The following is a 288,358-nucleotide window of genomic DNA, read 5'->3' as shown; positions in this document are numbered from 1 at the left end:
TGCAATCTTGGGTAGTTCTTGATTCTAGTCTTTCTTTTTTTTCCGACGTCGATATCAGCTGACTTATCAGAAAGCGAGAGGCCAGACTGGCCAAGAAAGTCTGCAGTGTTGTCAAGGGCTTGTTGCATCATTCTTGATTTCTGTATAATATAGCTTTCCCATAGACTGTAATACACCATAGGCTGTAGTGTTTCTTGTAGTATGCCCGTGTTGTTGGTGTGTGTGGGCCAAATGTACCTCCAACTCTCACCTGGAATTTTCTGTCTTTCAGAAAGTTACTGTTTAAGTGCTCTACCAGAAATGTTTGTGCTCATCGTTCCTCTTATTAGAGCAGCATGAGGTACTGCTGTTAAAAGCCTCTTCACTCTCTTCATTCTTTCATAGGCGGTATTACACAATGTCCTGCAATGAAGTTTCTGCTGCTTATGGCCCACTCATATCTGCCAGAAGGGACAACTCTTGAAAAAGGTTTTCTTTGTGCTATGTATGCGACGTAGTATGAGCATTCATGCCTTGACATTTATACATCTGTAGAACCAGCTTCCTGACAGAGTACTTGCTATACCTGATCATGCTTATTTGAGCAGTGCTGTTGAACAATACATATTGATGCAATGAATATTTACACACTCGAATTATCACGAAAGATGGTTGTTTTACAATTCTGCCCTTTGCTTTTTATTGGTGTTAGATTTTGCATAAGCATGCCCCCCTATGCAATAGCATTTTGAAGTGTAAGGGTTCAATAAAAGGTGGTGAAGTAAATTTAAGTGCAAGAGCTTTTTTTTTCACCTATGACTCCCATCGAAATGCGACTTCCATGGCTGGCAAATAAACCCCTCGCCTTGTGTTAGCAGCCGAATGCTATAGCCGCAGTGGCAGGTGAACAAATTGAAGAACAATATTTGTCTATAATTTTTTTTTCTTGCCTGTATGTAAGTAAAGTTTCGAATAAGTTTGTCATTGCAAAAAAGCCCAGTTTGTGGTCTTTTATTGAATAAACCACATATTGTGTATAGTTGAAATGCAGAAATTTGTTCTAAAATCCTCAGTAGATTTAGGTGCACGTTAAAGAACCCCAGGTGGTCAAAATTTCCGGAGTCCTCCACTACGGCGCGCCTCATAATCAGAAAGTGGTTTTGGCACGTAAAACCCCAAATATTATTATTATTATTATTAAAATCCTCGGGTGATATATGTTCTTGCAAGTAGCATGGTATTTCATTACTTATAAAGATAGTAATCGCAGCGGATATCGTTATATGGGCTTACATCCTAATATGTGTGATCACAAACTTATTAGAAACTTACTAGAAACATCTAAGGCATGAATGTTTCGGCACACTTGATCAGCTGTGAACGTGCAAGAACTGCTTGTACTGGCTGACTTCACTGCACAGTTTTGATTTACTTTTCTTCAGCGTGTCGTTTTATACTATCCCCACAAGAACAGGCAAGTTTGTGGTCTTTTATTGAATAATCCACATATTGTTTATAGTTGAAACGCAGAAATGCTCTGCTGGCCTTGCTGGGACTACACTGATTCTAATAAACCTCAGTGGATAGTCCAGTCGTGGTGGTGTGAACCTCTCCTCTTGTCCTTTGTGTTTTTGACTGGTTTTTTTTGTTCAAGAGCAGGCCGTTTGCCAGCTTTTCGCATTGTTGCACGAGTTCTACATAATTGTGCAGGAGGGTACATTGTCACTGTTCCACTATAGCAAGCAATTTACTTAATCCACTAGCTGTACAGTTAATTACCTTGCAGAGCAAGTGTTCATACAGATGCAGTAAGGATACCAAGTCCGCAACATAGTCAATGTTTATTGGTTTCTGTGCAAGAAAAAAAAATATTCTCCAGAGAAGAAGTGCAACTTCACGTGCATGTAATATTTTATTCAAGCCACGGATTTAATGCTATCGTAGCAAATTCATTACGATATCCTACACTTTTGCTCTGTCAAATTTAATAAGAGGCAAGGTAAGCTTTCAAGATGCATCGGGAAATTCATGCTTGAAAACCGACAAGAAAATGCAACTGAACGGTACCGCGTTCAGCGCAACTTTGAAACTTCGGGTAAATTGCTGTCTTGTCATTTGCCCTTGCCGAGTTTGAAATAATTCAAGCTCCTCCGTAAGCGCCATTTTTGCATGCTACTCAACAAAAGAAAATTGTGACGACCTCGGCGTCTGCTGGGGATCGAACACCTCCTAGCACTGACAGCTCGCAAAGGCGTACGAAGTAAACGTGAAAATGTACTTTAGTTGCGCCTAACGTGTCAACAAACGTACATAAATGGGAGAATCGAATATACGGTACAAGTTTTTTATTCACCCTTCGCGTACGTACCGAATTTGACGATCCACGTCTCCGCGCATTGCACTTGTCGTGCGAGACGCCATATTCCAAAACAAACCGGCGAAATAGCTTTGTTGACAACCCTCCGCGCAATTTCGACGGAAAATTGCAGAGATCGGTGCGACTGTGCGACCAACGGGTTGGTCGCAGCCGAAAATCGTGGGGTTGGCACTGCGACTGCGATTTTCATCGCAAACGACGGAAATCGCACTTCCGGTGCGACGAAAATCGCATCATGTGAAACAGGCATTCGGCGGCGAAACGTGGTCGCCCGATAAAGATAAGTATACGTGTCAATATTGTGAACCGAACCATGATTGATGTTCACACGCTCTGCCAGTTCAACGGTGCTTATCCTCCATTCTTGTCTAATCAGCTCATCAACCTTTGCAATTGTGTTGGGGGTTATTGCAAAGGTTGATGGGATTGCACGGTGGCTTTGGGCCCGAACTTGGATCGTCCTTGCAACTTTCACGTTATTGTTTTAACTGCTTGCTCCAGTGCTTCACAGTGGCCAATGAAATGGAATGTTCAACACAAAAGGCAGCCAAACGGCTAGTAATTTCTTTTTCGGAAACACCTCCAGCAGTCAAAAATCTCACGACACCACGCTGTTCAACTGTTTGAGCGTTCATTATGTCATGCAACCATGTTCAACACAGTGTATGAGAGTATTAAAGAACAACTACCCTCACGCCTGCGTGTCACATTTGTAAATGAGAGTTGCCTGTGTGCTAAGCGCATGCCTCGCAGATAATGAACCGAACCATTATTCCGCGGGATGAGTTGGCTCACTTTCATCTGACTCGCCTTCGTACATTATAAATGCGAAGATACAATGGTATATATAAATGCGAATCTACAGCTTGATAAAGGGCAAGAAAGTGTCACAGGAAACAAAGTTTACTGCGCGTATGCAAAAAACCTGACAATAAGATATTTAAATATACGTATAAGTCTCCGATAAATCTAGGTATGTAAGAAAAAGCCACTGTATATAATGCGTCAAACAAGGCAAGTAAACATGTTGCGAAATCACGGAATCATAGATCGCAAAATCCTAAGACCCACACCCCACTCCCTCCGCTCCCTGTCATAATGGCGCGCGATTGAAGGTGGCGCGCTTTTTCCCTGCTTTTCTCCCTTGCGCAGACATGAGCCACCATCGCCGGCTCACACATGATACCATCACCCTCCCCCCCCCCCACGCTTTGACTCGCACATGCAGCATGGGGTGCGCTATCACGATATTATCACCCTTATCACCCTTGGAGACGGCGATGGCAGTAATGCGTCTGGAGTGTCCACCTAATTACTATCGCAATAATATAATAAGAGTATCCGGCAAAACCGTCCCGCGGCTCATCACTTTGAGCAAAAGAAGTAACAAAATGGAACTTTCATCATGGGACAATTCGCTGCTCCGCAAGAATGTCCTTCTTTTTTTTTTCTTTTGTGGGGTGTGGGCAACGAAATGAAAAAAAAAAAACGTGAAGGAAATGATGTTGACCACTATCGAATGCCTACTCTTGGCACGTACCCAAGGAATATTGAAAAAAATGTGAGACGCTTGGTCCACGGAGAACCATACGCATAGTGCTCGGTTTCCTGCACCGGCGAGACAATACTTTCCGCAGAGGTTGTGCTCAAGCGAAGGCGTTGCAATCCTTCGAGTCCCCCCAGTGATGGTGGCAAGCGACCATGCATTGTTTCTTTTTCTCGTCTGCTAGCGAGAAAATGTCCAAAACTCAGGCGAAAATCCACTTGGCCAGAGAAAAACGAACACGCATCGAAGTGCGCGCGTGCAGTGGTCGGACGACACAATAAAAACGTATGCGCTCTGGCTGGTTCTGGCAGTCCGCGGGTAGGGACAACAAGAAAATTGAAGATGCTCATTGTGTACTCGCGAATACAAGTCAAATTAGCAAAATAAATAAGAACGTAGTTACCTTTGCTGCTTTAGTGTCTTCACGTGGATGTCATGGCGCAAGTGAAAAAAAATGTTGATATTCTTTTCTGTGACGCGACGGCACAAATGAACCACCACAACGCTTCCTCTTATCGGACCTCAATGCGTGCTTTGTCAACTTGTCTGATAGTGTATTGATTTAGCTTGTCTCATTGTATGTTCCGATGTATGTCTTTAGAAAAGTTATTGCACCTTTGGCGTCAAATGTTTATAACTCGGTTAAATCCACAAAGTTCCGGAAGAATTTATAACTTTGTACCCATAAAGTTTTGGAATTCACATTCATGCGCTCCATAGATTCCACGGCCTCGGCGAGTGCCGCGAGGAGCTAGCTAGCCGTCGAAATGCCTTTGAAACATTGTGGTCGGCATCTTGCTGCCAAGCAGTGCGGACGTGATTCGCATGAGCTGCCGAGTTTCGACCAACTTTGTGCAACATTACGGACTGCGACGACCCGGGAACGTCACACCGAGCTCAGTGAAGGTGCTGTGCACCCAACCACTACGTTTTTTGGGGACAAGACCTGCTCCTAGCCCGATTTCGGGCACTTCTCCCTCGAGCCGCACGTTGTCGAACCGAGGCACACTTTAGGCCCAAATCGACTAGGGCCTCTCTCGGCCGAGCCGGTCTTCGCCGGCGTCGGCCGAGACCGTGTATCGGCCGTGACCGTGGCCGTGTCGGCCATGACCGTGTATCGTAGCTGTGTGGGGCTTGGCAGTGCAGCGCGCTGGGAAATCTGTTTCTAAAATATGTTCGCATTTAAATCCACCTCAAATACCACCCCCACCGACTCTGCGGAGCGTGTCACCGCGAACAACACAACTGCGACAGTCACCTCCAGAATACAGGGAACACAGACAGTGGAATGTGAAGCAAGTCACTGCTCAAGTTCAACAGTCACCTCAAGAACAGTTGGACCACAGACAGCGCAATGTGAAAAGAACCACAAGGCACACACTACACCAAAAATGACATCAGCCACAGTGCAAACAGACAGAACTGCAACAGACAACAGAAAACGCACCACCGAAGTCTAGACACAGACCCCCACACGCGTGCCTGCACACACAAAAAAAGTCAAACAGGAACCGAGCTCGAATTAAGCCAGGCATGCGATAATAAACCGGCCGACAGGCATCGCAAATCAATAGCTCTTCACTGCCACGAAGCATCGAATTCCTACAGGCTAGAAAACTTGCCAAAAAAGCATGCGAGCTACACCTCCCATCTGAAAACCTACACAATCTGCGCAGAGAAAAATATAATCCCTAGAGGTCTAACACTGAAGGCTTTACCAGCTCCAGGAACACTCCCCCCACACCATCGTGCAAACTGGCAAACAACATTGCACAATGCCTTACTTTCACTTTTGAATATCCTCAAGGAACACTGCGAAGAACAAAACGAAAGTTTTAGCTACAGACTTCGGACCATAACTGTGACACCAGATGAGAAGAGGGATTTCGAACATTACGACGAAAAACAGTCTGGAAAATTGGTCATAAAGAAAGGAAAAAAGCAAACTTTAATCGAAAAACAACCTTCCAGCGAGACAGCCACCACACGCCGACAAGAGGGACCTCGAGTTTAGAAGTACCATACGTGAAGGAAACTTCCGCAAAACTAAACCACTCCAATGTTATAGACATTTCAAAAACATTAAGTAAAAAAGAAATAGACGTACTTAGCAAGGGCCTGAACTTTTGTCCCACGACCAACAATAAATGAATTCGAGCTTCACAAGGACCTCTTAGAATGCTCCCAATGAATGCGTATCCGACACTTCTTCGCAGACACACCAGACACCGGGACGACAACACTTAGAGCCCAATCCACTTGGACTCCCGAACCATAATAAGCCATAGAACTTGACATATACTTTAAAACTGTCACTAAAGAAATGATAAGCCAATCCAAGACATCTAAGCGACCTAAAAACAAAACTCCGTCGGAAAGTCATATCATTTCAAACTATTAAGGAAGCAGATAAGGGTGGAAGTATACTTATTTGGCCAGTAGAAAAATACAAGCACGAGGCTTACAGACAACTAAACAACCCAGAACATTACCGCAAACTAGATAACGGTCCGACATTGTCCTACACAGTGACAATTTCCAACAGGCTTAAATCACTTTTGGCTGATGAATTGATAACACCGTCAGAATACAGATTTCTTAAACCAAGCAACAAAACTGCCGGTCGTTTTTACCTCCTTCCAAAAGTTCATAAAATTTCATCCGCTGAACTATACACTGCTATTATCCCAGGCCGTCCGATAGCATGAAACAACAACACCCCGACACAGAGCATATACACATTCCTTAACCACAACCTGGGTGGCTTGCCAAAAGCACTTCCGTCATTTGTACAAGATACTCCTCACCTGCTGAGAAATATAGAGGACAATAATACTGAAGGCACACTATCCCATAACACAATTCTCGCAACACTAGACGTAACGGCGCTGTACACGAACATTCCGTTCGGTCCCTGATGGTTCATCTTCGATAAAACAAACGCTTTCTAAACACAATGCACAACACTCTACTGAAGTCTACTCGTCTCTCCTTGAATTAGTTCTAACACATAACTACTTCGAATTTAAGGAGAGTTACTTCCTACAGGTACATGGTACAAGCATGGGTACGCCTTTTGCACCAACCTACGCGAACATATTTATGGGGATTCTAGAAACAGATTTCCTAGCGCGCTGCACTGCGTAGCCCCGCACATAGCTACGATACATAGAGGACATACTCATAATTTGGGGGCATGGACAAGATAGTATAGATAAATATGTAGCATTTCTAAACTCTGTTCACCGAACAATAAAATTCACATCAGAATCCTCAACTTAGAGCATAAACTTTCTGGACACGACAATATACATTGACAATGGGGAGGTGTATAGGAAACCTTTCGACAAACAACAGTACCTAGAATATACGAGCCACCATCCCAGACATTGCAAACAAGGCATCTTTAAAGGCCAAGCCACACGATTACGTCGCATTTGCGTTCAAAACCAAGACTACGTAGATAGAATCGATCACCTTAAAGAAACCCTATCAAACAGGAACCACCCAAACAGTGACCTTGAAAAAGCCTACACCGCTGCAACCAAACTTGATGGAGCCGAGGTCCTCAAGCTCTGCCCGCGGATCACAAGAACAACAACGCCTCTTCTTACTACTAAATTCTCAAACGCAGTACGAAACGTGAGTAACGTTCTCCGTAAATACTACCCAATTCTCACCAGCAACCAGAAACTTAAGATTTTTCGCGACCCTCCCAGAGTAGCCTACAGACGCAACACTAATTTTAAAGATGTTCTTGTATACGCCAAACTAAAGACAAAGAGCAAGTTGGGAACCAATCCCGGTGGCCGCGCCAGGTGCTCTACATGCAAGCATATTCAATCTGCTACTACAGTAAAAAGTACAGCGTCGAATTACGCACACAAGGTAACTTCGGCTTTCACCTGCACATGAAGCAACGTAGTCTACTGTCTAGAATGGGCCGCTTGTAGTTAACAGTACATAGGTAAAACTGGACAACAAATTCATACAAGACTCAACGGTCACCGCGCGGACACAAAACACAGTTTACCCAAGGCAGTAGCCCCCCGCAGGGGTGTCTGCGTCAGCAGGCGTTTGGTGCATTGCGACACCACGTACCCGAGCACACGAGGGTTGGACCCTCCCGCGTCTAACAGTGCGCAGCTTAGCCGTGTCCGGGGAAAAGGGGATTCTGGAGGTTGAGCCGATGCCGGGTGTTTGGACCTTTTAAGGCCCCCCGGCGGAGGCAACACACCTCTTTGGCCTCTGCTTCGCGTAGACGGCACCCCCGGACTGACCCACCCGGGGGAAATCGGCAGTCGCCTTTTCCTGTCCCCCTCTTCAATCTTTTTCTTTCCTATCTTCTTTCTTTTACTGTCCTATCATCTCTTCTCTTCCGTCACTTCCTAATTTTTCTAGGTGGCTAGGGTTAACCTTGTGTATGTGCCCTCCCTTGGGCATGTTATATTAGGTTATAGCAGCAATGCACGGCTGGCGTCTGTGGCCTTACAAGTTTAGTGCTACAGCGTCCCCCTGTTGGGCTCGATGGTGGGTGGCCGCCATTGCCGCCGAAAATGTCCGAAATATTATGGGAACACCTGCTTTTCCACGTCTGCTTGATCATCACCCTCAAAAGAGGGGGCGCACCGATAAAATTCTAAGCCTCTTCAAACCAAAAGAAATTTTCCCCCAATTCCAAGTTGTTCACAGCGAAAAAACAGAAAAACCAGCTAGAACCGTATCTCCTTTCCTTGTTGCTAAATGCTTGACTGATGCACTTGGCCCAGGCTATAAGGTCACCAAAATGTCGAGCGGCGACCTCCTCCTTGAAATCCATGATAAAGAACAGCACAGCAAACTAAACAAACCTGTGGCATTTGGAGATATACCTGTTACCGTTTCACCGCATCGGTCTATGAACACAGCACGCGGTGTAGTATCTGATGCAGATCTCATTGACTTGTCCGAAACAGAGCTGTTAGAGGGCTGGAAAGAGCAAAATGTAACTAACGTACAAAGAATCATTATCCAAAGAGAAAATAAAGAAATTCCTACAAAGCACCTGATCCTCACCTTTGTCACTTGCGATCTGCCACAAATAGAAACGGGATACACGAAGATAGCTGTCAGACCATACATCCCTAATCCAAGAAGATGCTTCCAATGTCAAAGATTTGGCCACGGATTGCAGAGCTGCCCTGGTAAACTTCCATGTGCGAAATGTGGAGCCCAAGGCCACGCCTCAGATAAATGTGAAGCAACACCTCACTCTGTAAACTGTGAAGGAGAACATCCAGCATACTCCCGATCTTGTCCCAACTGGAAAAAAGAAAAGGAAATAATCACCTTAAATGTACACGAAAACATCTTTTCAAGGGAGCACGAAAAAGGTGCTCCCCATTCCACACCACAACGTACACCGATGCGACGCGTCAGGGGTACCGCCGCACCGGCCTGCACCACCTGCCCGGCCCGCGCACAGCGAGTCGTTGGCTGTGGCATCCCCCGCCTCCGAGGTGGAAGCAGTTAAACCTGCGCCACCCACCAAGACACAGAGGCTGGTTACCCCGGGTACGTCAGGCCTCAAGACCACGCCTCGCCAGGCGAGGTCTGACAAACAAACTAGGAGCCTGCACGTTCGGGCGTCCAGTGCTTCCCAGGAGGCAATGGACACAACACCGGCACGTTTGGTGCCAAAAAACCGGCGTGGCTCTCTTGTGCTCGCCAAAACAAACAAAACACCATGACAGGGCCAGACCACGGTCCTTTTACCTAATATACACCACAACACACCTGAACACAGAACATTTCTCATCCTAATAAAATGGCGGTACAAATTATTGATTGGAATGCCCGTGGCATTCTAAACAACTTAGATGACATAAAAGAAATAATACAAAAGTTTAATACTAGGCTGTTCTGCGTTCAGGAAACACACTTGAAAACATCAAATGCAAACTTCTTAACACAATACACATTATTCCGGAAAGATCGCGACGATGGCCATGCCGCGTCTGGTGGCGTGGCTATTATAGCTCAGAGGTCAGTTGCTTGCCAACACCTCCACCTTCAAACTAATTTTGAGGCAGTAGCGGTTAGGGCGATTCTATTCGACAGGTTGGTTAAGGTCTGTTCCCTCTACATACTACCCGAACATCGCTTGCAACTAAGGGATCTTGAAACTCTAGTCAGTCAGCTTCCGGAACCATTCATTTTAACAGGTGATGTGAACGCCCATAATAAGTTATGGGGCGACTCGCGCTGTGATGCGAGAGGGCGTACTATTGAAGTCTTTCTTTTATGAACCGGCGCAGTTCTCCTGAATAAAAAAGAACCCACATTTTATAGCACTACACACAAATCATATTCTTCAATAGACCTAACCATAGCCTGTCCATCTCTAATGCCGTACCTTGAGTGGAAGGTCCTGAAAAACCCGTATGAAAGTGACCACTTTCCTATTCTCTTAAATTTAACAAAACGCGCTGAATGCCCTCCACAGATTCTCCGATGGAAGATCGACTCGTCGGATTGGGAACTGTTTCAGGAGACTACATATCTACAGTACGATGATTTGAACTCTCTAAACATAGATGATGCTGTGGCATATTTAACAGCTTTTATTATTGACGCCACTGAAGAATGCATAAAACAAACTAACGGACTTGCTAATAAGCGTCGTTTGCCTTTGTGGAATGACGAATGCAAAGGGGCACGGAAAAAACAAAATAAAGCTTGGAGCCTGCTTCGTGACTCTCCAACTGTGGAGAACCTCAATAATTTCAAGAAGGCAAAATCACAGGGCAGGAGAACACGACGACATGCTAAGCTAGAAAGCTGGGAAAGGTACATCTCTAGTATCAATTCGTACAAGGATGAGGGTAAGGTATGGAACAGGGTGAACAGATTAAAGGGCAGGGAAACACAACCGCTTCCTTTAGTTAACGCTCAAGGCGACACCATGAAAGATCAGGCAGACTTCCTGGGTAAGCATTTTTAAAATATTTCTAGTGCATCACACTATGCGCCAACTTTCCTAAAGTTCAAGGAACGCATAGAGCGAGGGCGCCTTGAACGAAAATGCGCAGCAGATGACCCTTGCAACCGTCCGTTTAGTCTCGCTGAACTCAAGACTGCTCTCAGTTCCTGCGGCAACTCAGCACCAGTTGGTGACCGCATAATTTATGCAATGATCAAGAATATGCATCCAGAAACATTGAACACACTTCTGTCTCTTTAAAACACCATGTGGGTTTCAGGGCATATTCGATCCTCATGGAAAGAAGCGATTGGCATCCCAATTCATAAGCAAGGCAAAGACCCCGCATTAGCCAGTAGTTACAGGCCAATAGCACTAACAAGCTACATGTGTAAATTATATGAAAAAAATGGTAAATCGGCGTCTAATCTATTTCCTGGACAGCAACCGTCTACTTGATCCCCTTCAATGTGGTTTCAGGGAGGGTAGGTCAACAATAGACCACCTTGTTCGCATTGAGGCAAATATCAGAGAGGCTTATATACAGAAACAATTCTTTCTCTCTGTATTTCTGGACTTGGAGAAAACCTGTGACACAACATGGCGATTCGGAATCCTCCGAGACCTATCTGCGATGGGCGTACGCAGCAATATGCTAAATATGATAGAAAACTACTTGACTAACCGCACATTCCGTGTTAGAGTGGGCAATGCCCTGTCCAGGCTATTCACTCAAGAGACCGGTGTGCCACAAGGGGCGTGCTCAGTTGCACCCTCTTCATTGTGAAAACGAATTCCATCCGCAAAGTCATTCCATCCTCAATGTTTTATTCAGTATATGTAGACGATGTGCAACTAGGATTTAAGTCCTGTAACCTTGCTGTCTGCGAGCGCCAAGTCCAACTCGGACTGATTAAGGTCTCAATATGGGCAAACGAAAATGGTTTCAAGCTAAACCCCTCCAAAAGCTCCTGTATGCTTTTTTCTAGAAAGAGAGGCTTGATACAAGATCCTGATATTATGCTGCATGGACAACACATACCACTCAACACTGAACATAACTTTTTAGGCATAATACTCGACTCAAAACTAACCTTCATTCCTCATATCAAGTATTTGAAAGCTAAATGCCTTAAAACAATGAACATCCTGAAAATACTGTCACATACAACATGGGGAAGCGACAGGAAATGCCTCATGAACCTCTACAGGAGCCTTGTACGATCGCACTTAGACTACGGTGCCGCTGTGTATCACTCAGCTACACCCAGTGCTCTCAAGATGCTGGACCCTGTGCATCATCTTGGTATGCGCCTCGCCACCGGCGCCTTTAGGACGAGTCCGATTCAAAGCCTCTATGTCGAATCGAAGGAATGGTCGCTCGATCTGCAGCGGTCATATTCTAGATTTAATTATTTTCTGAAAGTACATGCTAACAAAAACCATCCTTGTTATCCCACCATAAACGATATGACCTCTGCAACACTCTTCCACAACAAACATACAGCCAGAGAGCCATTGTCGATCCGTGTGACAAAGCTGAGGGAGGAGATGGATGTTCATATTCATGAAAATAGACTTATGACTTCTGCCAAGCCGTTTCCACCGTGGTTGTGGCGAACCATTGACTGTGACATGTCATTTGTGGAGGTAACGAAGCACGCTCCAGAGGCGCACATTCATATGCATTTTCTGGAATTACAATTTAAATACCCTTGTCCAGAGTATTACACAGATGCGTCTAAATCACATGCTGGCTTGTCATACGCAGCCGTCGGCCCATCCTTTTCCGAGTCTGATGTTCTGCACCCTCAAACAAGCATCTTTACAGCAGAGGCGTATGCAGTATGGTCGGCTGCAAAACACATCAAACAGTTAAAACTACGTAAGGCGGTCATATACAGACTCATTAAGCGTTGTGAAAACATTGATGTCATGCTTCAACCACACAAATCCAGTAATTGCAGATCTTCTCTCTCTTCTGTACTATTTATGCCTCTGGCCAACATCTAACGATATGCTGGGTGCCTGGACACAGAGGTATTGGAGGTAACGTCCTGGCAGACCGAATTGCTACCTCCTTAGACAAAAAAGCTTGCAACATGTCCGCAGCCGTTACCGTCTCAGACCTAAAGCCATACTTACGGAAACAACTCAGAGCCTACTGGCAGCATAAATGGGACTCTGAAACCCTTAATAAACTCCACATAGTTGAGCCACATTTAGGATACTGGCCATCACTGACCAAGTCCAGACGAAGTGATGTCCTATTCTGTCGTCTCAGAATAGGGCACACTTACGGTACTCATAGCTTTTTGTTGAGTGGCGGTGAACGTCCAATGTGTAGTAGATGTGGGGAGACACTCACTGTTCAGCATGTCTTCCTACAATGCCGCGAAACACAAGTCGAAAGGAAAAAACTTCCCTTTAGCACACAGTCAGTGTATACCACTTCACCTAGCACTGTTTCTAGGCAGAGAACCGCTATTTCACATGCAATCTACCTTAGCCTTTTTAAACGACGTTGACACGCTCCACGTTTTCTGTGCAAGAAATTCGTAACACGGCCTCTTGCGAGAGACCACGGTTGCGATGTGAACCTTTGTTATAGCACATGCCTCCAGGCCCTTGTACTCAAGGGATCAGCTGAGGCTGTTGTGCTATTTGTCAACAACAATCACCTGTCATTTTTATTCATGTAACGCTATTACACCATTGTTGTACATCCTATACTTACAGCATACCCTACTTCAGCCATTCTCATATTTTTATTCCTTGCGTACTTTATGCAACTTATAGCTCTCAGTTTTAGGCCTCTCTGCAGCCACGTCACATCAGCAATTAGTCCATTCACTACTCATCACCACTGCCTTGGCGCTCTTTGGCCACACTTGGCCCTTGCGCCAATAAACTCTACATATCATGATCAAGGCAGTAGCCAGCCACTTTAATGAACATGGTCATATATTTGAGAAAGCAAGGCTCTATAGACTACAAACAAATTTCCGTTGCCTTCTCGAAAGGAAGGATACGGAATCATACCTCATACACAAGTTTAATTGCCTACACCCGACGGGAATTAATTTGGCATGCGGCAAGTTAGAATCATTAAAAATGGTAACTTAAATCTGAAATCATCATATCATCAACCAAGACACAAAACACATTATGCCACCAGCTAACCTTAATTCTTAACCTCACCTACTGTTCCATTTGGAAAATTTTTTTCCTGCCTACTACTCGATTTAATATACTCTTTCAGCTTTTTACGCCTATATCAACTGTACGAACCCATTCTCCCGTGTACACTTGCCCCGCCCGTTTCTGCGCACGTCACCCTCCTGTTTATTATCCTGGTTTCGGTCTCCCCTCTCTCTTCCCTTGTTTTTTCTTTATATATTTTTTGAAACCCCCTCACCAACACATTACGAAGTCAATATGCCTTTTTCGGCGCCTCAACCCTGGGTATCGCCATTTCTGGATGCCGCCGTAACGACACCTACGCTGAGCGACTGGGGCAATGCCCCTTAAAAGACCATGCCGCTACCTTTCAGTCACCCCACACATTGCGCCGCAGACTCCTCGTTACCATCTTAACTACTTCAAAATTACTCGACGTATTGCTGCTATGCTACTCAAGTCACTCTTTCAACTCATGTTTTTTTTTATTTGTATTTTGTGTTACTCGCGTACTGACCAGCTGACCGTCTCTCCTAATGCCGCAAGAACATGCCACCAACGATACGCCTAAATGCTTCCTAACCTCCTGCATCCCCAACGCGCTCCCAAGCCCCCCCCCCCCCCCCCCCCGTCTGTCTTAAAAAAAGAAATTGCAGATACTTGTTCTCTCTCTCTCTCTTTTTTTTTCGGTCTTGGTGGCACCTTGGCTGCCCCCCGCTGTTTTTGTCCTTGTTTTTTCTTCGCCTCCTTTCTTTTCTTTTCTCCCCACGTTGCCACTCTTCCGCTCTTGTTCCGCTGCCTTGGGAACGAAGTGCACAGACGTCGGACGACAGCGCTCATTTCCTGTGAAGCCTCTCCCTTTAAAATCAGCCGCGAGCGACAACACCCGCACGTGACGTCACTGCACTAACCCTTTAAAACTAACATGCCGATGATGACGAAGCCGCCTTTGGCGAAGATAGGTCCTCCTATCGAAACGTTGGCCAGCCTTTCCGAGGCACCTTATCCCTGTTTACAAACTTTATACCACAGTGTGCTATTACATCTGTCAGCCCCTTTCTTGATTTTGGACTAAGATAAGACAGAGTAACTTGGACATCTAAAACTAAAACAACAATAAGCTAAAAACAGAACAAATTCAATACAAATAATTAAGCAATCTTAAGCATGCTATTCAAGAAATCCTTAAAGGGCGTTGTGTCTGTGATAGCTGTAGCTGGTTCTGGCAGCTGATTCCATTCGGAGGTGGTTCTTGGTAAAAATGCATGTGAATAGGTTACAGCTCTACAACGAGGAACATCAACTCTTGGGGGGTGGTCAATTCTAGATGAAATGAAACGACGTGATTTAATGAACTGATTGCGGAGATGATTCTTGTGATAGTAAATTTTATGAAAAAGAGCGAGCCGGGCAATTTTACGTCGAATTGTAAGTTCTGGAAGGTTAAGTAGTGACTTCATCATGGTAACACTGGCTGTACAGTCATTATTGGATAAGATGGCGCGAACGGAACATTTCTGCACTCTTTCAAGTTCGTTTATCAGTGTAGTACCACGGGGATGCCAGATAGATGACGCATATTCAAGTGCCATATAGAAGTTTCTTCAAAAGTACCCAAGTAATCGGTTAGCTATTGTGACGATGCACCTCACATGATGGTTCCATGATAGGCTACTACAAATGTTAACACTGAGATATTTCTAAGATGAAATAGAATCAAGAGGCGTATTATCATGATGATAGTGCGGTGATGCTAATAAAGTGCGAGATACGCGCATTGATTTACATTTCGAAATGTTCAATTGCATGTTCCACGTTTGCCACCAGGAATGTATGGTATTTAAGTCGATATGAAGGAAGGCAACATCGTCTTGTTTAGTCATCCGCAAATAGGCAAACCTTTGATGAAATGTTATCGGGTGAAATCTTATCTGCTTCTACATCTACATGCTTCTAAATCTACATGTTTCTGATTCTACTGTTTCTAAATCTACATGATTTGATGAAATGTTATCGGAACTCATAGAAGCCGTCTGGTGCGATGAAGGCGGTTTTTTCGCGATCCCTCTCGTCGACTTCAATTTCTCAGTAGGCAGTCTGGCGATCCATCGACAAGAAGTATGTAGCTTTACAGCGCCGATCCAATGCATTGTCTATCAGCTGTAGGGGTACACGTCCTTCTTCGTTATCTTGTTCAGCCGACGATAATCGATGAAGAAACGCTGCGTTCCGTCTTTTATTGCGATAGAAATTATATGGACACTGCAGGCTCATTTCGTCTGTCAACGTGGGCGTCATCGTCGCCGTCGCCGTGAGGTTCCGTATGAGTGAAAGTGTGTAAGGGTTGGCCGGCGAACACGGTTCAATCTCGCGTGCGCGAGCGAGAGAGAGAGACAGAAGAATCTTTATTATAAAGTGAAAGGATTTATGTGGTTGGGGCCCTCAGTCCAGGGCCCCAATGGCTGTCGCTACCGCTCGGGCTTGTCGTATCAGGGCCTGCCAGACCTGAGGCTCGGAGCGACGGAGGAACGCCTCCCACTACGCATATGTTGGTTGGGGGGATTGTAGAAGAGGGATATCCTTAGGTGGTTTTTGGCACTCAATCGTGACGTGGAACGTCGTCGGTGGTGCACCGCACCCTGGGCAGGTGGTGGGATATAAGGTTGAGGAGAGCTTGTTGAGAAGGAGGAGGTTCGGATATGAGTTGGTTTGAAGCCGTCTCAGGGATACTGCTTCATTCCGGGAGAAGGATTTGGGAGGAGGGTGATATTGCAAGAGCCCTAGTCTGTAAAAGTCTAGAGTGTCCCGGTATGTATTCAGCAAATTCTGGGAGGCTGGATATGGGTTGCTCGCCTCACTGCCAGGTGCCCGGCAGGTTAGCTCTCGGGCAGCCGCATGAGCGCGGTCATTGCCCGACAGTGAGGCATGAGCAGGCGTCCAAATCAGCCTGATGCGTGGTATTGAGGGACATGGAATGGCGGGGGGCTTACGTGTGCTGGTGAGAGCGCGATTGGCTTCCTGAGGTATATGACCCCTGAGGTAGGCTCGACATGCGTCTTGTGAGTCTGTAATGATGATGTGGTCGTGCTTTGGTGATCTTTTCATGTGGCCGACTACGTGGTTGAAGGCGAGTGCTATGGCCAACGTCTCCCCTGTGAGCGTAGCCTCGGTTTGGACGCTACACGACGTGATGATATTACCGTGATCGTCCGCCTGTACCGACAACTGTCTTTCTTTGTTTCTGGTCGCAAGAGCATAGTGGGCAGCGTCGGTATAATAGATGGTGCCCTCCGGCTGGGCGTTGAGGAGTTTCCGAAGGTATCTAACACGTGCATCCCGGCGACCATTATGATGCTCTGGATGCATATTGCGCGGCATGGGCGCTATGGTGAGTAAGGTTCGGATGTTTGATGAGACTGGGTCATGCTCTCGCGTAGAGGGTGAATGCTGTGGGTAGCCCAGCCGTGAGAGCAAATGCCTGCCTGTAGGGGTCAGTCTCAGTCGCTCGAGTTGTGCCATTCTGCGTGCTTCGATGTGTTCCTCGATGGTATTGTGTACACCGAGAGCAAGTAGCCGTTCCGTGGAAGCATATACTGGAATTCCGAGTGCATGTTTAACGGCTCTTCTAATAATTCTATTTATACGGTTGGTCTGAGAGAGCGTCAGGTTGTGGTATGGGAGATGAATGGTTAGCCGGCTAATAATGCATGCCTGAACCAACCGCAGCATAAGGCTTCCTTGAGTCCTGAGCGGCGGTTACTAACACGCCTCATCATACCGATGATTTGCTCGCACTGTCGACCAAGGGGATCTACCGTGAAGTGAGCTTTGGCATTGGATTGTAGGTGATAACCAAGGATTCGGACCCTTTGTGCAGTGGGAATTGGTATGCCTTGTATTTTCACTTCAATCACTGGAATTGGCGTTTCATAGCTGCTTCGGGGTCGGATTAGTAATAGTTCTGATTTATTTGGCGCCCATTCGAGGTCTCCAGTCGCGAAGTAAGCCTGCACTATATCCACCGCCGTCTGTAGGCGGTACTGAATGTCTCCATCCGAGCCCGTGCGCGTCCAGACAGTCAAATCATCAGCATATATCGCGTGGTATAGCCCCTCAACCTTCTCCAGTAACTGGGGTAGTCTCGCCATAGCTATGTTGAATAGCGTCGGCGACAGCACCGACCCCTGAGGTGTCCCCGCTCCGGTAACTTTAATGTCTGTTGACCGATATGGGCCCATTCCCACTGTGGCTATACGGTCCTTGAGAAAGGCTCGCACGTAATTGTACATACGGGAGCCACAGTGCGAGTGGGCCAGGTTCTCAAAGATGAGATCATGGGAAACGTAATCGAAAACTCCTTTGACATCAAGCGCCATAAGAGCTCTCGTCTGAGCCCTGATGGGGGGGGGGGGGGGGGGGGGGGGGGTCAACGGGATCCTCTTTTTTCTGAAGAAGAACATCGTGAGCGGAAAAATGGGGGCGAAATCCAAACTGTGTGTGGGAGAAGAAATTTTGGATCTCCAAGAAAGGTTGAAGCCATTTTAGGATTACATACTCAAGCAGCTTTGCGATGCACGATGTGAGGGAAATCGGCCGTAAATTTTGGATCGACAGGGGTTTTCCGCGCTTGAGCATGAAAGTGATCTCGGCACGTCGCCATTCTAGAGGACTAGTGCCGGCGTGCCAGTGTCGATTGTACATAGCACAGAGCGTTTCCAGGCCCTCATCCGGGAGATTTCGCAGTACAGTATAACGTATCCCGTCCTCTCCGGGTGCGCTGTTCCTAGGAATGTCTGCGAGTGCGGCTTTGATTTCTTGGACAGTTATGTCAGTGCCTAGCGGGTCACTTCTCTATACGGATAGTCCGGATAGCTTGGCTTAGAGTCACGGGAGAGATACCTTTGTTCAAGGTCCTTCAGGAGCTGGTCTCCGTCTCCTCCGTACTGGTGGAGGAAAATTTGAAGCTGTTGGTTTTTATGGGATTTCGTGTTTCTCGGATTTATTAGCGACTGAAGGATTGCCCACGTTCTCGCGGTGCCCAGCGTACCACTTAGCTTATCACAAAACGTTTGCCAGTTAGGACTGGTTAGCTGGTCTGCGTATTCCTGGGCTGCTCTTGTAATTTGTGATATTCTGTAGCGCAATTTTCGATTAAACTTTTGCCGCCTCCATCGCTTCGTAAGACCTCGGCGCGCGTCCCACAGATGTAGGAGATGCGGGTCAACCTCGGGGGTCTCTGTCGCCGTGGTTATGCGGCTAGTCGTTTTGTTTAGATCATTGCGTAAATCACTGAGCCCACTGGCATAATTTTTGGGTCTTCCATCTCCTGTGGCTCGATCCTTGCGGATTTCGCGAAGTTTGGTTCAATTTGTAATGCAAATTTTCTTTTCAGGGCTTTTGTAAGTTGTGTGGTTGATGCGGATGATGAGAATGTGGTGATCGCTACCCAGCGTCTCGCCAGTGTTCAGCCACTCGCCCTGGACCCCCCTCGTGAAAGTGAGATCCGGGCAAGTGTCTCTCTCGACGCTGTTTCCCTGGCGACTAGGCTGAGTATGATCTTTTATAAGGGTGAATCGGTGATTATGTGTGGGGTCCCAAAGCCGGGTACCCTTAGGTGTGTTACTGCGATAGCCCCAGGCCACGTGTGCGGCATTGAACTCACCGCACACTACGGACACCGGGCCCAACTTTATGAGTTCCAAGAGTAGATACTGAAACTTGTCCCACCGAGCCCGAGGTGCACTGTATACATTTAAGATGTACAGGCTATTTTGTCTCGTGGCCGCGGGGACAACCTCAATGATTTGATGAGGGATATCTGACGCGAGAGTAGTATGGGTATAGGTGAGTTTCTTGGACACAAGCGCGCACACTTTCGCCTCGTCCGAGCCCCTAATGGCCTCGTAGCCACTGATAGTTACAAGGGTGGCGCCCGGCTCTTAGAGAAGTATGATGTCCGGCGGTTCTGACGACGCGGCAACGTACTGTTGCAGCGAGCCCCGCTTAGATCGGTACCCCCTGCAATTCCATTGCCACATCGTCAGTCCCGCCGTTCTATTTTGCATTTGCATTGCAGGAGACATCATTCTGTAGCTAGGCTGGGCGAACGTACGGGTGAGCGCACTCGCTTGTCGCTAGTGACGGCGCTGAGGTTGGTGTAGCGCGCGCGACTAGTGAGGATAAGGAGGATGATGATTTAGGGGGAAGGAGTTGTGCCGAGAGCTCTCCCACGCTCTGCTTGAGTTTGTTAGTAATTTCTGTAGCATTGGTTTCAGCACGGTGGTTTGGAAGTCTACAATGCGGCTCGGATCATTTCCTTAACCTCCGGGAGAGTGCTTTCTCGCATCTTCTGTATAGCTCGGTGCAATTCTCGTCGAAGCTCCTGCTGGAGGTCGCGGCACAATGCAGTTGTGGACTGGGGAGGGATCTTCGCGCGAGGCGCCTGGGATTGGGTTTGTGGTAGGGACTGAGGTTCGGATGAGTGTGCCGGAGATTTGCGCAGTTAAAGTGGCGGGCCCCCCGCCCAACTTACCCCTATAGGTCCGGCTGGCCCTTCGGGCGCTGCTAATGGTAGCTGTTGCGGTAGAGGTAACGGCTTCTTCTTGGCCGGTGATGGTGCCACTGGTGGTGGTGACGACAGTGGTGATGAGGATGATGATGAAGATGATGGCGGTACCCGTTCGCGGTTCTTAGAACACTCGCAGGGGCCTCGGCTCCGAGATCGTGACCGAGATCGGGAACGGGACCGCGATCGGCTTCGTCGCTCTCTAGATTGGGCCAGAGGACGATGCTGTTGCCGTTTTTGTTTCTCGAGTTCCTGGCGCACTCGTTGCTTGTTGGGTGGCTTTCGTGCCCGGCCCGGACAGCTTGGATCGGTTGTCGGATGATCCCCTTTGCACGTCAGGCAGCAGGGCTGGCACTGGTGAGGTTCGGTAGTGGATGGGTTTTCAGTCCCACATGTGGCGCAGCGCTTGATGCTTGGCGTGGGGCAGACGTCCGCACGGTGGCCCACTGTGAGGCATACGCTGCACACCTGGGCCCTCGGGGTGTGTATGTAGCATCGGTACTTCGCCCCATAATACCTAAGGTAGCGCGGCACCTTGAGGCCAGCAAATGTTATGATGGCCGTGGTTGTTCGCCCCATCATGCGAGCATGGAGGATTTCCACCCCAGGTGCCAACAGGTGGTCTAAAAGTTCGGTTGATGTAGTCCCTGTGTCGGGAGCCGTGATGACTCCTTTGCAGGAATTATCGGGGGAGGCGATGTATATTGAGATGGGGTAGCGATGCGGGCCAAGTGCAAGCTATGTCATCTTGTTAAGGCTCATCGCTATTCTTTCACTTGGCATGCTCATGAGGGCGATGTTTTGGGCACGTTGAGCACGTAGGTGAAGTTCGTCGACCTCTTGTTCCTTGAGGCGCGCCTCGATGCCAACGGCGCGAGTCAGAGTGTGGCGAGGCCACTCACCGAATGTGAGACCGTTTCCCGGGCGCAGGGTGACTTTAAAATCGTCAATGGGCAGAGGTGGGGGGCCTCTGGGGTCGTCGTGGTACAGTTTGGTTCGAATGCTGCGTCTCTTGGCGGCGGGCTGCTGGGTCAGACTTATCGTAGGCACGGCGTGTCCGCCGGCCGCGAGCAGTGAGCCATGATCCATCCGCCGGGTCTTCTGGATAGCCTTCTGTTGCTGGATCGTTGCCGTTTGTAGCTTCCACATCCATGATCGTGGTCAACGGGTTTTCGCGGTGTTGGACAAGGTCGGCTGTCCCTGGACGCCGATCCTGACCACGCTGAGGCTTAGCTCGAGCACTACGGCTCAGAGACGCCGCGAGCGGCCCTGCTGCATCGGTGGTGATCTTGACGTCGCCGTGGAAGGTCTCAGGAAGCGTCTGTTGTCGTGCTCGGAATAGGGCGAGGAAGAGCGCGTGAGACGCTGTAGCGTCTGCTGATGACGCAGGAGCTCCAAACTTCACGTCCGCACACGATCGTAGCTCCGAGTGGACTCCTGCGCGAGCGAGGAACGCCACCCAAATGCGTGGCTTCTCCTGTGGCGGCGAAGCAGGCGGCATAGAGAAAGAAAAAGACTATGGCAGGCGGTTCAGGCGAGGGAAGTGGGGCGTTCTTCTACAGCGGCTGCTAGAGAACCATGACTACTTGATGTCTTCCTCGCCCGCCGCTCCGTACAGAGTGGAGACAACCGAGGCATCTATCACGGCGTTGACCTCGCGAATCGCGGACGCCAAAGAGGACGCTTTTGGGCGACGCCGTAAGGACGCGTCGCCAGCGCCCTAGCGCATTGAGAGCGATCTGCGACGCGGCAAAAGTGCGTGCCCGTGCGGTTCTCATCCTCAATGTGATCTGCGATGCTTACAGAGGGCGCCTGGTGCCGGCAGCTTTGTATGCGCTGAGCTTTCGACGCTTCCTTCGCGTTGAAGCGACAGATGCACGGAGGTCTATTGGCTCGCGGCTGCTGCCGCGATTGCAAACTCCAGTGTTTCACAGACAGTTTCCGATGTCATGTAGCGAGATGTGTTCATGTTTACATGTGCGCGCGTGACACCGTGCTGGTTAACTTAGTTTAAACACGTTGCCGGGCTAGTTGGTTCGATTCCATGATGGAATGTGTAAACGCGACTGAACAAGGTCGCAGAAAGAAGCAGACACAGAAAGCGCTGTCTCTGTGTGCCTGTTTCTTTCTTTCTACGTCCTCGTTGAGCCACGCTTATACATTATCTCATTATTAATTTAGTTAGGAAGCGAATGTCTACAAGCTTACACGGCCGGTAAAACGACTATCCTTGCTTCATACAGCAAGCTACTAATTTGCTATCGCCATCGGTGCCTCGCCTTTCCGTCGGAACTGCGAATTTTCTATTTTCTTCACCAAGACTACAGGAGATTCCAAAGAGCTTTTCGATGGCTGGATGATGTCGTCGCGTAGCATTCTGTCGACTTGTTGCCTTATAGCTTCACGTTCTCCTGGTGAAACACGGTAAGGCTGTGGCGGAGTGGTGGAGGACACTCTTCCGTTATCATACGATGCTCTGCAACTGGTGTTTGTCGAATCCTCAATGACGTCAAAAGGCAGTCTTCGTATCGTTGGAGAAGACTTCTGAGCTGTTTCTGCTAACTTAAGGGAAGACTTGCTTTATGTAGAAGTCTGGTTCGGGAATTAAGGTCGCCGGGGTGGATACGCCAGAATCCGAGAGAGCAAATTCATTGATTGCTTCCACAGTTTCTCTGATGTATGCGGTTGTCGTGCCTTTGTTGATGTGTTTGAACTCCTGCCTGAAGTTTGTCCCCATCACTTTCGCGTTTTCTCCCTGCATTCGTGCGATCCCTTTTACAATGCAATTTTCACGATCTGGCAGTAGACTATATGACGCCTCCTACGTCTGCGATTGTTTTGCTGCCGACGGAAACGACAACGCTGCAGGGTGGCGGGATGCTGACTTGGTCCTCAAGTACAGTCAGGGCACGCTTACCGGAAGGACTCTCGATCGGTATCGCTCGGTCTCTAGACAGTGTTATCGACTTCGTACTCAGGTCGATAAGTGCGGCGTCTTGGCTTAGGACGTGCACGCCAAGAATTACGTCTAACGAGCACTCTTGTAGGACAACGAACGTCGCAGGGTATGTACGGTGATGAGCTGTAATCCTTGCCGTGCAGATTACAATCCGCCTTATGAGGTGTCTACCAGCTCTCCGAATTAGAGCGCCATCCCATGCAGTCTTGACTTTCTTAAACTTGGCATCGAATAATCCACTGATGACGGAGTAGTCGGCTCCAGTGTATAACAACCGCGGTGATTTCGTAGTCGTCCAGAAGCATGTCCAGGTCTGTGGTTGTTTCCCTTCCTTCGCAGTCGGTCGTTGCTGCGTCATCGCATTAGATCATGAAGCATCATTGCCGGCGGCGGAGGACCTTCATTTCGACGCAGAGCAACCGCATCTTTATCGGTTGCTACGTTTAGCTTTCAGGAATAGGGCCTTACGGATCGGCCGCAGGCTCGGCCAGTGTATGGTCAGCGCTTCGGCTACAATCAGCGTCCTGGCGACGGCGAACGCGACGCTCGTCGGGGTCTTCACTGCGTTGCGGCGATGTTGTCGGCAATGTCACGTGGCCGCTTAGGAAGCTGTGGACGCGGTGCGTTGACGGCGAAGCCTCGCAGTCTCAAGTCGCGGTAATGGCACCGACGTGGCCCTCTTCTCCGCAGGGGTAGCAGAGCGCGCGTTGGTCTCGGGTCCGTCATACATCTCTCTCTCTCCTTACATTTCTTTTTTTTTTTTTTTTGTAGTGGCGGTCGCCGACGGGAGCGCGAGCTGGCGGTTGCGGCGGCGAGCGACGGAACTGCCGCGTTACTGGGCCCTGGCGCAGGCGCGGAGGGGGAACGTGACGGCGGGCGATGGCGGCGTAGGTTATCGCTTCCAGCTGAGCCCGCCGTGATTCGAGCATTCTAAGTGACTGCTGAATCTCCCGACTGACGATGTCAGGAATGGATACTACTTGAGGCTCCATGGAAGGAAGCTTCTGAACTCCTCCCGAACGAACGCTCTGATAGTCTAATGCAGGTCTTCGGTTTCCAATGATTGAACGCCGGCGTAGTTTGTTAAGTTCGTGCAAAGGTTGAATTGTCGGTTCCGCATTTCCCGTGTTTTCTCTATGCTGGTGGCTTATTTCGGCTCATTAATTTTTTTCGCCGCATTTCGGCTCATTGATGCCTTACGGCTCATTGGTGGCTCACGGCTCATTTCACCGTAAAGATGGCAACGTTATCGTTAGGCAGCTGCTCTTGGGCTTCCAATAGAACGTCGGTCCTTTCCTTACGAACGACACTCGTGAAGGTCCTCAGGAAGTTACTGCGAAACAGGTGCCATGCTGTAAAGGGGGACTTCCGGTTTCCTATCTATGTACACGTGGCATCTTCTAAAGAGAAGTACACGTGGCGTAGCTTATCCTCAGAGGTCCAGTTGTTGACGGCTGAGATTCTTTCGAAAGTGTCGAGCCAGGTTTCTTGATCGTCTGGCGAAGCTCCACGGAAGGTAGGTGGCTCCCTGGGCTGTCGAAGCACGATGGGGCACGCTGAAGCTGCCATTGTTGTCCTTGACTTCTGATAGTCTTCCTGGTCGCCTCAGGCAAAAGTCCGTCCTCTGGGGCTGTCTTGCAGCCTGCGACTACCTCGCTGGCTCTTGGCGACGTTGTTGTTCTTTACTGGGTTCGGGCTTGGATAATGGCTTTTCGGGCCCGTCCGATGCATGTAGGCAAAGCATCTGTACCACATGTCACCTAGTAGTGACGGTAAAGAACACAGTGACGCGTATGACGAAACTGACGTTTATTGGGCGAACCCAGAAAGACAGGCTACACTTAAAGCACAACGATAGTGTCGAAGACAGTAGGCGATCGTGAGAATCTGATCAGCGGGTCAAGCGCACCTTCTTTTATGGAATATTCATGGAAGGTTCCAGAGTAATCGCTGGTGGCCGCGTGCAATCCTGAAAGTACCGCGCAATTCACGTCGCGCATACATGCAAACACTTCACACAAAGTTACATGACAACAGACAGCGGATAGAACCAGGAATTACATTCGAGAAACTTCCGATACATGCAGGCGCGTCCACTTTTGAGCGGCAACATGTATTTGTTGGTGAAACGTGGTCGCCTGACAAAGACAAGTAAACGTGACAGTACAAGAAGTCATGACGATGACCACATGTCGACGACGCAATGACGACGTCGGCATGACAACCGCGACTGCAAATGCATTAAATTACCACTGCAAATTACGGTGGAATGGCGTCAATAGAAATGCGAAGGTGGTCTGACAATGAGGGCAGCAGAATATATGAACGTTTCTGAAATGATGATGATGGTACGACATCGTAACGATAATGAGATGACTAGAGCGGGATGATCACGTATACGACGACATGGAACTGCCATGACTCCGAGGACATTGGTTAAAGTAAGTGGACGAAATTGGGTGGTATGACATAAGTATAGTGCCTAGAATATACTGGCTAGTGTGCCCTGCACCCGCTCTTTTCAATGGAGGAGCGTGGCGCCGCCTGCAATAAGTGCCCACGGTGGCCGGCAGAGGTCACTGCCATACGGGTGGGTGCAGACTCCGCGTGTCGTCTGCTTCGCACATCAGTTTCGCAGCGGTTGTGTCGGTTTCTATGTTTGTGTCTTCAATGTTATTACATCGTTGCGTGTTTGTTCTTGGTGTTGTCAAAGAGTGAGTGCGTCGCTGCTGTGTTCGTGTGCTTGTCATTACGAGAACTATGCGGCGGCGGTGCAAAATGCCGAAGCTAGAGTGCAAGGAGAGGGCCTGCTTTGTGCCGTTGTGTAGAAGCGGTTACCGCTCTAACAAATGGCGTGTATCCTTGTTCACTCCACCACCTGACACGAAGCGGTAGCAGAATGGGTAAGAATGACCAGGAGAGTGCACAGAAGGCTGGCACCAACTGCTGTGGTTTGAGAAAAACATTTAAAAAACAGTTTAGTCCAGCGTGCGTTCTCTATCACCGTGAACCGTTGTCCACGACATTCGCCGCGATAAAACACGCCTGAAACCCTACGCCATACCAATGATATTTCCTGAGTATCCTAAGCAGGCACCTAATTGTGAGCGGCGGGAAAAAAAAACAAGAAAGAATTGAGCAGTAGTGCTTTGAACTACTATACTGCAGGTTATGTTGCACGAAAGATCACTGCCAAAAATCCTTGACCATAGTGTGCAGGCTTAATTCCTTTGCGTAAGTAAAGCTGAAGCTAGTGCCAACGCTGTTTCATATTGCACTAACCATTTTGACAAGGGAGCCTTGTCTATCTTAGTCAGACCTTGTCAACCACTGTCAAGGCCATGGAAGATAATTTTACTGTGTTCTTTAGCAAAAACAAGTTACATGTAGCGAGTCTAGCTGATTTTTACATCACCTCCAGAGACTGGCCTTTCCACACTAGGGTGCCCAGAGCCTGCAAAACCAGCTTTGACAGAAGTTGTAAAGTTCTGTGTTTTCTTGAGGTTTCTGTTTCTGTAAAAGGCATCAACAATTAGAGAGGGAAGCTCAAAGGCAACGGCAGAAGCTACTTAAACTGCGTCACTGCCACGAGATCTATCTTCTTCATGTATGTGTACATTATCTCATATCTAGTGCTGTCTTGTGCCTGCGTTTGACTGTTGTTACGCTTAAATAAAATCTTGGTTACGCTAAAATAAAAGATCTGCTTATTATTGTTGTTCACGTATATCAGAAATAAAAAGAAATCTGCGCGTATTTACCTAGTATAAGAAATGTATAGTACACAGAACACCACAGTTCATTTTACAGGCTAATTTATTTACTCATTATACTTCCCTCGGGGCCCATTGGGCATTATGAGGGATGGGTAAATGGTATACAAACAATAAAAAACATTCAAACCTATGAGGACAACAGTAAGTTATTAGGCAGAAACAGCAGCAAATAAAATAAAGCGATAGAACAGCGAAATTCGAGTAATTTCAAAAGATGATCGGATACAACAGCCTTGAATGGTTATGCATTAATATAACATTAATAGAACAGTAACGTAACCTTAAAATTCTTATACTTTATTAGAATAAAAATGCAATCTAAAGCTTACTCTTAAAAAATTATGCTGCCATCATCGCTAGAATAAGAACAAGTGTCCTTACCTATCGCCCAAGAGACACGAAGGCGAATGCCTTGTAAAGCCTGCTGTAATCCACCCTAATCATCCTTCATCTGCTCTAATCCACCTTACTCCAATCATTAATGAATAATTAAATTTGCTAATCAATTATCATCTCTTATACACGGCTGGACATGCTCTGGTTCGCTTCTGGCCTTCTTTGGGTTGTGTGATATGTTCTGTACCTCACAACGCGACCTTGAAACAGGGAGATCTAAGGCGTCTGCCTTAAAAATTACGTTTTCTCTTCGCCAGCATAGAAACACCTGAGGTTCCCCGCTCGAAGCCGAGCTGAGGTAGCACAAGCTTTTCACGCAAGCGACAAGCGTTAAAAAAGCCTGTTGTAATCAAAACAAACCCTAATCAGTAATCGGCTGCCCAAATTTGAACTGTGGTGCTGCTACGGCTTAATAAAAACAAAAAGCGCAGAAGCCCGCTTGCCGATGCCGAGGAAACAAGGCGGGTTACGAAGACCGGATGGTGCCGCGGCACCCACCTGCACTGCAGCGCTCCTAGCGGCAGCCGCCGGCATTCATTGCATCCGGTGCCACCTGGGAGGCCGCGGACGGCACACTAGCCAGTATATTCTAGGCACTGTAACATTAGATAGATAGATAGATAGATAGATAGATAGATAGATAGATAGATAGATAGATAGATAGATAGATAGATAGATAGATAGATAGATAGATAGATAGATAGATAGATAAAGATGTGCGGATCCCACACACTGTGGCAATCCATGTAAGCGAAATTTTCTGTGCTGTTTGCTTTGATTGACGATTATTAGCGGTGACGTAGACGACGAAAGTATAATTTCGTCAGTGTGTAGCCGAATATGCGAGTGGTGAGTAGATGTTAACGGTTACCTTGCGAATAGCTCTGCTTTGTGTCTGCGTTGTGGACAAATATTGTAGTTGACCATCGGCGTTGTTGTGCGTCATTGTTCATAGTCTGTGAGAGGGTTGGGCATTATGAATACCTCACATGGCACATCGCATTGTTGCAGTAGTGTTAAACTTTAATTGAATTGTGGCACTGTACGTCCCAAAACCCTGACCGGATTTTGAGGCACGCCATAGTGCATGACTCCGCATAAATTCTGACACATTGGTGTTCCTGAACGTGCACCTAATCTAATTACGCTAGCGTTTTCCTTTTTTGCTCCCGTCGAAATGCTACTGTCGCGGTGGGGATTGAACCCGGTATCTCGAGCAATGCTATAGCCGTGGAGTTACCACTGTGGTCACAGACGCGTTCATTTGACGTGCGACCCCTTCAGTAGTTTCACGTAGATACTACGATGTTTCAATGCTGCTTTATGTCTGACGGCCCTGCGTCACTTGTGGGTTTTACAAATTTGCATGGCGCTTATTTTTCATAAGTAGCGGAAGCTTTGCCCACAGCCGCTGTTTTTTTGCCTTCTGACGTCTTCTGCTCTCTCCTCTGTCCTCTCCCACTGTATGGGAACTGCAAAACTGGCAAGGCTGTGCCCTCGCTTCGCGACTGCCGTCGGTTGTACCTATTCTCTGCGTCCTCTCCCTCCTCCTCTAGACAGTTCTATACACGTCTCCTCTGTACGTGCACGTTAGTAGAAAGCTAAGCGCTGCAGTTTCTGCAATGCTTTTGAGCGGGGGTCAGGGATAATAACAGCTGTTAAGAGACAAATTTTGCTAAACCGAGGGAGCTCCAGAGCACATTGTGCGCATGCGATGCCATGGAAAGGTCCAAACGGGTTTATTGGGTCGACATTCATCTCTGTCATGCTCTTGCCATGCATATTCACGCTCTGAACAGTAGCAGCGCGAAAGTCGAAGAAAAAGGCAAACAAATATTCGCTTTCAAATGCCTGAAGTAGGCAAATAATGCGGATTACACTGAAAAGCGAGGAGTACAGTGCGCGTGGTTGATCAGTGGTACTGCTTTCTCCCTGGCCTAAAAGTGCTGCTAATGTACACTAATGTGTGAAGTGTACAGCTGCTGCGTGGTGGCTCACTGCCTTCACTTTCCCTTAATCCGTGAGACACCACTGACCTAAAATTTCCATAGCGCTGCAGTTTTTACAGTTTATAGATTTTTGGACTTAGAAATAGCATGTCTGCGCCCAACACGCGCCCGGCACGAGCACGAAGCGCCCAGGAGCGAGCCCGGCTTGTGCCTGAGTGAAAAATAGCTTACCCAGTCGGAGCCCGGCCCACGGCCTGGGCAGTGTCGAGGCTTTCGGGCCAGCTCGGGCCCATCCAGTGCTACAGCTTTACATTTCAACTCCAATAAATGAGCCTTCTTAATTATAGAGAGCCCGAGAATACTGAAATATGCACGAGTGTGCGCAAAACTATATACGATTTAACAACACATCACAACATAGAGTGTATTACCCTTACACTTGTGTAGCTCATATAGGAATCAGCCTAAATTCTCTGAAAAATATTGTTTGGCCGTTATGCAAAAATTAGTATATTTTTTATGACGCTCCTTTAAGCGCTTTTATTTTAGAAGAGAAATTACCACATTCTTCGACCTCACCCTGCTTTATGTTACATTATGACAGCTCACTAGATGGTCACTTCCACATAGGGCGCTAGGGTCACTATTTCAAGTGCAAGTTGGCATGCAATGATCCATTTCAGTATATGCAGAGAATGCTGCTGTCGCAGCAAAGGAACTGCGAACAGAAGGATTCACTAAATCCTGCTATTAGTACTGTGTACATTCATGTATGTGCTTGTGTGGGGAGGGTGGGATAAATATTGAATGCCAAGAGAACTCAAGATATATGTTGAAAGTTCTCCTGTTCAAATCAAATTTATTATATATTTTTTTTCATGGTGTTCATTCAGGCAAGCCGAAAGACGTTCTCACTTTTTTCAGCTGCTGAAATAGCTCCTTTAGTTTCCATTACATGAAGAAAAATCAGCCCACCGAAGACAGAAAATACACTTGCTTGTGCGCCTAAGTTTTTGAAAGGCCATGTTTCAATCTGCGATTCGACGGAAAAGTTTTTGACTGCGTAGAATGCTTGCCGACCCGTGCAATGCTGCATCAAAGTAAAGGACCCAAATACTAACCCTAGAAAAGGGTAATATATTAAACACATACGGAAATATTTGCAGAATTGTTTTGTCTATAATATAACTATTTAGAAAAGGTTGTACAGTCCTTCATAGCACGCTTCAAACCACGAAGATGGCGATCAACGGATGTTCATTTCTATACCTCCCTCTCTAAAAGTAAGCAGGCGCTGTGCCACTCCTGGTGGCTATTGCGAGCCTGATTCCTTCCTACTTTCCTAACTGTCCATTGTATATGTGTGTTTGCTATGAAATATTGGAGTATTAATTTGTACTGGTTCAGGTAGCACTTAAATGAAACGTTTATTTCACTCACAGTGAAAGCAGCCAGCAAAAGCGGACTCAGGGCAAAAAGCTTCTTTGATGCAGCTTGAAGACCGTCTGGGACGGGTTGGTCACATTACAGTATCTTCACCATAACCGGGAACTCGACACAGCTTCGCATAGGTTCAAGGCACGAGTCGAGCAGATCCAGGGGTGCTATGCAGGATGCACCGAGTTTGGCGAAACTCGGGATCTTCACGAGCTCTGGCGACACCCCGATATGAAAGCACAAATGGTACCGAGACACAGTTTATCTTTCGACAAGCCTCCAATTTCATTGGTTTATCTAGATTCACTCTGGGTGGCTATCATTCCTTGGGCGTTGCCTTCTTTGCGGTCAACAAACTGGGGCTCACGTGATCATACCGTCGGTGCATGGTCGTGCCTTCTTTCACTGTTTGTCGTTCCACCGAGTGCATTACATGCACAAGCAAGTTATAAAACAAATGAATTTAGTACAATACTACTAGTTACTTTAACGTGGTCTAGAAGCGTTTTAAAGCTTACAAGATGTGCACTGAACACCTATTAGACTAATTTGTAATGTAGTCTGCTTCGCATTAAAACACGAGGCAACGCTGTGGTGGCGTCATCACATCCATTCACTGGGCGAGCATGCCGTCTAAGAATCAAAGAGGCCCAGTGTAAACAAACTCGTAAAACGAGCTTGCAGTGCGCGACGTGGTGATGAGGCTCGACTATGGCCACTATTTCTTGGGCAGTTCTGTTCATCCGTGAGCAATCTTTCAGTGCACCCGTAAGACTGCCAATAGCTTCGGCGATTTTACAGATCACAACGCGCACCTACTGTTCAGGGCGTAATGCTGAAGAAACAACTTGTCCGGTGCTGCTTCTGTGAGTGCGCTGAGTTCCTCCACTCTGCGTGACTGCGAGCGTTACGAATATTGCATAGTGTGTGCAAGAGGAAGACAGCTGATATAGCTACGATGCGACAAGGAGGTGGTGCCGACGATGGATCTCGCAATCAACACAGTGAAGGAGACATCGACAAACTGCAGAGATAAATATTTCTACTGTATCATATTTAGCATAATAATAGTCCACGTATTAAGTCACTTTCGTAGTAACGAACTGAATGTACAGCAGTTTTAAAACGGCATTGAGAACCAATGAGTGTTCGTGTTTTTACATGCACGTGGGCCCGCGAAAATTTAAATGTAATCGCGTTTGCCGGAGCTTCGAAGGCATGCCACTCCTCCCAGTAGGCATATGCTATAGCCAGCAGCATGGCGGAACGCGAACTCTCACCACCTGCAGAAAGCAGAGGCAAGGTCGGGGCGTCATGCGTCTGCTCTCCAAAAAGAATTAGTAGCCTTCATGGAGAGGCATCCCGACGTAGCAGGGCCGAGCAGCGAATTGTCCGGGTGCTTCAAGGGCCATGAACGTGAAAACTCGTGGGCCCAGCTGGCGGACGTGGCCCCGCAAAGAAGAGTTCGACAAATTGACGGAAGTATTGGTCCGAGATTGTCGCACAAATCCTGCGGGATGCAGTCTTTAAGTCGGAAGCTGCCACGTAAGTTGCACTGGTATTATTGATGGTAATTGATGGCATTAGAGTTATTTAAGAAAAAAAGACGCTGCTGTTGTCAGTCTGCGTTATGCTCACAATGAAATGTCGCCTTATTCGTTAATTCATTAAATGTTGACCAAGTTAGAGTGGCGGGGCCGTAGTGTCACAGTGGCTTTTAGTAGTATTTAATCATATTAAATAGGTTTCTGCAAACGATTGACCATTTATATTCGCGAGTAACTTTCTCACTTGGAAATTTTCTGCGTACCTCTTTCTTGAACACGTTTTGCCTTCAATTTCAGTGGCACAGGTGGCGAAAGCTACCAGGGCACGGAGGGAGGGTTCTTTCGTTGATTGGCCGTGAATGTGCCGTGGGCTCGGGTTCTTCACTATTGCTAAATGACCCCACACTGGAACGTGCGCTACTGCGTGTGCAGTATAAATGCATTTGTTTAATCGCTATCGTGAAAGTGCAATCCATTGACTGCATAAAATCTTGCATTTCCACTCGAATACAGCAAACGCCATGTAAAGAGTGCAGAAAGTTCTATCAGTGCACAAGTTTAGACCTTGCACTCAACTGCATAACATACAGTACGGTTTAGCATTGTCACACTTTAAAAGGGTTTGTTTGCATTCTTTTTATAGGCAACTTATCTGTTTCTTTTACCGTCATTGTGCAGGAGTCACAGCCCTCGACCAGCCAGTTGGACGTCCCAGTAGTCCCATTGCTGCAGTCGATTTGCAGTGTGTCATTGCCATTTTTCTTTTTACAAGCTAGCACCAGCAAGGGTGTAAAATGCCCCACTGTGTTTTTTTTAATTCCTTGTTCGTTTTTGTCCTCATTATACCCCACAGTGCCCCACACAAACACAATGCCACAAGGCTTGCAGACACCGCCTAAGGCTCGTACTCTGCAGATCTCTGCGCAACACCATAAGAGTCTGGCCGAGGCAGTTGAGGGTCTGCGGGCTGGCTCAGCACAAGCATGTATAATCTTTAATTGCAAACCATTCTCCAACCATACAAAGTGCTTGGCTTTAGAATCATAAGACAAGGCCTTCATGCTGCTTAGGCGCTTCGTGGGTATGTCTGAAGGAGGCCCTGTGTTAGCCTTCGTTGCTCCTTTGCTGTTAACTTATCGGTTATTCACATGTAATGTTTACTAGGGGAACAGAAATTTCACAAGGTATAACGCAGAGAATGTTCAGAATCTAGAAATGCATCACTGATCAACCTGGCGTATGGGCCAAGAATTGCAAACCTTTTGCTTGTGCTCGCAAATAAACATCAATGGCTTTACTATCCAAAGCAAGCGGAACAGGCAATTGGTCACTGTGTAGAGGGGAGATTGGCAGAATTTGCAAGGAATAGATTGAATAACGAATACTTTCTTCTAGAAGTGCAATAACATGAAGTACACCTGGAGAAGCACCTGCAGGAAAACAAAAGAAATCAAATAACTTTCATAACGTACGCCTATGTCAGCATAGCACTAGATGTGGAAGTGTTATCTAGGGTAAATGGCAGTGATCATATGTCTCGAATTCCTATGAATATTGAAGAGACGAGCAAAATTAGTCGCGGGAGAAATTAACCAACGTATATGCACTCAGGGTGAGAACAGATTATATCATGCTCTTCAAAAATAATTACGCACCTGTAGAACAGAAAAATGGAAAGAGTGAGAGGATGGTAACCTCGATTTAATGAACGGAACATTACAATACTAGGAAGATGAAATTTAAGGAGCATGTAAGGCACCAGAGCAACAGGTAGACAACTTTCCTAAAATAACAAAGCATTTGATAAATGAACACGAAAGTGTGAAGCCTCATAAATTAAACAGAACTCACCAAAGTGGCACAGCTGATGGACAGAAAGATTATTCATCATCATCATCATCAGCCTAGTTACGCCCACTGTAGGGCAAAGGCCTCTCCCATACTTCTCCAACTACCCCGGTCATGTACTAATTGTGGCCATGTTGTCCCTGCAAACGTCTTAATGTCATCCGCCCACGTAACTTTCTGCCGCCCCCTGCTACGCTTCCCTTCCCTTGGAATCCAGTCCGTAACCCTTAATGACCATCGGTTATCTTCCCTCCTCATTACATGTCCGGCCCATGCCCATTTCTTTTTCTTGATTTCAACTAAGATGTCATTTACCCGCGTTTGTTCCCTCACCCAATCTGCTTTTTTCTTATCCCTTAACGTTACACCCATCATTCTTCTTTCCATAGCTCGTTGCGTCGTCCTCAATTTCAGCAGAACCCTTTTCGCAAGCCTCCAGGTTTCTGCCCCATACGTGAGTACTGGTAAGACAGAGCTGTTATACACTTTCCTCTTGAGGGATACTGGCAACCTGCTGTTCATGATTTGAGAATGCCTGCCAAACGCACCCCAGCCCATTCTTATTCTTCTGGTTATTTCAGTCTGATGATCCGGATCCGTGGTCACTACCTGGCCTAAGTAGATGTATTCCCTTACCACTTCCAGTGCCTCGCTACCTATCGTAAACTGCTGTTCTCTTCCGAGACTGTTAAACATTACTTTAGTTTTCTGTAGATAAATTTTTCAGACCCACCGTTCTGCTTTGCCTCTCCAGGTCAGTGAGCATGCATTGCAATTTGTCTTCTGAGTTACTAAGCAAGGCAATATCATCAGCGAATCGCAAGTTGCTAAGGTATTCTCCGTCACCTTTTATCCCCAATTCTTCCCCCTCCAGGTCTCTGAATACCTCCTGTAAACATGCTGTGAATAGCATTGGAGAGATCGTATCTCCCTGTCTGACGCCTTTCTTTACTGGGATTTTGTTGCTTTCTTTGTGAAGGACTACGGTGGCTGTGGAGCCGCTATAGATATCTTCCAGTATCTTCACATATGGCTCATCTACGCCCTGATTCCGTAATGCGTTCATGACTGCTGATGTTTCGACTGAATCAAACACTTTTTCGTAATCAATGAAGGCTATATATAAGGGTTGGTTATATTCCGCACATTTCTCTATCACCTGATTGATAGTGTGGTCTATTGTTGAGTAGCGTTTACGGAATCCTGCCTGGTCCTTCGGTTGACAGAAGTCTAAGGTATTCCTGATTCTATTTGCGATTACCTTAGTAAAGACTTTGTAGGCAAGGGACAGTAAGCTGATCGGTCTGTCATTTTTCAAGTCTTTGGCGTTTCCTTTCTTATGGATTAGGATTATGTTAGCGTTCTTCCAAGATTCCCGTACGTTTGAGGTCATGAGGCATAGTGTATATAGGGCGGCCAATCTTTCTAGGACAGTGTTCCCACCATCCTTCAAGAAATCTGCTGTTACCTGATCCTCCCCAGCTGCCTTCCCCCTTTGCAAAGCTCCCAAGGCGTTCTTTATCTCTTCCGGCGTTACTTGTGGGATTTCAAGTTCCTCTAGACTATTCTCTCTCACCTTGTCGTCGTGCGTGTTGCTGGTACTGTATAAATCTCTATAGCACTCCTCAGCCACTTGAACTATCTCATCCATATTAGTAACGATATTGCCGGCTTTGTCTCTTAACGCACACATCTGATTCTTGTCTATTCCTAGTTTCTTCTTCACTGCTTTTAGGCTTCATCCGTTCCTGAGAGCCTGTTCAATTCTATCCATAGTATAGTTCCTTATGTCCGGAAGTCGAGGACTGCGCGGAAAGCGAAGTAACAACTATTGTTAGATATAGCATTAAGGCAGGAAGCCAGTGGCGTAGTAAACAGTGGCAACTGATATGCTAGCTGAGATTAAGAAAAAAATTGAATCGGTGGGTAGGCCATGCACGTCTTCAATCACTTGTTCCCAATTCATAACAGGCGATTACATAAGCGTGACAGAATGCATGTCAAGGAGAGAGAACTGCAGCTGAGGATGGTAGGAAATTGCGTAATGGGATAAAAATATGATGTTTGTAGGCATACGATGCAATCAGCTCGCTTAAGACGGGATTGTATGGAAAGGCATTTCATTTGCCGTGAACAAAATAGGTTTGCGGTGCTGACAGTAGAGAGTCGTGAAAGTGTGGGGACACCTCAGCTGTTGGCACACTAATCAACATAACAATTGGGACTGAAAAAGACAACCATAGTTATGAAAAATAAAGCAACGTTGTCCCGACACAGTGTTTTATTATGCATACTACACTAAAGGCTTCCACAGTTAAGGGCGCTTAGTACCAATAGTGCAACCAGTATTTTTTCTATGTAAATAATCGTTTATATGTGGTTGATTCATTCTAACAATCCACTTTTTTGCAGCAAGACATTCTGCTGCTGGATGCACTCAACCGCCTGATGGAAGTAGGCGAGCGCCAGGCACGTGCTCTTGGTGTGTGGCAGAGGTCCAGAGGGCTGCTCTGCAACAGCAGTATCGGTGCCCTCACTGCTCTCCAATCGAGCTCTCAGAAGACAATTTTTAAAGGAGCTTTCAGTTTATTTTTTTGTTTATTATTCAAGAGCATGAATAAAATTTTTGCAGTAAGCATTGTGCTGTGCATATTAGGGCACTTGTGACACGCACTTGGGGTCTCTTCAAAATTGGCAAAAACTTAAGACAACCTGTGCCACACTTGGAGCATGTAAACAAAATATGCATTAATGCAGCATACACGTCATAGTGCTGTTTCTTCTTTCTATGTGCAACACTACAGTGCATGTTGATTAGCCACAAGATGAACGGTGTGTGTAATTCACAATGAAAAGAGAGGAAACACAGCAGGAGCTTAATAATGCTATCACCTCTAGACTGTGCATATGAATGCAACAATCCCCGAATCAAACGTGCCATTACATGGCTGTTCGATACCGCATATTCTTTAACAATGTTATATATTTGCATGTACTAATTTTCACGCAGCTTGCACAGCCTAATCCCTTGCATAGCTCACTTGTAATGTATCCGTTTAATAGGCCAAATATTTGTAGACTTTGTCCTTTTGTGTTGCAGGAAAAGCGGCATCCTCTACAGTCTGATAAAACTTCAGAAGGCAGGAGAGGCCCAGCCCAGATGACCAAAGCGCAGCAGCCGATTGCCTGCACGTCTAAAGAAATAGTCCCTCTCCAATGAGCGGGTATAGTGCATCCGGCCGCACGACGTCAGTCTAGAGTGCGTACCCATTGGTGCAAGTTCGTGTTCACCTGCGTTTGAAGTGCAGATTCCGCGGCCTCCTAAAGTTGTATCCGACTATAGAATCACGTAATGCCTTGCACTGGTTGCATAGACTTTAGCAACTTGATAGCACACAATGATCAGGAACAGAAAATCTATAAAGTCATCCAAGCAAATCTGGCTGGCCACACTTCCATTATGAGGGGCTGTAAATTGGTCTCGCCAAATATTCTCATGACCTCCTTGAAAAACAGGTGGTGCTTGGCGCTTTGGAATCAAAAACAGATTACAGTGAATGTGGTGCAGCACGTCAAAACAAACTGAGCTTGGTTATCTGCACATCATGTAATGGAAGCTTGTGCTTCACGTAGCAAACAGACTGCTCTGTCCAATACAATTGTCGACTCCGGTGTGGCGCCTATTAGGTAAACAGGGTCAATATACAAATTACACTTTTCAACGGCCACTCATTTCACCATTATTTTTGTATGAAGGTTCTTTCAATCAGTACTTCTGTTATGCGAGCAGATGGATTTGAAAGCAAAGCTTTGTTTGTAAACTTTCAGACTTCTATAATTGTGTGGCAAGGCACTGGCATGTTCTCGAATAGATCACACTTCCTCGGACCTGCACTAAAGCAGCCCAATGCTCTATTTGAAGTTGGATTGCGCAACAATTGGACGGCACGCAAAGAAGAGTAACACACACAGCAGAGCGTTCTGCTGTATGTATCTGTGTGCGTGTGCTTTGTGTCCCATCAAATTTTGCAGTTCAACTTCAAGTCTGCTATACCAATACACCAAGTCTTCAACCTCATCAATTCTCTAGTTATTAGGCCACAGTGGAACACAGCTTTGAAATCTTCTAACACAAATTAGCTCTCCAAAAACCACCACAAGCGTTAAATTTTGCAGCACAAGTGCATGCGCGTGCCATATTCTTTACCACTAAACTCACAGTAATCAAAGGGGCAAGCATTAACGAGCCTTACTGCTGCCGTTACCATCATCATCATGACACCAATGGAAAGACTGTGCCACGTTACAGTAAAGGGAGTGCCGGAAGGAAAGGCGTGACAGCGAGGCTTACAATAAAAATAGCAGTTAGAAGACATGTTCAGTGCCAAAATATGCTGCGTGTCGCTCAACCTACTTTATCATTACGGCGAGCTTTTACAGGTTTGAGCATATCACGTTTTTTTTAATCAATGCTCTAAAGCGGTACAATAGGTCCTCTCGCTCTGCAATGTTTATTTTTGTCGCGGCGGGTTAAAGACCCACTTTTCATTGGCATCTTCACCACACTTCTCCCGATATGTAATTTAGCCTTGCTGATTCAATTGCATCTTCATGCACAGCAAGTTCTGCAGTGCATTCTAACTGCATTGCTCTACTGCTTAAGAATTAGAGCCCCATTATGAGACGAAAATATATGATTTGTCCGTCAAGAATAACGCTGCCGCCCCCTCACCCCCTAAAATGGACTGAACCTCTGGCACATGCATCAACTGTGAACAGAGCAAACATCATGAAGTATTTTCCTCATGCAAGCCAGCACACTAAGATTCTCAATGCATTTTCATTTCGCCACAAATGCATAGGCACAACGGGCTTGGCGCAACATCCGCATCTCGCCCAGCAACGAATTGTGCAATGCATCGCTGTTTCATAGTGCGACCGAGAGATGAAGCGTGACGTAAATGCAACATTTTGCATACTAAGTAACTTCACCAATGAAGACCCCCAAGTTCTTTATGACATTATCATTCATAGGGTACTTCACAGAATTTGTGATATCCATTTATTTATTTATACTTAATTAATCCCTTTCCCAAGAAAGTGAGCCATTTGGAAGGAACCCTGACAGACAAGTAGAACAATCGGCAAAAAGCCTGCAACCAGCGAAAAGTCGGTATCATAGGCCTGTGAGATGTTGGTAACACAAAATTTAAGTCGGCTGCACAGAAGTGGCAAATTTGGCAGTATGGCGTGTCTAAGCATTGCTTCAGTGCTAATCACAGTAACGCTATTTGTTGAGGCGAGTTCTGCCGATCACAGCGCAAACACCGCACACGAGGCACTGAAACTATACGCGTACACATTACTATGGTGACAACTTAAATTTAACTTATTTGACACGCACTATGTGGCACGAAGACGACGAAAGCGACGCCTCACACTGTTAAGGTAGCTGATGCGCTGAGGCTGGCCTTGCTGGTAAAGCTGCAACTTTGAGTCACGCTGGACCTTTCCGTTCGAAAACAGCATTCGTCTAACATCCCGCGATAGAGACTGAGCAGTCGAAGGTTTTGACAGTAACACAGTTGGTGTTGACAGTTGAGGTTGCCGCTCATCATCAGTGTCGATGTCATCACTGTCATAAGCCTCTTCATCTGACAGGACGGGCTCACCAGCAGCAAGGCAGATATCATGGAGCGTGGCACATGCTGCAACTATGTGGCCTGCTTGGTCAGGCTCATAGTGCAAAGCACACTACTTCTGTAAGCACCGGAATCTTGCCTTCAGAATGACAATGCAACGCTCCAGAACTGCTCGCATGGCTGCATGAACCTTGTCGTTCTCTGCCTCGGGTGACAGCGGTGATGGGTGGCCTGCCCCAGGAGTGAAAAGCCATGGCTCCTGTGGGAGCCGCTATCGCCTGCCAGGAAAGAACAGTTGTGCTTGTTGAGAAAATAGGGCGTAGAACAGGAATTACTACCATAAGGCTAAAGGCGTAATTATACATGCACATAGTCGTGGCCTTTCTTTGCAGTTGAGACCCTAATGAGCTTGCAAGTTCATCAGACGATAACACGGTGTAGTAATTACTGGAAATTATATATTCACTATAGATATAAAATGGTGACTAAGAAGCAATAAATTGAAGGCACATCAACAAGCTAGAGGAGTAAAATTAATCAAACTAGGACACATTCGGGGCAAAATCAGACAAAATACCTCTACTTTGCCATTAACCTGACAAAAGGCACGGTCACATAAGAGTCACACAGCCTTCCATCTGTACAGCACCTATATTTCCTCTTGTCAATCTAGCAGTACATGCATGCAAAACATTGCTTTTCCTGAATATTCCTGTGAAACTGCAATTTCCAGAAGGAAAACGTACACTTGAATGTGGCCCTTTTTAAATCAGTCGTTCAAAAGACAACCAACACAAAACTATTGTGCCCCTATGCAACAGTGATACCTATGTAGTTTTATACGAGGAATTGATATTCATGCACAATAGATGTTTTTCCTTCTATTTTGCTTGTCTTATTTTTGCTTAAGTACTAGCACTGATAAAACAGAAATAAAGTTGAGTTTTGTTGTCATCATTCTGCTATGCACACCTCTGAGTGATAATTATCTGCACAGTACATCTACTCCTATATAGCAATGTCCAAAATACACGCACTGAAAGATAAGTAGGGTTATGTTATCAGCAACTTCAGTGACATAGTGAAGGTGGCCAAAGACTTCTATTCTGAACTGCACAGCTCAAATACTTGTCTCCCAACCTCAAGCTGCGTCAAAGTCAAACACGACATCAAATTACCGTGTGTTATTACAGATGAGGTTAGAAACACCACACGAGATTTGTCCTGCGGAAACGCGGCCGGAGAAGGCGGTATAACAGTCGATTTGATCGAAGATTTCGGGGGGTTATATTGAAGAAAGTCAGGGTACTCTACACACAATGTCTTAAGACCTCAAATATACCACTAAGCTGCAAAAACTCCGATATTATATTAATAAACAAGAAAGCAGGTGTAAAAGACTAGAAAATCTATAGACCCATCAGCTTACTTGCAGTTATATGCAAAATATTCACGAAGGTAAATCATAATAGGCTGAGAAAAATACTTAGCTGAATACAACAAACCCCGTTATATTGCTTTCTTATACTACGAAAAGGCATTCACCTTTGTAGAGAAATTGAGTCGAATACAATAGTTCTAGAGGCATTGTGGCGTCAAGTAAGACTGGAAACATATGTCAATACCATAGCCAACATCTACGAAGCTTCCAGAGCTACACTACTTCTCCACGAGAAAAGAAAACAAAATTGCAATCAAGAGGTCAGGCAAAAAGATACAAGCTCTCCAATGCTATCACTGCATGCTTAGATGTGGTAAAACAAATAGACTGGGAAGAAATAGGATTGAAGGTCAACGGAGAATGTGATAGCAAATTACGGTTTCCAGATGATATTGTGTGCCTCAGCAATGAAGCCGACGGATTGCAAAAAATGATTGCATACCTAAACTAAGCAAGTATCAAAACAGGGTTGAAAATAAACAAGCAGAAGACACAGATAATATTCAATAGCCTGGCGAAAGAACAATTGATGATTAGCAATCAACACCTAGAACCCATGCAAGAGTATCAATATTTAGGGCCAGCTACTATCAGCGGAGCCCTCTCATGTAAATGAAACCCACCAATGATTAAGGATGGGGTGGAGTGCGTATGGCAGGTATTCCCAAATCATGACAGGCAATTTACGACTACTGCGAAAGCGAGAAGTGTACAATTATTGCATTTTATATATGGGGTGCAGACGTTGAGACTAGTAAATAAAGCCGAGAAGTTAAGGACCGCACAGAGTGCGATGGAATGAAAAATGATCACCTCTTATGCGGCTCACCAGGGGGAGCAATGTAGCGGCGGAGGAGACAAGGAAGCAGGACAGAGCGGGTGTCAAAACGGCACAGGGTGCTGCTTCCATGTGATCACCTTCTGGGTCATGATGTCAGGATATAATATAACCATTCGTACAAACACTGAAAATAAAACTAAAAGCTGCTCTAATGAATTATTCAGGGCACATGACGCGTGGCAATATATTTAGTGCTTTTGGAGGCCCTTGACCTCCATATACACTGAAAATAATGTCTAAATGCCAAGTAAGTACGCATTTAAAGCATAAATGGACATCATGAGACATCCATGGCAAATTTCCTGACATATACAGAGCAATGACTGCTATCCCCCTAGAGCATTCCACATGCACATAAATCACAAAAGTGATTTAAACGATTTGTTAAAGGCCCATGCCTAGGGATCACAGACGGCTGAAACTGTTCAACAAGCATGCGAATGCATACTACTGTAAATGAACATGCCAGTTAGTGCCAAAATGAGCAAACGTGAGGGTGCAATTTTGACGACTGTTTTCAGGCGTGTTCTCCAATAGGTGTAACTATTCAGGGCCAGTACTTGCCCAAAGTGTGCATGCGCATAAATGTGAGGCTCTGCTCCACTGCCTGCAGTATTGCTCCAGTCACAACCACAACTGATTAACATGTGGGAACACTGCAGAATTATGGAAACTTGACTAACTTATGCATCCTAAAAAGCTGAAATGCATAAACGCACGACACACAATGAGTAAGAAGTGATAAAATGATGACTCAATGAGCTCATTGTGCAGAGTATGCTGCCTTGCTACAAAGAGTGATTTCAAGGTGTACGTCAAACACATTAGTGTGAAAGAAAAATAAGCACTTAGTAACTCACAAGGAACAAACTTCGTTTCAATTCGCAGGAGCACACAGCATGCTGTGCAGCAGGGGTGGGGGAGTTGAACCTGACCCCCCACCATAAAATATGTTTATGGTTTGTATGTTAATGTAAACATGCATATATACAAACATATACAGATATTATAAACGCGCATACAGGAGGTTCTATACCCATATATATAAGTGTTCTGTGATGAAGAACACTTCCTTTTTATACATTTATCGCAATCGTTCAACTACACTGCTTTTGCACCAACTGCTTATTGAGGAATGTCATTATGCACAGCACTGCAGTGTCCTTTGCAACCCCCCGTGTGTTGTTAACGGCAGATCCAGCCACTTAGGGAAAAAATACTTGCGAAGCAAGCAGTCGCCATCCTCAATAAGGAGTTCCCACTCGAAATGCCGTCTCAAGGCCGATTTCCCCCAAACATGGGAATCATGGCAGGACCCAGAAAAGCAGGCATCAATATCTAAGAGGCGCATGTGAGCATCGCACACCTGCGAGAAAGTTTCGAATATTTCTGCCATACCAACACAAATTTACTAGTGCAATGTAAGCCAAAGCAGCCACATCAATACTTTTTATAATTATTAGAATTACCCAAGAAAAATTCAGTGCAACCATGTTTGGCACATAATGTGAAGAAAAAAATAAGTTATTCTGAATTCTACGTTCAAGTGTTCCGTAACTCACATAGTACAACATTACACCTATTATGACAAGCATGAAGGCAAAAGGAGGTGTACTTACCACCATTGTGTTCAAGGCATAGTGTGCTTTCGTTGCAAAGTAGTTGGCATTGACCACGTCTGGGTTTGACCTTGAAGGCGCCTGAATTCATAGGTACGTTGCGTCGACACACCCGACGACGTTCGTAATGTTTCCGAGAAGTAGGAAGCGTTCATTTATATATGCCCGCTCAGTCGCAGTCTTCGGGAAGGCCAGCCACCACATACGCACTGCCGCACCGATAAGCGCGTCAGACACATCTCTGACCCAGTGGCTCACAGTAGTTTGATCACGTCCAATGTCACGCTCGGCCCCGACGTTTCCCTGAAAACTCCCAGTCCCGTATAAACGGAGGGCGCAGAGGACTTGCTCTTCGACAGTGAGCGAACGAAGTCCACCACGCTGTCTCCGCCGACGAGAGTCTTCACCTAGCTCGTCACACAGCCAGCACAGTGATGTCTTGGACAGGCGAAAATTACGCTCACGGTAATGTACGTGAACGGGACCAGACGGTCATACTTCCGCTTCCTGCCACTGGATGCAATGACACAGGCTGCTGCTGCCGCCGCCATGTTCCCGAGTTGAACTCGGAGGGGGTTTCATGATGTGCGAGTTTAGCACGAGTTTGTCCGTGAATCAAAACCAGAGGTCACGCCCCGCGCGAGGCATGTGACTCTTGTGCGCGCACCCACTACGGTTGGGCCACGCCCAACTTATTTTTCGGCAACAGCGATGCGGTGCTGAGCTAAAGGACTCAACAATCGTAGAGAAAGAAATTTAACAGGAGGGGATACTCGGCAAAAACTGTCAACAGGAAACACGTCACGCCTAGTGTCAACTCCATCCGTTAGTTGATGCGAGCATAAAAAAATAAGAAGGATGTGAAATGAACTTACAGGTAACGTTTTATTTTTTCTTTATTCTTTCCCGCTAAAACTAAAAAAGTTTTCCGTGTAAATGAACTTATAATTTGAGACTTATATTTCCTGCGTTGCCTAGCGACAAGCTAGCGGCACGCCAGACTAGCATGCATACGTCATGCACCATATATGCCACAGGAACGAGCGAGGCCGGCTGCACACGGGAAGCTCGCATGCTCGGCGATCCCTCTGTTTCAGATGTAGACCATTTTCTGGGCTCCCGGCGTTCTATTGTGTTCCGTCTGCATTTCGACACGGCAGCGCTGCACTACTGGACTACAGCAAGGTGAGAAATTTTGTTTGACAGTCTGCGACGCACTTCAAGCACATTTAGGCTTACTGCACAAAACTGTACCTATATAGTGGGGAAGGAAGAAGAAGTTTGCTTCGACGCAGTCGTACTGCTCTATCGCTCCCTAGTGTTTTGAATTTTTTCGACGTTTTGTCAAACAGATTTCTCGAAGACGTCGGACGACTCGCCAAGGTACCTTCCCTACCGGAGGCCGGGGGGGCCTTCACCTCCCGTCGCTTCGATAGGAGCCTGCAGAAGAGCCCGATCTGGTAGCGGCGAGAGCTCCGTCATGACTACGCCTGACCTGACACCGGGCCAGAGGCCACCGACTGACCCTGAGAGCAACCGTGACTGTAAGCGATACGAGGCTACAGAAACAGACGACGAGTCTACGCTTATTGACGATTGTGACATAGCTGACGTCACAGATCTGGACGATGAAGGCTTCAGGCTTGTGCGTCACCGCAAGAAGAGGACCGTCGGAATCCCAGTGATTGTTACGCCTGCCACAGAAGGAGCCGACCTGAAAAAAGTAAATCCCATTGTTCTGTCTACTGAAATTGAAAAAATTCTTGGCGCATCGCCAGTTAGGAGCCGATTTACTGCTCAAGGAGCCCTGTTTCTAGATGTACAGACAGAAGAGCATGTGAATTCCCTTCTCAGCTGCAAGTCAATCTCAGGGACTGCAATCTCAGCACGAGTGCCCAATTCGTACCTGCAAAACACGTGCATTATTAGAGGAGTACCGAAGTGGTACACTGACGAGGAACTGTTGCTATACCTAAAACCACAAGGTGTTTACCATGCAAGGAGAGTCACGCGACGCGTTCAAATTTCCGAATCCGACTGGGAGTCCAGGCGAACCAGCTCCGTGGTTCTTACGTTCGCTCCAAATAAAGACCGCCCAGAGAAGATCAACTTGGGCTTCACAAGACACGAGACCATCGACTACGTTGAGACACCACCTCGGTGCTTCAAGTGTCAGCGCTATGGACATGTGGCCAAGTACTGCCGTGGTGAGCAGCGGTGCAAGAGATGTGGAGGACCGCACGATTTCAAAACATGCGCGTGCAGCGAGAACTTTGTATGTGCTAACTGCAGTGGTGGTCATCCAGCTAGTTATAGTAAGTGTCCTACGCGGGCAGCGGCAATAAAGCGTAAGAAAACGTTTATCTTGGGGCCAACAAGAAACGATGAGAAAAATACGACAAAGAAAAATACAGAAAGTCACAGAGAGTCAGACGAAATCAAATGGAGCTCAAAGAGTGAAACTGATTTTCCAAGCCTGAAGCCTTCTCCAGGAATCCAGGACACAGTGGTGCCATCGCGCAGCGGACAGGCTAAAGCAGTCAAATCAATGAACAGAGGCCCCGTAGACGAGAAGACTGCTGAACAACCGGAACAGCGAAGCTATGTGTCTGTACTGCAGCGACCCCAATCGCGTTGCGAAGAAAACACACAACTGGAGGACTGTCAGCAGGTGCTACGTGCTCTCTTCAAGGCCTTGCGATCACACATAGAGAAGATGCCGGCGAGCTCGATGAAGGAAATGCTCGAAGTAGTCCTGGCGCTCGAGTCAGTGATTTTAAGCTCCGCCTCTTTTTAAACACCTAGCAATATGGATGCGGTCAGGACACAATGTTCACCATCTCGTCCACAGGTGCCACTTATTATGCAATGGAACTGTGCGGGTCTTGCGTGCCATTTACCTGAACTGTCGCTTTTCTTACGCAACATGCCTGTGCCAATATTGGCCCTGTCCGAGGCTGGTCTTCCAAGTTCCAGATCAATTGCTGGTTATGTAGCACATGGAAACAAAAGTATTCCGACATTTCCGAACGGAAGCGCCATGCTATATGTGAGACGTGAAATACCACATTACGTTCTACCAGTACAAGACCTTTGCAGCAGTGCTTTGGAAGTCACTGCTGTACAAGTGCGGCTGGGAAACCGAAGCCTCAGCGTGGCCTCCGTGTATGTGAGCTCTCGCCTGAAGGTATCGATGGGAGAAATTATAAGAGACCTCTGCAGCCGCTGCCCAGCTCCGAGGATTATATGTGGGGACTTCAACGCGCACCATACTCTCTGGGGCGACAAGGCGACTGATGTACGTGGAAAGCAAATTGTTAGTGCTTTATACATCGAGGGTCTCTGTGTGGCAAATGACAAACAGCCAACGTTTTTTCGACCACCGGCCTCTTACAGTGTCATTGACCTGACGTTACACTCAACGGACATCCTCGCATCTTCAACGACTAGTAAAGATAGAATGGGCAGTGATCATTTTCCTGTCTTCGTTAACATTGCTGGATATAGAACCAACGGCCGAAGATCCTGTCCTGTGACGCATTGGGATACGTACAGGGACGGCCTAAGCGAATCATCTGGAGACCTGTTCGCGGACATGCTACGTAGCAAGAGATTGGCTACCGCTGAGCTGAAGCTACCCGATCACTTCCCCGCTCCGGATCTAAAGCTCAAAAATCTATGCGCTGCCCGTAGAAGAGCGGAACGGAGGCTGATGAGGACGAAGGGCGACCCACCAATGAAGACTATATATAACAGGATTAACGCAGTTATTCGACGTTATACAAGGAAACTAAGAAGAGATCAATGGGCATCATTTTGTGCAAGCCTATCGGTCTTCACGCCAGTTCCAAGGATATGGTGGGTCGTTAATAACCTTGCTGGAAACTTTGGACCAAACAAGCCATTTGAAGCCCTAGCATTGAAGTTAGGCAAGACACTCGCTTGTCTTGCGAATGACTTCGCTGAAATATACTCCTCCGGCAGGTCAGCCGGCACAACTAACCCGCCTCCGCCGCTATCGTCGTCTCTAATGGATGCTCCTTTCACACTTAGAGAGCTGGAACTAGCTATGAGCAGCCTCCGACGTCGCTGTGCGGTGGGACCTGACCTTATCAGTAATCAGATGCTGACTACCCTACCGGGTGAGAGACGGCGTGATTTGCTGGCATTTTTTAACCAAGTCTGGTCCAGTGGGGCTATACCACATTTATGGAAGGTAGCATGGGTGGTACCGGTTCTGAAGCCTGGAAAGAATCCTGCAGCTCTGGACTCATACAGACCGGTATCACTGACCTCGTGTGCAGCGAAGCTAATGGAGAAGATGGCGTGCACAAGACTCACTTGGTATGTCGAGCAGGGTCGAAAACTACCATCGTGCATGACTGGGTTTCGGCAGCATCTAAGCGCTCAAGACAATGTGCTGGACCTGCTAAGCCACATAGAACATTACAGTGCGGACGGCCTGTCGACACTTGCTGTTTTCATGGATGTTTCTAAGGCTTACGACTACGTGTCTCAAGGAGCCATCATCAGCCAGTTACAAGTTATAGGCGTCACGGGTCATCTCTTGCGCTTCATACATACGTTCCTCAATGATCGTCGCATCAGAGTTCGTCTTGGCGACACATTGAGCGATGAAATACGTATATTTCGCGGTGTGCCACAAGGGAGTGTTTTATCTCCCTTATTATTTAACATTGCCGTGAGTAGCCTCCCAAGAGTACTAAACTATCGAACACCAGTGAAGATATCTATATATGCTGATGATATCTGCATATGGGTCTCCGGCTACCAGCATCGCCGCCACGCACGAATAGCCCAAGGAGCAGTAAAAGCCATTCAGGGCCACTTGGCAACGATTGGATTATCACTATCAGCAGAGAAATCGTCATTCGTACTATTTCCTGGAGTGAAAAAAAAATCTACACGCTTGACGCGGAATTTGGACGGATACCAGATTCGACAAGTCACCAACGTCCGATTTCTGGGCGTTACCTTAGACCACAGGCTACTCTGGCGCCGCGCTGTTGACCACGTTGTGGCGTCATCGTCACCCAGGCTACATGTGCTCAAGCGAGTCGCTGGCATACGCTGGGGCAACCACCCGACGTCGATGCTACGGCTACATACAGCGTTGGTTACGAGTCGAATCCTGTATCAGCTACCTCTGATGTCACCCTCAGACAGCCAATACGAGCGCTTAGAAGCCATCCACAGAAAAGGTATCCGGCTTTGTCTTGGAGTCCCTCAGCCAGCGTCAAACAAGAAAGTGCTCTACGAAGCTGAGTCACGCCCTCTACGACTTCAGGCTTCCCAGGCTCTGATGATCCAGCTCCTACGATTGAGTGAGTCTACGCCCGGTAGAGCCCTCTTACGACGTATAGGTAACAGGCCGCGCTAACATTTTTATGCAGCATTGAACACGCTTCGCGTATTAGGATTGCGCTGCTCGAGACAGAGAGAAAGGATAGAACCACCCTGGACGTTCGAGGACATCACATGCAACTTAAGTGTACCACGATTGCAATCAAAGAGCTGCATTCCATCTGCAGAACCCAAGTCATTAGTCCTGGAACACCTGAGCACGACTTACGCGAATCACCTACAAGTATACACAGATGGCTCTGTCAAGACAGACGAAGACCGCTGTGCAGCTGCATTCTACATTCCCTCTCTAAGATATACGTGGTCTGGCCGTCTGGACTGTATAGCCTCGTCGACAGTTGTGGAAGGCGTAGCAATAGCTTCTGCTCTGCGCAAACTAAAGACTTTGCCTCCGCAGAATGTGGTTGTCCTTACGGACTCAAAGTCCGCATTACAACAAGTATACCATGGTTTGCCATCCCTCAAGTTCCCACGCAAATCACTAGCCATCGTGAAAGAACTCAACAACAAAGGCTTCACAGTAAAGTTTCAGTGGATTCCCTCCCACATTGGTATCGCAGGAAACGAAAAAGCTGATGCGCTTGCATACGCAGCGCTCTATCATCCTCCCAAAATCAAGGCTCCAAAGAGTAATCAAGTGCAAAAATCTGACATTCGAAATCACTTTGCGTCGCTTTGGGTTCCACCGCATATGCCCTGCGTAACCAAGAGATTGCACCGAGAGGAAGCCACACTTCTATATCGAATAAGGACAGGATCTGCTAATACACCGGCCTGGTTATTTAAAACGGGGCGAATCAATTCTCCGAACTGTACGGCATGCAACGAGACAGGGGACATTGAGCACTTTTCGTGGTCCTGCCGGCAATTCCAAGATGAAAGAGACTCTCCTGAAGAATCTGCAAAACAAGGACCTTCCGCATGCGCGCCTGCAACACCTTATATTTCCCGAGGGATCAGTTATAGCGCGCAAAGAAACTTCACGTCTCCTCATCGATTTCTTAAGAGAGACTGGTTTGATGGACATATGGTGAAACCCTTCAGCGGTATTGTGCGAGACGCTCAGGCGGAGCAATTGCCGGCCTTGTTCGCCAGGCTAAACCCGCCTGTTGCTACAATTCACCACCACCACCACCACCACCACCTATATAGTGACGTAGTTATCGAAAAACAGCTCCGCCGTCCAGGCCTAGTTAATTTTAGTCTATTACTCCTACTGGGAGATGTTTGCAATGCTTTCTATGAGCCCAAGCATTATTATAACTTATTTCGATAGTTTCTGGGTACGCTCGTCGCACCTGGCTTTGTGATGAAAAGCAACTCGGCCATGTGACACAGTTTCGCGTGTACTGAATCCTACCATTATAGGTTCTGGCGCCATCTGTGACCTCAGACATTATAGTAAGTAATTTTGCTACTTTTTGGGGTACTTTTCAAGCACAGTGGCCGCGTTCGGCGTAGTGGTGCAGTTAGCGAAAAGCAGCTCGGCTGTGTGCAGAAGTTCGTTTCGCGTCTACTGAATCTTACTGGGAGGAGTTCGGGATGCAACTTTTTGGGGTACTTTTCAAGCACAGTGGCCGCGTTCGGCGTAGTGGTGCAGTTAGCGAAAAGCAGCTCGGCTGTGTGCAGAAGTTCGTTTCGCGTCTACTGAATCTTACTGGGAGGAGTTCGGGATGCATTCTCTGACCCCAAAAATTATTGTAATTCGTTTCGTGACATTTTGGGGATACTTTTGAGGTACGCTCGCTGCGCCTGGGATTGTGAAGCTGTTAGCAAAAGAGCAAGCCGGCCGTGGTTAGTTAGTTTTGTGTCTATTGAATTTTAGTGGGGCATGTTTGTGACGCTTTTTATGGCCCTGCAACAACACACGTTATTTCGGTACTCCCGATTGTCGAAAACGCGACGAGCGATTGCCGAGAGTGATAACATGGGAGTTTGTTGCTTGCGCCGGCAGGACGCGTAAAAGATAACGCCGAGGAGCTCAAGAAATTGACAATTCTGTTTTCTGAGCCAATGAAAACAGGCTTCGCACCCACAAATCTGACGTGAGTGCGACTAGAAGGCATTCTGCGAGCGTGTAACATGGTCTGTATGTGAGCCTGTGTTGTAGCCACCTCTGTGTACTTGGCGTACCATGCCGTCTACTGAGGACAAGTTATTTTGCAAACGCGCAGTCACCCATGTATTTGTGCACTTTAAGTGCAGTAAATAATGCCCGGGAAAGGATGGATGCTTGAAAATTAGATGTTTTCTTCAGATTTTATGGCATTGTTTGGCAGGAGCCTATTTGCTACGAAATGCATGCAAAAGTGAATTTATCTCAAATGCCGCTCATTCACCACTTACGCACGTTTCGCCTCTACGCGCAATATTCCTGTTAGGTCAACATACCAAAATAATACATGCTTGTAATTTACGTTTTTTCAGCTGATGGCGTCCGGTGGAGCTTCGTACGGCAACGACTGCTGCTTACCTGGTGCCAAAACTTTGGATGAATGCACAAGAAGCCCGGAACGAGCATTTATGTCGAGCAAAATAAACATTTCATCATTTCAGAAGCCGTCTTGCGTTTTCTTTATGTAATTGCACGTGAGACAGATTCGGTGGAGATTTGCAATGATCGTTCGCAATCATTTTTTGCTAAATAATAAAGTGATGCCGCGCCAAGGCTGCGCATGTTTCAACAGCAGAAGCAAAAAAAAAAAAATAACATTCTGCACCGATAAGCGGAGCCGGCGTGGCGTGTACCAACTGGAGTTCAAAACGCGTGCGCACAAAACCGAAATTGTAAGTTGGTAATACCTTCCGCATGGTGCGCTACAGTCAGTTCGGCCGCTAGGCTCTATGGGAGTGTCCGCTCTTGCTGAAATTCATTTCTCTATGTCAACATTCTTGACCGCCGACATACTACATGCGCAACACACTGTCATCGGTGATGTACAGTCGCGATCAATTTGAAGGTGATCGCGCGAGCATCGACCAGCGGGCCTTCCAAGCAGCATAGCGGCCGATTTTGAAACGGCCGTGTCTGCTGTGCCCGGGGCACAGCAGACGAAAGGTGCCCGAAGTGTCTACGTTCACCCATGACGTCACGACCGCTATAACCAATGATGTCACATCCGGTCATTTCCATGGCGGCCGCCTTACGGAGCCGGCTGCGCTGCGAAACGGTCCGTATTCCGTGCCCACTTGAAGAGTGAGTAATTCATCTTTCCACGCTATATGCGTGTAATAAAGGATTGGGGCTGTGAGCAGTTTGATGCGTTACCATTAGGTACCTTGTGCGCATATTTTGCCTCCTGGCCGCGTCAAATTGCAGCCGGCATGTGGAATGGGCCGTGGCATCTTATATGGAGCTGCTCATGTGAGTGGTATTGCCTCCGTCAGGATCGTCAGTGCGTGCACAGTACCATTCAGTGGTCTGGTTCAGGGGAGGATGCGCGAAAGAACGAGGACGTAAGAAAACACTGGCATGACGAGCTGTTCCGTCAGATCGCGTTACATCGCGTTTTTTTTTTCTAAGACCATCTCGCTCGAGCAAGAGGATCTTAGAACAGCATTACTACTGCTTTTTTACAGCTTTGCTGCGGCTCATTTAATCATGACCTGCATTCTTTTAATAATGCAAATGACATCGCTGCGCGGAAGAGCGTCTCATGAAGTTTCCAAACAAGAGCCAATGCCGCCGTGCCTGCTGCATACACGCCTGCCTTTCCTAACGCAGTTAAGACGCGGCACTAGCTCTGCTACTGCGTGATACAGGGTCGCTGTGATAAGAAAATTAAAAAGAACAAACGAAATTAAGGCAGAAAATGTCAAACGTTGCCAAGCGTGATAAACGGACCTGCCTGGCTAGATGAGTTGAAGAAATCGGCGTCCTGAAGTCAGCTTCGCCGCAGTAGACTAGTGTTACGCGGTGAAGCATGTCAGAACAGAAGAGTGACCGCTTTCACCGACACAAATATTACGTGTTCCTTAATTAATGATGTACGCGTGCACCTGCTGTCTCCTGTTATATTACGCACGCCGAGGCGCCTAAGTGTACTGGCCGGCCTTCAGCGCATTTCGGACGTGGCTGTGATGCTTTGAACCGTTGGTTTGTCGACCTCGTAAGCCAGTTAATGTTTACACGGCCATTTCTTTCTGAGCTGTTGATTTCTTCCATAATAGCTACGTAATTTCGTTGTTTCCTGTTCAACTGCTTTGGTCATATGCGAGTCAAGGTGTTCTCTTTAGCCGAGCGCAGTTTTCGAAAGCGAAACGACGCTTTTGCATCAGCATATAGTGCCGTCGCGCATTTACAACACAGTCAATCAATGTAATTTTGTATGTCACTGCGAAACCGCCGAACGCAGGGAACTCATTCGCATGCGGGGAACTGCATAACTAGCCACGGGATTACCGTGCCTCTTGGGAAGCTGCTTTGCATCAAAGGCCAGGTACCCTTGCTATGATTCACCGCAAGATATCTTGTATGTCTAACCGCTTAACATGTTTGTATTGCGGTGAAGCTAACCTTACGGAACCGAATTTCGCAACGCTTTTTAGACTCCTGCATCTCTACCAGCCACTACCAAACGCTTGTCGGTACGTCTCTTGGCAAAGGTCCAGGTGAATCTCCCCTGTTGTGATTGGGGGGACTCACGTATATGAAAACTGCCAAGGAAAATAGTTGCCATGATGAAGGCACGCTCCCCTGTCAAAACATTTGCACCAGCCTGTTCGACCACTGTTATAACCGCAACATATTTGTGTATTGCGGTGAAGCATGCCGATATTGGGAAACATTTACGTGAATCTGGAATGTATGGTTTCTGTCAGCGACTAACCTAATGTTCTACTCTCATCAAAGCAGATTTTCGTGGCAGGATTAATGATGTCTTGAGAACTTTTGTTGGCTAAAGCCACACATGCCAGGTTAGCTCTTGTCACAATAATACGCTTTACCGCAATACACAAGAGACCCCGCTGCAGGACACGCCCGCCGTAGTTAGCCAAAACCTTATGCGATGGTTCACTGCAAAACACCGCCTGTATTGCGGTGAATCGTAATAAAGCACATTTGTCAGTTTAGAATGTAAAGAACCTTGCCCTTCGCTTTTGTAATAATATGACTCAGTTTAATGAGAACATGTATTCACTGCTAAAAACATCCACATTGAAATGGAGATATGAACACTGATGGCAGCCTCTGTGATGTTTTATCCCTTTACTTTTTTGTGTACCTGTCACGCTGCCACTATTAAATTTTCCTGTACTTTGTTAGGTGCTGACGTACATAACATTACATCACAAAGAGCCACTGTGTAATTAGTGTTCAAGGACCATTGTGACGGCTTTACTCAAGAAAGGCTTGGGTTATGTTGTTGTGAAGGATTTTTTTAGAGGTAGCTTTCTGAGAAGAAGTCAGATGTCAGGAAATAGATCTCAATGGCATAGTAATCTTGGCTGCCTTTTGCTCAAACGTGCCCTAGACATAATTGAGTGATTTGCACTTGCAACTTGTAGCTTGGGAGACCAGTGATATGGCATATTTTATCAAACTAGGTGACACATAGCACTAGCAGTCCGAATAGAGACCTGTTTAAATGTTTGTCACCTTTAACACCTAGATTTTTACCATGAATTCAGAAAAATCTGTAGCACATTTAGAACCTAGATTTTAAATGCTGTATAAGTTGGCTTCTTGTTCACTGCAGCTGTGCTCGGCTTCTGTCCAAACGGGAGAGCACTTCTGCACAGCTTATTAGGGAATACTCTTATTTACATACCTTCTTTTTATTTATCTCGCCTACAATCACAATAAAATGTTTATGGCACATGAATGTGCTGTGCATGAATCTAACTTACAATGCCATGTTCAACAGCACAGTGCATGTAGCTTGGGTTGGTTCATTCAAGCTAAGCATTGCTACAGCCTTTAACTGTAGGTATCATGGTATGAGAGCAGAGAAATGGATATGCAAAGACAGTTGGGCACATTGAGACAACATCTTTGTTGTGTGTGAAAAGGGGACAGATACACAATATAGGGAGAACGCATGCACTTTCATGTTTTCTCGCGCACAAAAAAAAAGCCGTAGGAATAAGGTTTCTTCACTGTGCCATAGAAACTATATGTTTCCTCTCAAAGGTTATTCTGATTCATTGGATATGTTCGTGTGCTGTGTTTATTTTCTTGAGTGTCATTTAGTTTTTGCACGTTAATGTTTCAAACTCGTTTTTATTTTCACAGACTGAACATCCCACGTCTTGGTTTGACTTCCTGGTACAGGATACTTGCACTTAGCATGGAGTGATGAAGCAGAGCACTGTACTTTTATTAAATGTGCAGATTTTAGCAGTATAGCAGCAGTTCATCAAAAAAACATGTGTGCTGAAAATAAAGTGTTCTTACCCACATTACTCGTTGTCTATTTATTTATTTATTAATACTGTCAACCCTCATAGAGGGTCATAACAGAGAGGACAATACAATTACATAAACCAAATATGGACAATGTCAATGTACGTAAAGTTGCTTAAAACTTGTCAATTCACAGTTAATAAGATGTTCACTTGAATGCTGTTCAGCACACTTCTGACATTTATCAAAATACGTACAATGAATATCAAGTCGCACATATCACTTGGCACTTCAAAACTAAATCGAAAACTCTCATAAATATGCCTCAGCAGCATTTTCAATGTCGGTGACATCTTTTAGGCTAACAAGAGCGTTTGGCAATTGGTTCCACATTTCTATCGCATCCAGGAAAAATGAGTATCGATATGTGTCACTGTTGGTATGGTCCGGCTTTATGACGTAGTCGTGGTTAGTTCGCGGGTATCTTTTGCCTGGAGCATGTAGATATTTGAGCTTATCAATCTTAAGTTGATCCTGCATTATTTGATTAAGCACCTTCAGCCTATATTTTTTCCTACGTACCTCAAGAAGATCGAAGTTGCAACGCTGTAACATAAGCGTGACCGATTCCTTCCTTCGGTATGTCGAACAAATAAAACGCGCCGCCAGTCTCTGTATCCTTTCGAACTTCCTCTTAAGCGTCACTTGATGGGGACTCCAAACAACGCTGAATATTCTAGTATCATCCTAATGAAGGCGGTGTATGCAATAAGTTTTACATTACGCGATGCACGTTCCAGCTTTTTTTTCTAAGAAAATATAACTTTTGATAGGCAATCATGCAGACGTTATCTATATGTTAGTTCCATGTCAATTTTGCTCATATTTCTGTATTCTCTTCAGCAAAACCGCTTATATGGGGAACTGATCATGATAAGTGCTCATAAGCATATTATAGAACAGCCTTGAACCCTGCTCATGCACTGGTAAAATGTATAGATGCAGTGAAATTGAAACAGAAGGCAAAATAGCAAACATTATGCAGTACTTGTCAGACAATTATGTCAGCAATTTTTGCATAAAACGATTTACTTAGAGCCTACTAGCACTACAAAGCACCCATCTTTCTTGTTAGGCATACATTACTACATTGTCTTTAAAGGTGGCCACAAGAGAGATGCTGGCTTTAATAAGGAACTATACAGGTTAAAGGCAGCCATGAAAATGTATTAAGAAATTATGCAATGCATAGCATTTACTCAGTTCAGAGAGCTTCCAAAGTTGCCATAAGGCCTTGATAGCTGTGGATGAGGGAACAGTTGTAGCCCTATTTGGAGCATGAGAAATTAACATTAAGATCGAAACATAAGTAACAACTCGTAATGCAATTAAAAAATCTTGCTATACTTTTAAAAAGACAGTGAAATGAAATTAGTGACACAATTTCCTTGTCTTTTTACTTCATTTAGATTCAATATACTTATTTTAGTAGCACAAAAAAGCAGAGTGGTGAAGCACAAAAAAATGCTAGTCTGTTTTTATATTCTGTTTTCTCTAAATTCAAGGTTCAGTAAAGTTAACTTAGAAAGCTACGGTGAAGCCATTGCTTCAGCCTGTATGGTGCATAACAGCAGCGATCGCCAGCCTAACTGCTTGGGTTTACAGTGCCTTATTGTACCTTTTAAGTGCTGAGCTACTGGAAGATTGATTAAGGTGACCACCAAGCTGAACCAGTAGTTCACTGAGTAAAATACATGGAGAAGGGCAGAAAGATAGGACAGAAAACAGGGGATGTATTCTGTGTCCACCTAGTGGAAATGTCCATTTCATCCGCTCCTGAAGTTCTGATTGGCTGGGCTGGCGTATGCATGAGAAGGAGACAAGCTCCCCTGCTAATTTGCACTTCTGCTGGAGAGGATATGGACATATCCACTAGATGAATACTTACCAAGCTATTTAATAAAGTACTTCTGTAACCAACATGCCTGCTATGCCATCCTTGCTTTCAATGTCTGTCTTAGTAAAAGTGTGAAAGAACCAGGTTTGTGCATGAAAAGTTTCCTGAGGGTGTGTGCCTTGAAGCCCGCAGTGGTAATCACAGGCAACGGGGGTGGATCCAGAGTAGCACCAAAGGGCAAGCCTTCATCGAAACAAATATGGAGGGAAGTGACTGCATGCTCAAACTTGTCAGCTCACAAGTTTGCCAAGAGCAAGTGATATCAGAAGTTGATGAAGCCTACTGGGTAATGTATAACCGCTTAGGCCAAAATTATTTAGATACTTTTTATGAGGACTACATATTTACTGGAAATCTCAAAATAATTATGTTAGTGCAGAATACCTTCCACTAGTTGTGACGTCCTTGAAAGAATAAAAATGTTTGAGTTGTACTTGTGGGGTACATGAAGTTACTTTTAAAAAAAACAACTCCGCAATGGAAACAAAATTCAAAGAGTAGTATTCGAAATAAATTGCCACCTCTTTAGAGCTAGATGAATTCAAATAATAATAATAAGCAAATGAAGATCGGGCATACAAGATAGATGTTTTGGCTCCCACTTGAAAGCCTTGTTCACCAAGATTGTGAACAAAGCTCCAGTTGAACCAGTTCTTATTTTTCATTTTTATGGTTGGCATGTAATTTTAAACTACTTACCGCGCCTCTTTTGACCAAACCAGACAGGCTGCCATCAAACTCTTCACTACTTCAATGCAAATAATTGGAGGTTGGCAAATACATTTTTCTAATAGGAATAGTAGGTAACGAATAGTCAAACACTGATGCATACAGTTACAGCAGGCATATTTATCTTGGAATTAAGCGCCATGCTTATATTGCCTAGTAAAAAAAGGACAGCTATCAAGGAAGATTAGGATTATTTTTAAGCCAAAGTAATTATACCTCATATACTTGAAGCAGATGTAATGCTTCTGAAGAATCACGTCCAAACTGCACACACTAAAACATTAGGCTGGGATAGTCAAAAAGACAAATTCATGTTTTGCTCGCCAAGTGACTTTTAGTGTGCTCAATTATGTAAAGTGTGCTATTATATGATTAATGTAATTTGCTAATGTAAAGAAAGAACAAGCCAGGATCTCTTGCTTCATATATATGCCCTGAATCAAGAAGGTAATTAAGGAAGAAGAACACCAGAAATAAACACGAATATTTGTGTGCTTTCTGGCATAAATAATAAGAACACACATGCTTCATGATCATTCACTGTATTAGTGACTCCCACTGAAGTAGACTGAGAACATATCTGGGCATTGCATTCAATAGCTGATGTAAAGTGAAAAGACTGCTGCTTGTAGGCATGAATGAACCAAGTGAATAAGAAATATAGGTTCTCAAACTTCTAGTAGTAAGTGTGGCAGCACTTCAGAAAAACATATTGCAACTAAAAATTGCAACACATTATGAAATAACTGAAATAGCTAGGGAGAGTTTAATAGACCAATAAATAGGAAACTGCAAATTCCCAACATTTCTGAATACTTTTCTTCACATGTACTCACCTCATAAGTATGACTTCCCTTAATGCTCGAACCTCTGCCTTAATTTCATAATTCCCCAATCTCACTGCTTCGCTCATGCTGATTCACATCTAGCACAAAGGTTGGTGAAAGTAGCTGAGCATGTGCATGTGTTGTGAGGCAAGCTGCCCACATCTGGTAGCCACATGCCAATTTCTCAGAGTAGATGAAAGGGAAGATGAAAGGGAATGGAAAATTTGGACAGCCCACAGAATCAGCAGAATTGACATAGTTTGGAAAAACTGAAAAGATGCATTATGATATTTATGTTACACAGGTTCCAGTCAAGTTGAAGATTTTCACTGTCTAATAAACTTATAAGACAATACATGACCAGAAATACTGTATGGAACCTAAACAAGTTTAATAAAGTCACCTAGAAGTCAGGATGGAGAAGTGACTGAATTGAGGATGCTAAAATGGATGAGGTGGAGGCAGATTGTGAAGACAGGTCTTAAATATTAACATTCAACACACTTAAGTTGGCAAAGATTGGACTCAATGTTCAAAAATAAATGGACTGAGATAATTTATTGGTATACGTACATGAGAGAGCAGCAACAATACAGCAGAGATAACTGTTATGCAAGAGGAAAGACGTCAGTCTCAAAATTAACATTTGATCAGAAGAATGGTTATGCATGGGCTCAGGCTCATGTACAATTCTGTATGGTACGCATGATGTCAGAGCTTCATAGCATAAGGAACTGTGGCCTTACATGCCTCGATTATGAAATGATGTGGGCCTAGAGTGGAACAAGGATAGCATCAAGAGGGGGCCTCCTAGGAGAACCGTAGGGAAACGGGGTGAGAGAGGTTTCCTACACAACAGATAGAGTCATATGAGTCATAGTCATAGAAACCATGACCCAAGGAGCTGCACAACAAGGTATATAAATTCAAATCTCTATACAGTTAAACCTCAGTATAACGAAATTCTCGATATAACGAGGAATTTAACTTTTCATAACCTCTTCTCCATAGAACACCATGCATTTAGAGCCTCAATATAAAGAAGTGTGTTTGTGTGCAATTTCAATATAACGAAATTTCGCTTCGGCCGCAGAAGAGTACAATCAATGGTAACTTCCGCGGACGCAGATAGTCAAATGACTGAATTACAAGCGGCTCCTTGCAAACGCACCTCTCAAACTGCGTGCAGCGCGACAAGAACAACAGCTTGGAGCCGCATCATGTTCCGTATAAATTAAGTCCAAGTGCGACCAGATGCTATTGCGCCCCGCGCACTTGTGCTTTAGGTGCGAGTGAAAGTGTGCGAGGGTGAGACAAGAAAGATGGTGGCTTCATAAGTGCGGCCTTCCCACCCGAGCAATGGCAAAGTGGGGAAGGAAAGCGAGCTCGCAGTAACGCGATCAAGCGCGCGCGAGGGGGCGGAGTGGGGTTGGGGGGTAAGTTGGCGCGCGTCTCGGCGATGACTCGCCGAGACGCGGCTGAGCGCGGCTGTAAGCGCGGCTGAGCGCATACGCAGCCGCGCACCCTGCTCTAGCTCGAGGTAATCTGCTGCGTGTGGAAAGAGCGGGCATGCCAAGACGGGGTGGCACCATGTAAGCTGTTTTCCCGCACGTTTAGTATTGAAGGTTGCGCAATCTCGAGTTTTGAGGTCCCGTTGGAACGAGAAGCAGACGAAGCATTCGCTCCGAGCTGCCGGCGCTTTTCATGATAGCGTCGTCGCAGTGCGACCTGGCGACGCTTTGGGGGCGGAGTGCACGCAAAAGCATGGCGTCACTCAATTCGTACCGCTGATGTAAAGATATCAACGTTGCATGAAACCGTGTCATTCATCGCTGACTCCTATATTTGTCAAAATAAAATGTTTTCTCATTCAAACTTGCTTTTCTTTATTGCCCAATAATTCGGAAAATTGCATGGCCCCTTTCCGTGCAGCAAAAACGATCGGCGACTGTACTCATTTGCATAACAGATCGAATTTCAATACAAGGAAATTTCTACATAACGAAGCGAATTGCCGATTTTAGCTACTTTGTTATATCAAGGTTTAAGTATATAAAGAAAATTCCTGTTCTCTACACGGGGGTGGCGATGTGGGCTTGTTCGTTGATCATCATGGAACGGCATGTAGTGTAGCGCAGCAAAAACAAGAACACAAGAAGAAATGAAACACAGACACAAGCGCCTAATTATGTAAGTGTTTTCCTTTTTCTTGTGTCCTTGTTTTCGTTGCATTACACTACATGACATTCAATACTTTCACTGTCACTTTCATGAGTACTGAAAAGCTAGAATCAACTAATAACTTGCCTGATTTGCCATAATTAAAAAGAAAAATGTGGGTATAGTAGGTCTAATTGAGTTCTGGGGATTTTAGTATCACTGACATATAGCTTTTAAGAATGTTTAATCGTTTCTTCCGTTAAGGCAGAGTACATGCTCAACTGCTACAATAAGTGTGAACGTAGGCAAAAACGACATTTTTGGCCCTTGCAACAATTTTATGGCATGTTGCGTGATCTAATCAAGGGGTTTCAATTTGACGAAGTTCTCGATTTAACAAAATAAAACCTCACATCCGAATAAAATTTATTAACTAGACTTACTGTACTTTATAACCAAAGTACTGTATAACTATAAGCAGCTACAGCCGCCATGAGTGGCGAGCAGAATTGAAATGAAATTGCTTTAGTCGAAACACGCCGAGCGCTGCTGCTAAAGTATGCGCCACATGCATTGGGCAACAGCGGGAACCGCGGTACCACACGCAGTTATTCAAAGCAGCACATAAAAGTGCCGTGGACACAAATTGGTAAGTAAATGCATGCGGAACCAGTCTTTCGATTACTCAATTAATATATCAGCCACACACTCGCATAGCACGGCCACGTGGCAAACGCGGCCATGCGGACGCTTCACTATGCGCAGATCGGCTGGTTTGCAATATTGGGGCACTCTATGGGGGCATGTTTAAAGCGCAGCGTTTTTTCCCTATCGCGTGATCGTTGCGGGTGCTCCATGGCTGAGTGTATTGCATGGTACAGAATTGGCACCAGTACCAAAAGTACACAGGTAGGGCGGTCCGTGCAGATGAAGCGTGAACGCGAGCTCAACATAACCACGTCGTCATTATTCTGTAGCGATTTATTATGCAAAAGCGTCAAATGGCCCATTCAGCAAAAAAGCCGGCGTCTGTCGTCTCAGCGAAACAGCGCCTCAAATCCCATTGGCTGCGACCACGTCACGAGCGCTCCTCGACGAAACAGAGCGGGTGAAAGGGTACACCTGCTGTCGCCATAGTGCACCAGGTGTTGCGTGAGGGGAGAGGGCATCGCCGCGATGCCACGTCATCCTTGCTCTCGCAAGCCGCCAACCGGTCCATATCTCCCCCCTCCACTGGGCTTAGCTGCTGCGCGTGCCTGCCGGCCTTGGTGGCCGCTGCTGTTTCCTGGTCTCTGGTCATGCAGCACGTCGGTGGCATGCGGTGTTGGCACCGCAGGCTGCTGCTGCTTGCTATCTCGGGCCCAATGTAGCTCTAGGGTGCATCACTTGCAGCGTAAAACTCGAAGGACTGCTCAGTGGCGTTCAATTGGGCATTAATGCTTTCGCAATCACAACTCAGATAAGACATGCTTAGCTGTCCTCATATGTTTTTCTTTAGTTGCCAAGTGGATGCATCGTTGTTCACCATTCACAGTCTTCAATCTGTCGTCATCATTGCATTGTCATTTCAAATTAGTTGTAATATCACGCCGTCGGATGCTGCCGCCTTCACGCTGTGTAGTAGATGCCCAGTCATTGCCATGCATGCACTCATCATCCCAAAGTCGTTATGCCTCAATCGTAATGACTCTAGAGTTGTCATCCCATCGTCGATCATGCCGTCGTTGTCACCGCATCAGCATCATACTGTTGTCGGTATTCGACAGATGCATTACACAGATTAGCATTACCTTTTCAGCTTCTAGAACAGAATGCATGTGGTGATCTGCCGCAGTAATATTATGAGAGACACTTGGGCGGAACAATTGCTGGTCTCAATCGTCAAGCCTCCCTAACATCATTTATTTCAATCTCCATAGTAATCCTAAATTGTGTCACAAAACTTCTAGAACAAATGTCAACATGGTTGCCATAAGACCTTGTCTGTCATGAAAAACATAACTATATTGTCATGTTCGCTAACTTGATCTCCTCCATTGAACTTAGTTCATGCGTTGAATGGATGCTTCTAGCGTTTTAAATTCTGCTACTTTGTGCCACTGCCTCCTTCTCCTGAATAAGCTAACTTAATATTGATCCACATGCAATTACTAAAATTCACTGAATGCTTTCTTCATGACTAAACACAATTTGTATGTTAACAACTCCAATTCACAAATCTGTCTTTTGTCACTTCTGGCATGCCACAATGCTGAGTGTTTAGGCCCTTGATTTTTCTCATTTTATATCTCGCAAAGAACATAACGTAGAAAACTAAACTTTCTGTTGATGACTGTGTGTTTTGTCGTGAAACCAAACTCTGGCAGGTCCATTTCTGTTCAGACTAAACAAATGGCCCACTGAGTCAAAAAGCCAGCGTCTGTCGTCTCAGCGAAATGGAACCTCAAATCCCATTGGTGGTGACCACAGTGCGAGCGTGCCTCTACGGAACAGCGCGGGTGAAAGGGTACATCAGCCATCACTCTAGTGCGCCAGGTGTTGCATGAGGGGAGAGGGCGCCGCCGCAATGCCACGTCATCCTTGCTCTCGCAAGCCGGTGCCCAGTCCATATCCCCCCCCCCCCCCCCACTGGGCTTAGCTGCTGCACGTGCCCAGTGCAGTGCACGTGCCCAGTGCACGTGTCCACTAATGTCTCTTCGGAGTGCCATCACTAATGTAAAACCTAATATCAGTACCCTAGCAAAAAAACTGATAGAAATTTCTACAAGTCTCCTAGGAATAGGTATAGGTTGTACGGGTCCTTCTAAGAGTGATAAATATTCCTACCTGACCCATAAAACTCTTTACCAGACTGGCAGGCAGCAGATAGATCTCACTGTGCTGCCTGCAAGACCAAATAGCATGATGTATCAGTCTTTTAAACCCAGATAGAGATCATCATATAACATACAGGAATCTGATTGAGGCACTGATAAAGCATGTTAGAAATAGCACACATGCCGGTGCCCACACGCCTGAAGAGACGTTTTTAAAATGAACTCAATATACAACCCTGAATGCATTGCCTGCCACATGAACAGATTACCAAAGACATTTCGGATATTAGAGTATAAAATAAAAATGAAGTGTGTAAAATGTGCCATTATCAAAACCTTTTACAGCTTTTATGCAGATATATTATCCTAAACATGTTTCAACATAAATTAAAGCACACGTTTTCAAAGCACAGCAGCGTTACTTAGCCTGTGAAACTACATTGGGAAAGCTGCATGAGAAAAGTATCAGTCCATCTTTGTAGCAGGTGTGCTACAGTTCTTTTAATACAAAATTACATTTACAAGTTTTGCGGGACAGATGTGCAACATTTAATGTATATCCAAAACAGGATTACTGTCATCATCATCATCATCATATTTATGTCCACTGCAGGACGAAAGCCTCTCCCTTCGATCTCTAATTACCTCTGTCCTGCGCCAACCGATTCCAACTAGCACCCGCAAATTTCCTAATTTTGGCGCACCACCTAGACTTCTGCCATCCTCTACTGCACTTCCCTTCTCTTGGTATCCATTCTCTCACCCTAATGGCCCAACTGTTATCTAATCTGCGCATTACATGACCTGCCCAGCGCAATTTCTTTCTCTTAATGTCTATTAGAATATCATCTATACCCGTTTGCTCTCTTGTCCAAACTGCTGTCTTTCTGTATCTTAAAGTTATACTTAGCATTCTTCGTTAAATAATAATAATAATAATAATATTTGGGGTTTTACGTGCCAAAACCACTTTCTGATTATGAGGCACGCCGTAGTGGAGGACTCCGGAAATTTTGACCACCTGGGGTTCTTTAACGTGCACCTAAATCTAAGCACACGGGTGTTTTCGCATTTCGCCCCCATCGAAATGCGGCCGCCGTGGCCGGGATTCGATCCCGCGACCTCGTGCTCAGCAGCCCAACACCATAGCCACTGAGCAACCACGGCGGGTAGCATTCTTCGTTCCATCACTCGTTGCACGGTCCTTAACTTGTTCTCAGGCTTCTGTGTCAGTCTCCAAATCTCTGCGCCATATGTCAGCACCCATCAAATGCACTGATTGTATACCTTCCTTTTCAATGATAGTGGTAAGCTCCCAGTCAGGAGCTCACAATGTCTGCCGTATGCAATCCAGCCCATTTTTATTCTGTGAATTTCCTTCTCATGGTCAGGGTTTCCAGTGATTAGTTGACCTTGGTAGACATACACCTTCACAGACTCTAGAGGCTGACTAGCGATCTTGAACTCTTGTTCCTTTGCCCAGTTATTTATCATTATCTTTGTCGTCTGCATATTAATCTTCAGCCCCACTCTTACACTCTCCCTGTTAAGGTCCTCAATCATTTGTTGTAACTCGTCCGCAGTGTTGCTGAATAGAACAATGTCAGTGGCAAACCGAATGTTGCTGAGGTGTTCGCCGTCGATCCTTACTCCTAAACCTTTCCAGTTTAATAGCTTGAATACTTCTTCCAAGCACGCAGTAATAGCATTGCAGAGATTGTGTCTACTTGTCTGACTCCTTTCTTCATAGGCATCTTCCTAGGTATCTTCCTACTGTTGTAATAAAGTCTATTTACAAAAGCAAAACAAAGCACTTTCAAGACTGTGGATACTAACTGTAGCTCTAACATGTCAGGCTCAGTTTGTGAATGCCATAAATTAGACACTACCAACGTGATTTCATTAAAGCTACTTTCTGGGCTAGTTGGTGCATACTTGATTTGAAAATTATGACAACGCTAATGCATCCATCCACAAAGGAACAAGGACAAGACACAAGCAACATGACTACAAACATGACTAGGGTTTATTTTACACTCCATTATATAAAGAATAAGCAAGCAACTTTAGCCACATTTAAACAAGCACATAAGAGGAAGAACACAGATTGAAGTACCAACTTCACCATGCCCATTTGTGCTCACAGATGCTGGATAGAACGCCAGGTCTAATTGGCACATGCTTTTATGATATTACAACTTCATATGAAGCTATTTTCTTTAGACTATGCACTTTTGCATTCATCCCAAAAGTGTTGTGATATGTGACAGAACACAAGTGAGCTTGTGCAAAAAGAACAAAGTGGCATGGTACACTGACAAGAAGCGAGGAAACAGGACAAGCATCGCTATTGGTACAACATCTACAGCAATATATCAGAACATGACAATACAGCAATATTATTTAAGCAAAAGTGCGTACAGATCTGAGAATTTATTCAAGTAAGAACATGGATTTACCATTTGTAAAACCACATATTCACGAACAAAAACAGCTAAACATGAGTGCACATATTGCAAAATCAGAAGACACAATTCTTCACTGGGTGCTAGTTCAACCACCGCATGTCGAAATGTGTAAAAGTAGTTTAACCTGTGTAGCTTTCAGCACGCGACAGCAAAGAAGACTATCAGAACAGGCTTCGTATATAGTGTTTGGAGTCTTTGATTCAAACCGTAATACACTGTTAAAATAAAATTTCAGAGTTTGCTTGTTTCATTCAGAAAAAAGATAGTGTCTTAGTCATGCCGCAACAGTTAACGGATAAACTTGCACCAGCTACATTGAGTCAAAGGAGAAAATAAAGTGAGGAAGACAGATGCATGGTGTGAAAATGATGCTGTTGTATCAAGTAGCATAACTGCTCACTTAACATTCAGCTGCTTTCCATGCCTCTGCATACAGACTGAGAAGCTTTACCTCTTCACAGTCTGCTAGTGAAGCACTGCTTGTTCACTGTGATCACCCACTCAAGGCAGTCACGTGGTCAAGTAGGGCCCTTCGCTACATGTAAGGACACCGACCCGAAACTGTGCCTAAGTCCTGTAAAATATTGTCATGTTTTGGCTACTGCAACTGTTCATCAGCAGGTGCATCACTACTGCCAACATGCAGACCACGCAATTCCCCAAGCACTTAATCAACAAGAGTACAATAATGAAGAGTGGCAAATTGGGCTAGCTGGTTCATTAGGAAAACAAGAAGCTATCGCAAGAAAAAATAAACACTCTAGAATTGTGATGGCTCTGGCTTGTGTAATATATTCAAACATCAAAAAGCTGATTATTACAGAACGCCGTAAAGCGTGGTGCACTGTTACCAACTGTTGTTTTTTAAAGCTATAACCTGTTATTACCAGACATTCATGTACCATGGCTGAACACATACTGTTCATTGTTGCCATGTCTTGAGCACGGGAATTAGTCTCTTTCATAATCGTTTCATATTTTCCATCCAAGATATTGTTGTCTATTTCTATAAACACATAAAGGCGCATAACTTCGCTGGGTGTTCGTAAACTAGTGACTCCTCTCTTCTGACGCAGACTGAAAGGTGCTTTGCATGGAGAATTTCAACAGGAAATAGTTGCTTGCATTTCAGAATTACACAAGAATTCGCTCCAGTAAGAATTCTACAAAGGAGAGAAACCGCACCTGAGATGCTGACAAATGCACTGTTTTTAGTCTTTATAGTTCAAGTGTACTGGAGAGAGTGGAATGTTTGTTGGTTGATGACCATTCGGTAATATTCAGTGACACTTGCTGTGTCACCGCCACGGTTGTGGACTACAGCCTGTTTTTCCCTTTCATCCATGTTCAAGCACAGCTTTCTAGTGCCTAACAAAACTGTCTGCTGACCAGCTCTCCTCTCCTGTGCACCAAAAAAACTCACTACTTCTGGTGAAAGATTTAAACTAGCTTTAGCTGCCTGTAACTTTCGAGCAAGTACATAACATTCTACTATTTGTAAAGGAACATCATTAGCTCCGCGTACCAATTTCACAAGAAGTTCATTTCCGCCTTCAAATACAAATGAAGAATGCGACCAATGAGGTCCTAGTTTAGCCGCACTTTTAAGAAGATGCAGGATTTGGTGTACATTGTATGTCATTGCACCCAATCCATAAAAAGACTGTACTCTCACAACAGACTCGGAGAGAAGATCAGATGATCTCATTATGGTCATCTGAAGTGACGGTGTGCAGTGGAAGTATATAGACACCCTCCACAAGCAAACTGGGATGTCCGACATATTTATCCGGCAAAAAGCCATGAAGGCATGGTAATGAATAATGAAGAACCCACCACTTCCATTCGCTAGCTTTCCAGATTGTGAAGTCTGATAATCTTCGTGGTGTACGTGTGAACCAATTCGGTGGCTTGACTGCCAATAACCTCCTGTTTAAAGAGGCTAACCTTCGTTGTGAAGCAATGTAAACATCTTTTCTTTTTTAAATGTGATCACATTTTTATTCTTTTTAAGCTGTTGTATGGTGTATAGTTGTTCCAACAATCTTTCCTTTCTGAATCCTGGGCTTCATATTTGATTTGTATGTATTATCTTTTGTGATAATATAAATGCATTATTTCTGACTCATTTTTTGGGCAAATGAGGAAGCTTGTTTCTTCTTGAAGCACATTACACCTATACAACAAACATAGATACTGATAGACTACAGATCTGGCAAACTAATATGAATACATTATTACACTAATAAAAAGAATACACTAGTAGACTGGTACAAGCAGAATAGCACAAATACGCCCAGAATAGAACTAAAAGTAATTTTGTAAAAGTGTAAATGCATATCAACTTTTTGACTAATGCTAATAACTGAACACATGGCTTTCTGTGCTGCAAGTTTTCTTGGACTCCTGTTTTCCTTAAACTTATACTGTATAATATGCTTGCAAGATCAAAACTGGAGTATGCTTCATCAATCCGGGATACACCGACAAAAAACACAACTCTCATATGTAGTTGAAGCCATACAAAACCAACCTGTAAATTTTATTGTAGCTGCTTATTCCCATACCGGAAGCATATCAACAATTAAAACTTGCCTTGATTGGCCAGGCTTGTCAACAAAAAGACTCACCCATTTATTTCACAAATTCTCAATTGAAACATATGTTATTGCCTCCTTGTATCTCATTGAGAATGCACTACAACCTCAAGGTACAGGTGCCAACTTGCCAAACCAATCTTTACTATTCCTATAAAAGGCAGCCTCAGAACACACACACGCACACACACGCACACGCATATATATCAATGAGCTACAAGGAGGTAATAAAAACATGTTTCAATTTAGAATTTGTGAAATAAACAGGTAAGTTTTCTTGTTGCCTAGCCAATCAAGGCAACTTTTATTTGTTGATATGCTTGCGGTATGGGAATAAACAGCTACAATAAAATGTACAGGTTGGTTTCGTATGGCTTCAACTAAATATGAGAGTTGTATTTTTTGTAGGTATATCCCGGATTGATGAAGCATACTCCAGTTTTGATCTTACAAGCATATCATACAGTATAAGCTTAAGGGAAGCAGGAGTCCAAGAAAACTTGCAGCACAAAAAGCCATGTGTTCAGTTATTAGCATTACTCAAAACGTTGATATGCATTTGCATTGAAAGATTACTAGTAATATGAATACCTATGTACAAGGTGCCTAATAACAGCAGGGCGTTTAATTTTGTAGGTAAATGTGTTAAAAGGACTAGTCATGATGTGAAAATCTCTTCATTTTACTTTTACCACCCCACCTTACCACCATTTTACCTTTACACGCACACACACACACACATATATCTATATATATACCATGGCATCCATTCCGTAACTCTAATGCTCCATACGACAGAAAATACAATAGACAATTGGGCAAGTTGTTGAAGCTTCATGGCAGCTACTGCATGACAGATGCCGACAAAAGTAATAGAACGGGACAGGATACAGCACTATCAAATGAAGTTTATTGAAAGAAAACAACCAATATATAACACACATCACGTGACCAACACCCGGCCCCCTAGCGTATGCAGAAACATACCAAAACAACCTTCACATAACCGAATGCACATGTTTTGACGGCAACACACATGTCACGGCTGATTAATCAACGTAAAAAAGCAATTACTAAGGCACAATGCAACTCAGTGGCTCTACTTAAGATCTAACACGGCAACCTCGCTATCTTGCAGCGAGATGGATGTCTGGCTAACACATAGTGAGCCCTTCTTTCTAATGTGATAAGCCTCCATTATTCATGTGAGGGCTTTTCACAGTGTGTGAACAGCAGAATAGTACTTTCAAAAACTGCACAGAAAATGCACAGAAAGGTGTGGATGCGCAAAAACCCTTAAAAAACTATGGTACTTCCTTAGTTGAATGTTTAAGCACCTTCCAGTCTGACTGATATATATTTTGTAGGCTTCAAGAAAAAGGAATCGAATAAACAACATTTCGTGTGCAAGAGACAAACTGTATGCTATATTTCACTTTGCAGTCCTCCCTGCTCAGACACCCGTTGTGAATCATCTGCTTGTTTATTGCTTCACATATTCCCTTCAGCTTATCTTTAAATGAAAACCCAATCCTCTCCTGGAACTTGGAAGCCACCTTTTTCTGCCTCTGCGACAATTAATAGAGGGGATAATGGCAACTTTGATCCACTCTTGCTCCTTAAGCTGCTTCCACCCTGGTTGCACCTTAAGTTCCTTAATTAACGTGTTTCAACATGAAAAAACCACTGAAACTGAATAACCTGCCTCATTAAGCCTTGTCACCAGATTCCTTACACTTTCAAGGGTAAGGTGAGGATAGCTCTTGGTTGGGGCATCTCTAATTGTGTGAGTGGCAATACTGTACTTAATAAATTTTGAATAGCTAGACCTATAATCAAGAAGGGGCTTAGAAGTTCTCCACTGATATCCCCAGCATACGTGATCCCACATAAAAGTAAGCCTGATATAAGAAGTTGCAGCACATTTTTTTCTGGAACTTCTAAAGTGAAGTTGAAACCTTGCTATTGTTCTCTAAATAGCTTCAGTACTTCGATGACAGCTCTGCGAAAGTTATCATTTGCTCATGAAAAACAAATAATCATCCACGTATCGGAAAATTTTAAGAGCAAGCCCACACAGGTTTTGATTATTTTCTGGTCAACATAACTTAAAATATTACTGAGCACTGGTGCAACACCGGAACCTATGCAGATGCCAGCATTCTGGAGACATATTTTACCTTCCCACCAGACCAAAATTGACCTTAAATAGAAATCAAGAGGCTCCAGGAAGTTTGCAACAAGAATTTTACACCTTTCAGCAAATTCCACCCAACCTGTTTGATTGTGTATGCAGTCCTTAACAAACTGCAAGAGACGCACCTGCGGCAAAGAATTGTATAGATCTTCTGCATCTATACGAAAGCCTGTCCATTTTCCCAGATTATGCTCCTGCAGGAAGTGTACAACAGTCTGAGAGCTGGCAGCAAGAAATTGGTCGTTGATTCCCAGCCTGTCAAGGTGTGTCTGCAGAAATTCTGAAACATGAAGCCCTGATTTATATTCCGACACAATGGTTCTGAAATGGATTCCCTAAGCTTGTGTGTTTTGTACTGAAGAAGGCGCATAAAAGAAGACCTTTTTCTACCTTAATATCATTTGAGACTGTTGTCAAACCAAACTGATTCAACTTTGTGACAGCTCAACATTTTGTCAGCTATATTGGTATAAATTTCATTAAAATTTATGTCAGTGGCTGACACACCCTCCTCCGGAAAAGTGCTTTCCAACATGACAACACAATGCCCTTTTTTGTCTCCAAGAAACCTCCAAGTTTCTGCCCCATACGTTAGCACAGGTAGAAGGCAATGATGCTATGCTTGATTGTACACAATTATATATATATATATATATATATATATATATATATATATATATAGATGCTTGGTATTCACCATCCAGGGTCAGGGAACAAGAGAAGCCAGACACCAGGGCCCAATTTCTGACTAACAGAATTAGTTTTTGACCTTATACATCTTGTTTTTACTGTACATGTCCCTCACCTCCATACAGGTTCCCAACATATATATATATAAAACGCTTGTCTATCACCGCATACAGGGTCTGTCCTGAAAGTAATCTCAGTAAATTTATTGTGATGTGACTGTATGTCAGAGCAGTCCAACTGGTTGAAACTAGTAGTGACAGAATCCAGCTAAGCAGCGGTCCGTCACTCATTGTGCTCTGAACATCGGAGAGTGTTGGACGGGCCTATCCGTGAGAGCTGTTTTTTTATTTTCGTGCAAGTCAAAATGCAGCGCTCATTAGAACAAAGATTTGCGATCAAGTTTTGTGTGAAACTTGGCAATGCCGCTGCGGAAACTGTTGCTATGCTCAAGACTGCTTATAAAGAACATGCCCTGTCCGATCGGCAAGTGTTTCGGTGGTGCAAGGCCTTTTGGAAGGCCTGGAAGAGGGCGACGACAAGGACTGCGCTGGATGGCCATCCACGACCACTACGACTGACAATGTGACACGAACGAGGGAACTGTTGAACTCAGACCAACGATTAAGTGTTCGTTTGATGACCGACATGCCAAACGTTCCAAAAACTCAAGTTCATGAAATTGTTACAAACGATATCGGCATGCAGAAGGCGTGCACAAAAATGGTTCCAAAAGTGCTAACTGAAAACGCAAAGTCACGCCGTGTTGAGACATGCCAAGAAAATCTCAACATGCGCAAACGTGAGCGAAAATTTTTGGACGTCATTACAGAAGACGAGACTTTGGTATTTGAATATGACCTGGAGACCAAAAGGCAATCATCTGAGTGGCACACACACTCGTCCCCTGCCCAGAAGAAAGCCAGGATGAGCAAATCAAAGATCAAGATCATGCTCGTTTTTTTTTTTACATCCACGGACTGGTTCATCATGAGTTTGAAGAACCTGGAACCACTGTGAACTCCAAATTCTATGTGGATGTCCTCGAAAGACTGAAACGCAGGGTTCAACACATCCGGCCGGACATTGCACACAACTGGAAGTTGCACCACGATAATGTGCTGGCCCACAGTGCCTTCATCGTCACCGACTACCTGGTTAAAGCAGGGGTGCCAACGATCCCCCAGCCCCCGTACAGCCCAGGCTTGGCTCCCCCCCGACTTTTTTCTGTTTCCATGCCTCAAAGCACCCCTGAAAGGCAATCATTTTGGGACAGCGGACGTGATCAAAGCAGCTAGCACTACAGCATTAAAGGCCATTCCGGAGGAGGACTACCGCAACGCATTCGAGAGCTGCAAGTCTCACTGGAGCAGATATATTGACGCAAAAGGAGAGTATTTTGAAGATTTTTTAACTCTTTGTAACACCAAATTCAATAAATGATTTTTAATCGCCTTACTGACACTCTCTCAGGACAGACCTTGTACCTGCACCTTGAAGGTATGTATGTGGAACGCATTTCAACCTATGCTTGCTTTTCTGGCATGGAATAAAACGGCATTTTGTCTCTAAACCACTTACTTTTAAACTATTCTATTTGGTTCATTTTTCTAACTTCTGCAGAGTTGCATTCACAACTTTCATAGTTAACCGGCTTCGTTTTCATTCTTGCTTCCTAAAATATGCCCTCCTGTCATGCATAATTTGGAAGGCCTTCTGTTAGCAATGGGTATTGTATTTCAAGACTATCAGTGCAATGTTGCATGAAGAAACCTATTCTTGGAGTGAAATATTGTTCAGCTTGATATCATAATACTGCTGCATGGTTGTTATTTAACTCTGCGAGAGAATGGTCCTGCCATCCTACCAAGAGTGCATTTCATGGGTATTACTCTCTTTCTTTTGACATTAGTTTATGAGGCTCACAGATATGTATCTGTGTCAACAATAACACCTGACATCTAATTTTGTGCAACATGCACTACATTTAATCAGATAAAAGTTGCATGTTTTGTCTCTTGGACGAGTCTGCTCAGTGGTAGGAGGTCGAGACCTCAAATGGCTGGCCAAGATCTGTGGTGTATGTCCCGCGACGTGTTATGCATCTGACAAGATTTCATGGTGGCAAGAAGACATGTCAGACATGATGTGATCTTTCTAGTTATTGTGCACAGAGTTATCAGCATGATAATATCCTCAATGCTATAAAGAGTACCTCCAGCAAGCAGTCTATATGCTTATGCCTTTTTGTTGCTTATGGCAACAAAATCCAACATCCTTTGAAACATGCTCACTTGCTGTCTGATGCACAAAATGAAGAACGCTGCCTTCTCTAAATTTATTAGCAACAAGAAAGCCACTCTGGAAGCAATTATATACATACACAGCAACACACACTAAAACCTACAAATGGGAGAAAAAACACAAACTAGGTTAACAATAAAAGAAACCTGACACCCAACAAGTGTTACATGTTACTCAAGTATGCACATTCAACCTGAGTTAGAGAGATAGATGGTCGACTCCCGCACTCCTGTGCATGCATGTGGATATGTTAAGCCTCAGCTGCTCTTTCTATATCATAACTTTCCCCATGTTTGTGAAATCTAGTGTACAACCGCAAGAACAATGATGGCTTGACAGGTGGTTCACCTTTCAATGAATTCTATAAGGAGGATGCATAAACTCTTCCAGCCAATGTACACATTACCACATGAAAGCAGCAGCTTATAAACAGCACAACACCTTACAGCACAAATTGTATATTTGCCACGTGTTATTAAACTTACATCATTAAAGTACATTAGAATTGGTGCTAAGGCTGGTGCACAATATATGCATATACTTTAAACGATCATAAATAATGCAGGAGCTTGGAATATGATTGACTATTCTCGGAACTGCTTTGATAATACAAAAGTCAAGGCTTTGTTTTTGGCATCATCCACTCCAATTCGTTTTCTTTTTTTTCCAATTAAAGCATTGGCAAGGTTTGTGCCACGCGCTTCGACCGTGATTCTTCCTTGTTCGCGCACGGCCATGATCATAATACAAGAAAATCGCCCCAGTAACGCAGTGGTCCCTGCCTACTTTTTCATATACTTTACCGCAATACATTACGTATGCTTCACAGCATAACATGACTGTACTGCGGCAAAGCTGATTTTATGGAACTGACATTATGTAACGGATCTTTTGTCCTTCTGCTGCTCGCATGAGCATAAGCACGAAAAACCACAATTTATAGACTTGGTTGCTGCTGGTTGATTTCTAGCTAACATTTCGAGACGTCCACGTTGTTTACAAAAAATTCCGTGAAGTTTCTCGCACTCGGACGCGCTTCAAAAGCAGCGTGACCACCTATAATTAAGGCAGTCATAAGCGCCAACGAAATTCACACAAGGTACATCAACTTCTACAAAGCTACTGCGCAACACCATCAATAACTGGCACAGGGGCCACCCAGGAGCTGGGAAACGCTGCGATGACAGCCACACAAACCACGTCGCTTTCCACAAAGCTATTGGGCAACACGATCAGTCACAGGCACAGGTGAAGTCCGCAAAACACTACATGGGCAGAACTACTACGGCCATACTCAATGACTTCGCCACAAGCTCTCACAGTTAACGACATCAAACAGCTACAATCACTTCACAGCCACGGACACAAGCGAAGACCGCACCATACCGCACGGGCAGAAGGGCTCTTGTCGCGTTCATCGCTTTAGCGCCACCTATTTAAAGATAATATACGGAGCCAAGCCAAACCATTATTTAGCGTCTATTTGGGTGAACCTAACGCTTTCGGTCCCTAAGCGTTCGAACGACCAGGGCACTATAACGCTTACCCCCCCCCCCCTTTCCACTCCGTCGACCGGGTCGCAGGAACGGCGGCCTTTTGAAACTGCGAAGATAAAGATTGCGCTGCCTTCTTCCCCTATTACGCTCTTCCAGGCTGCAACCATCACCCCCAAGACCAACTCGCCACATTTTTGTGTTTGTTTCCCTTTCATGGCAATGATCTGTGTGCGTCGCTTCCTCAAGCATATCTTGGCTAACAATGACGCCTCTGTGCAAAAGCTCATAACGCAATCGAAATGAATGCGCAGGTTATGCCGTGTACGGTGACGGGAGTGACAGCTTTTCAGGGAATACCAAAAAAGAGAGAGAGGAGCTAACTGATGTTTCCCTCTCGACCGACGGTGATGACGTAACGTGGCGCTGCTCCTAGTTTTGGTCGCCTCTCGAGCGATCACCTTCAAATTGATCGCGACTGTACTGAGCATCACTATTAAAAACAAAGCGTTGGCTGTCGCTGGCATATGCATATATCTTCTCGGGCTGAGATGGCCCCACAACACGGTTTCATTGCCTGCATTGTGGCGACGTAGCGCATAGTAAATAATTATTGGCGCGTCACTGTAGCTGCTTGCAAGGCGTCGATGCGCCGGGGTGGACGACGATGCTGAGGAGTGCGTATCGCAGCAGTCGTTTGGAATGGCTGCTCTGTCTTCTGTGATGTATCGGAGCCACAGCGTCGCAAACACGGTCAGCGTCCGAGAATCGCTCGCTTTTCTAGACCCAGTGCAATGGCATTTCTTCATCACAAGCACTGCGCACTCAACAGTTCCAACACCTTCCCCCGTTCCAAGTCTCATTTCATAACTGCACGCAATAGCCCTCACCTGCCAAAATGCGATTGCTGCGGTGTTGTTACGATATCCATCGGCGATCGCTGCTGCCTCAAGCAGACGTAATCCGCATGCACCTTGGAGTGCACAACACACTCAAATGCTGCGTACTGTACATGCCCGCAGAGGCACCTTCACTGAGCAAGCGATGACAAGCGATGAACTGTGTCGCTGGGAAGCAGGGACGTCTTCCCAATGCATCGCAGAGGCTTCGCGCACAAAGATAAACTGGTACAATTTCACTGTACTGCGTCACTACGGACCCTAAAATAATGTACCGCCATTTTGCAGCGCCAGCCGTTGATACCGTATCTATGTCTAGTGTGGGGGTTTTAGTCGGTGAAGCGACGGCCTTAATAGCCTACTCTCTTAGGCAAAAGTGCACCTTTTGGGGTGTATATCTGCCACACAACAGTAATCATCATCTGCCTTGCTTGCGTTTCCTTTCTTGCAAACGCCGCCCCCGCTACTTTCCTGTCCGGACTGCTATGTCATGCTGATAACGCCCATGCCGTTCGTTACTGGAAAGTACCGGGCTTGCCGCCTTAAAGAAAGGAAATGCGGACAAGACAGATGGCGATTATTGTTGTGTGGCAAAAGGGTGTAATTTTGCTTAAGAGTGTAGTGAAGCGACTGCGATGAACAGCCGTACCGCGGCGCTGCGTTTCCATTCCCCTAATAGAGAAAGAATGGTCATGACTGACTTTATTGAGAACAGCACTGCAGCGCCCCTAGGCGACTTCTTACCGTGTGAACTCCTTTGTGCGTGCGACCCTCTTCAATGTATCCGCTTCTAAGCTTTCGCCTCACTGTAGCCAATCGTGGCAAGAAATGCAAAATTTAATTATTTGCTCAATCTCCGCTTGTCATCAGAAATTTCTAGAATTCAAAACGAAAACCAGATACTTAAGGAAATAAAAATGTTTGTTATTTTATTTGTTGTATTTTAACATATTCGATTGAGCGAAAGTGTAGGTGCAAGAATGCGCCGCATATACGCTGTTCGCATTCGACGGAGGATAGAAAGATAGTGCCCGAAAGAGGAGGCACGCCCTTCAAGCGTCCACGGAAGTCGTGGCAAACGGCTCACGGCAAGTGTGCAGCTAGACAGCGGGGCAGTCACGGTATTCTAAGTTGCAATAATCCGTTGATAACAATACACGGCGCTGGCGCATTCCTTGTGCAGCCTTCTGCGCTTTACACGTGCAAGCAGCGTGCCGCTTAGGGTGCGCTCATGATGTCACACGCGGGTTTCTCTCTACATTTTTTTTTTGCCTGTAGCGTTTACACGTTCCACGCCATCTCCAGTCACTGACTGCCGTTGAGCAAACTCGGGTAAAACTCGGTTGAACGAGAAACTCGGCGCATCCTGCATAGCAGCCCCCAGGCCGGGCCGCGTACGGTGCCGGTTTAAGATCACCGGGCCGGGCTAGGCCAGGCCAACGCGTTGTACTTACCGGCTCGGGCCTGGCCCAGGTCATGCAGACCGGCCCGTGCCAGTGCTCTAAGCTGTATAGCCAAAGCCTGAATAAAGGGAAACTCAGACATCCACCCGTTCGTAGCAATTGCTACAAAGGCACCTTTGTAGCAATTGCAACGAACGGGTGGGTGTCTGATTTCCCCATTATTCTGTTAGAATCTGGGTCGCAAGCCCCAAGGGTAGCGTTGGCCTGGCGGCCTGGGGCACAACTGGAAGCATCCGAAGGTCCCGGCAAAGCATGAGTCGACTGGTAACAGAACAACTTGTTTATTCTAACATCGCAAAAAAGCGGGCGGTCAGGTCGACCGAAGCGCAGAGACGGGAGAGCACGTTACTCAACAGAAGAAATCGGAGCCTCTCTCCCGGCGTCCGGGGGCAGCTGCTCTTATACTCTCGGAGTTGAGGGCAAGAGGAAGGCCTCGTGACGAGACCACGTGACGGTGGGGCACGGACGAGCTGAGAGACAAGTTGAGACGAGTGTAGTGACGCATCCGCCTTGCCGGCGCCGGACAGACCTCCTCGCTTCACACTTGGGAAGCTCCTCTCCCCGGCTGCCGCGCTTTGACAAGCGTGGGCACACACACACACACACGCACACACGAAGACACGTGGCACTGAAACACGCCTGGACGCGCTCGGCGGGGAGGCTTTGCGGCAGCTCCGAACGGGCCAAAATGTCCGCCCCTTTGAACGAAGCCCCGGCGTCCGTTGCATCCGCGCCGGCTATACCGCTCGTCGTAGGCGAAACGTAACAGACCGCCCCACCGGAGGAAGGAGATCCCGATGGTCAGGGGACTGCATCCGCTGTCCGGAGGGATGTCGCTTGATGATGCTCATAACCGAAGTCGGTCGTCCTTCGGCGTTTCTTGAGCGCAGCGCACAGAGAAGGCCTCGTTCTCTCGTTCAGGTTCACACAGGACACTGCAAAGTGACTTCGGGAGAGTTGACATTTTTGTTCTCGTTCCCGGCAAGCGCTAGAACTACGCCGAAACTCAACCGCTCAGTCAGCAAGCACGGCACAACCCTCACTAAGCCCTGCCAGGCTCTTTCCCCTTTTATACTACTGCCTAGTTCCTTACAGTAGTTTTGCAGCACTCAGAACACGTCCACAAATTGAAAAATTGCACTAGAAAGCACGTCATCAATTTGAAACGCTAGAAAAAAGCAATATGTTAAAAATCCTGCCTCAGGAAGAAAAACATCAGTAACAAATAACTTTGAGGCTGATTCTTACGTTAGGGGCTTCGACTTAAGCCATCGGCGTTACCGTTGAGACTCCCCTTTTTGTAACGCAACTCAAAGGAATATTGTTGCAAAGCGAGGCTCCAGCGCAGGAGGCGGCCATTTTTGGGAGAGATGGTCTGCAGCCATTGGAGAGGGCAGTGATCCGTCTCAATGATAAACCTCGAGCCGGCTAGGTAGCATGACAATTTCTGAACGGCCCACACGATACACGCACACTCTTTCTCGGTGGCGCTGTACGCCTGCTCACGACTGGTCAGCTTACGACTAGCATACAGGACGGGGTGTTCTACTTCTCCATTTTCTCGTTGGCACAGTACAACGCCCATGCCTCGCTCACTAGTATCGCACTGAAGAACGAACCCTTTTGTGTAGTCGGGCGATCGTAGCACAGGCTGGCTTGTTAGGGCACTCTTTAGGGCGCTAAAAGCTCTTTCCTTTGTCTCGTCCCAGACGACTGTTTGCGGCTCTGTCTTAGAGCACCCGTCAGGGGAGCCGCGATATCAGAGTACCTGGGGATGTACCTCTGATAGTAGCCGGCGACACTTAAGAACGACCGATATCGGTCTTCGTGCGCGGTTGCGGGAAGTCTCGCACAGCGGCCACCTTTATTTAAGAGGGGCGGCGACGACCCCGTCCAATCACGTGACCGAGGTAGACAACCTCGGCCTGTGCTAACTGGCACTTGGGAGCCTTGACTGTCAAGCCCGCATCGCGCAGGCGGGTTAGCACTGCCCGCAAGTGGGCCATATGCTCAGGCCAGGATGCGGAGAATATCGCTACGTCGTCTAGATACGGTAAAGCGAATTCTTGCTGTCCCCGCAACACTTTATCCATGAGGCTTGAAAAGCAGTATGGCGCGTTCTTCAAACCAAAGCTTCAAACCAAAGGACGGAATGCTCCCATTGGTGAAATTAACGCCGCATACCTACTAGCCTCTTCTGTAAGTGGAACCTGCCAATAACCCCTGACAAGATCTAGGGTGGAAATAAACTGAGCGCTACTCACTCTCTCAAGGCGCTCCTCGATGTTAGGGATCGGATAAATTTGATCCTTAGTGATGGAATTAAGCCTGCGGTAGTCGACGCAAGGACGAGGTTCCTTGCCCGGTACCTCAACTAAAATCAAAGGGGAGGTATAATCACTCTCACCCGCCTCAATAACACCGAGCTGTAGCATTTTCTTTACCTCAGCCTCCATAATATCGCTCTGGCGGGGTGACACCCGGTACGCCTTGGATCGTACTGGCTCTGGGGAGGTAAGTTCTATGTCATGAGTAAGGACAGAAGTCCTACCAGGCCTCTCAGTAAACAGACCTTGAAACTCTTGTAAGAGCTGGTGTAGTTCGGTTTTCTGCTCAGGCGACAGCGATGCTTTACTGATCAAGTCACTAATGACTTGATCGATGTCTTTCCTGTTCGTCACTGAGCCTAGTCCCGGAAGCTCGACCGGAAGCTCTTCGGGAACGTTTACCATCATGCACACCACTGATTCCCGTTGTTTATAGGGTCTGAGCAGATTACAGTGGTAAACTTGCTGTGCTTTCCGCTTTCCTGGCAGACTCACTACGTAGTTTTTGAACAATCCGTGCTGGGACCTCCCACTGCACGTCGAGTTTGTTTTTTAGCGATGTGCGCAATATCATGACCTCATCGCCCACCTCAAAACGACGGGCCCTGTCTGTCCGATCATAATGAACCTTGGCCCTCTGCTGGGCCTTTGCCATTGCTTCACCTGAAAACTCCTGTGCCCTTCTTAAGCGTTCGAGGAGCCTAAGCACGTACTCCACCACGACTTGGTCGTCGCCCCTGCCTTCCCACGATTCTCGAAGCATGCGAAGCGCAGATCGCAGCGAGCAACCGTACACAAGCTCAGCTGGCGAAAACCCCGTAGCCGCATGCGGCGCGGTCCTTAATGCAAACATCACCCCAGGCAGACACAGCTCCCAGTCAGTTTGATCTTCAAAACACAATGCTCTCAACACGCGCTTCATGACGGAGTGGAGCTTCTCAACGGAATTCGACTGGGGGTGGTGCACTGAGCTGTGTAACAGCTTTACCCCGCACCTTTCGAGAAAGGCTGTCGTCAAAGCGCTAGTAAACACTGTGCCCTGATCTGATTGGATTTCCGCAGGAAAACCAACTCGCGCAAATATGGACAGTAGTGCATTGACTATCTCAACTGAGCTGAGTTCTTTAAGCGGCACTGCTTCAGGGAACTTTGTCGCTGGGCAGATCACAGTCAAAATGTGTCTGTACCCCGTGGTTGTTACCGGCAGAGGTCCCACTGTATCAATAACGAGCCGTCTAAAAGGCTCCGTAATGATAGGTACCAACTTGAACGGCGCCCTCGATTTGTCCCCTGGTTTGCCCACCCGCTGACAGGTGTCACATGTCTTCACAAAGTGGTCTGCGTCCCGAAAACCCCCTGGCCAATAGTACTCTTGCAAGAGACGGTCCTTAGTTTTCTTAACTCCTAGGTGTCCGGACCACGAACCCCCATGCGACAAGCGCAACAGATCCTGACGATAGCATTGAGGCACGATCAGCTGATCGAACTCCACTCCCCTGCGGTCTAGATACTTCCGGTACAGGACGCCACCTCTTTCAACAAAGCGAGCATTTTTCTTGGCGATACCTTCCTTGACAATGCAGCGTATGTTTTCTAGGCTGCCATCCTTCTTTTGCTCGGCTATCAAAGCCGCCCGGCTGACTTTTAGCAATCTATTAAGTCCGTCTGACGTAGGCGCGATGAGCAAATCTGCAGATAGCTCTTCTAACTTTCCCATGTCGGGCATTTCATCTCCAGTATCTGGTGCCTTTAACGCTACAGGCTCAATTTTATTCAGTTCGGGCGTGCTCTGAATATCAGCTTGCTGCGCCTCTGACCCTTTCTCATTGTTCGACAACGTCGGCCCCGCAACTACCGCCTTTGCAGCGAGCTCCCGAACCTTTGATCTGGTTAAGGCCTGAACGCTAGCCTCACCAAACAAAAGCCCCTTCTCGCGCAGGAGGTGATCGGACCTGTTCGAAAATAGGTACCGGTACTGGGGGGGCAGCATAGATGACACTGCCGCCTCCGTCTCAAGCGCTCCGAAAGGCCCTTCAATAAGCACTTTTGCTACGGGCAGACACACGCTATGAGCTTCCACGGCTTGCTTGATCCATGCACACTCGCCCGTGAACATATCGGGTTCTACGTAAGAGGGGTGAACTACATCCATTGTAGCTGCGGAATCGCGAAGCACTCGGCACTCTTTCCCGTTCACGAGGAGGTCTCGCATGTAAGGCTCGAGAAGCTTCATGTTCTCGTCAGTGCTGCATAATGACAAAAACACGACTTTTGTTTTTATTTCTGGACACTGCGCCGAAAAGTGACCCGGCTTCTGGCACGTATAACAAACGCGCGCTTGCCTCGCCTCGAACCGCTTTCTGCGTTCGGCTTCGGCTGCCGCCGTCTCCTTACGTTCGGTCGGACTGCTTTCACTCGCATCCGCACTACGTGTGTCTCCCTTTGCTCTCATGGGCGTGAACTTCGGCCTCTCAAACTTGGAGCCAAATTCACCCTTTTGACCGTCCTTAGCTCCGCGAGCCCGACGCGTCACAAACTCCTCGGCTAGCTCAGCGGCTCTAGCCACCGTACTAACGTCTGGCCTATCCAAGACCCAGTACCGCACGTTCTCAGGTAACCGACTATAAAACTGTTCCAGCCCGAAACACTGCAGAACTTTCTCGTGGTCACCAAACGCTTTCTCTTCTTTGAGCCACTCCTGCATGTTTGACATAAGCCTGTAGGCAAACTCTTTATATGACTCACTTTTACCTTTCTCATTTTCCCGAAACTTCCGACGGAACGCCTCCGCTGACAGCCTGTACTTTTTTAGCAGACTCGATTTCACTTTGTCGAAATCCTCTGCCTCCTCTCTATTCAAGCGAGCGACTACGTCGGCCGCCTCGCCAGGTAACAAAGTGAGCAAGCGCTGTGGCCACGTTTCCCGAGAGAACCCCTGCTTCTCGCACGTTCGCTCAAAGTTAACCAGGAACAAACCAATGTCCTCTCCAAGCTTAAACGGCCGCATCAGGTCAGTCATTTTGAACGATACTCGTTCTCCTGCACCGTGTGCTTCACTTCCATTACGAGCGCGTTCCATCTCTAACTCGAGACGCTTCATTTCCAAAGCGTGTTGACGATCGCGCTCTCTTGCTTTCTCTTGTTGCTCTCGTTCTATCTGTTCTTTACGTTCACGCTCTTTTTCTTTCTGTTCTTTTCGTTCACGCTCATCTTTCTCTTTCTGTTCTTTAAGTTCACGCTCCTGTCTCTCTTTCTCTTCTTTAAGTTCGCGTTCCAGTCTCTCTTTCTGTTCTTTAAGTTCGCGCTCCTGTCTCTCTTTCTGTTCTTTAAGTTCGCGCTCCTGTCTTTTTGCCCTCTCCTCAATGGTCTCAAGGCATTCCGACAGCTCGTCATCATCCGCTTCTAACTCAAGAATAGCCCTTAGCAGTTCTGGTTTTCTGAGTTTGTCTGAGACATCCAGACCCAACTCTCTTGCAAGCTCCAGCAATTTCGGTTTGCGCAACGACTTCAAATCCATGGCTGCTATGAATGCTGCTTTCTCTACTGCCTACTATTGTCTTGCCGCAAACTAACCCGGCAGCAACGACAACCACAATTACCAGCTCTGTTTCTGACACTAACAAAAGCCTGGCAAAACTCAGAAGAAGAAAGTCCCGCACTCACCAAACCTCGCAGCCAAGAATTCAGCGCAGTCGTTCCGCTGCAGGCAACCAGTCATCACACAGGGCTCGTTGCACTGCTCCCGGATGGTCGTTGTGCTGCTCAGCATACAGTCAACCGCATATCTTCGCTGCTGGCCTCCGTTGTCGCGATCTCACCGCTGGCAACCAGCTGTTAGAATCTGGGTCGCAAGCCCCAAGGGTAGCGTTGGCCTGGCGGCCTGGGGCACAACTGGAAGCATCCGAAGGTCCCGGCAAAGCATGAGTCGACTGGTAACGGAACAACTTGTTTATTCTAACATCGCAAAAGAGCGGGCGGTCAGGTCGACCGAAGTGGAGAGACGGGAGAGCACGTTACTCAACAGAAGAAATCGGAGCCTCTCTCCCGGCGTCCGGGGGCAGCTGCTCTTATACTCTCGGAGTTGAGGGCAAGAGGAAGGCCTCGTGACGAGACCACGTGACGGCGGGGCACGGACGAGCTGAGAGACAAGTTGAGACGAGTGTAGTGACGCATCCGCCTTGCCGGCGCCAGACAGACCTCCTCGCTTCACACTTGGGAAGCTCCTCTCCCCGGCTGCCGCGCTTTGACAAGCGTGGGCACACACACACACACACACACGCACACACGAAGACACGTGGCACTGAAACACGCCTGGACGCGCTCGGCGGGGAGGCTTTGCGGCAGCTCCGAACGGGCCAAAATGTCCGCCGGTTTGAACGAAGCCCCGGCGTCCGTTGCATCCGCGCCGGCTATACCGCGCGTCGTAGGCGAAACGTAACAATTCATTACTTCTCTCCACCTTGCGGGTTTCCGCTGAACTACTACGTCATAGGCAAAGCCTCTTTATTCTAGGTGGGCCAATACTGACTATTTGTCAAGTATTTTGTTATGCGAACAATGGTGCATGATATCTACTTCTGTATCTTCCATTGTGACGCGGTCGATCTTTCTGATGCTGTATTTCGTCAAACGCCTTATTCTTGGCGTGTGATTGATTCTAGGTATGCAATGTTCGGGGATAATCGCCGGTGTCATGCTCGCCGAGTTCGTGTCGTAGCCACTGTTTGAGAACAATACCGACGAATATTTTCCCACCATTTCACTACCATCTCCTCAAGAACAACGATGCGATACACATAGTGTCATCATCGTCCGGTAGAGTATTTTCATTCGATATACACATACGGACGACATGGCCTTCATCGTCTGTGCGCACAGAAATACCTCGCAGAAATCACCAAGCCTTTAATGCTGTGCCATAGCACACTGGTTAGCATGTGCGGCTTCCAACTACATATTAGTAGTATAATGAGTTTGAAGCAAACTATTTCTTTATGCTCGTATTGGTCATGATTCCACGCGCTTTCACCACACCTCCATTTTTGCGCACCTAGTATGAAATAGTTCTATATGGTGGTGTGTTATAGCAGTAGTTTAGTGTACATCTCAGAGACGTATATCATACAGTGGTATACGTTGGTTTAACGCTTTGTTGCAATGGAATTGCCCGTACATCCATTCCTGGGAGATAAGTGGCGACGCTAGTAAGAGTAGCAATATGCTTTTTATGAGTAATTGGCGAATATATGCTTTACATGTTAATTATGATTATTGTGACGAATGTAGTGACGATTTTGGTGACGTAAGTCGCAAAACAGAGTTGCGTATGTACGGTGCTCATGGGATCAAACACGTCAACTTATGGCTAACTAATGCTCATACTTTCGCGTCCACCGGCTGCAGTTCCCGTCACATCGGTGTAATTTTGGCGCGTACACTTAGCTGGGAGTGCGCGCCACCTTGCGTGACCAGATTCTTAGCGAAGTGACATGGTGCTCTCGAGTACTTTGCACATATGTAGCGTTCTACTAAATTCTGCTGGGTGGTCAATTGCCAAGAAAATTCTCCGCACAAGAACGGTTCCCATTGTGCGTGGAATCTGCTGAATTTGTTTCTTTTTGCTATGGCATTTTTTTGTCTCATTAACTTAGCCGTAGTTCAATGATCCGACTACAAGTTTATTAATAATTTTAGTCAGCTAAGTGCGTGTCATGCCGCGCGTATACCAACGGAACGCGTGGCAATTGTGAAGTACGCTTAGGTAAAGGAAGGAACGCAGATACCTGAAAAATGGTGCATGCCTTACAAGCCAATAACAATGCACGGCTAGAATTTCTGGCATGCAAATTTTCAATTGGCGCTTATAGCAAACCTATTCCTTCGACGTGCTGCAGGAGCGAAGCGAGAGAAAACGCCAGCGAGAAAATAACTTTATTTCCAATAGTTTACGCAATCGTACACAAGAAAACTTGATTGCTGACCCCAGAAGAAAGCTTTAGAAAACAGATTATCGGCACTTCGACGAACGGATACGTGTGCCGTCTAGAAGAAATTGTCTCTAACCCACTTTATTGTAAACATCAGAGTAGCAGCATCCTCCGGGAAGATGTTGTGCTTTCTCGCACATTCCTGCGATGCAAAAAAAAAAAAAAAACACATTTTTGATGCAACACTTTCAACGTTTTTTTATTACTGTTACAGAGACCAAATTGACAAATTTGACTTTTGAAATAAGCATGACACGATGATTTCGACGGCGACAGCGGCCCTTATCGACACGTAGAAATAGACTCACAGATGAATAAAGCAAGCGTAGTTTCCAGCTTTGCAAAACTGTTACAATAAATAAACATGGACAGACTTGCTTATTCAGGGCGAAAGGTGCTGGCTATGCCCGGCATTGCGTAGTAAGGTATGTGTAGAGTTAAAGACGCTGCAAAGCGACTCTCGACAAGGCTAGGTAGACTGTTCGGTCATTTGTGGTTACAGAACAGAATCCTGGCTCATGATCGACAGCGTCCTCAGCTCAGACGGCCATCAACGCGCAACTCCACTCTTCAAGGGTACATGACTTACGCAAATTTCTACACGGTTATGGTGATGAGCAAAACAAGAACAAAATGAAAGCAGCAGCCAACGTTTGGACGAGTGGACTTGTCTTTCTCAAGGCGACATATGACCCCTACAGTACTATGACCCCTGCGCACATAGCTCCAGGGATAGTGCTACGAGCGAGCAAGGTCATCGTTAGGAATTTGCATCTCCGGTATTCCCCATGTTTTTCATGGTTATGTTGAAATCCAAGGCAGCCGTTGCGGCTTCGTAATATATTTTTTTGAATTTCGCGGCACTAATATTTAGCTTGAGGCATAAGAAAGAGAAAGAGGGGATGGCGGCACATGTGTACAAAATTCGCATTGTTAACTCAGGCAAGGACGTAGTCGTAGCATGTTTATGTAAGTTGTGAATCTGCATAACATCGTGGCCGATAACACCAGCCTAAAAACGATCTTGCACATGCAGTTATCTTATGCGTCAATACTTTGCATGTAACCGCTGTGAGTAGTTGTAAATTACAAAAGTAATGTGGATTTTTGACAGGTCGCAGGAACACGGAAGTGCAGTGCACATTCATCTCCTATATTATAAACATAGGCTAAACATATGCTCAAAACAAGTGTTCGAACAAAAACCTCTATTGATCTACTATAAGTGTAAACAAATTTTGTCAGTGCACAACTGGCAATTAATGTCACAAAATGGCAGAAGAGACGTTATTTCTATAACTCTAACGGAATTTCATATATACTCGATGCGCATGCTTGTTTTTTTCATTCATGAACGAATTGAGCTGAGCACGAAAGCTGCTTTTCAGAAATGGTTGAACGTGTACTAAGCAGTAATAAACACCAATATGCTGATCACTAAAAGAAGCAGTGATATAAATTGTGTTGCTTGTTAACCTTGCACGAATGAAAGATTGTGGATGCATTGGACACAACGGTGGTGACAAGCAGTCAGTTTCGAATGACTGCTTGTCTTGTCATCTATCTCGTTCCCATATTTATTGAACCTTATATAATAATCTTCAACACCATTCAACTACCTTAAAAGGCACCTAACCAGGCCCCATAGCAAATTTTGGTTATACGCTGGAAGTTGTTACGCGTCTTTGAGGGAGCTTTCTGCTGCAAAAATTTTTCATATCGGCTCATTAATAGCCGAGATAGAAATATTTCAGTGCCACAAACGCATTATTTCTGCAAGCGGGCTCCACTGCCAAGCATAGTTACTCCACTCGCCCCGTCTAGCCTTCAGAAGCAAAATTCCATCCCTGCGTTCTCTCATACCAGACCTCGATGGTCGCGTGGCACATACGTCACAGGCCCCGCCTTCATTTTTTTTCGCGCTTTCTTTTTTCCGACAGTACGCATTTCGGCGGAAGACGCCGCACGCGAGCTGTTGTCTCGTTCGCGCAGCGCACCATTTTGCGCGCTGTGCACAAGGGAACATGACTTGCAATATAATTCAGTGCACGCGAAGGGTGAGGCAGAACAAGTTGATCGCAGAGCATGATCACGCGCTGGAGCGCGCTAGAAAATGGCATAGTTTCGGTACATACGCACGTGACCGCACGACCGTGGGAACAAGCAGACGAAGCGGAAGTACATCTCTCTTGCTTCGGTTAGTAGTAAAACAAAGAACACGCGGACATTCCGTTTGTGTCTTTTGTTATTTCTCTAAATTTCGATTTGACAATTCAAGCACCAGATCGCACAGATAACAGATATTGTATTGAATAATTTTCGAAGTCATGTGTCACCACGAGCGACGTCACACTGCGGACACGACCGCGTAGGCGCATGCACGCGAGTACGTCATCCTCGGGTTAGGAGCGCGGCGGCCGCGAGTAGAAGAAAAAACGACGTTCGGTTTAAAATTTCAGATTCTTCCGCGGAGCGCGGCGATCTAATTATTTGCAGAAACGATCGTTATCGCTCAATGTATGCTCCGCACTTCTCAGTTCAGAAAGGACAGGCCTGGTGAGGGGCCCTTTAACACATCGTACTTCTGCGGACCACCAAACTTTGAGACCAAGCTTCGTTGCCAGGGTTTCCTGAAGCTCTTTTTCACTGTTCGGGGTCACAGCCGTTTTCTGGTGCTGACACTACACAGGCTCGTTCTGAAACCAGGAGCACTAGATGTGGTGAGCAGACAACAATTGCCCTATACAATGCTAAGGCAGGATTTGCTCTGCGATTTAACAGGGGAATTGCATTTCACTGATTTCTTGACCAACTTGGTATGTGGATGAATGCGCATCAAGAAAACCTTCGACCTTGCAAGGTTCCATGAATCAACAAGCGTTCTTCTCCAAAGCTTGCCGGAGGGGTCGAAAATCCACGTTAGGCAGCGCAGAGCTTCATGCGGGAATAATATCGGCTAACGTGTCTCTTCAAACACAAGCAGAGCGTCATCAGCATCGTATCAAAAGCAGAATTATTTACATAACCATTGCCTAAAACAGAAGCATACAAACCAAAATTTTATCAACCACTATTTAAGACTAGATATGCCTTCCCAAGTTAGTGTGTGAGGGTGCTTATTTTTTTAAAGCCCTTGAACTACATCTGTCGCGTAATTTGTTTTAAAAGATTTACAGGAAAGATTGCTGTATGAAATGTCATATCAGTGCACCAGCCAATCATTTTTTGCTTTCCGAACATTTCCCTCTCTGTATGTTTCTTTTTCTCTTTTTTCATCGTATTTTAATCCAACTGCTGCCTGATCCGCAATGGCCACAGTTTTGTGAAATAGGTAAATATATGTCAGTGATCGAAAGAAATTAACTTCACCGTTGTGCCGAACTGTTTCTATCGCTCCTACGAGCGCTGTGCAAATGATTATCCTGAGGAAAACACTTTGAAGAAGGGCAAAGTTGTGATTACGCTAAAAGGACAATTATTGCATAATTTCATGGAGCTTCACTCTACCTTAGGAAAACTTGGCCTGTGTGGAAATTTTTTTTTTTCCGCGCCTAGATAGCTGGTGCCACTGAGTAAGCAAACTACCACTGTCTTCTAAGAGAAAGCCCAGTGTAAAACTGATCACATACAGCTCTTTACACAATGTGCACAGTGTGTTGTATACGGGATACCTATATCATGTGGTAAAGTCTACATCGGATAAATCTGCAGATGCATTAGCCATCGCCTTGGAGAACACCAGAACAATGTTAGCAAAAAAATGCAAGGTCATCTAGGCGTGCACTGTCGCCACTGTGGGTGCAAACGTGTCTTCGGCAAATCCAAGACTGTATCTAGGAGCAAATCAAGGCTTACTAGGGAAATTATCGAGACTGCCTGAATTTCACGTGCGGAAAGAAACTGTGTCATTTGTCCATCGATAGCCTTGTTTGAAATGGAGCTGACCTTCCTAGGTTCAAATGCCAGGGTGGGATAGCGTTATGAGCAAGTTCTCCTCGCATGCGTGATTTTCTTCTTTTTTTTTTTTTTGCGAAGTGTTCACTATAAGAGTAGCTGCGCACCGACAAGGTAAAATTTTTTGTTGAAAGTCAGCGCTGCGTCTGTGTACTTTGTACGCGTACATTCTCTCCGTTGGTTCCCGCGCTGTAGCGTTCTAGTATGTTCAACCAACAAACCCAACTGGCGGCTCCGAGCACTAAAAGTTATCCCGGAAGAATGTTTACGGAATTTCGTTGTACACTCCCCCCGATAGGGATGCCAGGCATATTTGTGTAACTGAACTAGTGAATTTATGTCGCGAAAGAATGCAATATTTCCCTCTATTCATCGTGAAGATATAGTTAGTACAAGTAGGACTGACCTGTTACTCGCTATACTGAGTAAGTCAGGGAAAACTTTACTGAGCTCCGGTAATTGTGTTTTTCTGCGGCTGGGGCGGATTCTTCATGGGAGTCTTCCTCCTTGTGTCTTCCCCAGAGGTCTTCACCCGCTGCTTTGTCCGTACTCTATCGCAATGGTCGGCTGCCCTCAGTTCCTGACTCCGCTGGCCTGTGCTGTCCGTCGTGCACGCCGCACTAGACCGAGCTGCTCTTCGCAGCGGTCGCTGGACAGCAGTTCCTGCCATTGCTCAGCACTGGGGTGTGGTATGATTGGGACTACGTCAGTTTGTTGACATGCCCGTGTTATGTGATATTATATGGGTTTCTCATTGCATCGTGGACATTTGTTCTTTATGCAATGTGGAGTGCATTTTACTTAGCACGTTGATGTTAGGGTACGACCCTGTTTGTAGTTGTCTCCATGCGACAGCTTCGCCCCTGCTAAAGGACTTGCGCGGCGGGAGTACCGCTTCGTGCTGCCTCTTTAATTGTCTAAAATGGCCGAGTGGGTGCAACCAATCTAGTTTTAAACAACTTTTGCAAAGTAAGAAATGCCACTATACAATACAATGCGCAGCAGAAGGCGGCAGCCCGCAAAGCAGCAACGCTGAAGAAAAAGTGAACGCAATAAAAGTGGATGCAAGTTCCTTCTACTCAATAAAAATGCTTTTGCGAACACTTCACTGCTGGCGCCTCATCGTTTCTTATTACAGTGTTTGGACTAGCTTTACAGTGCTTCACTTGAGCACGCAAAGGCGACTTATATGGCGTGCCGTAATAGCATTTTGCCCCCATTAACACAAATGGTTGAAATCTGACAGCTCAACGTTACTGTGAGTGCACGCCATTATATCTGAATGTAAAAATATTAACAGCGAAGTAGAAGACTTTTTACAAACTTCCAGAAGGCGCAATATAGTATCGTCACAGAGCATGTGAAAATGTTTGCATAAGTGAAAAAGCTTGATTATGAGCTCAAAGTGGGAATATGTTTCAGTATAAAGGATGTCCTGTAAAACATAAAGAAATTATAAATAAAGCAGATAAAAAACAGGCATGCACAAACTACTCCATTTCATTTTTTGTGCTAACCACGAAAGAAAAATGAACAAATTACTGTATCAGACAGTTTGGAACTTCTTGGCAGCTAAGTGCGGCAGCACCCTAACTGCAGTGCAAATGGGTGCAACGCTTTGATATAGCGAAGCGCAGCGCCGGCGCGGTCACTTGGCGTGACGTCATGCGACGGGTGGAGAGGCCTTGAAGAATATTGAGAGGGTGTTGAGTTTGCCCGTCTGCCCAACACCCCAGCGACATCTTCCTGTGCCGACACTCCTCGTCCCAACAAAACTGCCGATGTTACCAGGATCGTACGGCGTGAGTTCGAGGCCGCCTATCCGGCTGCCTTCGACTCCAGTCCCAACAACACATCTGCAGTCACGGTCTCACTGATCCAGGCAGTTGTCCGCCAAGAGTTCGAAAACATGGGTCTTCACACCATCTGCCCGGCCCATCGTCCTGATACCCGCCCGGCTTCTTCGATTCCGCCCCGTCTCGCATCTTCTTACCCACCACGTTTCCGCAACCCATCTGAATGGCGCACTGCTGACGACAAGCCCATTTGTTTCCACTGCCATCGAATCGGGCACATTTCTCGGCACTGTCGCAGGCGCTGGAGTTCCCCGACCCGGTCTACGACGAGAAATGCCCCCCAGGTGGCCCTTCTCGTCCCTGTGCCGCACGCTCCGATAACGCCGCCGCTAATTCTGCACCGAACCGCTCGTATTCTCGTTCGCCTTCGCCCCAACGACGATAATCTCGCTCTCCCCAGCCCCGTCGCTCCTATTCGCCGACTCCTTTCGGACGCCGCTCCCAGCCGGAAAATTAGACGATGCAGCGCCTCGAGGTGACGCTGCATTGCTCCCTACGCCGCCAAATCCTCTACTGACGTTGCCCACTCATCTGAACCTTCTTAAAGTGCAAGTCGACGGTGTTTCTGTGTCTGCACTCATAGACACTGGGGCGCATTTGTCCGTAATGAGCGCTGACCTTCGTGACCCGCTCAAGAAAATTATCACGCCCGCCACGACGCTTGTTGTCCGTGTCAGCGTGGCGGCTTGGCCCCCGTAATTGGTGTGTGTATCGCCCGCGTCTCCTTCGCTGATCGCTCAACAATCGTGCTATTCACAGTCATCGCCCACTGTCTCCACGACATCATCCTCGGCTTAGACTTCCTCTCCGCACATTCTGCTCTCATCGATTGTTGCGTCAGTACACTCCGCCTTGATCTGCCTGCTCTGGATCCAGCTGAACCACACCCCAGTCGCCTCAGTTCCGTCGACTTCATTCGCTTGCCACCTTCGGCACTGAGCTACGTTGACCTAGTGTCATCCCCACCAGTCCCCGACGGTCATTACATCTCGGCTTCTATGCAAGACGTCCTCCTTACACACGGGATCACAGTACCTCATACAGTTTTATCTATTACGGCGAATTGCATCTGCCTGCCAGTGGTCAACTTTGGCTTCACGACACAAGTGCTGCCCCGCGGGATGTCTCTGGCCCAGCTTTGCTCATTTGAGGATCACTCAGTAGCATCCATTGCAGTAGACGACACTTCATCCGATACTCCTCTACCATCGCAGTCGGCAAATTGTACCATCGCTGCCTTACAGAAAATGACTGCGCCCGACTTACCGTCCGAGCACGCTCGTGAACTCTACCGCGTTCTGTTTTCCTACCACGATATTTTTGACTTTAACGATCGTCCTTTGGCCCAAACTAAAGCTGTCAAACATCGCATTAAAGCTGAGCGTCAAGTTATCCTCGCAGAAGATCGCAAAATGCTTGCCAAGAACATTATTGAACCATCATATACTCCATGGGCGTCACCTGTTGTACTGGTCAAAAAGAAGGATGGCTCATGGCGCTTTTGCGTGGACTGTCGGCACCTTAACAGGGTTACCAAAAAGGACGTGTATCCCCTACCTTGGATTGATGACGCCCTTGGCTGCCTCAACGGTGCTCGCAACGGTGCACCGCTCGCAACGGTGCTCGCGTATGCAATACGCGTCACTGGACGGCTGGTCGAACTAGCATATGAAGCGCAACTTTCGCGTCCAAGCCTAGCACCGGTTCAACTACAACTAAAAGAGTGCGCCAGTCAATGTGCGCAACATCGGAATGTAGCCTGCCGAACCAGAAGCGGGAACAGCGATGCTCGAACAACATGAAGCACGGCTTTCCTAGCAGTGATTGAACGTTTACAACTACAACCGTGCCGAACCTTATTTAGTGTGAAGAAAGGCTGCAGGCGTTCGCGCTTCTCACCAAATCGGCCGAAAAAATACGAGTGACTTCCGATTAACGGCCACTTTCGTCACATAGGCGCGGGTCCCGCGCATTTTCATCGTTTGCCCGGCCGATGCTCTGCAGCGAACTCTTTTGGCGAGCCGCCTTGTTTTTTTGCGGTTGGAATAATGAAAAGTCTTTTCTTCTAGCCTCCTCGGTTGTTGTACCCAGAAGCACAACACAGGCTAGGCAACGCCGCAATATGTAAACGGCTCAAGCGCTAGCGAAACGCTGCCCGCCAAAACTCCGCCGCCAGAGACCCACCGAAGCGCTATTTCGATAACCGGGAATGGCGCCGGCGTCTGCTACGGACCAGAAAAAGCGCGCGCTAGCACTTGACCACGGCGCTGCGACCAATGGGCGTCTTGCGCTGGAGTTTGAGGTATAGTAGTGGCGTCTGGTGGCCGCGGGGAAAACGACATCTGGGTCGTACCAGCTTGGGTCGTATTGAGCCCTGGCTGTGGCGAAGCACGTTTCTAGGCCGAGTTTTGCCTCGATTCGCACTTTTTTCTGCCCTGTGGCGAGGGCGAAAAGGCTAGTCACTTCTCACAGACCACGTCGACCACGCTGCGAGCTGGTCGCAGCCTATAGTTTAACGAAAACGGACTCTCCGTGTGCCGTGGGACGTAATGCTGGAAGCAGAAGGAATCGGCGACGCCGATCCGGAGGGACCTAGCTCAGCATCGAAAAAGCGTCACCGTCGATTCTGCTGCGTCGTGGGCTGCCATGAACAAGAAGGCCTGAATCCCAACATCCGATTCTATCGTTTCCCTTCAAGGCCTCACGAAGCGGAGCGTCGGGCGTGCTGTATAACTGCAGTTCGTCGCGCTGGGTAAGCGAAACTTCGCGCCATGCTGACTGCTTCACCTGTCTTGAAGCTTGCTTGATTATAGATCTGCGTTCTAAAATTCGGTATTTTGCACCTGCAGTCCCGACGGCAGACCGACATAGCAGCAGGCATGGCTGGTGATTCACGATTCGAAACCCGGCCACAGCGACAATTAACAGTTCGACCGGTGCGAAGTGGTGAAGTGCCCAGGTGTGTGCAAATGACCACAAATGGCCGGGCTGATTCGGTGACAATTCACTACCCCACTACGAGCAGCACAGGTTAGAGAGTTGAATGTGCTGATACTTGACCTCAAGCCAGCATGTTGAGGCAGTGCAGCAAGATAGTATTGATTACAGCAGATCGATTTTCGAGCGTTGTCATTAAAAGCTACATCAAGCGAGCAGCGCACGAGCTCGCGCTGCAGCGGGATTCGCACGTACGTGCGAGCTCATATGCATTGCATCAGTTATTACCAGTTACTAAAAGGAAAGATGGCCGCTACTACAACGCAGGCGTAACTACTTGTTTAGCGGCATATGCGGTCAACAAAGATTGCAGGAGACCCGCCGTTTCGCGGCATGCTGAAAGACCGCTGCCGTCGCCGCGCGTACCGCCGTGTGCTCGAGCAGTTCCGTACACATGATGTGTGCTTATCGCTGCTGTGGATGCATTTATAGCAAGCATTTCCTCGCGTTTGTGCGCCTGAATCTAGCAGCGTTCAAACCTTACCTGAAGTTCCACTTCGTACGCGACTCGCTTCCCTTGCGATTGACACCGCCCTAAAACTTCGCCGCTTAATTCTTGAACGGCATACACGTATTCGCCACTGCATAATTTATTGCCTTTACGCAGCGTGCCACTCCTCACAAAATCTTCGGCGCCCGATATTCGCTGCAGACCGTGATACAACACAACCGAAAGTGGCGGGTCCATATTGTAAACGTGCTTTCCGAAGCAGACGACCGAGCTTAGTAGGACCCATTTTAGGACAGAGGGCGCTTTTTAGCACCTTTTTCGCAGCGCCCCCTGGGTAATGCAAGAGCCCCATAGCAGGGTCGAGTCTGCGGAGGCGCCCCAGGCGAGAGAGAAAGCGGCAAAGTTCAGAGGAAGTCGTCACTGTTGTATGCAGGGAATCTTACATCTGGCGCCTGCTTTGAGGTTGCACCGAGTGTCGCCAATCTTCGCCCTCCCTCTCGTGCCGCCAAGTCACGCGCTTCATAAATTTCAAGTGCGGCGTTCGGCTGTTTCGCAGCTGCCGGTCAATTCGCAAGAGGGTTCGTCAGTGGGCGCTTGCCTCCCTCCCCGCGCCAGCTCGCGTTCAGCCGTTCGGATAAGCGCACGCAATGTATGCCTGGCAGTATCCAATTTGCTTTCACGTTTCATGCTTACGAGCGCCTCGCGCCTGTTTGTGCCGCGCTTCCGTGATTGGTGTTTCAACGGATGGCGCACGTGCATGCCGGCTCTCAACGCAAGACGCCATGGAAAGGCATTGGTGCATAGGAGTAGCAAGAAAAGAGTCCACCACATTGTTGGTGTCAACGCCCGTCCTGACTTATGTTACATTCTCGTTTTAGGCGAAAGCGTTACTAGGCTCACATTGCAGAAACCGCCCGAACCTGCCAGCCGTGCCCGGAAGCCGGCCGCCGTCGCCATGCGAAGAATTACGACAGCACGGCAAACGAGCCAAATGGAAGCGCCCCCCTGTGCACTGATCATCAGCTGCGAAGCAGCCGGACGCCGCACTTGAAATTTATCAAGCGCGTGACTTGGCGGCACGAGAGTGACGCCATTGACGTTGCTCGGTGCACCCTCAAAGCAGGCGCTCGATGTAGTGTTCCTGCGTATGCTCCCGCAGGGAGCTGAGTTGCGCACAACTTTTCCGGCACTGCTCGTTCCGCTATTCGCCGAGCGCTATCATGTGGTAGAAAATGGCTTCAAATGCTCAACTGCGCCGCTGCGAAGCCAACTTAAAGGGATCGATGCCCACTCGTTTCCGTCAATGTCATCGAAATTGCAATCAGCAGACCATCGAGCGTGCGTTGCACCGATCGGCTCCGGTCAGCAGGTACGGTATGCGACGAAATTAAATTAATGACTTTGGTGAAATGGTACGAAACAATTCATTTTCACACTTGTATTCCAGTACGATGGGGTGTAGCACACCAAGCTGCACAAATCGCGCGGAAACTGGCAATGCTTTTTACGCGGTGCCATGCGGACTGACGAGACCGGCCGGCTCAGAAAGGGACCAGGGTACGTATGCGAGGTGCGTTCACCTTGTTTACAATGGTGAGTTCGGCTTCTTTACACTAAAGCAGCATTTATCTCGAGTAGCACCCATGTTCACGTTGGCACCAGAAGTTTTTCACTTGTGCGACTTCTCGTGTATACGTGCAGCGCGACACAGACGCGGAACAAATCATGAACGACACGTCTGTGTCTCGCTGCACATATACGCCAAGAATCTAAACTTACAAACTCTCCCTATTCGCTGTTTTCCTTAGCCTTTGCTAAGGCTAAGAAACTTTGCAGGGAATGCAACTTGGACAAAGTGTTCAGAAACATTGCCAGCAGCAAACGAGATCACCTAGAGGTGTTCCTTAGCGCGAAAACGCACAAACCTGATATACCGTTGAGGGTTATTGTTTCAGAAAAGGACACGTGGCAGAAGTCTGTCGCACTGTTTCTGCAGGCCAAGCTAGCCTTTTACACGTGAATGACCCGTTGTTAATAGGCAACTCCGATGAAGTAATTGAATTTTTAAAGGACAACTCTGATCGAGGCTTTCAAGTCTTCTCCGTCGATGTGAAGGAGCTCTACTCTTCTATTCCTCATAATGACCTGCTGTCAGCTATTTCGCAGTCAATTGATGAATTTGGCGACACCCGTTTTCAAAATAATGCTGGGCTATCTAGTAATCACTTTTTGGAACTTTTCAGCTTTTATTTGTCATCTACGTTCATTACATGGAATGACACCATCTATGTGCAGAAAAACGGAGTATGCATGGGTTCGTGCATTGCCTCGCTCCTCAGTGATTTATTTTTAGCTCGCCTAGAGGCCGCCATGTTAGTGAACCTTTATCAGACTAACATTTTAAAAATATTTCGTTACGTGGAAGAATTTTTTGTTTTGTGTTCAGTCTTCTCCGGCTGACCTTGAGACTGAGGTTGCCTTGGTAGTGCCAATAGTCCAAGAATGTCTTGCGCCCCTTGACGTTACCTACGAGCTCCTACAGGATCATAAGATCCGGTTTTTGGATTTGCGCTTAGCTTGTTCGGATATTCATACTTGTTGGTACTATGAACCTCGTGCTAACAAACCACTTCTTCCGTTTCATTGTGCCCATTCCAAGTTGATGAAGAGGGGCATTGCTAACCTTTGCCTTAATAATGCTTTGAAAAAGTCGTGCCACCATATGTTTCGTCTAGATTTGCCTCTCAGTGCGAACGGCTTTCGCAGGCTGGTTATCCCGTGTCCCTACAAGTGCCAATAGCAAAACGAATTCTAAAAGAGCGTAGAAAAGACAACAAGCACGCAGATAATCCTGTAACTATGTAACTACTCGGGGTAGGACTAGCGTCATCCCTTATATCCACACCGTCTCAGATAATCTTAAGAGTGTAGTGTTTTCGTGTAGTGTTTTCTACCCCTAACAAGCTAATGAGGATTTGCAAACTCACTAATCCCAATAAGGTAGCTCCTCTTTCCTGTGACAAGAACCACAAAAATAAGTTTGTTAATTGCGCACTTGGTGTTATTCATTGTTTTCCACTCAAGTGCGGAAAACGTTACGTTGGTCAAACTGGCCGATGTCTGAATGACAGGCTGCGCGAACATGGTTACAATGCCAAGAATTGTATTACAGCTGGGGGGTTTCTTGCGCAGCACTGCAAAACGTGTGGTTGCGAACCTGTCTTAGAGGAATGCGTCATTCTTGGTCGCAGTCGTAATCAGCTCACAAGAGAAATCATCGAAGCAAAGGCTATCATTGGTCTGGGCCATGCATGTGTAAGCTCACCTTCATTATCATTATCAAGCAATGAATTGGCGAATCTCCGACTGCAGCCACAGGCTGTCTGAATGTGTTACCACTTGGTTACTATCGGTTTTGTCGCTTGGTTTCTTTGTCATCTCTTGATGTCATATGCTTTGCCGAGTGTATAAGTAGTCTTGTGTCACGAAATAAACCATCAGTTGGAAGTTTGCGCTCACTCTCTTTTCCGTTGCCTTTGATTACCCCTACCTCCTTCCTTTTTTGCTCTTCCTGAGCTGCGCTACAAGCCTAAAACAGCCCATGGAGATAGCAGCGCCGTGGTGTGGCCCCGCAGTAGCTTCTGCGCACGAAGCCGTGGGCTGCGTATTTTTGGTTGCGACTATACGTACTTGTTGCTGGAGTCGAAGCTGCCCCCCCCCCACCCCTCTTTCCCGCGCTGCCGCCGTCAGTTCCCCTTGCGCCCGGTCGCAGAATGAGCAGAAGCAAAAATCACGCGTCAGCTATTTTCGTGACAATGTCTAGCATAATTGCATAAGGTAGGAAACAGTGCTGATAATTTAAAGCGGTGGACACATTACTGTAACTGTATAGTATTAATTACATGAAACACACATGCTGCCTTTTTACTTCTTTTACTAAATGTTTTTTCTGCAGTTCAATTTATGCACTAGCACCTTCGGTTCTGTGCTTTTAAAATGCGCAGATAGTATACCAAACCACGCCGTCCAAAGTTCCCGCTAACTATTTTCAAAATGAAATGACGTAGTCAGTGGCCAGGAAAAATAATTTCCCGATTGTAACGCACTAAAACCCCCGAACCACAGCTAACCAAGCGCAATCATGATACTGGTCGCCATGTGCCCTTATATGCGGCGGGTTCACATGCCAGCTTCAAAAGAGATGAAATATCAGAACAGGAAAAAAGTCGCACTTTTGTTGACTTCAATAAACTACACACTTGATCGCAGCCAAGAGCTAACGTCGCTGAGTCAGCTTTGCGGAGAACTGACGCATGCTTTTTTTCTTCTTTCTGGCAGTCATAGCGAAAACAAGTAACATTCCGAAAAGGCAAGAACAGACAACACATTTGTCAAGGCCACTGGGTAGCTCTTACGTTTGCTATAACGAAAAAACTAAAGGTAAGTTTACTACCCAATCCACGTTGCCTCACAAAACGCAACGTACGCTGAAATGTCGGAACACGTAGTTGCTAAATTTTGTCACCGTCCACCTGAATTTTTTTGCGGGTTACATTGTAGTCTTCTCGTATGTTATGAACACGCGGAAACTACTGAGTAAAAGAACACGCCGTACATTGTTTGCAACGTACTTGAAGAGAAAGCTACTCACCTCTTACGATTGGCGAAAAGAGAAACGGAGCTGTGCCGACATGCGTCGACTTGAAGAGCAGCCACCTCCATTAGGGCACGGGGCATCAAAGCAGTACCGCAAACAGCGCGTCGTGCGTGGTATATGCAAAAAACGGCGTTTATGAAAGCAAAAAAATAACTCTAAAATTTTATTTTATGTTTTCTTTAGCAGTTGCAATTATTTAGAATGGTTATATTTAAGTTTTTACTTGTTTTATAGGCTGTCGATAAAAAACAACAGCAAATTTCTGTTTTTATCTGCTAACTGGTTTCTGTCATAGAGCATTCACAGAAAATGTCTGTTGCGGTGCAGAAAACTTCTCTAAATTTTCTTTAAATTAAGAGATTTTTTTTACAGTGTAGCGTAATGGTGTGGGAACAGCGCTGCTTTGACAGCGCTGGTCTTTTCGGGTATCGATGTTCCTTCCAGGCAGACTTCAAGTTGCCCATCTTCACTGGTTGGGACCGTTCGGTTTTGTTTTCCTCTCCATACTCGTAGAAGCTCTGATTTTTCGGTAGAGCACGCTAGTCCTCTTTATTTAACCTAGTTTTCTACACAGGTGGCCGCTTTCTGTAGCTTCTCTTCTTTTTCGCTGAGTGAGACAGACCATCTTGGTCCATATGGTGATGTCGTCGACATAAATTGCGTGTGGTATGCCGCAAATTTTCCCTAGTCGCGTCTGCGAGATCTGTGGACAAGATGACCGACCCGTGCGGTGTTCCCTTGTTAGGTGTTCGAAACTTCTCCAACCAATGTTCTCCCATGGTGTGGTTGCCGTTCTGTTTGGCAGAAAAGGTTTGACGTAGCCGGGAATCGTTCGTCCGCAGTTCAGGTCGTCCAAACCCGTGAGGATTGCCTCGTGGCTTACATTGTCGAATGCTCCTTTGATGTTTAGGGCCATTATTACGTTTTCTCCGCACCTGGGAACGTTCTGGAGTACTTCTTCATATATCTGGAAGAGTGCGTCCTGTGTTGATAGCTTAGGTCTGAAGCCTAACATTGTGCGGAGGAACTAGTTCGCTATCTTCCATATAGATTTTTCTAGCCTTTGGGTTACTACTCCCTCATACAGCTTCCCCATGCATGATGTAAGCGAGATTGATCGGAGGTTTTCTGTTTGGAATTTGTTGCCTGGCTTAGGTATCACTAGGACTTCGGTATGTTTGCACTTCTCCGGGACTGTTTCTGCTTCCCAATGTTTGTTGATGAATTCGATTCATTCGGTAACCATTTCATAGGTAAGGTTGCGGATTAGCGCGTTTATTTTATCCGCACCTGCAGCCGTGTTCTTCGCCTAGAAGCGTACGGTGAGGGGCTAGTTATGAGAACAAAGAAAAACTGCGCTAAAAAGGACAAGACAGAGAAAGAACCACACGACACAGGCGCAGACTAACAACTGGTTTAATGCTCCAACGCCACTTTCCTACCAACAACCGAACGCATGCGCACCAACCGCAAAGACCAATGCCGTTATCATGTAGTCAAGCCAAGAAACGCCAGCTGCTTGCGGTACAAATGTATAGACGCCTCACTAACACATTTATCCGGCCCTAATCTCGCGATTTCTAAAGCTTCGATTACTTCACGCTCTTTCTTATACCTTGCGCGTCCGACAATCTTAGTCCTGCCGAAAAGTGGAGTACAAACTTTGCCGTCATGCCTACAGGTCTTGCAATGCTTAGGAAGATGCTGTCCTCTAGAATCATCTAGTGAATTGGCATGTTCTAATAATCTAATATTAATGCAGCTGCCTGTTTGTCTAACGTACACGTTGCCACAACTCAGCGGAATCTCATAGATGACATTCGCTCTACAAGGCACAAACTTGTTCCTGTGGTTAGTGCTGCACTCGATTTTCTTCTTCCTATCAAGTCTAGCTAAATTGCAAAGACTGGACAGCTTACAAGGTGCCGAAAAAAGAACCTGTATGCGGATTTACCCGCGACCTCTTCGCGCGATGGCAGCGTAGACCTCTTCTTTCATTATGGCTCTTTCTAGCTTAGCATTCTCGTCTCCACGGTACGTCCCTGTGTAGTTTGGCAGCTTCGTATTGCCAAATCACTTGGTTCGCACCTTCTCTAAGAGTTTTATGTCCGGTACCTGGTATTGGTGGATTGCCAGTATATGGCTTTGTTGTTCTCTGACTTGGTTTTGATACGGTCCATGAGGGCTCTTAGGAGATGCCAGGTCTTTGCAGTGCTTGACGTTCCCTTGAGCGAGTTAATTAGTTGTTCCCATTTTTTTTCGCCAATTGTGTGGCGTATTCTTCGGTTTTCGTCGTGATCTCGGCGATCTTGAGCCTGAGTTTCCTCTTTTACTTTTGCATCCTCCATCTCCTTTGGCTTGTGTTAGCCATAGTTTAAGCTGTTTTACTCGCTATAACATTATTGTCGCAGTCTGTAATGTGGGAAGAGGAGGACGCTGATCGTAGCCATAGAGACGACGAAGAAGAGTTTAGTTTTCTCTGAAGGCGTCACATACTTCTCCTCTGCCAGCGTTCGACTGCCGCTTCCAGTGGAGTTGTTCTCGCCTCCCAGGGTTGTAGATGTTTTTTATTTATCGATTGCCACTGTTTTGCTAGTCTCATTATTGTTTCGCTAATCAGACCATGCAGATGCCCTTTTCTTCACCAGGGCCAGGGGCCTTCCCATGGTCCACTTCTGTTCCTCTGTGGGAGTTACCTGTGGATCTCTTTCTACGCAACGGCCTCACATCAGTTCCTGTGGCTCTTATTCCAACCAATGAGGGGGTCATACGGATGAAGAATCCAAAAGCGATTCAGGCGGGATTGCGATCGGCGACGGCCCATTTTCAGAACATCACTGAGGTCCGCCCGTTTGGCAGAGGTGGTATCCTCTGCTTTTCTGCAGACCAGTCCTGTGTACAAGACATCTAAAGTGTTCGTTGTTTGCCGCCAATCCGGTGAGCGCGTTTATTCCTCCCCACTTGGCATGTGTGAAAGGGCTTGTCCACGGGGTCGACGTGAACATGACACCGGCAGAAGTATTAGAGATGTTTTCACCAGCGGGTGTAATTTCAGTTTATCGGCATGGACGTGTCGTCGAGAGAAACAGGATCCCCACTGAGTCGGTCATGGCCACATTTGCAGGGAGAATTCGACCATCAGACATAAATACAAGGCCTCTAATCTACAGAGTGGAACCTTTGTCCCCTCGTCCGCTCCAATGTGTGAAATGCTGGCGCTACGGACACATCTTAAAAGGATGTAGATCTGCTCCAAGGTGCCGAATTCGTGGTGAAGATCACAATTCTAGCGAGTGCAAAAGCAAAGAAGAAAGGTGCTGTCTCTGTAATGACGCGCACTCTGCTGATTATTCTAATTGCTTAGCAAAGCCACGGGAAATTCAAATTCTGGAAATCATTGAACGAAGACGTTGTTCCCGTAGAGAAGCCGTAACTGAAATTCATGCTAGGGCACAGGGATACGCCGGTGTCAGTCCGCCAGGCGACAACAACGGATGCGTCTCTTTCACTTTCTGTTGCTGATGCCATCGAAAGGGCAATGGAAAAAGCTATGGAGCACCTAGCTCGAAAGCTTTGTGAGTCCTTGACACAAATTCTAACTAGCCAGATGGCGCGGATATTCGGAACAACAACACCAGTTGGTATAACTTCTCAAACAACTGACTGTCCACGTCCTTCCAATGAAGAAGTAACCGCAAATTGCACGTCCCCAGATGCCCAAATTGTAGGCCCATCCGTCGACGTCAACCAGAACCAATGCGCAGGCTTCAATAATAACACACAGGGCGCAGATCAAATGCACATGGATCCTCGATCGTTAAAACCATGTAGATCTCCTTTGTCTAAAAGAGCTACGACTCTAACTCAGTCAAAGACAAAAAATATGTGAAATACAGCATTGCGAAGGAAGATTTCTTAAACGAAAGCCATTTAAGTGAGGCAGTTACTGAGTCTATTCTTTCGCAACCATAGGTTTCCTCAAAATTCTTCATTGGCATTGCCGATCAGTTCACTCTGCAGCAACAGATTTATTGTGTTTATCATCGAAATTCTACCCGGATATTATTGCTTTGCTAGAAACATGGCTTTCAGGACATCAATCTTTTCAATCGAATAACTATTCATCTTTCCGACTGGACCGTCCATCGAAGGGCGGAGGTTTAGCTTTCTTTATTACTAAGGCGAAGATTTCATATAAGCATATCTCTCCCGAATGTGAAATTTTTGCATTCGATATAACCATACGAGGGCGTCGACCTTTCTCGTTAGTAAATTTATACTTTCCGGCGAGTGTGCAGAGCACTCGATGTTTGGATTCAGCAATGTCTTCATGGTATAAGGACAAAATACTTGGAGATTTCAACTCCCATCACACGTGATGGGGCTTTCGAACTGACCAATGTGGCAAACGCTTCAAACGCGTCAGGTAATAATCTCTCTTGCCTGAACTCTAGAATTCCTACATATATTTGTAAACAGTTCCGCTTCGCATTGGACCTAAGTTTCGTAGGTGCGTCCCTCACCTGCTCATCATGGACAGCCTGGGACTGTGCCACCAACAGTGACCACTTTCCAATAATCGTTGAAATTGCTTGCCCGATTACACCATCATGCTCCCAGGTACCCGTATATATAGACTATAATAAATTTCAATTCGACCTTAAAGTACATTTGGCTTCTTATTCTGAAGAGCATGAAGACACCAAGGATATGAAACTTTGTGCGGTAATTAATAGAACCTACAAAAAGGCGGAATTTAGTGTTACATCTGTAAAGCAAACATCTTATAACCCTTGGTGGAATACAGATTGGACGCGAAACCACCAACGCCGACAGGCAGCTTGGAAGCAGCTCCTCTAAAACCAGTGCCCCAAAAATTGGTCTGATCACAAGTTTCACGCTGCTGTATTTAAACGTACAGTTTCTCAAGCCAAAGAATATTACGATAGGAAACACTATTACTTCCTTTCCGAATCCAAAAAAAATCGTTGCTTAGATCTATGAGATATCGGAAAATTGTGCAATCGCCAAGTAATGTTGATGATGTCGGTGTCTCCTGATGAAATGAAAAAAATATCTTGATCTCATTGCTAAAAGCTTGGAGAGTAGATTCACGTAATCGATGTCCTATAAATTGCAAAAATTAGCCCCGTCATCAGTGTTTATTGAAGTTACATTGCCTTAATTAAATCAAGTGATTCGAAACTTACCATTGTCAGCCCCTGGTCCTGATGGAATTACCGTTCACATGACAAAATTTTATTCGATTTATCTCTTGGAGACCTTCTAAACGTCATAAACTATTCCTTACACAAAGCCTGGATACTTTACGATTGGAAAGTAGCTAAAGTGATCCCGATACCTATAAAACCAGGAGTAGGTGATAACATAGAAAACGTCAGACCTATTTCTCTTACTTGTAATATGGTCAAGCTCATAGAGAGGATATTACATTGCAGAATTACTATCTGGATGACGGATAATTTAATATTTAGTCCAAATAAAATAGGCTTCAGAGCTAATTGCTCAATATGGTGTGCCCATGCTGATTTAGAGAGCCGCATCCAACTTGCCCGGAAAAGGAGAGAGTATTCTGCTTTGGCGAAATTAGATATAGCTAAAGCTTATGACAGCGTTGAACATTCAATTTTACTGGATATTCTGCAGCATCGTAATTTCCCAAATTATAATACCGCGTGGTTGGTCGATTTTTTGCCATCAAGAGAATTTTATTGCTTCAAGGACGTATGCTCATCCTTTAAGTTAACACAGACTCGCGGTGTTCCCCATTGAGCGGTCCTATCCCCAATATTATTTATTATGTTAATGAGCTCCATGCCCATTTGTCAGCACGTGCACGTTTACATGTATGCAGATGACATTACACTCTCTGCGGCCGACACTGATATTAACACTTTATACCAAAAGTTACAAAGATACATGAGTATGCTAGAGGTATGGCTTCGGACAATTTGTATGTCATTAAATATAAGCAAAAGCACAATTTTAGCGTTCCAGGTCATGCATCCGGTTTCAATTGCTATAGCTCATAAGCAAGAACGCACTCCACAGATTGAGTCTCCTAAATATTTCGGGATAACATATAATAGAAAACTCAACTGGAGTCCACACATAGAAAGTGTAGCGGCTAAGGCACAACATGCTTTAGATATTCTGCGCAGAATGAGCAACCGTCAATATGGACGGCGTAGGGACTCACTGTTAATGATCTATAAAATGTATATGCGCCCCATATTGGAATTTGGGTGTGTCTTGTTCTCAGCTGGCCCTGCTTATAAAATAAAGCATCTGGTTCTTTTGGAGCGTGAGGCCCCACGCCTGTGTCTGGGACTCCCCAGGTTTGTGGCTATTATTGTTATCTATCAATAAGCGCGCCTTCCAACATTGCCAGGCAGATTTCGCATCTTCACAATTCAAGCATATCTGAAATTCGACAGCTTGCAGCTTAGACTATCTGAATGCGCCTTTATTAATGATCCAAATTCCTTCTTCCTTGCTCATTGCCCTCGCTTTCACACTCCACAGATTATATTTGTACAAAGGCAATTAGATAGCCTGAATGTGAAACATTCTAGAGGTAATTCCATCAACCGAATCAAATCAGAATATTGAGATAGATTTTGATGACATTTCTCCTAAACGCTATGTTTCAATCAGCTACTTTTTTATATAACCTGTTGCAAGATTACCTAGCACACGTACAAGCAAATACCGTAATAGCTACATACGCTTCAGTGAACAACGAAAAGGCAGGCGTACGCATTTTCTCGCTTCAGCTTGGCTGGTCATTCTCCTTGAGACTGCCAGATTTCATCCCCGTTTTTGAAGCCGAACTTTTAGTAGTGATGTTAGCACTTCGGAAACTCCCTTCAAACTCAATAAGTGCGGTTATTATTATAGATTCCCTTTCTGTCTTTACTTTGCTAACAACTTCATCCAATTCCGCAACTCTAAAGAAGTTTATAACATTAGTTCTTCCACAGTTGAATTCTCTAAAACTATTATGGGTACCTTTCCACTGTGGCTTACACTCAAATGAAATGGCAGACGCATTAGCGCGAGCATCCCTGAGTGGACCTATAAGGCCGTTTATTCCAGTAGAGGTACACATAACAGCAATTAGATATAGAAAATATTAATTTCATAGAGATGTCAATGAATTAATAACAACATGGACAGAATATCAGCCCCTAAAATTTCCGTGGAAAATCCAGTGGTGCCCATCAAGACAATCAGAAGTAGTGATCATGAGATTTCGCTGCCGTGTCCCTCCATTAAACCTATATTTACACAGGACTGGTCTGACGCTATCGCCGCTGTGTCCGTAGTGCCAAGAAATAGAATCATTAGATCACTACTTCTTGGTACGTCGGCGATACAAATTGTTAAGAAAAAGACATCTAGAACTTCCGCTTGCTAAATTAGGGTTAATGTTATCATCAGAAATCATACTATCTTACGCTGCGTCAATTATAGGGGTCAGCCTCAGGGACATGAGTGCTGCCGTCTGCGGTTACAGGCAATCAACAAAACGAATAACTTTTTGAATGTTATCTTGTAATTTATTTTTGTATGTTTCCTTATCTTTGCTATTTTTTTCTCATCTGATAAGTAACACTTCAAAAGATTAGGCAATCGCTTCAGCACGCAATTCTTGGCCAATCCCCCAGTGTGGGTATGAGCCATAATATGAGACTATCATCATCATCATCATCATCATCATCATCATCATCATCATCATCTTTTCTCGCTGCTCTGCGCTAGTTGATTCCGCCGTTAAAGACCATCTGTCAATAGACGTACGCCTCTTCGTTCCTGTAACATCGTTCGTGTAAGTGCGGGGTAATAACAAGCGCAAGAGGGAGGCCCTCAGCGGACGTAACCTGTTCACCGTGTCATGCGAAAGAGACTCTAACCACGGCCTCGTCGTCGCCACCGACCGTCATCCTGGCCCATGCTCGCGACCCTGGCATGTTTTCCGGTATCGACAACGTTTACGTCGATGAATGGTTGCAGAATTACGTACGAGTCAGCGCACACAGCAGCTGGGATAACATGCTTATGCTGGTGAATATAATATTCTACTTAAACAAAACAATACGGGTCTGGTTTGAGACACATGAAGAGATTACAAATTAGGACCAGTGCAAACAGAAGCTTAACGATCTGTTCGGCAAGCCCATGGGCCGCCAACGTGCTGCTGAAAAGGACCTGCACCAATGCACAGACGTACGCTGAATTTTACGTGGCGTACATCCAGGACGTCCCCGCTCTTTGCGGCAAAGTGGGTAAAAATATGGCAGAGGCAGGCAAGGTGAGCCACGTTTTAAAAGGCCTCGCAGACGGTGCGTTTAACCTGCTTGTTAACATGAATATAACAATGGTCAATGAGATCATTAACGAATGCCGCCGCTTTGAAGACGCGAAGAGCCGCCGCATAGTTTAACAATGTACGCTTGTACTCAATACCGCAGCTTTATAGACGTGCGAAGATATTTGTTTACCGTGTGAACCCACCTCCTCCGAGAACGTCTTACGTATCTTGCGGCGAGAAAACAAAGCAGCATCTTCTGCCACGTCAATGACGCAGTGCTTTGACGATTCTCAGCCGCTCGTGTTTCTCATTCAGTCGCTCATTCGCCAACAACTTGCCAATGTGGGTCTTCCGTCCATCTGCTCCGCCAACCATGCTGAGTTTGCTTCGCCTGCTGCCTCTGCCCCTGTTCACGGGAGTCAATACGGTCCATATCCGAGCTATCGCAACCTGGCCTAATGGCGCGCACATGATTATCGGTCTATCTGCTTTTATTGCGGACGAGTGGCCCACATATCTCGCCACAGTCAGTTTCTGGCCAGCCAACTCTCGACCAAGCTTTCCCACCTACCGCCTCTCACCACAGAACCCTCGCCCGCCTCCACTCTTCAACGAGGTTGAAGACGCACCTAACAACGCTCGAGCCACTGCGACTAGCCGTTCGTCATCACCACACAGTCGCCGCTCCCGTTCATCCAAGCTGCGTCACTTCGCGTCCCCACCTTACTGTCGCCGCTCTCCGACGGGAAACTAACTAGGGCAGCTCCTGGAGATGACGCTGTTCTAGCACCACGGCCTGAAATTTTTCTGCAGACCCTGCCTACAGACCGGAACCTTCTGAACGTGGAAGTGGATGGCTTGCCCGTTACAGCACCCATCGACACTGGAGCGCACATTTTGATCATGAGTCCGGAGCTTCGACCGCTCTTGAAGAAAGTACTTACTCCTGCTCCGACTCGACTGCTCCTGGTCGCCGACGGTGGAACTCCGGCTGTGCTTGGAATGTGTACTGCACGTGTGAGTGTCACCAGCCACCACATGTCGGTTTTGTTTAGTGCGCTCGAACGTTGCCCTCACGATGTGTTCCTCGGGCTCGACTTTTTGCCCGTCCATTCTGCTCTGATTGACTGTTCAGCTGGTGTTGTACGACGGCACCAATCCCTTCCCGCTGACCTTCCTGCTCAAGCTGCAACTAAGCCTTGTTCTGCGGATTTTATTCGCCTCCTGTCTATAGCAGCAACCTGCATCACGTTTTGAGCCTGCCCACCTGTACCTTACGGAGACAATGTCCTTACTCCCGCGACTTCAGTCTTGCATTCTCACAATGTATCGGTCCCACATACCATCGTTTCAGTAGCGGACAATGAGACATGTGTTCCCATCCTAAATTTCGGACTGTGCCCACTAGTACTTCCTCAAGACATGCCTTATTCCACCTTGTCATCGTCGCACGATTGCCCCATTTCCGCTCTATCTGTTGCGCCGTCTTCGACCAGTGCTCATTCTGCGCCTTCTGCGTTTGCTCCGCCCGACGAATTTACAAAGATCATTACACCGGACCTCTCAACCCAACAAGCCGAAGAGCTTCGTGGCCTCCTCGAGTCCCACTCCGACATTTTCGACCTGAACGACCGCCCTTTGGGTAAAACTACGGTCGCGAAGCATCGTATAAATACCGGCGACGCAGCTGCTGCTCTTTGATGCCCATACCGGGTGTCGCCCTCTGAGCGACAAGTTATCCAGAGTGAGGTTTACAAAATGCTTGCCAAAGCGATTTTTTAACACTCTTCATGCCCATGGGCTTCGCCTGTTGTTCTCGTCAGAAAGGATAACAGCTGGTGATCTGCGTGTACTATCGTCATCTAAACACAATCATTAAAAAAGATGTATATACACCTCCCTGCATTGACGATGCCCTAGATTGTCTCTACTGTTCCACTTATTTTTCTGCGATAGACCTTCGCTCTGGACCACGAAAAGACCGCATTCGTCACACCAGACGGCCGATATCAGTCCAGGGTAATGCCTTTTGGCATGTGCAGTGCCCCGGCGACCTTTGAACGGATGAAGGACATGCCCTTGCGTGGCTTGGACTGGTCCATCAGTTTGTGCTACTTGGATGAAGTCACCGTATTCTCTTCAACTTTTGCGACCCGCCTTGAAAGACTTTCATCCGTTCTTTCTGTTTTTCGCACTGCTTGGTTGCAGCTCAACTAGTCCAAGTGCCACTTCGGTCACCTCGAAATAACCATGCCCGGACATCTCGTCGATTCGTCAGGCGTTCGCCCCGACCCCGCTAAAACTCATGCTGTGCAGAATTCCCCCGTACCAACTTGTTTCAGTTTCAGTTTCAGTCTATTGATGCGTTTGAAATGTTTACAGAAAAAGTAACTTTAGGAGGTCCCATAGTCAAAGACTGGGGAGGGACCTCCAAGAATAAATACATAGAAAAGGTATACTTAATGCGGTTAACAACAGCAGTAGCAATCCTAGGAACAGAAAGTATTAAGAAAGTCGAGTCATAGTAATAACAATAAAATATAAACACGAAAAGCAGATCCAAGGAGTGTTATTCAACATACAAAAGCGTAAAAAAAGTATACAACGCAATCACTTTCCCAAGAAGTGGTGATGAATTTCCTATTAAATAAATTTAGTAACCATGAATAAATGAATAACCATGAATAACCATGAATAACCATGAATGTATTAAATAAATGAATGGAAGGAGATGATTTAATGGAGGGTGGTAGTGAATTCCATATTGATGTTGCCAAAAAGTTCGCAGTAAGTTTGCCGTAGTTAGTGCTTGGTTTCGGTAGGAGGTAGCTATTATGATGTGAAAATCGAGTGCCAGTGAAATGGGGGGTTTGGTCTTTTGATATCAACGAAATTGGTAATTCTCCTCGACAACATTTATACGTCAGGACACTAAGACAACATTTATTTAAATCCACTACGGACAAAATATTATATGTGCGGAGTAATGGCAGAGCACTACATGAATATGGCTGTAACTGATTGTTCTCAAAGCTTGATTTTGTGTGTGTTGCAGGGGTGCCAAGTGAATTGCGTAAGTATTACCCCAAGAAGAAATGCAGTAAGAGATGTGGCTGTGAATAAATGCGTAGTAGAGTGAAATTAATATACCTATAGCAAAATAGGGGCGGACTTTGATTAGTATTCTGGTACCACATGCTGCTTTACGGGTTAATAAGGATATGTGAGTTGTAAATTTCAAATGATTGTCGAGTTCAACTCCAAGAAATGTTGCATGGTCAACAGCGAAGTCGGACCAATGTTAATGCATGGCTTCTCCTGTACACTTTTTTGCGGGGATGAAAAAATTACAAATTTCGATTTAGTAGCATTAATATTGAGCATATTATCTCGGCACCAATTAACGATTTTAGCCACGTCGGCATTAAGGTAAGATATTAGCGACTCCAAGGAAGTGTTAGAAGAAAAAATTGTTGTGTCGTCAGCGTATAAAATACAACTGGAATGTGTAATGTATTCTGGAAGATCATTGATGTACACGAGGAATAAAATTGGTCCTAGTATTGAGCCTTGTGGAACCCCTATGTTAGTTTGGCACGCGAATGTGTATCAGAAATAGAGACGATATGTTTTCGATCATGTAAATAACTGCGAATAAGGAAATGTGCTGGACCACACACGCCAACAGCGTTTAGTTTAGCAAAAAGTATGTCATGATTTATTGAATCGAATGCTTTAAAAAAATCAATAAACAAGGTACCAGCCAATTAACCTGTGTCAATGGCTGTTTTAAGATGATCAGCTAAAGTAATGAGCGCTAATTCAGTTGAATAACCAGATCTAAAGCCATTACTCATTAGAGGACAAAATACTGAACTTTGTGAAACAGCTACTTAAACGTACTACGAACCACTTTTCAATAATCTTGCTGAAAAATGATAAAATAGGTTTAGTGCGGTAGTTTAATAACGAGTTCTTGCTGCCCTTTTTGAAAACAGGAATAACTCTGGCGATTTTTAAGCAGCTAGGAAAGACGCCAGTTTTGAAGATTAGATTTATTATGTGTGAGAGTGTGTCACTGATAAGATGAGCTATAAGCTTTACATGAGATGAGTTGAAGTTATCTAAACCAGCTCCAGTGTTCTTTAAGCTCAGAATGGTCATGCCCACTTCTGTGTGCCAAACGAGAAGCCTTGTCGATGTGAACTGAGAGACGTGGCTGGTCGGGGCAAAAAGAATCGACAAAGGCGTTAGCAATGGCTGAAAGATTATTAAGGGTTTGTTCCCCAACTTGAACAGCAGTTAGGGCGGGATTTGGCGATGTTCTATTTAAAAATTCATTGATAATATTCCACTGTTTTTTAGGATCGTTGCCAGCACGGTCAATTTCCTTTTCATATTACTCTTATTTAGCGTTTTTAAGAAGCCTGCTCAATATATTCCAGTCGCGCTTGTAACGAGTGAGCAGGGTCAAATTAAATGGCTTCTTTTTTGTTTTTTTATAAAGGTTATCTTTTCTGCGCACGCATTTCAGAAGATTATCAGTCATCCACGGACAACGAGGAAAAGCGAATCTTTTCTTACTGTGGTTATTGTAGTTGATTCGGAAGTAGCGTTAGAAATTATATTGCAAAACAATTCCAAGGCGATTTCTGGATTTTGCGACGTAACGGGCTACCAAATGAAGTTTTGTCGAGATTCTTCCTTTTAACATGCATATCTGGAATATTCATATCGGAATTTATACGCACGAATATTGGATAATGATCAGTTAGTGAAACTTCAATGACACCAGATCCAGTAGTAACCATGAGGTTCGACAATGCATGGTCAATTGGTCAATTAGTGTATCCGGACCATTTATATTCCGCCGAGTAGGTACAGTTACAAATGATTCGAGGCCATGTCCATTCAAAGTATCTGTATAAGCAGTGTATGATGAACTGTGAACATGTAAAAGGTTAATATTGATGTCACCTATAATAATGATGTTTTTACATTCTAGAGATAGCGTGTGCAAAACATGGTTTAGTTCTAAACAAAAATCATTAAAGGATGACGGCGGCGATCGATAAATAGAACCAACCACTAAATTTTTGCCGTCAATATCGAGAAATGATGAGTTCAGCTCAATCCACACTGATTCGCAAGTTACTTGAATAATTGTTAAGTCCCGACGCCTGGAATATTCGAACTGTGATGCAATGAAGACAGCTGCGCCGCCATGACAGCTGTCACTCCGGTGACAGTATTCTGGTGTAAAAGATGAAAAAGAGTAAAAGTTGTTATCGGCTTGGCTGAGCCAGGTTTCACTTACACATATGATCGAGAAGTGGTGCTGACTCGATGATAGGAAATGATAAATGTCATCAAAATGTTTCCGTAAGCTGCGTGCATTAAAATGTACGAGGGATCGGCAAGGACGCTTAAGGTTAGAATCTAGTTCGGACGGTGTGAAGTATGAAGCCATAAGAGGTCTGTTGGGAACGGATTGACATTATGCACCTGATCCAGGTTAAGAGATAACAGAAAGGTCCGCTTCACAGTTAATGCGGTGAACTCTGCTGTCTTCGTACTGGCGTGCGTTAATACGGCAATTCTTAGTCCAGAGGAAGCGCCATCCTTTTTCTTTCTTGAGTGCTAAGGCCTGAGCAAACAGCCTCTTGTTGTCAGGAGTAAGGTGTTCGTTAATGAAGATGGGCGCTGCGTTCTCTCCAGAGAAACCAAGACTGCCGGTATCCATCCTGGCCTTGCGAGCCTTTGCCAAGAAATCATTTTTTTAGCGCGGGAGCAAAACCTAGCAATAATATTTTGATGACCTGATTCAGTGGGCACACGATGCGCTATCTCCATCTCGACCGGAGCAAGAGAGCATGCCGCCTTATCGGCAATGGCAGTTAAATAGAAATGCAGTCTTCATCCTTTGTAAATGGTATTCCTTTGATCTCAACATTGTTGATTCTAGAATACTGTTCCATCTCGGCTAGCCTTTTTTTTAAGGGCTTCGTTTTCTGATTTCAGAGATTTGTTTGATGCCGATAGCTCAGCTTGCTGGGTACGCGTCTTCTCGACAATTTCATTCAGCATGGTCAGACTGCCACCCATGCCAGAAACTTGGGTACGCAGGGTGCTGTTATCCAGTCCAGCTTCCTGCAGCTTCCCTTTCACATCGGAAACAAGTTTCTCGACCAGCTTTTGCAATCTATCTTGAAATTGCGCCTCGAGATCGTCGAGTCGCTTGGCCAACTCTGCATCGGTAGGCATAACGGAAAAGCAACTTGAAAAACGATAGAGTACGAAACGCGAATGCAGCAGCAGCAGTTGCGGTCACAAATATTCTTATGCTATCACCAGGGGAAATAAGTACCAACCTGTGAAACGTAGAAAAATGCTTTAGGAAGCGCACACTTGGACCGCAACTGCTGCTGCTTTGATGCCAGTGTCCATCCGACGGAAGCTTTTAAAGCCTCAAATGGTCTGGCGCAGGCGCTCTGGATGCGATCCCGTCGCCACGTAGCGGAGCTTGGGCACACCTGGAGGAGCAGCGATTACACCCACGTGCGGTATGGAGCAGCAAACAGCTTCGCCAGCAGATGATAGCCCCGGGCCGTAGAATTCTGTGAAACGTAGAAGAATGCTTTAGCAAACGCACTCTTGGGCCGCAACTGCTGCCGCTTCGATGCCTGTGTCCATCCGACGGTAGCTTTTAAGGCCTCAAATGGTCTGGCGCAGGCGCTCTGGATGCGACCCCGTCGCCACGTAGCGGAGCTTGGGCGCACCTGGAGGAGCAGTGATTACACCCACGTGCGGTATGGAGCAGCAAACAGCTTCGCCAGCAGATGATAGCCCCGGGCCGTAGAATTCTGTGAAACGTAGAAGAATGCTTTAGCAAGCGCACACTTGGACCGCAACTGCTGCCGCTTTATATGTTCGAAGCTTTATTGGCCTTTGCTCTTGCTTCCACAGGTTTGTGGAAAATTTCGCTGATGTTGCCCCTTCCCTGACTGACCTCCTCAAGAGAGAGCTTCCCTTCTGCTGGGGCTCTGAAAAAGCGTCTGCTTTCTCTCAGCCCATCACGCTGCTCACCACACCCCCTGTTCTCGCCCATTTTAACGCCTACGCTCCGACAGAAATCCGCACTGACGCCAGTGGCTACGGCTTCGGCGGAATTTTAGCTCAACGCCAATGGGGAAACAACTGCATTATCGCCTACGTTAGCCGCCTCGACTCTCCAGCCGAGCGCAATTACTCGATTACCCAGCGCGAGTGTCTCGCCTTGATTTGGGCGATGGGGAAGTTCCGACCCTACATATATGGTTGACCATTTATATTTACAACCGATCACCACGCCCTTTGTTGGCTTTCTTCCCTAAAGCATCCCACCGGACGCCTCGGTCGCTGGGCCCTACGGCTACAGGAATACACATACACTGTGGCCTACAAGTCGGGTCGTCTATATTAGGACACCGACTGCCTGTTTCGTACTTCCGGTTGATGCCCCAGACGGTTTAGTGGATGTCGCATCGGTCTGCATTCTTTTGTTCTTCGCCTTGAAAGAGATTGGGGATGAACAACGAAGCGATGAATCGTTACGGCACATTATCAAGCGCCTGCTCTCTGATCCGTCTGACTCATGCCTTCGAATGTTCTTGCTACAAGATGGCATTCTGTGTCGCTATAACATGAATCCTTAGCGTCACTCGCACCTATCACCGAATCCGGCGGCGCTTTTTCTGGCCCCATCTCAACCATTCCTTCCTGCGCTATGTTGCACCGTGTGAGCCGTGTCAACGCTTACATGCTAGCCCTGTATGTTTCCTCCGATCATCGTGACTGGGACACTGCTGTACCATTTGTCACGTTCGCTTACAATTCCTCGGGCCACAACACAGCTGGATACTCACCCTTCTATGTCCTCTTCGGCTGTGAACCGACTTTGCCTTTCCAGACTCCTTTCGAGGACACTAGACTCGCCGACAGAGTACACTCAGGATGTCACAGCCACAGCGTCCGAAGCACGCGAGATTTCTGGCATTCGCCTTTGTGCTTCACATACACGCCAGAAGTGCCGTTATGACCGGCGCCATGACGATGTGGAGTACGAAACAGGCGCTCTTGTGCTAGCTTGGTCTCCATCTCGGCGTGTTGGTCTTTCGGAAAAACTCTTCTCGCGCTGCTACGGCTTTTACCGTATCCTTCGCCAGGTGACCCCCGACTCATATGGAGTGTCTCCCCTGGATGACACCATTTCTTCACCTCTTTCTGACATCTTCCACGTCAGTGGTCTGAAACCGTACCTTTCTCTGACCGATGAGCCGCACCAATAAGCTGTTTTTTTCCGACGGGGGTGATGACAAAGTCTGCGATGAGGGAAGAAGAGGACGCTGATGATAACCTTAGAGAGGATCATGAAGAGTTTAGTTTTTCGCTGCTTCACGCTTGCTGGCTCGGCCATTAAAGGCCATCTGTGAGTAGATGGACGCTTCTTCCTTCCCCTAACAACATGTTTTCTTGAGAGCGCATGGCACTCGTACATATAACTAGGATAAGCTGTTATGGGCGCTCACGTGAAACGTACTAAATATCTAGAGTAATAAAAATTGGCAGTTGCATACATGGTAGGTGCTCCCACTTGATGTCCAGAATCTTGCCGAGAACAACAATGATGGCTGAGGGAAAGCTGAGGACCGCATCAATAGCAGTTAAAGAATAATTTTATTTGGTAAATAGATAAATAAAAAGGAATAAAGTCAAGAAATTTTCATGCATAGAATGGAATCAGCTGAAACGAGATATCGGCAATTGAAGAACAGTAAGATTGGCCTTCATAGGAAGTGAAGATTTAGGATGATAATAATGTATGTTATACAATGTGGAGAAGCACAGCATGTTTGGCCCTCCTACAATATGAGAATGTTTCCGTTATTCTCCGCATATGACAATGTTTTTTTTAATATTGACCCCACTAATGCACAAGTAATATCTACTAGCCAGATTTATTCGTTTTTTCTACCCAATGCTCTCTTCAGATTGTAATTGCACTGTGAAAGTTTTATGAAATTTGCTTTAATATCTGAAGGTAGGATGATCTACTTGATAAAGCCAAATAGGTCTCTATGAGAGCCAAAGGTGATGCAGGTCCTGAAAGATATGTTATATTTTGTAACTTCTTTACAGAAAGAGGTTTCTGGAGAATAGTCTAATTAGGCTTTATACATTCCAGCTGTCAAATGCCTCAAATCAGCATTTTAGGGTAAATATTCTTTGGTTTGGGAGGTGTTTTGACTATTCATTAGTGTGACATGATTTTGGCAGGTGGCAGGGAACAGCTTGGTGTGCTTTTCTTCACTCACACGGTTCTACTATAATAACTGATGCATATAAACACCTGCTGTTTTAGGAGAGATATAGACGCGCAAGTGTGAAGAATTCAGCACTTGCTGCAATGGCAGTGGCAACATTCAACGAGCTGCCGCGCGACTGGCCACTGGAGGCACTTTGCGTGTAATGGCGGGCATATTTCCCGCTCAGAAAAACACTATTATGTAGCACGTATTGAGCAAAACTGACAGTCGTATCGGGAGTTTCTCATTTTGCTCTACCATTTTATCACTCGCACTTTACGTGTAATTCCAATATTTCAGAAGTTTACTATTTGTTAAGACTAATTATGCGGAATGCAATGTATCATCTCAGTATTTCCAAGCGATGGCAAATGTTAGCTGGGTTCTGTACAGTGACGAGGCATTTGCATATTGTAAAACCTTGCCGCATGATAGTTGGGACACTCTGTATACTCATGTGTTTTTCATTTATGCGCGTGTTTATAGTCTGCGCTCGTGTTTGTCTAGCGGTGTCCCGGTTTCTTCCTGTCTTTTTTGAGCAGGTTCCAAGAAGTAAAGCTATATGATGCAAATGGTCTCGAATGGAGGTTCGTCAGTTTCGAGACAGATTGGTGAACACGCCAGAAGTGCCGTTACGACCGGCGCCATCACGACGGGGAGTACGAAACAGGCGCTCTTGTGCCTGCTTGGTCTCCAACTCGGCGTGTTGGTCTTTCGGAGAATCTCTTCTCGCGCTACTCCGGCCTTAAACATTCATCGGCCGCAATAAGCGGCCCTTGCGCGAGAGGGCGAACGAAAGCGTTTTACACTCACCTTGCAGCGCACAAGACACACATTTGTAAGATGCTCATTGATGGAAACCATTTGTATGCCTAACTTGCGTCCTTGCTAACGCTTTCTTTACAAATGAAATGCAGGTCCCACTGTGATGTTTGCGCTTGAGTGCAGGTGGCACCAGCCTGTCATAAAGGCCTAGGGCCACTTTCACTGCTTACAGAGCTGCCAGCGTCATAACGAAACGACGAGAACAGGTAAGTTGTTCCGCATCAATCGCGCACATTGCTACATGACGCTCGCGTTACTCAGACGAATATGTCACGCACCTTACATTCGATCATCACGGTACTAACATGAATAAATTACGAAGCTGCACAAGCTTCACACACGGCCGCCGATTGGATACGCGCACGTATACGCGTACGCATTCTTGAAGAGAGCAAACGTACCCAGTTGTTTAATCAGTAGGTGCTACACACTCGCAAACGCATCGGCTTTCGCGCGTATTGGTGAAACATTGACTTGCTCGCAACTCTTTTACGCCGTGCATGTTTTTAGGCAGGTAAATGAAGAATCTGCCAAATGCAGCACAAATAAATCGCGAAGCGGCTTGATCTGTGCAAGCCGCGACAGTGTATTGGCCTGCAGCTATAACGGGCATGGACAACATAACACTCAAATAAAGCTCCTGCAGGCATAGGTACATCGTGTACGTTACTTATACAATACTGGCGAGACAAAGTGCTCCTATCTTTAGTGCCAGTAGTCGACACAAACAAGGCTTTGTCCACGAAACTAGCTTCAAAAAGCTTCTAAGTGAGCCGGGCCGCCAACGCGAAGCGGCAAGAGAAGTGCGCAGTGGCTCTGCTTAAGAAACGTAAAAAGTATTTGCTTCTGGCAGTTTTATACCGTTCCGTAATCGCTCCTAGCACAGCACAACGTATCAAGTCTAAAATGCAACAAAAAATTTTTAACGTCTTACCTCGCGTCGCTCTGGGTGGAGCCGTGCGCCCCGGAGCTAAGAGAGAGCTAGTAGAGAATGAGCGAGCGGCGAGGAACCAGGAGAAGCCGGGCAAGGAAGAGTACGACTACTTTTAGTTTAATTCAGGGGACTTACGCTCAGCCGTCGCAGCCGCAGCAGAGAAAAGATGGCCACTAGCTTGCCCCCTCCCTCCCCACCTAGGACGTGTCTATCTCACCGTACCCCCCTGCCCTAGCGCACACATTAAAACCCCTTAATAATTTGAAAGTAGCGGCACTCTCCTCCCCATGTGTCTTTCCTCCTGGATTCTTCTCACCCGCCGGCCGCGCGCGCTGCGCACGGGGCACCTTTTCTCGTGGGCGCCCGAGGACGGGCCGCGGCATTCTATGGAGGCGCGTTATGTTGGGCCAGTTGTGCGCCCAATTGTGTTGAACATTTTGAAAATGCTGATAGCATCATAGATAATGCCGAAGGCAATGTTTATGAGGAGACTTGTTCTTTTCTAAAAGCCATATGAACATAGTATACTGGGGCCGTATAACGTAAAACTATTCCAATATGTTTTTATTGCAATCTCCTGATCTCGAGTGCGTAACCGCCGAAGCAAGCATCGGGCGGTCATTAGCAGGGTTGTCGGAACAAACCAATCAAATAGTAGGTCACTTTCGTTTGCTTGAAAAACGAATAACATTGCCTGCACTGAGTGGCTGGTCTAATGTAATTGACTCACAAGAGGCGAGGAGCATGCTCAAGTGGAGAGGCATTCGATGGGGCGAAGCCACTGCACTGAATATCGATAACCGGACGAAGACGGTGGTGCCGGCGTCTGTGATTGGTCCGCTTTCTCTTAGCTTGCTCTGGCTCGTCGGTAATGGCGGCGGCATTCAACGGAAGCTTAAGAATGACGCTAAAATGGATCCTCAACAAAGAAGAGTCGGGAGAACGAGGTCGTAAACATGCCGAAAGTTCTCGAAAAAGTTGCACGACCAGGCAAAAGGTTTTATTACACGCAAATAAACCCATGCTCTCTGGCAGGGGCGAGTAGCCAGTGCCGGAGCGATCAGCGGCAGCCATCTTTTATTCCTTTCGGAACGGGGCAGTCTGCGGATATTCAGAAGAAAGCTCAGTTTTGTTCGGTATATTAATGCATCTTTAACGCGTAAGCGTGCCTTTGACGCGATAAGTTCCTGCGGTTTTGTGACGTCGCTTGAGCGGCAGGTGAAGTGGGTGCAGCCCGAAAACGTTTCACCAATAGTCGAGGGCTAATGGCAAAGAGGCGTCGAATCAGAAATAACTCTGTTTCTTTTGTTAGGTCAAATTATGCATAATCAGTGTATACACGTCATATCAGATGGGGCGATATCGGTGTTTTCGTGACGTAGCGTGACAGACATGTGAATTGGGGGTGGTCCAAAGTAGTTTTTGCAGAATTAGCACAGACAACTTTGACATAGTTTTCCGCTATAGCGCCCCTGATGTAAAAGGGGCTTTGAGGCGAGTTATATCATCACACCATTTTTCTGCCACAGGATATGCTTTACATTGTGCGTGTGATCTAGTGTTGCTTGTGGCACATCCCTCTGCAAGTGGCTTATTAAGCGAAAGCCTAAGATCTCTGTTTGAAGGTCGCACTGTGGGATACAGAAAATATCACGTGACCAAAGGAAGGCTGATAGCGAACCAAAGCGTATCCTGCCGTGTATATGAGATGGTTGCTGATTATTAACATTAATTAATGTGTAATTAGTGATCGTATTCAGATCAACTAAAATGTATTTAGGTGAATTAAGGTCGATGAAGGTGGATTGGGCGGATTAGTGTGAAATACGTTGCAGTGCTACACATTATTGCCTGCAGAATATTCTTTGCGTTACTACATGACCTTAATCACGATTGCTTGCTCAGCCTTCTTAATGAAAACCAATTGATGCAATGATTCGGCTGGTGTTAAATCGATGGAAAGTGTTTCCCCAGAGAACAAGAGCGCAGAAAGGTGGTTTTAAAACATTCGCAATTAATGCGAAGATTCCCTGCCTGTCATATGACCATGTTAACACCCACTCCACGTTGCCTGTACAGTGAGAAAATCAAATAATAATCGTCGCCCACTCATGCTCGCGTGGAAGTGCAGTTCAAAGAAATTCTAAAAATGCAAGGTGTCCTTAGGCATCGCCGAAGAAAGGGTAATGGGAAAGACTTGTAAAGCCCAGTGTAATTAACCTTAATCCACTTGCGTCAACCCTAACTCACCCTAATCTACCCTAATACATCTTAACCCTCCTTAATCGCCCATAATCGGTCCTAATACTCCTTCATCAGTCCTAATTCACTTTATTCGTCCATAATCGGTCTTAATCTTCCTTCATCCCCCTTATTTCGCCCTAATCCTCTTAAATATGCCTTAATCATTGTTCATGCACCATAATCCCCTTTATACACCTTAATCAATCTTAATCAAGCAAGGGGCGAGGAAGTTGCGCAGCAGAGGCAGAGTTTAAAGAGTGACGGTACTTTGAAATTATCACGGGACTTTAGCACACGTCAGAACACGGTGCCCTCTTTCCCCACTTTCCTCCCTTTCCCGCGTGAGAAGATGCCGCCACATCGTCACCATGCTTTCTTGCTCACCCTCTCAAGCTTTCCCTCGCACCTACAGAATGCGGCGTCAGGTCGCGATGTTTCGCACTTGGACTTTACATGGAATATCACAGCGATGTCAGCACCAAGAATGACGGGGAAAATTCTTATGGTTTGGCCACATAATTGCTATTGTAATAAAGAAATGGTTCACTCACAGCGCCTTCAAAGTACAGTTCTTTGGGGTTTACCTGGTCCTTCTTTTCTATCCATTCCTGCAATTAGGAACGTCATGGTCACGTCACTCGAAAAAGCTTTTGGACAATGAAATTTGTGCGGTGTGGGCCCTTAGCGAATCTAAGGAATTTTGTAAAGTTATAGCAATAGCGTTTTCTATTCCATACAGATTTTTTTTAGAAAAAATGTTACATTTCGTAATGTCGGGCAATCAAAAAGTCACTTTCCATACGAAACAAAGGATTCAGATTATTGTTCAGAACCCTCTAAACACGTCAACGTGTGGACTATAAGGTGATATTTACCGGATTGAGGTCAGCAGTCAGAAGCGAGGCCATCTTAGCAATGCAGTCATATGTTTTGTCGCGATTGAGATCCGTATTCTGCAATAGAAAATGCGGCAAACGCTTTCTTCAGCGCTTTGAATTCTGTGCTGAAGCAAGATAGCAAGGCAGGCGAGTTGGTGAGGATACATCGTACTTATGGTGAATTTGCGCTGTTACCATAAACACGATGAGTTCTGTGGTAATCAATGTTGAGGGAAAACGGCGGAAGACAAAATAATGAAGCATCGCGATGCCATACGTGTTGCCTTGTGCAACTGCGGAAAAGAATAGATAACCAGATAATCAGCTGTCCTAAACCAGTCTCTCTGTCTTAATCCTCACTCACCTGAAGCAAGACTATTTAAAAGTGTTGATTATTTCACGAAACCTGTACCAGAGAACTTTGCTCCTATGCATCTGAAGTACTCCATCTTTTCGGACGTGGTTGGTGTCGAATGAGCGTGGCTGCTGGGTAGCTGTTCATTGAGGCAAACTTAAAGTCGAGAGGTAATTGTGAACTGTTTATCCTCAGTAAAATTGAGATTGGCAATCTGTCTTAAAGAAGGTTGTGGACAATTCGAAAACAACAAAGCAGCAAGTGCAGCTTCGTGAAAATGCTTCAGCTGCGCACGTTTGCTGAGATAAGCCCTTCCTGCCAATTGCGAAGAAGATATTTCCAAGTTGAAGTGACGGTGAAGAAGCAGACAGTAGTGAAACCTTTGAGCAAGGAAAGCCGTTTGTTGGACGAACCTATGCCCAGGAAACAGGCAAGATACAACGCACTTCGATAGGACCTAGCACAGTCAGCGATCGTCGAAAATATAATCGGCGTGCCCAGCGCTTCGGCTTTTATACAAGACTCGTCGAAGGTTCCAGTGTGATAGTTGGTTTCCGCGGGCCTTCAAAAAAGTACTAGACAATTCGCGTAGCGCATACAATCAGATTGCGCAAAGTTCGATGACGACAGAAAACGGATAGAAGCATCGTTAACATGCGAGAAACTTCCAATAAATGTAGGCGGGTCCTGCACCGACCGGTAACGTTTAACATTAGTGAGCCGGTGAAAAGCGTTTGCTAGAAAAAGATGAAGAAGCACACGTGTCGATATGCGGAGCGCTAATTGTGGTATAAAAAGCAACGTTTCTTAAGATCTTTATATGTTCAAAATGCGACAAGTTGATGAGAAATATTGTCGAATATTTGATACTGATCATTCATGCTAGGTAACCGATCTCCGCACATACATAGGTGGTACAATGATTTTATGAGGCAAACTTGTAGACATCATGGCTAAAATCGCCATTGTCGCCTAAACGGTGTGAAATGATTATGTCGGCCCTGCGCTGCCTGAAAAAAGAAGGGACGCTGCGCAGAGTAGCGTACGTTATATTCTATGCTGCTGTTGCTATGTTCGATTCCAGCAAACACTGTTTGGTGCTGTGATTGCTCTGATATAAAATTTTTTAGTCAGCTATGTTTACGGTAGTGCATCCAAGCAGGCGACAGATGTACAGGTACAGTGCTCGGAGATTGAAACGCGAGACTCGGAGAGTGCGACTGCCGGTAATTCTTGCACTACCAGTATGCGCTGGGTGATCGCTGAGGAGGCCCAATTGCGTCAGGATGCATCAAAATGACTCTTGCCTTAGTGTGACACAAGAGTGCATCAGCTGAATCTTCCGAGCGTTGTTAAGAATGGCCATACGGGGTGGCAACGTGCCAGCTTTCAGCCCGCTGCACGTGTTCCAAGCCCACCAGTCGGGGCGCCCTTCCGAGAGCTGCGGTCGGCAGGCAGCCATGTGGCGCGCGATCAACTCCGGAAATTGGTACTTGGCCGAGCCACCCGGGACAAACCAGTTCTACGAAGCCCTCTGACGTCGGCACTGAAAGCTGGGCGGTACCGAGAACTGCGGATGACCGGCAGCCACGTGGGGCGCGATCAACTCAGGAAATTGGTACTTGGCCGCACCACCCGAGACGGAGCACAGTTCTACGAAGCCCTCGGTCGTCGACTCCGGAGCCTTTGTGTGTATGGGCTCGCACCTGTGTGTTTGCGTGTGTGTGGGCGTAAACGATAGTGCGGGTCGGCGGCAAGTTTACAATGCTTGGACGAAGCTTCCCGACCATTCGTGCTCCGTCGACGACCGAACGATGACGTCGAACTATGACGTCAAGCGGAGAGCTTAGAAGCAGCGTTTGCCGGCTGCTAGGGTGTGCTTGTGTCGTGCTCGTTGTCGGGAGCTGAGTGCTCTGTCATACTCAAAATGTAGGAGTGAGCTGTGTGCTCGTAAACTGTTTGCTGCATGTTAGTTTTGCGGGCTCCATATGGGAGTCGCGCTAGTCTGCCAATGTATCGTGCTTAAACTGTTAATATGTAAATAAATCCTGTTCACCGAGTTCCTGTCTACGACCTTCATCTCCTTCAAATGGTGGCAGCGGCGAGATAGTCAGACGACTCCTACATCTGGCCGACAGCGGTAGGACCGTCCGACGAATCTAATATCTGGTTGGCAGCGGTGAAATCAGCCTACGGCTCCTAGACCAGCCTACGGCTTCTAGATCGGTCTTTCGACTCGGGGACAGCAACGGCAGCTGACGGACGTTGGCACATGGTGACCAACCGGCATCCTGATCAAGTTGGAGGCGACTTGAGATTGACCACCTCTTGCAACTGACTGGATACGGCGGGGAAGGACTGGTGATATGGTGCTGCTTCAGTGGGTAAGCGTTTGGTTTTGGCTGTAAGATTTACCAGGCTTCAATCTCACTGTGTTTTTGGATTTGATTCGCTGGCATCTTTTGCTTGTATTTTGATTTGCGTGGGTATCGCAACAAGTATTGTGTGACAGCAGAGCCAAAGCTTAAAGTAGCGACCATGGTCCTAATGTGTTTGACGAGAGCTGACCTGTTGTGGTTGTGTGAGATCGAGGTAAACGTAGATGAGGACTTGAAGGAATCAGAGATTCGTAAAACCATTCTAGAAAGTAACAATGATTTGAAATTCATAGAACAAATGGGCAAACGAATTCTAAGTAAAAGACAGGAACCACTGGAGCGTGAGCGTCGTGAACGTAAGAGTGAGCGTAAGCGTGAAGAACGCGAGAATGAACGGAAGCGTGAGCTTCAAGAACTTACTCTTAAGTGTGAGTGTCACGAACGGGAGAATGAACGCGAACGTGAGTATCGGGAACGTAAACGTGAGCGTGAGCAAAAGTATGAGAGAGAGAAGGCAGCACTGCTCAAAGAGATACAGTATTGTGATCAGTTATTGGCACAGAGACAACAGCGGCTTGAGAAATCTGTAGACTGGACGCAGCGAAAGTGGCAGGAAGTAAATAGCAGATTTTGTTCAAAAGCCGAGGAAAGTAGTAGTACCTGTGAGAGTAGCAGCACGTTCACAAGTGAATTCGAAGTGCTAGCAGCTAACGAAGCCTTAGTGGCAGCAGAGGCCGTTAAAGGCCAGAGTGAGAGCGACGAGGTGCTGTGCCAACAGATGACTATAGAGACAGCTAGGCCAGCTGCGAACAAATTGGCACAGTTACCGCGCGTGTGCGTCGCATCTCATGGTAGCGAGGTCGTTAGCGAGGTACAGAATACTACGGACTTGACAGACGCGAGCACCCATGTCAGGTCAGATCTGCGTGCAGAAGTGAAGTGCGAGCTGGACGATGCAGTTGAGAATAGTTCTCGGGGTGGCGAGCTCCGTAGCTCACGAGAGAACAACTGCATTGTTCAGGGATCGGTGCGGCTCTCCGCCAGTCTAGATAGCCTAGATAGGAATGATTCAGTTGTTAATCATTCGGACTGTGCGCGTGAGACAGCGATCGATACCGACGGGCTGTGTGTAGATGCACAGCGTGAGCTGGGCAATGTAGTAGAGGGCAGTTCGCAAGAGTGCGAGATGTCTAACTCGAGTAAAGCCTGCTGCATTGTTCCAGAGTCGGTTGGGCTGTCCGCCAGTCGAGGCAAAGTGAGAGTAGATTTAAATCTAAATCACTCAGACTGTGCGGGTAAGAGACCGATCCGGGCCGACGAAATGTGTACCGGCCAGAACAAGGCACGAGAAGGCGACATGAAAGCGAGTGCAAAGAGAAAGCGCCGAAATAAGAAGCGCGGTAAAGACCGAAAGACGATAACTAATGTAGCGCCGCCAAAGATGGCGAAAAACCCAAAATGGCAGGGCGCGAGGGAAAAGGTGCGGTCGTCACTGACGATGTTGACGCATCGAAAACGTTCGAGCCACCGGTCAAAGGGGGACTGAGAACCTTGTTCTGCCCGGACGCGGACAAAGGGTACGGGGCAGTCAAATACCTCGTCGTTCCGTCGTTCTCTTCGAAGCTTAGCGTGCAGTACAAAGAAGCGCAAGGTGGCAAGACGAGACAAGGTGGGGAGTAGCAACGCGGTCAGTCGAGGTCATGTTGAAAGCGGGGCGCGAGGACGCAAATTGGCAGGAGACCGTAACGTCTTGGGGGAGCTGATAGTGAGTCAGCCCTTTTGTTGTTCCTCCGTAGCCAGAGTAGCTTTTAAACCGCGACCACCTCGGGTTCGGCTGAAAGTATGAGTCAGTCGTAAGCAATCGGGAACGGGAGGCCAAGAGCTTCCGTAGTAGTGTTGTTTTGTTTTATTTTTGAACATTTGCAGATTTTCGCGATTTAAGACTAGGATTTCTTTCAATAAGTAAGGTATGAGCTCTGTTTATGTTTTGTTTGAGAAGCTCAAGATTTGAAAGACGCGTTTAAAGTAAACCTGTAGTCTCGCGAGGTGTTCATTAATAAGTATATAGGCTTTCTTTTTGTGTATGCGTGAGTAACCTGAAGGTCAAGGTTATCGTTGAGAGGCCTATCATAACGCTCGTGTGTGTTATTTAACCTCCTTTCTTTTTAAGTGTTTTTGAATTTTCTAAGGTTAAGCGCGTAGATTTTCAGTAAGTGCGTGATTTGCACTGAGAAGAGCTCTTAGGTCCATTAGCGCGTGTCCTGTGTGGACGGAAGGAAGCAGAACGTTTATGACTGGGTTGCTCAGGTGTGTCGAAGGTAGCCGTATTCTGACTTCTCTAGTACCCATGCGAAGAGCTAGTTCGTAAAAGACACATTTGTTCGAAGGTTCCTTTGTGATGCGTAAGTTACGCAAGTGTGGTTGCTGGTTTAAGGAATGTGTCCTGTGTGGATTAAAGGAACAAATGTGAGTCAGCGTGATAAAAACTTTGTATGATGCAAGCACGTGTTCGGAATAGGGACCTCAAACTTAGCGCGTCTGTGATGACGTACCTGTGGAGTTGGCCAGACGGTTCAGTGGCAGCAGTACATGAGATAAGTACGCCACTGTGATAGGGTAGGAACAGGCTGTTCGCGAAGTTATGCTGTTGAAGTTATGATTGAGTATAGGTGTTTGAAAGGCTTCGGTTTAATTCTGCGTAAACCTTTACTCTTGTGCAGCGCGACGGTCGGGTTTGGTCGAACTCAGGAGGAACGTGAAGGCTCGCTTTGGCGGCACAAAATTTTGGGGCAAAATTTGGGATTCCCAGTTGAGTGACTTGCATGGAAATTGTGATAGGAGGCCTGGTGGGTTAGCAGCTAATTCCGTGCGTTTGAACGCTGAGCGGTATTGTGTTGCTGCGTCGACTCTTCTGTGCTAGTTGTTGTAAGATGGTTGAAGGCATTCCAAGTACGCAGGGGTTGCAGAGAGCAAAGCCATCGTCTTGTTCGCCAGCCATTCTCTTCCTGCCCAGCGGTTGCCTGCACTGGCCAGGCGAGATTTTCCGGGCCATGGAGGAGCTGTTAAGAATGGCCATACGGGGTGGCAACGTGCCAGCTTTCTGCCCGCTGCACGTGTTTCAAGCCCACCAGTCGGGCGCCCTTCCGAGAGCTGCGGTCGGCAGGCAGCCACGTGGCGCGCGATCAACTCCGGAAATTGGTACTTGGCCGAGCCACCCGGGACAAAGCAGTTCTACGAAGCCCTCTGACGTCGGCACTGAAAGCTGGGCAGTACCGAGAACTGCGGATGACCGGCAGCCACGTGGCGCGCGATCAACTCAGGAAATTGGTACTTGGCCGCACCACCCGACACGGAGCACAGTTCTACGAAGCCCTCGGTCGTCGACTCCTGAGCCTTTGTGTGTATGGGTTCGCACCTGTGTGTTTGCGTGTGTGTGGGCGTAAACGATAGTGCGGGTCGGCGGCAAGTTTACAATGCTTGGATGAACCTTCCGGACCATTCGTGCTCTGTCCACGACCGAACGATTACGTCGAACTATGACGTCAAGCGGAGAGCTTATAAGCAGCGTTTGCCGGCTGCTAGGGTGTGCTTGTGTCGTGCTCGTTGTCGGGAGCTGAGTGCTCTGTCATACTCGAAATGTAGGAGTGAGCTGTGTGCTCGTAAACTGTTTGCTGTATGTTAGTTTTGCGGGCTGCATATGGGAGTCGCGCTAGTCTGCCAATGTATCGTGCTTAAACTGTTAATATGTAAATAAATCCTGTTCACCGAGTTCCTGTCTACCACCTTCATCTCCTTCAAATGGTGGCAGCGGCGAGATAGTCAGACGACTCCTACATCTGGTCGACAGCGGTAGGACCGTCCGACGAATCTAATAGCGTCCAACAGTGGCGCCAAAAAAATGTGCCGACCGCCATGCTGTCGGAGTATCGCGTTTCAATAACTGAGCCCTATACATCAACACAGAAAGTTTGGCTAGTTGGTCTTGACGCATTTGCTATGACATAGTTACTAGCGCTAACAAAACTACCAGGAAAACAAAGGTGGAACAGGAGAGAGCGCTAACGAGATTTCTTTCCGTTAGTATTTTTAGCGTGTGGTAAATATGTCGCTATACATCCTTGGCTGCAGCCAGTTAGTTTTCGTCTACTATAAATGTGGCCGAACCGATAGCAGTAAATATCGATGGACGAGCAAGTGGCTGACGTCCAGCTTTACTTGGGATTACAACGCAGCCTCATGCCTTTGTCCTTATGGTTAGATATTTCAATTACATTAATTACACTGTCAAATGTTGCATCGAATAACCGGAACAAGAAGATATTGAACCAGGAGCTGTTAAATAGTTTAATAGTTTTAAGAGCAGTACAATGTTACTACAACGCTGTGCTGTGACTGCACTTGAGCTGTACAGCTATTTAGAACGGTTTTCCGTGATGATGTTCCCGCGCTGATAAGTGAACATTAGAGGAATCCAAAGAGCAAGGCATTCGGGAAAGAATGTCCAAATTTATACAAACAATACATCACAATAATTACCGAGAGATGCTTCAGATTGATAAATGCTGCCTTATGATTTCTGTCTAACATTATTGCTGCAGATTCGAAAGTTCATGGATAGGCAAATTTTGAGGTTGGGACTTAGTGTCTATATATCTCGCAGTAAAAACGCCACCAAACTTCAAAGCGTTGTGTACAATTTCCGTATTCTGCTCTGTTTAGTTGCGTTCGGATAGCACAACGATCATGCGCAAACAGAAGCGGATAATAAACGGTCAAGTTACTATTTCACTTCGAAGTTTGTTTGTTATCCTGATGTTCTTGCACATGGAACCAGTCTCCATAGACATTTTCTACACACGAGAGCAGTCTATTGCTTTCAGGCAGAGGCCTTCGTGCAGAGGCGATTCCAACACGGGAGCGAAAGTTCCCGTGAGATAAATCACAGGGAGCAAATTTTAATAAATGAAAACTTGAATGACTGCATTACTGCTTTGCGCAGATTCACGGTGACCTCAATAACGCGAAATGATACAAAGAACACTTACGTTGGTCCCTCGCATTGTCATGTACTTATGATAGCAGAACCGGAAGGCGATGCACATCTTGGATATTCCCTGCAAGATATCGATGACAAATAGGGTTATATACATGTATGTTGCCACAGAAATGTTTCCTGCAGATAATTACTAGATTTTCCATCAAGCGGTTGTAATAAGGTCAAGTTCAAAGTTTTTGACGACATAATTTCTACACAAGGTCACTGCAGAAAAGTCAGAGGCCTCTGCGGCACACCCAGCGCAATAACAGCGTATGCTGAAATAACGGCTTCGTATGATGGACGGATAGATGCTGTGAGCGTCCTCTTTGGAAAGGGCCGGTGGGTGGCGCCACCAAACTCTTGTTATTGTCTAATGTCCTAACTATGCTAAAAAGGGAGAAAAGGAAAGTAAAAAAAAAAGCAGGATGAATTTGAATGACGAAAATTTCTGAAGGCCTATTGTGAACTTTGCTTTCGCACGCCTCTGTTATTTGACGTTTTCCAACTTTCCTTCCAGCAGTATTGCAATCGCCGCTTACTAATCTCTACTGCGGACGTGTTTACTTTACCCCTGCTCTTGCTGAATTTAACGGCTTCAACGAGGCCAGTGATTTCTAAATCGACCGCTGGGAGGATATCTTCACATTACAATGCAACATGCTCCATCCTGTCCCTCGTTTTGCCGAAGCAAGCACATGCTTCTTCTTCATTCTGATATCTCGCTTTATAAGTTCGTGTTCTAAGGTATCCTGATCTCGCTTCGAAGAATCATGAGCTTCCCTTTGAGTTAACATACATAGTTTGTTTCCTGATTTCGTTTATTCCTCTTAAGCAGTTACTTATAGGAGGTTTCTTTTCTATTGTCGCCACCCATGAGACTGTCTCAGCCTCTGACTTTCCGCTTGGTGTTCTTTGTTGGCATGTTATTCACCATTCAGGTCGCATAGTTGCCGGTAAGCTTTCTAGTTCTTTTCCTCCACTGTGAAACAATGTTTTTCCAGCACAAATTCTTGCAAGCTCTACCAGCGAATTTACTTGTTCCATATTCCTCTGTCGTTCTTCGTAATCAATTTTACTGTGAACTTCCTTCACTTCAAAGCTTGTCCAGCCCTGATCACCCTACACAGCTTCATTTGTAGTCTTCCCGTAAGCACACATTGCGAGGCGTCCCACTGAGCTTTGGTTCCCAACGTGTCCTTATTGTATCCCAGATTTTAAGCAAACAACGGCATTTCCAAATATAAGTCCTCGAACCATACACCTTTCGACATACCCAGGAGCATCTCGTACCTATTGTATCCCCATAGCGCTCCGTGTTTCATTATGGCCGCATATCTCTTCCCCTTTACTGTAATTGTTTTTTCTTGTGTTTCCATATATCTATTGCCTTCGTTTATCCATATACAAAGGTATTTAAATTCTCCTACGCGAGGTATTTCCTGGCCCTGTATTGTCACTGTCTTTTCACTGTTCTCATTGAATACCATAACACCTGATTCTTTAACGCTAAATTTCAGACCTAGCTTATCGCCGTCCTGTCCGCAGATATTAGCGAGACGTTACATATTGCTTTGCTTATTAGCCGGCAAGAGAATGTCGTCCGCATAAAATAAACCTGGAAGCTGCTGCTCTACTACTGCACGCGCCTGTTTGGATGAGAGATTAAAACCGATATTACTGCCTTCTAATGCCCTCTCCACCCTCACAATGTACATCATAAACAGCAGTGGGGATAAAGGGCACCCCTTCCTCAGTCCCTTGTTGATATGAACTTTCTACTCGCTCCTGATCCCTTCCCATTCAACGCAAACGGTATTTTCTAGGTAAATCTCTTTCAAAAGCTGTAGACAATGGTCACGTAAGCCTTCTGCTTCCAGAATATCCCACATGTTGCGGTCTACGTTGTCATAGGCTCCTGTAATGTCTAAAAAGGCGACATACAACGGTCACCTGTCTACTCTGGATACTTAAATATATTGAGTGAGGTACAATAAGTTATCATCCAGACGCCTACCTATTATGAAGCCATTCTGAAGTTCCCATAAAATGGCATTATTCTCCGTCCATGCTTGCAGCTTTAAGTGAATTGCGTGCATTGCTAACTTGTACATTACTAGTGTATTGGTCAACGGTTTATGTGAGTGAATTCTGTCTTTCTCCCCCTTACCTTTATAAAATAAATTCATTCTACTTTGTTGCCAGCTGTCTGCTATTCGCCTATCTTCTTAATTTTTTCCTACTGCTTTCGACAGAGCTTCCTTACTTTTGCACCTAGTTCGTTTATCAGCCTAACAGGAACTTCGTCTAGCCCTGTGACTGTGCGCTTCGGAATTTAGTTTGTCATCACCCCAAATTGGCACCAAATTTGCCACCACCAGCCCTATTTCTATGCAGTTCTCTTTGATTCTCTTTTTTTCCCTTAAGTAAAACGTCGTCTTTGCCTTAGTAGATTCGTCTGCTATTTTTCAGATCTTTTTTTATGCCGCGTCCCCTTCCAGTTTGTCTCCATCGTCATCTAGGGTATGTTGTATTGTTCCAGACTTCCTGCATAATAAGTTCATGTAGTTTCAAAATACTCTAGGTGCGGCCTTCTTTTTCTTACGTATTTCTCACAACCAGCCTTCACGTTCACCTTTTATCTTTGTTTGAACCAGTATTTCGTTATAGATTTTTTCTCTCGGTATATTTCCCATTTCCTGACCACTTCATCCTGCGGCAACTGTGCTTTGTTTGCCTGCCTGTGCCCTTGGGAAGCGTTCTGTCGTTCTGTGATTGCTTCTCGTACCTCCCTGTTCTACCAGCTTTTTGGTTTCTTTTTTTTTTCCTTTCCAACGAGCATGTTGCTTCTCTTTCCGTATTTCTGTCGTTATTACACTTAGAAGCTCATCATATTCCCAATCTTTGCTTCGCAATGTATCAAGTTCTTCCTCGGCTCTTGTGACTACATTTGTTATTCGCTAACTGTTCAAATTTGGACCGGTACTTTTGTGCTCCTGCTCCCCTTCGTCAAATACATATCCAATTTTCAAAATGATGCGTTTGTGGTCACCCCGTATGCTGCGATTTTATTTTCGGCAGCGCGCACTAGAGAGTCTTCGCGGCGAGGTCTCTCCGCGTCGCTTTCACGAGAATGATCTGAGCTGCCGCCAGGCGACTCATTCTGCTCTTTGCGCAGTGGTCTGCTGAGCTCGACGTTGACTGGCTGCAACCATGCGTATCTCAACAATTCGCTTCGTCAGCAGCGGCTCGCACCTTGCGAGGAGATGTCATACCATGTACCGAAGAGCAAACACAGGTATCCAGACTTTGCAGCACATGTCACATCGCTGATGGTGATGTGGGATCTCGTTTAAAACGGGGCGGTGAAAAATAGTCACCTAGCGTGCTTGACTTAACGAGGACCAGCCACATGCAGCATGCAACTACTACATGCAACTGCTACATGTATGTCTGCACACCATGGTGGAATACAACCCGGCTGCAATGCAACGTTTGCCTTTATCGACGCTGCTCGACGCGCATGCCACAAAGCGGGGCATATGGCACCATATGATGCTGCTGCTGCTGATGATGATGTATTGGCATTCCATTTGAAACGGGTCGGTGGCAAACAGTCACCGAGCCTGCTGGATTTATTCAAGTATGTTATACGCGTTTTTCATTCTAGCATGTTTCTGTACATCTCGGGAATCGGGAATTATGATCTTTAGTGAAGAGAGGAGTAACTACATCGGGTCGATTCAACAGCAAGTCGTACGCATAGTCAAGCACTATACGTCATCGAAGTATACATAAACAAAGGAAAGACTTACTCTAGCACCAACCAAGAAAAGCTTAAAATAAAAGGGAAGCGGAATGCAGTAATAATGAAACATAGGGCAGTTTGGGGCCACAATAAATATGAGGCGATGCGTGGTATGTGGAAAGGGGACATGGTGCCAGCACTGACGTTACCAAATGCCATTCTGTGCCTAAATTCGGATATATTGACAGGGTTTGAAGTTGAAACCAGAGATCGGTGGGATGGATGGGTTTGGGAGCCCACGGTAAAAACCACAAAGGCGGCAGTGCAAGGGGACATGCGTTGGACCTCGTTTGAAGTCAGAAAACCGTGGAGGAAAATTAATTTCGAAGAAAGATTCAAGAACATGGACAAGACAGTTCACGAAGAGATTCCTTTTGGTACTTGTCTAGTTATGCATAAGCATTGTGCCTCTTGCTCATCTTCATGCAGCCCGGTGTCATTATCAATGTTATCGAACTTGATCCGACCAGTACAAATCCTTATCAACCCTCATTGTCGGTTCGCTTATCATGCTCGCTAGCATGTTGGATAGCGAACATAGTTAGGCAGGTTATATGCAGAAGGAGTTCATTATGGCACTCGAACTCACGAGCATTGGTGCAAATTTACGTGAAGTTAATTAGCTTCAGTTAGGATATAGTCAATTAAGGCGCTAAAACCCTGGACCTTTGGTGGTAGTGTAACCTACGACCTTTCGTGTTAACTAAGGTGAATTAACGGATATATAGTGGTACTTGCAAAACCACTCCTACATTTGCTGAGGGGGTATGGAAGGCTTTACTGATGGTTGGAATGTTCTTTATTAAAACGTACGCTGTTCCGTGTGTTGTATGGGTGATTTCAGCGAATGTGTGCACTCTTCCATTAACTTTGCCGAGCGCTTGTAGGCTTTGCCTTATGTGAATATGAACCATTCATAGTCTTACGTGACGGAAACGTTGCTCGTTGGGTAGGCATAAAAATGCTTACGAGTTTGCTTAACGGACGGCTACACGGCACAAGCTTTTGTACCTAAGAAGCGTGCACACAGAATGAAGGAAAAGATCATGAAATTTCAAAGTTTAGATAAACAACCAGGAGTAATCAGAAAGAAAGTGAGAGAAAGGCAGAGAGAGCGAATTAGATGCGAAGAATGGAAATTAAGAAGACCATGGATATTTACAAGAATGAGAAATATGAAAGATGGAAAAATCTGTACGATAACAGGAACGGGAGGGCCTTGCTATTTCAGGCTCGTTCTGGTTTCCTAATGACAAAACCATACCGAAGCGAAAATTCGCATTAGATTAGGAATTTGCGTGTTGTAGCAGAAATTCGGAAACCACTCAATACATCCCAATGAAATACGAAGTGATTCAACCAGCGATACCAGTACGTAGCGTGAAACTTCAAGGATTGCCTGGATTTCAATTATACTGAAGAATCAACCGGTCAGCACTTGAGATAATCAAAAGACCTTTAGAGAATTGTTGGAAAAAAGCTTGAAAGATACTGCTAAGATCGAATCTATTACAGGCATAGGCAGCAGCGGATGGGACATAGCGAAAATTAAAGAGATGTGTGCAAGAATGCTAGAAGCAAAGGTATTGATACTATACCTATATTGGCCTCGAGCTCCACCACTGGAAAAGCTGGCGCCACTGTCGGCGTGACGTGCTAGGAGGGATCACGTGGACATAGCGGCCGCGTCGGCTGCTTCGGGCGCGCCGAAGCGAGCTGAAAACGAGTTTAAATTCCCTCGTACGCTGCGGTCCTCATTTAGTGGCGAAATTTTCCCGCTTCGAGTGTCTCCTTTACAACGCTTGAAAGCACTACAATGGGTAGTGGCTGCCTTTGAAGGCGCGCAACATGGTAGGCTACTGCTCGGTGCCGCAGGGTCGGACGCACGTAACGGAGGCCGGTGTCAGCCTTATTCGCACGTAGCCGCAGGACAAGAACCTGCATGAAGCTTGGCTGGCGAAACATAAAACCGGCAAACAGTCATCGGCTACAACTCGGGTATGCAGCAAGCACAGACGCGAGGAAGATTTCTGCTACGGCGCCCGGTCTGCGATGTTCTGAAAACGCGCACTGAGACGCTCGCCCGAGTCCGCTGCTCGACTAATGTCGTGACGGTTTGGTCTATGAACTTGTCGATGCTATAGATACTGGCAAGTTCAGTGGAGTGGAAAGGCAGCGGTAAGAAGCACATTTAAGGAAAGCATGGCATATGGTCATGTTTGTGTTATGAATTAATGCGCTAAATTACAAAATAGGAGCAGCGGGAAATTGCACGCTGAGAACACCGATAAACATACAGTGCGACGCAACTCGAGAAATACTATTGAAAGGTCAAAGAATTTAGAAGAAAAAGAAGATTGAATCGTCGCGACGGCACATCACAGTCCCCGTAGGCGTCGAAGTCTCTACAATGAAATTATTTTTGAACAGCTGTGATAGCGCCCACGCATAATGGTTGCTTGTATACTGTCAAATGCTCATATTCTGCTGCCTAAATCTCATGGCACGGAGCGAAAACGCGCGCGCGGTGAAAACGAAACAGTGCGCGGACAAGCATGCAGACGCGCAGTCTGTCGCTGCGAATCTGCGCGATCGCTGCATTGAGGCTTCGTTCTATTACACTCCATTTAGTTATACAAACACTATAAGAACATATTTCACATAGTTTGCTCTCAGCGTTTACCTACCTTTCACGCAAGAAGCCGGTTCGGGAGACTCCATCGCGGCGACCGCGCGCAGTGGCGTTCACTGTGCGTATTTGGTAAAGAAATAGCGTCTGTAAACGATTGTGTGCTTTCAGTTTGCCCAAGATTATTATTTAGACAGTAATAAACTTCTCTCGTTTCGAAAGTACTTACAGAAATGTTCGGAAGAGCGCGCGCATGGTGTTTTCAGAGAGCGCTGACAGCAAAACCTATGAGGAGCGCGCCACGTGATCCCTCATAATACGCCAGCGAGGCGATTCCGATAGATGGCGACTCCGTAACTCCTCGCCGCCAATAGCCCAAACAAGCTAGGTGATGATTTTTCCCCTCCCCTTTCAGAGGGGCGGGAATAAATCATTATCTTCATCACGGTCAAGTGAAGTGGCACGATACGATGCTAATCATGATGACGAGGATGATTTATTGTCATCCCCTTTGAAGTGAGGTGGTGACAGTCACCTAGACTGCTTTATTTAATGACCTATGCTATACATGCTTCACCATAACAATTTTACACATCTTCATGGCCTTCCATTCCATCCTCTAGACTACTCTATCTACCTTGTACCTCTACTTATGCAAGTGCTACGTAGCATTCGCCTGGTGTGATAATATACAACTGCAATGCAAAAGGCGTACGTATTGTCACGTGGTCGTGAGGTCAAAGAACATAGTCGCAATACTGTGAAAGGCAAAAACTAGCTTTTATTGGGCGAACCTGTGCCCACAAATCAGGCTACGCTTAAAGCACAACGAGCGCGGCGAACACAGTAGGCGATCGTCGTAAATCTGATCAGCGGGTCAAGCGCGTCGGCTTTTATAGTGCAGTCGTCAAATGTTCCAGACTAATCGTTCGGACCCGCGTGCCTTCCACAAAGTTCTACACCATTCGCGTTACGCGATGAAATCAGATAACACAAGGTTCGGCGACAACAGACAGCCGGGTAGAAGCATCGATAACTTTCCAGAAACGTCGGATACATGCAGGCGCGTCCCTCGCTGTGCGATTACAGTTGTTAAGCGGCGAAACGTGGTTGCCCGATAAAGACAGGTACACGTGTCAATACCCCCCTCTTAAAAAGCATCGACCCGATGCTGCAAACAAACGAAGGTAATAAAAGCACTCGTAGCAAAGAAAAAAACAAAAATGACGAAGTCCGTCAGCGTCCGTAAAAGGGTTTAAGGCGCACCACGTGGACCACTTCAGATCGTGCGCGGCGCCGCTGTGAATGCGAAATGCCGTCTGGCACGACCCCATAGTCCAGTGCGCCAATACGTCGGATGACCTTGTAGGGTCCGAAATAGCGTCGGAGTAGTTTGTCACTGAGTCCTCGTCGGCTTATCGGGGTCCAGACCCAAACACGGTCGCCAGGCTGGTACTCGACGAAGCGTCGTCGGAGGTTGTAGTGTCGGCTGTCGGTCCTCTGCTGGCTTTTGATTCGCAGGCGGGCGAGCTGTCGGGCTTCTTCGGCGCGCTGGAGATAGCTAGCGACGTCAACATTCTGTTCTTCAGTTACGTGCGGCAGCATGGCGTCAAGCGTCGTCGTCGGGTTCTTGCCGTAAACCAGCCTAAACGGCGTGATCTGTGTTGTTTCTTGCATCGCCGTGTTGTACGCAAAGGTTGCGTACGGCAGGACCGCGTCCCACGTCTTGTGTTCGACGTCGACGTACATTGCTAGCATGTCGGCGAGGGTCTTGTTCAGGCGCTCCGTGAGACCATTCGTCTGCGGATGGTAGGCAGTTGTCCTCCTGCGGCTTGTCTGGCTGTACTCGAGAACGGCTTGGGTGAGCTCTGCTGTAAAAGCCGTTCCTCTGTCGGTGATGACGACTTCTGGGGCACCATGTCGCAGCAGGATGTTCGCGACGAAAAATTTCGCCACTTCGGCTGCGCTGCCTTTTGGTAGAGCTTTAGTTTCAGCAAAGCGGGTGAGATAGTCCGTAGCCACGACGATCCACTTATTCCCGGATGTTGAAATTGGAAACGGCCCCAACAAGTCCATCCCAATCTGCTGGAATGGTCGGCGAGGAGGTTCGATCGGCTGTAGTAATCCTGCTGGCCTTGTCGGTGGTGTCTTGCGTCGTTGACAGTCTCGGCATGTCTTGACGTAACGGGCGACGTCGGCGGTCAGACGCGGCCAGTAATACCTTTCCTGTATTCTCGACAGCGTCCGGGAGAATTCGAGGTGTCCAGCGGTTGGATCGTCGTGTAGGGCGTGCAGTATTTCTGAACGCAGCGCTGACGGTACAACAAGAAGGTAGCTGGCGCGGACTGGTGAGAAGCTCTTCACGCGCAGGTTGTTTTGTAGCGTGAACGAAGACAACCCGCGCCTAAATGCCCTAGGGACAACGTCGGTGTTCGCTTCCAAATACTCGACGAGGCCTTTTAGCTCCGCGTCTGCTCGTTGCTGTTTAGAGAAGTCTTCCGCGCTTATTATCCCAAGGAAGGCGTCGTCATCCTCGTCGTCTTGAGGCGGGGGATCGATGGGGGCGCGCGATAAGCAGTCGGCGTCGGAGTGTTTTCTTTCGGATTTGTATATTACCGTGACGTCATATTCTTGTAGTCTGAGGCTCCACCGCGCCAGCCGTCCTGAAGGGTCCTTTAAGTTAGCTAGCCAACACAATGCGTGATGGTCACTGACGACTTTGAATGGCCTGCTATAGAGGTAAGGGCGGAATTTAGCTGTAGCCCAAATGATGGCGAGGCATTCCTTTTCAGTCGTAGAATAGTTGCTTTCCGCTTTTAACAGCGACCGGCTAGCATACGATATCACCCTTTCAAATCTTTCTTTCCTCTGGACAAGGTCAGTACCGAGGCCTAGGCTACTGGCGTCAGTGTGGATATCGGTATCGGCGTCCTCGTCGAAGTGTGCAAGTACCGGCGGTGACTGCATGCGTCGTTTGAGTTCTGGTTCTGGAAATGCCTTGGCCTGCGGCGTTTCCCACTTGCACGCGACATCACATTTGGTTAGATGTGTCAGCGGCTCCGCGATGCTTGAAACGTCCTTGACAAAGCGCCTATAGTAAGCACAGATGCCAAGGAATCTGCGCGCTGCCTTCTTGTCGGTTGGCTGCGGGAACTTTGCGATGGCAGCTGTCTGCTGTGGGTCGGGGCGTACTCCTGATTTGATGATCACGTGGCCTAGGAACAAAAGCCCATCGTAAGCGGAGCGGCACTTTTCCGGCGTCAGAGTGAGCCCTGATGACTTGATGGCTTCTAACACTGTCGGAAGCCGCCTAAGGTGATCGTCGAAATTTCTGGCGAAGACAACGACGTCATCCAGGTAAACAAGGCACGTCTGCCACTTCAGTCCGGCTAACACCGTGTCCATGACGCGCTGAATCTTTGCAGGCGCCGAGCACAGTCCAAATGGCATGACCTTAAACTCGTAGAGGCCGTCTGGCGTGATGAAGGCAGTCTTTTCGCGATCTCTCTCGTCGACTTCTACTTGCCAGTAGCCAGACTTGAGGTCCATCGAAGAGAAGTATTTAGCGTTGCAGAGCCCATCCAATGCGTCGTCTATGCGTGGAAGGGGGTATACATCCTTCTTCGTGATCTTGTTCAGTCGACGAGAATCGACGCAGAAGCGTAGGGTTCCGTCCTTTTTTTTTTACCAGGACTACAGGAGAGGCCCACGGGCTTTTGAACGGCTGGATGATGTCGTCGCGCAGCATTTCGTCGACTTGTGGCCTAATAGCTTCACGTTCTCGCGTCGAAACTCGGTAAGGGCTCTGGCGGAGTGGTCGAGCGCTCTCTTCGGTTATTATGCGATGCTTTGCAACTGGTGTTTGTCGAATCCTCGATGACGTCGAAAAGCAGTCTTTGTATCGTCGGAGAAGACTTCTGATCTGTTGCTGCTTACTCATAGGAAGACTTGGATTCACGTCGAAGTCTGGTTCGGGGACAATGCTGATCGGGGTAGATGCGGCTGAATCCGAGAGGACAAAGGCATTGCTGGTTTCCACAATTTCGTCGATGTATGCGATTGTCGTGCCCTTGTTGATGTGCTTGAACTCTTGGCTGAAGTTGGTTAGCATAACTTGCACTTGCCCTCCGTGGAGTCGAGCGATCCCTCTTGCGACGCAAATTTCACGGTCGAGCAGTAGATGTTGGTCGCCCTCGATGACGCCTTCTACGTCAGCGAGTGTTTCAGTGCCGACGGAAATAATAATGCTGGAGCGCGGCGGGGAGCTCACTTGATCTTCGAGCACACACAAGGCGTGGTGACTACGACAGCTCTCCGGCGGTATCGCTTGATCTTGTGACAGCGTTATCGATTTCGACTTCAGGTCGATGACTGCGCCATGTTGATTCAGGAAGTCCATGCTGAGAATGACGTTTCGTGAACACTGTTGGAGGACAACGAAGGTGGCAGGATAAGTCCGCTTATGAACGGTAATTCTTGCCGTGCAGATCCCAGTCGGCGTAATCAAGTGTCCTCCAGCGGTCCGAATTTGAGGGCCTTCCCATGCAGTCTTAACTTTCCTCAACTGGGCGGCGATGGGTCCACTCATGACGGAGTAATCGGCTCCTGTGTCTACTAAGGCGGTGACTGCGTGGCCGTCGGGAAGCACGTCGAGGTCGGTGGTTCTTTGTCTTGCGTTACAGTTAGGTCTTGGCGTCGGATCACGGCTGCGTCCTGTTGAACTGAAGTTGGAACGTCGCGTCGTCAAGTCGTCTTTCATCGGTGTAGGCTTCCTGATTTCGTCGGGACGGCGGCGTGTCATTATGTCGTCCAGGTAGTTTCTTCGGTGTCTTCGTTGGCGGCGGAGGATCTTCGTCAAGACGACGAACAGCAACCGCACCTCCATCGGTTGCTGCTTTTAGTTTTCCGGATATGGGCTCGCTGACCGGCCCCGGCCTGGGCCAGTGTATGGTCGGCGCTGCGGCGACAGGTAGCGGCCAGGTGATGGCGAACGTGACGGTCGTCGAGAGCTCCACTGAGTAGCGGCGAGGTAGTCGGCGATATCGCGGGGGCGTTCACCTTGCTGCGGGCGCGGAGCGTTCACGGCGAAACCTCGCAGTCCCATCTCCCGGTATGGACATCGTCGGTAGACGTGACCCGCTTCTCCGCAGTGGTAGCAGAGCGGGCGGTGGTCAGGAGCGCGCCAAATGTCCGTCTTCCTCGCGTAGGTGCGCTTGGCGACGGGTGGTCGTGCTGGCGGTGGCGGCGGCGGACGACGGAACTGCGGCTTGACAGGGCCCTGGCGTGGTCGCGGAGGGGGACCTTGACGGCGGGCGACGGCGGCGTAGTTCATCGCTTGCGGCTCAGGCTGGGGCGATTCAGGAGCTACTCCTAGTTGTTGTTAGAGCTGCTCACGCAAGGCGTCGGCAATCGAAGCCACTTGAGGCTGTGATGATGGGAACAACTTTTGTAGCTCCTCCCGCACGACCGCTCGGATAGTCTCGTGCAGGTCGTCGGTGGCCAGTGATTGAACTCCGGCGTAGCATGTCGAGATCGTGCGGCGGTCGAATTGCCGGTTTCGTATCTCGAGTGTCTTCTCGATGCTGGTGGCCTCGCGAAGAAACTCGTCGAAGGTACCATTCTGCAAAAAGTTCGTACCATTCCGGCAAAAAGTTCCTCCTTCACACCACGCATCAGCAGGCGGACTTTCTTCTCCTCGGGCATTTCAGGTTCGGCGTGGCGGAAGAGACAGCTCATTTCTTCCGTGTAGATCGCGGTCGTCTCATTAGGTAGCTGCACCCGGGTTTCTAATAGCGCTTGGGCTCGTTCTCGGCGTACGACGCTTGCGAATGTCTGCAGGAAGCCGCTTCGGAAAAGTTCCCAGGTCGTTAAGGTGGCTTCTCGGCTCTCGAACCACGTCCTGGCAGCGTCTTCCAATGCGAAGAAGACATATCGCAGTTTTTTATCGCTGTTCCAGTTGTTAAACGTAGCGACTCTCTCGTACGTCTCAAGCCAGCTTTCCGGGTCCTGGAAATTTGAACCGCGGAACGTCGGAGGCTCCCTGGGCTGGTGCAGCACGACGGGTGAAGCTGGGGCTGCCATTGGGGTGGACTTGTTGGCCATCTTCCTAGTCGTCTCAGGCAAAAGTCCGTGCTCCGGGGCAGTCCTTGCAGCCTGCGGCTACCTCGCTGGTTCTTGGCGAAGTTGGTGTCTTCCGAGTGAGGGCTTGGTTCATGGATTTGTGGGGGCGTCCGGTACACGAACGCAAAGCACCTCCACCAGATGTCACGTGGTCGTGACGTCAAAGAACACAGTAGCAATACTGTGAAAGGCAAAAACTAGCTTTTATTGGGCGAACCTGTGCCCTCAAAACAGGCTACACTTAAAGCACAACGAGAGCGGCGAACATAGTCGGTGATCGTCGTAAATCTGATCAGCGGTTCAAGCGCGTCGGCTCTTATAGAGCAGTCGACGAATGTTCCAGACTAATCGTTCGGACCCGCGCGCCTTCCACCAAGTTCTACACCATTCGCGTTACGCGATGAAATCAGATAACACAAGGTTCGGCGACAACAGACAGCCGGGTAGAAGCATCGATAACTTCCCAGAAACGTCGGATACATGCAGGCGCGTCCCTCGCTGTGCGATTACAGTTGTTAAGCGGCGAAACGTGGTCGCCCGATAAAGATAAGTACACGTGTCAGTATAGACGGTACCAGGTGCGCATCTCACATCACAAGACAAGTGGCATGATATGATGATCATGATGATGTAATTGGCATCCCATTTGAAGGGCGGCGGTGACATAGTGACTCTGACTTATTCCAGCATACATGTCTTTTTTTCCTTTATTCTACCAAGTTTGTATAATCTCCTTAATATTCTTTTTATTCCTCAAACATTCTCTTCCTAACTTGTGCGGCTACCTATGCAACTGCTACATAGCGTGCCACCTGGTGAAATAACGGCAAACTGTAATACAAAGTGTGCCGTACCTACGCTACGCGGCCGCATGTTATCTCGCTTTTATAGACCGCGTTTCCGCTTCAAGCTAGCAAGCACTGGCGTGGCGCAGTGGTATATTGAACCACACGTTGTGAGTCCGGGCTCAATCCCGGCGTGAGCTTAGTATTTCTTTTTCTAAGTCCTTCCCATAGCTGCGACGGACAGCGGTGGCGGCGGTGGCAGCGGTCAACATCGCCAAACGAAATGGATTTTAGAAAAACACCTAACCGTCTTCGCTGTAAGAAAAAAGCCGCTGTTTCGCCCGAAAGGCGAATAATCGATGGCGACAGCAAATAAGTGGAGAGCTGTACGACGTAAGGATAGTAGTTTTATTTGCCCTTACAAGCATGTAAACATAAGCACACAAACAAATTAAAAGGAATGGCGTCACGCGCGCAAAATGAGACATGAACACATCTGATTCGATGACTGCGGAAACACCCTGTCAAAACACTGACGTGACGAAGCGTGCCTGCAGCAGCGAATCAAATGACCTTCGTGCAGCCGCTCGAATCAATGCGAACTACGGCGCGGAAACACAGCGTGCGGCGGACTGTGTTCCCGTCGCAGATGGCCTTGAAGACACAGCGGTCCCGGCAGGCGCACGCGGGCGCCCTGTGTGGAAGGCGCTACCCTCCTCCCAGATCTCCGTGCGCGACGGAAGACGGCGCTTCCTACCCGCTTTTCTCGCGTGCGCGAGATTGAGCCCCCGTTCGCCAGCTGACGCTCGCACGCCTTCATTCGCACATACAGCATGCGGCGCGCAGCGACGATTTTATCGCCGTTGGAGTTTATCCGGGACCTCACGGCGACGGCAGAAATGCGTCTGGAGTGTCCATATATTTGCTGTCGCAATACAGCGCTACATTCGTTCAGCCGCGGTATGAACCATAGATGCTGGCCGCGGTCTTCCCAAGCAGGCAACTAGTCTGACTGGGTGTTTGTTGCGATACAGGTTATGTGTACGGATACGCAACTTTGACCACTCGGCATATATGTCCATTCTTGGCCAGTACTTCAGCATGTCTACTTGCAACTGCGACAAAAAGAGTATGGAAGTCTCAAATTTAATAAAGGAATGATTTCTATGCCTACCCTCACAGGTTTGGTTTGGCGGCTGCTGCTGATTGCTACCGTCCTCTGCTAGGTCTGACTTTATTTCGCTAGATATATCTGTAAATACACACGGAGTTTCTGCTAACTTCGGCCAAGTATTAAAAAATAGACGCTACGCATGTCAAGTTGCCGCAGTATTGTTCTGAACTATATGGAGCACGTCATGATATTTGTTCTTTCAATTCGCCAAGGTGGGTAATTAACCAAGTTTGCTCAATTTTTTAGATGTTACCTCTAGCGAATGATCTTCAATACGAGACTTGTGGCGCTTGTTCAGAAACATTTGATTGTTTCATCTATGCTAAGGTTACTGCCCTGTTAAATCTTTTCCAGCCTTTCATTAAAGTGCGCGAAATTTAAAAAATCCCATGCGACTGCCAGCTAACGTGCCTCACTTTTAGTGCCCTCAAATGTAAATTGAACGAATTAGCAAAGTTTGCTCTGCGCACAGGGGTCGGTTCAACAGGCTGCTGTAAATGCGATGGACGTTAAGTTCAGGGGTGAATCTCCGCATGGCTTCCACGGTCTTTCGACGCTAGCGCCAAGGTCCCCTTCAGTTACGGCCCTACAGCAGCAAAATGACGGCGCACACGTCTGTTTGCGTTGTCAAGGCAACAGGAACAGCATCCGCGCAGCGTCCTGGTGTCTTTTTTTTCTTATTGTTCTTTATTATGCCGACCCGCTCTACCCCCTTTCTCCCTTGCCCCGCGCGCCGCTTACTTTTCTTTTTGCCTGAACACATCACGTTCTCGCTTTTTTTTTTTTCGTGCGTGAGCGCTACTCCGCGCATTGGCATTGCATCTGAGCTGGTGCGTGGTGCGCCGTGGGCTATGTGTTTGCACGAACCAGTCTTGCCCATACTTACCAGCATGTGCGGGGATATAAAAAAAAATTCCAACACAACAGATCTTTGGTCTCGTTTTATTAACTTCGTTTCCGAAAAGGCGGATTTTTTATAACGTGGGTGTGAACTACGTGTGTAATAAACAACACAAAAGCCCACAGACAATGAAATAACAACAACAACAAAAAAAAAACGGTAGAAAACGCGAAGGCTGGCTCATCTACACACACATAAAAAAATCATTTTTAGACAACGCCCTCAAGACCACAGTGTAGACGAGCTTCTGATATATGCACTAGGGTATTGCACAAAACTGGACGACGTATGTGCGATAGTCGTCACAACTAAAGAAACTGAAAATTCACTGGCAATGGCAAAAACAACGAAACGCAAATACATAAAAACATAGAACGATAAGAAAAGGTTGTTTTATTGACCGTCATACCAAAAAAAAAGCCAGGAAATTCATTACTTATACACCTGCACAAAAGTATATGAAATGCGTGACTTGTTCATTACTACTGAACCAAATGGAAAAGCAATCATGGAAAAACAAAAATAATATTGTACTAAAAGCGGAAATACACGTTATTTTGCACCTGGCCATCACTTGGGAAACTATGGCAAGGGGTAGCAGAAGGTAGTTACCTTTTGCAGGAGCACATAGAAAACCTTGTCAGAAAGGCCTATTCGTCCATCAAAGGCCAGGTGAAATAAGGCAACACAACTTTCCTTTCCCTACGATTGCAATGTTTAGCAGTAAAATTAGGTCACTGGCGGCACTAAGTCATACCTTGTAACTGGATACTCTTTTGTGTAATAAACACAAACTGCAAAAATATTCATACAGGACACTTGCAATGTTCATGCTTTCAAGAAAAAAAGCGTATCATGCTTATACATGAAGGTTGTTCGCGCGGTTTTCCCCATTGGAAGTTACTTAGATAATACATCAGTACGAACAGCACTTTTTTCAGCTGTTAGTATGTTTATAGATTGGAAACACACAGAAAAAGAACTGAGGGCGGAATGGTAAGGTAGGCGAGATTCTTAAGTTGCACAGAAAGACTCTAGTCAAATAGCAGATGAAAATGAGGAGGAACAACGCGTCGTGCTTGCTCAGTGGTTATGGTGTTGGGCCGCAAAGCACGAGGTCGCGGGATCGTGTCCCAGCCACGGCGGCCACATTTCGATGTGGGTGAAATGCGAAAATACCCGTGTCCCATGCACTGAGGGCCTGTTGAAGACTTCCTGGTGGTCAAAATTGATCCGGAGTCCCCCACTACGGCATTCCTCGTAATCAGATTGTGCTTTTGGGACGTAAAACCCCATTATTTAATTTTTTTAATGAAGAGGAACATCTATTTGTGAGTTTTGTCTACTGGTGAGAGCAAAGTGCAGCACAGTCAAGGCACGACGACGTATGGAGACTCATGGAACCTACACATGCATCAAGCCGTGCTCGTGTACACGTGCGGTCATATGTCCTATGGTCTTCCACTTCATTTAACTCTTCCCAAGATGAATTACCAATGAGCCTTCATCGCCATTCTCGTTGCCTACTGGCTTCTGTGTTTCTGTGCCTAACCACACCCACACAGACCAAATTGCGACATGCGCAGAACACTCGCAACATAGAAAGACTTTCAAGAAGGAACCAACTGCAGTGGCTCAAAAGTGAAAGTGTTCAGGCACACTGCAACGTAAGCAAAATGGAAAACAAGATGCTTCTACATCAACTCCTCATGGTAGACTAGTGGCGCTGGCGTTGCGGTGCTGAGTGAAACGTAGCTGGTTAAATTCCATCCTCAGCGGCCGCATTTCTTTACGGACGTCGTGCAAGAATGCTTGCGTACTTAGAAACACAATAAAGAGCCCCAGCAGGTCAGGATCACACCATGGCTTTGGTACACGAAACCCTAGCATTTAAAAAGTTTGCTTCTGCATCAGCTACAGATGAGTGTTAAAGAACTTCAGGGCCACAACATCAGTGCACCATTATCAGCTACATGATTTAGCGTGAAGGTAATATATCAAACGCAGAACAAGGGCTCACATTAGCCATTGCAGTATTGAATAACTATAGTGTTGTAGTGGAATGTCGTGGGCTAGCAAACAATTTCAGTTGCCACATACAGTTCATTTGAGGACAGAAAAAGTGTAATGAATCTGTGATAGTACAACATGGCTATTTAAATGCAGAACAAATTTCTAGCGCCATCACTGACGCGTCTTCTACTGTAATAATAACCACAGCTGATGGCAAAGAGAAACAAGAAATTCTGATAATCTTGATTTCTTCATATTCTATAGTCTACTACAGGTAAGACATGTTGGGCTAAGAACTGAATTAGTACAACTTTGCATATTATCACCCTGTGAAAATGGTGGAAGAACCAGAGACCAAGAATATAAAAGAATAAACTGCAATTTAGTTAAAGCCCATGACAGTGCATTATTATTGAGGCGGCTGACGAAATAAGAGACGTAAAATGATGACATCAATGACATAATAATGAGAAATGTTTTTGTTTATCAGGTAGGCACAAAATACGTTTCAGTAGAAAATAGATATTACGAAAATTTCATTTTGCAGCTTTTCCAGTTTACTTTTAGCTGACAATATTTTGCCCCACTGCTTTCGTAGAATTCGATTTACGGGCCTTATATGAAGCAGCAACCTTGCTCGACGAAACTGTTCGAGGAAGTCAGTATGACAGCTTGTGGAGCAACACAGTGCCTGGGAAAGGTTGTCGCACAGTTATTTCTCTAGCACACCTACAACGCGTGGTGGTGAGCTACAATACCAATGCTTTCTAGAAAATCTTTTTATATGTTCTTAACCGCCCCAAAGAGAGGTCTCGAAGGCTGTGTCAGGCCGGCAAAGAGTCCCCCCGGCTTACCATGAGCCTGAAGCATGGCCATACACTGTTGGGAGCCTACTAATGCCTGCTCCTCATGTCTTAAAAGGTGGCTGCAAGCACACTTCGCAGGACTTTTTAAAAGAACTGCTGCACGAGATGGGCCGTAAAGCAGTACAGTGCTGTCTGCTCTTCGGCATCTAGAAGCTCGCCACCTGATGTGTCGCAGGAACATGGCACCTCTGCCTCTTCAGCAATGACTATCGGTGCAGCAGCACAACCATCCATTACTTTGGCCAGCAAATAGGTGTCTCCGATTTCACATTTCTCATTTCTCTCTCTTGCTTGGCTTCGCAAAAAAATGTGTTTCAGAGCAGCAATCAACTGAAACGCATTTGGATGCTCATTACAACCAAGATTCCTTCTTACAGTGCCAAAAAGTTTCTCAAGAGGGTCCTGCTGCAAATGGTGTATGAGGACAAAAGTGAAGTAAAAATTTTGGAAGAGGTCTTTCCACAGCAAGAGGACCGGCTAGATGGTGACAAGCCAGCCACAAATTGTGTTAGGCTGTCTGAGGCTGTCAAATCTCTAGCATTAGATCCCTTTGACTGCCTGCTGCAAAAGCTCCGCATAACCAGAGTCAGCACTGGTGGCAAAGTTTATCTTGCCAGGCCTGGCAAAGATGCTTTTGATGCTGAGACAGCAAAATAGCTTGTCAATTCTATCAACAAACTCTCCTGTAGACTTGGCAGTCCCATCTATTTTCCCCAGAGCAATCATGACTGTGAATGCCACCGGCACTGAATGACTCATTTCCTCACTGGCAAACTTTACCTTCATACTGTTGAAAGGTCTTTTGTAAATATGGTCATTTGTCAGTTTTCTTGCCAATTTCATTCTAATTGGATAAGAGCCCTTCTATAACTCTACAATGTGTGTCCATTCAATAGTGTCTGTGCCAATCACACGTTTGCGAGAGGCACGCAGCTTATTTCTGGTGCACGTCATAAGGTGTGGAGTGTCAAACAGAAAATAAACTTTGTGGCCACCCACTTCGAGGAATGATACATCTTGAGTTACGCTTAACTGCTCGGAAAGTGTGACTTTACTTGTCCCCTGATCGCTCACCACTGCCTTAACAAACAGCTGAATTTGGCTTAGCTGTAATTAAGGTAAATAGCAGCCTCCTGATGTCAAGATCGTACAGTTTGGATCATCATCATCATCATCATCAGCCTGTTTTATGTCCACTGCAGGATGAAGGCGTCTCCCTGCGATCTACAGTTACCCATGTCCTGCGCCAACCGATTCCAACTAGCGCCCGCGAATATCCTAATTTCATCGCTCCCCTTAGTCTGTTGTCAATCTCGATTGCGTTTCCCTTCTTTTGTTACCCATTCTGTAACCCTAAGGGTCCAACGGTTATCTAACCTGCGCATTACATGACCTGCCCAGCTCCATGTTTTTCTCTTTCTCAACTAGAACATCGTCTATACCCGTTTGGTCTCTGATCCAAACCGCTCTCGTTCCGTCTCTTAACGTTAGGCCAAGCAGTCTTCATTCCATCACTCTTTGCGTGGTCCTTAACTTGTTCTCAAGCTCCCTTTTCAGTCCCCAAGTCTCTGCCCCATATGTCAGCACTGGCAAAATGCACTGATTGTACACCTTCCTTTTCAATGATAATGGTAATACTGCAGTCAAGAGCGGGCAATGTTTGCCGTATGTGATCCAACCGATTCTTATTCTTCTGTGAATTTCCTTCTTGTGATCAGGATTCCCTGTGATTAATTGATCTAGGTAAACGTACTCCTTCACAAACTGTAGAGGGAGACTGGCGATCCTGATCTCTTGTTCCTTTGCCCCGCAATTTATCATTATCTTTGTCATCTGCAAAATAATCTTCAATCCCACTCTTACACTCTCTCTGTTAAGGTCATCAATCATTTGTTGTAACTCATCTGCATTGCTGCTGAATAGAACACTCTCATCAGCAAACTGAAGGTTGCTGAGGTATTTGCCGCCGATCCTTACTCCTAACCCTTCCCAGTTTATTAGCTTGAATAGTTCTTCCAAGCACGCAGTGAATAGCATTTCAGAGATTGTGTCTCCCTGTCTGACCGCTTTCTTTATAGGTTTCTTCCTGCTTTTCTTGTATAGAATTAAGGTAGCTGCAGAACCTCTGTGAATATTTTCTAAGGTATTTCTGTAAGGGTGTGTACTTGTTTACATAATGCATCTATGAATTCTGACATCTCTGCTTAACAAATGCCTTTTCGTAATCTACGAAAACCATATAGAGAGGCTCACTATACTCCGCGGATTTCTCAATTACCTGATTAATGGCGTGGATGTGATCATGGATGTGTGGCATCGTTGTAGATTATCCTTTCCTGAACCCAGCCTGTTCCCTTGGTTGACAAAAGTCCAGTGTGGCCCTTATTCTATTGGATATTATTTCAGTAAATATTCTATATAATACTGGGAGTAGTGTAACAGGCCTATGATTTTTCGAATCATTAAATCTCAATTCTTGTGGATTAGTATATTGTTTGGATTCTTAGTTTCCTGGGAACCTTGCAGTCGATAGACACTTCCTATAAAGAGCCCCCAATTTTCGAAGTCTTATGTCTCCTCCATCTATGATTAAAGCGACTGTTATTCCATCCTCTCCTACCGCTCTTCCTTGTTTTATGTCTTGCAAGGCTCTTCTGACCACACCGCTACGTATAGAAGGAGTTTCTGTACCCTGTTCATTACTGTTTCTAAATGAGTTATCCTGACTCATCTGGGTACTGTACAGATCAGTACAGAATTCTTCTGCTGCTTTTCCTATATCTTCCAGATTGCTGATGATATTACCCTGCTTATCTTTTAGTGCATACATCTTCATTTGTCCTATGCCAACTTTCTTTGTCACTGATTTCAGGCTGCGTCCACTTGTTCCGGCTTCTTCAGTCTTTTTCACGTTATAGTTTCGAATATCACTTATTTTCTCCTTGTTGATCAGTTTTGACAGTTCCGAGAATTCTATCTTATCTCTTGAGTTGGATACTTTAATTTTTTCTCGTTTCTTTGTTAGGTCCTTTGTTACTTAGGAGAGCTTGACTACGGGTTTCCTTGGTGCCTTGCCTCCCACTTCAGTTGCTGCCTCTGAAGCTAACCTAGTTACGATTTCACTCATTAGCTCTACGTCATCATCATCTCCCTGTTCTAAGGCTGCATATTTGTTTCTGAGTACCAGCCTGAATTTGTCTGCTTTTACCCTTATTGCCTCAGGGTTGACCTGTTCTTCCTTGACCGATTTTACTCTTTTTGAATCTCTCTTCAAATTAAGGTCCATCTCAAACCTCACTAACCTATGATCACTGCACTTTACCCTACCTATCACTTCTACATCCTGCACTATGTTGGGATCAGCAGAAAATATAAAGTCAATTTCATTTCTTGTCTCAACATTAGGGCTTTCCCAATTGCACTTTCTGTTGCTACGCTTTTTGAAAAAGGCGTTGATTATTTGAAGCTTATTCCTTTCGGCGAATTCTATCGGCAGCTCTCAGCTACCGTTCCTAGACTCGATGCCCTAGTTGCCAATTGCTTGTTCCACTGCCTGCTTTTCCCCCACTTTTGCATTGAAGTCGCCCATTGCTATGGTATCTTGAGTTTGCACTTTTCTCATCGCTGATTCAACATCTTCATAAAACTCATCTACATTCTCATCATCCTGCCTGGATGTGGGGGTCGTGGGCTTGTACTATCTTTTAGTCTATATCTCTTATTGAGCTTGATTACGACTACAGCTACCCTCTCATTAATGCTGTAGAATTCGTCAATATTGCCCGCTATGTCCCTATGGATTAGGATTTCTACCCCGTTTTGCTTCTTAACTAGGAGTCCTCTATAGCAGAGGACATGTCCATTATTCAGCAATGTATAGGCATCACCAGTTCTTCTAATCTCACTAAGGCCGATGATATCACAAACAATGTCTGATAATTCCTCAAAGAGACCTGCTAAGCTAGCCTTACTCGAGAGGGTTCGGGTGGTAAACGTTCAAAGGGTCAGTTTCCAGTGCCACTTTGGTTCGTACCACTGCAAACGCCAAAGGCTGCACCCTTGGTTTAGAAATCTTAGAAATGAGGACTACAAAGGCTTGTTTTACCAAACTCGGTGTCCTTTCAGTGCCATTGTCTGAAAAGCCTACGACAATATTGTTTTTGGTGTCATACTGCAAGTCTTGTCGAAGCGACATTTCATCAAAGACAATGACAAAGACCTGATCCAGTAAATTCCAACCAGTGCTTGCTACTTTAAGTACATCAATTACTTTAGGAATAATTCCCGTTGTCACTGGCACTTCAGACAGTCATTTCCGAAGAGACCTCGATGTTGAGAAAGCAAGCACTTCGGAAAGGTGTATCCCACCGTGCTACGAAAGAATGTGCTCAGGGCAAACTCTTCCTTTTCCTGTGGCCACCTCCCCTTCATTCTGCGACCTTGGAGCCGGACCTGACTGTTCGCGAGTTTGTCAGGTCAGACACGACCTTAGGTTTTCCATGGCATCCCTCTTAGTAACCCTACGAGGACTCCCACGTTTTTGCAACCGTGACAAGGCTCTCCGGTACCTGCCAGAGTCTGCTTTCCACTTCCTCAGACTTCTTCCCGGGTGAGGGCTGAACAGCTATTTCTTCCGTCAAGGCAGTGAACGTGTACCTGCAACAATAGTGCATCGCTGTTATAATGTGCACTTTTATAGAAGTCAAAGCACACGTTATTTGTATTAAAAAGCTCCTATTCTGCGGGTCTAGCTCAACTTATTTCATAAGACAGCAAGTAGAAATTGACAATAAGGAAACGTTTAGGGAAAAGCATTCATAACTGATGATGTGGAAGGCTAAGGGTATTTTATAGCCGCAATATCAATTTAAGCGTTACTTCACTGCCTTCACCACAATAACGGGGAGGTTGTATTAAATTACTGGTCATCTTTGTCCGCGACACTGTACAACTTACATGTGCACTGCTATATGGAATAAAATGACGTTCATTGCCTAGGCGACGTCCTCTTGGAGTGCCGGTAGCTGGTGTAGCTCTAAAAAGCAATTAGGACACATGATGAAATGGTTTCCCCAAAACAAGTCTGAAGCCTAAGCTTACTCTGTGTGTTCATAAAATTGCCAAAATAAGGTTGCCTGCATTAGGTGCATCTGCAGTGTGCTGACGTTGTCTTGTTGCTGAGGCATGGAAACAATTGAAAAGTGAAAAGAGAGAAACGATGAGGGAGGACGTAATGCGAGGGCTAGTGCCCGTGTTGGGATCGCCAATCTTGTTTCCGTCTTTTCAAATACTTTATAGCTTTTATTTTACTATGCCATGGGTCACAATCGTTGCATGTACGATGAGCTCTGAATTCTGGACCCACACTGGGTTGTTTCGTGGATTACGGCTGTACTAAACGTATGCTTATGCTATGTAATGTGCTGCAACAATGTGCCCACCTCTGCATAGCCCAGACAGTCCTGGCTCAGGCTTCGGCTACCGCATGGGCGCAGGGCCTACAGCGTCGTCTCGATGAAGCTATACATAAGCTCAGCTATCGAGCCACATTTTCACAAATCAGTTATTGAATAAGCAACAGCAAACACGGATGATTAGCAGTGGCAAGTGCAAAATGTACTGCTTGCCAGTATAATAGCACATGTCAACAGCTTCGTTTGTGTTGAAATACTCAGAGAATTGATGAGCTCTGAATTTACGACACATGTTGAATTATTTTCTCAATTTCGATATCTAATGGTTCAAATAAATTGTTGCTTTTCTAATAGTTCAGCTAGAATATGTCATGCATATTTAGAACTGTCACACAATCAACAATTTAAATGCAGCCTGTCTTGATGATTCACAGGCACTTCTGGGAGAAGTGGATAGGTCTACCCAGAGCTATCTCCGCAGCCTGAAAGCAAATTGAAGTACTATTAAGGTAAACTAAACGCATGTCTGCAAAGCTCAGAATAGAGGGATTGTTTCTATGGAACTTCCAATGTGATGAGTACATATTAGAAATTCCAAAGAAAGAAGTGCACTTTCAAAGCAGGCCGACACTTTTATTTTCCAGTTGATGAAATGAAAATGGTGCGAGAATGCTGTGCTAATTAATGTAGAGTGTGAGATAAGGCTCACATAGCCTAGCTGAAAGAAATTTAAATCTAGACCTACCTTTTCACTCGAACAGCTCATTTGCCGCGTTCACGGATGGCACGGCTGACCAAACGAGCTTACCTCCCGCCAGGTGCGTGAAGCCTCCATTCGTGAAGTGCGCCGAACAGATTCTGTAGTTGCAGAGCTTCCGCCTGGGCAAACCCATGAGGTCCGGCCTCCCAGAGTACTTCAGAAACGTTTCGATCCTGAAGAAAAGTATGTGAAAACCATGAATTCCAACGTGATAAAGCGCGGAGTTGGATCACGCATAAGTTTACTCGTTTCGTCGTCTCGGCACAGTACAAGCTGTGATACATCCACCTTGAGGCTCAGAAACGCGTTTTTTAGAGATAGCTAGTTCTCAGCAGGAGACAAATGCCAAACACACAGCACGTGGTTATATGAGAGGCGGAAAGGTGAAACTATGCAGCATGCCTCAAGTGGTTTGTGTTCCCTGCTTGTTGGTATAACAATATCACTCCAACATATTTGCTCTTCTTAAATCAGCCATATCTGCAATTACCTGTTGCCTCACTCCAGAGCGGCTATGAATGACTTCGCACAGTAATTAGCACAAATGAAAACAGGGAGGCCAACTGCGCGCTCACCTGTTGTCTTTAGGCACCCGGAAGAACCTTGCATGGCTCGTTTTGGAGGTATTCTTGCACGACTGCACGATGCACGAGCGGTGCGAGTAGTCGTGGAACAGGAGAAACATTGCGGAGCACTAGCACAGTTACCGAGGACCACGAAACCATAGAGTAAGAAATATAACAAGGGGGTACGCTCGGCGAAAAGTGGCAACAGGAAATACGTCACGCCATAGTATTAAGACCGACCGTTTGCTGCCGCGAGCATTGAAAAAAAGAAACAATTTGAAATGAGGTTAGCAGAAATTGTTTTATTTTTTTATTCTTTCCCGGAATAAGTAAAATATCTCCGTATGAATTAAATTAAACTTTGCGGCCTACTTTCGTTGACTAACGACAGGCGAATTGGCGAGTGACGAGCCAGGTGAATGCGTCATTCGTCAGACACACCGCCGAAGCGAGCGAGTCGCGCCGCACATCTGAGCGTTGGCGTGTTCGGTCACTCGTATGCCTGTATTTCTATTTTTGGATTTAGCCTGGGTTGGTGGGCTCCCGGCGAATTATTGCGTTCCTTTTGAGCTTCGACGCGGCACCACTGTACTATTGGACAACGGCAAGGTGAGAAATATTGTTCGACATCTGCGACGCATTTCAGGCAATTAGGCTTACGGCACGGCACCTAGTCTAGGCTTGTGACGCAGTTAACTAAATAGAGCGCGTGCATCGTGGCACAGTTAATTTGAAATAACGAATCATACTGGGAAATGTTTGTGACGCTTTCTATGAGCCCCAATATTATTTTAAGTCATTTCGCAAGTTTTGGGCACGCCAGTTGCACAGGGTGCTGTGATGCAGTGTCGCGTGTACTGAATTTTACTGCGACAAGTTTTCGCGCTTTCTCTGACCGCTAACAATTTTGTAACTAATTTCTTTACTTTTTGGGGTACCTTTCGAGCGCAGTGGGTGTGGTGCGCGTGGCCCTGTAAGACTGTTATGCGAAAAGCAGCTCGGCCATAATGCGCAGTTTCGCGCTTTAGTACACTGCCAAGTTCATGGTGCTTTCTCTGACTCCCAACATTGTTGAACATTATTTTCGGCACTTGTTTTTGTTACTTATGAGGCACGCTCACCGCGCCTGTCGTGACGTAGCGAAAAGCAGCTCGGCCGTAGTGACGTAGGTGGGCACGGCGGACCCGGCACGACCATGGCACTCACGACTTTGTTCTGCCTTGTGCAGGGCATTCTCGGATTCACCACACTCCCAACTGCCGGCCATATGCGAACCAGCAAGCTTTGTCTCGGTAATGCAGACCAGCGGGCTATCGAACTTCCAGTGCGTCATCACCAGGAGTCACTATCACTCTACGATATGGCCACCACGACTGCGCAAGAAACTACGCGCAACGCAGGAGGCCGCCTATGGGCCGCTCCCAGTGTTCAGCGCGGCGCCACTTCATCAGTGGACACCGATATAAAGGGAGCATCGCACGCCTTCGGCTTTCGTGGGCACGGCGGACCCGGCACGACCATGGCACTCACGACTTTGTTCTGCCTTGTGCAGGTTAGTCCCCATGCAAGTTCATTTCGTAGCGGCCATCGTGGTATTGTGGTCCTGCCGCGCCCTCGGCGATGTCGGAGTATATATAGCATATGAATGTTTTCTTGCTTGTCGTTTGATTTTATGTGGTGATGTGGAAGTTAACTCTGGCCCCACGCAGAAAACTCTGTGAAGAAATGCTAAAGGGCCAAGCCAAGCTTCATGATGAGGTTCTTGAACTCAAGAAGCAGTTTTCTGACTGAAAAAAATATGGTGCATGACTTCATTGTGGCGCAAGAGGATTCCCAAGAACGATGTGCTCCTGTTCACAATGACAAATTAGAAAATACGCTGCATTCACTAGAACGCCTTATGAACTTTCAAACCAATAAACTTGTCCACCTCGAAGACCGCAGCCGGCGGTCAAATTCGATTATTCACGGGATTCCCGAATGCCCTGATAAAACAGATGCAACCCTGAAGGAACAAGTAGTTAAAGTATTATTTACATAAACGCTTGGCGTGAAATGGGATTCTATCGGACGCATTCACCGACTAGGGAAAAAGTCCGGTAATAGGCCTATCATACGCATTCAAAATTTTTATGAAAAGAAAGTAATATTACAAAAGGCCAGAAAGCTGAAGGGATCAAAAGTGTCTAGTCAAAATGACTATTTACAGTCGACGCTAAAGAAACGGAAGTTGCTGTGGGATAGCGCTAAGAACGACAAACAGCAAGGAAGAAAAGTAATCTTAGTTCATGACAGGCTCATAGTGGATAAAGAAACATTTTATTGGGATGAATCGCAAGACAGGCGAGTAAAGGCAGAAGACCGTCATTCGACCAAGCTGCACACATGACCTGTCCTAGCGCCTTGTAACAAGCAATTAAGGTTACTAAATATTAATTCCTGAAGCATTATGAATAAAACTGAAGCTTTCGAAACATTTCTGCTGCAACATGATCCACACGTCATCGTTGTTGCTGAAACTTGGTTGCACGATGAACTGCCCGATGATGTCTTTCCCCATCCTACACTGTCTTTCGTAAAGACAGGCGCACTAGGGGAGGAGGTGTAGCAGTCTTACGTAAAAGCTGTATCGAAGCTGTTTTAATGGAAGATGTTGACGAAATAGAATGCTTATGTATTAACGTGACTTGCTGGGGTCAGTCTTATCGTATTTGGGCTGTACATGCCACCAGATGTCACACCGGAATCCCTTAGCACACTGAAAAATGACATGGCTAAACTTGAAAATAAGGTCTTAGTAATTGGTGAGTTGAACTTACCTGGAGTAGACTGGGAGCGCCTTGATGCTGGCATTAAGACCTCAAAACATGTTAACATAGTTTTTGACATCATGCTTATGCATGAACTGTTAGAAGTAGTTCACGTATCAACGCGAGTTCAAGGTGATTGCACTTCAATACTGGACCTCGTGTTTATTAACCGCAATTTCTCTCAACACTCTGTGGTATTAGGACAAGGTCTCTCTGATCACAACTTCGTATGCGTTACCTTTGCTCTTGTTCCAGTAACCAGCCATAAAAATCCATCACTTCGTCACATTAAAGACTACTCTAGGGCTAACGATGGACGCATAGTCGAACATATGGAAACATGTCTTACCGATTTTGATGATGCAGATGCCAGCGTACTCTAGACACGGTTCAAAGAAATGTCGTTTCTGCTTAGATAAGTTTGTCCCAACCAAGTCCAAAAAGATTAACAAGCAAACACCTTGGATAACTCGCACCATTATTCGGATGAAACTCAAAGTTAAGCGATTAAAAAAAAAGAACAGGCACCGGCAGATTTGATATTTGATGCGCAGAGTAATCTCGATGGAGCTGTGCACATCTCGAGAGAGTATTACTTCAGAACTTGCCTAACTTTATCAAAAGTGACCCCAGTAAATTATGGAATTATATCAGCGAAAAGAAAAAAAACCGGTATCACATATGACAGTCGACGGAATCAACATAACGGATGAGAGCCATTGCCGAGCAATTCAATGAGTATTTCCAGAGCGTGTTTAACACTCCGTTTCAAACTGCGCATGTAACACGACAGTCTTCTCAAGTGCAGATGCGTCCTTCATTTCTTGTCCTGGTGTGGTATCTATGTGAATAATTTTGAAAACCAAAATTTCATGCAGTCCTGACAATATTCTTAATGTATTCCTACGACGATATGCTTTACCTCCTGCTAAAAATTTTTGGCTATTATTTTTCGCACTTTGCTGACTTCACAACTACCCAGTGATTGGAGGACAGCCCGAATTGTACCTGTCTTTAAAAAGTGAGACCGCCTGACACTAGAAAATTACCGTCCTATTTCACTGACTTCGCAATGCTGTAAAATTATTGAACATATTATAGCTACTAGTATAACAACTTCCTCGAGGAACGCTGCATATTGAGTAAATATCACCATGGATTTTGAAAAGAATTATCAACGGTAACTCAAGTCGTCACATTATTTCATTCCCTGGTATTGACCCTCGATAGACAAGGTAGGATAGATATGCTTTTTTTGGATTTTTGCAAAGCCTTCGATAAAGTTCCTCATAGTAAACTCATTTTCAAATTAGTTACATCAGGCATTCCACAAATACTTGTTGTCTGGATCTCAGCCTACTTGAGTAATCGCAAACAATACGTTCATGTAGCGGGTCAATACTCGGGCTGTCTGCTGGACACTTCCGGTGTACCTCAGGGCAGCGTGTTAGGCCCCTTGCTGTTTATATTGTATAATAATGATATTGTTGACGTTATTCGCCCGGGTGTAGAGATAAGATTGTTTGCTGATGATTGTGTTTTGTTTAAAGAAATTAGTTCCACTAACGATTACCACGATCTCAACACTAGTCTGGATAATATAAACCAATGGTGTGTAAAATGAGGAATGACCCTTAACACCAGCAAATGTGTCTGCCTTCCAGTAACTCGCCCAAAAAAACCCCTGTAATATACCTACATATTAGGGCCTTCACCATTACAAGCACTAAGTTGCTATATATATCTCGGTGTAACTCACTTCAAACCTGTGTTGGAATCTTCATAATGATAATGTTTGTTCATCCGCCTTCCGCAAGCTTTGTGTCCTTAAACGTAAACTTAAAACGGCTCCCACTAATGTTAAGCTGCTCTGCTATACTGCTCTTGTACGGCCAAGACTGGAATATGCGTGCATCATATGGGATCCTCATACTAAGCGCAACATTGTGTTAAACGTATTCATAGAAAGCCCGTAAGATTTGTTTTTAATAAATTTTCAGCGTTAGACTCTTCTTCCGATTTAATGAGAGCAAATGGCATTCCCCTATTACAGGCACGAAGGCAAAAATTTAGATTAGAATTTCTTTCCTAACTGTTTTAAAACAAACTAGCGCTAGAGGCATCAACATGTTTGTCAACCTTAACTAGCAGGCCCACCCGACACCACAATGAAAACGCTCCAACCCCATATTTTGCTCGCACAGACCCATTTAAGTTTTCTTATTTCCCGAGAACCATTAATGAATGGAACTGCCTTATCAAAGCAAGTACACTGTGAAGTAACCGTGCTGAGCCTATGTTATTGTTGCTTTCTTTCGTAGCTCTTGTATATCTTTTGCATTTGTATTGACCACCCTGCGCGGACCACGAGTCCGCAATATTGTATAAATAAATAAATAAATAAATAAATAAATAAATAAATAAATAAATAAATAAATAAATAAATACAGTTTGGCGCGTACTGAATCTTACTGCGACAAGTTTATCACAATTTTTATGTCCCCGGTCACAATGGGGGATGATAATGGGAGGAACGAGGTGATGGACATATTACACAACTGGTATTACATATTAGACAACTTCCCCTTCCCTTACGTAGAGTAGCAGGCCAGATGCTCCATTATCCAGCCGACGTCTCTACATTTTCCAATCGTTAAAAATACTTCTTATGTCCCCGGAACAATTTAAGCCCCTTTTCGGTACTCACGCTTGTCGAAAACGCGACAAGCAATAGTGAAGACTGATAACACGGGAGTGTGTTGCTTGCGCCGGCAGAACACGAAAGAGATAACGCCAAGGAGCTCAAACGTTAGTAACTAGTGACTCGAAATTTCTGTCTTCTGAACGGCACCCACGCATTTGTCTTGCGTGCGAGCAGAAGGAATTCTGCGAGCGTCCAGCATGGTCTGGTTGAGAGACTGTGTTGTGGCCACCGCTGTGTACTCGTCGCGTACTGTCCCGTCGCTTGTAGCCAATTTCGCGAAACGCGCAGTAGCCCGTGCACTCGCGCCAGTAATGTGCAGGAAATAACGCCCAGGAAGAGGGGAATGCTTGGAATTAGAATGTTTTCGTGGTATGCACGGCATTGTTTGAGATGAGTCGAGTATTTTCTATGCCGTGTGCGGAAACACAAACTGATTTTGTTCGTAATGCTGCCCATTCACCTCTTTCGCACGGTTCCTCTACGCGCATTATTCTTGCATGTTAATACCAAAATAACACTTGGTTGTAAATAAAATTTTCCAGGTGACGTCGTCTAGTGGAGCTTCCCGCGGAAACTACTGCTGCTTACCTGGTGCCACAACGTTGTATGAATGCAAAAAGAGCCTGCAGCGAGCATTTATAAAGAATAAAATAAACATTTCCTCATTTCACAAGGCGTCTGGCGTCTTTATAAAATTGCACGTGGCACATATTCGATGGAGGCTTGTGAGGATCGTTCGCAATCAATTTGACTTATTAATAAAACGATTTCGCACGAAGACCGCACGCGGTTGAGCTGTAGAAGCAAAAATTAAAAAAGACAACGGAGCCGCCGTGACGCGTACCAGCTAGTATTAAAAATGCGCACGCACGAAACCGAACCAGGAAGTGTGGCTCAGGTATTAATGCCGATGGTTTGGTGCGCTGCAGTCAATTGGGCCGCTGGGCTCTATGAGAGTGTCCGCTCTTGTTGTATTCATTTCTCTATGACGAAACTGACAAAACTGTCCATGCCGGCCAACACACGCAGCGAACGCTTCTCGATAACAGCAGATAACGAAAATGAAGCTTACGTAGCGGGCTAAGGTGGTGCCGGGAGGGTTCGTGGAGACAGTCGAAGGTGAGGGAGTTAGTTACGAGGGAGTGATGAGGGAGGGCGATGGGGAGTAGTTGTTGGGGGGAAGAGCACGGCTACATGGACCCGCGCGCGCCGATCTAGGAGGCCATGCAGGGGAAGCGGATTTGCTTTTCCGTCCTCCTGATGGATGACGCCAATTACCTCTGCCACCGAAGCCGCGGAGTTGCCCAGGCCGGGTTAAGTCACAAGGGGGGCATGCCATTTTAAGAAGGGAAATATTCAACGATAAAGCGGCCGCCCCGTGTGTATGCGATATGGGACCGGAGGCAGCAGTTGACGCAGCGCAGGCATTTCTTTTGTTTTTGGACCAGTGAAGAAGCCCGATATAGAGGGCGAGGCTAATAGGGTGATAAAAGACGGGGATAAAAACCACGCTGCTTCCGGTCCATCGTAGTCAATCGTAGTCGCCGCCAGCCTGTTCAATCGATTTCTGTGCGCGGAGCAGGCCTGGCTAATTCGTTCAACTTACATTCGACGTAACTAAAAGCGCGGCGCGTTAGCCGGCAGTCACGTAGAATTCTTTTAATTTCGAGTACTTTTAGGAAAGGCTGGAAAAAAAATTTAACGGGGCAGTAATCTTAGCATAATGAACTAATCCAATGTTTTAGAACAAGCGCTACAACCTTTGCATTGAAGATCTTTCGCTAGACCTAATATTGAAAGATTTAATTAAGCAAACAGTTATTTTCCCAGCTTTGCGGATTGACAAAATACAGTGACGTGCTCCATATGGCTCGGAACAATACTGCGCCAATTCGACACGCGTAGCACCTATGTTTGTTTTTTCATACTTGGCCTAAGTTAGGTGAAACGGAAACACACTGTACATATTGTAGCGAAGTGACGATGCTGTCAGAGTTTTACGCATCAGCTCACCAGGAAGACGAAGATGAAGGGGGATGAGCTCTGCCAGGGGCAAGTGCAGATCCGCAGGTACGACGACGAGAAGTAGCATTCCAACAACTAGGCTTATTAACTTGACATTTATTTTAAGTTTACACTGTACATCATATTTACATAAAAACGATGCCATACCCATCGTCGCCGGCCTGCCTCACCGGCCTGGCCTCCCTTGGTGAAGTGCGCCGTGGGCTGCTGTCTCCTCGCTCACCTTAAGATTACCCAAACTATTCCTTAAATGAGTTTATACAGTACTCATGGGACCCGCAGACCGGCGGGTCCCTTGAGTGCGACGGATAGGCCTTCCAGTCAGCGTGCCTTGAGTGTACTTGAGGACCAAGTGATCATCGCGCTTCGCTCTAGCATTGTCATTTCCGTCGGCAGCGAAACACCCGTAGACGTAGAAGGCGTCATCGAGTGTGACCAACATCTATTGCTTAACCACGAAATTTGCATCGCGAGACGGATCGCTCTACTGAACGGAGGGAAAGCTAAATAATTCTGGCAAACTTCAGCCAGGAGTTCAAGCACATCAACAAGGGCAAGACGATCGTGTGCATTGTGCAAATCGTGGAAACCAACAATGCGTTTGCCCCCTCGGATACTGCCGCACCTACCCCGACGACAATTGTTCTCGAACAAGACTTCGACCTATAAAGTCACCCCATGATTAAGCTTCAACACCTCAGAAGTCTGCTCCGACGTTACAAAGATTGATTTCGGACGTCATGGAGGATTATACAAACACCACTCGCAAAGCATCGCATAATTGAAAAGTGCACTCGACCACTCCGTCAGAGCCCTTATTGGGTGTCGAAACGAGAACGTGAAGCTATCAGGCAACATGTTAACGAAAGGCTCAACTACGACATCATCCAGCCATTGAAAAGCCCGTAGGCTGCTCCTGTAGTCTTGCTGAAGAATAAGGATAGAGCCCCACGTTTCTGCGTCGAATATCTTCGAATGAACACGATCACAAAGAAGCACATATACCGCCTCCCACAGATAGATGACGCATTGGATCGGCTCTGCAAGGCTCACCCCCGTATTCACGAACGCACCTCGACTGGACCCTCCACTCGAAATGCTCCTTGAGGGCGGTTTTTCGTTTCACAAATCGCCCTCCACTCGAAACGCGCCTTGAGTGAAGAAAAGCTCGAGCGTTTTACTCGAGAATGTCAAGGTAGGCTCGAAGCTACCTTGAATAGCTCCTTGAGGGAAGTTAGTGCGCAAATATGGCGGCCTTGTTATCTGTCGCTCGCCTTGTCAGCTTTTTCGAATAGACGCCAGTTGCCTCCGCACCTTTTCTTTAGTTGCTCGATACTCCGCATTTTCAACGGCTTCGTTTTTGGGACCGGTGCAATCCTCTGGAGCGCTTCGGCAACGGAGTTATTCCACTGCGGCGCAAGGACAGATCGGCTGTCCTGTCAAGAAGACTGCGAGCTAGTGCAGTGACTGTCGTATTACTCCTGGCATGAGCCAGTTGTTGACCTGTATACAGGTATTGTTCGCGCGAGTGCTCCAAAACTGCTATTGGCGCCAGATCATTTACGTGTTTCTCGCGGCTGATCATAGGCAGCCGCATCAGTTCCAGCACGGCGCGATACATAACTGCGGCGGACTTCAAACCTATGAAAAGAAAACGACGACGAAGATTCCTGCGATTAATGCGTGTATTGCCTGTGTGCGTGTATTGCATGTGCAAGCGCCGGCAGTCGCCCGCATTCGCGCGGTTTGCACTTGGGTAGATCATCAGTGACCCCCGTATTCACAAACGCACCTCGACTTGACCCTCCACTTGAAATGCTCCTTGAGGGCGGTTTTTCATTTCATAAATAGCCCTCCACTTGAAACGCGCCTTGAGTGAAGGGAAAGCTCGAGCGCTTTACTCCAGAATCTCAAGGTAGCCTCGCAGCTACCTTGAATCGCTCCTCGAGTGAAGTTAGTGCGTAAACATGGCTGCCTTGCGATCTGACGCTCGCCTCGTCAGCTTTTTCCGATGGACGCCAGTTGCCTCCGTAGCTTTTCTTGGGTTAACCGTGCCGCGCATTCTCAAGGGCTACGTTTTAGGAACTGGTGCAGTCGTCTAGAGCGCATCGGCAACGAAATCGTTTCACTGCGGCGCCGAGACAGATCGGTCATCCTTTCAAGAAGACTGCGAGCTAGTGCAGTGACTGTCGTCTTACTCCGTGCATGAACCAACTGATTACCTGCACACGGGTATTCTTCGTGCCAGCGTTCCCAAAATACTATGGGCGCCAGTGCATTCACGTGTTTCTCGCGGCTCATCGTAGAAAGCCGCATCAGTTCAAGCACAACGCGATACATAACTGCGGCGGACTTCGAACTTGTAAAAAGAAAACAGCTACGAAGATTCCTGTTATTAGTGCGTGTATTGCCTGTGTGCGTGTGTTGCTTGCGCGAGCGCCGTAAGTCGCCTCGTCGGCGCTGTTTGTACTCGGGCAGATCATCACTGCCTACGCTAATCCAAGGACGGCGAAGCACACCGCAGCAAAGCGAGCATCTCTGTAAACGAGCAGGTGCGTTCACTTTCATTTTTGCAATTTTCTTTAATTTGATGCGGCTAGTTGCGCTAAGGAAAATAAGAAATGTACTGTAATTTCGAGCTGACCGTGTGCAGTTGGTGCAATTTAAAGTCATAAGCAATAATTAGTAATCCTCGCTTCAAACCATTCAGTTTAATTAGCTTGCCATCCCTATGAAGATCCGAGCTCAACGAGGAAGTCACCAACCATGAAATGGCATTCAGAATTATACCTCCACGTATACACAGGTTAATGTAATGTTTTGTTCGAATAAAAGAGACAGAATAGCAATACAAGAGAGTAGAGTTTTTGTACAGGACATTATTTTTATTCCGATAAATAAAGGTGTAGCAGTGTAGTTACAGCTCCTAATACAGACAGTGCTAGCAAGTGGTAGCAGATATATCTCGTACACCTTTCTTGCGAACATCCCAGCTCTCTATAGGGTTCATTATTTAAGTGTTAGATCACTGTATGTCGGTCTTGCTGCGCAAGTGGTAGACCAGCTGAAAAATGATTTTTGCAAATAAAAATAAATAAAGACAGTATGGGCTAATTAATGTAAAAAAAATATCGCGCTCTAGAACACAAAATTCTTAAACGGATGTATTATTACGAAATGTAAACTAAAGACAACGAATACAGCACCTAAGCTAGTTTTCATGGACCTTTTTTAACGTTAGTGTATGTTTATTACCAACCCCTTCTCTTATGCAGGAACCAGGTTGCCAACAAACGCACGAAGAGCAACTGCCTTTCCAACTGTGCTGTGTGTTCTGCGTATGCATTGGTGTGCAAGTGGAGGAGAGGTCCAGTTAATGTCCTGCTGCACTATAATAGCCGTCGAAATATTCTGCTTAAGACATCTATCACTTTTCTGATATCCTACCAGCTCAAACATCACCACTAAAAGCAGTTTGACTGCATGGATTTGCCTTCATAGACACGTTGTAGCTGAAGTCATTGTATTTTTCACCCAGATGTCGTTTCTTCAGTCGTATATATTAAGACAGTATGTACCCCTTAATAATTTCTGGTCAATTCAAGTGCCAATTTTTGTCTAAAACAATAAATTAACATTATTCTCGCCTTTTTGTACTTTGATAGTATGCAATACAGCGTGAACTCTTATCCTACAAACAGAAGCAGTAATGAAGGAGAATAAAGAAAGGGGGTTAACCGAGGGGCGCGATGTTTAATAATCATATCATGAGAAGCCAACAAGCAGTCACCAAATACAACATAGGGAAGATTACTTGTACTTACTGATTGAATGAAAGAAATTATAAATTAAGAGCAATGAAAGTGGATGAAAAAACAACTTGCCGCAGGTGGGAATGATCTAGTTCTAGTAGTAGTAGTAGTAGTAGTAGTAGTAGTAGTATTTCATTCTGGTAGTAAATTGTAGATATACAAGAAAGTGGATGGGAAGACGGCGCCGTGGTAGCTCAATTGGTTAGAGCATTGCACGCCTATGGCAAGTTGTTTTCTCATCCACTTTCATTGCCATTAATTTGTCATTTCTTTTATTAAATTAGTAAGCACAAGTAATTTCTCCTATGTTGTCTTTAGTGTCTTCGCTTGTTTGTTTCCAAGGATATAAACAGAAGAAGTAGTACTGCTGACAAATATATTCTAGAATAAAACACCATCTCTGTTGAAGACAGTAGCCTGTCGGGTGTAGCCACCCGACGGCATGCAGTGGTAAATTCTTGTAGAATATATGCTTTTTCTACCTTGCTTCTAGCATCAGCTTAAGATAAATTATGACGGCCCGAACAATGAGTTTCTTCCATCGGACGCGGATGAGTGTTGGCTTCAATGGGGCTTGCAGAACTTCAGCAATTGACCGAGGTACAACACCCAGGGTAGCAGCGTGCCTTGCGGGATATCAAAATAGGCCAAATGGTGATGCAGACTGTCACAATGACAATGCTGAAAAATACAGTACAGAGCGCATTACTACCGTTATTTCAGAAAAGCTGAGATCAACCATCAAAACTATGGCATATTTTTAATCTACACTTGCTCATGCTAAAGTAGCTTCAGCATGCCACAAAATACTGAAGTGCTGGCTACAAATGCTACGAAAGTGTCGCTTCACAAATTGTGGGCAGCAAAAAGATCCTGTCGCAGCTGCAACGCACCACGGGCAACTGATGACTTCGCCCATCATATTCATGCTATTTAAAACAAAAATCATATGACAGCTGAAGGGGAATAAAAAATTAATTTGATTTTATTACGACATGGCTGTTTTATGTTTGTGGTTCTAAATAACACGGTGTCCATTTCGCCATTTTGTGAATGTGCAGACACGTAACATGAATATTTTTACAAAGTATATGAAAATAAGCACAGACTAATTACCGCGTAGGTTAGTCAAGTACTTCTTCAGCACCTAGCTTCTTTCAGGGAAGCGAGCTGGTGCAATTCCAACAGACAGGCACCATTTCTATCGATGCTTTCCGGTCTGCCAGAAGCCTTACTGTGCAACACAGGCGTTGATTTTTTCATCAGCTGGTCCTTCCAAGGACCACATCCTGCACCAGAACGCCAATACCTTTATGTAGACAGGGCGCTCGCGCGCTAAGTAAATTCAGTATACCTAAGCAACGGAAATGAAAAGACGTAGCACAACTAAAGATATGTCGGCATTGCGTGAACTTGAAAGCACAGTTTATGGAACGTGAATCAGCTGCTACCACACAACACACTGAAAAAGTTAAGACGAAAAGACAAATGGCGGTGATGAAGTATTGACAAGTGAATTTTCGGAAGATTAAAACATTGCGTAGCGTATATGTGAAGTGACGAAGCACAGGAAATGCAGACACCAGTGATGGTTCGTTGACCATATGTGCTACAAGTTGAGCAAGCCGACTGACCACGACGGCTTCTAAAACAAAGTACAGGACTCAAAATACGCTTGTCTTTTTTTTTTTTTCACCCTGCCCGAGCTACGCACTCAACCACAAGCCGAATTTTCCACAAGTTCCCATTAGCAAAAAACAAAATATATGTTTTGCACAAGCTTATGCTGCCTCGAATATGTTTCAGGTACTAATTAATGCCCGCAGCATGAGCAACTGGAGTCAATCATGCTTGTGTACATCGGAAACGGCTTATCCACAGCGCAGCGGCAACCTCAAGAAAACCGCATTGACATACTGTGCTTCCATGAAAAAATGGCTCACTCACCCATATTTTTTGTCTTGTTGTTGCTTTCAGCAAGCTCACAGCACCACTCCGTCTTGAAGGTAAACAAAGCTGCCCATCGTCCGTTCCATCTGTGGCCTCAGAAGTCATTCAGGCTCGGTCACCATACGCACAAGGACAACATCACCCATCATAACCACGATTAACAACCGCAGCGTCAGTCACCAATGAAACACTAGGAAACAAAGAGCAGCGGAAAAATGCCGGCGCAAATTATCTTGGTTCTCAGCCGTGCGCCATGCTCTCAGCTGTTCGGATGCGATTGTTGCCAGACCTCAAACACAGCTCCTGCTTGCTCTATCAGTCGAACGCTCACAGTGGCAGCGTTGCCGAGGTAAAGTTGTGCATTGCGCCGTGTAGTTGTTTGATTAGGAAGAAGAATGAACTGAAACACATATTTGTCTTAAATAATGGGCTTTTAATATGCACATTCAAGAATAGTCTCGATATCAGACACTTTTCTCGGTCGATACACTTCACTTGAGTCGAGGGCGCATTTTCAAGGCGTTCCTTGGCGGAGGAAAGGTGAAGTAGTGTTCATGAAACGCAACGGCGCCTTGAGTGAAGGAAGCCCCGTCGCCTCGACTTGGCTGAGTCGAGGAGAAGCTTCAAGTGAAGGCGTGTTTAAGAATACGGGGGTGACTGTGCTAATCCAAGGACGGCGAAGCGCACCGCAAGCAGGGCGATCATCTCTATAAGCGAGCAGGTGCGTTCACTTTTTTACAATTTTCTTTAATTCCATGCAGCTAGTTTCGCTAGGGAAAACAATATAATGTACTGTAATTTAGCGTGGACAGTGTGCAGTTGGTGGAATTTAAAATCGTAACCGTATATACGTGAGCCTTCCTTCAAATATTCATTTTAATTAGCTTATCATGCCTATGAACATACGAGCCCAACGAGGCAGTGACTATAGAAACGGAATCCACAAATATACATGCATGTATACACATGTGAATGGAGTGTTTTATTTGAGTAAAAAACACAAAAACAAAACAACAGAGTATACTTTTCGCACATCAAATTTTTTATTGTCATAAGAAAGCTGTAGCAGTGCCGTGACAGCTCCTAGTACAGACATTGCTAGCAAGTGGCAGCAGATGTATCTCGCATATCTTTGTTGCGAACATTCCAGCTCTCTAGACGGTTCATTATGTGAGTGTTAGATCGCTGTATGTCGGTCTGGCTGCGCAAGCACCAAACCAGCTGAAAAATGTTCCGTTGCTAATATAAATTTAAAAATGTATGAGCAGTACGAGTGTATTCAAGTAAATAAATATTCGCGCTCTAGAAGATAAAGGTCTTGAATGAATTTACTCAGTACGAAAAGTAAACTAAAGAAAACGAATACAGTACGTAAGTTTCTTTTCATACGCCTTAGCATCATTGTGTATTTATCACCAAACCCTTGTCTTACGCAGGAACCAGGCTGCCAACACAAGCACGCAGAACAACTGCCTCTCCAAGTGTGCTGTGTGTGATGCGCTTGCATTGATGTGCAAGTGAAGAGCTCCAGTTAATGTGTCCTTTTGCACTGCAATAGTTGTAGCAATATTCTGGCTAAGATGCCTATCCTACCGCATCTGACATCCTATCAGCTCAAACATTATCACTAGAAGCAGTTTGACTGCATTCATTTGCCTTCATTGACACGGTGTAGCTGAAGTGATAGTATTTTTTATCCAGGTTCTTTTTCTTCAGCCATATTTATTAAAACAGCATGTACCCATTAATAATTTCTGGTCAGTCGAAGTGCCATTATTTTTTTTCTAAAACAACTTAACACTATGCTCGTCTTTTTGCACTTTGTTAGTATGCAAATACAGCGTGAACTCTGATCTTGCAAACAGAAGCAGTAGTATTGCTTACTGAAATGGGGTTTATTGTAGCTCGTTCGAGGGATCGCAGGTAGCTCTAGATCACGAGTCCTAGCGCTTCGGATCAACAACCCGCGCTCGTGTCTCGCGCCGCAGCGGTGGCAGTCCGCACAGTGCCACATGCATATTACCCACTACAACTACCCCCGGGGCGAAGAGGAGCCATCCTGGCGACCTAAGGCGATGATACGATAAGGGGGTCGTGGTACGGCTTCAGGCGGCTGACGTGAACAGTCTCGCGGCCACGGCGGCGTTTGTCCGAAGATGGCGGCACCGGTTCGACCACATAATTCACAGGCGAAGTACACGCGACGATCCGGTACGGACCTTGATATTTCGGAGCAAGCTTTGGGCTAAGGCCTGAAGCTTGGAAGGGCAGCCGAAGCCAGACGTGAGAGTCCACGGCGAAGGACTGTGTGGGCTGATCGTTGTCGTGGCGATCTTTGTCGATTCCTTGGGTATCCGACGTGAACGAGCGAGCCAGTTGGCGGCACTCTTCAGCATGGCGAGTAACTTCGGAAAGAGGGGTGAATTCAGAGGCATCCGGGTGATATGGTAGTACGGTGTCGAGGGTAGTGGATGGTTCACGCCCATAAAGAAGGAAAAATGGTGAGAAGCCTGTGGTAGCCTGAACGGCAGTATTGTATGCGTACGTCACAAAAGGGAGGACATCGTCCCAATTTGAATGATCCGACGCAACATACATGGTGAGCATGTCCCCAAGGGTGCGGTTGAATCGTTCCGTTAGACCGTTAGTTTGTGGGTGATACGCCGTAGTGGTGGCGTGAATAGTGCGGCACGCGGCGAGTAGCTCATTAATAACTTCGGACAAGAAGACACGGCCTCGGTCACTGAGCAGTTCTCGCGGTGCGCCGTGCCGTAAGACGAAATGCCGTAAGATGAATGCGGCGACGTCGCGAGCAGCAGCCGAAGCAAGTGCAGCAGTTTCAGCATATCTTGTCAGGTGGTCTACTGCGAGAATTATCCAACGATTTCCGGCAGCACTGCATGGAAGAGGCCCATAAAGGTCGATGCCAACCCGATCAAAAGGACGTGCAGGACACGGTAAAGGTTGCAGAGGGCCTGTCGCATGAGAAGATGTCTTGCGTCGCTGACAGGCTGCACATGACCGAATGTATTTGCGGACATAAGAATACATGCCGCGCCAGTAGTACCGCTGGCGGAGCCGCTCGTAGGTTTTCAGGACGCCAGCATGAGCTTGTTGTGGGTCTGCATGGAAATATGTGCATACGTCGGAACGCAAATGGCGAGGGAGGACTAGCAGCCATTTGCGACCGTCGGGCTGATAGTTTCGGCGGTACAAGATGGCGTCCCGTAGCACGAAGTGGGTGGCTTGGCGACGAATGGCTCGAGGGCATGTAGACGTTGAAGAACTGCTAAGAATGTCAATGAGAGACAGAATCCACGGATCTTCTCTCTGTTCAGACGGCATGTCAGTAACAGCAAGCGTAGCAACCGGGCACTCTATGGATGAAGGTGGCCTTTCGTCGGATCGCATGGACGCACGGGAGAGCGCATCTGCATAAGAATGTTGGCGCCCGGATCGATAAATGACGCGAATGTCAAATTCTTGGATCCGAAGAGCCCAACGTCCAAGACGCCCCGACGGGTCTTTCAGTGACGCAAGCCAGCAGAGCGCGTGGTGGTCTGTCACAACGTCGAACGGACGGCCATACAAGTAAGGGCGAAATTTGTTTAAGGCCCAAACTATAGCTAAACATTCTTTTTCCGTGACAGAATAATTGGATTCTGCCTTCGTGAGAGCACGACTCGCATATGCAACCACATATTCTGGAAAGCCAGGCTTCCGTTGTGCAAGGACGGCCCCAAGACCAACGCCGCTGGCGTCGGTATGAACTTCAGTCGGTGCACTCGGGTCGTAGTGGCGTAGAACAGGCGGTGAGGTAAGCCGACGACGCAAAGTGGTGAAGGCTTGGTCACATGCCGGAGTCCAGTCACGAAGGTCACCAGAGCCAGCCAGGAGCTTCGTCAGGGGAGCGATGATGCAGGCAAAATTGCGCACAAAGCGGCGAAAATGAGAGCAAAGACCGACGAAACTGCGGAGCTCTTTCACTTAGTCGGCCGCGGAAATTCTGCGACAGCACGAAGTTTGTCAGGTTCGGGAAGGAAGCCGTCTTTGGACACGACATGGCCAAGTATGGTCAGCTGGCGGGCTCCGAAGCGGCACTTTTTCAAGTTAAGTTGAAGGCCGGCGGTGGTAAGGGAAGTAAGGACTTGGCGTAGACGAGAGAGGTGAGTGGTGAAATCAGGGGAGAGAACTACCACGTCGTCTAAATAACACAAGCACGTCTTCCATTTGAGGCCTCGTAGAAGATTGTCCATCATCCTTTCGAATGTCGCGGGTGCATTGCAGAGGCCGAATGGCATTACTGTAAACTCATACAGGCCATCAGGCGTAATAAAAGCTGTCTTCGAGCGGTCGGATTCATCCACTGGCACTTGCCAATAGCCCGATCGCAAGTCCAAAGAAGAAAAGAATTCGGCACCATGAAGACAATCCAGGGCGTCATCTATGCGCGGTAGAGGATAGACATCTTTTCGTGTAATCTTGTTGAGGCGACAATAGTCCACACAGAAACGAATCGAGCCATCTTTTTTCTTAATGACTACTACAGGAGATGACCAAGGGCTGCAGGATGGCTTGATAACACCACGTTCAAGCATGTCTTCAACTTGCTCGGCGATGACACGACGCTCGGTGGATGACACGCGGTACGGACGCTGGCGTAATGGTGCGTGGTGTCCCGTATCAATGTGGTGAGAGACGGTACTTGTGCGGCCTAATGATGCTTGGTTGCAGTGAAAAGAGGCGTGAAAATCATTTAAAAGAGTAAGCCGCTCACGTTGTGTCGGCTCGAGGTCATCGGCAATAGAGCGACAAAAAACATCCGGTGGTACTCGGTTAGATGGCACATGGGGTGCCAGTGCTGTTACGTTGGCAGTATCCACGTCGTCGGGAACAGGGAAATGCACAATAACGTCAGCGTCCACAGTCTGGATGGTACCAATATTCTCGCCACAGTGCAAAGCCAAAGTGTACGAATTTGGGTTAGAAATCAGTATTTCTGCAGCCCCATGGTGAACCGTGAGGAGGGCGAAAGGCAACAATATAGGCTGGCGGCGAATGAAGACGGCAGCGGGTGAAAACATGACCGTCGCTTCGGCAAGCGATGCGCATGAAAGAGGGACAAATACCGCGCTGTGAGGGGGAAGGTCAGTATCTGAAGCTGCACAGATCCTGGTAACGTCATGAACTTGAAAGTCGTGAGATGGCAAATCGCACAGAACGGAGAACTGAACCTCAGCACGTGCACAGTCAATGACGGCGTGATGGCGCGACAGAAAATCCCAACCGAGAATCACATCGTGGGAGCAACAACTTAGCACAAAGAAATCAATCGAATACAATATGTCTCGAATCAACACCCTGGCAGTGCACATAGCGACTGGCTGAACTTGTTGTGCACTGGCTGTTCTAAGCAATAATACCGAAGGCATCATGGTCACTTTCCGTAATTCACGGCAGTTTCTCACTAATCACAGATACAGCAGCACCTGTATCGCCGAGCGCAAGACATTTGATGCCATCAACAGACACTTCAATAACGTTAGCGGGGGAAAAACGAGGACTTTGATGTTCCGACGATGACGCAGTTCGTGCCTCAGGAACTGTGGAAATCAGTTTTCCGCCTCAGTAGCACTGGTACTGGGCCTACGACGTATGGGTGAGAGTGAGCGCCGACGAGGGGAAGGCGAGCGACGAGTATTGTAGAGCTGTGACTGCGGTGCTGGTATGTCATCAGCAGCGTAGACTTCCGGTGGTGGTCGTGAAGGCATACGGAAAGGTCGGAAGCCGGAGCTGGGTGGTCGCGCGGTGCCCACGAAGGCCGGCAAGCGCCGGCGGCAGAAGCGCGCTACATGTCCCGGTGTACCGCAGGCATAGCATATTGGGCGGTTGTCAGGAGTGCGCCAAGGATTTGTACCTTGCTGCTGTGCGCTGAAAAAGGCAGCGACCTGCTGGCGAGGCGAGGGCGGATGAGAGAACACCGGCTGGAGAGGCGCTGAAGGCGGAGGTGAGAATCCCGGCAGACGAGGCGCCCGTGCAGCGGCTTCAGCATACGTCAGAGGCGCGGCCACAGGAGCCGGCTGACACGGAGGTGGAAGAGCTTCGGTCACTTGCTCTTGAATTACCTGTCGGATCGCTGGAGCCAAATATTGAGAAGGCTTCTCCGTGGTCGGCAAAATCGAGAGCTGTCGCGCGACCTCTTCGCGCAAAAATTATTTTATTTGCGTCAGCAAAGTTGTGTGGTTGTCGCCAATAACCAATGCTGCTAACGAATCTTCCGTAGGCGGTGGGCGCCGAGCTAAGATGCGTTGTTTCCGTAGCTCGTCAAAACTTTGGCACAAGTTGATAACTTCGGCCACGGTACGCGGATCCTTCGCTAGCAACATTTGAAATGCGTCCTCATCAATGCCTTTCATAATGTGTTTTATCTTGTCCTGTTCCGCCATTGACGGATTCACGCGCTTACACAGGTCAATGACATCTTCGATGTAACTTGTGAACGTTTCACCGTGATGTTGCGCGCTCCCCCGTAAGCGTTGTTCTGCGCGAAGCTTGCGCACAGCGGGGCGCCCGAACACTTCTGTGAAACTTGTCTTGAATCTGCTCCACGTTGTGAAATCGTGTTCGTGGTTTCGGAACCAGAGGTTCGCGACGCCGGTTAAGTAAAACTGCACATTGTGCAACTTCGTGATGTCGTCCCACTTGTTATGCTGGCTCACCCTTTCGTAAGATGACAACCAATCCTCCACGTCATGATCATCGGTGCCACTAAAGATGGCAGGATCACGCTGGCGCAATGCACCGGAAACGATGATCGTCGGAGGCTGTGGTGCATCTTCCTGGGTGGTTTCGTCAGGCATGGTCGCAGCAGTCGGTAGCGTCCGGCTTCGGAGTTCCAGTTTTCGAGGTTACCCCGCAGCTCCACCAAATGAAATGGGGTTTATTGTAGCTCGTTCGAGGGATCGCAGGTAGCTCTAGATCACGAGTCCTAGCGCTTCGCATCAACAACCCGCGCTCGTGTCTCGCGCCGCAGCGGTGGCAGTTCGCACAGTGCCACATGCATATTACCCACTACATTACAAATATATTCTAGAATAAAACTCCACCTGTATTCTAGACAGCAGCCTGTCGGGTGTAGGCACCCGACAGCGTGTAATGGTAAACCCTTGCAGAGTATATGCAAGGGTTTACCATTGCATATACTCTGCAAGGGTTTACAAAACAAAACCGTCACCGTCACGTGGCAGTGACGGTAAAGAAAGCAGCAATATGGTGGAATACAAAACTAACTTTTATTGGGCGAACCTGTGCCCACAAAAACAGGCTACACTAATAGCACAACGATAGCGGCGAACACGGTCGGCGATCGTCGAAAATCTGATCAACGGGTCAAGCGCGTCGGCTTTTATAGAGCAGTCGTCAAATGTTCCAGACTAATCGTTCGGACCCGCGTGCTTTCCACAAAGTTCTACACCATTCGCGTCATGCGATGAAATCAGATAACACAAAGTTCGGCGAGAACAGACAGCGGATAGAAGAATCGATAACTTTCCAGAAACTTCGGATACATGCAGGCGCGTCCCAAGCTGTGCGATTACATTTGTTAGGCGGCGAAACTGATTGCCCGATAAAAATAAGTACACGTGTCAATATGCTGTTTCTGCTCTGCTTCTAGCTTCAGCTTAGGATGAATTATGAGGGTCGCAACAATGAATTTCTTCCATTGGATAGCGATGACAGCCGGTTTCCATGGCGCTTGCAGAACTTCTCCAATTGACCGAGGAACACAACGCAGGGTGGCAGCGTGTCTTGTAGGATCCCAAATTTGGCCAAATGATGATGCAGAGTGTCAAAATGATGATCCTGAAAAATACAGTGCATCAGTGCATCACTACCAGTGCATCACTACCATGCATACAGTGCATCATTACCGTTACTTTAGGCAAGCTGCGATTAAAAATAATATTATGGAATATTTCTTAATGTACACTAGTTAATGCTACGAAACTGCTGCAGTAAAAAAAAAATTGCAGCGCACTCGCAACGCATCATGGGCAACTGATGACTTCACACATCATAATCATGAACATATGGTCTCCAAAACAAGTTTATATGACAGTTGAACAGGAATAAAGTATGCATTTCATTTCATTATGAATGGCTGTTTCATGTTTATGGTTCGAAATAACAGTGTGCATTTCGCCATTTTGTCAATGCAGGGAGACGTAACATCAATATTATTACAAAGTTGATGAAAATAAGCAGAGACTAATTATGAGGTAGGTTAGTCAAGCACTTCTTGAGCACGTAGGATCTTTCAGGGAAGCGGGCTGGTGCAATTCCAACAGGGCAGGCACCATACCTATCGATGCTTTCAGATCTGCCACAAGCCTTGCTGTGCAGCACAAAGATTGGTTGTTTCATCAACTGGTCCTTCCAAAGCCCACGTCCTGCATCGGAAGGCCAAAAATATTATGTACACTGGGCGGTCACGCGCCAAGTAAAATCAGTGTACCTAAGCAACGGAAATGAAGACATAGCACAACTACAAAAATGTGGCCACAGCGTGAACTTAAAGTGCAGTTTATAGAAAATGCATCTGATTCTACCACACAGCACAGTTAAAAAGCTAAGGAGAAAAAACACTAATACTGGTGATGAACTACTCACAAGTGAATTTTCAGAAGATTAAAACATTGCGTAGCGCGTATGTGAAGTGAGGAAGCACTGAGAATGCAGGCACCAGTGCTGGGTCATTGACTATGTGTGCAACAATTTGAACAAACCGACTAACCACCATGGTTTCTAAAAAAAGGACAGGACTCAAAAACGATTTTCTTCAACCTACTGGTGCTACGCACACAACCATATGCATTCTGCCACACGTATACTATAATAGCTTCTCCTCAATACTGAAAGCTTTCATACGCGATACTGGAATGATCGTTGAACATACGCGCCAATAGGTACATTCTGCATTTTTATTTAAAAAGGCGGAACCAATAACTGACTGTCGTGCCGAATCTCCCGGAAGCTCCGATTATAAAAAAAGTTTTGCGCAAGCTTATGTTGCCTAAAAAATGCTTCAGGTGCTAATGTCCGTAACATGAACAACAGTCATGCTTGAGCACACTGGAAACGTCTTGTCGACAGCGCCGCAGCAACCTCGCGAAAACCGCATCAACATAATGTGCTTCTATGCAAAAATGGTTCACTCACCCGTATTTTCTGTCCTCTTGTCATTTTCAGCAAACTTTGAGCACCAATCGGTCTTGAATCTTGAAGGTAAACAAAGCTGCCCATCGGCCGTTCCATCTGTGGCCTCCTTCGAATTCAATCCGGCTCGGTCACCATACACACACGGACAAAATCACCCATAATAACCGCGATTAACAACTGCAACGTCAACCACCAATGAAGCTCTAGGAAACAAAGAGCAGCGGACAAATGCCGGCACAATTTTTTTTTGGTTTTCAGGCATGCACCATGCTCTCAGCTGTTGGGGTGCGACTGTTGCCAGACCTCAAACACAGCTCCCGCTTGATATATCAGCCGAATGTTCACAGTGGCAGCGTTACCGAGCTAAAGTTGTGCATTGCGCCATGTAGTCCTTTGATTATGCAGACGAATTAACGGAAACACATATTTGTCTTAAATATTTGTAGTTTTGATAAGCACATTTAGGAACAGTCTCGACATCAGACGCTTTTCTCGGTCGGTGCACGTCACTCAAGCCAAGGGCGCATTTTGAAGGCGTTCCTTGGCGGAGGAAACGTCGAGTAGTGTTCATGAAACGCAACGGCGCCTTGAGTGAAGGAATCCCCGTCGCCTCGACTTGGCTGAGTCGAGGAGAAGCTTCAAGTGAAGGCGTGTTTAAGAATACGGGGGTAAATACTTCTCGTCGATGGACCTCAAGTCTGGCTACTGGCAAATAGAAGTCGACGAGAGAGATCGCCATATGATCGCGTTCATCACGCCAGACGGCCTCTATGAGTTTAGTGTTTGGCCATTTTGCCAATGTTCCAACGCGTGATGTACGCGGTTTTATCAGCATCGAAATGGCAGACGTGTCTTGTTTGCTTGGCTGACGTCGTCGTCTTCGCCGCAAATTTCAACGATCACCTCAGGCTACTTGGGACAGTACTGGCGGCCATCATGTCATTAGGGCTCACTCTGAAGCCGGGAAAGTGCCGCTTCGCTGACGATGAGCTTCTGTTCCTCGGCGCGTCATCAGCAAATATGGAGTCCGCCCGACCCACCGAAGGCAGCTGCCATAATAAAGTTCCCGCAGCCCATCGACAAGAAGGCAGTGCGTTCATTCCTTGGCATGAGTGCTTACTACAGGCGCTTTGTCAAGGACTTCCCACGCATCACTGAGCCGCTGACATATCTAACAAAATGTGATGTCGAGTTCAAGTGGGAAACGCTGCAGGTCGACGCATTTCAAGAACTGAAACGACCATTTCAGTCGCCACCAGAACTGGCGCACTTCGACGAGGACGCCGATACCGAAATCGACACTGACGCCAGTAGGCTAGGCCTCGGTGCCGTCATAGTCCAGAGGATATACGTACTTGCACGGGTCATAGCGTACGCTAGCTGGTCGCTGGCAAAAGCAGGAGGGAATTATTCTAAAACGGAATGCCTCGCCATTATTTGGACTACAGCGAAATTCCGCCTGCACCTATATGGTTGGGTATTCAAAGTCGTCAGCGACCCTCACGCGTTGTGTTGGCTAGCGAACTTAAAGGACCCTTCACGACGGCTAGCGCGGTGGAGCCTCCGATGTCGATTTCCTATCAAGCGCCCCAATCACCCGCCGCTGCGAGATGACGAAGATGACGATGCCTTCCTTGGAATAATGAGCGCGGAAGACAGTTGAACAGCAACGGGCAGACCCGGAGCTAAAGAGCCTCGTCGAGTATTTGGAAAAAGACTCTGACGTTGTCGCTAGGGTATTTTGGTGAGGATTGTCTTCGTTCTCGCTTCAAAACAACCTACTCATAAAGAAATTCTCACCAGTTCGCACCAACTACATTCGTGTTGTTCCCTCAGCGCTGCGTCCAGAAGTACTGCGTGCCCTACATGACGATCTGACCACTGGGTACCTCGGATTCTGTCGAACGCTATCGAGGATGCAGGAAATGTGTTACTGGCCGCGCCTGGAAACCCATCGACCTTCCTTACCGACCATTTCAGCAGATCGAGATGGACTTGTTGGGGTCTTTCCGACGTCAAAAACCGGAAATAAGTGGACCGTCGTGGCGACGGACTACCTCACCCGCTTCACCGAAACGAAAGCTCTGCCGAAAGCTAGCGCAGCCGAAGTGTCAAAATTCATCGTTGAGAACATCCTGTTGCGACATGGCGCCCTAGCAGTCCTCATCACCGACAGAAGAACGGCCTTTACAGTGCATATCACCCAGGCCATTCTGCAATACAGCCAGGCAAGCCACAGGAGGACAACTGCCTACCACCCGCATACGAATGGTATTAAGGAGCGCCTGAATAAGACCTTCGCCGACATGCTAGCAATGTACGTTGACGTCGAACACAAGACCTGGGATTCTGTGTTGCCGTACGTAACCTTCACTCACAACACGGTGGTGCAAGAAATAACACGGATCACGCCGTTCAAGCTGGTTTATGGTAGGAACCGGAAGATGACTCTCGATGCCATGCAGCCGCACGTCACGGTCGATGAGAATCTTGACATTGCCAACTATCTGCAGCGTACCCATGATGCCCGACAGCTCACGCGCCTGCGGCTCATGAACCAGGAGATGACTGACAGCTGACACTATAACCTTGGATGACGCTACGTCGAATAATTTGGGTTTGGACCCCAATACGCCGACGCAGACTTAGCGAGAAGCTTTTACGCCGCTTTTTCGGACCCTACAAGATCATCCGACGCATTGGCATACTGGACTATGAGGTCGTACCAAACGGCATTTCGCTATCATAGCGGCGCCGCTCACAACCAGAAATAGTCCACGTTGTGCGACTTAAGCCGTTTCACTAGCACGAACGAACTTTGAGGCTTTGCATAGCTGAACTTTGGACCTTTTTATGGACTGTGTTACCTAGGGCTCTCTTTCTTTATTGTTTTCTAACTTTTGTTTAATAAGTGTCCTTTTGCGCTTCGCTCTCTTATATTTGTCAGCGATCACTTTGGAACCTTCGATGACTCATGTATAAAAGCCGACTCGCTTGATCCTCCGATCAGATTTAGACGATCGCTGACTGTGTTCGTTGCTATCGTTGTTCTATAAGTGTATCCTGTTTTTGTGGGCACAGGTTCATACAATAAAAGTTAGTTTCGTATTTCACAGTATCGCTACCGTGTTCTTTACCGTTAATACCACATGACAGTATACATACGTCGCATATATTTACTGGAAAGATATGGACGCTCGAGATGCATTGGTGGCATAGTCGGCGCCGTCGAGCTGTCCTAGTAACGATGATGCAAGCCCAGCTTGCACGTGTAGAATTAGATGGGCTCTATACAAGCGCAGTAGATTTGGCTGTAGTAGCGACGAAGCCATGTAGACGTCTTTTGACGCTCCACTCAATCGGCTCTGCCGGAGACAGACCAGCGTCCTAGCCGGACTCCGCTGCTGGCATGCGCCTTTCGCACACACAGATTAGCATTTCTGCTGAGTAGCTCTGTAATACCACACCATGGTAAATATAGTGGTATTAGCTGAACGGACAGTAAAGATCAACGCAAACAGATCTAAGCCTTTCTTTGGACGCTAATAAGCACCGACGCTTTCCTTATGTCGCATGTCGCAGACCTTTTGAGGCGGGACGCCTGTAGCATCGCAACTGTGTTGCTCATGAGGCCAACACTATAATAAGTGTTAAACGCAGCGATAAAACTTCCTGCTACTAATACGACCTTGTATTTCTTTATGTTTACGGATGCGCACCTTAGGCTCCCCCCTCCCCCACCCTCTAGGGAATGACCACTATAGAGCCCTTAGACACTGAAATTAATACGCAAATAAAGCTTAAGGTTTCGCCCTTCGAACGAAAATGCCTGTGTTTCGGATATGTGCCGCACATCATTGTACACACATATTACCTACATTCTTCACTCTACAAGCTTCATTCATTGCTTTCGTTGTCATGACACAGACACCTAAAACATACCACGGTCGAGCTCTCGTCTTACTGCTGCCACCTCGGCGACTCAAACGTGTTTCACGTCATTAAGATTTAATATTGCAGCGCACTTAGAAACAAGGGCGTAACACAGAGTGAACAAATATGAGCGCTGTAGGTAAGCGCGCATATCTGTTCACTATACCAAGTAGCCCACCAGCATGTCTTATAGCGTCCTCGATCACCCGCACCGGTGCGCACCGGGGCGCCTTGGTGCGCATTTCATCCTCGATCAACCGCACCGGTGCGCACTGACCATCCTCGATCACCGGAAGCGCACCCTGTTGGAGCGGTTTTCCATTGCCCCGTCTCGCACCGAGAAAAAATTGGAGGACGCTTAAGCTTCACCTTCAAGAGTGGAACGCGATAGCGCTATCACACCCCGTTCGCATCGCCTGCTCAAACGCGCTACGCCAGCCAAACGTCGCGATCGGCAGAGATAGCCGGGCCCCGACGCGCCATTAAGGCGGACGCGGTAATGGGGCGAGTGGCGCGCCACGTGTCGGGGCAGCGCCGTGCATTGCGAGGAGGGGGTCTTCTGTGTTTGCCGCAAGATGGCTCTGCGTATGCGCAGAGCGCAGAAGAAATTTAGCGGAAACGTACTTAGCTACTCGTGAACCTGCGACTTCTGTAAGTTACGTTGTCCTAATTATCGATATACACCGCAGTATAACTTTTTACGGCACGTTTCTAAGGCAACACCGCATTCACTAGAGGCGATTTTGTCCTCTTTCGAGTGAACGAACTCGTGGCTGAGTGGTAGCGTCTCCGTCTCACACTCCGGAGACCCTGGTTCGATTCCCACCAGCCGATCTTGCACGATGTTTTTTATCTATGAAGTGCCTTCTGGGATTTATCGCTCACGGCCAACGCCGCTGACGCTGACGACACCGGCTTTTCTGCGACACGAGCTCCTTAACGCTGTTGCGTTAAAATAGGCGGTGCGCCGGGGTGCAATCCACGCAAGCACTGCGGGACGCGCGCGCGCACTGCCGACTACAGAACCGCGGATGCTCTCGCCCCGATAGCTGCGGTTGCAACGGAGTTGATGGAGTTAGCTCGTGGAGATATTGGCAATGAGAAAGGAAGCGCTGCTAATTGCCGCAATCGATGAGCTTTTTTCAAGTTCGTCTGACAGCGAAAACAGCATGCTGATCGACCTCATCCAAAAACGATGTGGTGAAGAGCGGCGGAAAGTGGACAGGTTCGTTGAACGGGGTCGTCAGGAACGGGTCGCCAGGATTAATTATAAAATCCATTGGTGTTTGCTTGCAACCAGGTATGTCGGAGCACGCAGTTTGACAAGGTTCGAGCGCTTGCCGCAGATGCTCAGCACCTGCAAACAATAAAATGTGCGCGCGCGCGTGTTCGCGCACGTCTTGCGCACCAGGGGCAAAGTAGCGCTGCATGCAAGCACCCTGCTCGGGGTGCAGGTTTGTCCTCAATTTCGACCCTCCGCGGTGCGCCACCACGGCGGTGCAAAGCGCACCATTCTGGTTTTCGGGCAACACCGGGGCAAGGAAATCGAGGACGCTATTAAGCAACGTCATTTAGGTTTGCGTAGGATGGGTGCGTTTTTGTTACAGCTTACGCCACCGAAAACGACGCAGGTGTGGGGGTATGAGAGAAAAATATAAGGACTGCGTATGAAAAGCTCAAACAGTAAAAATCATGAAAACACTCCACTGCAGTTGTCTAAGTACACGTAATTATTGTTCTAATTGCTCATATCCATGCAGTGAGTTATCATTATCAATCTTATAAAACATGATCCTAGCAGTTCTCACTTATCGGTCATTAACAACCTTATCGTACTTGATCCGACCCCTATCAGCCCCTATTTGTTCTTTATCAAATTTACCTGATTCGATCCGACCCTTATCAGATCTTATTGGTCGTTACCAACCTTCTCAAAGTCGATGCGACCCTCATCTACCCTTTTATGTCCTTATCAACTTTATCAAATATGAACCGGTTCATACCAATTCTGTCAGCTTTTATCGAGCTCGATGGGATCCCTTAAACACGTATCGGTCCTTATAAACCTTATCAGGATTGCTGCGACCAATATAATCCCGTATTGCTCTTTAGCACCTAATCAATCTGCGTGGAACCTAATCAACCGTGATGACCCCTCATCTCTCCTTACCATACTTATCAACTCAATGACTGGTTATCTGTGCTGCGCTGCACAAACGGCGTGAGCCCTGAGATGGGTGCTATTTGGGTCGATGAAAGAATGCCCCAAAGGAAGGCGTGCTGGCAACCACCGAAATGCATTAAAGACGTGGCGTAGTTGGCATTAAATTTTGGCAAAACCGGAGCTTATCTGATGTCTACAAGGCTCTAAGTTGGGTCTACGTGTGCTCCTACAGATGGACTTCATTCGACTATCACCAAATATTTCAACAAAGCCTTCGTAGCAACCTTTCCCTTGGACACTTGGTTTCTAGCATCAGCACAAGATATTATAGTCCAGATATGTTCACCTTGTGCAAGCAAGGAAGGTGGTTTTTCCGACAATATAGAAAAAAAGCGAGTGCTTATCCCAGTTCGCAAAGCACTCGACTTTTAAGTGTGGGATCGTAGGTTCGAAGCCCGCCAACGTTTCCCTTTTGACTTTCTTTCTGTTTTCTTGTCTTTATGGCGCGCATCGTGTTAGGCATAACGGACCGAGTGACAGACAGACAGACAGACGGACGGACGGACGGACGGACGGACGGACGGACAGATTTCCTGAGTAATTCGCCTAAGAATGCTTACGCTATAAAAAGAACATGATATTAGGTATTATGGTGATGGCATGCTGAAAGTGTTTTATAAGTGCCGAAAAGCGGGCAAATTGTGCACCGTAGTGACCTCTAACCGGCAGCTGGAACCGCGAAAAAACCGGTGTTGCCGATGGAAAACCGACAAGGTAGCAACCCTAGTCGAAGAAATGCTTACGAATGGAAATAGCACAAATTATTAGCCTCATGTTTATGACACTGGCATATTACCTCTTTTACAGGCAAGAATTTATATGATGTATAGTTCCTATTTTCCTGCCTGGAAGAATATCTGTAACGTACTTTTGCTGCAGGATGCTGTATCGAGCAAGGTAATTGCATGATGGCACTATCTGATTATGATTAAGGAAGGATTCCTTCATCAAGTAAAAATTTCTTTTCATGGAGACGTCGCAGAAAAAGAAGCACACGTGGAAGTGAAACTCAAATTTTAAGTATAGTAAGCTAGATCTACAGGAGTTATTCTCGGAACTCTTTCTAAGTGTCTTCTGAGCATGGGCTGCTAATCTGAAAGACGCTGCATTTTAACAGCTCTGAAGCTTCACGATGGTCAGCAGTACGTACCTTCTGGAACATCTTCAGTGTAAACTTGTACTTGCCGAATACTGGAAGTAAACATTTGTGCACCATAGCTGCAGCCACTTGTGCCCCTTTTGCTTTTTGAACGACTCCTAGAAGAGGCACGAAAATGGGACGATAAAGGAGAGATCCGAACAAGAAGTAAGGCAGGCGACAAATCATTCAGAAGCTGAGACTTCGCTGCACGAATCTTCGTTCCAATCGATAACACAACGTAAAACTGTTAGTGACGAGGCTGAAAGCGCGGTAGACGATTGTTTCGTTATTTAGACACGTAATAATCAGTACTTTCGCGAGTGTCCTCTAATATTCCGTCTCTACTGAGGTTAAGTCTAAAGCATAAAAATGCTACATTTATTTATTGTGATGTCTGACGTAATTTTCAAAATAGCTAGCGAACTGGCAGCTTAATAAGTGTCGGAAACCGTAAGCTTGTGGGTTCTGCAGACCTGCTGCGGTAGAAAAGTGGCTAGGACGTTGCTCTCCTGAGCGCAAGGTCGTGAGTTCAGCCCGAGCCACGGAGGCTGCCCTCTGATGGAGTGGAATGGCAAAGCATTATTCCACCGTACATTGACTGCCCGTTAAAAAATTCGTCAGTGACACTTAAGGCTGATTACCTGTGGGATTGCGAAAGAATCAGAGTTCCTTTGGTGAAATGTTTTCGACTGATTCCTTAGACACGCATTAAAGTTCTTTCTGCTAATTCGGTGTGTGTGTTTGCGTATATATTGGCCACAGACTATCTCATTTTATACACTGATGACGTGGTGTCGAGCGTCAATCGCAGTAAACACAGTACCGATGAAATACGAACAGCAAGTGACGCGCGGGGAGCAGCGCGCTCATTTGACACGCTCAAGACGGGACGCCAGCTCCTCTTCATTGACTCTGCCGTCACGTGGCCCCTCACGCACGTACTAGGCCGCACCTTTAGTCAGCCAGGCTGCGAAGCGTCCTGGGCAATGACGTGCGCACTAGGCGCACCCGTATCCAGCTTTTCTTGACACGAGGGTTTAGTTCGCGTGAATGCCACCACGTGGCGTACTGACCTTAAACTTTACAAACTTCCCGCGGAGACGCGGTGATGACGTCGACAAAAGAGAAATAAAAGAATTAAAACCTTTTCCTGCTAATTGAACTTAGCTACAATGCTTGCCTCACGAGCGTTATCAGTGTCCTTGATAAAGCGTACCTGCTCGTCGACTGAAAACGACTTATCATTCTAAAAGTGCTTAGATGTGACGAGCGTTGATTGATTCTGGCCTATGATGCGGTTCTTCATTTTTTCTCTTTTTTTCTCTTTCATGCTATGGAGTAAACAAGGTAGGGTAATAGCCAAAAGCGCTCCGTGGCAGCCTTTCATCAGTCGGCAGACATTCTTAACATTCGAACATCGTTTACGAGAGACGCTGTCATGGACAGCTTTTCATTTTGACCCATCGATCTCGTTAAGGTGCACCCAATTATTTCCCTAGCGACTTTTATCCGCAATCATGTGCTACCACTGCTGCTGCAAATTGAGATGTGCTTAAGTATTAATATATAAACATGGTTTTGTTAGTTTTGAACTTTCAGGCAGAAGGCACGACACAAAAATTGTGCGAACTGTCACTTTTTGGTTGTCCGTTAGCATGCTATGGCCGAAGCTGCTCTCAATACCAGGACATTACTGGCCAGTCGGCCATGTACAACATTTGGTATGACATATACAGCAGTTGCAGTTAGAACAGTAGTCTCTTGTCACGGTTGCCCACGTGCGTGAAGGAAGACCGCCATTTAAAATTATTGTCCAGTAATATATGCGGGATTTGGCTGTTCTCCGTATTTTCTACCATGTTGCCGTTCCGCCTTTACATTGTAGCCGCAATGCAGACTAGTAGATATCGAGTGCCATAAAGGCTACGCACATGCTCAAAGGCCTCGCGGTCAGCTCCTGACACTTGTATTCAAGAGTTGGGCGACACCCAAGGACATCCTTAAGGAATGTTAAGTAATAAATTATGGGGTTTTACGCAACCTGGAAGGCACGTATGGTCGTGCCAGTTTCAGTCTGCTCGGAAGTGGATGCCTGAGACAGTGGTTTCCACTACGGGAGCACGCATTGTTACACTAAATACACCGGAGGGACCGCACCGGCGCCACGTACACCAACTCTGGCCATGGCTCGATGTAGCTCGGAGCAGCCAGTAGCTCATCAAGGTACGGACGCACGGAAAGTCAGCTCACTCTTGAGCGGTTGCTGCAACTAAACAGGACGCATTCTATCCATCTGGTTTTTATACTGCAGCTCGAGATTCTTGCGATTGCTGCTGTCATCTACGGCAGACCATATCTGCGTGCTTCCACTCTGGCGCCTGCATACGCCTTCATCCTGTGTGCTGCCTAGCAGGGTGCTGCGCACATTCTGCAGGCTGACTCAGCGGCTTTCCTGGAGACCTACGGTGCGTACGCTTTTTGGGCTGGAGAGGCATTAATGGGGGACCAGCCTGGCACCGGCTTCATTTCTGAGCGGCAGCTGTAACTAGACAGCACGCATTCTAACCATCTGCTATTTCTACTGCATATTAGTTTTTATACTTTTCACTGCGTCCTACGTCATTCTTGCGGCTGCTGCTCCCAAGTGTGTCTCTCATTCTTGGTCTCTCTTCTGTAAGGCCCACCGACACTGAACTCGCAAAAAAATTGGGCATGTCGAATCACTGCTTAACAATAAACTTGATTCACTTGTCGACAATCTGGCTGCCAAGATTGGGAAGAGGTTTGATGATCAGGGAATTGGAAAGCTTGGTTATCTAGCTGAAAGTCTGCGTTGCATAAACGAACAGTATGACAACTTCAAAGCTGCAAATAATGAACTGGTAACTACTAACAAAGTGTTAACTTCACAGAATCAAGCATTAACAGAAAGAATCTCCGACTTGGAACAGTACAGCAGGATGAATAACATTAAAATTAAAGGCATTCCATAATCACAAGGAAAGGAATGCTCTGCGATCTTTAAGACAGTTGCCGATGCATTTGAGTGCCCAATTTCTTCCGCAGAGATTGACATAGTTCATTGCGTGCCCAGGAAGATGTCGTACTGGAACGTCATTGTTCATTTTTGTTCACGTGGCAAGAAAAATAAATTTGGAAGGGTCGCAAAGCTCGTCTGCGATGCTCCCAGAATGGCTTTTCTGGTAGTACAGATAGTCCCATTTACATTACCGAACACCTCACAGTGGGCAACAAGTGCTTATTCAGCAAGGCTCTTGCATTAAAGAAAGAGAACAGATGGCATTTTTATGGACTGAGAACTGCCAGAATAAAGCCCGTAAATCAACCGATAGCAGGGTCTTCTGAAGAAACTCGGAGTAGATTTTCGGATCTTCGCGTAGGCGCAGCTTATAGCTACCTTTCATGTCCCATGGAGTGATTGCACACTCCTCCCCGAATACTTTTCATCATATCTTTGCTATCACCAGATGGAGTGAAACCATTGCTTACATCTTCCAATATCTCTATTCTTTATATCTATGCGCGAAATTTGCGCAAGAACCATGATACCATTTCTGTATTTACTGACTCAGTTAGTCACAGATGTTCATTTATTTGTGCTTCAACAACATGCCTTGATGATGCGGAAAGCAATTTATACGGTTTTTGTCCATACCAAGCAGAATACTGGCATGGTATTTCGGATCGATACGGTGGTTCCACTATATTTGTTTCACTTCGCGGCCCTCAATTAGACGAAAACGGAAATAGGTAAACTAGACACGCTTATGCGCAAAAGTGTTAAAAGGGTGATCGGCGTTCCAATTACGGCTAGCACAGAGAAGCTCATGATGTTGGGAGTACACAACACAACTTCAGAGTAACTAGATGCACAAAGGTAAGCACAAATTATTAAATTATCAAACTCCAAAGCAGGCAGAAGACTGCAGGATGCGGCAGGCCTCCGTCCTAGCTTCAATCAAGGAGATACCACTCAACTTGATATTCAAACAATGAACTCCTTTATTTTAGACCCTTTGCCAAGAAATGCTTACCCCCCACAGATTAAAGGTCGAAGGTTAGCGAGGGCTAGAACTTTCTTAAAGAACACATCCGGAACGGAGACCTTTGCTGACGCGGCGCGACACGCCAGTGCCTACATGTTCTCCGTAGTCATAGTCAATGACAGGGGAGAACTCCTCACCGCAGCCTCCTTGAAGACCTCCTCGGTCGATGTGGCGAAACAGGCTGCTATTCCTCTCGCATTACTGCACTGAAAACGCACTACAGTGTACACGGAATTCCCTGCAGCCGTTAGAGCATTCGAATCGGGATTGACAGCCAAAGAGGCAGCCAGGATTCTGAAAGGCAAACACCCCTTTGACATTGTTCACCACATTGTATGGTTACCAGCTCACATGGGACCAGACGTATTACCGGGTCACCTGAACCCCAATGAGATAGCCCACGACCATGCGCGAGGTTTCATACGCCGCGAAGGGATGGTGTCTCAGGTGAGTTCGGGACAGCCCGTGCACAGTGATCCTCTAGTTACTTTTCATGAGATCACATCTCATTACAAAGGGAATAGGCAGAGTTTTCCTTTCCCTCATCATAATCTCAAGGCGCCACAAGCTAGCACGCTCCGCATGCTCCAGACGGGGTCCTACCCCTCTACGGCCTTTCTGAACATGCTCCACCCCGACATTGATCCTCTGTGCCCAGTATGTGGCTCTGAATTTAGCTCATTAAGTCACATGCTCTGGCAGTGCCCTGTGTTACAGGATTTTAACCGAGAAGAAAACGGGACGAAGGCCATCCCAGACCCGCAACAAGACGCCCAGCTCCTGACTGTCCAGAGGCCCGTAAACGATCAGAGAGGCAAGGTCTCTCTGTTCCGACATGAGGCTAGCCAACGGCTGGGTAGGGACCTACCTTGGAGGTCCCCGCCTAGATCCTCAGGACCCCAATGATGTCGTTTACTACTACTACTACTACCTCATAAAAAATATAAGCGTAGGCTTGATCTTTTTGTTAATGTAAATCACTATGAATCACTATGAACATCTTCATCTATTCTATCTAAAACCAAGCAATACGCATTATCCCTAACAGCGGGTTTTTCACGTGTGCTACTCTATTAATTCGTGACAATAGCATCATTGTTGCAATGAACTTGTTCAAGTATAATAAAATAATTATTCTAACAAATTAGTTACTAAACAGGTTTCATACTAATTCATTGATTATAGGTGCCTCATCAAGATTCATACTACCAAGTTTGCACGTAACACCAATATTCTACTGCCTATGGTTCACGCTAATTATGGAAAAATGACATCCTCATTCGCTGCTATAAAACTGTGGAATGGTTTATGTAACACCACTAAATCTTCATTCTTTCATGCATTTAGTCATGCCCTTAGGCGTTTTTACATCTATAACTAAGTTTACGTAATCTTTAGACTAGATTTGCCATTTGTATGTATGGACAGTTTTTTATGCACTATAGGCTTGTACACAGACAATTTGTTTTCGTTAAGTTAATTTTTCTATGCTGTATTTTTTGCGATTGTGTTTGTTTCTTTAACTTAGCTTGTTCATCTTCAGTGCCTCTCTCAATTGTTATTATTAACCGAGGGTCCCGTTGCAGTCTTTGACTTTGGGACCCTCGTCTTCGTATTGCCTCTTACCCATTCATTGTATTTAAAGACTAATGAACTGAAATTGAAACTGAAGCCGAAGACCAACAACCACCACAACGTTCGATTCACTGGCGGAAGACGCCAGATCGTCTCACTTACTCCAGCTTAGGCGTAAGGGATGTAGTGTTATGAAGCGCGAGGGCTGATGTATAGCATAAGCAGGACGGTTCACTTGCGTCCTACACTTGCTTATCATGACCAGTCATGTGACCGTTGCGGTTTCATTAAAAAGCCAGCAACACCAAACAATAAAGATTCATTCTTTGGTCTGCCACTACTTGCCGGCTACGTTCCGATATTCCGCTACATATTTCGAGACCACTAAGCATGCGCTGCTCATGTGACTCAAGAAAACGAAAAAAGTAAATTCAACATTACACGTCGTCATGGCGAGAACCTAAAGATGTTTGGATAATAGAGAAAATTGTTGTCTTGTGACAGCATGTTTTATTCTGCGACAATTCCGAGCAGGCAATAAAGCACGAGTGTAACCAAGCGCAAAGTGAAACTAATTTTGAAGAGAATAACGTACCTGCATGAAACAGTGTAAACAAGTTACAGCACATAACAGCCGATCAAATGGCAAGAGGTCCAGGAATAAGCAAGAGAGAAATTATAAATAAGAGGATAATTACCAGGCCGCGCAGCGTGCGCCGCTGATTTGATGCAAAACAGAAAGTTGCAACAAGTAAATTTGATATCTCAAATGCGACAACGGAGAGTAGCTAACGGTGCTGCCACATTTCGGAACTTTCATACATCTGCTAGCGCATAACCTTCCACGATACATCTTATGCCGAAGTTTGTGTTCGTGGCATAAAATTTGTACTGTCGTGCTTCTGTCCAGTGCGTCTTGATCAGTTGAACTGCGCGTAGGCGTAAAAGTCTCGTTTTTCCCGGTTTATATAACGCAGTGCGCCATGTGTAATTGTTGATAGTTAGGGCGTGATTGCAGTGCTGGAAGGCCAGCTAGATTTTGGAGCTCGCTGACGCGTGTATTTTGGTCGTAAGCATTGTAAATGAAACGAAGTAGTTTTGTTCGTATGAAATTAGTGTAAGTTGCCTTTGTTTAAATATGCGTGCGAGACACGACGCCACCGTATTCGAGTATTGGTTTCTCTAACGATGTGTAAGCTGTAAGCTTTGTTTTTGCGAGTGCCGTTAGCTGTGTTGTAGCAACCACAGTATATTTACTTGTGCTGATACGATGCACTTTACGTGAGTGTTCCAGTTAAGTGCTCTTTCATAATCACACCAGGCTACTTGAATTCGTCAACTATCTGAAATGTAACATTGTTGATGGCGTATGTGTGCACAAGTCGATTCTTCTTTCCAGTTACTGACGTATCTGAGCAATTTGGGAGGCTAAAGGAGCTCTGAAACACTCTCCTAACTAAAGATGACGCATGATCAGCGGAATTTAGCCAGTGCTTTAAGAGATGTAAATGCTACGTAGCTGGACAGAATCAACGCAATGTTGTTTGCCGTCGCTTTGAGATAGAAGTATTATGATTTTTTTTCATTGCGCCGAATTAGATTGTTAGTCCTATTATTCAACTTCTCAAGTATTGTTACGGGGAAGGTGGGAGTATAGAACGACTGTATATACAATATATACACGAGCAGAGTCAGTGTAGTTAATGACGGCTCACCAGCAGGAACATGCAGCAGCCAGCGTATCGCCAGCTTTCTCTTCCTTTCTCTTCATTTAGCCTTTCGTAACAGGACACCCTGGTGCTGAAGCGCCGTATAGACGCATTGTAAACGAAGAATGCGAACGAAGTGTGGTTTCAGCTACGAAACGTGTACGATTTCAATTGGCGTTGCACTTGAGCAAGGATTAAACTGTAACGGCAAAATCTCATAATTGACCTCGGTATCTTGATGTCAGGAGTGACAAGCATCAACAACGAAAGAAGACGAGGAAGAAGCAGTGAAGCGAGCGCGTGGTGCCGCCATTTTAAAGAAGGGGCGCGCACAGAGAAGGACGTGGTGGACGGGGCGCAGGAGAAGACGGCCGGAGATCGCCTCTCTGGGTCCTGCCCCAGTTCCTAGGCGACGCACCGACGTCCCGCCCGAGTACCAGGCTCGGTGAGCAGATGACCGACGTCGCCGGAACTACCGCTGGCGCGGACCTACCTGCCAGGACACGTCAGCATTTACGCCGCTGAACGTAGACGCGCGGAGTCTGGCTGTAGCCAGTCACCGTCCCGTCTAGGGAACTAAGCTGGGCCGGCGCGCACCGGGAGCGCCAGCCGGCAGGAGTCCTGCTCTGCCGGAGCTCGACAGCTCCTCAGCGACTGTGCATTCGTCACGTCGGCCGGGGCATCGGTGACGCCGAACCCCAGCGACGACTGAAGACGACCAGATTGCAACGGCGGACCACAGACCAGAGGACGCAGACACCCGCCCCGAACAGAACTCAGGTGCACAAGAGTGGAGGAGGTCGTCGACAACTCGAGACAAGAACGAGCGGCAGCGGTCTGTAAGTAACTGTCGAGGTGCACAGTGGTGGAGAATGACGTCGTGGAGGAGAAAACCAGCGACGCCTGTTGCGCGACGCCTTTGTGATCGCGTAGCGTGTCGCGTAATTAGTAGCGACGGCGATCCACTTATTCCCTCTAGTCGACGTCGGAAAAGGGCCAAGCAGGTCAAAGCCTACGCGAAAGCAATGTTCAAAGGGTACTTCAATTCGATCGAGTCGTCTCAGGGGTGGTAGGGGAGGTTTTTGTCGGTTCTGACGGAATTCGCAAGTCGCGATATAACGACGCACAGAGTGGTAGAGACCCGGTCAGTATAACTGGCGTCGTACACGCCCGTATATACGCAAAAATCCAAGATCTCCCACCGTTGGTGCATCGTAAAGTTGGTCGAGAGCGACGGATCGCAGATGACGAGGAAGGAGAAGCAAATCAGGGCCATCAGGGATAATATTGCGGCGGTAGAGGATGCCATCGTGCAGCACGAACATGCGGCACGTACCGTCGCTGCCAGATTGCACTCAGGCGATGATGGACGGTAAGAATTCGTCGCGTTGTTGTTGAGCGCGCATGTCGATGATGTCAATAAATGCTATCACGCAGCTTACTAGATCATGCCCAGCAGGATCAGGAGGATCCACGGGGTGACGAGAGAGGCAGTCAGCGTCCTTGTAGAGGCGTCCCCAATTGTATTTGACGATAAGTGAAAATTCCTGGAACCGCAAAGCCCAGCGACCAAGCCATCCTGTCGGCTCCCGCAGGGAAGACAGCCAGCAAAGGGCGTGTTGATCTGTAACGACCGAAAACGTGCGACCGTACAAATATGGCCGGCATTTCGTCTCAGCCCAAGCTAAAGCCAAGCACTCTCGGTCTGTGATGGAGTAATTTCTCTCAGCAGGTGAGAGCAGACGCCTGGCGTAAGCTATCACGCACTCGGCACCATTCTGTAGTTGGGCGAGAACAGAGCTGATGCCATGGCCCCTTGCGTCAGTGTGGACTTCGGTCAGTGTGGATGAATCAAAGTGGGCAAGTATGGGAGGGGTCGTCAAAACCCCGATGATACTGGCGAACGCGTGAGCCTGCTCCAGGACCCCTGAGGATGGAGTGTTCTACTTTGAAAGCCCTGTCAAAGGCCGAGCATGGTCGGCGAAGTTTATGACGAAACGGCGAAAGTACGAACACACACCGACGAAGAAGCACACGTGAGAAGCACAAAGTGGCACAAAGTGGCACAAAGTGGCACAAAGTGGCACAAAGAAACTGAAATGCGCGTACTTTTTCCGGATCTAGTTGTACACTGCTGCGTCACTGAGGTGTCCAACAAGGTAATCTGACGGCGCCGAAATCGAAATTTCGTGGACGTATAACGTAAAAATATTCCAATTGGTTTTATGCGAATCTGACTGGTGGTTCGACTGATGGTTCGATGACCACTTTACGGAGCATTTTGTCTACTTTTTGTTCAGCATGATATACACGATAAGGACGCCGACGAATAGGATTCGTTTATCTAGCGTTTCTCTGAGCATCGGCCAGTTCAGGCAGTTCTAACTGAACGACGGTTCCGCAGTCACTGAGATCAGAATGATCGGATAAAATATCCAATCCAAGAATAACCTCTTGAGGGCAGTGGTCGATCATAGCAAAGAGAACAGAAGTAGGGGGGCAGCTATACTTAAACGCAGAGTCCACATTCCAAGAACAACCAGCACGCCGCCGTCGGCCACATGAAGCACTCGGGCAGCTGCTGGGCCGAGGACCTTGATTAGTCGTCTACGTAGGCTAGCACGCATCACAGAAACCTGGGCTCCAGTTTCGACTAGTGCTTGGACAGGTACGCCGTCTATTTTAACGTCAATTAAACTTTCTTTGTGGGCACAGACAGAGCATTTGCTGCAGTAGTAAGTAAGCACTGCAGCACCACCTGCGAGGGCTGCACTTCTTCGTTTTCTGACAGGGTGCGGCCAAAAGCCACAGGAGACGAAAGGCGACATGGCTGCGGCGAACGCCAACATGTGGACGCGTTTGCGGTGAACGAGACTGCTCTCTGCGCGGCGATGGTGACCGACTGTACCATGTGTTCCTAGCACAGTTGTCAGCGCTGTTAGTGTCGACAGTGGGCGAAATACTGCTGGCATTTGCATAAAAACGGCTCAGGCTGGTCGGCGTGCGAAATGTTGAGGGCCACGAGTTGCGACAGTATCCGGCGACATGACCAATGCGCTGCCAGGTGAAGCAGATCGGCCGGTCGTCCACAGTTCTCCACTCGGTCGGGTTGCGATAACGCGGAGAGAAGCGTCGGGGTGGAGCCAAAATAGTAGAACGGCGTTCGTTAACTCTGGCATTAGCGACAGCACATAGAGAATGTAAACGTATGTTTTCAAGTTCTTGGAGAACGATGACTTATACGAGAGGAACAAAAAAAGTGGTAGCGTGAGGCATACGCGAACAAGAGCTGCGGGCGCCATTGCATCCTGTTCACGTCGAACGATTCGCACCACGTCCTTTGATGGAGAGGCATGCCGCTTTGCGGGTTATTCTTCACACGTCGACGTCGCGGCAGTATTGGGAATTCTGGCGAATGGTTGCAAGACGCGTCGGCTTTTGTCCTCATATTATCGACTCTATTTGATGATAGCATCAGCTGTAGAGCAGCCTTTGCACATGAGCACATTAAAGGGTCGTCAGCAATGCCCTTGAGCACGTGCCGGACCTTCTCAGCCTCATTCATGGGATCGGCTTTACGACAAAGCGCCAGCAGGTCCTGGATGTACGAGATATAGGACTCCGTGGGCGGGGGGGATTGGGCACGGGAGGCCAGTTCCTGCTTCACGGCAATTTTACGGCCGGCAGGTTTGCCGCACAACTCTGTCAATTTCTATTTGCATTGATCCCAGCTGGTTAGGTCCTCTTCATGGTGTCCTACCACACCTTTACCGTGCCTCTTAGGTAGAACAACAGGTTAGCTAGCATAAGCGTAGGGTCCCATCTGTTGATTGCACTTACGCGTTCGTACATGGCCAGCCACTCTTCAACGTCGGCGCCATCAGTCCCGCAGAAAGTTCCAGGATCTTTGGGTAGCACAACGACAACCGAAGAAGAGAGCGACGTAGCATGCGACGGTGACGTAGGAGGCGGCAACGACATTGATCCCGAGTGCTCACCGTAATTCATTGTGCGGACGGTGATGGGAAGTCTACTGCGGAGCGGCGTTACCAGCCGTGGTAACGCAGCTCACGGCACGGGATGCCAGTTCCGACTTTGCGGCAATCTGGCTTGCCAAAGAACTCTATCAACTTCTATCTGCCTTGGTCCCAGCTGGTTAGATCCTCTTCGTGGTTTTCCTACCACATCTTTGCTGTGCCTCTTAGGCAGAACAACATGTTAGCTAGCATACGCATAGGGTCCCGTCTGTTCATTCCACTCAAGGGTTCGTACATAGCACCCACTCCTCAACGTCGGCGGCATAGGTCACGTGGAAAATTCCTGGATGCTCGGGTTGCACAACCACATCCACAGGGGAAAGCGACGAAGGTTGCGACAGTGACGTTTGTGGCTGCAGCGATGTTGATCCCACGTGCTCGCCGTCATTCATGTTGGGGACGTTGATGCGACGCCCACTGCGGAGCTCCGTTTTCAGCTGTGGTACCTTGCACCACCCACCAATTTGTTTCGGTGTTGTTGGGAGTAGAGAATGACTGTATTTACAGTACATACATAATAAGAGTGAGTGTAGCTAAACATAGCTGACCTGCAACAACACGCAGCAGCCAGCGTCTCCCGATCTTCTTTTCGATCCTTCTGTAACAATATCATCATCTAGAAAGCATACAGACAAGCACTATACCTTTCGCCCAACACCGCCAATGTTAGAGTGTACTCTACCAATCTAAAGCTGGCTGAGTTGCGGTTACCTAATACTCTGAACGAGCTGATCGATGCTCCGTGTGTAGCTCACTACGAACGCCTCTTCCCCATGGCGATAAGACCTCAAGTGCTCAGTAAGGTGGTCATCCCTTACCTCTCGTAGCTGGAGACAACCTCCCCATACCGCCGGACATGCGGAACACTTTCACGATTGCCGCTCTCCCGAAGAACATGCACCCTGACTATAATACAGCACGTCGTACCACTAGGGCTAAGCAACTCAGCAATAGGTGTGACAATGCTTTGCACGTGATTTATGTCGGCGCCGTGGACTACTCGACCTCCTCGGCCATGACACTTGCCGTCGTCATGGGCTCAAATCCGGATATCCCAATGGCCAGTTCCATACGCAGCATTCATCCTAAAGAAGACGACGAGGCTTCTATAGTATTCGCCTATGCATCGACTACTGCCTCGTCCATCATCACTGATTCCAAGGCTGCCCTAGATGACTACACCAGAGCCCTCGTCTCGTTCCAAGAGCATCGTATTCTCCCATACCCTCGCCGCAGCGTCCACTCATCCGGACCTCGAGTCACGCAGGCCATACCGTAAACGAGTGCCCGCACGACTCTGCCCGAGGAAGCATCCACCGGGCACATTACTCCTCTTCGGGCCAGCAGCTTTCCATACAGCCTCCTGATCATGAGGCCGCAGCCTCCTGGCGCAGCCACGCACGCGAACATATGATCCCCGATGGCGAGATCTTCAGGTACTACCGTAAAGCCCGCCTCAAATACGTCCCTCCCGACAAGTCTCGCAACGAACATCAATCGACCAAGTAGCGGCTCTTACAGACCTTATACCTTTCCTGCACCGCCACTTTATCATCATATCTACCCCGATGCCTTCACACGGAGCTGCAAAACATGCCACCCGCCGCCTGCAGATCTTTACCGCATTATCTGTGTGTGCCCCGCAGCACCATACACCATTAAACACAGCACCAATCCTACTTTCAGAATCACCACGCCCGAGCAGTGGGAGGCCATGCTGCTCAGCGAATGCGTGGAGGATGAAATCTGGGTAGTCCGGGTGGTCGACGACACCGCCAAGACTGAAGGTCTCGCAGCCGCCTGAGGAAGGGGGGCCCCGGTGTGGCTAGTCTTCCGGCACTCGCCTCCCTTAACCTCCGCAAGGATTTTGAATAAAGCTTACATTCTCTCTTAGTTGCCAGCGTTGGTCATGAGCATGAAAACTCCATAGCGACGAGGCACTGACCGAGATAGAATGACGAAGAAAATGTTGACAGTCACTTTACCATAGGCTGAAGAAGATGAAGGTAAAAGTCTCTCCGCTCACGAGACACACGTTATATTAGATACCATTTTATTTCTGATACGTTGTTACTTTTCTGCCGCCAAAGATCGGGGGTACCATTGCCCTAATTAAGTGAATAATACTTACTGGTGCCTTAATTAACTTAGACTTAATTAACACCAGAGGTCGCGGGGTCAACCCTCCAAAGGTCGATGGCTCCAGCGCCTTAATTACCGCTATCTTAATTACTGTGTCTTAACTACGCTTTAGTTACACCAAAGGTAATGAGCTCGACACTATACCTTCACGATGTCAATTGCGATCCAACATTAAGAAATGGACATTTCACCCATATCTTCATGTTCGATCGTGAGTTCAGCTCCTACCAGAGGTCGACGGTTAGATTTACACCAAAGGGGGTGGGTTTCGCACTATACCTTTACGATGGGAATGGGAATCCTACATTGAGAAACGGACATTTCGCCTAGATCTCCACGTTCGATCGTGGGTTGGACTCCTACCAGATGTCGAGAGTTAGACTCCCAGCAAAGGTTGCGGGTTCGACGCTATACCTTCACGGTGTCAATTGGAATCCAACTTGCAGATATCGCCGTTGCACCCATATCTCCAAGTTGGTTTCACTACCCCCAAAGGTCGAGGGTCGAGTACTGTATCATAATTAACTGCCTTAATTGACCCCCCCAGTTCGTGGATTACGCTCCGACCAAAGGTCGGGCGTTCGACTGATGCGAGTGCCTTAATTAAATTCGCCTTAATTAGACCAAAGTTCGTGGGTTCGACTCTCTACCTTCACAATGTCAACTGGATTGCCACTTTTAGATGTGGCTGCTTCGCTAATGTCTCCGAGGGGGTTAAACTCTCACCAAACGCTGTGAGTTCGAGTGCGTAAAAAACTTTATATTAATCAACTGTGGCTTAATTACCTCTGCCTCAATTAACACCAAAGCTCGCGCTAACGCTTCTTCTTTACTTCGGCTTCACGAGTTCTTGTGAAGAAACTGATGGCCTAATACACCCCAATTAACAACAATGGCCGAAGGTTCGACTCCCTATGAATTTGGGTGCCATAACGCCGGACATTGGATTTTTCTTCCCTTGTGCCGTCCAAGGATTTCGTCTGAATAATGACGTCAATGAACCTAGGCCGGCGTCATTACGATCATGTCATGACGGCAATGAGACGACGATTCTGAAATGATGACGGTGGTATAACGACGATGCATGAGGACAAGGAAATGACGACGAGTGCCGACGATGGCATGTGGACGACAGTATGACCAGATTACAAAGCTGAAACCACGATGGCATGACAGTGACAGTAAAACAAGAGATATATGACCGCGACTTTCTGACGACGACGCAATGAAGGCAACGCCATGCCAACGCGAATGTCTGGCAACAGGATTACGATAGAATGACAAAGAAAGGTTGACACCAATGTAACGACGAAGGTAGTAGGACAAACACCGCGTGATAGTTGGCGAGGCCTTTGTGACGATGGTCGCGTGACAAAGATGACATGACATCGAAATGACGACACCAGAATGACGAGGATGGACCCTGGAGACGTGGTGGCGATCGTATGAAGACAGCACCATGACGACGATCGCATGGCACTGATATATGGAGAATGGAATAACGACAACTCTATCGAAATTATAGGGGAACGGCGGCTGCATGAGGAAGACCAGACCACTATGGCCTGACAACGATAGCTTGACGACGATGGCATGACAAGAGTCGGAAGACAAAGCTACAGCGCGGCGATATGATTACCATGGTGGCATCAGGATGACGGTATGGCAATGATTGACGTCAATAGAACGACTAAGCTGGTATGATGACGACGGCATGAGGAGAATGGGATGACGTTCTTGAAGTCATGACGATGGTATAACGATGACAGTGAGACGACGACGTCAAGACGACAACCGCATGACGAAGCTAGATAGATGGCGATGGAAGACCATGATTGCATGACGACGACGCATTGACGATTGCACGCAACGGTATGAGGAAATGGGATGACTGTGAGCGTAGGATCATAATGGCGTGACGACGATTATATAGTACTGTATAACAACGATTAGGTGACGTCAACAGCTAGACGAGGGTCGGATGACATATCTGAAGTTACGACGATGAAATGACCACGAGGGCATTACAACTACGGTATAGTTATAAACTGTATAAAAACTATAGGACGGCGACGGTGTGAAGACGACGTCAAGTGTCGAACCTTGAATGACGGTGATAGAACGGTCACGACTACATTACTACCATGTGCACAATCCCAGTGGCCTAAAGTACAAGAAGGGCACGGCGTCTGGAAAAGAGCCACTAACGCAAGGCAGCCACAGCCCGAACAACCGACCGAGCGAGACACACACGAACGTCAACAAATTTCTTTGGGCTGGCATAGAACTGGCGCGGAAGTGGTCCGGTAAAATACTCCCCGGGTAGAAAGGAGCCAACCTGGCCACCTAGGCAGAAGACAGCACCGGCGGGTCTTAGCACGGTTTAAGCCCTGTGACGCGAACTGTTTCGCATCCTCGGAAACGATTGTCGGGAGCTGGCTCGACCGCCTTGATGACATAGTTCACTGGCGACGTTTGCTCTAGGACTCTGTAAGGACCGTGGTATTTGGACAAGAGGTTCGTAGAAAGGCCCGAGAGGGATGGATGGAACCCACAGCCAAACTAGCGTCCCGGGGGAATAGTGGGCAGTAGATGCAGAGACGTCATGGCGAGATTTTTGACGACACTGGCCTTGTGTTGTAAACAAACGCGCCAGTTGACGGCATTCTTCTGCATAAGCAGCCGTTTCAGAAATAGGCTTCGCTTCAGAAACGCTAGGTCGGTATGGAAGAATTGTGTCTATGCAGTATGATGGTTCAAGTCCATAGAGAAAATAGAGCGGTGAGAAACCAGTGGTGGCTTCGGTGGTAGAGTTATAGGCGTACGTTATGAATGGAAGTACCCGGTCCCAGTTAGTGTGATCCTTGGATGCGCACATCGCTAGCGTGTCGGCGAAGGTAGGACTGAAACGTTCCGTCATGCCGGTAGTTTGAGGATGGTCGGCTGAGGCGGTGGGATGTACAATCTATTATTTCTTAAGGATGCCCTTGATGACGTTTGAGAGAAACTCGCGGCCACGGTGGCTTAGGAATTCACGTGGAGGACCATGTCGCAGAAGGACGTGATGAAGAACGAAATAAGCAACGTCTTTCGCAGTGGCGGTTGGCTGCGCCGGTGTTTCAGCATACCGTGTGAGGTGGTCACTGGTGACAATGGCTCACCGGCTGCCGTCAGGAGTGTTCGGAAGGGGACTGAAAAGATCGACTGCAACGTGGCCGAATGGTGGCGCCGGGCAAGGCAATGGCTGTAGAGGACCAGTTGTGCCGTGGGGAGGTGTCTTGCGGCGCTGACACTTAGTGCATCATCGAACATACAGAATAACGTAGCAATAGATGCCACACCAGTAGCAGCGTAGGCGCAGGCGGGAGTACTTCCTCAATGTGCCAGCGTGGAGACATTAGGGGCCATCTTGGAAAACGCTGCAAATGTCCGAGCGCAGATGACGACGAATAACAAGGAGCCACCTGCGGCCGTCGGTTAAGTAATTGCGACGGTACAACAAGCCTTCGCGAACGGCAAAGTGTAGCGCTTGAAGACGAAGGGGGCGGGAGGGCGAGTAAGGCTAAGATCGAGATATATAGTCGACAAGTGAAGCGATGCAGGGGTCCTTGCGCTATTCCGCCGGCATGTCAGTGATGGTAAGGGATGGCGAATCGCAGGTTTAAGTGGTTGAGCAAACATGTTCAGAAGGTAGGGCGAATGCGAGAGGGTGTCAGCGTCCGAATGTTTTCTTTTGAAGCGATAAATGACACGGATATCATATTCCTGAAGGCGTAGGCGAAAGCTAGGCGTCCAGTAGGATTTTTCAACGATGATGACGAACACGAGGCATAATGGTCGGTGACAACGTCAAACTGACGACCGTAAAGGTAAGTACGAAATTTGCCGATTACCCAAACAATGGCGAAGCATCACTTTTTCGTGACCGAGAATTTGACTCTGGCTTCGTTAGTCTGCGGCTGGCATATGCCACAACATACTCCTCAAAGCCGCGCTTGCATTGGGCGAGTACGGCACCAAGTCCGATACCGCTAGCATCCGTGTGGATTTAACTAGCTGCGGTAGGAGTAAAGTGACGCAGTACTGGATGGGATGTGAGGAGTCGGCAAAGCGTTGTAAATGACTCATCACACTCGTGATTCCAAGTGGAGAGATCAGTGCTGCCGGCGAGAAGTTGTGTCAAGGGGGCAATAATGGAGGCCAGATTGCTCATAAAATGCTGGAAATACGAGCACAAGCCGATGTAGCTACGGAGCTCCTCTAGAGTACAGGGCTTGGAGTAATCGACAAGCGTACGAAGCTTCGCACGATCCGCTAAGATGCCTTCTTTCGAGACTACGTGGACTAAGATAATATGTTTACCGCCGCCAAAATGACATTTGCTTCAAGTTTAGCTGTAATCCGGCGGTAGTGAGACACTCGAGAACTTCGTCAAGGCGAGTGATGATAGCTGAAATATATGCAAAATATACTACTATTTCGTCTAAGTAGTGCAGACCGTTCTGCCATTTCAATCCTCCGAGAATATAGTCCATCATCCTCTTGAAAGTTGCAGGCGCTTTGCAAAGGGCGAAAGGCATCACATTAAATTCGCATAAACCGTCAGGGGTGACAAACTCAGTTTATGGGTGGTCGGATTCAGCCATGGGCATTTGGTAGTAGCCGGAGCACAGATCCAGCAAAGAGGAATATTCGGCTGCTTGAAGGCAATCCAGGGTGACGTCAATAGACGGTAGCGAATAGTCATCCTTGCGTGTATTCTTGTTGAGTAAGCAGTCATCGACGCAAAACCTGATAGAACCATCATTTTTACGCCCCAGCACGACCGGAGAAGCCCAGGGACTGTGGGATTCTTAAATCACGCCACTCGTTATCATGTCGTCGACCGTGGTCGCTGATAAAGTGGCGTTCGCTCGGTGATACCCGTTAGGGACGCTGGCGTAGTGATTCACGGTCACCAGTGTCAATACGGTGACCAACCGCAGACGTGCGCCTCAAGGAAGATCGGTCGAGGTCAAAAGACGCACGAAAAGATGTCTTGGTCACGTTCGGTGAGTGCGATGGCAGAACTGACTGCATCAAGAGGCAGTATAGCGCTCTTGGCCAAGAACCATACGACTGGTCATCAAGTATTTAAGCTTTGTCAAAGGTTCGACAAGTTTCGTAAACAGCGCCTTTCCACCCGTGGCACAACTTTGCAATCCGCGGACCTCTCGGCCTTGTAGAGCGGACGCGATGGAGCTGATCATTCCAGCCTGCTGCCGCAGATTCAGCAATACATTCGGGAAGAAGGGGCTCGCCAGCTATTTCTTGTGGCGTGTGTTACTGAGCCATATTCCACACTAGACCCGCCGCTCTGTTGTGTGATCCAGGCGCAAGTTGCTGAGGTGCGCTCACGCCCTTCTAAACCATCGCCTGTAACTGCACCTCTGACCTACTCTGCCGCTCTCAACCGACCCCCTGTGCGACCAACGCCTGCTACGTCAAGACCAGCCGCCAGTTTGTACTCGTCGCCACTTCCGGTGCGCCCGGTTTAAATACCACTGTCACCTTTCGGGCCTTCAATTAACCCCTGGCGCACGTGGGATAACCGCCCCAACTGCTTTGCATGCGGTATTCCGGGGCCATGTTGCGCATTTCTGTCACCGCCATGGACTTTATTTTCGTTATGACGCTTCGAAACTAAGCGACCTTTCTCAAAAACATTCGCGCCATTCTATCGCTGATACCTCCGACTAGTATTCACGTCGACCCGCCTTCAACTCACGTCCGTCTCCTTCCCATTGCCGTGGTTCTCTTTCACCCATTCTTCACCATTCCTGCCCTCGTCAGGAGGAAAACTGGCAACCGCAGCTCCTGAAGCAAGAACTGTGTCGTCGTCGAAATTTTCAAGGCCTAAGCTTTAGCCTCCTAACGAAAGCGTAATTTTTGCCGAAAGCGTAGCGACAACCACTCTTGTCGATACAGGGGCTGCGATTTCTGTATGAGTGAAGACCTCTGCCACAAATTCAAGAAAGTGACGATTCCTGCTTCCGAAAAATTCACTACGCATGGCAAGCTCGCAGCAAGAGAAGCCTTCGCCCTCATGTACCGCTCGTGTTATGATATAGGATGTACTATATTTTGTTGACTTAGTCGTTCTATGCCATGCTTCACATGCCGTTATTCTAGGTTAAGACTTTCTTTCCGCGCATCATGTCGTTGTCGAGTGTTCCCCTACGCAACTGGCTCTGTCTCCGTTCATTGACACTAACATCAATTTCCGGAAGTGTTTTCCTATAGTGGTCGCCGCCCCCCTCATTATCTCTCCTTTCTCGACCCCCTTTGTGCCCGTCTCAAGCGACTGTGCCGTCGCCACGACTGCCACTGCCCTTTTTGCACCATCTGAAGATTATACATGTCGATGGAACCTTCTCCTCGCCTTTACCGTTGTTACACTCGCGGATTGTTGCACTACATTTTATGCGAGCAATCCATTTCCCTGTTTTTCAGCTCTATTACACGGTAGATGTGTGGGGCATCTCGACGCTTTTGATGTCGTTCTTCCATGTGCCCTACATTCCAATAAGGCAACGCTGCTTATCGGTGCCGTCACTTCTGCTGACGTACCAGCCTCACATTCCGCAGATGTTTTCTTGCATACCGTCGATGAGGCGATTACGGTCAAGTTGTTGAACTTCAACGTTTCCGTGCATCTATCGACCTCAGCGAACCTTCGTTAGAGACGCACGCAGCAGTGGTTCACCTTATTGACACTGGTCAGAATGCACCGCTGCGCGAGCGTCCATACCGTGTTTCCGCAGCCGAACGCCGCGTCGTTGACGAATACGTTGACTATATGCTGAAACGAGGTGTGATCCAACCCTCCCGCAGTCCTTGGGCGTCTCCGATCGTGATGGTGTGGAAAAAGGGTGGCTCAATGAGATTTTTCGTTGATTACCACAGGCTGAACAAGATTACGCGCAAAAGATGTCTTATTCTGTACCGCGCATCGCCGACGCCCTGGATTGCCTGCAAGGAGCTCAGTTCTTCCCTTCACTGGATCTGCGCTCCAGCTACTAGCAAATGCCTGTGGATGAAGCCGACCGTCGAAAAACGGCTTTTGTAACTCCCCATAGGTTATATGAGTTCAGTGTAATTCCTTTCGGCCTTTCCAACGCGCCTGCCACTTTTGAGAGACTCGTGGACGCAATTCTGAGGGGTCATAAATGCCTCACATATCTTTGCTACTTGAACAACATCGTGGTCTTTTCTACGAATTTAGAATCCTCATCTCACTCGCGTTAAACGAGCTCGTGTATGTCTCGTGAAAGCTGGGTTGGAAAAGAAATGTCATCATGGTGCCCGTAAGCTTACCATCCTAGGCCACGAATTTTCTTTTGAAAGAGGAAATTCTGCCAGATACTGCCAAACTTCGTACTGTTGCTGGGTACCCTGTGCCCACAACTCCAAAGGTAGTGCGGAGCTTCATCGGTTTAGCTTCCTATTGCCGGCGTTTTTCGCCACGCTCATCGTACCTTTGATGCAGATTCTTACTGGCACGTCTGACCTCTCGACTTGTGATTCTAGTGTGACGATTCATTTACAAGGCTTTGCCGGCTCCTCAAGTTCCCTCCGGTACTGAGCCACTTTGATCCCAATGCGCGTGCGGCCAACTTATGGATTGTGGTCTCACCTACTATCTTACCCGGTACGGCAACACGAAGGGAGTTAAGCGAGCCACCACATCTGACAGTACGCTATTCTCCGTTTATAACTTTGTCCTCCACCCTGGTACGCCAGCCGTAGTTATCACGAATCGCGGCATAGCCTTTATAGCAAAGCTTGTGTACGGAGTCATGCAAGGAAGTGGCACTGCAAAACGAAAAGACACTGTGTGCCAACCGCAAACCAGTGACCTAAGCGAGTGCTTAAACAAGACAATTGCTTACATGGTGTCCATGTTTGTCGCCCATGAACACAAGATCTGGTATGATGTGCTTACAAACATAACAGTCGCTAATACTACTGCGCTTCAGGAAACCACAGGATTCAGTCCATGTCGCTTCTGTACGCACACGCAGTTACGAGAGATCAAATAATTTTGCAACTTGGGTACAACCAAATATCTGACAATGGAATTTCTCTACATTTTGTTTAGGTCACCTCTGCAGCCTAGGAATGTCTGAATATCCAGCCTTTCAGTTTGTTACTTCGGCTAGATCAGTCAGTCAAACATGGAGTCCTCCCACGATTTGAAGCTCGGGTAATGGAGCGTTATGAAATTTCTTTTCGGTGAAATCCTTTATTAAGGACAAGTACAGAAAAACACTGTAAATCCACCTCAAATACCACCCCCACCGACTCTGCCTACCGTGCCACGCCGAACAAGACAACTGCGACAGTCACCTCAAGAACACTCGGAACACTGACAGCGGAATGTGAGACGAGCGACAAGACACACACTACTCCAAAAACGACATCAACGACAGTGCAAACAGACACAACTGTAACAGACAACAGAAAATCCACTACCCAAGTTTTAACACAGACGCCCAAACGCCTGCCTGCACACGCACAAAGTCAAACAGAAATCAAGCTCGAATTATGCCAGGCATGGGTTAATAAACCTGCCAAGCAGAAACACACCTCACGCAAATCTACCTGCAAAAAGACAAATAAATGACAGCCATCGCAAATTAAGCACCGAATTCCTACCGGCTACAAAACTTGCGAAAAACATGCGAGCTACACCTTCCATCTGAAAACTTACACAATCTGCACAGAGAAAAATATAGTTTCTACAATCAGTGTTCCTTGAGGACATTGAGAAGAACAAATCGAAAATTTTAGCCACAGACTTCTGAACATAGCTCCGACACTGAATGAGAAAAAAGATTTAGAGCATTACGACGAAAAACACTCTAGAAAATTAGTTCGAAAACAAAGAAAAAAAGCTACTTTATTCGGAAAACAACCTTCCAGGCTAAGAGCCACCTCACTGCAATAAGAGGGACCTCGCGTCTAGAAATACCAGCCGTGACGGAAACTTCCACAAAACTAAACAACTCCAATGTTATAGACATTTCAAAAACATTAACTAAAAATTAAATGGACGTACTCAGCAAGGGCCTAAACTTTTGTCCCACGAACAACACAATAACTGAATTTGAGTTTCACAAGGACCTCTCAGAATTCTCCCGACGAATGCGTATCAGACACACCAGACACCACGACGACACCCCTTAGAGCCCAATCCACTTGGACCCCCGTACCAGAATAAGCCATAGAATTTGACATATACCTTAAACCTGTTACTGAAGAAATTATAAGCCAATCCAAGACATCTAAGCGACCTAAAAACATAACTGCGTCGGAGAGTCATATCATTTCAAATCTTAGTTGCCCGAACGACATTGTTATTAAGGAAGCAGATACGGATGGTAGTTCTTTGGTCAGTAGAATCTTACAAGCACGAGGCTTACAGACAAATAAACGACCCAGAAGATTACCGCAAATTAAGATAACGATCCGACATTGTCCTAGACAGTGACAATTGCCAACAGACTGAAATCAGTTTTGGCTGATGAATTGATAACACCGTCAGAATACAAATTTTTAAAACCAAGCAACAAAACTGCCGGGCGTTTCTACCTCTTTCCAAAAATTCATAAAGTTCCATCCACTGAACTATACACCGCTATTATCTCAGGTCACCCGATGGTATCAAATAACCCGACAGAGAGTGTCTGCACTTCCTTAACCACTTCCTTGGTGACTTGCCAAAAGCACTTCCGTAATTTGTACAAGATACGCCCGACCTGCTGAAGGTTATAGAGGACATTAATACTAAAGGCACGCTACCCTCAACACAATTCTCGCAACACTGGACGTCACGGCGCTGTACACCAACATTCCAATCACTGATGGTGTGTCTTCAATAATACAAACGCTGTCTAAACACAATGCACAACACTCTACTTAAGTCTACTTGTCTTTCCTTGAATTAGTTCTAACACATAGCTACTTCAAATTTGAGGAGAGTTACTACCTACCGATAGTACAGAAACTCATGCTTGTACAGAAACATGGTACAAGCATGGGTAGACCTTTTGCACCAACCTACGCGAACATATTTATGGGGGTTCTAGAAACAGATTTCCTATCGCGCTGAAGTGACAAGCGCCACACATACGTAGGATGCATAGACGACATGTTCATAATATGGAGACATGGTCAAGACAGTCTAGATAAATATGTAGCATTACTAAGCTCTTTTCATCCAACTATAAAATTCACATCAGAATCTTCAACTGAGCTCATAAGTTTTCTCGACGTAACAACATACATTGACAATGGGGCGCTAAAGACAACGCTGCATAGAAAACTTTTCGACGAACAACAGTGCCTAGAATATGAGCCACCATCACAGAAATTGTAAACAAGGCATCTTTAAAGGCCAAGCCACACAACTACGTCGCATTTGCGCTGAAGACCAGGACTACATAGATAGACTCGATCACCTTAGAAACCCTAGAAACAGGAACCACCCAAACAGCAACCTTCAAAAAGCCTACACCCTGCAGCCAAACTTGATCGAGCGAAGGTCCTCAAGCCCCACCTGAGGATCGCAAGAACAACAATGCTTCTTCGTACTACTAAATTCTCAAACGCACTCACAAACATGAACAACATCCTCAGTAAATACTACCCAATTCTCACGAGCAACCAGAAACTTAACAAGATCGTTCCCGGCCCGCCCAGAGTAGCCTGTACACGCAACACTAATCTTAAAGATATTCTTCTGCATGCCAAACTAAGGACAAATACGAAATTGTGAAGCGGTCTCTGTGGCCGCCCCAAGTACTCTACATAGAAAAATATTCAATATTCTACTACAGTAAAAAGTACAGCGTCGAATTACTCACAAAAGGTAACTTCTGGTTTCACCTGCACATCAAGCAACGTAGTCTACTGTCTAGAATGTGCCGCTTGTAGCAAACAATACATAGGTGAGACTGGACAAGAAATTCATACAAGAGTGAACGGCCACCGCGCGGATACAAAACACAAGTTACCCAAAGCAGTCGCTAGTCACTTTAATGAACATGGTCATATATTCGACAAAGCAAGGATCTATATATTGCAAACACATTTCCGTTCACTTCGCGAAAGGAAAAATAGGGAATCCTACCTCATACACAAGTTTATTGCCTACATCCAACGGGAAATAATTTCGTATATATAACTAAGAATCTTTAAAAGCGGTAGCTTAAATCTGACATTCTCATATCATCAACCAAGGCACAAAACGCATTATGCCACCACCTAAACTTAATTCTTAACCTTACCTATACCTCTATTTCAGAATTTTTTTTCTTCCTACTACACAATTTAATATACTCTTTCATGTTCTTACGTTTATGTCAACTGTACGACCCCCTTTTCCCTAATACACCTGCACCCGTCCGTTTCTGCGCACGTCACCCTCCTATTTCTTATTCCGGTATCGGTTCCCCCCTTTTATTGTTTTGTCTCTTTTTTTCTTATATATATTTTTTTCGAACACCCTCACCGACAGATTCGAAAGTCCCAGGCGCCAGTATGCCTTCTTCGGCGCCTCAGACACGCAGGGTATCGCTATTTCTGTATACCGCCGTAACGACACCTACGTTGAGCTACTGGGGCTAACGTCGCCGGAAAGACCATGCCGCTGCTTTCTAGTTACCCTATGCGTTGCACGCCACACTCCTTGCTGCCATCTTAACCCTTTCAAAATTGCTCGATGCATTGCTTCTGCTCTACTAAAGTCACTCTTTTAACTGGTGTCTTTTTGGGTCTTTTTTGTTACTCGCGCACTGACCGCCAGCCGGCTCTTCTAAAGCCACGAAACCATGCCGCCAACGACATCCCTGAATGCTTGCTAACCTCTCGCCCCCCCCCCCCCCCCCCCCCCCCGTGCCCCTCTTTTCTTTTCTTGTTCTTTCATATTTTAATTTTTTTTCCTTGCGGTGTCCCCCGTCTTTTCTCTCATTTTTTTCCTGTTCTCTCCGCCTTCCCGCTCTCCCGCTCTTGTCCCCTCGCCTTGGGAACCACGCTCACTGACGTCAGGCGACAGCGCTCATTTTCTTTGAAGTCTCTCCCTTTACAACCAGCCGCCACCGACAACAACCGCACGTGACATCACTGCACTAACCCTTTAATACTAACATGCCAAGGATGACGAGGCCGCCTTTGCCGAAGATAGGTCCTCCTCTTGAAGCCTTGGCCACCCTTTCTGCGGTACCTTATCGCTGTTTATAACCTTCATACCAATCTGCATAGAAGGAAGTTCTGCAAAACCTTTCCCTGCCTTTTCTTCCCCCCTTTTTTACATTACTTAGTGCAATCTTGCCCATCTCCCGCCCTACCTAGCTGTTTCGACACACCCGTTTGCCCTGAGATAATCAAGTTCTTCTTCCCCTAGTACAACAGAAGGAACACTGACACAGTAATCGTTTTCATTGGAGATACAAAATGCTTCAAAAGTTTCCAGGTTTTTCTGATTGCTATATTTGCGCAACACACGTGTTCCTTCGAAAAACGCCTTGCATGCTGGCTTGCGCGAGCAACGGCGAATGTGGTCGGCTAAATGGCCAGCGCCGCTGAGTGAAGTAGCATTCCTGCGATGCTCTAGCAGGGGTTCATTCAGACAGCGCCCGGTTTGGCCAATATAGCATTTCCGACAGGCGAGGGGAATACTATACACAACACCGACGTCACATTCAACGAGGGCTTTGGTTTGCTTTATTTTGCAGGCTGGCCTCTACTGGGATTCGTTTACTAGGCGACACATTTGTCCCAGCTTTTCCGGTGCTGAAAACACAACACACACGCCGCACCTGTGGCCAACCTTCTTGAGGTGGTGAGAAACCTGGTGCCAAGAGGGCACTACGACAGGGCGCTTTAGCGGGCGGGCGTCTTTTTTCAGCCTGCGCCTCCCACCAACCTTTAGCTCGCGAATCTGGCTCTCTACCACCGAGGCAACGCTTTCTCCGTGGAACCCAGACTTCTCCAGACGCCTTAGCTGGGCGTCGTCGCTCTCACGAACTCGATGTTCCCATGACTTCTCTAGAGCACAGCGGAGTCAGTTTTTGTCTATAGCTCTTTTTACGAGTTCGAGTGGGCCGATGGATAATTAAGAATTTGTTTTTTCGACCAAGGCTTCAAATTCTTAATTATCAAATTCGTAATTAGTGTTTTCACTATCATCTACGATGTTTTGGGTGTGACGAAGGACCAGGAGCGAAGGGTGCCACGGAACCTCTCAGCGCACGATCGACATCACTATGTGGATTCATAGAGGGAGCTTTTGCACCTCTATTCAAGCGACCCAGAACGTTTTCTCTCCGGCCTTCTGACTAGAGATGAGACGTGGCTTTATGAGTGGGATACAGAAAGAAAACAGCAGTATATGCAGAGAAGCCATTCGGGGTCCTCTCCCCCGACAAAATTCAAGGCATAATGCTGAGGAGAAAGCCATGGCTACACTATTGCAGGACGGAAAGGGGATCCTGCTCATTGGGTATCCTGAAAACAGTAGGACGCTTACAGGCGAATCGTACGCCAACGTTCTTTCAAAAAGTGAATAAGGTCATCGTAGAAAATCGGTGAAGATTAGGGGCAAGAGTTGTCCTCCTCCTGCACGAAAATGCCCCGGTTCAGAGGTTTCGTTTTGTGCAGGCTTCCACTCGTGAGAGCGGTTTCGAAAAGCTGGACCCCTCACCTTACAGTCCCAACCTGGCCACGAGAGACTTCTATTTACACCCGAATTTCAAGAAACACATCAAGGGAACAAGGTTTGATGACTTGAACTCGCTTCAAAGTGCCACAGAGGAGTGCCTTGGCAACCAGGAAGAATTTCTTTGCAAGGCATCAAAAGCATTCTAGGAAAATGGGAGAAGCGCATTAGTGTGAGGGGAGATTATGTTAAAAAATAATTTTTTTTACAAAGGTCCGGCAGTTTTCCTGATATGCGAGCTGCAAAACATTTTGATCACCCTTAGTGCCAGAACGTCGGACGCAATGTTATTGCCTAACACATGCACAATTCTTCCCCGGATGCAAACTCCTCCACCGAACGGGTGCAAGAAGCTCGTCAGCTTGCGAGACTGCGTATTCAGTAAAGGAACGCTTTGATGCCTGTCGTGAGAACGTTGGTCAACGAGAGATCCTGTAACAGCTTGGTGGTCAGGTCTGGCTGTGGAGCCGGATACGTCAACAAGGCCTTTCTGAAGAACTCGTACGCCGCTACTTTGGTTCATACGTAGTTATACAATGCCTAAACGTTGTGAACTGCAGAGTGATCCCAGTAGACTTTTCGCGGCGCTCCAGTCGTAAGCCTGTATTTGAAATCGTGCACGTAGTTCACAAGAATCCCTATTACTCACGATGACTACCTATTCTGTAATCTCGTATGGACGCTACTTATGTTCATTTTTCCGTGCTTTACTTTTTCTCATCTCTACTTCTCATTTTTGTAACCACATTCAATAGTGCATCGTTACTATGCGCGACTTAGGGGAAGGAATATGGACACGCGTGTTTACATCTTCATCAGATAATCAACACCATCACATACAGAGGTGTAAATGATTCTAATAATTGCTGAGTACGAACTCTTCTGACCTCACATAAACAATGTAGTCATTACACTGATCCACTGAAGTAATATGTGATGAATTCCCCTATCGCACGCTTTTACCGGTACCGTTACAGAATTCTAGCATTTCCACATAATAGCGACGGTGCACCAAGTTTCACGATAAAGTTTTCATAAGCGTCTCTTGGCCATGCTTGTAAACAATTCTGTATCTAAATCAAAAATGCTTTTTAGCAGTCGACAATGTTTAGCTCTTCATTTAAATTACAAATAATCTTTTCACAAGTTACAAATAATTGCTTGAGTAGATGACATTTGAGTTTAATCATGGTGTTTACGGGAATCTATGCAGGTAGAAACCTTAATTGTGGTCGTAAAATGGTTCAATTTCTTTTAATTTACGCTATTCCGGCTTAGCAGAATATTTGGTTATAGACAGTCATAGGGATTTATCTGCTGAGCAGCCATAAATATTGTTCAAAGTGGACTTTGTCGGTTGAATCGGCGCATTTGTTTTTTTTTCAGCAATCTATACACCGACGGAGCTAGCATAAAATATCGCAATTAAGGCGAAGGAGCACCTTACCAACTCTTTCCGCGCAAACGTCGAAGCTTCGCTTCCTCTTTGACCGCTGTTCTTTACCAGGAGTCTCCTGTATCAGAGTCGTTCCTATAATTAATACGCCGATACTCATTAACTCTACGAAATGTCGCATGTTTCGATGTAGGTATGTAGGCACGAGTATCGCAAGGACGACATGGGCTCTTTTATAGTAGGTACAGAATGTGCCGTCTTTCTGTATGGCCCTCATCTTTTGAATAATGGTTGTCAGCTCCCTGTCCGGAAACTCTCAGCAAATAAGACGCGCTGGTTTACAGCTGCTAGTCCTTACGCACGGAGCTAGAGGGTAAAAAAGATAGTGCATGAAAACACGAGCAGCTGGATAACCATAATAATAGGGCATATTTTTATAAGAGTGATACGGCTGCCGAAGATATAAGAAGCACTGAAGTGATATTACAAAGAAAATTCAGAGCACATTATGAAAAATATAGCGCCGTAGGCGTGTACGAAATGTGGTCATACTTTCTTAACCAAGGTTTCTTCGATTTCCAGTGTAAAAGTCAACAATTAACGCATTGTGTTGTGCATATGTTAAAATTTTAAAAGGCAGGCTACCCAAAGTCATTTCTGAAAAAAAAAAAAAAATATTCGCGAGACTGAAAGGAATGGCGTTAAAGCACTGTGTTTCTTGTGATGACCAATATGAGCTGCAAAGTGCAATACCTGGACCGATGCCCTGGTGAACTGGATAAAAAAAAATCCAACAGGAAACACTGACATGGACAAAAAGAAGAGAGACGCACTACGCACGTTGGTGAAAATCGTATTTTCCTGCACTCGCTAGATACACATTTGCAATAGAATCAGTTGACCCCTCTTTCAGAAGAATGCTTCACTGTAGCACGGAAGTGGAACGATTACTCTAATGAGCAGGAGCAGCTTTCGAACCGCGATCGCAAACATGAGTCAATAAATATGCGCATTCTTTAGTTAATTACGATTTTCCTCAATGTAGGGACAGAGGTAGCAAGCACGCGATACATGAGCTGCTGCGTTCCTTAAACAGAACCGCAGATGCTGTCAGGTGCCGTGAGTGTAAACCGACGCTGTGGTGAACGCGTTTTTGGGTAAACTGCGTTGTTAGAGCTCCGGCGGCATTGCATGAGCGGTGCAACAGATTTGTTGGAAGGGAAGCAGACGCGCCTCCTTCAAGCGCGCTCATCGAGTGGCGTGTTTATGCTCAAAACAAGCAGGCGATGAAAAGCAATCAACGAGTAGGCCAGATAGAGATAGAATAAACTTTAATGTCCAACGGATTAGGTGATCTACCCACCCCCCGACACGCAGGGCAGGGGGCGAGTGCCGCCGCCTCAGATGCAGGCTGGGAGGTCTTGGGTCCCAGCAGCCTCTTCAGCCAGTTGGACGAGCCGGAGCTGGAGCTCAGAGTCCGAGCTGCGCAGCAGGGTCTCCCAGGCGTCTCTACTATCTATTTTGTGTATTCCCCCGGGAGAGTACGGACATTCCCATATTATGTGGTCGAGGGTCCCTCTCGCCCCACAAAGAGTACATTTATCGCTCCTGGCCTCGGGGAACATGTGGTTCGCCATAACCGGGTGCGGATATGTATAAGTTTGTAGTCGTCTCCACGCGACTGCTTGTGTGTTGTTTAATTTTGGGTCTGGCGGGGATACCAGTCTACGAGCCAATCTATAATGCTGCGTGATCTCCCCATATTTTAGCACGCGCTCGCCGCTCCCTCGGTCATCGAGGGGCCCCGTAGCGGCTCGGCGGTAGAGATCTCGAGCCAGCTCGTGGGCCGCCTCGTTGCCGGGGACGGCTTCGTGCGCCGGAGTCCAAATTATTTGAATTTTTCTATCTAGCTTTCTCTGGCCTAGGATTCTGGCCGCTAAGGGCGAGATCCTTCCCTTGCTAAAATTTTGTATGGCAGTTTTGCTGTCACTGATCACAAATTTCGCGTCCGTTCCAGCGCAAGCTAATGCGATCGCAATTTCCTCGGCAACTTCTATGTTGCGCCAACGAGTAGGCCAATCGTTTTCCTTGGGCTCATCTTTCCAACAGTTTCTGGCGATCCCCCTCTCCCCCTTTGGCCAGCGACTCCTATCTCCAGTCTCCGTCTCCTCCTGCCGTCGTACGAATGTCCCTCTTCAAGATGTTACCAGCGCAAAAACGCACAAAACGGCAACGAGGCGCGAACTTGTACATGTGCCAGGAAAGACGCGTGATGAGCATTGGATGAGCTGCATACGCACAACGAACGAATATTCCGTTGGGGCCGTGATAATGCACCTTTGCGTAAACAATAAGAGCGGAAATATGCGTGCAGAAAACGCTTAAATCGACAAAAGCGTCAGAATCTACTCCACGTCAATCTAATTTTCACTGCCGGGTGTTCTTTATCATCGGCTGCCGTGGCCGGGAATCGCACCCACGACCTTTTGTGGAGCAGCAGATGCCATAGGCACTGAGACATATCGGCGGGTATCTGTTCAGGAGCGCATGCTAGAATTATGACGAGGTTTCGGGATCTTTCTCATAGGACTTCACATGAAGGGGTTCTATAGCATTTGTGGTTAATGTCGCTTTTTAAGTACGATATGTAGCTCTATTTATTATTCAGTGCGGTGCCGCGTGTAGACAAGTTCTGAAAATTGAAGGGAAAATGAATTGAATTATGGCGTTTTACGTGCCAAAACCACGATCTGATTATGAGGAACGCCGTAGTGGGGGACTCCAGGAATATGGACCACGTGGGGTTCTTTAACGTGCACCTTAACTTAAGTACACGAGTGTTTTCGCATTTCGTCCCCATAGAAATGCGGCCGCCATGGCCGGGATTCGATCCCGCGATCTCATGCTTAACAGCCCAACACCATAACCATTAAGCAACCACGGCAGGTCTGAAGGGAACAAAGCGACGAAAACGAAGTGTGGTGGCAGAGTATGTCGAGCTTGAACTACGTGCGCGCGTTGTGTAGTCTAATCAGTGATGGTCTTCTATTAGCTCCAAAGCCGACAGCACCACTTTTGTGGAGCGTATGCGCAAAAAGGTGTAATGGCAAGTCAACCGGAGGCAGGGGACAGAACGTTGCAGAAGAGAGGCAGGGGCCAATAGCCAACGACAACCGACGCGGCTGAGATCCATGGAAACACCAACGGTCCGCAGCCAGTGACCAAGACAGCCAACCAGGCACCGCAGGACATGATCGACGCCCGAGGCAACCTGTCATTTCGAGACTAGAAGATGTCAGCAGCTGAAATCCAGGGCGGCTGCACGAGCGAAGATTGCAGTTCACCAAGCCCGGGCGCATGGGTGAAGGAAAGAGCTAGGAGGGAGTATCACGTCACGCACCCAGCTCTGGCAAGCGAATGCTCCGTGAAGCCAAAGTGTTTTCCCAATATGTCACCTCTTGTGTCGAGATCACGGAGCAAATTTGAGATTTGCTGAGGGGTTTGTTTGCCGGTAATTTTTATTCAGTGCGGGCTCGGCCGGCAGCTGCTGGCTGCTCAAATGGAGGCCTCCATGGCTGCTCAGCCGCTCTGCCTCTATCTCTGGTCACATTTATCTCTGAATGCTTGTTTCGCTTAAGTCGTTTCCTGCAAAGCATGGGTTCCGCACTTTGGGCGAGTTGTAATGGGTTCACAATCCAACGTCATCGCATTCAGATTACATGTATAGTTCTGCCGAAGTAAAGAGACCGTTGCGACCGATAATAAGCCATATGTATTCACCACATTTTCGATCGAGGCCTTGCTTATGTGTACTTTTCCCTGTTGTGCGAGCTTTACTGATTCGCATTGAAGCTCGATCAGTGGCATCTTACGCATGATGGTTTGCATGCATGCGATTGATCGCATTGCGGGAGCGGAGTCATCATTGCAGGCAAAACGCGGTGGTACTTGTTGCCTCAGATGATCCCGCAAAAAATGGCGGGATGCTGCGCGGAGTGAGTCGGCCTCCCGTGTACGACGCACCCTGCCGGAAACCCCGAGGGTCCGACACTGAGTGAGAAGGTGGCGAGGATCAGAGCGCGTACCAATTATGGTGCATAGCGACGGCACGCTGGCCAGGATGGAATGGGTGATATAGAGGTGCGAGAGTGCAGTGACAATGTGCAAGAGAGCTAGATACACATATCGAAATGAAGAATTATGTGCCTGCACAAAATAGAGTACCTTCTTTTGCATTTGGCGCACCAACATTCACGTGCTGATGCTCCGATTCTATTTTCCCGTTTTCTACCACTGAGAAATATCGGCGGTTATCTGTTCAGGAGCGCATGCTAGAATTATGACGAGGTTCGTGATCTTTCTCATAGGACTTCATGGGAAGGGGTTCTATAACATATGTGGTTAGTGTCGCTTTTTAAGTACAATATGTAGCTCTATTTATTATTCAGTGCAGTGAGCGAAGCAAATGAAATGTGGAAAATGCCGCGTGCCGACAAGTTCTAAAAACTGAAGGGAAAATGAAGTATGGGGTTTTACGTTCCAAAACCATGATCTGATATGAGGCTCGTGTGCTCAACGCTTGCTTGCCATCCTGTTACGTGCTCCATGGTTGGTGGATGGACACCTAAAATGTTTCGACGCCTACCTATAAGCTGCTCTTACGTACATGAGACCGCGGGGCTTCGCTTTACCAGTACGCTGTGCCTGCAGTTACCCTGCAGCCTCATTATCAAGTAGTATGGGCGAAGGCCTTTACAAATGTGCACCTGCGCCACAGCGTCTCCTAGTCGTCGACTTGTCTGATCGCTACTTTCATCGCGCGCCATGCTAGAGCGGTGTAGTAGATTAATGATGCAGTGCATCACCAACGCTAATGCTGTGGCGCCCTCTCCTAACCTGAAATCAAACCAGTTTTACGGGTTGGTGCCATGCCCGTAATCCTAGCAGCGTGAAGACAAAGAGCCGATCTCAATTATTACGACAAAACATGCCCAATGATTTTGACCTCACCTTTAGATGAGACTTATCGATGACGGATTTTGCCGCTAGTTTCTTGTCGACAGGGAGGAGAGGCAGTACCAAGCGTGAATTTGGATCGAAGCGGATGGCTGGCAATGTATGGGCGCTGCTATTTTGCCACGGTTACGGTAGCTCCTACGGTTACAGGCGACAACTGGCACAGTAATCCTCGTTATACAACATGCACGCGCAAAGGTACTAGCGAGTAGCCTATTGCTGTACCGTATCATGTAGCGAGAAAAAATTAAACACTCTAGTTTAGCCAATAATCAGCCAGTTACGCCCGGAACTATAGACCGCTGCGTAAGGATATTGCAAGAGTATACCTTCTTAGTTTTAAATAAGACGGGACTGAATACGCTACTGATTACGCCCGCGACGTGAGCGCACGCGCAGACTACGCGCGACAGCTCACCCGCTCCCTTCTACAGGCCTCACAGGAGCATCAGAGACGCCTCTACAATTGCCACCACGATGACGTGCACTTTTCTCCGGGGTTTCCGGTTCTTCTCTGGTCACCCATTCGCCGTATGTACCTTGCCGACAAGCTGCTACCTGGTCTACACACTGGTCCATACCGTGTGATGCGACAAGTGACCGATGTCTCACATGAAACCATTCCCGCCGACTCTTCATCGTCGTCAGCAGCGAGCGACATCATTCACGTAGCAAGACTTAAGCTAAATGACACACCTTTCACCACGGATGTGTAGTTTAAACACCGGGAAGGTGCTTCTGCTGCCGGCGGTTGATGATAAGGAACAGCCGCCACAGCATGGCCGCACTGAAGAGCAACACGATCCATTCCCGATTGATATAGGGTCGCCATCTTGGCCAGCGTTGGATTACGCGTAAATATATTATAAATAGCTTTGTTCATCAGCTACGCGTGTACGCATCGAACCTTCGGCAGCACTGCAACCAGCTTGTTAGATGGAGCTGTATTGAAGCTTAATATGGAGAACGTTCTAAAAAAGCCATTTCAGCGGAACAGTTATTGTAGAGCCTCCGCATCTGGGGCTATTTTGATTTTTCAAAATGGTTGTGTTCCCCAAAGTCAATTTTTCGATTCGAATCATCACGTACAGTGCTCGCTCGTCAACACGATTAGAACAATCTTATTCTGGCTATTGTTTCAAGGACGAAATACACGTTTGATACCTTTGTGTCACAGATGCGCGGCGTTTGCTGTATTTTTATTATTTAAACTGTAGTCACTGACATACCCAGCACGATAATCAAACATCAAGCTGTAGCCGTGGTTTGTACAGCCGCACAAGCCCGCTATCACGGTCACGTAGGCACCTCTTCCGTACGTCATTAATCCTAGTATTTTTTCCCAGCGCGACTTGGCTAGCTTTCGGCATCAGCTGGTGCTACCGAACACGCATATGAAAATGAATTAGAAGCAAAATTACGGTACGCATGTAATATTATAGTGAGTTTTGAAGCTGCTGGCTGTGCAGAAGAAAGAAGCATGTCATGTCTTCCCCTAAACCATTGTACGTTATCAGGTGGAATCTGAATAGCAATAAAATTCAAAAGTAATAACGGCTTTTCCTATGTCCTGAAAGCATGGTCTCATTACAGGGATGTAGTAGCACGGGGCTATGGATTAGGTTTGACCACCTGAGTTTGTTTAACGTGCCCGCAATGGACCCGGTATTCGAGCGTTTTCGCACCCCGCCCGAATTATGAAGCGGCCGCTGTGGGTGAGATCGAACCTATGACATCAAACTCAGCAGCTTGAATCCGAGACAACACAAGAACATCAGAGCGTAACTTTGAGTAGATGGTCGTGAATGGCTTCACAACCAACGCAATTTGCGTAGAAGGCAACAGAAGCACCTACAAAAAATGGTTTCATTGCACCAAACCGATATGTAGCGAGTACAGTCCCTTACATGCGCACAAATTTCATCGACAAGGAATGATGAACTAACAATAGTGGCTCTTCAGTAAAACTTCATAGGATGTGACACTCGTTCAACGCAAAGCCGTGTACCGTGCATTCGATGCACGGTGAAGAACCTCATGCTGTGAAAATTAATGCGGCGTCCCTCTCGGCGGCGCACCTCATAATAATATTACGGTTTTGGCACGTAAAGCAGTAGAATTTGTCAACGAAAAAATGCACAGGTAAATTACTACTCCGGATAAAATACATTTCCAGGAAGCGTGCTTTCTCATGGAGATAGAAATATTCATGCCTCCAATATAAGGTGCATCTACCTGGACCCTAATTCCTTTCTTGTTTTTTTTTTTTTTTTTTTACTTAGCCCATACTAAACACGCGCTAACATATGCAGCTCCTGTTTGTGCATTCCTGTGCTTCAGGTGTCAAACGTGCGTATACTTGTCGTTATCTTGTGATTATCGCTCATGCTCGTAAGTGTGATGTGCATCCATACTCACCACCATGGAAGCCATGTCGCTTCCTTGCTTCTAGCGAAGGTCGAGTGTTCGGCTAGGCAAGTGTGTCCGATGTGTCCGATTTACGCATTCGCGCAGGAAAGTGAACTTTCATATGAAATTTCTTAGACACAGATGGCACGCATCACGTGCCACATTGTGGACGTGATGACGTACGCATCTCTTCTGGGTCTCTGAAACTGAACTTGTCTACGAAACGGCATGGCCTGTTTGGTGCTGAGAGCAGCGCTTGAACGCCTAGCACTGTGCGAATTTCATGTAGGTACAAGACACAATGTATATCGAGCATGACAGTCACTTTTCAACTGTCGCAAGCTGGCGACATCTTTCGAGGTGTTTTCAGTAGCATTTCCGCTAAGTCTTGCAGTGGCTGAATTGTAAATGACACTTTGAATGGTATTGTTATCTATGTTGGGAAACCGCACTCGACCTTGAGAAGACAGATACACTAACGAGCGTTGCTAAAGACATTCCTAGATATTTTACCTAGATAGGTTTTAAATTCGTGTAGTTGAAGTGAAGTAAGCGCTTCACTGAGCATCGTGCACATTGAAAGCGCGCATGATATTCCTGCAACTCTTGGGGCGGTATCTAATAGCTGAAGTGGACGATGTTTCAGATGTTAGGCGCGTAAAATAGGGCGATTCACGGTAAAAGACAGCAAAAGCGGGCTTCACCTGGCATTCAGGATCGTCTCATTGCTCATTGAACCGCATCGGTGACTGTTGGGCCAGGTGGTGCATCATGTGTCGTTGAGCAGAGTAAGGGCAGGAACAAATGATGTGGGCAGGCCAGACGCTTACCTACAACTAATGTTTAACGAATATTTTATAAGCAGGCGGACGGGGCGCGCATGCGCACTCGAACTGTGGCTACAAGACTCATATAGATTCACATGCGAAACCTAACGCCTACTAAATACTGTATTTCTCTATCAGCCAGTGCTACTGACGGGATGCTAACGCACGTGGCTAATTATGTGCACAGATCACCAGCCTCTGCCGCTTCCCTCACAATTACGTCATTATACTTGCTCACAATCAATGCATTGGTAAAGAATGAGCAGAACCTTCAATCCTTAACCTGCGCAGGTAGGTACATGCCACCCGCTACAGCCATCCAAGGCAATGCGTGCTTGCTGAAGGTCGTTCGAGCATCGATGTAGTTAGCCATATATACTTAGCCACAGAAAAGCGGAATCTAGGGAACAACCTCAGTGGCGCAAGCCAACTAGGGCTTTGCACGTCTCTTTCTACAAGGAAGTTTTGGGCTTTTCTTTCTGATCTCATGATGCACTACGGAGGACAGCCTAGAGGGATTTAAACGCGCTGTCAAAACAACGGCTATTCCGTGCTTACGTCTGATTTTCCTCCAGCTGCGCAAAACTGCACGTATGTATTGCATCGCCACAACCTTTGTCGGCTTGCGCTTTTCCTATGTGGTTGCGGTGAGTGCAATGTATTGCTTATTTAAAAGGGAACACTCCAAAAATGAGAACTAGAGCTTTCCAAACGTGGCACACTTATTTTAAAGCTGTTCGCGGCGACCTTTGTGCAAAAAAAAATTTCCTCAATGCTGAATTAAGGCACGACAAAGCTATCGCTTGTTTGAATAGCTTTGTTTGCGAAAAGTCATATGGTAAAAGGCTTTTCTTAGAGCGTATTATACATGGTCATCCCAGCTAATATTGTCACGCCGTAGTGACAATGAAGAAGACAGCAGCAAAACTATGAATACAAAAATTAAGTTTTCATCGGGTGACAACATGTGCCCCGACAACAGGCAGCACTCAACCATAACCATAGCGGCGTACACAGTCGGCGATCGTCGAAATCTGATCAGCGGGTCATGCGCGTCGGCTTTCATACATTACTCGTCGGAGGTTCTACTGTAGTTACTGGTGCGTGCTTGGTTTCTACGAACTACTACACAATTCGTGTCGAGACTACAGTCTGATATAACAAGGCTTAGCGAGGACATACACTACACATACAATGAACGATACCATTCGCGTAACTTCCAAATCATGCATACGCCTCTTGCGCTGAGCGAGAACGTTTGACATTTGTTATTCACCAAAACTGAGAAATGGGCGAGTTGGTGTGGTTTCTTCTTAACGAAGAAGGGCACGTAAAAGGCGTAGACCAGTAAGAGAGAAACGACTAACGCGAGAAGAAGCTGTCCATCGTAGAGGATATCCCTCCGGCGGTTCCACCCCTTGTTCGCATCGCAACAGTGAGCTCGCGGGGTTTTGGCTAAGTGTAGCGCTAATTTAGTTCAGTTTTGTAGGCGCCAATCAGTGTTTTGAGATAAACTTATATTGTCTGGTACGGCAATAGTGCCGCAAATTTCGAAAAATTCTCCAGGGGACGGCACGGATCGATCTGCGCCTTAGTCGACCTCCGTACCACCTGATCTTGAAGCTTTCTTTCGTAGTGGAGTGTGCAGCATTCATGTGGCGCTGCTGCCTTTGCTTGGAGGAGCCATCCGGTCCATAACCGAAGCGTGGTTGATGGTTTGATGACAATGAAGCTCCTGGGCGACATTAATATCCCCTACCTCGTTCTTTAGGACAACTATATTACCGCTGGTGTTGTTCATTATATTATCGCATCAATTAGCGACAGCGAGCTTACAATTTGAATCAAACCTGCGACAAATGGTGTGGCCTTACTACAAGCTAAGTGCCTTAGCAACTGGAGCTGTGTAACGCTCGTCTTCAAATGTGACGGCCTACTATAACACGAATACACGGGTACGGTCTTTCGTACCCAACGACTTCAGTGCAGAAGATGCCAGCGGATCGTACACGTGAGTACTGGTTGCCGAAATCCGATGGTATGCCCATAATTTTCCGAACAACACGACGCTGACCCTTGCTGTGCAACGGAGCTCCAGTGCGCAAATTGTCAATGGCCATACGCTGCATTTGTGTAAGACTATCCACGCATAAAGAAAGGGCAGAGAATCATGATGAAGATGGCTAGAGACGGGTCATCAACCAGGGATGCGGCTGCTGCAATAAGGCGACATCATTCACCAAAAACTAAAGTCTACAATATCTTCTTCCGGGTCCAACGACATATCTCATCCAGCGACGGTGCCTCCTCTTTCATATTTCTCCAACAAAATTCAATTTAGAGCTAAACAAGCGGCCATACCACTGATGCTTTATCAAGTGAGGTGTGGCCAGCGCTGTCTAAGACACGCCAAACACGTGACTCTTTGCAAAATAAAGTTCAATGTCGCTGCAGTGGTCCGCATGCGAGACAAGGAAACGCAAGTGATTGCTATGCTGAAGTCCCTCACGAAGGCCATGCGTACGTCTTCTGCTGACAAACATGGACACGGGGCTTCTCGTAGCGCAGTGCAACTACTGTACGCGTTGACTCAAATGTTTGAAAGCTTCGCATAGCACATTGGCCTACTCCTCGCTACCCTTCCGCAATAAAGTCAAGAAAGCTTCTCTGTTCCTGTGAAGACGCCGGGACTCCAATCAATAATTTCCGGTTACAAACAGATACATGTATCTAGCCGCCACTGTCGACCCAGTGGCCCAAGTAATCTGCCAGCTTCAGTTTTAGTTTATTCAGACATTCATTGCCTGGGCTGCAAAGACGACAGGCAGATGGGCTCTGCTTGACTAAAGTCCCTCCACCCATACATTAGCTCAGAAGCAGTGAGAATAAATAAACAATGGCTTTGTACAATAGAGCACTACAAAAAAACTGCTCAAGAATAAAAGCAGCACTGCGATTAGGTGTCCTAAATTGAATAAGAGAATCACACAATAATGCAACAGCAATAACCCATAACAAGAAGAAACGCGTACATAAGTGGCAACATATTAACGAGTACAACGTTGTGCAAGCGTTACACAAAGTGGAGCATAACCATTCCTAGCAATGTATAACTGTTAGAGAATGCAGCAGGGTGCAAAGTTTATAGAACAATAAAAATTGTTTAACTCAAGAACATATTTAGGACACAGTACCAGACAGTGCATTGTAACATTTCCCTTTACACTGTGCAGAGAAGTACATTTTTCAATAGGTTCGTGCATATAACTATTGTTGCGGAGAAGGTTAGTTATTAGGTAGAGGAATGTTTGATTTCCGTAAATGGCTCTGAATAACGGTATTCTAAATCGTTCGTGTCCCAGATCATACGGAACATTTGCAGGGTAGCACTGAGCCATATAACTACTCACTTCATTTCCAGTTTCCTTGCGAATATACAAGGCGAGCTTAAGGTTGTAAAGTTGCTTAACAGTAAGCAATTTAAGCTTGTTAAAAACGGCGCAGTGCGTTCAGTTGGTTCCAGATTTTCTATGCAGCGAACAGCTCTCTTTTGTACAATTATTAACCTTTCAAGCTTCGTTTTTGAAGTCCTACCCCAGATTAAGATACAGTAGTCGAAATGACAATGAACTAGTGAATACAATAACTTAGGCTTATATAAACCTAAGTTTCTATAAAACAGAAATTGATCTAGACATACTGGCACGTACTTTGCTGATTTGCGGTATCCAACTGAGATTTTCATGAAAAAGTACATACAGGAATTTAAACAGCGGGACACGCTCGATGTCATTATCTTTAAATCGAACAGAAATGGTGTAACCTTCGCACTTATTTCTGCCTTTGAATAAGATATATTTAGTTTTACTAACGTTTATTTCTAGCTGGTTACATTCAAGCAAGTATGAAAGCGAGATCAACCACTTGTTCGGCTTTTCTAAATCTCTTAAACGGCTGCCAGAGAAAAACCAGCTGGTATCATCCGCATACGAAACTATAGAGCAAGTTTGCGCCACTGGCACGATATCATTTATGTAGACAATAAAAAATAGTGGACCGAGTATAGAAACTTGTGGCACAGCGTATTTCAAAGGCTGTAGCTCAGATTTATGCCCGTGAAGAGACGTGTACTGCAGCCTAACTGTCAAATAACTGCGCATTAATTTTAGAGCAACCCGTCGAATGTCGCAATGTGGTATTTTTTCAAACAGTATATCATGCTTAACCGAGTCAAATGCTTTCGGAAGTCTTAAAATATTCCTAGGGTGAACTCCTTGCTATCAATATTCTTAGCAAACTTTTATTTGATACTAAATAAAGCTGTTTCTGTAGATTTATTTTGCGAAAGCAAAATTGTTCATCAAGAAACTTGGTTAGTCTTGTTTTTATTATGTGCTCTAATATCTTTGAGAATAAGAGTAACACCGAAATCGGTCGATAATTGTTAAGATTATTCATAGGACCACCTTTATGCAAGACCGCAACGCTAGTTGTTTTCTTAATAACTGGAAAAATGCCTGTTGGTAATTCTCTGTTACAAATATGTAGCAAAGGGGCTGATAATATGTTAGCAACGAAATTAATTGGAGTAGCTTTATTGTCATAATTACTGGCAGCAGTATTTTTATTTAGCTTCTTAAGAAAAGAGTTTATCTCTAATTCACTGCAAGGGGACATAAATATAGAATTCGTAATGCAAGAGGATATTATTTCTGCGCATCCAGTTGAGTGCCCGAAGTTGAATATGCGCCTGAAGATAAAATGTGGGAATTGAATTTATCTGATAAAGTCTCTTTACTGCATTCGACACCATGAGTAATTAATTAGTGTACCAGGGATGCTGTTCTGTTATTGACCAATAAGGAATCGTACTGTGCTGTATATTTTTTGGAGGGGCCATCAGAAACAGCAATAAACCTATTCTTGTAACATTGACATCGAGCTTTCTTGAGATCAGAGTTTAACTTGTTTTGAATATTCCTATATTGAATTAGAAGAGACATATCTTTAGATTAAGAAATTGACGCTACATAATATCACGGGCTTTTATTCTCTGAAATAACTCTTTTGTTACCCATGTTCTTTTACAAAAGTTTTGTGCTTTTTTGTTTAACGCAAAGGAAATGCTTCTTGATAGCAACCTTTAACGATTTGTAGAAAGATGTCATATGAAATTCTTCCGTTTTCTTTCACATAAACATCCGACCAGTCGACACACTCGATCAACGAGTGAAAAGCAGAGACTCAGTTGAATACAACTACGATAAGGAACTGGGGGAATGCAAGCGGGGTGTGTGTGTGTGTGTTTTTTTTTTTTTGAAGAGGAAAGATACAGAATACAGGTAAGTGGTCACACATCGACTGAAAAAATGCCAGAAATAACATCAATTTCATCATGACTAATTATACGTAGATCAATCAGTTTCACTTAATCCTGTTATTCTTGCCGGCGAACGTGTAACATTTGTACAAGAGAATGACTCAATTATGTCTAAAAATTATCCAGATTGTGAAGTGTCTGGTAATAAGTCAATGTTAAAATCGCCAACCAGGACAATAGGAAGCATCGCAGAGGACGCATCTACAAAAACGGACGCAATTTATTCAAAGAATGTTTTAGCTTCCTAAGAAGGTGGACGATTCATTGAAGCAATGACTGTTCCAGCACTCTTAATAACGATTGATTCATGATGCGTGGTAATACCAGAAAACTCAGGCGAGACATCATAGGCAATGTCATCCTTAATATACAATTATGTTCCTCCACCTCTACGACCTGATCTATAAGCACCCTCAGACATATAGCCGGAAAAGTGTACACCATGAACATTCTGAAACCAAGTTTCCGTAAATGCTATGAAGTTAAAATTGTAATCAAGATATTGAAAAAATGTCGGTTTCACGTTGCTTGTTTCTCAAGTTTCTTATCTTTGCGTGGAAAACTGACATGTTACCGCTTTTTTTACGCAGGGTATGTACTAGCGATTTAAAAGAACAAACACGGTAATACATAACTTTAGTGAAGTCAACCATCGAAAGCCTTCAGTGTTGTTGCTTTAAAATGAAGCAATAGGCATTCTGAATGCGTCGCCTTTTGTACGCTTAATGTACTTAAAAAAAGAAACACAGACACCTCGAACAACTTGAGGTCCACATATAATCTTGCTTAGTGCATATTGGCAATAATAAAATGAAGCTTCTCTGTGGAATGTTCCGTATAGGCTTCTACATTTTTGGAAGAAACCGCAAGCGCCGACACGGAGTTGTGTGTGTGTCTCTTTGTTGTTTGCGTGTGTGTGTGTCTGTTGCGTACTTGTTGTCTGCGTGTGGGTTGTGTGTGGGGTGAAGGCAGGGCGTGTACATCGTGTCCCATGGTAACCACTGTTTGTTTCAAAGTGTATACGGCGCCACTGACTGGCCACGTACTTATATTCTCCATTTAGCTGAAGCGAAAAAGTCGTCTGGCTGGAATAAACAATGTTTGGAATTGGCCTCCCACACCGTACTCACATACGCACACAGTGCAGGGCAGGGGTTTCTTGACCACTTTTCCAAAAAAGAAACCTCGTGCTATAGCTCTTCACTGAGCGGTGTACAATCATGCTACTGCCATGTGTATATTAAAGCACCACTGTTGCTTTCTGGTCAGTCGCAGTACGATACCCTGGGAGAGGAACCATGGTCCAGGGCCCAAGCAAGCAGCATGGCCTTGCACGAAATGTTGTCTCCATAATCAGATGTCTTGACGACTGAGTTTTAAAGCGAAATTCTTCATCAACGTAATGCCGAGGCCACTGTGAGTTTTTTTTCTCTACCATTATAGTTTGATTTATAAGCTGGTTCTCTTGCACTGTAGTAAGAAGTTCGCTGTTTCTACTTTCTTTTTGTGCGGCTTATTTAGCCATCAGTTTTTTCTTGCTTTAAACTAAAACACTTGTCTTGTGGTCACTAAAGACTCCGTGAAACTGGTTCCTTCGTTTACTTAAAACAAAAGAAACACTTGCCGCGGTGGCGAAGTGGCTATAGTGTTGCGCAGCTGAGCACGAGGCCGCGGAATAAAATCCTCGAGGCGGCGGCGGCCTTTTGATGAGGGCTAAATGCCAAAACGCCCCTGTCCCGTGAATTAGAGGCACGTTAAGGATTCTCTGGTGATCCAAATTATTCCGGAGTCCAACACTACGGTAGGTCTCATAATAAAATCATGGTTTTTGCAGGTAACACCTCAGAAATCATTTATAGAAAAGAAAAGCGTTAGAGTGAAATTAGATTAAACAATCTTCAGGTGATAACTCAGCTACGATGGTTGAACCAATATCTGACTTCACACAGCAGTTTCTTTTTACATCGAAATGCATTCGATTGCATCTGCATATTTAAAATACGCACATCTCTTCAATGTGCACATCACAGTATCTAGACACTGTGACATTATGCACACGTACTATGATGCCTCATAGACACTGCACACCGACCTTGATGCAACGGTGTGTCGCAAATTTGTGCATGAATACATGGCATGACTAATTCAAAACAAATTTACCGACAGGGACGGGGGAGTTCCGAAACGATTATATACAAAGATGTGCGTATTTATTTACTTCACTTGCCTTGCTTTGAAGAAGTATGGACTTTTTCCTGGGGACGTATTCTGAAACGTTCGCCGCGGCGAACGTTTCAGAATACGTCCCCTGTTCTTCCTTCTCTACGTACGCGCGCGATCGATGGCAAACGGAAGCTTATCTATAGCGTGTGATATTGACTTATAAGATGTTATAAGGCCTAGAGGAAAAGCGGTGCTGCTTGTTTTCTGAACCTAGTGCGCATAAGCAGTTGTATTAACTTACCTTTTTTCATATCTATATGTCCAGTGATGTCTTGATGTAAAATAAAAGAACAATTAATTTTCTTCTACAATGTTCTAATTAGAGATTATTTCTTGCAGCCACTAAGAGAAAAATTGTTGACCATATTTAACAGCAACGCAAGAAAACTGAGTAAAGTAAAAACGGAGACACGCATGAGCGCTACGTGTGACCTTTGTCTTATTGCGCTTCAGTTGAACATTTTCCAGCTTTCAGCATACAGGGCAATTTTCGTTTTGAGACGAGCTGCATATTTATTTGATATTTGTTGTTTTATAATGGTTATGTGACGTGTGACAGAAATTAAAAGAAATGAGAGAAGTTCACATGAATATGGAGGCTAGAAATTTTAAACTGTGGTCAAACAAGGAATATCGGCTGCAGTTAACATTTCTCGAAAGAAAGTTCTCTTCCTGCGGGCGGCCGCTTTGGAAGCGTTAGCTCCAGTGACAGTTGTGGTTCGACCGTTATTAATAATGATAGAGAATTGCCTTTACGCATCACACTTCTGTACAGTGGAACAGAAAAGATGATAAGTAACAGAAGAATATCAACAGAAAACAGTACTTTCTTGTGCCTCAATATGGGTAATTGTTTTAGACATACATTTGCTGTAAAAAAAAACAGAAAATATTAATTTAACAGAAATTTTCAGCCCGACAGAGAACTTTCCTGTAATAAAAGCAAGCAATTGTCTTGAAATGCAAACTTTCTCTTAATGCAAAACAGAAATCACTTGTTAAGTAAGAGAAAAACAGAAAAATATAAAACATAGCGTTACAGAAATTTTTTCACAAAGGAGCTGTCAGAAAATTTCTTTTTTAAGGAAACATTTCGTACAGTGCACCCTCCCGTCTGGCGGCAATCAGTTGGGGACAGTCCAGCACTATTTCTAACAAGTCGCAGCCCCCGAAATCATTACGGGATAAGCTGGTCTCGCCACAACACCCCACGCCCAGCCCACCCCCACGCGGCCTCCTTCCAACCGTTCCGCACCCGGACAGACCACACCAAGCATCAAGATTGCGCGGGCAGATAAATTGTTCCGCATCTGGCAGGGAAACTGCAGAAGTGTCGCGGCGCGGAAAGCCTTCCTTAAGCAATATCTCCGCCGCCACGACGCCGATACCCACGTAATCCTACTACAAGCAACTCCCACACACACCGCCACGTTCACTAATTACTACTGGTTACCACGCGTCGTGGGCGGACGCGGTAACGCAACACTGGTAGCCAAAAAACTCACCTGCTTCACCTGAGACGTGGACAACGTCATGAAGGAGATTCTCCCAAGTGACGCATCCAGAATAAGTTTGTACATAATGAGCTTGCACAGTGGCCCTAGACAAAAGAGTCAACGCTTCCGTCGCCTATTCCAGACAGCCATCCGTCTTGCAGGCTCAAACCTGATCGTGAGAGCTGGCGACGTTACCACTGAGCCTCGCATACTTGAATTACGTGTATAACACCCCCAATAGTAGCGCGCTGTGGCAGCATGTGAGCGATCTGCATCTCCCCCTAGTGACGGACAAGGCATTCCCCACTCACATTGGTCGTCCACCCACAGAGACACCACCCCGGATCTCTGCTCCGTAAAGAACACAGCCGACGCTTGCTGAACAAATCTCGCAGAGGATCTTGGCAGCGACTATCTCATACAGGCCGTGCAATTACGAACCGTCGTCAGGAAGCCGAAGTCGTACACGTGGGTCGACTTGGACCTCTTTCGCTAGACTCACGCTGCACGACTCCATTCCCGACAATGCCCCATACCTCGAGACGTGGACGGCTTAGCTCAAGCCGACGTTGGTAAGGCCATGAAAACAGTCAGTACGGACATGCCCACCGAAAAGATGGATTCTACTGATTCGATGGAAGAGCCAGCGTCTCAAACGCAGGCTCCGCAAATGCGTTATAGAACTGATCAAGAAAATCTAATGCTCCTCTAATGTCCAAAAGGGCCACATATACAGGTCGCCTTTCTACTCTTGATATTACAGTACACCGAGTAAGAACAAATAAGTTATCATCCAAACACCTACCTATTCTGAAGCCGTTCTGAAGTTCTCCCAAAATGCCATTATTCTCCTCCCGTGCTTGCAGCTTTATTTGATTGCCTGCATTGCTAGCCTATATATTACCGATGTCAACGGTCTATAAGAGTGAATTCTACCTATCTCCCCCTTGACTTTACAAATCAAATTCATTGTAATTTCTCGCGAACTTTCTGTTATTTGTTTATCTTTTAAAGTCTCTTCCACTCTTTTCAGCAGAGATTCCTCACTTCTTGGTCCTAGTTCATTATTCAGCCTAACAGGAGCCTCGTATGGCCCTGTTACTGCACGATTAGGAATTTTCTCTACTGCTGTCTTCCAGTTGAAATCTGTCAGCCCCAGCTCCTTTTCCATCTAGTTTTCTTTCGTGCTCTTTTTTTCTTGAAATACAACCTCGTCATTGCCTTGGAAAGATTCGGTTGTTATTTTTCGGATGCTATTTAATGCTGCTTTCCCTTCCAATTTGTTTCCATCTTCGTCTGGGATATCTTTTTGTATTGTTGTTGACATTCTGTCTAATAATTTTATGTGGTTGCAAAATACTATAGGAGGGGCCTTCTTTTTCTCACGTATTTCTGACAACTAACGTTCACTTTCATTTTTATTTTTGCTTGCACCAGTATTTGACCCATAGACTTTTTCACCCAGTATATTTCCCATTTTCTTGCTACTTCATCCTGCGTCAGCTAAGCCTTCTTTTCCTGCCTGCGCTATTGGGATACTTTCTATCGTTCGGCGATCACTTCTCGTATCTCCCTGTTCCACCAGCTTTTAGGTTTTTCGGTTTTTCCTTTCCAACGAACATGTTGTTTCTGTTTCCGTATTTCTGTCGTTATTACACTAAGAAGCTCACCATATTCCCGCTCTTTATTAGGCCACCTGCAATGTTCTTCCTCGACTCTAGTGACTATATTTGTTATTTGCTCAGCGCTCAAATTCGGACTGGCCATTTTGCACTCCTTGCTCTATTTCCCAACTACATATCCCATTTTCTATATTACACGTTTATTGTCACTCCCTATGCTGATATACCCTTCCTGATCAATGACCATTTCTCTCAACTTATCATGAATTCCTTCTGTCATCAAACAGTAATCAATGCTTGATGGCCGCTTTCCCACTTCCCGCTGGATCTGCCCTTCACACATAGGCCCTGTATGCACAATAACGAGGTTATGTTGCTCAAACAGGTCTAGCATTGCCTTACGGTTGTTGTTGGTATATCCATCTAAATCTTGTATATGGGCAGTCATGTCACCTATTACGATAACTTCAGCATCATTCCCGAAATCCTTATTATCAGCAGATATGCATTTTACTAACTCTTTATTCTTCTCTGTGCAAATATTTCTGGTCCACAAATACGTAACAGCTAGCCAAATTTTTTTCCCACTCATTGTAGCTGATAACCAAAGATGCTCTTGACATTCTGAGTTTACTCTTTTCCATTTGGCTCCCCGATGGATGAGCATTCCGACTCCACCTCCCTTTCTTTCCGACTTAGTGCTGTTGCACCCTTACCAAACATAATTCTCATTCACTGGCGGCTCTTCAGAGTCTGTAAAGGGCGTTTGTGTAACCTTATACACCCCTATTTGTTCTCTATTTAACTGCTCCTCCACCTCTGCCCACTTTTCCTTTCTTCTGCCGCCCTGCATGTTTATGTAGGCTATTGCATGGCGAGCATTCTTTCTTGCTTTCCTCTTTTTTCTGTTACTGACAGCGATGCTATTCAGAGGTTCCCTTAGGGGACCTTCTTCATTACTACCTACTCTGGCCTACTGAGCGCCCGTGGGCCCGCTAAAAAAGCAACAGTGCGACCAGCAAGACGTCAGCCCACTTCTCATGCAAGCCTGTAATTTGAGAGGATCGCCGTTTCTTTGAAAGCCACCACAGCTGCTCACTTCCCAGTTTGCTTCGACAGCCTCGAAGCCTTTCTCACGGCTCATATTACATATCGCTACATTAGCACCCACTACGGCTCTTTGTTCGTGGCTGTCACACACAGGCACTACCGGTACCGTGCACACCCCGATCTGCACCTGAGGGGATAGCTCGCGCAAGTCGTGCACCCACTTCGCCAAGCTCTGGGCTAGTCTTGTCCCTGTCCTGTTTAGGACCTCATTTAGCCCACCTGCCACTATTACAAGGTTACGCACGTGAGCGTTTCCCGGGAGCTTTTCTTTTGCTCACTCCATGACAGAACCCAGTGTCCGCCCTGGAAATGTCCCTACCGCCAGTCTTTGATCGCCTTTCACTCCCTCCACGATTGCTTCTCAGCATCTAGTCTGGTTTGAGTCGCCGGTCATAATCACCATTTCACGCTCTCTTATTTCTCCCTTCTTCCCTTTGTCCTTTTCTGTGTGGTTCGTTCGTGACAAAGGGTATTGACCCCTGCGATCCTTCTTTTTTCCGCGTGGCGGCCTCAAGGTAGGTGCCGCTCTTTCTAGCTAACATCTCGCAACGCTGTACGCATTCCACGTACTTTCTGGCGCTCCCTCTTCTCCTCTTCGGCGGGCTGCGTTTCATTGTCCCGACCATTCTCGTTCGCAATGACGGCCCTATTCAGCTTTTCCTCGGTGGCTTCAACCATTCTTCCACTACATTGCGTGTACCACGCTCCCTAGTTAGCTCATTCTTGAGCTCTTCAACCTCTTTAACAAGCACTTCCTGGAAAGCCTCCATTTTCTTCAGCCTAGCATCGGCATCACAGTGTTTGCCGATTAACTCTACTCCCTCTCCCTTCTCATTCGTCCACTAATCTGTCTTGAGGGACCCTCCGCACACTGCCTTCTTTCCCGGCTTAATTGCCATGTATTACACGGCTTTTTCTAATGCAAATACTATGATTCTATAATATTATAATAATGAATAATGGATCGACCACCCTGGTGCAGTACTTGGCCACAACCTCCTATATGAATACAAGAATGAAACCCTGGCTCTCAGTCTCCAGCAGCTGCGAAGCAAGTGACCGCGGCGGCGGGCAGACCTGTGACGCAGCACAGGGTGCTACGAATCCCTCTATCCGGACGAGCCACCATTGCGATCTGAACCTGGAAACGCTTAACCCTAGAACGTTATGTAGTGAGGCGAGTCTAGGAGTGTTATTGGATGAATTAGAGGGCAGTAAATGGGATATTATAGGGCTCAGTGAAGTTAGGAGGAGAAATGAAGCATATACAGGGCTAAAAAGCGGGAACGTCCTGTGCTACCGGGAATTAGCGGGGAGACGAGAATTAGGAGTCGGATTCCTGATTAATAAGAATATAGTTAGTAACATACAGGAATTCTATAGCATTAACGAGAGAATGGCAGGTCTTGCTGTGAAACTTAATAAGAGGTACAAATTGAAGGTCGTACAGGTCTACGCCCCTACATCCAGTCATGATGACCAGGAAGTCGAAAGCTTCTATGGAGACGTGGAATCGGCGATGGGTAAAGTCAAAACAAGATACACTATACTGATGGGCGACTTCAATGCCAAGGTAGGCAAGAAGCAGGCTGGAGACAAGTCATTGGGGGAATATGGCATAGGTACTAGGAAAAGCAGGGGAGGGTTATTAGTACACTTTGCAGTATAGAATAATATGCGGATAATGAATACCTTCTTCCGCAAGCTGGATAGCCTGAAGTGGACGTGGAGGTGCCCGAATGCCGAGACTAGAAATAAAATTGACTTTATACTCTGCGCTAAACCTGGCATCATACAAGATGTGGGCGTGCTCGGCAAGGTGCGCTGCAGTGACCATAGGATGGTAAGAACTCGAATTAGCCTAGACTTCAGGAGGGAACAGAAGAAACTGGTACATAAGAAGCCGATCAATGAGTTATTGATAAGATGTAAAATGAAGGAATTCCGGATCAAGCTGCAGAACCGGTACTCGGCTTTAACTCAGGAAGAGTACCTTAGTGTTGAAACAATGAACGACAATCTTCTGGTCATCATTGAGGAGTGTGCAATAGAAGTCGGTGGTAACTCCGTTACACAGGATACTAGTAACCTATCGCAGGAGATGAAAGATCTGATAAAGAAACGCCAATGCATGAAAACCGCTAACCCTACAGCTAGAATAGATCTGGCCGAACTTTCGAAGTTATTCCACAAGCGTAAGACAGCTGACGTAAGGAAGTATAACGTGGATAGAATTGAACATGCTCTCAGGAACGGAGACCAGTGAAGAAACTATGAATTGGCAAGAATCAGATGTATGCGTGAAGTGACAAAGCTGGCAGTATCATTACTAATATGGATGAGATAGTTCAAGTGGCTGAGGAGTTCTATAGTGATTTATGCAGTACGAGTGGCCCCCACGACGATAATAGAAGAGAAAATAGTCCAGAGGAATTCGAAATCCCACAGGTAACGCCGGAAGAAGTAAAGAAAGCCTTGGGAGATATGCAAAGGGGGAAGGCAGCTGGGGAGGATCTGGTAACAGCAGATTTGTTGAAGGATGGTGGGTAGATTGTTCTAGAAAAACTGGCCACCCTGTATACGAAATGCCTCATGAGCTCGAGCGTACCGGAATCTTGGAATAACGCTAACATAATCCTAATCCATAAGAAAGTGGACGCCAATGACCTGAAAAATTATAGACCTATAAGCTTACTATCCGTTGCCTACGAAGTATTTACTAACGTAATGGCAAATAGAATCAGGGACACCTTAGACTTCTGTCTACCAAACGACCAGGCAGGATTCCGTAACGGGTACTCAACAACAGACCATATTCACACAATCAATTATGTGATAGAGAAATGTGCAGAATATAACCAACCCTTATATATAACTCTCATTGATTATGAGAAAGCGTTTGATTCAGTCGAAACCTCAGCAGTCATGGAGGCATTACGAAATCACGGTGTAGATGAACCGTATGTAATATTACTGAAAGATATCTATAGCGGCTCCACAGACGCCGTATCCCTCCATAAAGAAAGCAACAAAATCCCAATAAAGAAAGGCGTCAGGCAGGGAGATAAGATCTCTCCAATGCTATTCACAGCGTGTTTACAGGAAATATTCAGAGACCTCGATTGGACAGAATTGGGTATAAGAGTTAGTGGAGAATACCTTAGTAACTTGCGATTCGCTGATGATATTGCCTTGCTTAGTAACTGAGGAGACCGATTGCGAAGCATGCTAAGGGCAGTTAGTGACGGCGGATCTGGATGATGAGAGAGAAATAATCAGAAGAATAAGAATGGGGTTGGGTGCGTTTGGCAGGGATTCTCAGATCATGAACGGCAGGTTACCATTATCCCTCAAGAGAAAAGTGTATAACAGCTGTGTCTTACCAGCACTCACGTACGGGGCAGAAACCTGGAGGCTTACGAAAAGGGTTTTATTCAATTGAGGACGACACAACGAGCTATGGAAAGAAGAATGATGGGTGTAGTGTTAAGGGATAAGAAAAGAGCAGATTGGGTGACAGAACAAACGCGAGTTAATGACACCTTAGTTGAAATCAACAAAAAAAACTGGCATGGGCACGACATGTAATGCGGAGGAATGATAACCGATGGTCATTAAGGGTTACGGACTGGATTTCAAGGGAAGGGAAGCGTAGCAGAGGGCGGAAGAAAGTTAGGTGGGCGGATGAAGTGAAGAAGTTTGCAGGGACGACATGTTCACAATTAGTACATGACTGGGGTAGTTGGAGAAGAATGGGAGAGGCCTTTGCCCTGCATTGGGTGTAACCAGGCTGCTGCTGCTGCTGATGATGTTGATGAAGAAGAGCATGTGCCTTCAATCAAAAATCGATACGCACAAGATGTAAATCCTTAAAATGTCGCAAATTCTAGCCATTACTTTAAAAACAATCAATGCCGCAGAGACTTAAGGGATGCCACGTTTTCGCACGTGTTCAACCCCGTGGCCATGCTCTTACTTTCCTACCAAAACAGAGACAGTAAAAACGCAGATAGCTATTAGACTTGCGACTTCCAAGCCAAAATTTAAAGGGTATACTGTCTTAATGCCCCACCCCGTAGCACATGTTGAAGCACGTCGCGCGAGAGGATGCTTCCAATATCCTGCAAAACCAAATGTACACGAAACACACCCGCGCACACGAAAAGAGAGCGACAAAAAAAAAGAAAACTGCTAAATTATTATTGAAAGGCTAAAAAATCAGCCAATCAAAAACAGAAGCAAGTTCAAAGGAGCAGTGGTGGTTATGGATGGATGGATGAATGGATGGATGTTATGAGCCTCTCCTTTGGAACGGGGCGGTGGGTTCCGCCACCAAGCTCCTGCTATTATACTGACTAATGTCCTACCTAGGTTAAAAAAGAAATAATGAAAAAAACCAATATGAACCCACCCAACGAAATTTCCTGACCCCCTATTGCGAACATGGCAGCAGTGGTGGCGCGCCATCTGATGGCTGCAATTTTAGTTCTGAACGATTTCGCCAGAGAAGTGTGCACTTACTGCTGCGGTGTCTGCTTAACCTTGGTGTACTTGTACTCAACGTTTTTAGAGGAATCACACGTCAGCTACACTGAACGGTAAGTTTAAACAAAAATGTTTATAACTCATGATTAGGCGAGCGCATTTCGTAGCGCGAGCCAGCCACATGTAGTGTATGTTGGCGACTCGGGCATAGCGTCTATTTTTCGTTTTCATGCTTTGAAACCGATTCACGTTTCCAAGGGTCCTTTATCTCGGGCACGTTTTCCTGGCGTGGTATACATGATTCCAGGCGCCGATTGCGAATCGGTGTATAATGGCGAAGGAGGAAATTTCTGCAGACGTCCCAGGTAGTACAAGAATAATGTCACCAAAGATCGAGCGGTGACCTGTGCCCTTTCTGAGCATGCCGAGAAGATGGGTCACGAGATAAAGTGAGACAACGCGCGTACCGTGGTCACAGAGAAGAACCTGACAATGAGGCTCTATATCGAGTCACTAATAACTGAAACGACAAATAACGCAATAAATAGATCACATGGCACTCTAAACCACGCGTACCCCTGAACTTTGCACCATGTGCTCAATGCTTTTGAAGAACGTTGTACTTAGTCGACATTCCAATATGAATAAGGGATCCGTGCGGACCACGATACGTCATTTTATTTGTATTTACCTTTGGTCATTGAACGGCTTCCTTTTTAACAATGTATTACGGCCTATCTATGGTACCTGAAAGGACACATACATAAGACTGTTGCTTCGCAAGGGTCGTTCTCATGCAACTTAAAATTGTGCACATTACTTTCCCAATGAATTAACTTGTACCTTAGTGGAGCTAGACGCGTTTCGCTACGAAGATGTAGATGGGCGGTGTGCACGTCGGTGAGTAACCACTGTACTGAAGCTAAGCAATGCTTGAGGCCAATTCTCCGACAGCATTTGAATGCATTAGTTAGAAGCACACATTACACACCTTCTATGAGCTCCTCGTGTTGCGGAGGAGAAACTTAACAAACTATACTATGAATGACATTTCTTACCTTGATGAAATAAATTGCTGCCGCTGAAAAGTTGGAACCGAACTGTAGTCTCGCTCTCCCTTGGTGCTGTGCGGTTCTTAAAACAACCTTTGTGCGTAGAACGTTCGCTTTAATGCAGTTCATAATGACATTACGGAACTTGCACTACTGTTTAAACTTTAGATACGGAGTTGTCAGTCACCTTACGAGAGGTTGCCAAGGTCGCTTCAGCCACACGAAGGTTGTGCAGCAGCGAGGAATGCTGGAAATTGCGCACTGGTGCACGCAAACAGAACATTCGTTTTCTCAAGAAAATCTACATACGTTGAACACCTATCTAGCTTCTAGCATCTAACAACTTCTCTATTTTCTAAGACAGTTCACTTTATGAACCAATAACTACAAGCATACACTCAAAATCAGTAATTGCCTTTTATTAGTAGAACCAGGCTCTATTCGGCATGCCAAAAATAAATCATCGACTTGATGGCGGCGTCTCTTTATAAATTTTGCTAGCTTTCACAAGCACGTTTAGAATATAGTCTGTTACCAACCGAACACAACTCTCTAAATTGACGAATGCATTTCTTTCTGTTGTCGGCAGTGACACTGCTGCTTTCACTTGGAGTATACTTCTCTTTTTTCACCCATAGCTCACAATCTGTAATGAAAAAGCAAGAATGAACGAATTATAAGTCAAGCTACTACACATACTTCGTTATTTATTCGTAGCCTCCACTCCACCGAAACCAAAAGGTGTGTAGAAAGTAGTTGTAGAAGACAGGTTCGTATAATACGGTATCGAAACGGAATTTTGGCTCTAGCGAAAGTTATTACTGGATGAGGAAACGTACATGTAGGTCCCAGGTCGGTATTTCAAAAGATCAATTGCAGTCTCTTTCATAAATAAAAGTGTAAAAAAAAGGTGTTTGCTTGCCCGATGCAGTTATCGGACGTCTGCCGTCGCACACCCCAGACTTGTGCTCTAGCCATTACGCCGTGATAACGTTTTACAAATGATACATTTTATCATTGGCTATCTAAACAACTTCGTACAGTGGAACATGCACGCTCCTCTCGTTTTCAAGCAAGCAAGCTGCTCGAAACATTTGGCATCTGCATCCCGTAGACTTTGTCGTTTTATTTCCTCGTGACGCCTTGCGTTTCGTGGCGTTGTGTAAGAATGCGCAATCTATGAGATCGGCGCACATTCAGTAGTGCTTTATTCGAGCAGCTAACGCTATGTAGGAACTCTATGAACTAGTACCGACTACATAATCACCCTAGTTATTGATATTTTTACCTTTGTTTGCCGGAGTACATATTCCAATGTCATTTCACCGTAGACCGCATGAAATAAACAAACATACGAGACACTGTATAACACTCAGTCGCAAATCACGTTACAATCTGAGTTTCTCTCCCTAAGGACCATTGCGTGCTTATGCGGAACTCAATAATCCGCATGTATAAAAACACGTCGAACGGTGGCACCAGAACTCATGCCATTACGGCCATGATCGCTGTCAACGTAGTCACCTTCCTGCTCACGTCACACAAACGTACGCTCACGTCACACACCCTCTCGATTTGAAAAACACGCTGGTCCAGCTGGTAACGATTATGGAACCGTCAAACAATGCTTGGCGTCCAAGTAGCTGCAAAATTATTCGCTTAACATCTGTTTGCGCAGTGCGTGGGATCTGCATAGTCTTTTTGCAATCCAGCTTTGGTGGGTCTCTCACCAAAGAAGTCCAATATAAAATGTGCATTCGACACGTGTATCCGTGTAGGCAAGTATGTGTTTCATAGTAGTTCGATGATATCCACAAAAGGGCAGTCTTGGCATGCGATTCGGTACATTCGGTACGATTCGGCACACTCAAAGTTAGTCAAAAGAGCAATAGCCACTCTTTGCATTGAATCTGCTCTCATGAAGTCGTGTCTTCAGGCGATGCAGGCTAGTTTTGATAAGCAATTGGCAAGGCTACACACAGCCGTCTACCCGAGTTCGGTCGTAGGGGCGGTGTAAAAAACATTGCTCCAGAAGGTCAAGAGAAAAAAAAAGCCTATGCCTAGCCCTGCCCAAAAGGGATGCAAATTCGCAGTGGTTCCATATGTCCACATACTTTCCCACAACTTGAAGGAAGTCGCTACTAGGTTTGGGTGCCAGTTGTTTTATCGGCGCCTCGCAAGTTGGCTTTAATGTGATAGCCCCTAAGCAGCGTTGACGAAATGTCAGGATGCCAGAAAAACCACACCAAACTGTACGTGAAATTTGCGACGGGTGTTGTATTATATGAGATACCGCTAAAACGCAGGAAGTCCTACTTGGGACAAACGGAGAGATGTGTCAATAACCGGGCCCGGGAGCATGAATTGTCTATAATTAACAAAGGTAATGTACGTTTACTTGCGCATTATATGGTTTGCTTAGCAGGAAGATGGCAGCCACTACTGCGTGAGCTTCAGATACTTGATAGGAGTGCTGATACGTTAGCAAGCGAGATTTCGTAGGGATATCACATAAAAGAGAGAAGCACGAGTTTTATTAGTGATACGACTGTTTTTCTATTTGACAAAGATATGCAGCTGTTAAAACGTCACTGTAATCCCTCTAGACAACACTGATGCACGCATGCGCATTTATTGATTGTCGTTGCTCTGCTGGAGCAATAAAATCAGTTGAAGTTCAGCGCTCGACCTATCGTTTCTTACTTGCCCTCATAAGCCTTTATTTTCCTTTTGACCAAGCTATGTATTAATTAGATTCATACTCACTGTGCACCCGTTTATTATCATGTTCAGGAAGTGTGTCGCTGCTTCCCTCGAGCCTCGCCACTATGTAGCAGCTGTTCTGCGCCACATGTAGGACTTGGTAATTAAAGGTGACAATTTCTGGAAGAAAATGAAAGCGACACACTTTCTCGAACGTGTGATGAGGACAAGCAGTCAAGCACGGCAATCGCAATCTTTGAGATTTTCGTTGTAGAAGCCATCTAGTTCTTTGATCAGTAAATCGGATGCTGTTGTTTTGTTCGTGGGCCGCTTTGACGAACTGTTTGGAGCTACAGATGAGCGCGTCTAATTAATAGTAATACAGAAAGAGAGTAAAAACACTTTAGACGCTGTTCTCATGACTTGCGAAAGAACAAACAGTATACAGAGTTTGCTTTTGGCCACACCAATTCAGCAGAGGGCCAAATGAGCGCTGTGTTTCTTTTTTTCTTTGTGAACGCAGCTTTAGAAAGCCGTAAGAACACCGTCACGTGTCCGCGGCCGTTGTGCGCACTCCACAACACAGTGTGCCGCGCACGCGTCTCATAAGGTAGGCGTGGATGCTTCTTGGCTATAGTGGTATTTGCACGTTTGACTGGTCACTGCATTGCCTAATATTGGGTGTTGTGCGCAGGTGTTCTTCGCCTGTTCACTTTGAGCAAAGCTGTCTCCGCATTTCAACATGGCTACACTTTTATCCCCTTTACATTGTAGCGTAATTGCTCCTATGTAAATACTGAGTGCAGTGCATGTTTAGTCGTTAGTCCGAAGCCGCACCACTGCACCATTTTCTGGCTCAGACAATCGCCAACTTCCTGCTCCTGCTCATAAGGGACATATTCGCAGCTACACATTACACTACGAAAAAGAGCACTTTGGACCGTGAACTCTTCAAGATCTGCAGCACATACTGAACTATTGTTATGATCACTTGAGATAATGCCATTTCAAAATGAACGAGCTTATAAAACTGCTTGTCTGAGGCACAGTAGCCCATATAAAATGGCCTGTACCATTCCAGCATCTTCATAACGCCAGACAGAAACACTGAAAGCTAGTTTCAAAATACCTTCAACATTCCAACAGTATATATTCTATACGGTAAATGCACAATGAAGTATGTAGGAAATAATCTATGAAATAGTATTCCGTTTACGATAAAGGAAAGTCGAACTTTCTTTTACTAAAAATTATGGTAACGTATCGAACTTTTCGTCTATCACATGACGGATAAGCGTACATAAAGCAATTCCTAGGTAATTATTTATCTTGCACTAATGCTGCACTAAAATTGCACCGCTTTATGCGTTGTACCTAACCTTTACCTTTGAATTCTAGAATATATGTACGTGTAAGTGAAAATATTTTTCATTTTTTTCATTGCTTTATCCTTCTCTCTCTTTTTTATTCTTATTCACGTCTACACATATTTTACAAATGTGCTTGAGTTATTTTATACTTGCATAAATTGTGCATAGTGCCATGACTAGCAGGAATGCTAAGGACTCAGTTGACACGTACAACTCCACTGTATATATCTCTCAGCTGAATAAAACCTTTTCTTTTTCTATTTCTTATATCTAGGTGTTAACTAAAAGAAATAACTATGCGTCACCAGTAACACTAGAATACCATGTTTGCAGCCAAAGTGTTTTTAATAGATAAAAGAATGAAAAAAATATAGTTCGATAAAATAAGCATGAAGAGGAAAAGAGATGCTCAGTGGTCTTTATTTTTATATACCCGGAATATCGGCCAAATTGAAAAAAGAAAGCTATAATGTTCCTTTCGCATATTACCTTTCGCAAGATAATATGGAAGTTTACTGCCGGCGAATACCGGCCGGCGCAGTAGATGCTCCAGATAGACTCTTTCATTTTATTGCAGAGTTGGAAAGCTTAAGTAGATATCACGTGCCATAATAAAATAAAACTTATTGTGTCCAGCCTTGTGAATACATGAGGTTGTGAATAATAAATACATAATATTCAAGGTAACTGGTGCTACGTTAACATATTTACAAACTCCAACACTAATGTGATTTCCCTCGGCTAAGCACATATGTGGGGGTTTATGGTCGAGGTGCCACATTAGCAGTTAAATCGAAGTCAGAAACGTTGTACGCTTTGCTCTGGTGGTGCCTTTTAATTACATATATCGTGTTAATTTACGCCCTGGCGTTTAGGCCAATTGGGCCCATTCACATATATGTAAGGCGTAACGAAGGCGCTAAGCCCCTTTGGCGTCCTCAGAGCGCCAATTCTTTAACCAAGAAGGAATTTAAAATAAATATGCACATATAAAGCACATTGTGGTGTTTAATAGTGAAGCGAAAACTCTCATGATGCATTTCAGCAAATGCGATAAACTGTTATTCTCCCGCTTTGTGTGTTGGAGCACAGCGATTATGTGCCTACCTGGCCTATCAGCAAGACGCCGGATACTTTACCGCACCACCCACGTGATCTACGCGACCGTGGATTAAACTGTCTTTGGCAACGACCGGATTTGATCGCATTATTTCCAGGCTCACTTCAGTTTACTATTGCACTACCTCTAGGTCCAACCCACCTTTGACGTAAAGAACCCGACCGAGCCCATGCGTCAAGGTACGGGAAAGAATTTACTGAATGCTCCGCTTTAATAATGTAAGTATGCGCTTCAAAATCTGTTTGTTGTCCTCGGAATATTTAGGTACCGTTTGTGGTTTCACTGCATAATTTCGTAGCGAACATAGCCGGTCACTGGTAGGTACACTGCAGATTGGGCTTTATGTAAGCCAGATTATTCATCAGTGCTGCCGTATGTGTGAGCTACTCGGCAGGAAAACAAACAGCACTTTAAGCCGTCAGCAAAGTCTGGGAGGGTGCGTCTAGGAAACCCAGCGACTAGGTTGAAAGTGCGCGCTCTGGTGTGCGTTGCGTATATTTTAGTATACAAGTGCTGTCCAACTAGCTTTGTCTTGTTTTTTACGTGGCTGTCAAATGATTGCGGGTCTAATAGTGATCAGAAGGATAAACAAAAGTAACACTGCGAAGCCCGGCCCATTATAGCGGACACAATATAGCAAAGCGACAGCAATCAGAAAATGCAGGTTACAGATGCAAGTGTATTCACGGTTGCAGCAACAATGTTGAGAGAATGGTTTGTTAAGTAGACGTAGGTCATAAGTGCTTGCTGGCTCTGGCAAATGTTGCGTTGCGATAGGGCACACAGGGCCTGAAATTTACATTAAGAACCGACAAAAGTGTTGCGTGTGAGCGCTGGGTTCCAAAAGTTACTCGGAACAACAGCACGGAGAAATTATGATTTTAATAACAGCAATAACCTACTAATCACAACAACGATAAAAATAATTATATTGACTATAATAATAACAATAATATTGAAAGAGAACAATCTTATCTAATTTACTGAAGAAATATCTGTTGTGCACTTCAATTTAACTTCAATTGCTAGTGTTGAGTTGACAATCTATTTAATGCAGCAGTACCATCGTGCAAAACAAAAGAACTATGCCATGCGATATGGTGGGCCACCGCAAGCCGGTCTCTAAAGTATGATTCGCCTTTTTCGCTGGTCGCGCAGTGGTGATATCCTCCTTGTAGAGAAATTAGGTGTAGCAGTGACGAGCTGCCCCATCGAGAGTTCTACTCAGTGAAGTTGCTCGCTCTGGCTCTCCACACGGCCTGACTATCAGCACGGGCTTAGATTCAGGTACAAGCTTCGAGCGCGTGTAGGGCCTCCAATATGGTGGGTTCAAGAAAAATGCGGCGGACAGCCCCGGCAAGCAAAATCGTATACCAGGCATGGGATGATGGCCCACTTGGTAAACACGATGAATTATTTGGTGTCATTAGAAAGTATTACCTGGACGCTTAATGTCAGCACCGTTCATACCAATGTGCCTTTAAAAATTTGCACACACGTTCCCAATGGGACGGCAATGCGCCTACATACAACTCTCACCTCGGTAGCGGAAGGCAGACGGTCGCCTTGGCTCCGCTGCCAAAGTAACTGAGTGGAGTTTTACGTTACGTAAAGCACCTGGGGCCGATTTCAAAAATCAATTTGTTACTGAGTGTTCTTGCCATTGACTGCATTAGTAGTGACTTGCACTAATATTGGTCAAGCATGACGATTACCTAACAACCTCTCTCACGTACAGTTGTAGCGTACGAGCTTTTTTTAGAATGCGCACTCAGTGCTCGAACAGCAGTAAAGCAATAATGGTGAGTTGGGGACTTTTGAGACTCAACGAAGGGGCTGCAGATTGTACACTAGAGCATATATCCTGTGAAGGTCACTTACAAGGATCGCCTGAGAATGTTCGCGAAGACAAATTTTACGTACCTGCATTGCTGTCGTCTTCAAATGGACTGAATTGCAGAATATCGTATTTGTTTTCATTCCCAGCAATTGCGGAGGCGATATACATGACAGGGCTCCTAAAAAGGTTTCGTAATTTTAACCTTAGAATATTTGGTACAGTTATAAACTCGGTCATAATTTCGAATTTAATGCGATAAGAAGCAAAAAGAAATTATTGCGTGCCAATAATTGAACACAGCTTTCATAATACTACCGTGGAAGCAGTAAATAAGACTCAATGTAGAAATGCAAATGTGTAAAAAATTGACCGGAGGGGTATAGTAGTTTGGTTCACTCTAAACGTAGCATCGTTGTTGGTCCACCATATGTTTTATCGCTTGTCAATGAGCATAAAACATTTGCTGAAAACAGAAATAGCGTAACACGAGGGACATTGTTTGTTGAAGAAGAAGAGGTGAAGAAGGTACGTTACCTCAAGGCTAACGCTGGTATTATGCGCACACGAACTTTAATGCAACAGCTTTAGTCATCATTGCCCTAAATTAGTTACTTCATCTACCAATGTACCAAAATACTCTAATGAACGCTGCAAGAAACATAAAGAAAACAAACAGAAACATACATATTTGAGGATCAACAATATAATACCGCTAGTAATGTTCTTAGGCGAAACTTCCTCGTCGCCAAAAGTTGATTAGGGCACGTTTACTCTACCGCAAGCGTTACAAAATAGCTGCCCTAATAATAAGCAAGAGAAGAACCCGCAAAAGCCTTCATGGCATTTGCATGAACCCGATAGAAGAAGGTCGAGTCGGTTTGTCGGGCCCGATTGAGCCTGTACAATTTAGGTAAATGACAGCAGGTTGGGCCGAACGCGCGTGCCGCCGGGCTAACTGAGCCCGACTGCATAGGGTAAGTTGAGTGAGCCCGAGCAGTTTTCAACGTGCATATAACCGGGAACCTGGGGGGCCAGCCAAGGCTGAGATTTGCGTGGCGCCACTTTGACGCCGCGATATGCCACGGCAGCGGGAATGGTATCAAGACATGGCAAATACTGGCAACGGGCAGTCAAGCTCCATTATAATGATAAGTACCTTGAAATTAAGCTGTTGCACATGGATACGGGAGCTGGAAGCCCAGTTTGAGCGTATTGACGTCTCGTCTCGATGCCGCGGGCCGTGGTTGTCCAGATTTTTCAGAAGGGAGTTCTTTGAAACATGATGCCTTCGGACTCAGCCAGCGCTCTTTCTGACTACACCTACTCGCGTCGGGATCATGTAAAGGTGGCCATGCATTAGAGCAAGATATAGCCTTCTACACCGCGATTTGGCAATTCGTGAGGTGTCTGATCCCATTTCTGTGCAATATGTGGGCCGCCTGAACCTTGCAACTGGATGAACCGCACTGCGAAATATTAGAATACATTTTTGCCACTTGAAAGTACTTTTAGACCATACAGATACCGTCACGCCACTGTCGTAATAACGCCGTAATCATCGCAGTGTGTTCCTGTCCACGTTGTCACACCGTCGTCATATCAGAATTGTCATTCCGTCTTCGTCTTTACATCCTAATCATAGTGTCGTCATTCAATCCTCATCATGTCAATATTGTCAAGCTAACATCGTCATTGCGTCGTCGTCATGACGCCGTCGTCATACAGTTTTTGTATACGTTCGTTTTCGATACCTATGGAAAGCCGACTAATGTACTGTGGTTGATCTCAACCTTAACGGGCGTGTTGTAACTTAGTGCACAATGGAGCTACCTCTCTGTGCTCTTTAGGTCAGCGCTCCAGCATGCGACTTTAGAAATATGTCGCACCAAGCGTTTCTCGCCGGCCTTCTATGAAAGGACCCCGCAATTTCTAAACATATGAAAAGTGCTGTCGAAACATCGACTACCACTTTCTTAAGGATTTACAGCCGCCAAATCACTTCTAATCCTCCCAGAAATGCTCCTCCCAATCTAATCTAATCTAATGCTCCCCATCGATGTGTAAAGCGCTGTGGATTACTCCGATACCAATATTTTCACGGTGGGTAGACAATTTCCCATTTGTTGAGACTTTTTTTGATCGGACCACGCCGCCGCTCTGCTAGGGTTAACGCCGACTACGCGCCAAACGGCACTGTCGCATGAAGGGCTGGAGATGGTGCAGATTATTGTCGAAGGGAAGGATTTACCCCAGGCGGAGCTTACTGAGGAATATGGCTGGAAAACAGCGTCTTCTAAGAGATGGAGCGCCGTAGCTGGGCGAGTCGACCGCAGCGTAGGCACTACGAGCCAGGCTGGGCATTGCGTCAGCGGGTCGCCCAGGATGAAGACAAGCGATGATAAATTGAAGATCTGGATAGTAAGAGCAGCCCACAACCCACCGATGCCGAAGGAACACATCAAAGTCGTGCTCCGATCAAGGGGAGGACCTAATATAACCAATACTGGGCCCACCGTCATCGGGAGGGCCATCGTCGAAGCGGTAGGGTTCAACCCGTCGCAGGCCTGCGAGGACGTAATCTCCCCGAACTATCAGCAGACTATCATGATTGCCAGCACAACTGAGAGGCACAATGTCGCCAAGTAATCAAGAATTAGGCTGATCCAAATTAGAGGCAAGGACTTCGAAGTCAGCGCCTACGAAACGGCTCCACACACCCCGTGCAAGGGCGTGATAGGGAAGATTGACATCAACGATGGTCCTGCGGTCCTGGAAAGAAACGTTGTGAATGACAGAAACCCGCTAGCTCTAGCAGCGAAGAGCATTAAGCACACGGGTGCAGTGATCATCACTCTCGACGACAAGAAAGTACCAAACTTCGTAAGGTGCGGTCCGACCCTGGTGACATGTTTTCCCTAACGCATGCAAGTGGACGCTTGCTACGTATGTGGCAAGCTGAGCCATCGAGCGGATGTGTGTCCGACCCCCGAAGAATCAACGTGCCGAGGATGTGGTAGACCCAACCCAGAGGAGTCCCACCAATACTCACCGAAATGTGGCCTATGCGGAGGACCACACCTTACAGCCGATAAGGCAGAGAAATGTTCGCACCGCTCAGCGAGAGTGTCAAGCAGATACACGAAAGGCTGGTGCAATTCAAGTCAGGTATTTCAGCCATCGAAGAGCGCACAAATGGTAGATTCCTCAAGATGTAAGCATATCTTAACAATACGGTGGTTGCAGCTCTAGATCTTGAGGCCCCTGAACCTCTCGCACAACGCACGAAGACTAACAGTCTCACTATACACTAAATAATACACCCCAGCTAAGGCAAAATGGCTTTGTTAGCTAGTCAATTCAAAATGTGGCATTGGAAGTGCAGGGGCCACCAACATAAAAAGCGCCCCTGCAGGAATTTATTTGATTCCATCCTGAGAAACCACGTTACCCTACTCCAAGAAACGCTCACCCCCAACGTCACTTTGCCCGGGTATCGCTACGCAGATTCAACCCGCCAGGTAGAGTTTTTTATCGCTACTTAGATGACTGCTTCTGTATTTTGAAGAAGCAAGACATCCAACGCTTCCTGGACTGTCTGAACGCCAGAAATGCACACATACAATTCACCATTGAACACAAGAGGGACAACTTGCTGCCTTTCTTAGATGTACTGGTTCGTTGGGATGAGGGCGCTCTCGAATTCTCAGTATGCAGGGAGCCTACGCACACAGGTCGTTACGTCAGGCTTACTTCGTGTCATCCTGTGGGCAACAAGACGTCCGTAGTGTCGTCCTTGATAACACGCGCCATGCGCGTCTGCTCAGAAGACGATGCACGGAAAAAGAAATCACGGACGATCTGCCGTTAGCCAACCCCCAACGGCTACCTTAGTCTTTTCATGTGCAGGACCGAGAAGTGGATATTACAGCCAAGCTCGGAGAACACCACGACACTCTGTGCACGTGCAGCTATCTCTTACGTCCAAGGAACCAGCGAGGCACTGTCGCGCGTATTTTCAAAATAGGACGTACCCATTGCCTATATCCCGACCAGCAAGCTCCGGAACCAGCTAATGAATGAAGACAGGTTACCTGTTGAATCATTCCCAGGAGTATTGTATAAGATACCATGCGCTGATTGCCACAAAGTATATATTGGTGAAACACGGAAGTTCACCAGATGCCTCAAGGACCGTAAACGGGATGAAAGAAATAATAGTCGCACGACGAACGCCATTGCCGAGCACTGACTCGGACAATGCCACTGTTGTTACCAAAGAAAAGACCACGCCATCCCGGCGGCTGCTAGAATCGCTAATCATTCAATCGAGGCCAGCTACGATAAAACGGACACCAGGTACTATGCCTGCCGTTTACGCACGTTTGTTACGTCACGTGGTGGCTACATAAGTGACGACGATTTCCTGTCCAGCTAATCAGGTACCCGTACTCCGTTCCGAAACATCGGATTATAAATCATACTAGGTCAGTGACCGTGATCACCATCATTATATTATATTGATGAAGAGCGACGAGTGGTGGAGGGGTATCGCAACCCTAGTTAGTAACAGCGCTACGCACATTCGCCACGATCTAATGATGACTGGTAACAAGATGGAATACATCATGACGGAAATCATTCGAAACTATTCAACTCGCAATCAGGACAGCATCTTTATTCTCAATGTCTACAGCAACCCTAAGGATCTGAAGCAAATATTTAAGGCCCTACTTACCAAAGAAGTCATACTAGCTCGAGACTCGCCGCTAATCGTTGCCGGACATTTTAACGCCCCCTATCATGCATGGGGTTACCGCTACAATACGAACAAAGGGGAGAGTCTATGGCGCGAAGTGACAAATCTAGATTTAACGCTGATCACGGACCCAGCATTCCCAACTAGATGCGCTACATCGACAAGTCGAGACGCCACTTCCGACCTTGCTCGCAACATCGCAACGCTTCGGAACCCACCTGGGCTATCTTGCACTAAGACTTCGGTAGTGGTCATAACATATTAACGATCAACTTATCGATTAGGGAGAAGAGACTACGCAAACTTCATGTCTTAGATTGGGACGAACTCCGTAAAATCAGAAATAAAAGGCTGATTGGGGAAGTCAACCTAAGCTTCGAACAATGGACCGCATAACTAAGGGGGGACGTTGGCGCCGAAACCAAAGATGTGCGAACGGATCTCCCGATCAACAAGATGGACAGCCGATTGGCGCACCTCCTGGAAGCTAAAAAATTCCTACTCAGCCGATGGAAGGGTCAGAGACTCAACCGAAACCAATCGAGCGATAGAAGAGCACTGCAAACACTCTCTTAGCAACAGTGTGATGAAGTATGCAACTCTGTAGATGGCCGAATGGGGAAAAGAGGAATCCGGAATTAACTGAAGCACCTACTCGATGAGACCAATACGAAATCTAATCAACGCAACACGTTAAGTAAAATCCTGCATGTGGCAAAGAATGACTCATCCAAGTCAGAAGTTATTGTACAGGTAGTGAATAGGTACCTATCCGTCGAGGACACGCAGCAGCCACCCCCTCCTCGATTGGAATATACGGGAACAAGGAACCCAACTTTAGATGCTGAGTTCACAGTAGGAGAGGTCAGGGCGACTTACCACGACCTCAGCGGAAGAACTGCTCCTGGTCCTAACAGGATACCAAACAAGATGCTTCGCGATTTGGATGACGACTCCATAGAGTACTTGACACAATTAATTAACGAGTTGTGGAAGAGCGGTAAGGTTTCTGGCGAATAGAAGACGGCGCACACGATTTTACTCCCAAAATCGGGCGAGACCCCGGGCCTCGAGAATCTACGACTGATCTCACTCACATTGTGCGTGGGAAAGATTGCTGAACATGCAATACTAAATCGATTATTTCGGTAGATGGAAGATCACGAGGTACAACCTCAGACGATGATTGGCTTCAGACCTGGTTTATCTACGCCAGAAGCCATGCTTCTACTGAAGAATCAAATAATCAGCCAGAAGACTGGCGACAAGAAAGCAATACTGGGACTAGACATGGCGGAAGCCTTTGATAATATCCTCCATACGTTTATACTCAAAACAATTTTGAAACTCGGTCTGGGTATTCACTTTAATCAATATCACGAAGCCTTTCTCTGCAGAAGGATGGGCACGCTCAAGGCTGAGGACCTGACATCAGATACAATGGAGTTAGGTAACCGAAGCACACCCCAACGAGCGCTCATCTCGCCCACTCTTTTCAATATATCCATGATAGGTCTCGCCAGAAGAATTGAATACATCGAATGCATAGAATACGCCATTTACGCGGATGACGTCACAATATGGTGTAGTGGAGGCAGCGACGGAGAGATCGAACAAATATTACAGGACGCCATAAACGTCGTTGAAGAGTACTTCATGGGACTCCGATGCTCAACCAAGAAATCGGAGCTCCTTCTATACCAACCTAAGAGACAAGGCCGCCAAACCTAGGGGATGACGCCCTCCTGGCGAGAACGACACAACGCTCTGTACCAGGAGTGGAAGCGTCATCCCAAGGGTGGACTCAATACTGGTCCTGGGCTTGTTGATAGAAGCCAACGGGTCCAATAATCAAATTATTCTTATTCTTAGACAACGGAATCAGGCTCATCAAAACAGTAACTAACCGCCTACATGGGCTTGGAGAAGACAACGTCGTCAGAATAGTTCACGCCTTTGTGCTATGTCACTTCGCCTACGTAGCAGACATGTACGAGTGATAGGGGCCCGAAAGAGACAAACTCAATGTATTGTTAAGGAAGATAACGTAGCTCTTGTACACGAAAACCTATGTACACGAAAACTAAGAACTCATGCAACGAGGGCTGCACAATACAGTGCATGAAATAGCCGAGGCACAAGAAAGAGCAGAGTTCATTAGGCTCTCCATCACACGATCAGGAAGACACATCCTCAAACGGATTGGTATAAAAATTACAGCACTACATAATAACGATAGACAAATTCCCTAAGACCTGCAGAAGAATATCACAGTCATGACTGTTCCAAGGAATGTTCGCCCCATTCATTACGTGGACAGAAGGCAAGCCAGAGGCAAAGCCCTACTAGAGAAGGCTAAAAATCAGGCTCAAGAAAGCTCGTTCGTCGACGCGGCTTTCATGTCAAATAGATGAGCCTTCACAGTGGTTCTTCTGAACGGCAAAGGTGAAGTGGTCAACGCGGCTTGCACGTGCACCACACAACCAGAAATTCACAATAGGTAGCCATTGCATTTGTACTTTTAGAGCCAAGGACATCCAGGATCCACAGCGATTCTAGCGCAGCCGTCCGAGCACTTGCCAAACGAGTCATCCCTTGACAAGTCCTGGCGCTTCTGGACGAGAAGGCCGCGAACCCCACAACATCATCTGGTTTCTTGCTCATATGGGAGAAATCATCGGTGCTCCCGCGAACCTCAAAGAATCTGCCCACAATGTTGCACGAGGACTTGCCAATCGTGCAGCCACAAGCCAAGCAAATGCTCAGGTTCTAGATTGCGGGGACCACCTCCTCATGTACAACGAGCTAACCAAGCTCCTCTACCTAGCGCGCAGAATCTTCCCCACTCTGCACAGTAAACTAAACAGAGCTCAGGCCATCCCGCTAAGGCTCTTGCAAAGAAGAACCTACCCGAACACGCTTCCCATCAAGAAGATCTATCCGGAATTCTCTACACCCACAACATGCGATAATCGTAACGGCACAATAGATCTTAGTAATATGCTCTGGCGTTGCTCCGCGTTACGCAGCGAGAAACACAATACTGAAGAGGGGTGGGACGCAGCTCTACACAGTATCACGCTCGAAGAACAGCTATGGGCATGTCAACGCGCCCACGAAGCGGCCGAATGGCTTGGCCTTTCGGTCACAACATGGGAGTAGCCCGATTCGGGCTAGGAAATCAGTGCGACCTAATGGAGCATAATAAAATTTCTCCATCCATCCATCAATCCACTGCAATTTTTGCAGCAATCATACGCCAAAAATGCTTAGTTCTCACAAGCTGAGGCTCACGTTGCCTTTGTGTGTAATAAACTTAGAATGTAGCCAATGACAACGTTAAAAGTAAACAGACAAATGCAGTAATGAGTCACTCTAGTTGGTATTTATCGCAATCAAGTTTACAACAAAGGCCGATTACCTTTTCACGAGAAGACCGCCAGTGTTCTGCATAATTACATGGCTTGACAGATAAAAGTCACACAGACTACAGTGTACTAGAATATTTCATAACCAATAGAACAAGTTAGGTTTACCGAATCACGCCATTCAACAAAATCGGCCACAGTCACCCATGTCCAACAGCCTTCACTTAGCTAGCCCATGCGCTGCGCGGCAAGTTATGTCACCCCGCTGGCAGCGACTGCAATGTCAAAGGGAGATTCTCTAAGGTAATTAGGACAGCATCAGTCATCAATCGGTAGAACTATGCCTGGATTTTGATGGAATATTGTGTATTGCTGCGACTTCTACGAATTAAAGAGTGCAACTGCTGTGTTGTCAACAACATCAGCCTGATTATGCCTGCATCAACATGATGGCCACCTAAAACAATTTCTAATTCCATTTGGCCTGCGTAAGCCGTATATATTTTACACTCGCTAGTAGTAAACTCTTTATATTTTATTTTGTCTTGTCTCGACTGCTGGCAGGTGTTCTTTGCCCTGACATCCAACCTATAATTTCTAAGACCACCGGTTTTTCTCTCAGCGCATTCCATTAATTGCCAAGTATCACTTCACTTAAAGGGACATTAAAGGCAAATATTAAGTCAAGGTAAAGTGATAGATTAGTGCTGGAGAATCTCAAAGGCGTCAATATCATCGCGAACAGGGCCTTAACAATCGAGAACCTGAGGTAAATGCAGGACATGATTATCGACACCCCCGGGACATTCGAGCACTTTCCCGATGACGAAAGCACTCCTCAGTTAAATTCTGCCTCTGGTACTCAACTACTAACTGCAAAACAAAAACATTATTGTATTCTATAATACGACGAAATAAAATGCTACTTTTTCAGTCCTATTTCATTTTTACAAAAAGAACTGTATGGAATTAACCTTGACAACGACGTGCGCGGTCGCAAAGTTTCGTTTTCGCCCAACTCTGCGCCGCCCACGCTTTCGCGCTTCAGCAGCTTCGTTATCGCGTAGTGCTGCGCTGGTTTCGCTGGCTAGCGAAACTCGTACAAACTGCAAGTAGCTGAGAATTGAACTTCCATGTGATGTCGCGGGTGGCCCGAACGGTCTACCCAACTCGACGAAAAAGCAGCTGTAGCGCCGAATCCACCGCTATGTCTTGGCTTGGTGCCACCGCGTGTCGGGCGCCGTTTTAGTGACCGACGGTAGCAAAGGGCGGTGATGGCGTATGCAACGCCTCCCCTCCCGCGGTTGGGTGGCGGGAGATCTGAAATTTGAAAAAGGTTCTCCGACTCTTCAGATACTATATTCTCGTAAACTAAGTCCTTTCTTGGCACGAAAACAAGCGTTGAGAGGTTTCTGGAATTATATTTAAAACGTCCACGTCGACTTATTATTTGCCTTTAGTGCCACTTTATGTAATAGACCAGCTTCCTGCGACCCGCCCGGGTTGCTTAGGGGCTATGGTGTTGGGCTTGTTGAAGATCATTGCCGACAGGTGGCAACGAAGAGGAGAAGAGAAGGAAGTAGAAAAAGAGCACGAGCGATAGTATAAAAATGGAGTGCTTGATATTTGAAACGACAGTATCAACGCCAAGGCCTTCTCTGCCCTTCTCTGCGAGGTTGAGGTGGTCATAAACAGCAGACCTCTTACTTATCTCCACAGCGACCCGGATGAACTGCAACACACAGACTCCATCGCACTTCTTCCTCGAAAGACGTTCGTAAGCGTTCCGCAAGAAGCTAGCAATTCTGAATGGATGTCACCGACAAGAGCAGGCTTACTCCGCCGCGCGCACTATCGTGATCGTCTCACAGGGGAGCAATAGAACCGATGGAAGCGGTCATACCTGCTCTTACTTCCGTCTGCGCACAACAGTCCCCTTCGTGAACTACCTCGGGTACACTAAGGTGACGTCGTGCTTCTGCGTGACGACATCGCACATCCACTGCTATGGAAAATGGGCAGAGTTCTGTCAGTGTACCCAGGAAATGACCGTCTTGCGCGCGTTTATGCATTTCGACTAGCTTTTGGATCGGCGATCAAAGGGCCCGTTCAGAAGTTGTACGTTCTCGAAGCAAGCAACGAAGAACCAGCAACCGATGGTCACCTTGGCCACTAGGGAATATGTTGAAGATCATTGCCGACAGACGGGGAGGTAGAGGAGAAGGGAAGGAAAAAGAAAACTGGCACGACCAATAGAATAAAATGATGGAGTGCGTGGGCTAGGGCAGGGGTCTTTATTACGCAACAGGGCTGCTAAGAACGAGGCCGCGGGATAGAATACTGGTCGCGACGGCCGAATTTTAATGGGGGTGGTATGCAGAAACTCCCGTGTGCTTAGATTTAGGCGCAAGTCGAAGAATTCCAAGTGGACAAAAATACTCCGGAGTCGCCCACTATGGCGCGCCTTATAATCAGTTCCTGGTTTTGGCGCGTAAATCGCATCATTGCCTGTACATTCAAGCGGTTGGCAACATTTTATGTCTATGGTGCCAGAAACGTTTATTTATTTTGTATTTCAATGAAATTTCCTAAAGGTTTATTTTAACTATGAATCTGTGTGACGTACACGTCACTACAATTTTCACTTGTTTCAAGCTTTCTTCCCAGGATCACGCTATTGTCACGTAGTAGTGACGGCGAATAATACGGCGGTAATATTGTGGACGACGAATCTAACTTTTTATTGGGCGAACTTGTGCCCACAAGATCAAGTTATAGTTAAAACACAACAACAGCAGATAACACGGTCGGCGATCATCGAAAATCTGATAAGCGGGTCAAGGGCTTCGTCTTTTATGCATGAGTCATCGAAGGTTCCAGAGTAATCGCTGGTGCCCACGTGTCTTTCGAAAAGTTACAGATTACAGATTACAGAAAAGTTACAGATTACAGATTACAGAAGCTTCGGTGACAACAGACAGTGGATAGAACTATCGAAAACCATCCAGAAACTTCCAATACATGCAGGCGCGTCCTGCGCTGAGGGTTAACATGTTAGACAATGCAACGCGGTCACCCTATAAAGAAGTGCATGTGTCACTATCTTGTCTCTTCATGATGTGAGAGTGCAACAACAGACATACAGGAATGGGAAGAGACGATCACAAGCGATGTCAGTGAACTCAAGCTTGAATGCAAACACGTGGCCAGTATGTGCAAAGTGGTTGCCACCAAAGTAGTAAAACCAATAATACCATCAACACCGTGTACACGAAAAACTGCGCACATCGCGCGTCCACATCACCTTATTTGAAAAGTTAAGTTCATCCTGTGCTCAAGTTATGGACGGCTGATTTACGCTCAATCAGTTTTAATCACTCATGATCTGGGTGCTGCTGTTGTGCAAGGTGTACTGGTTTTATTTTTTGTTTTCCAGCTTGGGTGAAATATGCTTTGTGCATATTGGCCACGCGTTTTAAATAGAGCTTGAGTTCGTAGACATCGCTTGTGATCTTCTCTTATTCGTTCTTGTCAATTGTTGCCCTCACAGCTTCTGAATATGTTAGGACTCGGATAGTTCTCGCTACTCTTGTCTCTTCTGCACTTCGATAAACTCATCAAAGTATTTTAGAGGTGTACCGAGATGCAGGACGAATTATTCATTTTCCAGGCTGAGGAGCATGCTGTGTCGTGCATTTAAGTTACGTATTCACCTTCAAATTTTGGTGGATGAAGTCTGAAGTGCTTTTACGTGTCAGCTCCTGCGCTGCTGAATAGAATAAGATCATTTTCCACTTTACGCTTGCCATGATACGTCCCGTTATTTCTACGCACAGTAGTTCCCTATCTGCGTTGTTCTACACAGCTACATAAAATTAAGCAGCCTTAACACAGACATATATTATCGCTTCAAAACACTTGTAACCACGAGATATTAGTTTCTTCTGAACGTACATGATAACTGTGCAACACGCGTAGGCCCCTTCCTAGATGTCCCTGATAAAGTTGTATGTTTTGACTGAACTTTGGCCTCGAGTTCTGGCATTTGTAATAAGTCAAAGCCCTTTCCGTCATTTGAAAGCACGTCATAGTTGAGAAGAAGGACAATGATGCACTGTACCTCTGGATTTCTTATGCACGTGCTGGCCTAATGAGCCTCAAAATCACCGAAGTGTTAATTTTGCATAATGTCACTCTAAAGAAAACAGAAATATATCATTTCTGAGAAATTAATATAGAAAATCTTCCAATGTTCTGTCTTAGATTACGAGAAGTTGTATCATAACGGCCCTTCAAAAATTCGATATTATTGCTTCCGTTATGACATCATTCAGTGATCCTTCTCTGTGCTGATGGTCATTTATTGGAACACATTTCTATCTTCAGCTGCATTTAATACTAGGTATTCGATATATAAACTGTACTACAGTGTCGCCGAAGCGAAGCATCCGGTCTGCTGCTTATTTTCTCTGTAAACTTTAAACAATAATGCGATGTAGATAACTAGCTATTTCAGATTGCACGTTATGGTTTTGTTCACAGCACTGAATATTGTTAGAATGAAGTGCACAAAAAGAATAGCAGGGCCAGACGACAATGAAATAGTTGCCACTTGCTAAGTTGTCTACTAATTTATTAAACCTGATGCGGCTGTACATACATGCCCGTTGGAGAACTGCGTTCTTCTCAGAGCATTATTGTGAAGGTGGATGAAAATATGCATCTTAAGGTGACCAGATTTTCCATCCATGTCAGTACTAAGCACTCTTGTTACGATATGTCCTTACTCAGTTCATGGGTCCCAATAGCGACGAGAAAAACCTCTAGTTTCATTAACTATCGACATTGTTAAGTGTACATAAGCTCTAAGTAAAATTGCTTTAATATTGCTAAACTTCGGTACGGTCCAGCTAAACTTTGAAATAGTGTTTTATTCTATAGGACCTAAGCTACGCAAGAAAAATTTACGACACTATTTCCTTTTTGTACTCTGGTTTCTGTCATTTAAGAAAAATAAATTTTGAAGAAGTTCTGTGTAAGGCTTTGTAATTAGGTTCCAATTTGTTACTTAGCAATTACTACTCAGCCATTCGTTACTTGTAATCGTACTTCGTTAGTTGTCCTATTTCACGTGCCTATGTAAATCTATATTATTCCTCTTTGAAGGTGATGAAAAAATTTGTTATCAAGGGAGACAATAATTCAGACACCATTCTTCGTTACCGCTCTTGCGAGCATCCAGCATAGCTAAGTCAGCTGTCTCATTCATGTCGATGTATTCTAACTGAACGCAGGTCTTCGTTGTCGCAAAGGTAGTGTTCGCATTATGGCTTCGCCTCAAAAGCCAGTAGTCATGTGGAGGATGTAGCACCTGTAAAGAATAACGGTGGGCTATAGCCGCTTCATCCATATAATATTGGCGATGTACGCGCCAAATGTTAGATCGCACCAGAAACACAATAGAATGAAAAAACGTCACGTGACGGAGCGCTTCTGCAGTGGTATCATGCTGCTCTCAAGCGTGCGTATTATGCTGCCGTCAGGTGGGCTCCGATCGGATGACGGCGAAAACCTATGCTGCTGGCCGAGTGCTGCCGATGAGATAAAGAACGTCTTGTCGCTTCCTCGTCGCAACTCACGATGCAGCCAACCTTGTTCCCCGAACACACGCTTGGAACAGCACAATACCGCTGTGCAAGCACTCCGCGACGTGGGTTTTTTCATATTTCGCAGGCTTTCTTTGCAACCCGGAAGAAAGGACTACATGAGACGTATCGTCAAGGAAACAACTCGATCGGTGGTTTCTGAAGCTGCTCTATAAATCTGCGTATCATATTTGGAGTCCTCAGCCAATAATTAGAAATTGGGTAAACAAACTTAACTAATCAGTCAGTCATGCGGAAAAAATATCTGAGTTACTATAGGCTATTGCGAATAGTATGCCTTCGGTTCGATTCGTTTCCGGCGCGCCTTTCAATTTTAAATTCTTGCCTCAAGTTATGTGGGACACCCTTTATATGTACGGTTCTTCTAAAGGGGTGATGGGGTAACGCAGGTGGACGAGGCAACGACAGAGGGTGAGTAATCAGCGAGGGTATAGCATTAAAGGGAAAGGTGTGCTATTCAACTCGGGAGGAGGAATGTGAGGTAGCACCGTTTGTGAGCCGGGCGCGTGTTTTTTTGTGGAAGGGGCCTGGATGACGGAGGGGTGGGGGCGAATTATCTGCTCCACTGGAGATCAGTTAGATATCATCTCTATGAAAGAGAGCATAAAAGAAGCGGCAGGAAAAGGTGGTCGTGGGGAAATATATTACTGATAAATACATAAATAAACCAAAATGGGAGGAAAGGAAAGAAAAACAAAACACTAAGTGAAGGAAAATAACGCAGCGGTGTTTCCTATAGATTGACACTTAGCATAGCGAATAGACTCTAAAGCTGCCTTTGAGACGTTTATGCCTAATTGTTGAAATGTCTTGAATTTATGGTTAACGTATAATTCCGTGTATTTTCTGTCGCGCGCAGAACGGGAATTTGGGTGTAGGATGTAGAGTTTAACTTATGACCTGGTTGGTTGAAATGCTTGGCGCCAGGCTTTGGGAAGCCTTTTAGCTCTGTCCACGCGATGTGCGTTCAAACACACGTTCGTTGCTTTCCCCGTTTCACCGATATATTGTTTCTTACGGAAGGAAAACCGAAGTATACAAATCACATCGAACGTACTGCAAGTAAAGCTACTTGTCACTCCGTGTGTATAAACTATTTGCGGTTATTTTAACTTTAATGTAACTTTGAAGGCACCGACAGGTTTGCACCTGGGGGGACAACGTGCTTTTATTACAGGGAAATGATCTTGGCCGACTTTTCAGTGCACTAACATATCTTTAATGTTTCTCTTGCAGCGATAGCTAACGCTTTGTAAATCCGTGAAAGCTTTTGGAGACGCTGGTTGGTAATATTGGGTGGTATTTTTGTAGGATGATATTTATATTCAGGAGGGCATGAGAATATTTTTTATAAAGGCTTGTGGTGTCTCAAATTCTGGTGTAGGCTGCTATCTAATTCTGACTGCCTCTTCAATCTAGAAGCGACGAAATAAGCTCTGTCAAATGGAACTTATGGATAGTTTCTTTCTGCTAGCGTTGCTTTAAGGTCATGAAGTGGCGGATACAGTTGTTGGCTTCGCTTCAGATTCTTCTTGTTTGTTTAGCTTGTTGTCTAAGAAAAATTCCTTCCTTGCAATGTTGCAGGTGATAATTGGTGTAGTATAAATATTGCTGACTATTCGCAAGCTTCCGTTAAGGTGTAGTTCTGAGGTTTTCCATTTTCTATGTAGACCGTCGTGTCGAGGAAGTTGGTTTGACTAGGAGAGTGGTGAGTAGTAAATATGTATACTCGGGTGAAAGTGGCGGAAAAGGCTAATTGGGTTGGTGAACGCGATTGTGCTATGTTCTCTAATTATATGTATATGTCGTCAATGTAACGCACACAGGTGTGGCGTGATAAAGGAAATTATTTTATTACGTATCCTTCAAGCCGTCCCATGAAAATGTTGGCATACGTAAGAGTAAATGGTGTTCCCATGCTAGTGCCAAAAATTGCCACGAACTGCATAGAATCGCATTCGAAATAGTTGAGCGTGAGAACTAACCTAAGAAGAGACAGGTGTTGTGCCTTAGCGTGGACTCGGGGATTGAGTGAGAGGGATTTCGATAAGGCATCACTTCCTTCGCTCACGGGTATGTTAATGGAAAGGGTAGAAACACCTAAACTGACTAGAATAGCCTGGTCGGAAAGGATTTGTTTGGCGATGATGTCGTAGATAATTCGAAACTTGTGGGCCATGTCTTGAAAAAAAGACGGCAAGGTGGTGGAGATGTCTGACAGGTGGCGATCTATTAATTTAGGTAGAGACTCGGTAGTTGTATTCTTATTAGAGATTATAGCCAACGTGGAATTACTGCTGTAACTATTTATTCTATGGGAACCTTATTCATTTGAGGAAGATAGAAGCGGTCTGCTTCTTGGTTCTTGGGCATCATGACGCCATATTCAGTTTGCGTGATTTGTTTGCTGAAAAGGAGTTGCGCTATTATACTTTGCACAAGATTGCTGTTGTCTGAAGTTGGCTTAGATTCGGATTTTCTGTATGGGTGTGGGTTCTCAGTTGCTTGGTGGCCTGACTTTGGTATTTTTCAATAGGACCTATCTTCGTCAAAGGCGGCCTCGTCATCCTCGGCACCAAGGTCGGGACAGTTGGCGCGGAATGACAAATATATATATATATATATATATATATATATATATATATATATATATATATATATAGTAACGGATACAAAAGGCACGGACAAGAAGAGCGAAGAGAAGACGAAGAGAACGAGGAGTTTGAGAGGCCGGTCTGCGCTACGATTACGGTACGATCATCGTTCATCTCCTGTAAATAAAGCCATTTCTTCGCAACTCTTTGTAACAGTTGTGGTGGAAGATGCGGGGTGATTGACACCCGAAGACAGAGACTGAACCACAAGTTATTCGACGGAGCCGTCGCCTTGCTGGACTCCCACGGAATCCACCGGAGTTGAAGATTGAAGCGGTGAGCTCCTTCAAGCCACCTCAGTCAGCACGAGAACTCCGCTCATTCATTGGCCTATGTTCGTATTTTCGTCGTTTTGTTCCCCGGTTCGCCGACATCGCTTACCCGTTGACAAGTAATTTGCGACAAAATTCATTCTTCAATTGGACACCAGAGTGTGACGCATCATTATCTCAACTGAAGTTTATACTAACGTCAGCACCCCTCTTGCGTCACTTCGATCCATCTTGCCCGACTGAAGTTCAAACTGATGCTAGTGGAATCGGGATAGGAGCGGTGCTTGTACAACGTCATTCCACGCCGTGTCATCCACAGACCAATGACCTCGTTGAAAGGACGAACAGAACGCTGACCAACATGCTTGCCAGGTACGTCTCCTCTAATCATAAGAACTGGGACGACGTGCTTCCATTCATCCCTTACGCATACAACACGGTGAAACACGAAACCATGAACTATAGCCCATTCCATCTCCTGTATGCAAGGTTACCGCGAAGCCCTCTGGACGCTTTCTTACCTTTCGTACTGCACAGTGACGATTCTGTATCGAAGACTTTGTGTCTCGCCGAAAAAGCCTATCGAATAGCTCGTCTTCGTATTCTGGCCTCGCAAAGTCGTTCGAAAGAGCGATACGACGACCGTCACGTACAAGTATCGTTGGAAAAAGGTGACTTGTTCCTTCTGTGGACCCAGCAACGCAAGCGTGGATTGTGCCAAAAGTTCTTGTCACAATATTCAGGCCCATTTGTAGTTGTTGACCACCTGAGCGAACTCACTTACGTCATAGCTCGCCTCCGGTGCAATGACCGGCGATCAAGCAGAACTCAGCTGACTTATATAGCTCGCCTGAAGCCTTTCTACCCTGCTTGTCCATCCTGACTCGCCCAAAGGGCTTCGTCTGCTTGCGGGGAAATGTAACGGATACGAAAGGCGCGGACAAGAGAGAACACGAAGAGAACGAGGAGTTTGAGAGGCCGAGCTGCGCTACGATCGTGCTACGATCATCGTCCATCTCCTGTAAACAATACCATTTCTTCGCAACTCTTCGTAACAATATATATATATATATATATATATATATATATATATATATATATATATATATATAATCTTCATCTATGAATTTTGGATCCTGCTTCAGCGAAAGCTACAAGACCGTATTTGCAGCGCTGCTTAATATCTGCGGCGTTCCCGCTCATGAGTTTCCAGTACTCTCAGATAAGCGCAGTACAACATTATAATTGGTTAATAAAGTGCATATCGTACTATATTGTTGTCCAGTACGAATAATGTAAGGGACTGCTCTTTTAGGAACTACATGCGCCCTTTCTAATGAAGTAAAGGTAGTTCGTAATGAGTTATAATCACTGCTTGCTTCTACTTGAAGGTTGTTTAGTAGTACCATGGAAGACGTTACGTCTTACAGATGCCAAGGTTTTCATTTAACGTCTACACTTTCCCGGTCTTTACACATCGACAGCGTTATCAATAAATGTAATCGAATGTTAGGTTATATCCGTCGAAACTTCTCTACCCCTCGCTCATCATTAAAGTTAATTTTGTAGAAGACGTTGATTAGACGCAGAATTAAATACACTTTATCAATTTGGGACCCGTATGCTGAAACACCAACGCGCAGTCTCTCGAACGTGTTCAAAATAGTGCCTCACGCTTCGCCTTAGGCAATTATAACCGTACGGCAAGCGTAACTTCTGTGAAAAACATACTGCAACTGCCACGGCTTTCTGATCGTCGTAAATGCTTCCGCAACTCTGTTTCGTAAAATATACTTCCAGAATTCATATCTGCCCGAAAATCTTATTTCATCCCCAACCCACATATCTCCTCGCATTGATCATCATCACAAAATTGGAGGTTTGCAGTGTTGCACTAGGGTTTGTCGCGAGTCCCAGGACCTGTCAAAAATGGAAGCACATTCCCGGCGCGATGATTGCCATTGAGAACACGCACCATTTCGCACGGCCGTGATCGACACCATCACTTCGGACTTTACATCACTATCACTGCGTGATTTGCTGCCGTCCTTTATTGTTTTGTAACCTTTTTACTCTTTTTACCCCACTCCTTTCTGTAATGCTTTTGCGGTATGCAGGGTATAATAAAAGAAATGAAATGATGTCACATGATTTGTTTTCGCAGAGTACATTGAGTGCCATTATCGTTCGCGAACGGCTATGCTTCCCCCAGAGTGCGCGTTGTTCACAAGCTTTTAACACATTGCTTCCTAAATTATATTATTCTTTAAAGGAACTTCAAATGTGAAAAAAACGCGCATTTCGGAACACCCGCACAGACCGCTTTCTGCAGTGGCAACAAAAGTTGATTACATAGAGCTAATAGATTTAAATTTATTGAAATATTTTTCTAGCTGAACACTAATTGACAAGGAACACACCGAAGATTTCATTATTGGCTTGCAGCGTTTGCCACTGACTAATCAAAGAAAGCAAATTAGTCGTACTTCAGCCCGATAAATAATTGCACAAGTAGAAATAGAGGAAGCATACGTAAAATTGTACATTAGCTTACTATCAGTACTGTCAGAAAATGTTTAATTAGCGTTGTAAAGTGCAAACTTTCTCGAATTCCTGCAACATTCCTGAATATAAAGATCTAGAGCACTTCTCTTTGCACTCGAGAGAATCCCCACGAGATGAAATAATTGTTGCTTATTCCAAGAAACAGTAGATTTAAATTGTATGGTTTACGATCCTGAAACTGCATCGTGGGTTATGAGAGACGCCGTAGTGTGGTGCTCCGGATTAGTTTAGGCCGCATGTGGTTCTTTAAGGTGCACCCAAATCTGCGTGCACGAATTTTTCAGCATACCGGCCGCATTGAATCGCTTTGAGCGCACACACGAGTACAATTTGCGACCTCGTGCTCAGCAACAGAACGCCGTGGTCACTAAGCCAACGCAGCGAGTGATCCAACTGCAAGAGTTTCTTGGGGTGTCGACTCGACTGCGATCCGGTTTAAGCGCTGTCGCACATGAAATAACGTTGCAACGAAAATTAGCTAACATGTCACCAGCACGAGCTTAGGTTGTATCAAAGAGCACATTTCGACAACGCAAGTGGGATGAGGTACCAAGAAAGCAAAGCGTAATTACCTTTCTTGCATCTGTTTCGCGGTAACTGGTATTGGCACTCACTCTTATGCAGAGAAGTGCGAGCACTAGAACTGTTATTGAACGGCACGCACCCGCATTGTACATGCTCGCAATGCACATTGCTTACTATCGATGCCGGTTACTTTCCTGAGAGCTTTAAGAGAAATACACGCACATATAAAGCAAGCTAAATATTATCCAAATTATCTTATCTATTAACAGGTCGCTTTCCTTTTAAGGATGAAGTAATCAGTACTCTCTCTTACAGTCGAGCGAATGCATTTGCTCAAAACAAGTGCTTCGTCACACAGTCGTTGTAGATGTCATGACCCAAGTTCCCTGCGCAGGAATCAAATGTCAAAAAAAGATGTATATGTCAGAGTGAACTTTTCCTTGATTCTTGACGAATGACAAAGCGGTAACATTTAAATAAGACGTTATGCTTTTTTGTACAATATAGGGTGACTATTCCTCATATATCTTTTTAAAAATTTGTTCTCACGTCACACGGATCTGACGGCTGTAGTAATTATGTACATTCGGAAAAGCTTCAGCAGGAAAGCCAATACGGCTCCTCATCCATGAATCTCTTGCGCCCGAAGAGGGCACTGCGTTTCTTATTTGCTAATACGAGCTACAGAACCACGCCAGAAATGCCCTATATGGATAGCAATCTAAACACACTGTTACTAAAAAACAAGCGTTAGGTGACCTTTACTGCCTTCTACCTAGTATACGCACACACTGTCTTGTCGTAACGTGCCCTGGCAAAGATCAGCGCCCTAGGCTACCGGCATATTTTAGTGCGATTCCCTTTGGTGTGAATAAATGCCTGCATCTGCAGGCGTGAAATGCAGGCGTCAAATTCGTCATGTCAGCCCGGACAAATTAAGTAAGTTAGGCAGTATTACATCACCGGAGAAAAGCCAGACGAAGGGGTGCAAAGTAAAGCACACGGAACAACTTGTCACATGTGCCGAAGGTGTCGTCTATCGTGTAGAAAACATTACGTAGGGCAGACGGAACAATGCCTAAACGAATGGTTAAGAGAGGCCTACAGAAAGATGAAAAAGGGAGGACAGGAACACCTGGCGTGACGTTGCCAAGACTGTAAGTGCAAGCCATATCTTGACAACACTGCAGTATTGTTTAGAGACAACAATCAGCGCGCGCGCGAAATCGCGGAAGTTGCAATAATGAGTAGTGATTATTATGAGTGCGTCAGCTCAGCGTCTCTTTCGTTATCTGCCAAAGAAACACATTTTCTTGAGGCCAGTTGGTGACAATTGTTTAGTTACGCGCACATGTTAGACCATGCGATCAAATGATTAGCCATGTTCCTTATTTTCTTTTCCGTTTCTTTCTGTCTATCTTTCTGTATATATTTACGACACCTTCTATTAACCGTAGGTTGGAAGTTAGTGCCTGCCCTGTTCGTGTCCCTTTGCGGTTGTTGTAAATTCTGCGCTTAAACAGTACCTAGTTAGCTACCTGCTTGGGCTACTATGTACGTGATCGAGGTCCTGAGGCCATCGTGCACGTTCCTTCGTCGTCATTGGAGCTTCATTATCTTACTGTCGCTATGCCGTCGTCGTCATGCTTTCTACACCGGCCTGATAGTTCCAATTGTCAATAGCTTTAAAAGCTAGGTATGTTCACGGGGGGATGATGTCATCGTGTTCGGTGCATTGTCTTCATTCTAACTTTGTAATCCAAAGCTCGTCACGGCATCCTAGTTATACCGTCGTTAGCATACAGTCGTGATGCATCCATTTTCATGCCACCGTCGAATGCCATCGCGGTTATTCCATTTTGTCGTCACTGCACCTTTGTCATCCAACTCGTAAGGCCGTCGTTACCAGACGCTGTTCCTAATAAAGTCGTAGACACGCCATCACCGTCATACATTCGTCGTCAACCCATTGTCATGCTGGCGTCGTAATTGCATCGTCATCGTGCAGTCGTCGTCATGCATCCGTTGTCATACCTTCGTCGTCATACACCCATCGTTGTCCCAGTTTCCTCATATTGTTGTCATGCCATCGTCGTTGCGCAGTCGTCTTCATGCAGCCATTGTCATACCGTCGTCATCCTGCCGTCGTGTTCACGCCATTGTCAGCACTTCAACTTCGTCATACAGTTTGCGTGATGCCGTCGTCGTCAGCCCTTCGTCGTCATACGCTAGTCTTCATCTCATTGCCCTCATGCCGTTGTCATCACGCTGTCGTACTTATACCATTTCTGAATCGCCATCAGACTTTTGTCTTGCCATCGTCGTCATATCGCCTTTGTCGTTTCACTGACTTCATTCCTTCTTGGTCATTGCATGGTTGTCACTGCGTCCTCGTCATACAGCCGTCTTCATGCTGTCATTCTCATGGGTGACCTTGGCAAGTGAGTGCCATAATAAAGTAGGCTGACATTGGAGACAAAGTATGTCGCATATAGCCGAAGCAAAAGAAGTTTCAGTACGACTACTAATAGTTTTAAATCTGCATGATTTCATAAATGCGCTGTGCCACTATACTGCTGGCATGCTAATACAACTATGCATTCGTGATTCGTGTAATTTTGCATTCGTGAGAAAATTAGTTCTCTTCTACAAACATCCCCTATTGGATTGCATCCCACATACACGAGCCTATGATAAGCTAGGTAAAAATTTGGCATATTATTGTTCTATTACCCTGTGTCAGCGCCGCGATGAAAAATATGGAGCTCTCGTATGACTCCGCGCACTTTTATGGGGCCAGCCAAAAAGAGCAAAACACGAACACATAGAAAAAAGAAACATTGCAACTTCCTTCCAACAGAATTCATAGAAGAGAAAGAAAATCTGACCATCTGATGAAAAACAATCCTTGTTAAGAGGTTGCCAGCGCGTCACTATTGCATGGCAACACCTGTAAGTGACCTTTGCACTTAGTAGAAAATTCACTTGCTCTTACATACAGTGTCTTCTTTTAGTTCGAAGCCCACTTTTTTTAAAAGAAACCTTACAAAATTTGCGTGAATCGCATCAATACCAAGGAAATATGCGCACAAGCGGTCATCATTTACCACAAAAATCAGAGTAATCTCTTAACTAATATAATCTAATTTCGTTAATGAAGTTCGTAAAGAACTTTACGCCCCATATTTTTGTGGGAACTTCGAGGGAATGTCATAGCAGTCTAGTGGCGTGTTTCCACATTTCAAAATGGCCATGTAGACCGAGCTAACTGGCGTGGAATTATTGGTTCAATTTGGTGGAATACGCAGCTGCATGGGGAAGTGCGGCCTTTGGTGCAATCTCCCTGTGACGTGTATGGCGGCGTAAATTAGGGCTTCGCCGCACCTTGTCGAAAAGCGGTCTGCCTCGCCCAGGCTATGCGCCTAATCGAGAGTTCTGCATAGCGCATTTCAGAAAAAGCACCTGGGAATAGGGAAGTGCGACGGCACCTTCTACGATTCCACAAGTTTTAAGTTACAGGTGCAGTGGACGCAGAGCCATGCTTAGCGATGCCTGATGAGTAACTAGGTAATAATGAATGAATCACTTTACTCCAGTCATTTTGATCTACATGGACATTTTGAAATGGGTAAACACAGAGTTAGCCTATTATGACGACTGTCTAACTTTTCAATACCAACATGTGCTGTGTAGGTCTGTAAATAAGAATTGTTGCGCTTAGCTTTAGTTATGAAAATATTGTAGTGCGTTTACGAGCAAATAATGTCCTCCTGGACAGATAATTCGTCTGCGGTGACGTAATTTGTGTAAAGTTTGTGAAAGAGGAAAAGTTTGTGAAGTAAGAAAAGTCATAGTTTCACCCGGCAGGCGAAGCATTGATTGCAATAGCAAATTATTATACAGATAATACAAAGTAAGGTTAGTCGTTTATTCAGCTGCATAAACTTTTGTATACATTCGCTTGCTAACTAAATTAACAGGCAAGTTGCTACTCACGCACAAACACCAACACATCTCACTCGATGACCGCGGACACGCGATATCAGAACGCTGGCTTGTAGAGCGCAGCAGCAGCGAGCGAATACCCTCGCGCTGCCTGTCGCTTCAGAGCGAACTAGGCGCTCGTGTCGAACTAGCGGCTCGGCTAGTCTTCGGACCCAGTGCACATTGCCCTCAAGAGGGGACACTCAGAGCCGTGCTCAGCTGCTACAGGTGGCGTAGAACAGGCGCGCACTAACCTGACCCCCTCCCGTCATATTATCGCGTTCACATCTCTCCCCTCCCCACCTGGTGGCCGTGAGAAGACAGCGCGCCTCCTATTCGCCTCCCGCCATTGCGAGCGCGGGAAGACACCGCAGCATCAAGCCATCATCCATCTCCGCTTACCCTCTCAAGCTTTCACTAGCACCAATAGCAGAAGGCGCGCGGCCGCAATGTTACCGCACTTGGGCATTATACGGAACGCCATGGTGACCACGATGACGAAAGTTCCCCTGGAAAGTGCATATAATTTATATCGCTATAGAAATCAAATTTTGTATGTCCTACATACTAGCAGTGGGGAAGATTACTGATATACTTAAAATACCTCAGGCGCCAAAAATTTTAACTTCTCAACGCAAGAATGCTTGTACTTCGCGGTTATATAACGTTTCGGTACTCATGCACTATACCTCCAGCCTCCTCCAAGAAAGTTTACGAAGAGACACAAGAGTGAAAACAAAGCAAATGTATCATGAATCTTAGTTAATGGTGAAGATGATAGGCTGTAGGATTCGATTACATACACACACGTGTCTGAAGGACTTATGACTACTATGTGCACAGGCCTGTGTTACTAAACAGTTTTACAGCGAAACTGTATATGACTAGCCGATTCGTCCGTGCGTCTTTCTCCTGTAAGCCGAAAACACCTCCGGCGCAACCCCATCGGCATGAGTGAAAAAAGAAGAGAGTGGCGCGCGATTGGCTGCAGCAAAGGTGACGTCGTTGCTGTCCGTCGCAGCCTAGCGCGCGAGCAGCAGTTTCTCTCCGCCTCCGAAATGGGTAGGCCAAGCGTCACACGTACTCCGAAGAACAGGCAGCTTTCGATCAGCAACGCCGCGAGCAGAACCGGGAACGAGCTGGTCTACACCGTGCCGATGCTGCAGCCAGGGCACGAGAACAGGCTCGTGCAGCCGAGTGCAAGGAGTAACTGCATACGGAGCATCCGGCAGCCTACCAAGCCGTCGTTTAATGAACCGTCGGGAGTGACCCAGTGATAAACACCGAGGCCACACGTTTTAGCTTCGCTGGTTACCCATCTCGACGGAGTGCCTGGGTGGTGACTTTTACAAGCAAAGCTTGTATTGGCTCAGAAGTGGCGTTGTCATGGTCACGCAAAAACCCAGTTGCTCCCAGAGCAGAGCAGCTGCAGGAAAGGGCGGTTTGGTGAATTTACAGCTGCACCGGCACCTCAGCGTGAGTCTTTAGCAACAATTCCAGCTACATAGGCGCACGCTCACGCCACGCGCGCAACGAATCAGAGTCATTTTGCTTCAGCCGGGGAGGGACAGGATAGGGTGTCGCGCGCGTCGCGCCAGCTTCGTTTCCGTTCAGTTCGGCCTCGGAAAACGAATGGGACGGCCACGCGTTGACGTGGCCGAATGGGCAGCGTTCGACAAGCAGTGGCGAGAACTCGCCGATCCAGCCGTTAGAGTAGCCCAAGCCCAGACAATCCGACACCAACGAGAAGATCCCAGACTGAGGGAGCGGCAGGCCGAAGCAACCAGGCTCCGTTACCTGTCGGTTACATAACCTTGACGAAGGTCAGGTGAACGTAGGACAACGTTCGCTTAGCACCAGTTGCCGCTAGAGGAAGGCTTGGTGATTTTTCAAACCCTTCTTGGCTCGTCTTGATATTATTTCCTGCCGAGTGCTCATCTGGTTTGCCCTCAACGACATGCTATTAAATAGCACTAGCTCAAAGGTGAGCGTTTGTTATTCACAATAATAAGGAAGACAAGCAACAGTACTATGCTAAACTGTCGCAGACATTTTGAACATTTCACAGACTTGTGAGGTCCTGCGCTGAATTTGATGCAACAATTGTTGCTTAAAAGCAACGTCTAGTCCTAAGTTGTGCTGGAGGTTCGCTTGGCTAGTTGAATGACACGCGGCACCCAAAGTTTCCTATAAACATCGAGCCGACAAAAATATTTGCGGCAATTTTTAAATGCGAAGCATTTATTTGCCTATTGGAAGCTAAGGTCAAATGCGAGGCCGTCCAAGGTCACATAGTTTGCCGCTGATGCACGCACACCTCTCTGCGCCCGCTCGCTGGCGGCTATTGGCTTGGCCCCTTCTTTCTCCGAGTGCATGCGCGCCCTCTCTGACGCCCCCACTCGCACACCGCTATTCGCTTGGCGCTTTCTCACATTGCAATACGCGCCAGAACGGGTGTGCGCGCCTCAAATAGACGCGGCTCTGCTGCACAAGATTGCGGCGCGTAGGCCTCCATTTGGAGGTACAAAATTTAACCCGCAAAAGTAGGAAGCAGAGAGTGTAATGGCCTGCAGGGACAGAAGAGGTATGCGGTGCGTACCAAAGTGGATAGGCAGGAGGCGAAGTGGGGGACCGGCAGGATGCGCGCGGGCGTGTGACACAAGCAAGAGCTGCGACGCGTGGTAGGACAGTGACACGCGAAACAAACCGCCGCTGAACAGGCCGCCGACATCAAGCGGCACCGACTGTATGAGCCCCATGTGCGGGACACAGACGTGTACTTTATTAGCAACTATTTCATATCTAACTCTATGCGGCAATTTCTGGGAATGACGTGAGTTCGTTCGGGCTTTGCACCACGTGCAGAAGAGAATTGTTTCTCACTGACATAGATCATCGTTGGGGATGGTTTCTGCTCTTTATTTAGTGCGAATAGCATTCTTTGCGAACTCAGTCGTTTTGAACCTATCTATCTATCTATCTATCTATCTATCTATCTATCTATCTATCTATCTATCTATCTATCTATCTATCTATCTATCTATCTATCTATCTATATATCTATCTATCTATCTATCTTGCGAATGACGTGAGTTTGTACGGGCTTTGCACCACGTGCAGGAGAGAATTGTTTCTCACTGACGTAGATCATCGTCGGGATAGTTACTGCTCTTTATTTAGGGCGAATAGCATTGTTTGCGAACTCAGTCGTTTTAAATCTATCTATCTATCTATCTATCTATCTATCTATCTATCTATCTATCTATCTATCTATCTATCTATCTATCTATCTTATCTTATCTATATATATATATATATATATCTATCTATCTATCTATCTATCTATCGACCTTACTACGCTGAATCAGTGGCCCAAGTTCTCTACTTGTTTATATAGACCGTAATGAAATAAAAGGGGTAAGGCGTGCAGACAGGGACACAAGGAAACGGACAACACGAACGCCGACTACCAACTGAAGGATGCACTGAGGCGAAGAAACAAAGAAGACACAAAACTAATCTGTACAAGCTCTGGAATGGTAGCACCATGTGTCAATCGGGTACACGTTCCGGTCTACGTAAGAGATAACAGTTAACGCAATTGATCTGTACCCTATGGAAGGTAACCGAATGCTGGGGAGGGGGGGACTCACGCACGCACTTCCATCATTATTGATGTCATGCCTCGCCCATAAGACGCGTATCGTCATTCTTATGCCTGTGCAAAATCGCGCACTCATCTAACTCAGGCGTGCAGTTACAATTTTGGCAATGTAAGGAAAGATTAAAAGGCGATCCACCGGTTAACGACCTTTTAAGTTCCATTAGCCTATGACTGATACACCGCGACGTTTGCCCTACGTAGGAAAGGCTGCAGCTAACGGGAACTTTATGTGCGACACCCATACGACAGTCAGTAAAATTGTTGTACCTGATGTGCTCCACTGGAGAAATATCTGCTCTTTACTTGCCATTCACCTGCTCCTTTTTTTCTCTGCACGACAGCGCATATATTACCCATCAAATTGGGAGCCGTAAAAACCACATTAACATCATATCTACTGGCCACTTTTTAAGCCTCTGCGGTACTGAATGAATGTTGCGAATAGCCGCTACTCTTTTCTTCCTATTACTGCTATCTGTAATCACGTCCGTCCCCTTCAAAGTCGACTTCGTTAGGCGTTCTGCCACAGTGGCCACTACTACGCTAGGATAGCCTGCTCCTTATAGGCGCCGGACCTGCGCATTATAACTTGTGCTCATTTTGTGCATGCGCGATCTGGTGAGAGAAGACATAAGGCACGACATGGCAATCCGTCTTTTGCTACTTTCGAATGCTTGAATTGAAAGTTTAACAATGGCTTCGAAGATCTAGGGGAGTGCTGCCAACACACGCGATTTTGTTCGAAGACGTAGGAAATGTCTAGAAACTGCAGTACACACATCTCAGGAAATTCTTTGGTAAACTTTAATCCTCCTCTTTGAAGTTTAAATTCCTCACTTACTGAGGTAACAGCGGAATCAAATTCGTCCCTGTTCAAGAAAATCAGATAATCATCAGCGTAATGAAATCCTTTAATAACGCAATGACCTAAGGCCTTCTCTAAGCAGCTCTCAATTTTCCTCAAGTAAATGTCGCTAAGAATAGTGGAACTTTTGAACGAATACAACTTCCTGATTTCTGCAGAAACACGCCATCTCTCCACCCAGCTAGCTGGTAATCATAGCGTAGCAGTGGCCACTGTGAACGCCTGAATGCCTAAAGAAGTCGATTTTGAGGGGGACGGACGTGATTATAGAAAGAAGTAATAGTAAGAAAAGAGTAGTGGTTATTCCATACATTCATTCAGTATCACACAGACTTAAAAAATTGCTAATAGATAAGGTGTTAATGTTCTTTTGACTGCTCCCAATAAGCTAGGTAAGATATGCGCTGCCGTGCAGAGAAAAAAGGAGCGGGTGAAATGCAAAAAAAGAACAGAAAAAGAACAGAGTGAAGGACATCAACGACAACAATTTTACTGACTGTCGTATGGGTGTCCTGCATAAAGTTCCCTTTAGCTGCGGCCTTTTCTACGTAGGGAAAACGGGGCGGTGTATTAATGAGAAGCTAATGGAACATAGAAGGCCGTTAACCGGTGGATCGCCTTCTCATCTTTCCCTACATTACCAAAATTGTAACTGCATGCCTTAGTTGGATGAAAGCGCAATAGTGTGCAGGTATAAGAACGAAGATATGCACCTTATGGTCGAGGCGTGACATATCAATCATGGCGGAAGTCCTTGCGTGAGTCAGCCTTCGATTACCTTACAGAAAGAAGTGATCAATTGTCTTAAGTTATCCCTAACGTAGACCGGCGTGTGTACCGGATTGACACGTAGTGCTACCATTCAAGAGCTTGCACAGATGAGTTCTGCGTCGTTCTTTTTTTTGCCTCAGTGCTTCCTTCAGTTGATAGTCGGTGTTCGTGTTGTCCACTTCTCTTGTGTCCGGGTCTGCACGCTTTACCCCCTTTTGCACTATGAATCCTTACCAACTATCTCAGATTTCTGTTGTTCATGCTCGGACCACTCGTTAAGGGCTCTTTGTCGTAATGCCATCGCGGTAGTTGCATTATCGCAATTCCAGCATCGTCATCCGACTCTCGTCATCCCGTCGTCGTCGCATCATCATCAAACATTCGTCTTGCATTCCTTGTCCGGCCTCCATCATGGTGCTGTCGCAGTCGTACCATTCTCATCATTTCACCTTCCCGATCTGACTATTGTCTTACTGCGCTCGTCACGCCTTCTACTGCGGCCTGCAGTGGGCCAAATTGTCTACTAACATGGCCACTAGCTATGTGTGTGTGGTGGTGATGCCGTCCTGGCCGTTGCGTCGTCGTAATTTCAGCTTTGTCGTCCGACTTGTCATGCCTCGGCAATCTCATCATCGTCGTCACACAAACTGTCGTCATGCTGTGTCGTTCATACCGCCTTCGTCGTTGCATCGACTTCAATCTTCCTTCGCTGTTCTAGTGCAATCACACTATCATCATTCAATGACGATTATGCCACCCGTGCCGTATCGTCATCATGAGAGACTCGCTATCATGCATTCGTTCTCACAGGGCCGTCGTCATGCCGTCGTAGTTGCGCCATCCTCGTCAGACGAGTTTCGTCATCTGACTCTCGCTATGTCTTCGTCATGTCATCATCGTCACACAGGTTTCATGATAGGGTCATTGTTGCTCCGATGTCATGATACAGTCGCCCTCTTTCCATTTTCCCCGTACCATTGTCTTGCCGTCGTCGTCAAACAGTTGTGACACATTCGCTGTGATACCGTCGTCCTGATTTCGTCGCGGTCGTTACATCGTCCTTATTGCAACTTCGACATCCGAGCTCGTCATGCCGTCGTCGTGAGTGATCGTCCTCATTCGTCGAAAGCCTTCGTTATAATGTTGTCATTCTGCCAACGTCATCATGGTGCCGTTTCTCCATCGCAATCACTTGACTAACGTGATCTCATCATCGTCATCCACTTGTCGTCATACTACATTCGTCGATCCATCGACGTCATATCTTGTTCGACCTTCTATATGCTTTCGCCTTTAGGTCGTGATTATGCCGTAGTTTTCATGCCATCGTCCGCATTGTGTCATCGTCAGACAGACGGCCATTATCGAAGCAATAAGTAGGGCACTCAGGATTTCGAAACATACTCCACTAGTCATAGTGGGGGATCATTATGTACTAAATATGGCTTGGGGATACAGGGCTAATAGCAAGAACAGCACGCGTCTCTGGAATTACATCTAGGATACGCGCCTTGCGCTACATACAGAACCAGTCAGGCCTACTAGAATCGGCAGGAGCACACAGGTTAACACATCTCTGGACCTGACACGCAATAAGTATATAGGGCAAGTCACATGGCAGAAGACCATGACTAACCTAGGTAGTGGCCGCTACATAGTCACAACTACTCAGAGGCAGAAGCCTCTGCCACAAACCTCAGAGACAGAGGCACGAAACTGGTCCAAATTACGGACGGACATCGAAACAACTCCGAAATCAAAATGCAGCGAATCAGATGGACAACTTAGAGGAATGGGTTAACATCTCATCAATGATGTTAAAACAATAACCAAAGTAATCCCATCCTCACAGACACCAGAATCTGCGGACAGTCGGCTGTAACTTATGTGGGAAGCATACGGCAGTCTGCCGAGGAGGTGGCAAACGCAGAAACTCAATCGGCCATTGCGCATTAAAATTGCAAAGCTATCCAAAGGGATTGATTAGGCACAACAGCTTGCCAGGCGCCAATGCAGGCAAGACTGCAACCAAATGAGTGGCAAACTTGAACTCAAGGCTACTGGCGCCTTCCCGGACAGCGGCTGGATCCGAAGAACAGCAAAATAGCACACATTGAAAACATCATTAGACTAGCACATAACCAAGCACTCACATATAGAAAAAGGTAATCGAGGAACTCAGACAGAGACACGTAAGACACATAAAACGAAGTCTCACTGCCGAGCTACTCGGGAACTTCGAACGGCAAACTCGTCTAGGAAATCTGAGTCAGAAGTGCGAGCCGCGCTTGACTCCGGACCTCCTCGGCTCCAGGTGCGGACGCGATAACAAAAAATCACTAAGAAACTTGGATGATGCCTCGATCGAAGGTCATCTCTGAAGGTCAAGCAGTGCGTTAATAACAGTTATATCACTGTCTGTCAGCGTTATAGCTGGCTGAGTTTCACTAGTTAACATGCGTCCTCTAAAACAAGTTTTAAACTGTTGTTCATTGGAGGCAAGACTGGTACCTTTAGTAATGGGGTCATCAGCCGTAAACCGTGATGTAATTGGAACACTCCACAGAACATCAGGCGTACTGACACCCTCCAATGGCCCGGCATGTTGTTCGCCCCTTGCTTTGCAGCCCACGATGGTGGTTTATCCCTCGTTGAACGCGACCTTCACCTTCTTCTCCACAGGCTGCTGTTTACAACTGCGCCTACGTAAAGATTTCACTAGGGTACTGCAGGTATAACGCATTTATTGGTACATGCTTCAGGCTAACCTCGTCGCCTTCTTCTCTTCCTTTTAATGCGCAGGCGAGGTGGATCACCACAAGTATAAACAAGTCTGAGACTCTAGCATCTCTCAGTGTGGAGCACAGTGATGTTTTCATACTCTTTTGCTTCTATATTGCGCATTGCGCAACTGAGACACAAACGACGGGAAAGAAACGGAGTAAAATAGTGAGGGTTTTAATGGTTTGAAAGAAGTACAATTTCATAGTGAATATTACAAAGTGCTGCGCAGTCAAAGTCTTGGTTGTTGCAGATAGCATCCGAACAATTGCTGACGCGTTCGCATTTGAACAATCTCTGCTACAATTTCATGGCCAGAGAACGTGTGCTAAATGTTGCCAAAGCTTTCTTCAATGCGCAAAGCGTTTCTTTGATCACAAACAATAAAGACACAAGCTCAGTGACGCAGGAAACTGGCCTTACATTCTTCATGACCTTCCAAAGGGCCCGATGCTTGAAAACGGTCGAGACATTAGAGCAATGATCTTTTGGCTTGCTTCAATAATGTCATACCAGCGTACGCTGCTCTTTCTCCTAGGATCTTCCTGCTATATTTGATGTCCTATGTAATAACTTCACAGAATGTCTCGCATTTTGCTGTAGCTTGGGCGAATTGCCTTCATTGCTTCAGGCTGCATCCCAACAATTTCTGATGCTTTCGCACGCTAACCATCTCTGCGACAATTTGATGGACACAGAACTTGACAAATTATCGTTTGGATTAGAGTTTCATGATGCAGTGTAAACGCTGGTGCACGCCGTGTGCAAATATTTCTACTGGTTTACTTGGTCCAAGGCTTTTCGACCTAGGCAGAGAAAGCTTGGGACAGAAAAATTGAATGCAGCCGCAATCTTGCTCACTTTTCCCTCCACTCACCCACCCGGTCATTCCCTCCGTCTGGGCCATTCCCACTGTGTACTTGCGCTCTTGTTAGCCCTTCCCGCGTTAATAAGCTGTAGCTCGAAGCGAATAGCAATTTCTTTATGCAGATACATGTAAAATTGACAATTCTTTCTGGCAGTAACTACTAGACCGATATGAAAGAAATTTAAAATTTGAGCAAGACAATTAAATTCCGCTGACTGAAAAAAAATTGTGTCCTTTCCGCGCCCTGTGAGAATTGGCGTGTTGCAAAGCATTTTGCAGACGGCTGGATATATGGCATGGTTCTGTGTACCGTAAACACCAGGTTGACCAATGTGTTTGAGTAAATTCCACATTTGTGTGTGTGTGATGCAAGTACTTAACGCCGATTGCGAGCTTGTGACGGCAACAGCAAGACAACGACGAAGGCAATAACGACTGCATGATCCCTACGAGCGATCAAATTCATGTTGACCAACGACAAGGAGATTCGAGATGGACAAGTAAGGCAGAAACTAAATTATCTCTGACGACAACTTGTAGGACACAAGCGGGTGACTTGAGGGCGATTCTGTTGAACAGCGTAGGCCCGCGTTCTTTTATAGTTATTCAGACGAATGGCGTGATGCAGCTGTTCGCCTTGGCCGAGCCGTCATGACGCCTCAATAGTGTAATTAGCTGCAGCGTCGTAGTACTCGGACAACATGTACAGGCGCCCAAATCTTTACCTCGCGTGCGCGAGCGGCGACGTTTCAGTGCGGGCGCGCCGTATGACGGGGCGAGGCTGGAAACACTCTGAGGGCAAGCGCATGCGGACAAAGCGCGCTCAACTGGGCACATCGCCTGCCAGGCTGTTCCTTCTTAAGGACGTCACCCACATTATCGCACTTGAAACGAATAGGCAGCGTGAGTAGGCGAATGGTTTTGCTCGCATTTTAAATTTCGAAGATCAGCGTCGCAGCAACCAAGCAAGGAAATAAAATATAAAGATAACCGAACACGCTCAATCACGCGACTTGAACGTAAACTGACGTAAACGCTTCTTTCATGTTTAGAAAAAAAGGGGGTTGAATCCGGTTCGTAACCCTTAATGACCATCGGTTATCTTCCCTTATTACATGTACTGCCCATGCCCATTTCGTTTTCTTGATTTCAACTAAGATGTCATTAACTCGCCTTTGTTTGCTCAACCAATCTGCTCTTTTCTTATCCCTTAAAGGGAAGCTGAAGAGTCTGTCGAATTCAATAAGACGCTCATATACGGATGCGGGAACCTTATAAACCATGAAGGTAAAATTTTGGGGGGGGGGGGGATTTTTCACTTCGGAGCGACGCAATCGTCGGTTAAAATTGCGCTGTAGCTCCGCCCCCCGTCGAGCGCCGCGCGCTGCTGCTGACGCTGGCGATGCGAGCGGAGACCGGAAACGGCGGCGTAGTGACGTCAACACTGGTGTTCCGCTCATTCGCAGCCTCCGCGACCGTGCCTGACCGGGCATATTTCTGCGTGCGTGCCGTCCTACTCTGCTTCGCTCGACCCTACATTCCTTTATTTGTGTGTATATAGGAGTGGTAGTTGACGTGCGCAGCATCAATTGAATTTGTAGGCCAATCATGCCGGCATTGCGTGCAGCTCACGCTTGCACGAACACCAGCGGCCGCGACGATGTTCCGATGTTCTATTAGTTCCTGCAAGACAAGAAGCTTTCAGCTAAGTGGGAGGCTGCTGTGAAGCGAAACAACTTCAAGCGCTCAAGAACAAGTGTTGTTCTCTAACCACTTCCGTGACGAGTACTACCGGAATTTGTCAATAATGCGTGCTTTGGATTCTCCTAAAAAAAATAGCACGCTGAACGGAAGGTGCATGTTTATCGCCCACCCTTGACACAGGTTTCATCGCCAAGCGCCGTGAATTTTCTATTCGCACGTGTGTTGTGAAACAGCCTGCAAGCAGCTACCATAACGCAGTGCAAGCGTAAAGTTTGCATGTGTTGGAAAGCCTGCTAACGCCAAGACGCTGCACTCCCCCTTCTCTCGCACACATAAGAAACCGACCATCTCACGTAGCCGACGGAATTCGCCGGTTACGAGCAGCGTGCGGATGGCGCGCTGATGAAGGATCTACACTACACGTGGTACAACAGCCGGTAAACTTTTCCCGCGTTTAAACCGTCTGTGTAGATTGCCGACAGCTTTGGGGCAGCGCACAAATGCTCAAGATCGCATCACCACTTACGTTCTACGAGGAGGCATGCAGGAACATAACAGTACAGTTGTTTGCCCGGAAACGTACTCACTGGAACGCTGAATGCAGCTTAGCAAAAAACATACTCGCCAAAGAACATTTCCAACACAAGGAGATGCTAACACTTCGCCTTCGTTCGCGTGGAAAGCAGTGCTTGCATCAGCATTTTTTGCTTCTTGGAGAGGCCGGCTCTTCGCAATCGGCTCGTACATGTAGTATGTACAAGTATAAACCCCTTACAAGTGATCTTGCACGCGACAGCGACAGCGCTACAAGCGAGGCAATGGCTGTCGCGTTCACTCATCGTCTGCAAGCCGAACTCCACGCGACCGACGGCTTTGAGCGACGACTTCCCGGAATGAGGGCAGCAATATACGCGCCGAAACTAGCGTGACGCATGCTTTATCAATTTAAGTTGATGTGTTTTACTGAAGAAGGAGCGTAAAATATTTCTGAAGGTCTTGCACTAGGTTCTTATTCTTGCACGTGTAAAATTCCATAGTTTGCTCGTTCCGTGCGACAAACAGCAGTACTTGAGTTATGTACGTCCAGTTTCGGCTTCGCACACTTGGCTCGTCGCTCGTAGCATTTTCGGGCGACGAGCGACGAGTTCTAGATTTCTAGAAACGAGCGATCGAGCGACAACACCGAGCGATTTGTTCAAGCGACGGCCCGTTTTGTCGCTCGAAGCCGTCGCCCGTCACCATCGTGCGCAAAATCGCTCTCGTAGAGTTTGGACTTAACGCCGAACTCCTCAGGGAAACGCAAGCTCTCGAAAATTTTCATGACCGTCTCAGCAAAACACCACCAAACTACTTTGCACCGTGCTTCGTGTGTAGCGGCAGCAGTCGGTCCGGACGAACACCATTGTTGACGTCACGAGGCGCCCGACCAATCACAGGCGGAAACGAGGCGCGCGAGCTGGGCGTGTCTGCTGCTGCACTTTTCGTCGAAATAAAATATGTTTGTGCTTTCTTTCACTCAATTTCGATGCGATATTCGAATTCAGAGGGTTGAAAACCACGGCGTACTGCTCTTCACTCATTTTTTCTGGAAAACCTTTCAGCTTCCCTTTAACGCTACAACTATGATTCTTCTGTGCATAGCTCGTTTCGTCTGCCTCAAGGAACTCTGATAGTACTCATCAAAGGCTCACACCCTTCAGTGTTGTACCAGAACGTCCGTAGGCGGGATATAAATTGAGCACGAGTTTGCAGACCTCTAAATATAATTTAGAGGCACTCAGTTCAGCTTAATCTGCGAAACACTTCCAAGCAAAATAAGGCACACTTCTATGCACCTTTTTTTTCAACTTGTTCAAATGCAACAACCTTATCATATTCATGTTCTCTTAACGGTCATTCAATGTGCAGCACTTAAAATAATATATGTGAGAACTGACATGCAACCTCTCTGTGTAACCTCTCTTAGCGCTACAACTGCTGCAAATTGAATAAAAGCCAAGAACAGGTAGGATCGAAGTTCACAGAAAATACAGCCCCTAGCTAAACCACTTATGTTGAATATGGAATGCAGCTTATGACCTTTGCAGATGACGACTCAGTTTCCAGTAGCTGTCTGTCTGCTCAAAGCGCAGTTACTCTTGCTAAATTCGGAATATGGTCAACATGCGTGAGGTCAACGTGTTTGCCGAAGTGGTGTTCTAGGACCGGCAAATGTTGCATGCAATTAGGATCCACTAAGCAGTTTAGTTTGTACGTTTTTGTCTATACGCCCAGCTACTTATCTCCGATGAACATATTGGCATTAGAGTTATGCTGACCTATACAAGCGAAGAGCAGTTAGTGCAGAACACATTCAAGGCACTAGCCAGCGAATTCCAACTGCTCTTTCGTGTGCTGACCTACAGAGCACAAGACGTTAAGATCGCATAATTTTGCCTACAACGAATTGTTCAAAGTTGGATATGAAATATCTTAACAGTTAACATAAAACATGGTTTCTATCCTTCAAACAAGGATATTATGTTAAAAGGTGGACAATCTAGTGACATATCAATACTCAAGCTATTATAACGCTGGGACTAATTTCTTCAGACTAAAATGCTGAAAATCCAACTCAAGTATTGTTGACACAACAGTGAACTCTTACATGAATTTACATGGCGAAGTCGTAAGGCAACAGGAAGTTGGACCACTGTTGACCTTCGCCAAAAGCTACACCTTACCGCCACAATGGAAAAAAGCATGATTTTGGGAGCTTGGTGCGGTGCAATGTATTGTCACGCTATGCGCAGTGGTGAGCGATTGAAATGTGATAGCCGGCGCATGACGAATTGTGAAGAATTGAGGCTTAACGTGGTCCCCATGCAATCATCTAGCGCTCTCCGATGGCACAAAAACGCGGACAGCCATGCGGTCCGGGTGTAGCGTTTCAATTGTTGAGCACTGTACGCACCAGGAACGATGTAACACTGCAAGAGCTGAAAACGCATCGAGCTTTAGCTCTGGCGCAACTACGACGCCACAAATTAGAATGCACATGAAACGCGGGAAAGCTTATCCGAGATAACCACTGAGCCATTTTAGCAAAATTGGTTGCATTTGAGAGAAAAAGTTGAATTCTAGTGATTGTTGGAAGCGGAATGCATCTAGAACAGATATCACCGCACTGTAAACTGAATCCGGTAGATCATCCAAAGCGTACAAATATGATACGTTAGTTTTTACCTTACTTGAATGTGTTGGACTGCTTAAAACGCGTTTGCAAAAGTCCCACTCACGTATTGATGATACATTTCAAAGCCATGCATAATGCAGAAATTTTGTCCTTTCCGGATGTTCTGTTAGCAGCTATTGACAGAATTGTTAAATCCCTTTTCATTTTTCAATTACAGTTGTGAACTTTATAGTTTCCTGATCATTTGCGATATTCAATAAAATTGGTGAAAACGATTGACGCTTAAATCGAAAATTTGCTAGCAACAGTGACCAGATTTTTATTGTTTTCTTTTGAATTAAACAAACGTTATGAATTTTCATGCAGTGGTTGCCGAGAAAAACCATCTCTCCTTTCTCGTGCATGTTTACAGGAGCTCCCGAGCTAAAGCTTCCTCTTTAGGCTGGCCTGATTCACCGCTACCGAAGCGGACAACCCGCGACGACTTCCACATTTAAATGTAACGTTTTATTGCGTCATGTGACAAATATTCCAAGCAGAAAGAAAACGTGAGCTGGAACTTAGCATGAATTCGCAGGGCGTAAGTTCACTTTATCGGCGATGACGGGGCATGTACAAATTGCCCACTTCAGTGTGTCAAGCGTACCCACTTGTATAGTGTGCGACCGTTTAACCTGCAGGACGACCACAGGCACTAAACGAAGCACCGAGGACATTACTGCGCTCACGGAGGCGCAGTGCGGTAACAGAGGTGGCATACAAAGCTCAACAAAGCGGCACGGTCGTTCAACCAAATGAACGTGGTACATTCCTTCCACCAATGTTCCACAGCCTTGTCCCCATGTCTTCGCGCAATATGGACATAAACAAGACGCTAGCACTGGTTTCTCAGTGCGCACACAGCATGAGCAGACGACGCCGAGGCACTCGCAAACCACGTTTTAATCACTCCAGTTCTGAAGATGCACTTCTGTCGTGCCTTCTGAACCTACAAATACGACAGTAACAAGTGAGAGCACTGCTTCTAACTGCAGATTTAAGGACACTCGTCACCCGTCTGTTAGCAGACGAAAGTAAGTGAACGTATCAACAATGTGGCCACAGCGGGTCACGGTGGTGGGGGGACCGTCCTGTGGCCGGCAGCCATGAGCGTCGTGCGTGATGTCATGCTTGCTGTACTGCTTTGAAACTCGCTTTATGCGGCGGCAGTTGCCGTTAAAAAACTCACAGTTCCTTGTACTACTCTTCAGCGCGAATACTGTTAGCCTTTTGATACCTGTTTATACAGGGACATGCGTTTTTCTCGTGTAATAGAGAGTTTCAGATTTCAAACTTATAGTACAAATATCAGAGAGTTTTAGAAAGATCGAATTTGATGTTCCGGGTCGTTCAATGTAAAAGTTGAAACTGTTACTTGCCTAGCTTTTAAGCAACGAAATTGTGCATAAGGCTACTACCAAGCCAGTGCTAGCATCAAATTTTTTTGGCTCCTATCGGCAGCTGCAAAAGCAGCCCTTCCAGGAGGGTTGCCGCCCCTTTTCTACTTCTCTGGAACGCAGGACAACACTACCTGAACGACTGCTTTCCACACAGGCCAACAGACGGCGAAAGAAGTTTGTCCTAGCGTTTGTTTCGGTAGGGGTTTGCTTTCCCCATAAAAAAGGCAACTTTGGGGCTTTTTTCTTGGAAACAAATTATTTAGCTGTGTAAATTGTGATAATAAATACGATGTACAAGAACTTGTTGCTGAAATAGTTGCTTCACGACCTAAAAACCAAAGTTACGGCTCTAAATATACGACGACGTAGTGAGACATGTGTGTCATTTGTGTCTCACTTCGACTTCGTCTGCTTAGCAGTGTAACTTTTGTTTTGAAGACAATAAATGGTCCAGAATATAAAAAGTGATCTCTCTGCACCATTTCATTAAGAATAGGCGAAGAGCAGGAATTAAATCATTTTTATTTAATTTTGAGAGAAAAAGTACGCTGAAACTCCAATGAAGTTGTTACGCACTGTCGTAAATTTAAGTTAGGCCACCCACAAATTTCAACTTGGACCACCTCTAAATTTCAGGTTGGCCCACCACCAGATTTCAAGTTGGCCCCCACTCAAACTTCAATTTGGCCCACCCCCAAATTTCAAGTTGGCCCACTCGAAAATTTCATTCGGCCCGCCGCCAAATTTTCGTTGGCCCATCCGTAAATTTAAGTTTGGAATGAGTTAATCCAAGTTCGCCCACCACCAAATTTCAGTTCGCCCACACTAAAATTGGAAGTTTGATTATTCAAGCTTGATTATTCGGAGACGGAGATACTAGCCTGAAAAATCAAGCGCATAATCGAACATTTAAAAATACGATAATTAATTTGTCGATTACGGCACTTATTGCAATTTACAAATTGTAGCCGGTGATCTTGCAAGGCGGTTCCCCTTGAAGTTAATTTCAAAGATGACACCAGCTTCGAGATATTATTTCCCATTGTGTAGAACGTTGTTCTACACATGTTCTACAATGTGTTAGAGTTACTTTTGTTGTTGAATGCATAAAGGGCGTATTGGTAAAAGGTAAGGCGAACAGTGTGTTCCTAGAGCAAGTTTCATTGCGCATATCTCCCAACTGACATCATTCGTTACAAGTTGATACGCCTTGCAAACTCACATGCTAGAATTCGTAGATTGCAATATGTACAAAGAAGTAATTAAAAGATAATTGGTAGGTTTTTCTTAATTCATTGAATGTGTTTCCATTTCACATGCAAGTAACGTCTGCCTCTCAGAATGATCCAACTGAACGACTAGAATTACCTTATCTGCAACAGGCTATTTTTAAATGTTCTATAAAGCTTAAAGATGATCACCCTGTACTTATGTGTACACTATTAAACATATGTAAACCGTTTGGCTCGTATGTTGCCACACAACGATAGTCGTAATCTGTCTTGCTTGGCTTTCCTTTATTGAAAGCGCGGCGCTCGCTATTTTCCTTTCGAGAATGCTCCGTCGCGGTAATAACGCGCATGCCGTTTTTGATTTGGAAGTTCCCGGTTCACAGCGTTAAGGAAAGGAAATGCGGACAAGAGAGATGACGATAATTGCTGTGTGGCAAGATACGACCCAAAGGGCTGTACTTTTGCTTAAGAGTGTATGACACTTACACCCATTTTAAGCATCAAGAAACATCTTTGCTTCCAATCAGAAGGTGGTAATGATGTAAGCAGCCTACTGGAAAGGTGTATAGTACCACAGAATAACGGCAAAAGGGCTTTAAAACGTGAATGCTCCCTTTTTACACCCTCATCGCATAAAATATTTTACTCTTTAATGAGAGTACTACCGCTGACTTGGAAGTGAAGTTTATCACACCCAAGACTTCAAAAGGAAAAACTATTCTAAAAAAACGCATGCACGGACACATGCGTGGACGAAAAGTTTAGGGCGTGAATGTAGTGGATGTTCTCAAAACCCTCCCTGAGCGCAAGAGCTTGGCTTGAACTCCTCGACAAAGACAACTTGATCTAACATCTATATCTTCAGATTGTGTACGTGACATTGACGGATTCTTGGTGTATTTGCCGCGGTAACGCGAAAGCTCTCATAT

General features: G+C 46.3%; 1 protein-coding gene and 3 long non-coding RNA genes across 5 annotated transcripts; 1 reads left to right on the top strand and 3 right to left on the bottom strand.

Moving 5' to 3' along the window:
* Nucleotides 1–53,948: 53,948 nt before the first annotated feature.
* Nucleotides 53,949–55,850, top strand: LOC126540070 (uncharacterized). The gene is made up of 2 exons (XR_008614624.2): nucleotides 53,949–54,059; nucleotides 55,684–55,850. It is a non-coding gene; the product is annotated as an uncharacterized lncRNA (long non-coding RNA).
* Nucleotides 55,851–86,632: 30,782 nt separating this feature from the next.
* LOC126540257 (uncharacterized) lies at nucleotides 86,633–215,583 on the bottom strand. The gene is made up of 6 exons (XM_050187055.2): nucleotides 214,539–215,583; nucleotides 185,812–185,918; nucleotides 130,959–131,027; nucleotides 123,178–123,255; nucleotides 122,854–122,910; nucleotides 86,633–86,847 (listed from the first exon to the last, which is right to left on the bottom strand). The coding sequence occupies exons 1-6, from the start codon at nucleotides 214,762–214,764 to the stop codon at nucleotides 86,761–86,763; spliced, it is 624 nt and encodes a 207-aa protein (XP_050043012.2). The 5' UTR covers nucleotides 214,765–215,583; the 3' UTR covers nucleotides 86,633–86,760.
* On the bottom strand, nucleotides 167,695–170,141 carry LOC129387181 (uncharacterized). The gene is made up of 3 exons (XR_008614464.1): nucleotides 169,283–170,141; nucleotides 168,452–168,624; nucleotides 167,695–168,016 (listed from the first exon to the last, which is right to left on the bottom strand). It is a non-coding gene; the product is annotated as an uncharacterized lncRNA (long non-coding RNA).
* Nucleotides 215,584–240,505: 24,922 nt separating the features above from the next.
* Nucleotides 240,506–267,251, bottom strand: LOC126540256 (uncharacterized). 2 transcript variants are annotated; one of them, XR_011892636.1, is made up of 5 exons: nucleotides 266,994–267,251; nucleotides 260,475–260,635; nucleotides 247,224–247,318; nucleotides 242,874–242,990; nucleotides 240,506–240,753 (listed from the first exon to the last, which is right to left on the bottom strand). It is a non-coding gene; the product is annotated as an uncharacterized lncRNA (long non-coding RNA). The 2 variants fall into 2 exon arrangements; XR_008614625.1 differs by having other exon boundaries at nucleotides 260,488–260,635.
* Nucleotides 267,252–288,358: the final 21,107 nt, after the last annotated feature.

Source organism: Dermacentor andersoni, chromosome 2 (assembly GCF_023375885.2).
Source record: "Dermacentor andersoni chromosome 2, qqDerAnde1_hic_scaffold, whole genome shotgun sequence".
Taxonomy (NCBI): domain Eukaryota; kingdom Metazoa; phylum Arthropoda; class Arachnida; order Ixodida; family Ixodidae; genus Dermacentor; species Dermacentor andersoni.
This window is presented reverse-complemented; position numbering and strand designations above follow the sequence as displayed.

Bases quoted from the DNA above. Each gene is read 5' to 3' on its own strand.
- LOC126540257 (XM_050187055.2), bottom strand. From the start codon at position 214,764: ATGAGGGCCATACAGAAAGACGGCACATTCTGTACCTACTATAAAAGA. The intron at 131,028-185,811 runs GTACGTACTGCT...GATATCTTGCAG, and splicing joins CACTGAAGATGTTCCAGAAG to GGAATATCCAAGATGTGCAT. The intron at 86,848-122,853 runs GTGAGTGAACCA...TTTGCATCGCAG, and splicing joins AACTGTACTTTGAAGGCGCT to GAATGTGCGAGAAAGCACAA.